This window comes from Urocitellus parryii, chromosome 7, assembly GCF_045843805.1.
Source record: "Urocitellus parryii isolate mUroPar1 chromosome 7, mUroPar1.hap1, whole genome shotgun sequence".
Classification (NCBI taxonomy): domain Eukaryota; kingdom Metazoa; phylum Chordata; class Mammalia; order Rodentia; family Sciuridae; genus Urocitellus; species Urocitellus parryii.
Genome location: NC_135537.1, coordinates 34,398,357 through 34,640,450, shown reverse-complemented (window position 1 = coordinate 34,640,450; position 242,094 = coordinate 34,398,357). Strand labels below are relative to the sequence as shown.

The window sequence follows — 242,094 nt, the reverse complement described above, 5'->3', positions numbered from 1 at the left end:
ATAGTAGAATCTAACTGAGAATGTATTTTTGGTTTGCAGGAACATAATTCTGGAATAAAGCAGGAGATTCCCTTTTTAGTAGACATTTCCTGTCTGCTATTGGAACACATCAATTGTATCTTCCATCTCCATTTTTAATTGTGCAGGTGTGTCTATTTCATTGTCCACCATTCTAATCTGCTTCATTGACAAACCTTGTCATTCACAAAGAACATCCCCTATCCTCTTAACTGTTTTAGAGTAAGTTGCTGACATGTCTAGGCCAAATGAAGAAGAAATGAAGTGAGACCACTTTCTTCTACTCATTATATTAAGTATGAGAGCACTGGAAAGAGTAATTTGGGGTAAAAAAATGGGAGAGTAAGACTTAACATTTCAGAGGTGAATAACTCCAGTATGTTCCTGAGTTGAAGTTGGTCACTAGAATTCATTCACTCAAAAAAAAAAAAAAAAAAGTTTTAGTGAGCACTGGCCAAGAAAATTTAAATGAGGAAGTTCTTTTTTTTTTAGATGGAAGATAGATTTTTATAAGATATATCAAAACCATGAACAATACAGAAATTATTGTATAAAACATTCTATACCAGACAAAACATCCTTTCAAGTTCTATTGTACACTTGGGTTATAAATCATAGTCGGATGTTTATCTGTTATACTTTTAAAAAATATTTTTTCCTGCTGCCTGTGTCTTTGAACATGAATGAGGAAGTTCTTACTCATGAGGAAATATAGTCTGCCTCACCACATGCCCAAGATGCTGGACCAAGTTACCATGGAATAAAGCCTTTGATACTTTGAGCCACAATAAATCTTTCCTCCTTATAAATTGATTATCTCAAGTATTTTGTCACAGTGATGGAAAACTCACTAGTAGAAAATTAGTACTGACAAATGAGGTCATGGCTGCAACTATATCTGACAATGTGATTCAGAAGCTTTTGGAATTGTTTGCAAGAGAAATTTGGAATTTTGGAGAAGCAGGATAGAGAAAGCCTGGAATGCTACAAGCAGGGCCTGACGTGATTCTGGTAGGGGCTGAGAAGACCAGAATGCTGACAGAAATGATAGAAAAGTTTATGCTCATGAGTTTCAGATGGAAATAAGAGTATCCTGGAAATTGGACTAGAAGTCATATTCTTTACACTGAAGCAAAGAACTGGAATGCATTTTGTCCATTTCCAGATACTCTGTGTGAGACTGTATTTAAAGGTGATATACTAGTTTATCTGGGGAGGAAATTTGAAGCAACACAGCACTCAGGCAGTGGGTATTGCTGATAGAATTGGGAGCAAAAATGAAGTGGAAAGATTTGAAAAACTTGCAGTTTGGCCAAAGAAGCCTGTTTAAAGTTGTGTCCTGGAATGTGTGGTTGCCAAAGAGTAACACCATTAAAAAGAAGTCAAGTACTTTGCACTGAAATGGTAGCAAAGATGCGTGTCTCAGAAATTGGCAAGACCTTACCTACCATAGGCTCAATAATGTAGAAATGTAAATTCATTTCAAAAACTTTTCTTGAGAAGAATTCCCTGGAATATTCTGCTTGCAGAGTGACACCAAGGGAATTGTTTCACTAGGATTATTCCCTCATGTTCAGCCATCCAGGCAATCAGAGGCTGCTACAGCTGTGCTCCAAGAATGTCAGCTACTTCTTGATGCTGGATTTGCAATATGTAAGACTTGTAGGGTCATGGAACCTTTCACTAGAATCTCAAAGGAAAGCATGGGAGGTGAGGCAATGTTTGGCAGGACTGTAGACCCTGCAAGCAAACTGATGTGATTGGGAAGCTTTGAGTGAAGTTGAAGATGCAGTGGAGACCCCAGGATGTTAGAGATGCCACACATATGGGAATGCCTACTAAGGTAAGCCTCAGGCAACGAACAATCAGCCCAATATAGTAGTCACATGGTCTGCAGCCTGAAAGATGGTAGCGTTGAGAGTCCAAGCCCTTGGGGCCCCATATCCTGCCATCATGTGCCCAGGTGCCAGACAAGGAGCTACAGCTGGATTTGGGTGTTGCTTTGACTTGGTTTCTCCTTGCTGTTTTCCTGTACCTTTTTGGGAATGGAATGTTTAGGCTGCCCCACTGTTTTGTTGTTAAGTATGTAACTTTTTATAGGCACTTACAGCAGAGCTTGCTTGGAGTCTGACTTTGGACTTGGGCTTTTGAGCAAAATGGAAGATTGGAGATGGACTAAATTCATTTTGTAATGGGAGATGGATATGTTTCTTTCAGGGTCAGGGGTGAAGGGTATGCTTTTGATCTTATATGCACCCCAAAGGCCATGTGTTGAAGGTCGGTTTCCAGCCTATGACGCTATGAAAGGTGGTAAAACCTTTAGGAGATGGGGCCTAGAAGTTAGATCATGTGGAGCATGCCTTAAAGGGGATATTGGGATCCTAGCACCTACCCTCTCATTGCTTCCCAGCTGCCATGAACTTTGTTCCACTACATTCCCTTAGAGTGGACATGGACAGTAGATGAATTCAAGAAATTAGGATTTAATAATTATTTATGGTTAATTTGAATGTGAAGGAGCTAGAGAAGAAATTGAATAGGATTTTAGAGTCATGGAACCATTCACTAGAATCTCAAAGGAAAGCATGGGAGGTGAGGCAATGTTTGGCAGGACAAACATTGGGACTAATCAGTTTAGAAATGATATCCAAACCAGGTTTGTCATCCTTGTGTAGCAGACACATTATTGTGACTATTTTATTTCCTCTCACCCTTCCCCTACCCCAATCCACTTCTTGGTAGTTAAAGAGATTATTAGATTTTTCTGTGGAAAGAATTTTATTTTTGGTGATGCTGGGATTGAACTCAGGAACCCCTGCATATTGGGCATGTTCTCTTACCACCATGCTACATTTCCTGCCCTATGGGCAGAACTTTAAAGGAAGGAAACATGAAACAAAACTAGATGTTTCTTCTTTACCAGTACTAAATGAATATGGTAAAGGTGATCACCTCAAAAGCCTTCCATTTCTAAAAGCGCAAAAGTACCTATGATTCCATTAAACAAACTAAAAATTTTAAAGTATCATTGGCTACCTAGCAGGACACATTTTGTTTACAAAGACACTAAAGACTAATTCATAATACTCAAAACACATCTATTTGTTATAACCATGCCATAAGCTAATCAGACTAAGTGTATTTAAATTTAACAGCCAAACTTCATCTTCCCCACTGAAGAAAGCATTCCAATACAAGAATATTGTCTAATAATATTTTTTCCTGAAGATGCACTACTTGTATTAAAGTAAAGACATATTCTGAAAAAGATACAGGGAATTGAGTTATCATGAAAGACAACTGCTTTGTTTTTTACACCTTACAAGGAAACTTAGGAACGAAAGTTAGTTTTTCATGATGTGCTTTTCATTTTAAGACATTTGGACTTAAATGTAGGTACCATTGTTGACTTTAGAAAATCCCCATAGCTTCAGAGTTCTAATTATCACCCTTAGGGAAAGGTACTGAAGGAGAAAAATGTTTAGAAATCTAGCAAAAACACGTGAATCACTGCCTTTTCAAAATAATGCAGCCAGACTATCATTTGAGAATTTCATTATTTTATGATCTATTCATAATTATCACACCTTCCACAAAATAGTATAGCCTAAATGTTTAAGAATACAAACCAGAATGCCTAAAGATGTAACACTTTTAGCACTCCCTAGCTGTAAAACCTTGCACAAGTTGATCATGTGTCTTAGTTCCTGTCAAGAGGAAATAAGATTAAATGAAATAAAATGTAAAACACTTGACAAAGTACCTGCACATAGTTAAATATTCAGTATAAGTAATAGAAATGTCATGTTGCACAGCCAACAATCTGATACTTTTGAATTATAAGCAAGGTATCAGAAGAAACTTGACTTACATTTAATGCAAGATAACTTAATATGAATAAACAAGCCACATTTTAAATATATTTCTGCATTAATTGAATGGTATTTAAAGAATTAATCTCTATGTTCATGTCTACTTAAGTTGATGTAACACTAATTTTAATCATTACCTAGGCAGTCTAGTGAAGGAAGGCACTTTCAACCAGCCCTTACATTGAAAAAGAATCTAGTCCAGGAATTGATGATCAACAGATGCACATTTCCATAAGTCTTAAGTAGGAAAGGTTTAATTTTAAGGAACTTCCCAGCAAATGGATTTATATTCGTGAATCTTTTATAATAGAAGGGGGGGGCTTCTGGGTAATATTTCAGAATCATCTAGAGTGCTGTTAGAATGAAGATTTTGGGGGCTGGGGATGTGGCTCAGCAGAAGAGCGCTCGCCTAGCACGTGCAAGGCCCTGCCTGGGTTCGATCCTCAATACTACATAAAAATAAATAAATAAATGTATTGTGTCCAACTACAACTAAATAAAAATAAATATTTTTTAAAAAACGAATGAAGATTTCTGTCGAGTGTGGTGGCACAGTCCTGTAATCCCAGCGGCTCAGAAGGCTAAAGCAGGTAGATCACAGTTCAAAGCCAGCATCAGCAACTGAGCAAGGCCCTAAGGAATTTAGTGAGACCCTGTCTCTAAATAAAATACAAAAAGGGCTTGGGGATGTGGTTCAGTGATTAAGTACCCCTGGTTTAATCTCTGGAACCATTAAAAAAAAAAAAAAATGCTGGTTTCCACACCAAGGAAAAGTTAGTAAGGGCAGTGCTTTAGAATTTGCATCAACTATCTCAGGTGAGTTCCCAATCTCCTGTGGTGCTGGGGACTGAACCCAGGGCTTTTTGCTCCTGGTAGGTAAGGGCTCTACAACTGAGCTCCTGCCCCAGCCCCAGCCCCAGCCCCAGCCCAAAACCCATACAGGTGAATATTACTCAAGAACTCAAGAGAAGATCTCAAATTTTTGACATTAAACCTAGAAACTGTTGCCTACTTTTAAACAAAAATGATCACATCCTTATGGGAGGCATGTACTAAATGGTGAAATCATTCTTTTGAAAAACTTTTTTAAGTCTGCCCAATGGATATTCAGAAGATTGGGTGTGGGGGAGTAGAAGTAGCAAAATTTTGAAATCCCTCAGTAAAGTTCATTCTTGGTCTTCGCTTCCTAAATTTGTTTCCAACTCTATTAGATTTAATCACTAAACAAGACCAAAAGAGAACTTTATTTTACATGACTTTATTTTACATTTAGAACCATTTTATGCTTTACTTTTAAAAAAAGACTCACTCTTGCTTTTTTCTAAAAGCATTTTAACCAAAATCTTGATTTAGGAAGACTTAAGACATTGTGCATTACTTTAAATATTTTCATTCTCTACTAAAAATAAGTTCACAATTAGGGTTTCAAATGTCCTAATCATCTCTAGTTTGCTCTCATTTAATATTTTATCAATCCCATCATGTGCATACAGAGGTTAAGGTGATATATAAATTTTGTATCTTTCAAACACATTGATGCTAATCAGCTCTTAATCTAATTACTATTTCATTTATTCAGAAATAGCATTTAGACATAAAAACCAATGTCTCACTTTGGCTAATTTACACACATCTAATACAGCGTGTTATTATGTGTTTTAAGTAACACAATGAGGTTCACTACTTTCATTCACTTTGAAATATTTTTAGTGTCAACAGGATTGAGAATATCATGTGGTTCAGTCTTTTAAAGGAAGTTATATAACAAAAGCATAATGCCTTTGAACCTGAAAACTATCCCCAATGCCATAAGGTCTATATAGGAACAGAAAAAGGAGAAAGTTCAAAGACTTTCTCTCATTTTTTAATATGTAAAGTGACTAGTTTTAAGCCTCTGTGAAGACTTCATGAAGAAAAGCGCTCCTTATTATGCCACTTTTCAGTGTTCTTTTAAGCTACTAAAACCACAAGAATTTAGGGATATTGGTCCTAGGCTACATAATTCATGACTCATCAAAAAAGAACCTGTCAGTTATAAGTAAGTTAACTTTCTATGCCAAGTAACAATCATATTTCATTTCTCCCATTTGTAAAAAGAAAAGGTGGCCTGGCCAGGTGCCATTCAGGATTCTCTGCTAACTGTAAAATGTGGATTGATTTTCTACTATTTTTATAGTCCATGTGTATATAAACTTTCAGTTCTTTAACTAAAAATTTTTATACTCATAACCATATCAGTGTATTGCCCTTAGTTTAAAAATGTACAACTATATAAATAAAAACTATTGTTCCTTCAGTGTTACTTGACATTTCTTCTATAATTTATTTAAAAAAGTAAATGTAACAAGATACTTAAAAAAGGCTAGATACAAAAGTAGTTAAGCTGCTCACGAACATTTAAAATTTTCCAAAATGTATTTTCAATAATCATGATCTTATAAAACATTTTACAGTTATCAGAAAGTGCCCAGGCTGAGTTTACATAACTGAAATACCTTAGTACAAATGTCTAGTTAGAACTGAAGTGCAGTTACCTCCTGACTGACTGCATTGAAATAGGAATACAAAGAAAAATAGGTGATTGTGATAAAGTACTGTGCATTGGCCCCATCATATGTACAAAAAAAAGTGCCCTCACTCAAATGAACAAATTACATGCAAAATATTAGTGATATCATTTAATATCCTAGAGCTCAATGCAGCTGAAATAAACCGCAATAAAGGTGTTTTTTTTTTTTATCGGTAAAAGTGATTTCATCTTGAAGATCTGAAAGTCAAGAACTTTTTACAAGTTCCATATACATGATACACAATTGCAGCCAACCACAAATTAAACACCATAAAAAAGTTAAAATGAAAACACAGAACATACTTAATTTTTTATTTTGAAATTCCCTATTCCCTCTATACAAGAACCTTTGCTGAAACACTTTCCACAAAGGCAGCAGTGAATTTTCAGAACATTTTACATTTTTCCCCCTCAGCAAAAAGATAAATCACAGTGTAAATTATGTTGTTCTGCTGTCATCTTTGGCTGGGGTTAGACCCAGAAGTTGTTGACTAGCAAACCATTATAGCCAAATGTTGCTAGTGCTCCTCAGGCCTTTAAGCTACAAACTCAGCAAGGAATGTCTGTATTTAGTCTCTTTAAGGAACCACCAGGGGGGTATATGACAGCTTTAACTTCCATAAATTTTTATAGACAAATGGAAAAAATCTACAAAATTAGCTAGTAATATTACACAGCAATACACACTTTATACTCTACACAAAACCAAAATTCTTGGTCTTAATGGCGAGTAGCAATTTCTGTTTGAGAATCTGTTTAGAGGAATAGAGTGGGACGTAAAGTCGAGAAATGCAAGTATTTGCAGTAGGAAGATGTTGGTCATCTGGTGGTCTTATTGTGATTGAGGGCATAGGCTGAAATCCTTCTTCACTGGCTGGCAATGATGGGCTTGATGTCCAAAAGTAAACCTAAATAGGAATATGATAATTACAATTTTGACTTTTATAGGTTAACGTTCAACCCTTAATTCTGGCAACATAAGAGCCCCATTCCTGGAGCTGGGCTGTAGCTCAAAGTCAGAGCACTTGCCTAGCATGCATGAGGCACTAGGTTCGATCCTCAGCATCCCATAAAAATAAAATAAACAAAACAAAGGCATTCTGTCCATCTACGACTATAAAAAGAATTAAAGGAAGGAGTCAATCATACCTCAATAAAAAGCATCCCCCCACACCCAAAGACAGGGAGAAGTAGTATGGTCCAAGATTAAGAGAGAGATAAGTATTTTATTTTAAAGGCAATTTCATCTTTCAGGGTTTCAGTTTTCTCATATATAACATGAAGCTACTGAGCAAAATGGTCTCTAAGGGCCTTTTCTATGGCTAAATTTCAGAGGGGATCTAATGGTTGGAAAAAGACACAAGGCTTCCAAACAAAGGACATGATTCTAGGTTCAACACTTACAGCTTATCTAAAATAGTCATTTTGCATTTTATCTATTAGCAAAAATAATAACATTTTCATCAAAACAGCATTATGATACAATTTTAATTGTAAGTACTGGGGAATAGCTACTGTAGATAAAAGTTAATGCAATCAGCCACATAAACATAATGTTGGCAATAAATGTTAACTTCTACTATACTTTTTGTACTTAGATATAATAAGGATATGCTTTCCTGAAATATTTCTCTGAATACATATTCACTGATTCACTCTTCTATACATACATATATACTAGTTTTTGGTACAGTATTCTGATCTCTTAAGAAAAAAAATTTTTTAATCTACTGTCTTTACTGCACACACCTAAACAATTTGCCAGAGTGATTCGGAAACCTAAACTAATTTAATACTTCCTAAAACATAGTTGATTTTTATGAGAAACCATCCAGAATTACAGATTTTAAAAAAATGGACTGGGCCAGCTTTAACAGATTAATGTAAAGTGGTTCTCCAAGGTGGATGACTATATTACTAGACTTTCAGGAAATAAGAGGAGAAATATTGGCAGACTTCACAGAACTACACTCTCCAAAAGAGAATGAACTATAGTTCTTCTCCAATATCCATGACATTGCAGGACTAATGATAATTCATGGAGACCTGTTTGGGAAAGTCCTATTAAATTCTTATGTGCTTCAAGCTCTTCCCCTTAGACATACCAGGATAAAATCACATATATGTGAAGGATGATTTCCAAAATGAGGGTAAAGGGAATAGAATACATGTTGCCTAAAACTAAAATTAATTTTTGATAGGCATTAAAAAAGGGAAGCCCACAAATTAAAGCTGTTGATAGGAATTTTGAGGCCTTTACTGAAGGGAGATTTTTTACCCTAAGAGTGAGTAGTAGGTTAGTGAAATTTTCTTCCATTAAAAGGAAGACATTGGAATGAGATTTAACTTGGCTGACTGGACTAAACATGTGCTGATTTTAAAATATTAGAAATTAAAACTGTGGAATAGGTAAAAAAAAAAAATAAGTTTAAGTCAGACTCATCAGATGCTGAATCATTTCTAGCTTTGGTAGATCTTACAAAATTGATACAAGTTTTGCCTTAGAGAAATAAGGTACCCTGAATTCAGAGACTGACTACAAATTCAAGTGATCCTGAAACCACAGGGACAGATAGATTGAGACACTGGTTTAGAGTTTAGAAGCCACAAGACAGAGAAAATTAAACACTGACCAATGAACTAGCTGAATAACAACAACTTAAGTCAAATTACTAGAAAGGCTAAGCCAACAACAAAACCAGGTAGCAGCTAGGACCCCTGAACAACCTGTCTTGCAACAGTAGAAAAATACTGCAAGGTTCCCAGAGCCATATATTCAGGAGAGCTAAAAGCAGCTCCTGATTAAACTGAAGGTAATTAGAAATTTGTAGGTTTTGTGCTTTCCTGAACAAGTAATTAAATAAAATGACAAATAAAATGACACATACACTTAGAAGTGATCATTTTTAAACAGTGAGTGGTCTGATTTAGATAACTAAGAATTAAGGCTGATTAGACAAGGGAAATGTCCCAGGGAACCCTGAGGAATTAACAGTAAGGATCCCTGGAGTTTACTGGATAAGGAATGCCTTAACTTCTACAAGAAAGTCTGGAACAGATTACAACCTTCAAGATTAATGATAATGAGCAAGCTGATCTGGTTATGAATACACTTGAGACTAGATATAGATTGTAGACTTTCCATTAAAATCAAAGTTTATTATCTAATTTATAATTCTAAGTTGGCTGGGCTTTGTGATAATATTAAGTAGGACAGAAATAATAAATTTAGCTGGGCATGGTAGAAAACAACTGTAATGCCAGCTACTTGGGAGGTTGAGGCAGGAGCATCTCAAGTTTGAAGGCCAACCTGGGCATTAAGACCCCATCTCAAAATAAGAAGGACTGGGGCTGTAACTCAGTGAAAACCCTTGGGGGTTCAATCTGTAGTATAACAGGGGGGAAAAAACCCAGAAAAATAAATTAGAGGAAAAATAGCACATATATGCACTACATGATAGTTCCCCTTTGTCTCTGGTTTTTCTTCCCATTACTGCAATTATCTGTGGTCAACTGTGTCCAAAAATATTAAATGATAAACTTAAGGGAAAAACAACTCTAAATTGGCTGCCACTATTCCAGTAGGGATGTCAAAGCATCTCTTTGTCCAACATTACCCATATAGTATGCACTAACCACTGAGTAACTTAGTAGCCATCTCAGTTATCAGATTGATTGCCACAATGCTTGTGTTGAAGTAATTATTTTATTTAATAAGTGGAAGAACAGTGATGCTGGCCAATTTGTACATGCCAAAGAGAAGCCTGCTCAGATTAAGAAAAGCAAATGTTGCTGAGTAAGGTCACAATTGCTAAATTTTGAAGAAGGAAAATGAAATCCATGCCGATTTTATTGTTGACTCTTAAACTGTAAACATTACAGCACAGTGTATGATTAATGCTTGGTTAAGATGAAAAAGGCATAGAATTGTGGGGCTTGGTACTCTCCTTGGTTTTAGCCTTCTACTGAGGGTTTTGGAACGGACAAGGGTGGCTATTGTAAATGGGGCAGGGGGCATTAACTGTGTCACTACAATAAGCTGTATTATCTTTTGGGACAATGACAGCAAGATTAAGAGATAACATACCGTTGGAGGTTTAAGAGAAAAATTTGGGGAAAGATGTATAGCTCCACAATAGAAAGCACAAACTTACCATGTCTGAGGACTGGGTTCAATCCCCAGCACCCATTCCATCCGCCCCCAACAAAAGAGGGGAAAAAAAAAAAAAAAGCAGCAACAACAAACCACTACATTTTCCAATTTTGTGAAGGTTTTAACTTACAAGATCTTGTCGTTCCGTCATGCTCATTTTCTCTACTATTGACCAAAACCAACGTTTGAACTGCAGTAACTTCTCAGCATTTTCTCCTAAGAATGAAGAATATAAATTCAATATTCTATATTAGTACTATAAACTTCTTATAATACAAAAATTAACATTTAACATTTGAGGGGTCTAATTCTTTACACAAATTAGGACCATATGCATAATGTAAAAAGCTCTGTAGTTGATTAGCCAATCCAGCCTTAAGACAACCAAAACAAGAAAAATGAACCACTATTCTCAAAAGTGATAATCAGATTTTAAAATCTGTTTGTAAATCATGATTCTTCTCATGTCCTAAGCTTCTTAGATGAATGGGTTTATAAATGACATAGATCTTCTGAAAAGCAGATTGTCATTCACTGAGTCTGCGGGGTAAGTAGAGGGAACAAAAGAATCTACATTTCTAAAGCTTTGGAATGATGCCTATAGTGCGGATCTGGTCCTTGGGCAGAAATTTTGTCTCTCTCCTAGATTTTTGTTTATAAATGAGACAAATTCTTAATGTGTTGAGAGCTACACTAAAAAGCACAAAACAATTTCCAGGCATGAAGAAAAAATGTACCCAAATTTAGTGTTTATAATTTGGCTAAAGCTGCTTGCAAAACTGAAAAATAAAAGGGAAAAAGTTGGTTATCTTTATGTATGTAATAATTTTGGGACTGTAGGTATAAATTTTTTTAATATATATATATATATATATATATATATATATATATATATATATATATATATATATATATATTTTAGCTGTAGATGGGCACAATACCTTTTATTTTTATGTGGTGCTGAGGATTGAATTCAGTGCCTCACACGTGCTAGGCAAGTGCTCTAACACTGAGCTACAACTCCAACCCCTATAGGTATAATTCTTTTACAGCAAACTTCTTAGAGCTTCCAATGTTTATTATATAGTTGCAGTTAAAAACTCAGGACTATGGGGCTGGGGATATACAACAAATTCCACTATCATGTTTAAGTATAAAGCATCAATAAAAATTATGGAGGGGAAAACTCACATTTAAAAAAAAATACAACTCAAGGCTAGTCTAGGGACTTTCAAAGTCCCTTTATTCTGAACTGTAGAATAAAACACTGGAGATAAAGTTTATTCTAGAAAAATTATCACTACACTAATCTTTATTCTAGATTCTCCATGTATTTGTGTGTTGTCATGTCTTTGTGAGTGTGAATGGGTCCGGCTCTACAAAACAAACATCGTGCAATCAAATTTTTTAGATCTGAAGACACATGAATCAGGAAGGGCCAATAGAACATCAGTATATACAAATCCTATGCTGACCACAAAGAATTTTTACTTGCATTCTTTAAACCACGTTTTTTTTAAAACCTAAAACAGTTATTCCACATTAGAATCAAAATAACCTAATGCTAAGCTACCAAAATGTTATTTAGTGCAATCATACCATTAAAAATAATGGATAACATTGTATTTCCCAGATCCTGTAATAAGGTTGAAGAACCAGAAACTCGGAAAATGCTGACCACACACTTATACATTTTATTCCTTAAGTAAACATTTACAGAAATTCCTACCTGATTCATCATTGAAAGAGGTGAAACTAATCAGCATCTGCACATTAACTTCACCACAGCCATTTACCAAAAGTCTAAAATCTTCTGCTGTTAAATCTTCTAATGAGTTTTTTGGAAGCACGTCTAGTAGACCTTTCCTCATTGCCTAGAGAATTTTAAAAATTATCCTTTTGTTACAATAAGTACTTTATTTTCCACATAACATGTTTGAACTGTTAAAAAAATCCAACTTCTATAAGAATGTCACTTTCCATTTTAAACCAAAAAACAGTTTTGTATTTTGAATTTATTTCATAGATTCAAAAGGAAGGGGAGAAAGGCAAGTGAATAGGTCACAGGTTTAAAAAATAAATATTTTTAGACACTAACAGTTAACTAAAATTATTTTTAAAATTGTGTTAATAACAAACAAGCTGGTCATTATATAAGAATAGCTTCAATTTGCCAAAAGTGTTCTCTCCTGTCAGCATCTTAGATGAGAATGACAACAAAAAACCTTCCATATTCAAACTTAATATCTGGAGGGTAGTGAACTATGACCTAACCTGAACTCTTGAGATCAGAAACATATGACTAAAAAAATAAATTAAAAAATAAACAAATATGACACTATGAGTAATAAATTTACATAAACATTTTACCCTGGAAATGGAAAAAGTTACCAAGAGACCTGATTTTAGAAGGGCCTGTTGGGCTTGGCTGATATCAAAGAACCTGGATTTTCGAGTGTCCCTCAATGAACCCAGCTGTAAGAATTTGCACAGACTATTTGTGCAAATAATGTGATTTCACATGTGCTTTCCTCTAAGAGTCTGGAACTTTAGTAATCATGGCTGGCTGCACAGTTTAAAAAAAAAAAAGCCACAGGACTAACAACCTCCAATAAAAACTCTGGTCTGACATCTAGGCAGGCTTCAAAAATCAGACACACTATACAACACATTGCTGCATTTCAGAGCTAAGGAAGAGCTGTGGTGTGACAGCCCACGCAGAGAACTTTGGAAGCTTGCACCTGAATTCCGCCAGAATCTGCCTAATGGATCCTTTCCCCTAATCTTGCTGTGGGTCCTTCTTCTAGTAAGCCTGAGTCCTGTAAATACTTCTAGCAGATCACCCAATATATATTATTGGTGATACGACCCTGAAAGAACTACATTTCAGCCCCACAAGCACCCTTTCCAAACAAAAAATGCTTTTCCAGACAAAAAATGCTTTATCACATGACTTAACACTTTCTAGAAAACACTTACATGTAATGGCTGTTCTGCAACTACCAACATTCTGTGTTCTGCATATTTCCGCACATACTCATACACATTCTGGGGAGTCACGGGTATGTTCACACCATTAGGAATGAGTTCAACCTGTGAAAAATTCAACAATGAAGACAATTTTATCCAAGAAATATAGTAAGTTAACAGTTAACAAAAATCTTAATTTCCTAGAATTTTTAAATCTAAAGAGCTAAGAGTTTTAAGACCTGAGTAAGTAGAAAAATCCCCTTCTATTCTCAGTCTGTATCACTAATTCCTAAGTCATCTCTCTGTTCATATCCAGCTATGCTTGCTTCTCTTTCTCAGTGTGTGCACACATCTTTCTCTCTCTTCCTAAACTGCTTCTGTATGAAGCAGCAGCACAACAAATTAACCCAGTTCTCTTGCCAGAATCAGAAAACTGTATATGCTTTACCTGTCCTCCACCTTCTTCTTTACACAGGTCAATTGCAAATGCCAAATCCATTGCTGAGAAAACAGCATCAGCATCTGAACTCTGAGAAGCGAGGATTAATTGCCGCAAACTTTCATACATTACAGGGTCAAAAAAGGCAAAATCATGCCAGTTGACCTAAGACGTAATCATATGAAACTCAAATTATGAAAGAAACATTAATAAATTATTATCTGTGATAAAGAATCTTAATTAATTTGAAGATATACTGATAAAGAATTTCCCACTAAATATATGAAACTACTTTGAAGAGGTAAAATTTAATGTTTTTTTTGAAAATGAAATGTATTGTCAGAGTCAAAGTACAAAAAGTGTGTGTGGGGGGGAGTGTCAACAGCATGATAAAGTTTTAAAAATTTGATTTAAAAAACTACCACTAGTTGGGCACCATAGCACATGCCATAATTCCAGCTACTGAGGCAGGAGGATTGTTAAGTTCAAGACCTGCAAGACCCTGCCTCAAAAATTTTTAAGAGCTGGGAATGTAGCTCAGTGGTACAGTACTGCCTAGGTATACAAAGTCCTGAGTTCCATCCCCAGTACTACAAGAAAAAAGAAAAGCCAGTATTATTTACTGAACAATGATTATGTGCAGCAGCTGGTTCTCAACTAAATATACATCTATTTGTTCTTGATAAAAATTTTTAAAAATACAGATTTATCAAATCCAGTTGATAAATCTGATGCTCAAAGAAATTCAGTAACTTGTACAAGGTCAAATCACTGAGTTAAACTTGAATCTATGAGCTATTCAGTATACATTATTAAAAACTCAACATATTAACCTCTCCATGTTACTGAGATTTCAGTCTAGTTCTAAGAACAATAACAGTTATTAAGAACTTCATGGGGGGTGGCGGGGGCACTGGAGTTGTGGCTCAGCAGTAGAGTATTAGCCTCACACTTGAAAGACCCTGGGTTCGATCCTCAGTACCACATAAAAATAAATTAATAAAATAAAGGTATTGTGTCCGACTACAACTAAAAAATAAATATTAAAACACATATACACACACACAAAAAGAACTAGAATAGGGCACAAATTACAGGGGGTGGGGAACAACACCAAATTACATTACATATAATGGGATGTTTGTATTTAATAGAGAACAATGTTCATCAGTGGGTTTGATTAAATTATTAGATTATAGCTTTGATGATTCTAATTTATCAGATGTGACATGCATCTAAAAAAGAATTTGATATTTGCTATTTTGTGTCAATTTACAATACCTTTAGAAACAGTTTTTCTGTTGCTGTTGTAAATCAAAAGCTGCATAATTAGCATTATACATCAATTTTAAAGGCTTTCCCCTCTCCCTCCATCACAAAGAAATGTACAGGCCTGTTAAAACTATCAAAACACAAAATAGGCTAATTCCATTACCTGAAAATAAATACTAAGCATGTTATACTATGTTTTCTTATATTCTTTTGCCCCCCCCACATAAATATTACATATATTTTTGAAACTGGAATGTTCTTTCAATACTGCTACTCTCTTCCACTGCCACCTGCTACAACTAATTATAGTGGATAAAATTTACTGGCTACTACTCTTTGCTAGTCATGATGCTATTTCTTTACCACTTTACAAATGTATATGCCAAAAAGTGTTAGGGGATTTATCTGCAATAGGATCCATAATCTGTCAGACCCAAAGCTACCTACCTGTGTACCCTACTCTACTATGCCATCTCCTCCAGATACAAAAGATTCTACGTATGTCACATTGGAATATTATTTATAAAAAGAATCTTTGTAAAAACAGTTATGCTAATCAAAATTACTTACTTTTCTACTAAGCAGTACTTTAATTACATGTCTATTCAATGTGATGGGACATAGTTCATTCTGCAACAGACATAGTCCAAGAATCCTAAAAACAAAAACAGAAAAAAATAAATTTTAATTAAAAAATATATTTAGAATACACTACTGCACACATAGATACATAAGCATTCATATGATTAAGAAATTCTCTACAGCTTTATTTCTATCCACTATGAAACAGAACATAAGCCCAGTTTTAAAACTAATGTGTTATATCCAGACACAGTGGCACATACTTAAAATCCCAGCTATTATGGAGGTTAGGCAGGAGGATCTTGTGTTTGATAGAGGTCAGCCCCACTGGAGGAGTGGGGCTGACACACATTAATATTTTAGAAAATCTCATTCAACTGTAGTTTTTAAAAGAACTTAAGAGGCTGGGGATGTAGCTCAGTGGTAGAAAGCACATTTAGCATGCACAAGGCCTTGGGTCCAAACCCCAGCACCCTTCCTCCCCTCAAATGTAATAATTTTTAGAGATATTTTACCTGCCAATGTTCCTGAAACAATTCAACCTTGCTTCTGTGTTTTTGCCAGGCCTTGGAGTATAAAATCCTCTTTTTCCGGGTTGGTAAAACAAAGGGGCATTGTCATCACCATCATCAGTATCATCTAAGTCCATATCTACAACACTTCGACTAGAGCCATGACGCTTTCGGTTTTCCTAAAAACAGAATGCTACAGATTAAGCATCAATATTCATTTTTTAAAAAATGAAATGTATTGGTGCATGGCTGTAATCCCAGTGCCTCCAGAGGCTGAGACAGGAGGATTCTGAGTTCCATGCCAGCCTCAGCGACTTAGTGAGGCCCTAGGCAATTTATCAAGACCACATCTCAAAAAATAAAAAGGGCTGGAGATGTGGCTTAGTGGTTGAGTACCCCTGGGTTCAACTGCTATTACCCCACCACTATCCTGAAATATATAAGGCTTGGGGATATAGCTCAACAGTAGAGCACTTGCCTAGCAAGTATGAGGCCCTGGGTTCAATCCCAAGTACCACAAAAGAGGAAAAAAAGAAAAAGAAATGTATGAACTGGTTCTCTGAAATCTTTCAAAGTCAGGAAGGCAGAACATTCATATTTAAATGTGTCTAACAATATTAGAGGTAAACTTAATTCACTTTTTCAGAACTGTGGTACACAAACCTCATGTACATAAAGTCTTTCACCTGTTATAAAAATAAAAATTACTTAATGCAACTCACGTTAGTTTCTTTCACCTTAATATTTGAAGATATTTTCACTGGATAAAAAATTCTGAATTTCCTGTTTTTAGCACTGCCTTTTGGCCTCTGTAGTTTCTGGTACGAAACCTACTATCTTTCAATTCACTTTTTCCCTGTATCTTGGACACCATTCTTTAGCTGCTTTACAGATAATTATCTTTGTATTAATCACAGTAAATTATGATGTGTCTGGACATAGTTTTCTTTTTATTTATACTGTTTGAAGTTCACTCAAATCTGTAAATCTATGTCTTATACCAAATTTATTTTCAGCCATTATTTCTTCAAAAAATTTTTCCAAAGCAATTTCTTTCTCCTCTTCCTCTGGGAGTACTCCAAAGACATTAATGTTATATGTTTTGATATTGTTCCAAAAGCTCTGAAACTATTCTTTGTTTTAAATCTTTTTCTGTTATTCAGAAGGGACTGTCACATTCATTCTACTTTTGAATACCTATCCAACTAAAAATTTGTTTCAGGTATTGTACTTTTAATCTTAAAATGTATTTGGTTCTCACTTTTATACTTTCTATTTCCTGTATCTTTTCATTCATTATCTTATACAACATGAGATAAAGTCTTTGATAATCCCAACAAATGGATCACCTCACAGATGCCATCTACTGTGTTCCTTTCCTGGGACAAGTAGCCAGTCTCATGGTTATTTATATGCTGAATAATTAAATTTTAGAGCCTTTGAATATTTGTATATTGAACGTTTCTAATATCAAGTTGTGAAAACGGGTTATGTTAAAATAATATGGAAGACTGGCTGGTTGATGAGGGGGTGTAGTATTATAAGGATTCCAATGATGAGTTCTCAAAGCTTTTACTAAGATGTTTGTACATATCCTTCATATGCACCACTTGGAATAGTCTGAGAGCTGGGCAGTGGTTTATACTTTAGTCTCAAAGTCTGTTTCCAGGTAAAATGAAGTAACAGGATCAACTTTACCATACACACACACAGTGATTAACTGATTGATTGTAATGTGTATGCTCTCCTAGTCGGCACTGTAAGTTCTCCAATAGATTTTAGAGTAAGATATATGCAATGAAATACATCATGTCCTAAGAAGCTTCCCTTGCTGTGATACCACATGTATCTCTGCACCTTTGGGGCCTTGAGGAATGAGTCTTGGAATTTTGCCTGCCTCTCTTCTTCTCTGTTATTCAGTTCATTATATCGAATGCATATATAACAATTATATAATTATCTTGGCTTCTCTTTCTCTACTGTAATCATGTATTTTACTTACAAAATTACTTATTTAGTTCCCATATCCTACTTTTCTCCCAATTTCCTTATAATTTAAATTCAAAGTATCTATTAAAGAATACAGCTCTTACCTGTACCTTTTCTGAGGAGTCTAATAATCCAAGATCCAGAATACTATCAGCTCCATTTTCCCTAAAAACAAACAAGAACCTTTCATTTTCCAGACAACTGAAACATTTATAATTTAGTATGGTATGGAGAATACATAAAAAATTTTCCAAGAATTCATTATTAAATTTAAGATTTGGGATTAACAAGTATCCAAGACACTTCTTATAATGTGGTTCTGAGGAGCAGAGACATCAATAATATATATTTTAAAAACCCACGTGATGTTACATGTATAATTCATGATAATGGGCTAAAGACTACCTGATTTAAGTCAAAATAAACGCTGTCTTCACCAAAGAGCTGGAACTTAAGCTCAGAGCAAGCATTGCAGAAACACAGAAGAATTGTTTAGGAAGCAATCACAAATAAGGACTGAAGTTCTATAGCATATTTACTAATTCTAGAATACTATTAATAAATTCATTGCTCCATAAAGCCAGGAGGAAAGCAGTTGATACCGTGCGTTAGTTTTACTCAATCAAAAAAGTACTACTAATTTAGTAACATTTATATATACGTATATATAATATGTATACATAAATATGTGTAAATCTTTTTTAACCAAAATGCACATTCTTTTGAAATTTTCCCATAATGGCTAAACTATAATAGTGTGCGCTGATAGCTCTAGAGACAAGGCAAAGGAATAAAGAAAATATACATAAAAGTCCAGAGATGCAGAATACATAAAAAAATAAACTTTAACCAACAGTCTCTGGACTGGACCATTCAAAAGCTTTTGAAGTGGCTGTTTCAGTTCAGTGCTCAGCCTGATTGCTTATACACCTGTAGCAATGTACCTAATTTCATTCTTTCAAAAACATGATTGGGAAGAAATAACAATTTTTTATTAAAGAGTTGGGGCTTGTAGCTTAATGACATAGTATTTGCCTAGTATGCACGAGACCCTGGGTTCAATCCCCAGCAGCACAGAAAATTTCATATAAAATAATCAAATCTTCAAAGCTTCAACTTAAGAGTAGGCCTAGGATAGAAGTCACAGAGTAAATATGGTACATCTTCCTAATATCATTTTTATTTGTCACCGTGGAAATAGAGGGGTACGTAATTTAACTATTAAATATTTTAGATTTATATTAAAGCAAACAAACATATTACAAAATAGAAAGCAAAACCTGCATGAATTTCTAATGTGAATCAGGGGACTAAAATAAATTTCATACTTATGGCAAGAAGTTAGGTGCTACACTCCAAGATTCTTTGAGTATAATATGACCTCTTGCCACAAGGGGTATTCTGGTGGAGAATTTGAGATGTACTTCTTGGAAGCAATTCCTAAACATCAAGTATATAGAAGACCTTTTAGAACCAAAGTGACTAATAAAACACTACCATTTTAAAACAAAATCATGATTGGGTTTTTAAAATCCATGAAATTTAATTAGTTCTGGTTTTTTATTCTTTTGCTATAAAATATGTTCATATAATCATGCACAAACAAAACACAACTACTTTACAGGCTGCATGTTAAATTTTAGGTTTTTAAATTCCATGAATATATACACTCTATTTCCATTATTTTTTCTTCATCAGAGAGCCAAGCTCTTATAGATTCTAAGCCACCACTTAATAAAAATTATTAAAATATCATACTTTATGGTATAAGATTTAAGATATGGTGGCACACACATACTAAAAACAAAACAGTTGATGTTTAAACTGATAGGCCTTCCCAATTGTACACATTACCGTCCATGTGCAATAATGAGTTCCATGGCCTCATCTACTCTTGCTCTCAGAGAATCTTCACTTGCTAGAAGAAGAAGCAGCTGAGCTGGGGATAATTCCAACAGCATGCCAGTAATTTTACTTGCAAATGCCTATAAATGATAAACAAATGTTACTTGCCTACTCTCTAAAACTGCTTGTCAAAATCTACAGTCAAGCCAAACAAAAAGAAATTTGTGTTCATGCATGTGCTTTAAAGAAAAACAAGAGGAGGGGCTGGGGTTGTGGCTCAGAGGTAGAGCACACACACAGCTAGTGTGTGTGAGGCCTTCAGTTAGATCCTCAGCATTACATACAAATTAAATAAAGGTAGTAGTTGACGGTTTTTCTTTTAAATGGCCATTTCAATTCAAAAGCAAAAAAAGCCACAACCAGTTAAGAGTCAGCTAACTGCACATTACGTACTGGTTGCATTGCTTGCACACGGGGATAAAGCCTCTCCCCAAGTGCCTGCCGATGTGCTGGCAAAGGATCAGGATCATCACTAGGATTTCCTTCGGAGGCAGGTCTGAAGGGCCTTGTGTCAATGGAAAGCTGTCTTCGAAAATCTCTGTAAGAGGAAGAAAGCTTTTGAGTTCACTTACTTTGACTGCAAAGTGAAATTATCAGCACAATGAGAAAACAAGAGCATATAAATTATTCCAGCTGTGGTACCAAGGTGGAATGATACCTAAATACATAAGAGCTGGAAAATAAAAATTGTCTACATTTTGTCACTTGAAAATCTATGAATTTGCAATGTGTAATTTGATTGTAAGGGGGGTAGGATCTGCAAAGACCAGAAGACAAGAAATCATCCACAATCATAATTCCTGAAAATTATGGGCCAAAGTAAAATGTGACCCATCTAACAAGAGAAAAATCAAAGGATTTAAGCAGCACAATTTGCCACAATAAGATTTTAAGAGAGGTAAAAAAAGAATGATATTAAAGATAGTAAAAATGTCAAATAATTAAGAATTCAAATGGATAATTTAATTTCAACTGCCTCTGGGTTTTTAATTCAGAACTTCTTAGCAATAGACAGATAATTAGCTTATGTCCAAATATTAAAGCTGATTTTCTTAAATAAATAAATCGTACATAGATAGATTCTTTCCTTTATAAGCCAACATTCAATTCATCCAAAATGCTGGTATTCAAAATAAGATACAAAATCTTCATACCTATCCCGGTCTCTCCGAGAACCCGCTCGCAAGCCACTACTCCTCCTCATTTCCCGTTCCCTCTCCCTTTCCCGATCTCTCTCTCCTCTGTTCCTTAATCTCTGCATTAAACCTAGGAGAAAAGGTTGAAATACAGCTTATGTGGATAAATGTAAATGTGAATACATTAAATTTCAGTCAATGCAAAGCAATAAGTCAAACACAAGAAGACATGACAGCTCAACACCATCTTCCTTTTAATTATCTGTGTTGCTAGTGCCTTTCTCCCACTGTCCCTTTGATTTTGAGGGTTGCAGATGATTGTACCGAATACACCTGGCACATCAAAGAAGTTCATTTCAGTATTTGTGAAATGTATTCTTCCCCTGGTCATGTCAAAGCTGTGAAATAAAATATAGCAACTAGGTTTATGTTAATTTCACTACAAATAATCTTGAGATGTCTTACTGATTAGTAATTTAAATATCTTCTTTATTCTTAATTTTTGGCACTAAAGCATTATAGGCCACTAGAACATTAGCTATAATTATTTTAAAATTTGTAACCCCAAGCTAGAGTATGGTTTCCTAAGGCATTTGCTAAGTTTCCATATTCAAAATCTGTTAAACTATTTTTATGATGAGACTATAGAAAGTCAGATGGTAAAAATGATGATGAAAAGCTGGTGAACTCTCCCCATTTTTTCACTCTCTTTCCTTTAAACAGCTCATTCGGTTTTTATGGTGGTAGTTTACAGAACCCTAGTGATAAACAGGTAAAATTCAGAATTTTATTTGTTCAATTATTATTATCAGTCCACTGACAGGGCTGACAATCTTCTGCCATACTTGACATGAATTAGCAATTATCAACTCATGAAGCTTTTGTAATCTTACTGATTTCTTAAATTTGCTAACTGGAATCTTGAAATTAGGTTAAGAGCCCTCACTCCAAAGTGTTGTTTCTTAATTAGGTAAAAAGCTTGAACTCTTCTCAAGGATGTTAATACAGAAAGCCTTACTTTAAGGGGGGGGGGGGCTTTTTAAATTAAAATAGTGAGCTAAGTCATGCTGGTATACATTTGGGTGCAAGCTCCTTAACTCATGGGGGACTAGAAACAAGTTTGTAAATCATACTTAGTATAGCCTATCTAGAAAACTGCATTTTCTTCTCAAATATCTGTATCAATTAATACAGGAGGTAGAGGGAATACTAAGTGCAGTTTGCTTACTGAATTTTTATATCACCATATTTTTCACACCCACACTGAACTCCTGAAATAAATAACAACTGATATGAGAAACCACTACAATCATAAACATCTAGCAAATGTGGCAGTAAATAAGCAATTAATCTAGAATAAAATTATATGAAATTGTAAATGTGCATTAAAATTCACGAAAAAGATTCATAAGCATTATTATTACTATTTTGATGAACAAGGAAGTAATTTTTGCTTGTTATGACACTAGTCTGTACTTACTTGTGTGGGTACCTTTGTTGGCATTTTGAATACAATCTAGATTTGGCAACTTTTCATTTGACAAAAATGCTTGTGCAATGGCTGTATAAAAACTTCGTGCTACACCACTGCCCTCTCCTGGCTCGTCCTTAAATGTGACTTTTACTCTGTGGACAGCCATTGGAGTAGTTGCACATCTTCGGCCAAAATGATTGTTAAGCTGCCTCATAGTCTGCTGAATGAGGAGATCTCGATCCCGATCAACCTATTAAAACATGCCCAAAAGTAGTAAATCCATCACTGGAAATCACTTTGAAATTTTCTATGTAAAATCTGAAAAAATGAATTTTACATTTTCTCTGACAGTTAGTTAGATTTTCAACTTACAAGTACTGGGTTGTTAGAAGCTTATACATTCTAAAGCAAATTAGAATGTTCTGCATTAAATCAGGACAATAGAATTTAATTCAATTTGAATATTTTGTTTTCAAAACTACTGGAAAACAATTTATTCTATTTTGGGATAAACTAGGATAAATTCCAAATTAATTTTTTAAAAAATGAATTCCTTAATAAAAGAAAACAAGCAAAGTGGAGTAAAATAATTGGAAAAACATGTACACCTTCTAGCAAAAAGATGCATATTCATGAGCAACTGTATATCATTCTAAAGATACATAAAGAATGTATAAAGTGTTAAGAAAAAAAAACTTTGTAGAATAGGCAAAATACATTGCATTCATTAAACAAAATAACCTGATCCTAAATACGAAAGTTTTTTGGTGGAGAGGGTATTGAGGATTGGATCAAAGAGTGCTTAATCACTGAGCTACACCCCCCAGTTCTTTTCATATTTTGAAAGAGGGTCTTGCTAAGTTGCTGAGGCTAGCCTGAACTTGTGATTTTCTTGCCTCAGCCTCCTGTGTCACTGGGATTATAGGCATGTATCACCATGCCTAGCTTAAAATAAGAGAAATCCAAATTGAAACTATACTAAAATGTCATTCCTTACCTAATCAGATTAGCCAAAAATCTCAACAACAAACTGCCAGAAAGATTATGGTGTGTCAATCATTTTCATACCGACAGTAAGATACATGCATACACATACATACATACACACATACCAAAAACAAAAACACCACTATGCAGAAGTACTTGCCAATATCTGGGAAAATTATATATGCACATATGCTGTAGACCCAGCAATGCTGTCTAGGAATATACTTCACAGACACGTTAGCAAAACTGAGAAACAAACACAAGGTATGACCATTGTTGACTTGACTACACTATCTGGGATAGCAAAAAACTAGAAAACAAACCCAAATGTCTAGTCATAGGGGGCTTGCTTAGAAACATTGGTTAGAAACCATAAAATACACTACATTAAGCATTTATAAAAGGGGGAACACTTCTCAGTATAAAGCTATGGCTATACTGGATATACTGTTAACTGGGGGAAAAACATAGTATGCTGGGGATGTAAGGGGAAATGAGTAATGAACATACAATTTTTTTAAATGGGGGAATACACTTTTTTAAATGGTGAACAATGGAAACTAGACATCTCTGAATATACCTTCTTGTAAAGTTGACTTTGCAACATTATATATATATTTTACATAATTAGTATAATATAAAATATAGTTTATATTAAACTATTTATTTATATTTATACTTTACTTTTTAAACCAACAGAGAAGACAATTCCTAAAAACTGAAATCAAAATGAAACAAAAGGCCCTAAAAACCACAAAGAGGAATTATTTCATGTGAGTAAAACCAATTTGTCTATCTCTGTGTATGATTTAAGGACAAACAACTACAAATTAAACTATTTTCAATAACCATTCCGTTGGTGTTAAGTGTAGATGCTGTAATTCTAAGACTGCTGTGTATATACTGTGGGGGGGGAAAGGAAGTGTATAATTTTACTCATGTTGTTGAGAAGTTGGATTTTCCCTTTGGAACAAAGGAGACACAAGATTTAAGGTGTAAGAGATGAAAATAACAAGCAAAACAACCTTGTGGTCCTAAATCTTGAATCTGAATTGGGAATATCTTTATGAATTCATAATGTGATTTTTCTTTTTTGACTTGAGGTTGGAGCTGGGGGGGCATTTCCTTACACTAAAAATCTTAAAACAATGATCAACCCAGTATAAATGAGCAACCCAACTACCCACATGCAATCTCAAAATACAGTTTCCTACAAAAAAGATTCAGGGGCTTCTAGAAGAAATGGATGATTTTAAGGTTTGTGACAGAAATGCACATAAAAAAATACTAGAAAATAAGAAAAAAAGACTATTGGGATAATGTTAACAAGGACTCAAAATCAGTCAAAAAGGGAGACAACTAGCGCATCAGTAAGAATAATCTCATTGGAGGGTTGGGGATATAGCTCAGTTGGTAGAGTGCTTGCCTCGCATGCACAAGGCCCTAGGTTCAATCCCCAGCACCACAAACATACACACACACACACACACACACACACACACACAAAGAATAATCTCACTGGAATGAAATATATCAAAACTGTTTAAATCCACAAGCACATTAAAACAAACAAAAAAAAACTGAACTCTCTTTGGTCTAAAGGATTCTAAATTTGCCCAGAAAAACATTCTAATTTGGGGATTATCATTTCTTTAATTTTTTTTCTCCATTTCTTTAAAGTTTTAATTGTAAATACATATTCCTAAGAAGATCTATTTGTTATTTTGGATATTTTTAAATTCATATAAATGGCATTCTGTAAGTATAGTAAGAAAATCTAAATACCTTTACCTCTAGTGATAAATCTCTTGACTGCTGGTTTCTCAGTTTTTCCATTTCTCTGCGGAATTTTGATTCTTTTACCTCAAAACCACCCAATTCAGTTAAGATCTAAAGGGGGAGGGGATGACAAAATTACTTTCTGAAATATATTCTGATCAGGCAGAAAATAATTTAAAATATACAAAATACATACTGATCCAGGTTCTGCTCCAACATCTTCCATGAATACTCTGCCAAATAGTTCTAAAGAAAGACGCCAACGTCCTAGCAGCATATCATGCGAAATAACCATTCCCATGAAGCTACACTGTGGCCTATAAGGAATTTAAGGGGAGAGAGGAAATAATTTAACTAATGCCCAAAATTCTGGTCAATATTAGTAATTTACTTTGTATTTAAATATTCTAAGGTCTTAAGTGTTACAAATTATGTTCGAATAAAAACATTTCCACAACTACTTGGAACATCATCCTGGGGGTGCCTCCTAACTTCAACTTTCATTTTACCTCTTTTCCTTAAAATCTAATGTCCATCTCCACTTAGGTGATTCACAGATCTCTCTCCAGATAAAATTTTCTCACAATAAACCAGAATTTTGATTTGTTAAATATAGCTACATCGGTGATACTCAATTCAAACTCAACATGTCTACAAGTCAATATGGACTCAAGGCAATGACATTTCCTCCTGATCTTTTTCATTATTACCATCTATTTCCCCTTTTGCACAGACTTGAAGCAAGTTCTTCCTCCTGTTTCTTCAGAGTAAAAAAAAGTTTATCTGAGTTTCTCTTCCTTACAAGATTTCTTTCCCATCCCCAAAGCCAGTATTCTACCTTAGCCTCCTTTTCCTCACTAAGTGGAATAATAAGAGCTTTCTAACTGGTCTCCCCTCCAATCTGATTCTATATATTCTAAACCTCTCAGCTCCAGCCATATTGCCTCTGGGAAGATTGTCCCACTCCAATCTACACACTGTCCCTTAGCTACAGACTGTTAGACTGTTGTATCTTGTTTTCATTACCCAGCTCATTAACTCCTTCTAAAATTTATCTGATACCTTGTAACCAAAGGGCATAAAACCAAGTGTAAACAAATCATTTGAAAGTTTCCCATACTGACCTACAGTATATACTAATGAATTTTTAAGTAAACAAAACCTGCCTCATGCTAGAGTATCACAATCTGTGAACCATGCAGAGTAGCCCAAGTAAGTACGAGTCATGCATCCAGAATATTCTACTTTTTCTAATTATCAATATGTCCCCATTAGCTAAGCTGTTGGTCACAAGTCTATAAATGGCAATTTGACATGGATATATATATATATTTTAAGTCCAATTATTAAACATTAAAAACAAGGTACTAGGAGCTGGGGTTGTGGCTCAGTGGTATAGTGCCCGCCTAGCATGCATGAGGCACTGGGTTCGATCCTCAGCACCACATTAAGTGTAAAATAAAGATATTGTGTCGACCTAAAACTAAAAAATAAATATCAAAAAACAAAACAAAAAAAAACCCAAGGTACTATAAAAACAATGTAAAATAAAGTAATAAAGTAAAAACAATGACAAGTCACACCCCAAATCTAGAAAACAAAATTTTAATATGTAAATATCTAATAAACTAGAAAACCAAGAAAAAATTTGTGTATAAATGAAATAAAACATTTATAAATAAAAATTCTTTAAAAGAATTTTAATAGCTTGAAAGTAATGCAACAAAAAGAAAACTTTCACTTATCAAGTACCTGAAAGATGTAAGAGGTGGTCCTTCACTTTCAGTAAGTCCTATTTCTGCTAATAAACTACTTTTCAATTGTGCAGCAAGATCATGAGCAGATGGCCCTGGTTTTGAACTCTCTGTTTCTTCTGCCAGCACATTCTGTTCTTCCCCTTCTTTTTTTTGCCGATTTTGCATGTTCATTACATTTTTCAGATTGGCAGCATAAGACATTTTAGTTGGAAGAACCTGTGAATTTTTATATTTCAATGTTATACATTAAGAAAACAAATTAAGATTTTAACTTAGTAAGGCTCCATAGAAATTACACAGAAGTTAATCTTTCTGGAGCTTTGCCTATAAAGTATAGAGCCTCGTCTTGTCTTGTGTGATTCCTCTGGCTGACCATCAATTCCAGTACAAAGTAAAGAGAACTTCTGAAGGAATCTTTACAATACCTCTGGTACTTAAGTCTCTTGCACATTTTTAGTATTGCATTCTCCTTCACCACTTAGGATAATTTAAAAATGCTATTCAACTACATTTTTTCTACGTTACTACTTTTTCAGGACAAAAAATGTCTTCGGCTCTAAATTCAGACTTGAATCTGTAAACTAGATCTGCCATGTGAAACAGACATTCTCACATGAAATCTATTTATAATCTCTCATGTCTTAATTTCTTACCCATAAAATCAGGATTAACAACACTTCCTACTCACCATGGTTATAAATATTAAAATAGTGCCCAAGACCCAGAATTACTCAATAAATGTTAGATATCACTAATGTGACCTTCTTTATCTACAATTTTTTTTGTGTATACTGAAGACTGTACCCAGGTATGCTTTACCACTGAGCTACATCTTCAGTGCCTTTTTGAGACAGGGTCTTACTAAATTGCTGAGGCTGGCCTCAAACTCATGATCTTTCTACCTCAGCCTCCCAAATCACTTGGATTATATATGTGAATATTAAAATTGTCAGTACTGTGAAACGATCAACTCTGTGAAAGAAAGCACATAATAAAACTGACCTAACAGAGCAAGTTAATGACAGTGGTGGAATTCCTTCTATGGTGTTATTAAGTAAGGCAGGAATTTTGGACACCTCTATTATTTAGGGAAATAAAATATTCTGAATTAATGCATTTCTAAAAATCTAGACACTGAGACAAGTTCTTCTTAACAAACATTCTATTACACAGACTTTTATATCTTACCTCAAGGCAGTTTCTGTCCATTGTAACCTCCATTAAGCACTTCCCACTACTGGCAGATGAAGAATAAAGACCTTGACTTGGACGGCCAAAAAGATCCTCTTTTCTAGCATTTGGCTGAAATTTTAATAGATATTCTAGTTATATTTAACACTTAAAACAAATGGCATTTAGAAAGAAACCTAAGACCAGTTTAATTTACCTGCAGCAAATGTGGCTGATCAGCCAAAGGGATGGCTTCAGCCAGAGGCACTTCAAATGGATTTGGGGGTATGCACCCCAGGAAAGTCATTGAGTCTGAACGTCGGAAAAATGGATGGTTTTGGCCAGTCTCTGCAGGAAGAGAGTCATCGTCCTTATCATTCAGAGTAGCACCTAAATATAAAAATAAAATGTTTTATTTAATAAAAATAACTATTAGGGAAGAATAAAAGACCATTAATCTGTTGCATCCAAAATTCCTGATCTTTTTATAAAAATTATAATGAACTCAAAAGCAAGTTAATAGTCCATAATTTGATATTTTAAAGTTATAATTCAAAATATAACAGTTTGATATGGTTACAGTGGTAAATTTTATGTATATTACAAAAATTTTAAAACGCAAAATAAAAAATTTAACAGTAACACTGTTCTTATTCTGTACTGGTTAGTGCTTCTTGTATCTTTCTATATAGAACAAGATTCCTAAGCATATCAGGACCCAACTCACTGATGACTCCAAAAGGAAAAGATACCTAGGAGCTGTAATCTGAGTATTTATTTACCACAGTAAAATAAACTTGGGCAACTCATGTATCTCAACAATCGATCGACACACTGGGAACAACTCTCCTTAATGAAAGAAAATTTGGGCAATGCTTAGTGTGTTGTTACCTATGACTGGATTCTCAAAAATAGTAGTCATCTGTTAGGCTAAATAAAAGTACTAGTTGAGAATAAGAAGCTTCTAACTGAAATAGTAACAGAAAACTAAGTTGGCTATAGAAGATCCCCAAGTACTGTGGTATAAAAAGTTTTGAAAAAAAAAAATTCTTTAGTTTATATTAACTGCTAAAAGTTTTGATATTCAGAAGTGATTTTAATTTTCTTTACTACATCTAGTAAATACAAAACTGAGACAAATGTAAAAAAGAAGAAATACAGTAAGAAAAATATCCAATATTGAAAAGTTTGTAACAGGTCTTTAATCCTTAATTATGGAATATATAATGCAAGGATGTGTAAAAGAAAAATGGACAGAAGCGATAAGAAATGGGACATAGAGAAGAAAAGAGAAATTCCCACCCAGACAGAAAATAATGAAGTTAAAAAGCTTGAAGGGGAAATACTGAGGCAGCCATTTCTTGAAGTAGATTAGCAGATTTTCTGTGCACTAACTTTGATTGGTGTCATCATCATTTTCATGTTCTGAATCTTCATTATCAATACCCAGTTCCAAAAGTTCTCGTGTCCTTTAAAAAAGACAAGTGAATCGTTTTAAATGAAATTAGTTGTATAATCTGAACAGGAACAAAGGCAAGGGGAACCCAAAACAAATAAACAAACAAAAAAAAACACTGAAGAGGTCAGTTTGATATCTGATTTCTAACACTATGGTATAGTTTCAGATTCTGGAAAATGATTTACCAATCAGCCTAATGTATTACAATAACAAAAAGAGAAGCAAAAATCACCCCAAGAAATAGTGAGTACCTGTAAACACACTAAATAGAAAACACAGTAAGTACTCAGGCTGAACTATTTAAGTATGAAGCTTAAATGCATTCTTAGGTTTCCCATTTTAAGTTAGGACCTGCAACAGAAAAAAAGTTAAACTTTTTTACATAAATGTTCCTACACTTTTTTTCTTTTGCATTGCTGTTCTCCTTTACTCTAGAATTTCCCTGCAGAGACCATACCAAGCAAGTATTTCTTAAACTATACCTTTTACGTTCCAACTGAGGAGTATCCAATGTCGTCTGCTGGTTCATTGCTTTAATCCAATATATAAGGGCTTGAAAAACATAGGCCACATGCTTCAATGAACAAACATCCAAAACTGGAAGAACATCAGAATGTTCATCATTATGAGACCGCATTAAAGAGAGAGCATAATTTAGGAAGTCTCCTCGAGCAGACATCATTCCTTGTCGGGCGCTAAGCAATGTGGCACGTCTACAGGGGGAAAGAAAATTAAACATGTTTACAAATAAATACAAATGTGAAATCTGCCACTATCTTAAGTAGGCAAAACTATGAACTGAGAACATTCATAATACTCATTAAGCCTGTGGCTCTGCTTTAGAAATATAATAACTGTGTACAATTTATAGTCCTATACTTATTGTATAAGAAAGGAATTGTAGTATCCTTCAGAATGGCAGAAGAACTTCTTCCCTAAAAACAGGGATTCTCAAACTGCAAGGTTCCCCCCACCCCCCGCCACCACTGCCACCCCAAATCACCTGGAAGGTTTATTTAAACAGATAAGCTAACCCCACCTCCATAGTTTTTGGTAGGTCTGGAGTAAGGCCCCAATATCTGTATTGCTAACAAGCTCCCAGATAAGGTTCGAAACTGCTGTTCTAGGGATCACACTCTGAGAATCAATTGCTTAAAATGATAACAAAATCATAAACAACAAAAGAAAAATGGATAAACTGGACTTTACCAAAATTAAGAACTTTTGCACTTCAAAGAATAACATCAAGAACACGAAAAGATAACCCAGAGAATTAGGACAAAAATTTTTGCAAAAATATACACTTGATAAGGAACTTGTATCTAAAATATATGATGAGCTGAAACAACTCTTAAAAAAAAAAATGAACCAATTAAAAACTGGGTGAAAGCAGGGCATAGTAGTGCATGCCTGTAATCCCAGCACCTTGGGAGGCTGAAACAAGAGGATCATAAACTCAAGGCCAGCCTCAGCAACTTAGTGAGACCCTATCTCAATAAAAAATAAAAAGGGCTAGGGATGTTGTTCACTGGCAAACTGTCCCTAGGTTCAATTTCCTGTACCAAAACAAAACAAAAAGCAGAACAAAACTGGTGAAAGATCTAAACAGACATTTTGCCAAACAGCCAATTAACACATGAAAATATGATCAACACCATTAGCCATATTAAGAAATGCAGGACAAAACCAATTCCATAAGATACTATGTCACATCCACTAGATGGCTATAATCAAAAACATAACAAGTGTTGGTAAAGATGTAGAGAATATATCTAAGAGAACCGAAAATACATGTCCGTACAAAAACCTATACACAAATGGGTGTAACTGCAGTATTATGCTCAATAGTGAAAAGGCTAAAATAAGTCAAAATGTCCATCACCTCATGAATAAACATAATGTGATATCAATGAAATTTCAGGAAGTAATAAAGAATTAAGTTATTGAGACATGATAAATCTCAAAACCATTAGGCTAGATACAAGAAGGTATATATTATGATTTCAATAACATGAAATGTCTGGAACATATAAGAAATAGGAAACTGGGTTGGGGAGGTAAGGGGAAATGGAGAATGACTGCACATGCTTATAGGTATGTGATTGCTTGCAGAAAAGAAAATATTTCAAAATTGATTGCAATGACAGTTACACAGCTCTGAAAAACCAATGAGTAAATTACACAGTATGTGATTTATATCACAATAAAGCCGTGGGGAGTGGGAGGAGAGGGAGGGAGGGGGAAAGAACACACAATACTGCCACCAATCAGGATCCATGAAGAATTATATTTGTTTATTTTTGATACTGAGGATTGAACCCAGGGGCACTTAACCACCAAGCCACATGCCCGTCCCTTTTTGAAACTTTATTTAGAGACCGGGTCTCACTGAGTCGATTAGGGTCACAATAAATTGCTAAGGCTGGCTTTGAACTCACAATCCTCCTGCATCAGTCTCCGGAGCCACTGGGATTACAGGCATGTGCCACTGCACCCAGCGAATTCTGTGTTCTCTGAGTAGTGACCTAAGCCTAACAAAGACAAATCTTTTAATCTTTGTGAAGCAGGCTTACCAGGACACAGAATAGCTGCTGCCTTCCAAATCTGTATCTCTAGTCCAAACATCTATTCAATTTTGCATACTAGGCATGTGTCCATTCCACTCTACATTTTTCTCTAATTTTCCTGTTATCCAGGATCAAAGTCTAAATATAAATACTGCCTCGACCTGCTCTTCCCTTAATAAGGCCCTAAATTCTTGTATGTATGATTTCAATGCTTCTCGTCCCTTGGTAATTAACTATTAACTCTCTTGAAGATTCCAACAATAGGCTTGTCTTCTAAACTCCTAATTATTCTAATCCATAATTGGAGGGAGGGTGAAGGAACTTTGGATTGTGCAGCAGGGAATGAGGTGGTAGGGTGTGGAGATGGGATAGATGGCGGAATGAGATGGACATTATTACCCTTTATACATGCATGATTACACTACTGGTATGACTCTGTAGCATGTTCCACCAAAGGAAGCAGCAGTTGTGCTTCATTTGTGCATTTGTCAAAATGCATTCTGCTATCATGTATAACAAATTGCAACAAATTTAAACATTTTTTTAAAAAGTATAGACAGACACACACACAAAAAAAAAAAAAACTAAAGAGAAGTGTTGATGATTACATACACATTCCCCATCTTAAGTACAAAGTTCATTCACATTCAAAAAAGGTTTTCCATAAATATATGCCTTGCAGAGGGAAGGCAAGGAGGCTTAGGTACAATAAGGCAAGGCTATGAGCCATCAACTTCAAAAATGAAGACTTTAGTACCAGACCCTAACAAAAATGGGGTTAAAAAAAAAAACTGGAATTATAACTAATTTATTTTGCTTTAAAAGAGTAATATCAGGCAGTTACTTTCTCCTTCACAATAAGATCAAATGTAATAGCACTCAAAAAACAAAAACCTTCTAGATATAAGGACTGTCTCAACACAAAGTACTTGAAGAATTTCATACCGTCTGCCTTCAAGAGTTCGTAAACTAGCCTCTTCTCGCGCAGTCATCCTCTCCCTTCGCGCTGAATTCTGAGAAGCGTGAAGAGGATGATTTGGATGTCCCGGATCACCAGCAGATGCTAATGCAGAACCATAACGTAATTGAGCTTCAGTAGAATCCATAATACTGACCATCCAGTTCCAAGTGGGAATAAGCTTTTCTTCTACATAGTTCTATGAAGACCAAACTAAAATAGTTAAAACTATCCAAATAGAGCTAAATTTGATGTAGTAGTAGTATGTCAACATTTTAAACATTTGTGATATTAATACCCATTAAACTGGAATTCTCATAATTGATAGCCAAAAAAAAAATTGAGCAACTTTTCAATAGTTTCATACCTGTAAGTTTACTGCATCTTGGTAAGTCAATTTCACAGCTGCTGGAATCTGAGAGTACACTAGGTGATTATACTTAGGAATAAGGCCCATCAAGTCCGAGATTTGTCTGATGACAATGCTGTAAGCCCTGGCTAAACTGCTTGCAGATGTTAAGTAGCTGCTGGCATTGCTAGCTTCCAAAGCAGCTGCTGCAGCTGCAGCACTTGTACTGATGGTACCACTCCGGCGTAAATTTGAAGGATCAATATAAATCAAACCAGCGGAACTTGCTATAAGGAAAAAGGACAATCAAAATGAGCTAATGTCAGTTGCCAACTCTGCTGCTGTGGCACTGTATATACTTTTGTAAATCTAAATGGTCAACTGTTAATAGTGAGCAAAAACCTTTTCCTAAACATACACTAATTTGAGGGAAGTGTTAGGAAGAACAAGAATTAATATAATGTTCTCAACCAATGGTGACTTTATATTTCCCATCCCCTGGCAAAAGGGGGCATTTGGCAATGTCTGCAAACATTTTTAACTATCACAACTGGGGGGAGCTGAGGAAAGTGGGGTGAGAGGGTTGCTCCGGGCAGCTATTAGACCCAGGATACAGATGCCCTTTAACATTCCTAACAATAAAAAATTATCCAGTACAAGGTAGAAATAGTGCAAAGGTTAAGAAACTTGCGATAACCATATAACCTAATTTTTATATTTGAAACTCAACAAAATAATAAAACCACAAAACTAATTGTTTTTGACATGAACATGCATAATTTAGAACACTATTTATACTCTTAGAAATACTGAGTTTTTAGACTTACCTGCAGGTGTGGATGTACTGGATGGGGCTGTGCTGGCTGCTCGCTGATGCTGGGTGTTACGAACAGCCCACTGCATTGAACGGGGAGCTTGGGCAGCACCATTGGCATGGGAGCTATTCGTGGTTCTTTCTAAAGGTTCATCAAGCATAAAGGTCTCCTGTTCTATGTCGTCACTCTGACTACTGCTGCTATCAGAATCACTTGAGTCATTTGATTGAGAATCATCTTCAGAAAAAAAGGCAGGAACACTGCTCGCTCCTAAATTTTGTATTTTTAAAACCAAAACACTGTGAGTTTGTTGATAGTTAAAATTACAATGTACACCCTCAATCAGGAAAATATGCATATTAAGCACAATGCCAGGCTGTATGTAATAGTCCACAAAACCCACCACTGAAAATAGCTCAATTAGAAAGAACTCTTTTAAATGAATCAATCTTTTAAATAACCCATTATTTAAAAGCCAGAACGGGGGGGGGTGTCATTAAAATAATACCTTCTTCAGCATCTATAGAGAAAAAAGATAAAGTTATTAACCACCCTTGTACACATTATACTTAGTATTAACCATTTCATATTGAACATACATTGCCAAGTAAAGCAACACACCTGCTTCTGAACCAGCAGTTGCTGCAGTGACAACACTTCTGCGCCCACTAGCATTGTCTTGGTTGCTGTGGTTACTTTCACTGTCACTTTCTGTTTCAGCTGCTGCTAACAAATCCAGCTCCATGTCACTCCCTAGAAAATATATTTAAATAATATTAAGGAAAAAAGCATAAGCTCATTATGGATCAAGACAGCATTTGATAAGCCACAATATCATAAGGGTAGGAACAAAAAAGTCGTACTGGTAAGGGAGGTCGGGGGGAGGGCAGTGAGAAGAGATAATTACTTCATTGAGAATAAGTGACTAATACGCATTAGAAATGCGATGAGGGAAATTATTATAGTCAGTGGACTGTTACCAGTAATTCAAAATCTCTCCTGCAGAATCTTAGATATCTGCAGAAAAATACATCAGGCAGAAGACTAAACTAGGTTCCCCTTCTCCGTTTTCATCTGCTTTATATATTGGACTTCCAAAAGGAGAAGTTAAAAATGCTCATTCCTTGTATTTCATAGTAATAAATAAAAATCTATAAATTCTAAAAATGTGCTGTTTGACTATCTTAGGTGAAAAATAAAATTCACAAAAATTATATATAATCTTTAAAACAAAACATGCATGAGAATAGAGCAGTACAGGAGAAGAGTGAAAGTTTAAAAGATTGTTATTATCTCTATGGGATTATGGTTGATAAAACGCTCTAATTTCCAAATGTTGTGTAATGTAACTAAAATTATTTTAATTTTTAGAAGTCTTTTATGAAAAGAAAAAGGGAGAAGAGGATTATTTTATATATCTATATAGCTACCTCCTAAAATTTTGAAACATATGTTTCAGAATCCCTTGGCAGAAAGCAAGTCGGACAATTGTACATCAAATGGGGTTTTTCTCTCTCCCTTTAAGGTACCCGGTTAACTCATACTGAATAATTTCTCAAATAACCTGCATACCATCTTCATCATGCTCATCATGTTGTCCCTCTGCCTCAGCATTTTCTTCCCCATGTTCTTCCTGTTCATCATGATGATCCTCTTCTCCAGCTACACCCTCCACCACCTCAACCTAAATCCAGAATCTTATTTGTAGACAATGAAAGTATATAATAAACCCATACCTCTAACTAGTGCTCCTCTGCAGCAACTAGTAAACTAAAATAAAATACAAAGATCTCTAACAAAAGCAGTTTTAAATTTTTTTTGCTAGCAACAATTTGTTACCAAAACTACTGTCAACATATCCCAAAGTTTATGCAGAGTCCTAAAATTAAAAGTATAAAGTAAATTCTTCTGGGGGTGAGAAGAGGGTTTTTTATATAGTTCAGCCATTATAAAATTGAATATCCTCTCATTCAAATACATTGCCCAAAACTACTGAATTTTTTTCAACAGTGAGAATATCTTAACTCTTAACCCTTACGTAGAAATAGTTTATGTGCACAATTTCCTAATATCTAGTATATCAAGCATTATTAAAATCATTTTAATAGGTAACCATAAGTTATACATTAATATATAACACAAGTCTACTGGCTAGATGCAAATGGAAACAGTTAAAGAGCATATAGTGTAAATGCAGAGAATGACTATATATACATATATATATATCCTTCCCAGATACAAGCTTTTCATCTACCACAATTAAAACCACCTCTTCCACATCTGCTGAAACAATATCATCCTGTTCTTCATCTCTGCCCCTAACAGGCTGGGACTGGCTGATGTGCCTCTGCTGTGGATTCCGGACGATATAAGATGATTGAGACTGGCTGGAGCTGTAAGGAATCAGCAGGTTTATGAGTATACTGTTGGCACATCTCAGACTTGATGCACATACTTTCATGCTTCTCATTAAAAGTTTAGTTCATTTCATTGCACATGAGACACTTCCTAGAATACTATTTTAAATCTAACTTGAGAATTCTTGAAACATTAATCTACAGTACATTAGGAAATATAAACTCAAAAAAAGTTATTTTACTATAGATTTAAATTACAACTCTCATAATTTGCTTTTACTTTTTAAATAAGTCCATTTTAAATCTGTTGATAGACATATTTGCATAAATCCTCCCCACTGAAAAATTATATGAAGGAAAAAATCTTTTCCACTGGTTTTCTGCAGCTTCCAAAGGCTTTCAAGATAACACTTCATTAACAGAAAGTGTGCTCATCAAAACACATTAAGGAAACCTGACATTATTTTGCATTGACCACTGAGTTGCTAATGTAACGAAAAATGTCAGTTTAAAAGTATGGCTTTAAAATATAGTAATAACCAAAAGTGGGGTGGTGAAAGTTTCACTTCCCTCAAAACCTGATGTGGAAATAGCCAAAAGACAGATGCCTCCATTATAAAGTGAATGAGAAAAAATGCTTTAAATGTAGGCCAGAGATCTGAAGACAGTTGTTAAATGATACTGTAACGATACCTTAGCAATTAAGAAACTCAATTTAAAAAAAGGTTAAAGTCAAAAGATTTTAAGTGGTTGTGCCATTAGTGTTCTCGCCTCACCTTAGATCTCTCTTAGAAATGAAAATTAGAGCAGTTACATGTGAGACACAACTGTGCCTTCAAATAATCAACAAAGTAGTCTTGATGCTGTGTTTAACACAAAAACTTTTAATGGTAAAACACAGACTGTAAATTACAAAGAAGTAGGAGAGGCTAAGAGATGAAAAGGATTTTTCTAACCACTGAAAAGACTACATTTCTACAATATTAAAAACTAAGTCATGCCAGGCACAGTAGCACATGCCTCTAATCCCAGAAGCTCGGGAGGCTGAGGCAGGAGGATCACAAGTTCAAAGCAGCCTCAGCAAAAAGTGAGGCACTAAGCAACTCGGTGAGACTCTGTCTCTAAATAAAATATAAAATAGGGCTGGGGATGTGGCTCAGTGATTGGTTGCACCTGAGTTCAATCCCTGGTACCTCCCCACCAAAATCAATACTGTGAAACCACAACTAATAAGTACTTTCTTTGATAAAATAAACACCTTGGGAAAAACGGGCAGCAAAACTATAGTTCCTCAAGGTAACCACTTACAGAAACTATGTACTTCATATTATGATACTACCAATACTCAAATCACAACTGCCCATTTAGAAATGGGAGTTTCACCCTTTTTCCCCACCAGAGACTTGCTGACACAGTGAAGGACCAAAGGCCTCAAATCTAGTCTAAAAAAGCAATGTTAAACCTTTGGGGATTTCTATTTCCAGTAATCTGCCAGACTAAACACCTATATGTGCAATATAAAATACATGAACATAAAATACACTGTGAAAAGGAGGGCTATGCTAGTAATAAAGGAAAACCCATCATACCATATATACTTGGAGATCAATAGTGCCACTGTTTACCTCAAAGGCATCTATGGTGTCTCCTGGGCTAGAAGACTTTCAGAGAACCATAGATTGCATAGGAAATAATCTGGGGTCTCAACAGAGTATGAAGTCATAATAGATTCTAATTTTTAGAATGACAGTGGATATCTATGTGTTATTAGGAAAATTAGAATGTATAAATTTCTGTACAATCTTTATAAAAGTTCCTAGTACATTCTAAATTTTCAGTAACTGTTAGTTATTATTAAATGACAGGTATGGAGATAGAGTAGAAAACAGGTGAAACAATAAGACCATAAGAGGGATGGGAATGTAGCTCAGTGGTATAGCACTTGTCTGGCATATGCAAGGCCCTGGGTTTGATCCCATTACCATAAAAAGGGGGTGGGGGGGCATAACAGTTTTGAAGAGTTGGAGGGGAGGACCAGAGAAAGTAAAGCTACTGCGTTCAACACTTCATACTCAATGGATGATACATAATAGTCATGCAAGGGAAATGCAATCATATGGTCAAGTGTGTGCTTTTACACACTTAGTCAAAATACACCCTTATGGGAAGAGTTGACTATAACCATATTAGATGAAGGGCTTGTAATATCATAACAGCAGAAAACATTAGCACTATCTCAATTATCAGAGGAGATCTGGAAGAGTTTGGGACAAGAATCAAGTAAAAGGATTGGAGTAAAATGCTTTAATAATGAAACTAAGAAAAAGGACAAGATGACATAAAACTTGAAACTCAGTAAAAAAGCTAATGGACAGTGCTTAGAGATGAGTTGATGACCAGTTTTTTTATGTTCTGGAACATAAATCAAGGGAACAGAGACAAAACTTCACAAGGTAATAATACCACTTAAGTACTGATGAGTCCCTCACAGAGAATCTGATCAGTAGCATAACCTTGAGTCCAGGTAGATTTCACTAAAAAAAACATTTGATAAGGAGGTAGATTTGACAAGTCTGAAGATAAATATCTTGAAAGTACTTTCACATGTCCCCAAATAAAATATTTGCTACACAAATAATCATGCATACCACCTATATGTTTATGCAAACATGACATCAACAGAGAATAAATTAATCATAATTTCTTATAGTAGAAATTTACCTGCTAGACTGATCAGATGATGGTCGTGGTGGCAATGGTTCTACTGAAAATAGTTCTTCACTGCCTTGCATGGCATCTATGCTAGTACTAGCCAGAGTAAATGGTGCAGTGGGGCGAGCAATCCCCATTCTGACAGGAACAATCAATGACTCTGCAACGTTGCACAATTCTTCTACCGCATAAGGTAGCAATGCTTGGAATACACGCTTGCATTTTCCAATTGGCTGTGGAATAAAGTTGCTGGGGCAAAAAGGGAAATAAAGAAATATTTTATGAGTCCTACAGAAAAAAATGTTGTAAAAGCCAAAACATATAAGGATGGCTTACTTTTTCTTTTTGGATGAGGCCATTTCCACACTAAGAATGACAAAAACTCTTGCAACTGAACGTAGAAACCTCATTGTCACAGCAATAGCTTCTTCTCGACGTCCAGGTGTGTATTTGTTTTGGAGTTCTTTCACTAATGTACCTAGTAGAGTATCTAAAAGCTTTAAAAATAATTGTAATTGTTCTTATTAAGATATTTCATAAGATAGTAAAACATTCATTAAGTAAAAAGCCTAACATTTTTCAGTTAACATTTCATAATAGAATTTCAAAATAAATTTAACCAAAACATTCAGTCTCTACCACTGTGTTCCATAAATAGGAACCAATTGTATGATTTATTTTTGTCCCATAATCTGATGTAAATCAGAACAGCAATACTAAATAAAAAGAACTTTTTCACTTACTGTACTCACAAACAGCAGATTCAAATATTTATGTCACATTCATAATCCCATCTCCCTCATTCAAATGATATCACTTTCTAATCTTTTCCATGTGTGATTTACCACACAGATATTAATTATAGAAAAAAAATCCAATTCCATGTAACTATTTCTCTATCACTTTTTTGGGGGGTGGGGGGGAGATACTGGGAACTGATCCAAGGAGTCCTCTCCCACTGAGATGACCTATCTGAGACCCTATCTCAGGAAAGTTGCTGGGCCTCAAATTTGCAACTGTTCTGTCTTACCATTCCGAGTAGCTGGGATTACAGGCATGCACCACTGTGCCCAGCTCTTTATGACAAGTTTTCAGAATTTCAAAACAAATTTATTTTTGTTGCACTTGACATTGACAGGTTGTTTTCCAAATACGGTCCTCACTGCAATGCCACCTCATCAGTGCCTCAGTATGTTCTTTTTACTATAACCTCGTTAGCACTGAGTCTTACGATTTAAGTTCCAATTTGGATTTGTAACACATTTTAGGTTTTTTATTTCAAATGAAAGGAGCTTCTGCTGTTATGTAAATAACTATTTAAATCACCCTAAAATTTGATTCCCTTAAATGTACTGCTTAATCAGAGCCTATCAATACTAAGAGGGATTTGGCTTTTAAAACCATGCAATGCAAATTAAGAAAAACATACTTATAATAAACATTCAAAAAGCTTACCAAAATATCTGCTGTACACTTGACTATAAGGCAATGAGTGAAACAGTCCAGCCGAATTGTGCCACTTTGTTGATTGAGATATACTTGCTCTTCTGGCAAAAGATGGCCTATCCTACTGCTGGCACTCAGACTTGAGGGGGAAGGAAAGACAGAATGCACTGTAAAAACCTACACTAACATGGGAAATACACAAATCTAAAAAATGTTTTCTTAATGAATACATACGGGTCTTTATTCTCCTGTGACCCAAACATAATCATAGATTTCAAAGCATTCCAGTCCTGTAGAACACGCTCCAATGCAAGCTGGGCAAATCTTGGAGGCTCTAAATCATGATCAGGCATATCTGAATCTAAAAAAGAAAAGAGAGAGAGAAAAAGAAACAAAACAGTAAGATAAAAATACAACCTAACTGCTTTTCATAAAAAAATCAGAAGTATTAAATTTACTCACCTTCAGGACTAGCTGTTTTTCGATTACGATCTTCCCTGATTCGAGGTGGCCTATACTGGCAATGCTCCACAGTCTGCCTGGCTACGGTCTGCACTAAAAACAGCAGAAGATGCTCTCCCCTGCCAAACAGAACAGGGAAGGTTACTAAAAAGTGCCATGATCCTTCAATTTTACTCATTTTGTGTCCCAAAAATCCACTTGCCTACTGTTTGGCAGAGTGACCAGATTAGTAGCAGTGAGCAGGCGATAAAGTAGATCAAGACGAGCAGATTTCTGTCCAGCAATTAGAGTTTTACATTTACATTTCTCCCAACAATCACAATAGGCTGTTGGTGATGTCCGTTTGAGTCTAGAAAGAATTCACCAAAAGTTAAGTACTAAAATTTTTAAAACTTGCAAAGATCTTTACTGACATTACTAAAGCACAATTCACTAACACTAGATATTAATATTTAAATGTAAAGTGTTAACTGTTAAAACATATACAACAGGAAGGATCACTTTTATGGTATGAAGTCTATAAAACTACACAAAATTCTCCTGAAGTACACTTTAATGACTCAAGTAAAGTCATTTCTGTTAATGTCTTTCCTGAAATCTGCACACCCCTAATCTAGTTTAAGTAATCTTCCTGTAGGCATCTAATGACTTTACAGACAGCTATTCTCATATGTGTTGTCTTATGTGACAGGACTGCAAATCCTGTCAGGACAGGGATCGCCTTGTTCACCCCCATCCTAGCATCAGTGTGGTGAGCAAGTTAAACAATAAACAGGTTACCACTTTTAGATGCTTAAAATAAGGAAAAGTAAGAATATCAGCAAATATTATAACTAAGCATCAACGTAATAAATTTCCACTCATCCTATAGGGCTACTTATTTTAGAAACATAATAGATGGCTTTTATAATCCAATTCGCTATTACCTATAACATCTACACATCTTTAACAACTTTAAGCTGATGTTCCTGTTGATAACATTGTAGATATTAGTGCTAGGGTATTTTACTGTTTGCTTCTATGAAAGCTAATAAAACTAGCTGGAATGACTAATTCTGCTAAAAAGGAAGATTACTACATTTAGTTTAAAAAGTTAAATAAGGGACAGTCCAATTATTCACCATGATTCACTCAATGCCTACAGCAATTTTCTTCTAATAGACCCTATGGGTGGGGGGTGTCTTTGCAGAATACAAATAGTTCTGCCCACATTTTTCTGAAAAGATTAATCTGATCCTAGTCACAGTGTATGATCATATATTCCTTAGCACATGAGCCTACTTGTAGCACATTAGGACTAGCATTTCACAGTATAATCTAAATCAAGAACCACATTTTTATACATAAACTGGCTTTATGAGGGAAACATGAAAAAACATCATACTTTTTGAATTATATACATCAATAAAACATGGCAGCATAAACTACATTATAAATCTAGCTTGTAAAATTAAACTAGAATTGTACTTACTTGCAATCATGACCTTTATGACAAACCCTTGCACATTCTGTACAACAACATAGTGACTCCAGCAAACCACAAGTTCGACACTCAAAAATATCCTAAAATTAAAGGATTACAATTTTAAAAGAATAATTATGTATATATATCAACATAGTAATTGTTTCTGCTATTTTCTAAAATAATTCAGTCTCAGTGATAGCAGAGTAAAACTAATAATGCTCTAGAAAAGATGCTATAGAAGATTATAGTAACTATATAATTTATAAATTATACAAGTAAAAACCAAATACTATTGTTATGATAAAAATAGTTTATATCACCTCAAGAAAGGCATTATAATTATAAAAATCTGTATCAAGATTTGCAGACTACTGAACCTATTTAGACACTCAATTCTTAAAATCTGCCATATTTAGGTTAATATGAACTCCTGGCTTCATTTATTTAGGAATTAAATCAACATTAATTGTCTTTAGAGAATTTTATAACTCATAGTAAAAAGAAAAATACTTATAATCTGAAAGCCAAAAACTCTATAGTTTTTCAAACGTAAACCCAAAGACAGCATAAATACAGACAAAAAATAATTTACCTGGTTAATGTGCTCTGCTCCAGTCCAAGTAAAACTGCAGGTATCATTACAACACAAGACATATAAAGGAGAGTCATCAGGGTTGGTACCTGATGGACAAACCATTCCCATAAATACATCTTCCTCTTTTTCACTTGAGGATCCTTCATCTAAAACAATCATGAATACAGTAATTATCTCTCAAAAAAGGAGGACCTAATTACAATCTCCTATACGTTCTTCAAATGGAAAAGCCTTAACATCTATGTAGTATTCATTAGAAACTACTATATTAATTTATAAAAATTGATGCACAAAGTCAATAAGCATGGAAATCCAGCAAATCCTGAAGCAAAGAAAAGCAAATCAAAATTATAACCAAACATGATGACTACCTGACTCCTCAGCAGTGTGTCAGGCAGTTAAGGCTGCAGCCTTAGCTCTATTTAGCAAACCATGGACCATCTCATAAATTATTTATTATCAGTATTTTTTAAAGGTAACTAATATTTTAAATACTGGACAGCAGAAATTGATATTTCTTACTGCATTCTATTAAGCAGGAATTCCAAGTTAGAAGTACTACAGTAAGACATCTACCTATTATTTCTATAAACTTTAGTACTACCATCCATTAAGCACTGGAAGGTTCTATTAATAATCCATCTTCATCTTTCAAAAGGTTCTATGATATTTACAAGAATTATCTCGATGTTTTCACCAATTATCGTTTATATATACCAAAAATAAGATTTGAATGATATTATATGTACAAGAGAAACTATTCAAATTGAAAACCAAGCAACTCATAGGCCTTGAAATATATTCATTACCTTTTGCAATTTTCTGAGCTGTTTCTAAGATAGTGATTGCAGCAGGATAAGCTCGGCCACTTACAGCTGACATAAATGGGGTCATTCCCCTTGCATCCCTAAAATTAGAAAAATTATATCAAAAATATTTTTTCTTTTGAAATTAAAAATAAGTCTGCATGACAAAGCAACTAAATGTTCTTTCAGTCACAGACTATTCTGTAATCTTTTTAACACAAAAATAGACCCTGATCAAGCTAATGTAAAAGTTGGTTTGTATCTATTTAGATATCTATATGATGATGTTGAGGTGGCCTCTGCACTGAAGAGACCTTAGCAGTGCAGAGGGAATACAATGCTGAATTCTGGTAAATTGTTTTAAATTCACATAAAACTATATACTGCAAAAGATTAGCTTCAACAATAAAATCCAATAAGCTAAATCTTCATTAAAAAATATACTAAAACTTACTTGGCAGAAAGGAGTTCTCGTAGATACGGCTGTAGAACTGTACTGTCGCATAGTAATTTTAATATAAAATGAGCATTCGCTTTTCGATCCTTGGATTCCACTACAGAAGGCTCTGTGGAAGGACCTGTAATTAAACAGATCCATTTGGTACCAAAACAAGAATAGATGTGAGAGAGTAAAAGAATGTTTTTAAATATATATCAGCCATATATTAAAAAACAAAAGAATATTCTAGTATTAATAATAAATTCATTCATTTCATTACAAAGAACTGAAACATATTAGTATACAAATCTCAACTGATTTCTTAATGTATGTATAAACACACCATAAATCTTTCGGATACTGAAAGTAATTCTGAGAATTAGATGCTTATCAAATAACGAAAAGTCTCCTTGAGATAAAAAGTGTGAGTGTATGGAATCCTATATTCAAAGTATGTTCTTTTTTCTTGCAAATGTTGAGACAGATAAATATATAGATTCTTACCTGGAATAGTAGAGGTGCTCGGTCCTTGACCACTGCCAGTCGCTGCTGTGGTAAGAGATCCCACAGCGGGGGCCAGGATAAAATCAATGTCACCATCTTTCAGTAAACAGAACAGCAGGATGTATATCATTATAGGCGACATATCCCTAACATTTCTCTTAACTGGCCTTAAGGCTTTTCTCTGAAAGCCGAAGGTGAGATCAGACAGAAGTTTAAGTGGGAACTTCTGTTCCAAACTATAAGAGAAGGAATCCACTACCCAAATCATTCATTTACCTTGATATGGTACTAATAAAGGGATTATCTAACTTCTTACCAGTATAAAAATAAATATTTCAGTAGAGGAGTAGTACCTGACAAGTTTTTAGAATTTTAATTTTTAAAATACAAACCCCTTAAATCAAGTTTTTATAACTAAATAAGTCACAATACTCATGCTACTTTAAGATATTTGAAATTTCTAAATGTTCCATTAAAATGTTCAGTATTTTTTCTTTCATATCCTTGTCAATTTGTTAAAAAATAAATAAATAAAATATGAGATCTTACCAGGATCCATTGCAGGAGGGTCAGGAACCCAACTAGGGGGAGCTATAGGGGGTGAAACTGGATCCTGATGGTCACTGGATGAAGCTCCAGCCTCATGTCTACCCAAACCAGCTGCTCTCAATGAACGTCTCATCATTTCCCGTAATCTCAAACTAGAAGAACATGGACAAAATCAGAGCTCACTACCACATCTAAACAAAATGAAAAGGTGTATAGAAACTTCTCATCTGAGAAGATCAAAGTATGTTCTACAAGTTAACACTCCAGGCAAAGGAAATGAAGTACAAATGCCAATTCTGGAAATGACAGGAAAATCAGCAAGGGATAGAAATGAAACTAGGGGATCCCAGTACCCAGTTCAACACTAAAACCATTACGTTACGCTTCCCTACAAACTTAAGCACAGGGAACAAAAGTTGCCATGAGATAAGATTAGAAATAATCTTTCATACAGTTAGAATAAATGAAGAATTAAACAAAGTTTTTCTGTCCCCTGTTTATAGTCAGTAAGTAGTATTAAATTTAATAGACATCAGCAAACATACTGATTAGCACAAAACCAATACTGTTAGCCTACTAAGTCCCTTTTCTGTGATAGCAAAAACAAAGAAATATCCACAAAGAAATATCCACAAAGATCAATTTAGATTCTTTCATACAAAAAAAATATTTTAACATTACAACTTATATCCCAAAGAATTTAATGAATGAAACTAGAGTTTGTAAAATATGTTGTTAGATTAATGTATGGGTGTGACTTTTTTTCTCCTGCTATGAAAAAATATACTGTACCTGTGTGCACATCATTAAAAAGAAAAAGAAATAGTCACAAATGCAGACCTCACTGGGGAACTGGTGACTGCCTATTCAAAAACCTATACTTTACCTCTGAATAAAAGTTTACAGAAACTACAAATTTAACACATTTAGGACTAACAACAATTAAAAGAGAGTACAAATCCCTTACTCGGCCACAATTTTAGAGATTCTTAATAAAGAGTAAAAACGAAACTTTTAGGGCAAGACAATACATAAGGGACTTCATCCTCCCATGCAGACTTAATCCCAAAGACAAAAACATTTCTGATGTGAAAGACCTAACAACTTATTACTAAGCATAATACATCTATAAATAAGTAGTTTTGAGAGATTTTTGTTAATGTTTGAATTTCTAATTGTAATAACTACTTGAGGGTAAATGTGTTTTCCCATATCAACACATTTTCAACTTTATAAGAAAATTTATTTTTAAAAAAGCATTCACATAAATTTTTAGTGGCTACTTTCAGGAACATATTTTATAAAGCTTATTTATGGTATACTTTTTGAAATAGAAACACTCTTTGTAAGATTGTGCAAAATAAATTTTATTGTCTCAAATAATCTATTAGCTCTTATAATAGTCACTACTAAAATATACCTATAGTACATTCTTTTATTATATCAGTATATTTTCCCCAATTTAGAAATTTGAGTTAAAGAGCTTTTATAATACAGAAGGGAGCAGGATACAGTGATCATTTCAATCAAGGTCACTTCCCTGCCCAAAAGTTATCACCCACAGAAAAAGGTCGGCTCCTTACCAGTAACAGCACACAACATAGTGACTGTTCAATGTGATGATCCTATACAACTTAAGTTGTAAGCCCGACACAGACACTTAGTATCCTAATGTGTTGTACTCAAACACAGAAGGAAAAACAAAAAATCAGCAGTTATTGGGAGGCACTGCAAATAACCTGAAAATAATTGCATGTTTTGGGCTTATCAAGAAGTGATAAGGTCACAAATGAAATGAAATGCCTATAGGTCAGAAAGGTAAAATATAAATGAGTAAAGGGCAGGCAGGTGTAAGAAATGGGGAGTGCTACCAAACTAGAGGCATACATGCTCATCTAAAGGAATTCAAATTAAAGAAAAAGAAAATTTGAACATTGCACAGGCCAAAAAAACTTATGTGGGCTATTCTCCAACATCTATCTTAGAGTAGATTAAGAATAAATGAAGATAAATTGAGACCATAGTCTCATCTTGAACTTGCAAATTCCCAACTTTGTTGTTGTGATGTAGTCAATTCAATATTAAATGAGGGGGTCATTCCTTGTCATTTTTAAAATTGTCCTTAACCTTTTTTTTCTTCATTGGGTCTTGGGAACATTTTTTAAGTACAATGCCCAGCTCCTCATATAGATTCTTAAAAAATAAAAAACAAAAACAAAAAAAAAGAAAATTATTCTTCAAGATGTTGTACACAATTCATGAAGATTCACCTGAATCCTCAGTGGCTGAGGACAATACTGAGGAGATACCACCTTGGCTGCTAAGATTCAGAGTTTTGACATTTCTTCGTATAGGCTTGCCTGGAGTCATCGTATTTTCTGACAATATGGAAGAATTCAAGGATGATGTAATTTCCTCTTTGTAAGCACGTTATATCCATGCTACAGAAGCCTTAGAATCCAGTCATGTTCAAACATAACACTGTGACAAAAAAGCGAAGGTCATGTGTCTTCCAGATTAACAATCTCTAGAGTACATACACCTGCAATCAGATGCATCAATCAAGCTTTCCACTAAATCTGCCCTTTGTACTCAGGAACTATTGAGTCACATAATAAAACTTCTGAGTCAAATCATCATCTGAAGGCATTTAACAGTACTCCATTCAATAGTGAAATTGCATCAGTTTTGAGCTTACAGCTCATGAATCCCAGCCTGCATACTCATCAAGGGGCATCGCCTAGAAAATCCATTGTAGGCTAGAGGAGGGTTTCACTTCAGTGAAGCAGAGTCTGTGGACTTCCTACTGCCCGGCGTAGATAATAAGACTCCTGTGCTTTCATCTGTTCAATCGGCAGCCCTGAGTTTGAACTGGTTAAGAGCACTGCAGTGAAATCTTCGGCAAATTCCTCAAAGGAGCTTACTCTGCAAACTATTTCTGTGAGCAACACATCACCCACTCTTGAAGCTCCTTTTAGTCTTTGCCTTCAAAATAATCCTTACATTGAAAAAAAAAAGATGGCAGCACTGGCATTGGACCAACCATATCAGAGTCCAACTTGATTTGCACCTGTAATTTCCCTGAGGAAATGAAATACCTGAAATAATCGAGACACTAATTTCTTCATGAAGAATTTAAGTTGCTTTCCATTTTAGACCAAACACTTTGTCTGCCTAGCATGGTCCTAGATAAATAAGCTGGCGATAATTTCCATTCTGTGTTGGCTACATGTTTTTGTACTGTTTTAAAGTATAATTTGGTCACCCACAAATAGTTTTTGACAAAACTCTTTTCTGGATGTTTTTGAACTCAGGAAGCTATCAACTTGGTAGTCTTCCTGGTGCCAATTTAAGAATAACCATTTTTTAGAGGGAAAGATGAATATGGAACAGAAAATAGGCAAGGAGAGTCTTCATTTTAAGTAGACTTTACAACCTATCACATTACCACACAGTAAGCAGTGCTTCCATTCATAATCTGTCAGTAACCAAGAACTTTGGCTTTCATATCTAGAATAAATGTGTATGTGTGTATGTGCATGTGTGTGTGTGTGTGTGTGTTTGCTATAGAAAGAAAACTATACCCTGAATTCTAACAGTGTTTAATGTTATAAAGATTTGTCCATATTATAACCCAGCAAACCTGAAAATTTAAATAATGAACATTTATCATACACACCAACCTTTCATTTCTTCCCAGATCATTAAGACACCTGAGAAACTGACCTTTACATTAGCAGTCTGAAAATTAAAAGATTGAGGTTCTTTTAAATACTATATTACTTCATCTCCAACTAAAGAAAATATTTTTCTAGGAAGGAAGAATGATGAATTTAGTACAAATTCAAAGATTCAAGTTTGAACTACTTATTTAAATTATCTCCAATTTATGGAATGTCAGAATCCTATCATTCTACATTTAAACTCTAATTAGCTACTAGATATTTTTCCCCAGGGCGTTACTAGGAAGAACAAAAAACAAAACAAAAAAGGACCCACCAATTCATGCTTATGATAGGTAAGAGATACACTGGCTTTCTGTACTTGGACTTTTTTTTTTTCCTCCAATTAAACTTTCCTTGTAAAAATCACATTACCTTCGACTACTTGATGATCCAGCCCGATTACCTGGGCCATTACTTGAAACAACTGATATTGCATTTGCAATGGCCTCAACAGCGGAAAGCCTTTCTGCAAATGTATTTCTTTCAGAGCGCTCTGCTTCTGAAACATAAAAGAAAAAATTAGGATCAATTTGAACTTAAAAAAAAAAAAAAAACCTGACATTTAGTATGTACAGACCACTAAACACTAATTGCTAGGCATATTGGTGTTCCAATTTACATGCTAGGTAACCAGTGGTTCCACCTTCTTAAAGTAATAAGCACTTAGGAGTGATTGAACTACAATCTTTAATATAAGACTTATTTATTCTGCCTTACTTCTCAACTCTCACAGATCAAAAAAGTCACTACGTTGTTTTAAATTTAGTTTTCAGTACCAAGGAAGAATGGGACCCACTTATCAGTATCTCCTTCTTGGTTTACATACTACAACCCTCTAGTGATTTCAATAACAATATAAAGGTTACAAATCAGCAAGCCACTATTCAAAGATATAGATACCAGAATATCATTATCAGAATTCAAAATAAGGAGAAACATTGTGGACTATGTAGTTGTACTTTAGGTTGTCAGTTTTTCCTTCCATGTAGCCAATTACAATCATGGCAAAAAAAAATTACCTAACTTTCCAAACATATCTACCAATTCGTTAAGTTTATCTTCCCCTCTACATTCTAAATATTGGGATAAAAGTGACATTAATATAACTTGGCTTAACATGCTAAATAATTCCCTTATGGTAATAAAATCATCTATATTATAAAAATAATAAAACTCAATTTACTACTGTGTATCCAGCTTGTATATTATCAAAAAGAATCTAAACAATAAAAACACATTATGAAAATTTTTATTTTCTAAAGTCAAAACTTCTAGGATCTACAAAACAAAGTAAAAATACATGCAAATTCTTTACAGTCACATTTTCCAAATTGCCTAAAATTCTTTTTTAAAGACCTTGTACAGTGCTTCATCTTACCCTCTTCCTCTTTAGTTTCCTTATTACTGGTTGGAAAACAAACAGATACACAAGCATGCAAAATATTCCGATTTCCATCACATCTGTGGCTGATAAACGTCTGTAACATCTGTAGATTTGGCTCTAAAACAACGGCTTGCTCAAGATTCATGAGATATTGTCGACATGCCTCATAGTCACAGCGAAGAATATGTTGCATTAAGGTTTGTTTCTGTACTCAGACAAATTAAGGGGAAAACATCAGCGAATTGGAATTGCATATTGAATATGTTGAAAATGTCTTATGACCAACACAATAATCAGATCTTCAAAGAAGTAAAAACAGCTGCAGGTGGCCTGACAAAAGAAAGGTGTTGAACTTAGAAGCACCCTGAAACATAATATACAATTGACAAGAACAGAAAAGGCAGTGGAAAACTTTTCTGTAAAATACCGGTAAATATTTTCAGTTTTCACAACTAACTCAACTTCACAATTGTAATGGAAAACCATAAATGAATACAAAACCTTTAACTCCCAAAGAATTATTATAGTATAATTTCCAAAGGTGAGGACTACTGTAATTACCAAAGACATAGTAGTATTGATAATGTGTGTATAGAACGTGTCATTAACTATCTAATAAGAATCATGAACAAGTCATGAGGTTTATTAAATGCACTTCCCTAAGAAAGAAAAAATAAAATTACAGCATATTTAATGGAAAAAATATAAAGCACACAAGTTCTGCAAAATGAATAAACCTTTTAATTTTAATTTTAACACGAACTAGAAAGAAGTAGGTGGGAAGAATGTGGGGGGGGGGGGTGGAGAATACAAAAGGAAGAAGAAAATGCACCTCAACAACTTGCAACCTCCCAGAAACTTCCATATAAACTCTTCTTCCCACAACCTTGTGAAGAAGGTAAAGAGGATTGGGGGGGGGCAGTATTCATATAAGAAAATACATCTTAAAAAACCTATTTTCTGTACCTATCACATGAGAGACAGGCCATTTTGATGCAGCTAACTAGAGCCCCGAGGAAACCCATCAATGGCAAGCTTCAGTTCATGAGGTAGGTCACAGAACACTAAACTTGCCCAAGAATAGAGAAACTTATGCACTAATCAATACATTGAGAGAACATATCAAAGTCTCTCCAAAGGACAAAAAGCACAATACTTTCAAAGGCAACTAAAACCAAGCTATTCTGCTGCACACTGCTATGTTACAGACTGTTTTCAAGCAGCCAGCCAGTCATTTACTCTACAGGAAGCTCATTTCCAACCTGTTGGACTGTACATGGACTCTCACACTGAGACTATCAATACCACACTTACCAGGTTGCAAGCCAAAAAAAAAAAAAAATCATTCTACTATCACTGTATATTGTATTTGTCGCTTATACCAAAGAGCATAGGGAGTTCAGTAAAGTATTTCTGTGGGTCTACTGTATGCCAAGCCCTACTCATTAAGATAAAAGATAAATGACGACTTCATCCCTACCATGGTAATGATGACACATTTTATCTCTGCCCTGGAGATGCTGACAAAGCGCAGGGGTCATAGAATCAAATGCCTACATTTAATAACAAATGACTGAAGAGGGCTAAGTATAAAAAAGATCACACAATCTATATAATAAATGGCAACTAACACTTGGACTCAGCAACAAACTGTATATCATGGGGATCTCAATAAATTGGAGAGATCATGCACAATAGGCTCTAAAAAGGGCAGTCTATTGTTCACATGATAAAAGTTATTAAACCAGAACACCTGATTTTAAAGAATGGCTGAAAATCTGGATTTTTTTTAATATTTATTTTTTAGTTGTAGTTGGACACAATAGCTTTATTTTATTTATTTATTTTTACGTAGTGCTGAGGATCGAAACCAGGGCCTCGAACACACTAGGTGAGTGTTCTACTGCTGAGCCACAACCCCAGCCCACGAAAATCTGGATTTTAAATATAAATCCTGTTGACTTTTAAATGTTGGCAACCAAATGACAATTTTAAAATATGAAGGCTATTTCTTGGGACATTCTACAGTTTGGAACCACTAATCTAGTAGATTACAGAGCTAAACCTAAATAAATGTATGTGTCTGTGTCTCTAAGCAAATGCTTACAGTTAGCTTTTAGGAGTACTAGATTCAGTCTATTTTACATGCAGTTCCAAAAGTTTGCTTATCACCTCTAACAAAGTAAGGAATGAATAAGCTCCCATATTAGACTCTATTTCCATCCTTTACAGTAAATCTCAGTTCTCGATCTCCAGTTTCTCACCTCCCATTTTCTCCTTAATTCAATCTAAACAGACTTTCATCTGCACTACCAACAATGGCCAAAATACAACAGAGAAGAGCCAGTCCTTCACTTCACCTGAAAGTTGAAGGCAATTGTTTGGTGCATTCTGCTTGACATAAGCTCTTCGTTTGGCTTCCAAGACACTGTTCGCTCTACTTTTCCCCCAACCATCATGGATATTCCTTCCCAGGAGTCTATGCTGGTTCTCTTTTATCACCTAGGCATTTAAGTGCTAGGACTATTATTGTGGCTTAGTCCTTAGAACTTTTCTCCATGGCCTTGATAAGCTTATTCAATAAAATTCCTTTAATTAACAACTCCCACATACATTTCTCCACCTTGGTCCTTTATTTTCTGGACTTCAGATTTACAAATTTTTCCATTTACCATCTCTTCCTAGATATCTGATATATTCTCAACTTCACATGTCTAAACCCAAAATCCTGATGCTATCACCCCAACTCCTGAACTTACAAACCGCTACAGTCTGCATCTTGATAAATGGCAGCTTTTTATTTCCAAAACCATTTGCCCTCATTTCCTTGCTTTGACCCAAACATATCTAGAATCGAATAATTTTTCGTTATTAGCTGTCTTCTGAGACAAGTCACCATCATCTCCCACCTGAGTTATTTTAATGGCTTCCTAATCTGCCTCCCTCTTGCAACTCTTCCCCCTACTACTTTTAGCACATAAGCTGTGATCCTTTTAAAATGTTAGTCAACCTCAGCTAAAATTACAATACCTTCCAGGGATAGTACCTCCACATCCACATCTAACAAATGCTTAACCACAACACATTGAAAACTGAACTCATCCTCTTCCTTTACTCCTTCTATATTTCTTGTCTAATATCACCACACCCAAATCAGAAATGTAAAACAGCTGATTTTCATTTAATGCTGATATCCAGTAACCAAGCTCTGCAGCTTCTACTTCCTTAAGATTTCTCTCAAATCTATCCCCTCCTTCCTCACTTCCAAGTTCACTTGTTTCTAACCTGGATTACTCTATTATCTGTCTATGTGATATGTAAACTTCTGTTCTTTATCAACTTCTCCCTAAAAACCTGCCCTTTGCTGCCCTTGATGCCAAGCACACATGCACACGTGCCCTCACCACCTCTGGGAGGCAAGGGGTGCAGGCAGCAGCAAACCTTCGGCTTTGTGTATGTGAGGTAAGCACTCTACCAATGATCTATATCCCTAGACTCCCACCCCAGGTTTTTTCATTTGGAGACAGGGTCTTGCCCAAGCAGGCCTCAAACTTGTGACTCTCCAGCCTCACCCAACCTGTTGAGTTGCCTGGCAATCACTAATCTTTCTTATAAACCAAATTATATTATTTACCAACTTAAAATCCTCCTGCTCTGATATTCATGGAAAAATTTAGGTCCCTTAGGTTAGCACACAGGTTCCCTAGTACCTCTCTCCAGCCTCATCAGTTACTATTCAGTGACATAACAACAAGGTAGAGATCATATCAAAAGAATCACATGTTCTCCCAAACTATTAATGAAATCCTCAAAGATCACTCTTGGCCTCCCATCTTCACCCTTATATGAGCAAAGCTCTGCCCCACGTCACTTCTTCAAGGCAGCCTCCTACACAGTTAGTCTGATTTCTGTGCCTCTCCTCTATATTCCCTCAATATTGTGCACACCTCTCTCAAATAAAATTATTCCATAATCACTAATTTATTTTTCGCCAGTGTTCTAACAGACTATTGGCTCCTGTAGGGAAGAAAGAGGCAATGAATGATTATTCAAGACTATTTCTCTAGAATGCAGAAAAATCCTCTGAATTAAAATGCCAAGCAGTTTCAAAAGTTACCTCTACAGCCATGATGATAATAGCAGCTTTCTTTTTGATTGTTGAATTGGCAGGAAGATTTATTAAAGAATGCACACCCATTCCAAGACTACTAATAGGTGGAAGATCAAGCCAATCAGGATCCCTTATTCCTCCCATGCAATCTTTGGCCATTGGATAGATAGTACCATTTCCATCTCTAAGAATAATAGGAGATTCCTATAATAAAGGGAAAAATAAAAGTTTGGCTCCCAATCAAAAATGACTTTACAATATATATATATATTTATTTCCAAATTGGATGTCAGTATTAATATTGAAAAAAACCTTACATTAGAATGCTTATCCTAAAATATTTTAAATACTTAGAAAGTTTACTAATAAGCAAACCAAAGACAAATCCTAAGATGCACAGAAATGGCAGTGTGCCATTTCACTTCTGAAGAGCAAAAATGAGCCTCTTACCTGTCCAGCAGTGAAAATGGCTACATTCCTCTCATTCTGACCAAGGAAAGCAATGCTGCTTGTAGGAAAATTATTTTCCTGTTCAGCTTTTCCTGTAGCAAGATCAAAGATACAGTACCGTACCCAGTTTCCAGTCTTCAAAACAGCATGCACACCTTCAGAAACACATGGGGGGGGGGGGGGGGAACTGTTACACACACGTCTTGTAAATATTTACCAAATTCTGGCTTCTCAGACCACATCTGTGAATCAATTCAACACCATTTTATTCCATAAACTATAAATAAGGAACAAAAAACATCACTCATCATTTATCCTATTCCCATTTATTACAAAAGTATTAATATGATACATAGCATGCTAAATTAAAGTTACAATCTTTACCTTTGGAATCTACATTCACTGCTAATATTTCTGTTTTTTCAGGTATACAGAGCTTTTTAGGAGTCCTCTGAAAACAGTCAGGAACTTTTGGCGTTCCACCAGTTTTGACAACCTACAACACAAAAGGGATTCCATTCTCAAACACTGTAACATACTCAAGGAGTCAGTCCCAATATTCACCTTCTGTACAAATCCTCTATACTTACCTGCAGTTCATCAATTCTAAGTAATCTACAATCCTGCAGGAGAGAAGAAGGATCAGCATCTGGACCAGAGCTGCTCTGACAGTTTGTATTACTGGATGTTCCTGGAAATTTTACGGCGACATAGGCACCATCGACTTTTAGCACCTAAAAGTATAGGCAAATACACTGTAAATTAACAATAGTTTATATAAAACCAAGGCACAAATTGTACTCACTGAATTAATTTAACATGGCAATTAATTCTTTATTCTTCAATAATCATAAATTATAAAATTAACTTGGACAGAATCACTAAAGCTATGCTCTTGATGTCTATATTCAAAGCTCAAAAAACTGACCCATATAGTGACTGCAGTCTGAATGTTTATCAACTGCCTGGAAGAAGTAGGGGGGCGGGGTGCACGCACACAAAAAACATCCTAAAGTAGAACCAAGGAAATTCTCTCATCTTCCCTCTTCATTAGTTTAAAGGAACACTGTCCAACAGAATGTCTTTGATGATAGTATATGATTTACATCTGTGCTGTCTAATAGACCTCAGTATCTACTGAGCACTTGAAACGGAGTTGAATTTTTAATGTTTCTTAATATGAATAAATTAAATAGCCACATACATAACTAGTAGCTACTGTAGTCATCAACACTGGGAGGAAGTCAGCAATGCACACAAAGACAAGCACAGGACTTGAAACCAGGACATCTGATTTTGACTTTTGAGCAGTGTGAACTTCTTAGAAGAAAATACTTGCTCATAAACTACAGTTGATGAAAAGGTCGAATAAGAAAGGACTTTGTAAACTGCAAAGCATGGTATATCTGCTCTTCCCTAAGTAAAATGAAAAGAACATTTTACAAACTAAAAAGCAATCAGGAAAACCTTCACTTTGCAGATATTCCACAGTTGTGGGAACAATTTAAGTAAATGTTGGGAAAAGATGAAATTAATGGCATTCTACCTACTTGGCTTCTTGGAAGGAAAAACCCTCTTCAGGAGGGAGAGAGGAAAAAGTGGAAGGTCACTCAGTGAGAGCTTTACTACATTTCTGTGTTAAGGAAGAATTTTCAATGTAACAGAAGATTGCCATTTATACTAACAGTGAGAAAGAATTAACTATATCAAAGTTGTGTATCTCTGAAAGCAAGTATTCGGTAAATCTAAAAATACCCCCAAGTAACATGTTAAAATAAAAAAAAAAAGAAAAGCAACATATCACCAAAAACACTCAAGGCAAAGCAACACCTCTTCATCAGTCAAGGACAGAGAAGACCTATTCCTATATTGGATTCAGAAATGGGATAAAAGAAACCACCAAAGGTCATGAATAAAAAAGCATTAAAGAAAGGGTTCACAGACACCAACCTTAAATCCCTGGGTAACCAACAATGTTATGCTTCTGATAGTACTAATTCTTAGCTATTTTGAACCAACCTTAAATCCCTGGGTAACCAACCATGCTATGCTTCTGATAGTACTAATTCTTAGCTATTTTGAACCAACCTTGCCAACAGGAACATTCTTAACATCTTCCACAAAAACGACTTCCCGAAGAGACCACTGCTCTTCATTCACCTTTTCCTCTTCTTTCGGGGCAGGGGTTGACCGACGTCGTTCTTAGACAACAACAAAATGGTAAGTACCAAAAAGAAAATGTAAAAGAGACTTTATAGATTTCATCTAAATATATGAAGAATGATCATTTTTAAAGGGATACATAACTGAGGTTTCTAAACAAAAATGCTATGAACTACCCCTTTCTGAACTAGGGTTTTATGACCAAATGATACTTCAAATAAATTCAGAATAAAGAATTGTTAACCGTTAATGTCTGATTATCCTAAAGATACTACAAATTATAAACAGCTATAAAGAACAAAAGAGTATATTTTGGACTCTCAAAATTAGGGTTAACTAAAGTTTAAAAAGGAAGATCTGCTAGGCTATTGTTAAAACTATTTGATAAATATAGGAATCTTAAATTTTGAGGGGCTTTTTAAAAATCCTTTAAATCCATGGTAAATCTATATTTATACATGCTACAAATCCTTTATGACCAAGCCATAACTAACTTACAAAAAGTCAGGGCTGGGGTTGTGGCTCAGAGGTAGAGCACTTGCCTAGCATGCGTGAGGCACCGAGTCCGATCCTCAGCACCACATAAAATAAAAAATAAAAATATATGTCCACCTATAACTAAAAAATAAATATTAAAAAAATAAGAGTCAAAATATTCTGGTTAAAGGCAGTTATTTCCCTTTATTTTATAATAAATTTTGTGTATTTTTTAAAACTGTAATTCTCAAAAACAGAAATGGTCAATACTATAAATATTATCTTTCCATTTAAATAAACTTGTGCAATACATACATACATACATATATACATACATACACTAGTGAAAACACACCTCATATAAAAAGATACTTTAAAACTTAAAAATTCACACAAGTTAATTCCAGTCAGAAATAAGCTGAGTACACAGCTATCTACCTGGGACTTGACTTTGACCAATATAGACTACATATAAAACTTACTATATGGCATTGACGCACTGCTGGCAATTGAGGATGCATCACTACAGGTGGATGCTGGAGATGGTGGAGGACCCATTTCTGTTTTCACTGGTTCCTGCTTACTTTCAGGCCTACAGCAAGAAACAAAGATTTACCTTCTAATTATATGTATTAAGACAAGCTTATTATGTAAGGGAATAAAATAATTAAAAGTTTTACTAAATGGTATAATTTTATGACTCAATACACTAAAAAGGTACACAGGGCGGGCTCTCAACTATAGAAAAACTATATCATACAAACCTATAAATAACTTAGGACAATGATGCTGATAAAGCTTTATCTAGGAAGAACAATAAGTGTTGTTCTTAATTTATCAGCATAGCTTTATCAAATAACCCTGATGGGCAAAGAAGTTTCATACTGTAATAGTGAAAAGGGTTTATAGCAATTTAACTTCAATAAATGGTAAATTCAAATAAGTAAAAAGCCTAGAAGGTCATTAATTTCTTAGTTTGAAGAAGAAACTACTTATACCAGTTTATAAAACTCCATACTCAAGCCAACTAGTAATAGGATTAAGAAAACTATGCCTCTTCAATGAACTACTACATTAATGCTCAAATAAAAAGTTAACTACAGTCCGTGGCATATGCCTGTAATCCCAGAAGCTAAGGCAGGAGAGTTGCAGTTCAAAGCCAGCCTCAGCAAAAGCGAGGTGCTAAGCAACTCTGTGAGACCCTGTCTCTGAATGAAATTCAAAATAGGGCTGGGGATGTGGCTCAGTGGTTGAATGCCCCTAAATTCAATTATCAGTAGATAAACAGACATACACACACACACAAACAAAAACAACAACAAAAAACAAGAAGTTAACTACAGCAACAATATAATATTCTACAGCTGGAAAAATCAAATGTTTTTATTTATTAAAATGCAGAGATCAGTTTTTAATCACAAAAATGACTTGTTAAAAACGTGTTATTTCATTCTGACACATATATTAAAATCTGGGTCATAATCTTAACCCTCCGACCTCTCATTACTTTCACTAGGAATTTCACCTGAATTTAGAAATAATCCAAAAGAAAATCAATATTATTTTCCCCAGAAGTGCGCAACATACGCATGCTGTCAGCAATGCTGGCTGCTCGACAAATCCTGTGATGCCGGGACAAAGCCAATACTGAGTTGTCACTAGCATACCTTAAAGTGAAGGTCTTTTGTTGAATAGTAGGTGCTAGTGACATGTCAACAGCATGCTGTTGGCATTTAATTTCACTTAACTATTACAACTTTCACTAATAAAAATGGCCAATTTCAAGGAAAATCTTGAAAAACTTCATTAAGTTACATGATTTCAGTCTAATCTTTTTATTGTTTACATTTGTTCATATCAAATGTTCTTACAAAATTCATAAAATAGGGCTACTATTCTACTATTCTACTATTCTACTCTGTTGGTAGAATACTTGCCTCGAATGCACAAAGGCCTTGGGTTCAATCCCCAGCACACCCTCCCCCACCAAATCATAAAACAATGAAAATGTGCTTTGTTACTTTTTAGGACAAAAATCAATAAGTAGTAGAGTAGCCTAAATCTTTAAAACTTAAAAAAAAAAAAAAAAGAAAGAAAAGCACTTAAATGATCAATTAGGCTTCCAGTACAAAACTTTGGTTGTACATTATGCTTTTAACTTAACAGAAATCCCTGTTTCTGAATTTTAGTTTGCATTTTTAATATCAGAGAAGAAATAGCAGTGATAAAGCTAATAAATTTATACTCATTACACTTGTTTGAGCATAAAGGGAGAGCAAACTAAAAACTCACGTCTTAAACTTTTATATACCATATACCTCCAATAATTTTTGAATGGCTGCCTATATTTTTAAAAAAAGTAATTTATGGAATGTGATAATCCTACTCTTTCCATGTTAATAGTCAGGTTTTTTTTAAGTTATTGATGAACATTTATTTTATTTATTCATTTATATATGGTGCTGAGAATCAAACCCAGTATCTCACACATGCTGGGTAAGCGCACTGCCACTGAGCCACAACACCAGCCCCAGATTTTTTTTTTTTTTTTTTTTTTTTAAGATTAAAAGTTATTGCCAGGCACAGTGGGGCACACCTGTAATCCCAGAAGCCTGGGAGGCTGAGGCAGGAGAAAGAGTTCAAAGCTAGCCTTAGCAATTTTGAGAGGCCCTAAAAAACTCAGTGAGAAGTCTCTAAATAAAATATAAAAACAGGCTGGGGATGTGGCTCAGTGGTTGAATGCCCCTAGTATGGGGGGTGGGACGGTGGGTTAAAAGTTATTTAACAAGTTCATTAAGGATTTTTAGTTCATGTACTAAACCACCAAATTATAATACACATATCCTAAATGATGAGTGAATGTTTTTGAAAGCATAGATAATAAAATCACTATACCACTCTAAATAATAAACCAGGCCCAGAATAGGGGACTAGATAAAAATCAGTGGTATTTCTGTTCACATATCCCTCTAATACACAAAAAAAGTTTACAAATCTTTTACAGAATTTCCTCCCCGGCACATGTAAAACCTTTCCTATGATCCTGATTAAGGCAAAGCATTAGATAAAAATTAAAATGATATACAAAGGGACAGGGGAGGCCTAAACATAAGGCTGAACACATTGTAACTGATACTCATATAGCTCAATCTAATGACAAAAAGGACATCAAAAAAAAAGAGAGAGAGAGAGAAAGAACACCACTCTGCCATTCTGGCCACCATCAAGAGCAAATTTAATATACAAATACTAAGCAAAGTAGAAACAGCAATTGTTAGCAATTCCTGATTTCTATGTCACTATATACGTCTAGATCTCCTTTGATTAACCCATTAATATTCACAACAAATAAGAAAGTGATATTAAAGCATAGAGTATAATACTTACTTAGTTTCAGTAGTTTTGCTAGCTTTTTCCATGCTTTTCAGGCTTTCAGGAGATCTTAGCTGAAATCTACAGCTGTCATTCATATTCCAAACTGATTCCATTAGGACACCAACTTTAGGAATCCCAGCACTAATTGAAAATGCAACCGCTCCAGCATGATACAGAGGATTATTTCTTAAGCATACCTAGCAAATCAAAGAAAACTACCATAAAGATGGCATAACTTTAAAACAAACTGAAATAACTGTCATAAATGTATGAAAATGCAATACATAAAGGATTGCTTCCTTCGTTTTCTGGTACAATCTTACACAATCAGCAAGGTTGAAAAAGCACCAACTTAATAATCTCTAAGAAAATTTGTTCCTAAAACTAAGGTGCAAGAGAAATTTCAGCATGTTTGCTAAAAAACTAAAAATTCATGCAACAAATAACAATTCTACTAAAACGAAACTAAACAGCAACTGCAGAGAAACTAAACATAGTTATCAATATAAAATTGTAAATAAAATAATTATATTTTGTTTCCTAATTTCAAATTATTTTCCTCCTTAATTCACAAATCTACACAGGCTCCATTAGCTTCATTCCTATAAGATGTTGGCTTCACCCGAGACCGTTGTTCTGTACTAGCCAAAAGTTTAGTGGACACTGCAATTTTTATTTTAAAAATAATATGTAGATATTGTTATACTGTGTGACATGTATGAATATGTAACAACAAATCCCATCATGATGTATAACTATAATGTACCAAAAAATGTGGAAAAGATTACACGAAGATGTTAGTATCAGGAATTTAAGTATAGGAGTCAATAAGCTATAAAACTCTGTCAGGGACTAACCTCAGGTTACACACTGAAAACACATGGCACTGTTAAAACATGACACAAATAGCTCCTCTTATGAGGTCTCCAGCCATCCAACCTTACCTATATTATGTTCAGTTGTCCAGGAACTAATGATGATCTTATACTTGACCAGTGTCAAATATTTTTGAATAGAGAGACAAGAGAGACAGGACAACGGTGGTACATTAGAGAAGTATGGGAGGTGTAAACATTGGCTTAGAGTTGCAATTCTACCAAAAAATAGTATTGTGTCACTAACTATAGCTCTATGGCATAGATGAATACTTGCTAAAAGCAGGCTTCTTGGGAAAAGTATGTTCTGCAAAACTTAGTAATTTCAAGGGAAATTTCATTCAGAATTTTTTAGAAAAGACTAGCGAAAGCTTAAAGCCTGAAAAGGGTTCAATAAGAAATAAGACTGTAACTAAAACAGAAATGTAGCATTCTATAATGAGTTATTTACTAATGTCTTCCTATAAAAATAAAGGCATCTTAAAGACAAGGAGGAGTGTTGGTGGAGCCTACCATATCAAGATATACAATGAATATATGCTAAATACATTACTCCTGACAATTACTTTCTATGAATGGAGAAAGAACAGAATACCCTTAAGTGATCAACACTCTTTCTGATGTTCACACATAAAGTACTTTCCTTTTGTTGTGGCTGTTTAACCCAGTTTTGTAAAGCTTAAAGGAAAATCCATCCATCACCAAAGTGTTTTAATACGATTTATCTTTCAGCAATGTAGTAGTGCCAAGCTACTTTCTTTAAAGCTTTTCTTTCTGCAATGCATCTTTATTTTTCCTGCCCTCTCTGCCTGCAGTATTAGAGTATTAGTGTAACCTACTAATAAGGTAGCTGCTATGATATCTTACTGTTATGAGAGTACAATTGACAAGGAACTTCTGAGAACATCAGAAATCAGTATTTGAACAAAATAGGGAAAGAGGGGATCATATTGGGGATACGGCAACCACCCTGCCCAAAGTAACTTAGATAAATAATGAAACCTGAGTAATAATGTCTAGAAAAGGGGGTAATTAATTACTAAGAACTTTCTAGTTGGAAGGCCAAAAAGAATCAGAAAAAGACAACTGTTGAATAGGACAAAAACAAAAACAAAAAATTCAAAACAGCCAGAAACAAAAAGAATTATGTATATTTAAGCTGAGTTCGGAGGAAAAACTTAACTTAAATAGTGACTAACTACTTTTTAAAGCAGGGGATAGAGGTCATTGTACCTTTTGGTGATGAGAAAAAAAATCTGAAATAAAAATGCTAGATGAGGGCTGGGGTTGTGGCTCAGTGGTAAAGCACTTCATGTGTGAGGCACTGGGTTCAATTCTCAGCACCACATATAAATTTAAAAAAATAAAGGACCATCAACTAAAATAAATAAGTAAAATCTTTAAAATGCTACATGAGAAAGGGCTGGGGTTGTAGCTCAGTGGTCGAGCACTCACCTAACACGTGAGAGGTGCTCGTTTCAATCCTCAGCATCACATAAAAATAAAAGTATTGTGTCTGATTACAACTAAAAAATATATATTTTTTTAAAAATGCTACATGAGGAAATTAGCACATTATGTAACAAAATCCTCCATAAGTTTTAAGGATTATAAATATGTTCATTACTGCACTTGCTCTAACAAATATAAACACTGTTTTACCCTGAAGATGAGCTTCCACTCTAAAAACCCTTTTCCACTATTAAATATTAATGAGTATCCCAAGTCCCTTGTTTATGTGGCTAATACTTAGTTTTAAATAATCAGTAATGTAATGTATTAGTAACTAAAACTGAAAAAATATTTGCTAAGCCAGGCAAGGTAGCACACATCTATAATCACAGTTCAAGTCAAAGCACCGTGGCCAACTTAGCAAGATCTTGTATCAAAATAAAAGAGGTAGCTCAGTGGTAGAATGCTTGTCTTTCGTGTGTGAGGCCCTGGGTAGGTTTGGTGGTGGGTGGGTGGGCAGGTGGGTAGTAGAAAAGAAAGATTTTAATTTATTAACAGTAATAAAAACCCATGTTAATATATAACAACATGCAAACATAAAAATAGAGTTTCAAAAATAAGAATGAGGAAAATGGTCTCGTTCACATTTTTGCAAATCTCTTAATGTCATGTTGAATACAAGAACTTCTGGATTCTCCCTACTGCTTCTGCATTCAACCTGTTTCAATGTTATTCTGACTTCAGCGCATAGAGACAATTTACCTTCAATGAGACAGAAAACTGGAAAAGAAAGGGCTTTCCAATCTCTCTGAAAAGGGCAAGGGATCAGCAGTAGTCTCTGAACCACACTTTGAGAACCAATGGAGTAATAGAAATCACCTACCAGAAAATAATTAAAGGAGCCTAAAAGCATCTCACAACCTCAAAATAGAAACTCATATAAATGCAGGGATTTGACAAAGACTTGTGCCTCCTGCTGAGGCAAAAGAGCAATATCTTTCAAGAAAAATCTTTCAAAAAAATTTTTTCAGTCATAGGAATCACCTGGCCTATCTGTTAAACATAAGGATAAACTGAAAAACTTTTGGTAGAGGATGACTACAGGTTCTGCATTTTCAAAGTACCAGCTAATTCTAAAAATGCAGCAAATATAGAAATTATGTCCCATAGGAAAAATACTAACATGAGACCAGAATCTGTAAAATGTTACTCATTTGAAGAAAAATGTATGATGCTACTCTGGACCCTTGTCCTTCAAATAATGCTCATCTATCAAACTACTTATACAGAAATTGCTTACAAGGAAGTGATTTTTTAAGAGAAATTATGTCCCTTAGGATAGGCTTATTCTTAATTCTAACCCCTTACCTGGGTACCAACAGTGATGTTCGGCATGGAGGAAATACCAGCACTGGATTTGGGCTTTTTATTTTTTGCTCTAGCTTTCTCTAACATTTTCTTCCTTTGACTAAAAGGAACTACACCCCTGGAAAGGAAAACCATAAAATGATCAAATAAAGCAGAAACCAAGCCGATAAATTAAATCTGAAATTACACACATACTGTCATTTAAAATTTGATATATTTCTTCTTCATATTTTTTGCCTCAGAATATTTTTAACATGTGCAACTTGTTTAAATTCAATAAATAACTGGATCTAGTTTTTAATTAAACTTTTAGGATTAAATTTTCATAGAAAATGTTATCAGTGGATACTTTCCTTCAAAATAATTCCATTTCATTAGGAGACTCTTACATATTTGTATCTATTAAGACACAAATAAAATAAATTTAGGTATCTTCTAACATTAAAACTATAATTAAATAAAAGAGAATACTCATGCTATTAAAAATTTTAAATATTCTATATATACTTCCAATTATTTAAAAACAAAATGCATATTTATATATAGGGGGTGGTGAAAATTCCCCAAAGGTTAGCAGCAGATATCTTTGGACAGAGAATTCTAGATGATTTTTATTCTACATCATACTATTATAAATTTTAAAATATAGTCACTAAGTACGCATTACTTTTATAAATTTATCTTAAGCGCTTTTATTTTAAGGTAACAATGTTCTAAATTGAAATTTCTGTCCCTACAAAGTATTGACCTTTTCATATTAGTATTCCATTCCCCAAAGCAGGTCTCCATGCACATAAAAATATTCACTGAAAAAAAATTCCTCCTCCCTACATACTTACCACCAATATAAATTGTTCTCCAGCTGTGCACATGTATAAAGGGCACAGCAATGCAAAGAAACTATCCGTTCTCCTTGAAGTTCGGAGTAAGTTTGTGCAGTGTGTTCTAATTTAGAAGCCACAGAACTTAAAGTTTCATCCACCCATGTAGCAACCTAAAGAATAAAAGGTTAGAGATTTAAAAAAAAATAAATAAACCTTCCAAAAGAAGTGTGATCAAAACTGGAGTAAAGCATACATACTTTATAGCCTAGAATTCTAAAATGTTGAGCTAAATATATAGTATTATAGAACAAATTCTTAGTAATACTGGATATTAAAATACTTTCTTCACATGTAAATTAAAATAGCAGCTATTGAAATGAATGTCTAATGCCATCTTTAAGACTTAACCAAAAATATACATTTGCTCCAACAATTTTTAATAGAATTTAAAGTCAAACCGATCATTTGAAGCATAATATCTATATTTTCTCAAACTGTACCTTTTTTTAACCTCCCTGATTTCCCTTGTCTTTCACTTTTCTTGAATCTTTTCCTTTCCTTTAAAAGTAGAAAACTACTTTTAAAGTTGGATTACAGCATAAACTAACCTCCCAGCCCTCCAAAAAAAAACATTGGATCACTTTCTTAGGGTTTGAGACACTTTGTATTTATGGACCTAGTTAGACAGAAGGATAGAAAATGAAAAGATGAAAAGGGGCAAGAAGAGAAAAAAAAACAAGAATTTAAGCATGAAATGTTTATTAATGCAAAGTGACTCCTACCTTGTTATTTTCTGTAGCTACAGTTGCTCTTATGCTATTTGCAGACAGGAGGACTATCTTTTCATTGGTTAACCCCAAAAATGTTGCTCGTGGATGATGTGATGAAGGATTCTTTGAAAGCATATAAGAAAAATGATTACTGTTTTATATGTTGATATGTAGAGCTATTAAATGCAAGATTTAATAATAAAATACCTGTGCATTTCTGTAAGGCTCAGATTCACTCCATTTCCACTGATAAAGTTCTCCTTTACTGCTGACAGCCAGAAGTTCAGAATACAGGGCTCCAATACAAATAAATTTGGTTCCATCCTATAAAGGAAAAATAAGACCATACTATAAACATACAAATTACCAAATCTGCTGGTTTGGACAGTCAGTATAATCACTAAATCAAATCTAGATTCATTATGTGAACACATAAGTCACAGGTATCACAACATCTTTAGCACAGCCTACAAAGTCCCCACATAAGGCTCTGGTTCATTCCATGAACTCAGGTCACAACTCACGGTCCTGTTCCTAGGCCATGTCCATCAGGACCCCATCCTAGGACCACTGTTGCTGTTATTATCTCTGCCTACATTACTTTTTCTCAGGCAACTCATCCCCCCACCCCCACCCCTGGCCCCAATCAAGTCTGTTCAAAGGAGACTTCCGTATCTAAAAAACCACCACTCTCACATTCTGGCTCCTGATTTTGCTTTTTAGATAACATTTCATGATTTATTGTGTTTACCTGTTTATCTCACAAATATAAACTTGTCTTTTTCCACATCATATACTCAAGAATGTTCACAAAGTAGGTGCTCAATAAATGTTAAGGGGAAAAAACAATACAGAATAAGGAATAGAAGCAAGGAAATTCAGAGTCAAAAAAGAGAAGATTCCTAAATTCCTTACCCCCATTTCTTCCTGAGTCTTTCAACATGCTGAGACAAATGTCTTTATTTTGCTTTTAAAGGTATAAAGTTCACTAGCTTTTAAGGTAAAATACATGCAGTGAACTGGGATACAGTTAAATTATAAAAAGCTTGGAAGTTTGGACAATAAATGTAAATCAACACGAATGATAATTTACAAATGTTAATTATTTTAAAATATAAGACCAAGGATTACAGACATGAAGCTAACCAGTAATCTCAGAGCAAAACTTGCCAATAACAGATCTTAGGTTGTGTATTTTCCTTTTGGTCTATACATTACTTCCTCTCCTTGGATTTCTAGATACTAATCATGTCTTTCTAGTTTTCTGCCAAATTTCAATCTCACTTGTTAGATGGGTTATAGTGCTCAGATAAATCTCAGATAAAGGTCTACCAAGATTTATATTACATACTAGCAATGGATTATACTTTGTACAGAAAAAAAAACGTTAATTTTAATCTTTTATTTTCCCTATACCAAACAGGTCTTGTTTTCAAGTACTTCTATGGGGGCACAGTAAAGAGATTAAATTTGAAATAATTATTAAATTCCTCTCTTCCTTCACCATGGGTATCTGAAAATCACTGTTTACTTTCTCTATGGCAGCTGCCCTGAATCTTACTTTTTCCACCTCATTCTCTATCTCAATTCCCATGGTTAAAATAATCAGACCAAATGAATTCAAACTGTGAATCCAACACATATTAAGTTAGTGGTTGCAAGTAAATTATGTAATTTCTCTAAACCTACTTTTCACCTCTAACATGGATATTATAATACATACAGGGAGGACAAATACACCGCACAGAGACCAGTGCAAAATAAGTGTTCAAATTTAACTGTGATTACTACGCTCCCCTGACTTCATCTCCTGCTCATGCCTCCCCAAAAAGGAAGGAAAGAACAGCTCTTGTATACAGCCTTCCTGAATATTCCCACCTCTAGATTTACTTAAAGGAAGTACCATTCTCACCTTTTCCCTTCTTAGAGAAAGAAAAATCCCCCTCCCTTAAATATAAACCATATACACACTAAATGAAATCCCTGACCATATCCCCCCAACAACCATCCAAATTATTCTTTCCTTCAGAAATCATGATCAAGTGAATTCTCACTTGGTATCACCATGTTCGCTTCTGCTTGGTATTTGTTCTGGAAGCTATTCTCTCCTTTGAGAGGAGAGGTCTCCTTTGAGAGGAGAGGTCTCCAGTAGAGGTCAGTACTCTCTACTGGTCTTCCTCCTACCTGTGTGGCTACTGTCTCCATCACCCTTATACGACAATGCACTCCCTTCACCACAGATTCTGCCCTTGTCCCTTGATTCAAATTATGCTCCACTCTCATCCTCAGTGACTATGTCCACTAAAGCACCATGCTTTTACACACGTCTTTATCTCATAACCCCAGATTCATCTATTAGAGATGTCTTCCTGGATAGACAGGCTCCAAAACAAATTCCTCACCACCTGCAAAGCTGTACCTCACCTGTAGCCCCCATATAAATGAGTAACACCCAACACCTACCTCGTACTAGAGACATGGAAACCTGGGAGTTCTCAACTCCTCCCTTTCTCTCATCAATCAAGTCACTAGTAAAGGAGTGTTGCATTTGTCTCAAATTCTTTTCAGACTCTTTCCTTCCTGTCACCATTGCCCCTGCATTCTGAAATCTTCACAATTCATTCTTTAACAATCTTACCATATTCATAGCTGACTTTAGATGTTTCTTCCTTTACATACCTTTCTCTCCTGATGCCAACAGAATTCCCTTCCTTCAAAACAACTTTATCACATCACTTCTCTAAGGACTCTTTTAGCTTCTTAGTTACTACAGAGTACATCTTAATTCCTTGGCCAGTTACCTAGGTCACTTTACAATCCTGCTCCATCCTACTCTTCTACTCCCTACCATAGAGCAGTAATTCTGAACTTTTCATTGTTCCACAAACACACCTTTTATGACTCCAGGTCCATGCTTGATGTTTAGAATACCCTTGCTTCTTGGACAATGCCTACTTAGCCCCAAAACTGTTGCTTGGCCAGACATGGTGATGCACACCTACAATTCCAGCCTCAGCAACCAAGCAAGAACTAAACAATTTAGCAAGACCCTGTCTCAAAAGAAAAAGAAAAACAAACAAAAAACTTACTGCTTAAATGTCATCTCCTTTATGAAGTCTTTACCAAATCTATCAGGTGGTATAGTCATTCCCCACTGTAAAGCCCTGTGGAACTTTATGCACACCTTTAGTTTAGTACTGATCATGTTATGAACACATCACACTACATGAATGTTTGTGTTCCCTACATTCCTCATGGGAAGTTCCACAACACAGTCACCTCTACATTACTACAGGTCAGTTTGGCACACAGCACACACACAAAAAAGCACACCAACCAAGTGCTGAATGAACAATTGAATCTTAACTCCAACTTCAATTAAAGGACTTGTTACATCAAAAGTCATGAACAAAACATCCCTGGATGCAGAGGTCCTCTCAGAATTGACTGGTCAATTGAAAGGTCAATGTTCCCCATAATGGGGACATTTGGAATAGCCAGTAGAGTCTCTGAGGCCCTGAAAACCCACTATGGACAAGTGTGCATAGATGATACAACCATAAATCTAGGAAAGATGACAAAAATTAGACACCTATTCTTGCTGCTTCAAATCTGTCCATGTAAAAGAAATTTATTTATATTTAGAGAAATATAAAACAATCAAATATACAAAAAATAACAATATATCTCAGCTCATTCATTTCATAACATCACAGGCAACACTTTTACTGTCTTAATGAAACACTATTTGCTGTTTCTGAGTAAGTTGGGTCTGCTTATATCAACTAGAAAAAAGTAGATAGGCCCTATTTCTTTAAAAAACAGTAGTATAATTTGTTTTTGGTACAGGTGACTAAGCCCAGTGACACTTACCCACTGAGACACATCCCCAGCCCTTTTCATATTTTATTTTGAAGTTGCTAAGGCTGGCTTTGAACTCACAATCCTCCTGTCTCAGCCTCCCAAGCCAATGAGATTACAGGCATTTACCCCCCACAACTGGCAGTTTTGTTTTGTTTTGTTTTAAACAAAAAATTGCATCATTAAAGGTTAAATCTAATTATTAAATTTAAAACTGAATAACTGCATGAGTCCCTCCCCAAAAGAGAAGAGAGTAACTATTAAAAACAATGGGAATAAGTTAGTGGCCAAAGCTTAAGAAGAAACAATTAGTCCAGAAATAGGAACTCCTACTGACCATATCTAAATTTAAAATTTTATTTGAAAAAGTTGATCTTACTCTTCCTAAACTTTCTCCCATAAAACTTAGTTTTCATCTTTTTTTGTTTGCCTGATTTTCTACCATCAGCAAACGCTAGTTTTGCTATTAACTTCCAGCTCCAAGTCCTGTCACTCAATGCAATATACTGTGTTCTATGACTGAAAAGAATAACAACAAAAGGTTATACTGTGCAATTTGAATTTGGTAAACCATGCATGTTCATATTCATTTCTCCTTTCCCTATTCTCCTTTTGCCTAGCTTATTTTCTTTTTTCTGATCAATTCTCATTTTGCTCATTTCATTACTAAACTGCATTGCTTCCAACTATCAGTAATTTAAAAAAAAAAAAAAAAAAACAGCTAAAACCTTCCTCCACCCAACTTTCAGTTCTAGAACACTGCCTTAGCTCTCATCAGTATGGAAACCAAAATAAAATTGAAGCAATATAACCAACAAGTTTGAACATTCTAACAACAAGGCTGCTGAAAATAATTTACATACTACGGAGACAAATACCATGGGCCTTTTTCTTTTCAATACCATTCAAAGAACCAGAATAGCTTAGAACATAACAATTCAAATGGCGGGTGAGAATAAATTTATTATTTCCACTAAATTACATGAAACAGATCCAGAACAGTAAGAGGTATGACTATTAATTAACAGTCCCTACTTGCTGGATCATTTTTCTTTCTTCCACCACACAATAACCAACCATTCCTGGGAACTTAGTGAATACAGAACAACATGTGCATCCTTTAAATTCAGATTATGTTTTATTAGAAAGCACAAAGTTGTTATGTTTAGCAAATTTACCTAATGTGGCTTTCTATAAACTTATTGTATCTATTTGAGGTTTGTAACATGACATTATACAATACAAATATTATTACTACACTGCAGTAGATTAATGTATCGATCATCTTTCTTTTTGAGTGTGTGACACAGGGGGTTATGATCTAAAAAAACTGACAAAAATCCCTAATACAATTTTATTAACTATTATCCTTATGTGTACATGTTAGATTTCTAGACTTTTTTATCCTATGTTTACATATGCTGATTTATATTCTTTGACTGCATCTCAGTGTTAATTCTCTATATATTTGGCTTTTTAAAAAAATATTCTACATATAAGTAAGATCATGCAATAAATATTTTTCTTTATGTCTGGCTTATTTCACTTAGCATAATGTCCTCCAAGTCCATTGTGACAAATAACAGAATCTCCCTCCTCCTGAATTATATTCCAGTAGGTGCATGTATCACATTTTAGTATCCGCTCATCCATCAACAGACACTTAAATTGCTTCTTAATCTTGCCTATTGTGAATAATCCAGAAATGAACATGGATGGGCACATATCCTCACTAGGCAGTGACTTCATCTCCTTTGGGTATATACTCAAAAGATGAATTGTTGAGCCATATGGTAGTTCTATTTTTACCCTTTTCACAAAACTCAAAAAATTGTTTGCCATAATGGCTGTGCCAATCTATATTACTAAAATTCTACCAGGGTTTCCTTTTCTCTATACCCTTGTCAACATTCATCTCTTTTATTTTTGATAATAGTCACTCCTAAAACATATGAGGTGAGGTGATGTTTTATGGTTGTTTTAATTTGCATTTCCCTGATGATTAGTGATGTTGAGAATCTCTTCATGTATCTGTTGGATATTTTTATATTTTTGAAGAAATGTCTGTTCAGATTCTTTGTCCGTTTTTGAACTGGAATATGTTTCTGATGTTGAGTTGTAAGTTTTTTTTTTAATTTTGCATATTAACCCCTATTAGATAAGTGGTATATAAATATTTCCAAGTTCATAGGTTGCCTTTTCGTTTTGTTTCCTCTGCTGTGCATAAGATTTTTAGTTTGATACAATTCCATTTATTTATTTTTGCTTGTATAACCTAAGCTTTTAGTGTGATATCAAAAAAATCATCACCAAGGCTAATGTCAAGGAGATTTTATGTTCTTTTCTATGAGTTTCTGGGTTCAGGTTATTCACTGCCTAGTGAAGATATGTGCCCATGCTGGATGGGCACATATCTTGATGTCTGTAATCCTTAGTCTTATATTTTAAAAAATTATCATTCGTAAATTATCATCCCTGCTTTATATCATATCTTACTAGAAAAACCCTCACTTGTTTGGGTCTCTGATCCATTTTCACTCATTTTTTATGTATAGTCTTAAAATAAGAGTTTAATTTCTTCCTTCCTTTCTTATATATAAAAATCCAATTTTCTAAGCATCATTTACTGAAGAGACTATCTTTTCCCCCATTGTGTCCTCTTGATGCCCTTTTCAAAATTTAGCTGACCACACTTGCTTGTATTTACATCTGGGCTCTCTATTCTGTTCCATTGCTGTTTCTATTTTTATACAAAGGAATACCATACTGCTTTGACTACTATAGCTACATAATATAATTTAAATCAGAAAGTGGAAGCCTTCAACTTTTACTTTATCAGTATTGCTTTGGCTACTTAAGTATTCTGTGGAGCCACATATTTTATGATTGTCTTTGCTACTTCTCTGAACAATGCCAATGGAATTTTGAGAGTGATTACATTAAAAGTGTGTATCATTTGGGGTAGGAAGAACATCTTAATAATATTAACTCTTCAAATTCCTGAACATGGGGTACCTTTTATTTGCATCTTCTTCAATTTCTTTCATCTATGGTTTTATAGCTTTCAGTCTGTAAATCTTTCACCCCATTGTTTTGTTCCTTTTGATTCTATCATAAACTATTTGTTTCCTTGGTTTCTTTTTAGCTAGGTTGTAAGTTACCTGTATACAGAAATGCTACTAAATTTTGTATGATGGTTGTATATTCTTCAACATTACTAAATTATTAGTTCTAACAGATTTTTGTGGAATCATTCACATTTTTCCATAGACTGGATTATAGTATTTGCAAAGAGATGATTTTACTTCCTCCCTTTACATTTCAAAGAAAGATTCTTTTTCTTATATAAATGTGCTTGCTAGTACTGTTTTTATAGAAGTGGCAAAAGCGGGCATCCCTGCTTTACACCAGATCTTACTAGAAAAACCTTCAATTGTTTCCCACTAATTATGATGTCAGCGGTGGATTTCTCATAAATGCTCTTTATTGAGGAACTTTTCCTTCTACACTTAAACTGTTAAAATATTTTTATCAAAAAAGGATGCTAAGGGCTTGGGTCGTAGCTCAGTGGTACAGCACTCGCCTAGCATGTGAGAAACCCTGGGTTCGATCCTCACCCCACATGAAAATAAATAAATAAAAGATATCATGTCCATCTACAACTAAAAAAATCTTTTTTTAAAAAAAGGATGCTAAATTTTGTCAAATGCCTTGCCTGCATCAATTGACAATCATGTGGTTTTTTGTTTATGTTTGTTTTTTATCTTTATTTTGTTTATTTATTCTTATGTGGTGCTCATGAGTGTGAGGCAGTCACTCTGCCACTGAGCTATAGCCCTAGCCCAATCGTGTGGTTTTAATGTTTCATTTGGTTAATGTGATATATCACAGTGATGTAAACTGACTTGTATATGTTAAAGCAGCCTTACATGCCAGGGATAAATCCCAGTTGGTCATGATGTTATCTTCTATTTCATGTGCTGTTATTTCATTGAGGATCTGCATCAATGTTCATTAGAATATTAGCCATTAGTTTTCTTTTTAGTAGTATGTTTATCAACTTAGGAATCAAGGTGATACTGACCTCACAGAATGTGTTTAATTTAAATTCTTGTTGGAAGTAGGTTAATATAATTACATACAAAGTTACTATTTATACATAAGATACTCAGCAACATAACCTCAATTTTTATTCTAAGAAAAATAAGCTATAAGAATGACTAAAAAGTAAAAATAGAGGTATTTTAGATAACCACTGAACTGAAAACTTATCTCATTATACATAGAGGATCTCAAACACAAAATATAAACTGCAACAGACCTACGTGGGAATACCCAAATCTACTACTGGTCTCTCTCAGCTCTCTATACCTCAAGGAACTGCCTGTTTTCTCTTTCTGAAATAGAACAATGCTTCTCCTTGTTCTTTATGCTTAATCTACACAAATTCAGTATGGAATTCTCACAATAATCCTGTAAGGTAAAAATCATTATCCCACCAGGTCCCTTAGCACAATCACATCTACATCTTAAGAGGAAATAAAATAATGGGTACATGCTCATTAACTGCTGTGTTAACTGTTGGCTTAAACATGATGCATAAACTGTCCTGAGCTGGAATTCCTTCAAGACCCCTCATTAGACCCTCAGCTCTTGGTAGACTTGTCTCTTACAGTGCTAGTTTCTCCTCACACCATCAGTGGCAGCAAGTACACTCAATATCCTATTTTCCTGCTTTTTCCTCCTACTTCTCCAATCCCTGCCAAGCCTTTCCCCTTCTCAGTATTCACTATACCCAACCAATTTTGGAAAACCAATATGGCCCGTTTCTTCGGATGATACTTATTCCCTGCACCTATTATGATGAACTTTACTAAAGCTAGCTGAAAGCAGGGTCTTAAGCTCTTTACAATCTAAGCATATATCATCAAGCCCTACAAAAAGCATCTAATGGTATTTTTTGATGACTGTGATAAAGCACAAAAGTTTACAAGGACTGGATCTGTTTTCCTTCCCAGAACTGAAATTTCTTGTGCCTAAATTTCAATCATGAACTAATAGGAAGTGCTTTTGTCTGGGCATGGTGGTACACCCTATAATCCCAGCTACGGGGGAAGCTGAGGCAGGAAGAATAAACATTCAGGGCCACCCTTGCAACTTGGGGAGACACTTTGTCAAAATAAGAAAGATTGAAAGGGCTAGGATACATTTCATGATAGAGTGCCCCTGTGTTCAATCATCAGTGTCACAAATTAATTCAGTATAGTTAATTAATTAAATTAAAACAAGGCTAGGGATGGTAGAGCTAAACCTCACATTCAATTCTCAGTACAACTGATCAATAGATAAATAGAAAAAAGAGAATTAAAAAAAGGACTGGGGTGTAGCTTAGTAGTAGTCTTACTACATATGTGAGGTTCTGGGCTCAATCCCTACTACCACCCCAAAAAATTAAATAAAGGATTTCTTTTAAAATGATACTTTTTAAGTCGACTGTTTAAGTGGTGGTGGGGGGGATATAAACTCTGTTTCACAAATTGCTCTTCTTCCATTAATTCAATGTCTAAATAAACCAAAATTGTATACAGTCTCAAGATTTCATAAAGCAGTTAGTATAGTAACTATCTCTGGAAATAAAGGGTATCTAAAAGCATGTCTATCAGTAAAGACAAAAAAAAAAAAAAAGGGCTGGGGATGTGGCTCAGCGGTAGCGCGCTCGCCTGGCATGCGTGCGGCCCGGGTTCGATCCTCAGCACCACATACCAACAAAGATGTTGTGTCCGCCGAGAACTAAAAAATAAATATTAAAAAATTCTCTCTCTCTCTCTCTCCTCTCTCACTCTCTCTTTTAAAAAAAAAAAAAAAAAAAAAAAAAAAAGGCTAGCTACTAAATCAAGAAGATGATACAAGAATGGTAATGATTCCTGAATTCATACTATTCAAAAACACTTTCATTAACAAAAATAATACATAAAAAAGAAGCCTAGACAAATAATATGTGATGGCACTAGTAAATGATACATGAGTCCTTTATTACCTCCTGTCAATATGAAACACAGTTCTAACATGATCCAGGCAATGAAAAGAGCAAATAATGAATGATATACCAAGAAAGTAAAAAAATAAAGGCTCAAGGGTTTAAATCACTGTCCACCATATGAAGTAGAGTAGAACTGGGGACATTTCCAGTTTTACGGAAATAATGCAATTTGAGGAAAGTTTGGAAGCTGCCAGAGAAAACAGAATAACCTTTTGCTTCCAAAGAAACTGATTAAAATTCATGTTTTCTCTTACACTCATGTTTTCCACGAGTTGAATGTAAAGGAAAATAAATGAGTTACATCAAGAGTCACCAAAAACTATGAAAACATAAATTAATAAAGTTAATATTTTCCTAAATTCAAAGAAAAGAAATCCATGTCAGACTCTCTTTATCCTCATTTGGTTTATTTCTGCTTAAGAAAATCTCCTACCCAACTAGTTCTGGAAATAAGAACAAACAGGGCATACAAAAATGAATGAAAAGTACATGGACACCTGCAGAACGCTCTCAAGAAAATTACCAACACTTAAAACAATGAAACATATACACCATCAATAGGATGCATCTGCTCATCCCACTTGTAGTGATGATGGCTTTTTGAAGATTCCAAATCCACTTAACAAATCCTAGTTGCTTTCTGAAATCCACTCATTATTCTACTCCTCAGGATGCCAAGCACAACTCTCCCAGTCCATTCCACTTCAGACTGCTTCATCTCCCACAGCATTCACAGCAAAGCAAATTCATCATCATTAAATGGGTCAGCTAACTAATCAAAGAAAAACAGGTCCCTTCATCTTGTCCTGAGGCATGCAGCATCAAAGACCACAAACTTGCCCTTCAGAAACTGGGGTCCACCTGACATTTCAAATTTGGGAAAATAAATCTCTACTAAGGAATATGACCATTATTAGAGTAATCATTACTAGAAAAGAAGTCCTAGAACAGAATGCTGATGTGTTATCTAAAATTACTCCCCCACCCCAATTTCTCTTATCTCATTCATCAAGTAGGGGAAAAAAAGCACCAGTGAACACAATCACTCAGATGACTCACACAAGAACAATGAAGATGTACTACTTGAATTTAAAGGACACTTATCATTTTATATTTGTGGGTTTCCTTGGGGTTTTTTGTTGTTGTTGTGGAAGGGGGGGGGCACACAAAGTATAAATAAAACAGAAGCCTTTTTAGAGGGGAAAAAGAGGTACTTGACAGGAATTCATTTAAATGGAACAATGTGAATGTTTTTCCAAATACCTTATCAGGCCACCACTGCAAATCTTCTCCTAGAGATACTGGACTTTGAACCGGTGTATTCTTCTTGTCCAAGTTGGGCTCTCCTTCTTTGCTGGTAGAACCCCTTTCATTATCAAATGAGGCTCCATCAAGCCACCTTCGCTCACGTAAACGTAAAACGGATTCACGTTCACGCAACAGCTCAGAGTCTCTCTCTAAGGGAAGAAGGAGAACTGGTATGCAATTGGGTCACACCAGTGGGATAAAAGTAAGCCACTCTCTAGTAAAGACCCTTTAGGATGCAACTAATAGCAGTTTATCTACTCACAAAAATTTATGTAAATGTATATCTAATAAAGCTGACATGCAACATTCAAAACATTAACCCTTTTCAAGTGAATGGATGAAAATTATTTAAGTATTTTTTAAACCTATATAGAGGAATAGTTCAAAAGTGGTCTAGTACCAGCTATTATTTCAACTATATGATTTTAGAGCAGAATGGCTTTATTTTAAGTTTGACTGCATTTTTATTAAATGGGGTTTAAAAATTTGGGTTTTCATTAGAAATGCTTAGTATAAATTTTCTAAGTTAGAAAAGTATACATATTAAAATTTCAACACATTAGAAAAAAAGAAGCAAACCAAAAGAGAATATTGCAAAGTCTTCAGTTACTAAAAAAAAAAAAAAAAAATGCTGATGGAAAAAATACTTTATAGATTCCCCAATACCAATTAAAAAATGATGATGATGATGATGATGATGATAATAATAATAATAATAATAAAAATACTTGAATAGGTTAAACCCCATTAACAAACTAATTATAAAATTTTGGATAATCAAGCCCTTGTTTGGGGTAATTTTTATAGGCTGGATTTTTATGAATGTTTTATTTTAAAATTTTTGAAGAACAAAACAGATTTTGTTTTGTTTTAAGCATCTATAGAAAGAATTTCCTTGACCAAAATGCTTCCCCTGCAATCAGTCTACAAACTATTTAAAGCCATTTTTTCCCATTTGCTCATATATTACTTTTTAAATAAAGGAATCAAAATAAGCTTTCTAAGATTTGTATAAAAGGATTAGGAACAATACATAGTTGCACCATACAAAATTGCCAAATATGCAGTTCTAAAGTGGTTTAATACCAGCTGGTTTTCATGGTTTAAACTAAAAGTAATGCCTATACAGAATGAGCACAGAAAAAGAAAAAGGGAAAAAATTAGGAGTATGGTCAGATACTAAATATTGGGAAATGTAATACTTAATATATCCAAGACAATAAAGTACACTTAAAAAAAAAACTTTTAAAGCTACTACATAATATGTTCAGTACATTAAAAGATCACCCATAGGTCTGTTATTTAAGTACTAGGTATCTGCAGCAAAGTCATAATATAATATGGTATCTTTTCCTGTTTATTAATGATCAGTAAATATAGCTTATTTTTGCCTATTATTTGATCAATCAGTTTTAAATTCTAGAAAATAAAAATATAGAATCTATATTATAAAGGTAAAGTTGCTAAAAATGTATACAAGAAGTCAGCTTAATAGTTTCAGAGTTATCTTTCTAACCTTTATCACATACTGTATCTTTTAAGGATTTCAAACTTTTGAAAATAGCATTTTAATAAGCTAAACATTTACCTATACATTTAATACTGTTCAATCTCATTCTAATGTTTTTCATATTTTACTTTTCCATTTAACCAGGATTTAAAATGAACACAAAAATCATGTCATTTTAATCAAGGAGACTTGTTTTCTGAATGCTGCATGTCACTGTAAAGTAGAATTCTGCTTTTAGTTCAGAATCCAAATTCCTAATTAAAAATATAGTTAGGTAAGTTGTACCCTTGATATGCATTATAAAATATAAATAAGGTCATCTCTAAAATACTACTGTGGCTCTTCAAAATAAAAAAATTTTTTAAAAAGCTACTTTTAATGCCAAAGTACCTAAAAACACTAATAAGGAATGACATCATCTACTGTAATTTTGCAAATTCAAATACAGAGAATCTACCACTCTCTCTCTATGCAGCCAGTCCATGATCAAAATGAAATAAATGCAAATTACCTCGAGATGAGCCTAGCCTGGAAAGTGATGAACGTCGAAAAGAAGGGTAACCAAAATAGCTAATGTCCTCAGAAAACATGGCATCCGCATCAATAATGACACTTGGGTGAGCAGAATGAATGTCAGCATCAAGAAGAGACATAAGATCCTCTACAAGCAGAAACAAAAAAATAGAAATGAAGCAGGTATAGAAAGTACATCTATAGAACACTGAACAATCTGTAAAATTAAAATCAGTGATTATATTATCTAAGGGGGGAAAAAACAACAACTATCTAGGAAATGAAATTTATATTACTAACAAACTTTAAAGAACATCAGATGTAGTTGTTGCCAGTTCTACTTACTAAATTATCACCAGAAAAAAAAAAAAAAAGGACTGCTTAAGATACAGAGATAATACAGTCAAAATCTAAATGAAAGTCAGGTAAGGTAGCATCCACATGTAATCCCACCTAGAAGGGAGGCTAATGCAGTAAGATACCAAATTTGAGGCCTACCAGAGCAATTAAGAAAGACTTTATCCCAAAATAAAATAAAAAAGGGCTACAAATGCAGTGAACTGCTTGCCAACCCTGAGTGTTTGCAAAGCCCTGGGCTTAATCCCCAGTATCACCCACTCATCCCTGCCCCCTAAAAATAAATAAATAAGCACAGTTTGATTATTACCTACTTTCAGGACCCTAATATATCTTTAAAGGTTTGTTTGTTGGGGTTTTTTAGCAAACTGCTGGGGAATGAATCCAGAACCTCATACATGCTAGGTAAGCATCCTACCGTTGAGTTACAACACCAGCTTATAATCTATTTTCATTAATAAGTTATCAAGCACCAACATTCCAGAGTCACATGTCAACCAGGATAAAGCACATAAATAACCATGTATTTATTGGAACCAAGTACGAGTCCACTGAGCCAAATATTTCCCCATTTTCCCTTTACAGCAATGTTGCAATTAAATTAAGCAGCTCTACAGGGAAACCATCCACCACCTTTAGGAATAGTCAGAAAATCAGTTGTACTTTAAAATTCCATTCTTCAGTGAATGAGCACTCCAGAAATGAGAAAACCATGATAGTAATCCACCAACCTCCTGGCAAATAAGATTCACTGGCTGTATCATCCCCATCATCTCCATCTTCATCATCTCGGCTAAGTAAATTATTTACAGCAAGGTTTACATCAAGATTTGTTCTCTGGAGTTCTCGAATAATGACACTTCTGGATTTCCCTTGTAAAACAACTTGAGCCTAAAATTCAAAAATGAAGAATACTATGCTTATTTTCTTTAAATTCTTTGTCAAAATCAGCTTTCTACAACCAATACAGAAAATTAAAAAATTCAAATTTATGCTAAAAGTCATAGAGATGACCCACAACATTCAGTTAAGCCTCACCTTTTCTCACTGTCTTCCATTAAATTTAAGATCCATACCTGTGAAATCAGTTCCTCAGGAATGACGGAAGCTGGAATAACCGGCTGGGGTTGGCTCCCCAAAAGTCCAGACCCTCGATCCCGTCCTGTCCGAATGACTCGAGTCTGTCTCCGGGAATCTCGGGCTCCAGCTGATGACCTTCCAGAGGATCCTCCTCCACTTCCACCCACTCCAGAACTCCAACGGCTTCTAAATATTGGTGAATTTGTAAATTTAGCATATTAAACAATCCATTCTGAAAAGATGACTTCAGTCTCATTTTCTTTCTTTTATGTTAAAGTACTAATTGTTTTATTTTTAAAATATTTTATTAGTTGTTGGTGGACCTTTATTTATTTTATGTGGTACTGAGAATTGAACCCAGTGCCTCACAAACGCTAGGCAAGCGTTCTACCACTGAGCCAGAACCCCAGTCCCTGTTACATTTTATAGCAATGATCTGACAAAAGAAAACGGTAATAGACTGGAGCTTTAAAATAGCTGTCCCAATTTTTTATTGTTGTTGTTTTGGGATTCTGGAGATTTAATCCAGAGACAATTTACCACTGAGCTACATTCCCAGCCCTCTCTATCCACTCAGCGTCCCTCACGGTTTTTTGAGACAAGGTTATCACTGAGTTGCTTAGAGGCTGGATTTGAACTTGCAATCCTCTTGTCTAAGCCCTCCCAAACCACAGACATGCACTACCATGCCCAGCCCATCCAATTCTTTAATGCTTAATGTAAATTCACTTTTTAGAAAGATAAATATCATATTTTTTCTTGATTAAAAAAAATTATATGCATGCACACTCCTTGTCTTAACCCTAAGATAAACATATCTCGCTTTAGCATTAAAAGTCCCATTAGGGGCTGGGACTGTAGCTCAGTGGCAGAGCACTTTGCCTAGCATGTGTGAGGCACTGGGTTTGATCCTTAACATCTCGTAAAATAAACAAATTAAACGGATTCTGTCCATCTACAACACGAAAATTTAAAAAAAAGTCCCATCAAACTCAACTACCAACATTCTGTTATACAAGAAGTAAAATTCAGTTCAGAACTCAAAGAGCTTTGCTTGGATAGCTGAGGGTGTAGTTTATTGATAGAGCGCTAAAAGAAAGGGGGGAGAGGAAGAAGGAGGGAGGGGAGGGGAGCACAGAGGAAAAACTGGTGTGATACTTGTTGTTGCACATTATCAATTCACATTTTTGCAGAATATGCATCTATAGTTCAAGAAATGTCCAAGACAATTTTGGACAAAAGCAATATTTTGCATCCTTTGAACTATAGTATAAAACTGCACTTACTTCAGCGAAGTAACAGATTTTAGATATGTCATATTAAATAACTATTAGTAGGTCAGAAAAAAATCAAAGGGGCTTCATTAAAAATACATTGTATTAAAAAAAATAAAAGGATATTGAGAAAAAGAGGCCTTTTACAGTAGCAACAAAAAGAGTAAAAAAATATTAGGAATAAACTTAACCAAACTGAAAACTTATAAATCAAAAAGTACAAAACATTGCCTAAAAAAAAAGAGAGGAGAAATTATAGTAGGTAAGAAAAATACTCTATATTCATGGATTATAAGATTTAATATGGTTAAGAAGTCTATATTACCCTTGGAGCTGAGGTTGTAGCTCAGTGGTAGAGTGCTTGCCTAGCATGTTCGAGGTAAGGGTTCAATTCTCAGTACCACATATAAATAAATAAAACAAAGTTACATCAACAACTAAAAAAAATTTTAAAAAAATAAATCTATATTACCCAATGCTACCTACCACTATTTCTATAGCCAAGATTACTCCTACTAAAGTACCAACAGCTTTTTTTAAAAAAAATAAATAGAATCATGAAGAAAATCATCATAAAAATTCACATTGGGGGGACTGAGGTTATGGCTCAGCAGAGTGCTCTCCTAGCATGTGCAAGGCGCTGGGTTCAATCCTTAGCACCACATAAAAATAAATAAATAAAATAAGGGTATTGTTTCCAACTGCTACTAAAAAAATATATTTTAAAAAATTCACATGGAGCCTCGGTAGTGGCTCAGTGGTACAGCACTTGCCTAGCATGTGTCAGACTCTGGGTTTGATCCTCAGCACCACAAATAAATTAAAAAAAAAAAAAAAAGGCATTGTGTCCTTCAACAACTTTAAAAAAAAAATTCACATGGAATCTCAGAGGACTCTAAAAACCCTAAAACTATTTTGGGAAAAAACAACAAATTAGAGGATCCAATATTTTTGAACCATATGACAAAGATACAATGATCATAAGAGTGCAATACTAAGATAAAGACAAAATATACTGAATGAACTGAACAGAGAGCCCAGAAATATACAGTGTATATTTGAGTATTCAGTGTATATTTGAGTATACGGTGAAATGATCTCAGATAGCATCACAACTAATCAATGGAAAAACAACAGTCCTTTCAAGGACTGCTGGAAAAACTGGATCTCCACATGCAAAAGAATGAAAATGAATTGTTAAAAATGAAATCGGGGGCTGGGGCTAGGGCTCAATGGTAAAGTGCTCACCTAGCATGCATGAGGCACTGGGATCAATCCTCAGCACCACATAAAAATAAAGATATTGTGCCCACCTAAAACTAAAAAATAAAATTAAAAAAATGGAAATGGACCACATAGAAAAATTAACTCAAAAGGGATCAAAGACGCAAACATAAGGCTTTATATTCTAAACAAATTATAAAACTACTAATGGAAAACACAGGGGGGAAGCTTTACTACATTGGAGTTGTCAATGATTTCTGGGATATAACACCAAAAACACAGGCAACAAAAGCAAAATTAGACAAATGGTCTTTAAAACTTGTGCACAAAGACACAATCAATAGGGTAGGAGGCAATCTACAGAATGGGATAAAATATTTGCAAAGCATTCAAAAAGAGGTTATTCTATAGGAAATATTGAGAAATCCTATAGGCTATGACACATGCCTGTAATCCCAGCTATTCTGGAGGCTGAGGCAGGAAGACAAAAGTTCAAGGTGAGCTTCAGCAATTTATTGAGAACCTGTCTCAAAATTCAAAAACCTGGGTTTCAATCTCCAGGACTTGAATAGACATTTCTCCAAAGATTATATGCAGATGGCTAACAAGCAATTCACTGTCACAAATTTACAAATTTAATTAGGATGGCTACTGTAGAAAAATAGAAACTAATAAATGTGAATATGGGTTAAAATTCAGACATTTATGCACTTTTGGTAGGAATTTTTAAATTATACAACTGCTATGGAAAAAAGTACAAAGGTTCCTCAAAACACTAAAAGGAGAACTACTACAATCATCTAGCAACAGCGCTTCTGGGTGTACATCAAAAGAACTGAAAGCAGGGTCTTGAAGAAAGATCTACACAGCCACATTCATAGCAGCACTATTCACAGTAGCCAAGTGGCAGAAGCAATCCAAATATCCACCGAAGGAAGATGGATAAACTAGATGTAGTGCACAATGAAATGTTATTTATTTAATCTTAAAAAAGGAAACCCTTTGACAAGCCATAATACAGATAAATTTTGAGGACATTCTACTACCTGAAATAACCCAGTCACAAAAAGAAAAAAGTGATTGCACGTAAAAAAGTAGTCAAATTCATAGAAAAAGAATGGTGACTGCTAGGAGACTGAGGGAAGGCAGAAAAAGCGCATAGCTGTTTAATGGATACAGCTTCAGATTTGAAAAACAAAGAAGATTCAGAGACCTGTTTTACAACAATGTGAATATACTTAACATTACTGGGTTGTATAGATGGTTAGGACTTTAAATTTATAAAATACATCTAAAAATGAAGTCATTCAGTTGGTACAGTGGCACATGCATGTAATCCCAACTACTAGGGAGGCTGAGGAAGAAGGATCAAGTTCAGCAACTTAATGAAACCTAAAATAAAATAAAATAAAAAAGTAAAAAGGGTTGGGGGCTAAGGCTCAGTGGAAGAGTGTTTCTGGAAGAGGGAACGAGGAGGTTGTGGGGGAAGAGGAAGAGAAAGAGAAAGAAGAGCAAAAAGGGGACAAGAAGGAAGAAGAGGAGAAGAAGAAAACCATACCAAAGAATCTTAAAAAGAAATAATTAGGATAACTCTAAGCCTCGGTTTGCCTGGGATAGTGCCAGTTTAACCCTACTGTCTGAGCCCAATTACTGATTTCACTCTAAAATATCCCAGTTTGGACATGAAATTATACGACCAATGAGATAAAAGGAATATGACTTGATATTTCTACCAAGTAATGCCAATCATTTTTCCCCAAGCAAATAATGCTAGAAACCCAATCAGATATATTATTGAAATATAAGTGCACTCCTGGACATACTTTATAAGTATCACAATCTAAAATTTCTATGAGAGGTAAACAGAGAACACAAACAGGGAAAGCCAAAGTAACAGCAGAGTGGAGAACATATCTGCCTATCTAAGCATTCAAATTTGTTAAGCACTGGTGGTTTTAATCTGTCACACTTCCACCAACTGCCAGCTTGCAGTTTCAGCTACGCAAATTCTAGACTGAGTTTCACTGAAAAGACAACTATAAAATACATCTGACCTGTCCTTATATGAGTGCTACCTCGGAGTACACCAGGTTTTCCCACTCTCACCTATTATGCCATGTTTCTCCTATCAGAAATCAAACCAAAACATCTCTAGCCATTAGAGAAATACAAATCAAAATAACACTGAGATTTCATCTCACTCCAGTCAGAATGGCAACATCAAGAATACAAGTAATAATGAACGTTGGCCAGGATGTGAGGAAAACCGTATATTCATACATTGCTGGTAGGACTGTAAACTGGTACAATCACTCTGGAAAGCAGTATGGAGATTCCTCAGAAAACTTGGAATGGAACTACCATTTGGGAACTACCATTTGACCCAGTTATCCCATTGTTCGGTTTATACCCAAAGGACTTAAAATTGGCATACTACAGTGATGCAGCCACATCAATGCTTATAGAAGCTCAATTCACAATAGCTAAGCTATACAACCAACCTAGGTGCCCTTCAACAGATAAATAAAGAAAATGTATATACACACAATGGACTATTGCTCAGCCATAAAAAAGAATGACTTTAAGACTTTTGTCAGTACATGGATGGATCTGGAGACTATTATGTCAATAATAGGCCAATCCCCCCCCCCCAAAAAAAGCTGAGTGTTCTGATATATGGATGCTAACACACAAGTGAAGGGGAGAAGTTCAGCGGATTAGACAAAGGGGAATGAAGGGAGCGGAGGGGACAGGAATAAGAAAGACAGTGGGATGAACTGGATATAACTTTGATACATACAAATACACCACAGTGAATCTCTATATCATGTACAACCACAAGACTGGGATCCTAATTAGAGTACGGTATACTCCATGTTTGTAGAAATATATCAAAATACACTCTACTGTAATGCATAACTAAAAAGAAGGAAACAAACCAAAAAATTCAAACCAAATACCTGTCCCTAGATCTAAACATCTAACCAGGTTGCTGTCAAAAAAAAAAAAATTAATCTGTTAAGATAAGCATGCAATACTGAGATCCATTGGTAATCACAAAAGAATAGGTATTCCTTTAATACAGGATAAAGAGAACTACATAATTTTTAACATTAAGGTAAAATAGTACACACACACACACACACACACACACACACACACAGGAACCTGGCTGGGTCTGCTTTCTGTTGTTTGCTTATCAAATTAATCCTACTATTCTGATTCCATTATATAGGACCAAGGCACACAAAATGATTCAAAATCAAAAGGAAATCATGACCTATGGATCAAGTCTTACACATCTATTTATTAGGTTGGTTAGGTGTGTATATATATAATCAAAAAACAAGGAAAAGACTGAGAAACTGTCATAGTCAAGGGGAGTGTAAGAAAAACTGGGATTTCAAGAGGAAAAAAAAAGACATGAGATAAAAAATAAGGTAATGTGAATAACGTAAGAATTTTAGTTGAGGGCCAGGGTTGTGGCTCAGTGGCAGAGCATTTGCCTAGCATGTGTGAAGCACTGGGTTCGATTCTCAGCACCACATATAAATAAATAAAATTTTAAAAAAGAAGTTACATTACTTAAAAAAAAACTTTAGTTGATAAAACATATTAGTATTCATTAATTAACTATAACAAATATATCATACTATGCAAGATGTTGTAATAATAAAAACTGGGTATGAGGTAAATGGAAACTCTCAGTACTGCCTTTGTAATTTTTTCTCAGTCTACATCTCCTAAAAAGGAAGTTTATTCTTAAAGTTTATTTTTAAAATTCATATACATATGCACATACACGTACTAATATATGTGCAACTATGTACATTTGTTTGCACAATGAGTCCCAAATTTAAGTCAGGAGATCTCATTAAAAATACAGATTTGGCCAGGTTTGATGGCGCACACCTGTAATCCCAGAGGCTCAGGAGGTTAAGGCAAGAGAATCCTTAGTTCAAAGCCAACCCCAGCAAAAGTGAGGCACTAAGCAACTCAATGAGACCCTGTCTCTAAAACACAAAATAGGACTGGGGATGTGGCTCAGTGATGTCCCTGCCCCCCGAAATGCAGATTTGTACATTTTCTTCAGACAGAAAAAAAAAGTGTAGCAGGCCACAGAGATTTGGATTTGGCAACAATGGCCCTGTATTTTCCCACAACAATAATCAGCTCCTTTAAAAATTAGACATTCAGCTGGGCATGGTGGAACATACCTGTAATATTAACTATAACGGAAGGATTGAGGCCAGCCTCAGCAGCTTAAGTAGGCCCAGTCTCAAAATTTTAAAAATAACAAAAAAAAAAAAAAAAGGGCTGGGAGTATATCTCAGGGGTACAATGCCCTGGGTTCAATCCCCAGTATCATGACAGAGAAAGATGAAAAGAAAAAAAGAAGACATACAGTTTGTCAGAATCCTGCTAGGTAGCATCTTTTGCACTTGGTCAGCTTCAACTATTTGTCATTTCCAAGTACCTGCTTGGCTTTTAGATTTTAAATCCTGTACTAATTATTGCCTCAAATTAAATCTTAAAGAACCATGGTAGCTAAAACCAATGAAAAGCAGATTACAACTATCATCTATTATGTCCAGTGGTAACAAATAATAGAAGAGACTTCTGAATAATAACACCTCCTTTTAACCTTATTATTAAACACAAATGAAGTCCCTTGTCTTTTCCCATATAAATCTGGTGCTCTTATCATTAAACTGGTTTGAAATGAGACTAACAAATATATCTAGGAAACTGCTGAAGTATCCTAGAGGATAAATGTGAAGTGATTATTAAATAAAGAAGACAACAACAGGCAGAAATTATAAGCACACAAACCTGTGACTTAGCACACGCAAGCACGCGCGCACACATACACACACTACAGGAACCACCATAATTCCTAATTATGCTCATTCACAATAAATAATCACCTCTCAATAATCCATAATGATGGAAAAAAAACAGTATGGATTATCCCAAAATCTGTCAAACACAGTTTTCAAATAGTCAATTCACTTCCTGATTCAACATATCTCCCAGGAGCCAAAATAAGCAACCCTAAATTCTGTAGGAAGGGGTTAAAGACGAAGATCAGCAAGGACTGTCTCTTTCATATTAGATTATATCTGGTACATTTGTGGTTAAAAAGGCCCCTTTGGGGACTCAAGATCTGCCTGTTCTGGATTCTCTTAATACATGTTATAAGTTTCAAATGTCTTTAAATTTAATTATAATCAATACAAACACACACACACACACAAAAAAAACTACACAAAGGGAAATGAAAAATACGAATAAAAATTTTTTGGTTTACAAAATAACATGATCACAATCAACAAACAGAATTTTCATACAGCCCAAGAGAAACATGCCTTTAAATGCTTACACATAATAAGACATCCACATACCCAAATAAAAAATTTAAAAAAAAAAAAAAGACTGTCTCTGAGTTAGTCAGTGGGCACCTATGACACTTTTCAATATTGCGATCCATGAATCCAATGCTAAAGAGAGTTTAATGGAGAAGAAACTTGTGTAGGGGGTTAGAAGAATACAGTCAAACATGGGCAGGGGAGGATTTCCAAGAACTAATGCTTCTTTCTGCATTTTAAAAGAGTTGTAAAATTGGCCCTAATCATCTTTGGAGTCTGTCTACAAAGGTTTTATTCAAGCTTGAGTGTATTATTTTATCACTGTATCTGCTACATATTTTAATAGCAAATTCATAAAATTCCACTGCTCTATTTCAATATTTCTGTAATACATTCTATAATAAAGCTTGGTTCCATCAAAGCTTTCTTCATTATGAAAAGAGGACTTGAATCTATGGGATAATTTGAGCAACATAATAAATAATATTAATGGATTATAATACACAAAATAAGACAAATATTCATGAGACTACAATGATTATATAAATAACCAATAGAAAAAGAAAATGTGGATATTAAAAAAAAAAGATGAGAGAAAACTATTCCTTAAGTACAAAAGAAATGATGGGGACAAGTTTCTGGCTGTAGTGGGGACTAAACCTAGGCTTCACATTGAACCTATTTAGACCTTATTTTAATTTTATTTTGAGATAGGGACTCTCTAAGATGCACAGACTGATCAAAACTTGCAATCCCCTGCCTCAGTCTCTGGAGCAGTTGGAATTACAGGCTTATGTAAACAAGCCTGGTTAAATGATGGGAATAGTTAAAAATCAGTCAACCCCAAAGTAACAACTAATTCAGACCAAAAGCAACTATGGATGCTAAAATCAGTAAGCAGAAATGAGATATTTACAGTTCACAAAAATTGACTTCCCACAAAATACTTATTAATGACAAAGAGGAAAACATTAATTTTACAGTGGGAAAACCTGGCACATACCACCTTAACTAAATAAACAGAAAAGTAATTTCATCCACAGCAATGAGACATCAACATCACACCAGCGTGGTATCAGGCTCAGAGAAGGGCATATCACCACTTCTGCAGTATTCTTGCCAATAACACATCATGAGAAAACAATGGAAAATCCAAATACTGTACAATACACCCACCAGCTTTTCAAACTCATCAGGATCTAAAAAGACAAAGACTGAGGAGCTGTCCCAAATTGGAGGAAACTAAAGAAAGGTGTCAGCTTAAATTCAACTGGGACCCTGTATTGAATCCTGGACCAGAGAAAGGGTACTGGTGGCCAAATAGCAACATTTGAACAGGATCTACAGCATAAGCAATGATTATGTTAATTTCTTGGTTTGTAGAATTTGGCTATATAAGATGTTCACATGTGAGGAAACTGAGTGAAAGGTACAGACACTAATTCTCTGTAATATTTTTAAAAATTTTTAGTTAGTTAAATTAATTCAAAATAAAAAGTTAAATTTCAAAATAAAAAACACAGGATTAGGAACTAATGCTAATGGAAAACTAAAATAGGGATCAGCAAACATTTTTGTAAAGAGCAAAGGCTAAATAATTAGGTTTGGGGAGCTAACCAGTTAGTAAGTAGCCACTCATCTTTGCTATTACAGCACAAAAGCAGCCACAGGTGCATGGGACTCAATTTCACCTTCAGGTTGTATACTTTGCTGACCACAGGTAAACAAAGAAATGCTTATATTTAAGGAAAGTATTCTTTGCCATAGCAGACATTAATTATTCTTTCTTAAATAAATATAAAAATAAAAAATATCCAGGCTTATCTAGTGAATTAAACTTCATTTGCTATATGCTATTTTTATTACATGCTATTTTCCAAATTTCTTATCACACACTATATGCAAAGGACCATTAAAAAGTGATAAAAGGGATGGGGATACAGCTCAGTGGTATGAGTGCTTGTCTAGCATGGCCAAGTTCCTTAGTTCTGTCCCCAGCACTACTAACATAAAATAACATAAATTAAATTAAATAAGATTAAAAAGCTCTCTCTGCTTCCTGATTGTCCTATCCTGAGGGCATTCCTCTGCCATACTCTTCTGCTGTGATGTTACTCCTCACATTAGGCAGGGAGCAAAAGCTGGCTGTCTATGAACTAAGACCTCTGAAATCTTATGATGTCTCCCTTTTGCATGTACTCCCTTCATGATGTCATCTGCCATGTGACATAGCCAACAGGCCCCTCATCAGAATCAAGCTGATGCTGGTGACAACCGCCCTCCATCACTGAGCTTCCAGAACAGTCAGTACTTTTCTCTCCATCTTATCAATAAAGGAGCAAAGGAAATGAAAGGAGAGAATGAACACTGTGCGGATAAAGCTGAGAAGACCCAGAAAAAGTAATCACTTGCCAAAGATCATTATGTAAACTCAGTAATGGAACGAACACCAACAATGAGGTGTCCCCATTCCAGTTTCAAGGTTCTTTGATCTATGCTGCCCTATTCTCCAAAATTAGTTCCAAGACTCTACTTAATGTATTGTAACTAGTGGCACATTGACTTTTTCTTATAGATAAAACTAGTTTCTAAATTTCAATTTTCTAACTATTATTCAAATTAGAGAAATTTTGTTTTGATACAGTCTGAAATATACCATGAAAGACAATATTATATCACCCTCTGGATAAACAACATCATTGTTGAAAACATTTTTAAAAACTAACCATTATCATTTTTGAAGTATTTATGGCAGCATTATTTTAACTGTTTACCTATTTTAACTTATTGAATCCTATTATCATCATCATCCCTACTTTGAGAATAAGGAAATTCTCACCAAAGAAGAGAACTTCCTTGCCTATGGTCACACAGCTGGTAAGGGCTTCAACAAGGATCTGGACCAGGTAATCTGGCTCCAGTGTCAGTGCTCCTTACCACTATACCCTACTGTCTCTCAAAATTATTGTTTTGTTATTGTTACTAAGGGACTTTAAAATATAAAAAAGGACAAAAGAAGAAAATAAAGTTCATCTACCACCCAGAGATACTATTAATGATACTGAGTTGTGTTGTTATTATTTAACTGTAATTCAAAGCATACAGAAATATGGGCACAGCCCTGAAAGTTCTCTTCATTGGATATTATACTCTGTTCCAAGGATGGAGGTATACCTTGGGTCTCATAAAATAAAGGACTGCTTTTGAAGGCTATTCCCTATTAATATGACACTAGTGTACACTCAGTCTCTTAGGCATACTGATAAGATAAAACTTAAAATGAGCTTCCCAAATTAAGTCTAGGATACCACTGGACAGGCTAAAACTTCTGTGTCTATCTGGTTTGCTTTCAACCCTTACCAAGGAGAGAGACAGGTGGAGGTCCCTTTCCTCAAAGCTGGTAACATACCCTAAATTAATGGGCTTGCATGTATAATGATAAGATTATTTAGAATTCTTGATGAAACTGGTTTTCCATATCTGAGAAATGATTCTATTGTTATCATTAACACAAAGATAGAGAAATTCCAAAAGCAGGCATTAAAAAAAAAAAAAAAAAAAAAACTTCCAGAATAACTCAAAGCTAGCAGCTAGACATACCACAGGCATTCTTCCACTTAGTTCATTAGGACTAGTAGCAAGAAATCTACTTAAGAAATCTACCCCAATTTTCTTGGGTTGCCCATATTAATTCCTCCAAATAAGGGCAGGATAGCTATTTGGGGAGTAGGCAACTTCTAGGATCTGACTTAAATGAATGCTAAGCATGGGCTTCATTATATATATTCAATGGTTACTGTTTTACTAAACAGAGAATTTTAGGATACACAAATGAGGAGGATACATGTGTTCTTTAATTTCCTTTTGGCTCATTAAAAATAATTTAATAAATATGCATAATCTCATGAGCAGGTGAAAAGGGGAAATGCTCATTTCAAACACTGAAATAGTTTGGTGTCCTAGAAAATGCATATGGCCTCAACAATTTAAATACATCTTCTTTCCTGCACTTGTGACATTTCAGATTAACACACTGCCTTTATTGGTCTGTCATGCAAGAGACCTTATTTAATTATAAGACATAAGTTGCTTCTATGTGTGTTTTATTTATAAGTCTCAAAATAACTATTTTTCACTTTAGCTTCCAGTAAATTTCTAAATTATCCTGAGAATTTAAAAAAATCTTTTTAATATTTATTTTTTAGTTGTAACTGGACACAATTTATTGTATTTATTTTATTTTTATGTGGTACTGAGGATGGAACCCAGGGCCTCGAACGTGCCAGAAGAGCAATCTAGAGCTGAGCCTCAATCCCAGCCCCTCTTTTGTTTTTTAATTACTTGCAAGAGGACAAAATTTTTTGATATTTACTCTGCAATTAAGTCATGATTCCTACAGCCAAGTAATGATACAACTGTTTTGAATTATATAATATATAAAGAAAAATCAAATAAAGAATGGAACTATATTTCCTATCAATAAGTTAAGGGATACAGAGAATGATCTAAACAATGCACTTACTAAATGACCTCATTCCCAGCTCAAAATGAATTCAGTTCAGCACAACAGCATAGGAAAAAAGTAAGCATTTTTGAATCTTAATTTTAAAATCTAATTTTTATTTCACCTACCAAGTCAGTGTATAAAAATAAATTTCTTACCCTTGATTATATTTTGAAACAATTTAAATTGCTTCTAGTTATCTTTCTCTAATTGGCCTTTGAACAAATGATTTGACTGGACTGACATTATCTAATCATTAACCAAGTACTTTCAGAAAATCTGGACATTCAAGAATCAAGGTATATTAAAATATACAAAAACACCTGGCTTTGAATTTGTACAAGTTTTCTTTGACAGTATATAAACTTCAGATAAAGTGGTAGAAGAGGTGAGTTCTAGTGTAAAATTAGAAACTACCAGATTCAACCAAAGAAACGACTAAAGATAAAGTCATTTAAAATTCTAAAAGACAAATGGTACAAGTAACACAGCACATATATACCTTTTTACATGTTTAATAGGTCAAGGAATTCAGGTAAATTAAAATTAGCTTAGCTAAGTCATTTTTATCATGGTGGCTCACCATCAGCAACATGAACTCCCCACCCAAAGTTTAGGGAAACTCCCTCTCCCCTCCTTCTCTAGAAAACACTGAAGATAATCAGTCACAATGAAAACAGTCACAGGACAATGAGACAGACCAGTGGATGCCTTCAACTGAGCACAACCTACCCCAAGGTGTTGCCTGCCAGCCTGCCCAGAGTCTCAGAACCTGAGAGAAACCATGGGGAGTCACTTGTCCTACCAGGCCTGGAAGTCCTCCCTGCACCCGAGTTGCTGTTCAACTTTGACCTAGGAAAAAACAAGATATAGAATAATTACATCACAGTCTCAAAATGCTAAGGCACATACCCGGAATTCCAAAACTAAACTGCTCTGGGACTTCCTGTAGTAAAGTATCTACTTAATTCCCTAATTACTCCTATTAAAATTTATACTTCATATCAAAGAACAAACCTAATAACTTGTGGTCTTCTAACAATACAGTGTTCTTTCCTAGTTTAAAAAAAAATTATCACATTTCAATTACAAATGAATGTTAAACAATAGATTGTTCTTAGATTTTTTTTTAAATCAATGTCTTCCTTAGAAGTGGATTAGCTGAAATTCATCTTACATTATATCTAGCATCATTTGAAATACTATAATTTTTAAAGGCCAAAATGCTAACGACCTCGGTTGCATTCAAATTGAGTTATCTGGTTTGGAAACATTTAAGAGAAAAATACATGTGTGAAACCATTTCAAAGAGTAGATCTGACTTGGAACCTACCAAACATGTAATTTCTTCATTCCCATAAAGTGATCATTGATTCCTCCACTTACAAATCATCTCGCTTCCTCAGAATTTAAATCTGAACTATAAATTTTACCATTTATTTTGAGCATCTGGTTTTCTGCAGTGCCTTTTCTTTTTAATTTGAGAATAATCAAAATCAAAACATGGATTTAATAATAATACTTTCTAAATACTACATATAAATATGGAATAAAAAGTACAGGCTGAAAATAGAGTTCAATAACAGTACTTGTCTAACACCAGAAAAAATACATACATACATATATACATACATACAAAGAACATAAGGTCTTACCCATCATTATTATCAGGTTTACCCAATTCCAATCTGTCTGGCTGCACTGAAAAACCAATCCTGCAAACTCTACCATCCTAAAAGCAAAGAATATAGAAGAAATTCTCCAAGTAAAAATATGCATTAAAATTTGAATTTATTCAACAGATTCTGTGCCTATTGCTATCATATTCAAAAGACACCCAATATGCTCTTTTACAGAAAAAAGAGTTACAGAAATTGACACACATAATCAAGAAACCAGCAGAAAATAATTTTAAAACATCTCAATTTGATAGAATTTAAAGGGAGGAAATAACTAAGATATTAGGAGTCTCCCCATTATGTCACTAACTAGTTTCAAACACTAGTAAATCATTAAAACTTTCTCCAGAACAGAGGATTTATACAAGGAAAGAGAACTGGGTGATCTTCAAAGTAACTCTATCTAGTAGCTCCTATGTTCCTTGGTTAAAAAGGAAGAAATGATACAGAGTTGTATTTCAACTATTTTTCTTTTCTCTACCTTAGAGTAAATAAGTTACCTCAAGAAGAAATGCAGCATGATTTGGTCCCACCACACACTGCTTAATAGTGGCCTGCTCCAATACATTCAAAGGGGGGTGGCTAGGGGGGAAAAAAACAAACAAAAAAGGATGTTAGTAAAATTATTTTTAAATGGTAAATACGTTACAGGATTTTTTAAATTCATTAACAATAGGAGAAATAACTGGCAAAATCTGTTTTTCAAAAATCAACATATGTTAAAGCAACCATTTAAACATATTTATTTCCGGTAATCACTATAGCTCCTTGGTATGCTGTACTGTTTAAAAAAAAAAAAAATCAGTATGAATAAAAACTGTAATTCAAATGAACCAACCTTATAAACAAATGATAGAGTAAAAGATTAATCATAAGAATGTTTATCTTGATCATATTAAACTATTGCCTAATGACTTCTTTTTCCTAATAGAAGAAAAAATTACTTTTTGAAAAAAAGACTTAAAATGTCTTAGAATGGGGATGAAGCAGAGCACTTGCTGTGTACAAGGTCCTGGGTTCAATCCCCAATACTAAAGAAAACAAAGTATAGATGTATTTCTTAAAATTCTTACCTGTTTAAATTATATTTGTTGAGTTTTTCTGAAACTTCTCGTAACCTTAAAAAAAAAAAAAGTTAATAAACTGCATGTTCAGATCATCTGTAAATAAATAGTTCTGATAGGTACTTGTTTCGTTAATTTGGGTGATTCACAATAGTAGTACACAAAACAATTGCTGTGGCAAGAATGCATTTTGTATTCTTTTTACTTTTGTTCCAATGAATAAATAAATAAACAAATAAGAGGCTGAAGTTCCCTTCCTTTTCTACCCCATTAGCAACTTCAGTAACAATAATCTTATCGATCCTACTGCATAGATGAGGAAGCTGAGGCTTCTAGAGTCTATTCATCAAAAAATTGGCAGTAGATGCGGTACTTGAACCAACACCCAATTCAAAACCAATTGGGGGGGGGGGGGGACCCTGCTATCGGCCCCAAAAGAGCTTTGTTTTGTTTTTCTACTAAGAAGTTGGGAGTTCTACCACTGAGCTACATTCCCAGCCCTTTCTGTTTTTATGATTTGGGGGTTTGTTTATATTGGGGATTGCCCTGCCAAGAGATTCTTGAAGTTTGTGAATATCACCAAATGAAAATACCTGGAAAGCACAGATCCTTTAAGAATTTAATATAACTGGGGAGAAAAATATTCAAAAGCCTGACTTAAACTCAGTCTGGAGCTCTTAAAGGGACTTATGGCTCAAAAACAAAGGAAAAGAACAACCCACCCCATTTCTAAAAGAGTATTGAAGATGCTTAGAAATATCTCAAAAAAAAAAAAAGCAGTACAACAAAGAGATTAGTTTGTATTGTCTGTTATGATTTTACTGTTTACCTCAAGAAAACAAGCTTAAATTCATATAAAACATTTTAATACAGACTCAGAAAATTTTAACCAGGTACTTTGTTAAGCTAAGAAAGAAATTATATAACATTAAGATGTAATAAAAGAGGGCTGGGGTAGTAGCTCAGGGGTGGAGGCCTGCCTTGCACATGTGAGGCACTGGTTCAATCCTCAGCACCACATAAAATTAAATAAATTAAAGATATTGAGGGCTGGGGATGTGACTCAAGCGGTAGCACTCTTGCCTGGCGTGCTCAGGGCGCTGGGTTCGATCCTCAGCGTCACATAAAATTAAATGGGGTTGTTGTATCCACCGAAAATTGAAAAATAAATAAATAAAGACATTGAGTTCATCTACAAAGAGAGAGAGAGAGACAGAGAGAGAATTTTTTTAATATTTATTTTTAGTTTTCGGGGGACACAACATCTTTGTTTGTATGTGGTGCTGAGAATCGAACCCAGGCCGCACGCATGCCAGGCGAGCGCACTACCACTTGAGCCACATCCCCAGCCCGGGACACTGCATCTGAAATATAGCAGATGTTCACTGTAGCATTATTTATAATAGCACAAGCTGGAGACATAGATGTCTTCTAAGTGCAGGATTGGTTAAATAAACTATAGTACCCCTAGAAAGGGAACATAGCAAAAAAAGAGGGACAAAAGTGAAGTCAGATTTTAATCTTGTACAGTTTAGGATATAAAAACTGCCACAAATCATATATCTACGAACAAATAACCTAATTATTTCAAGAGATTCTAAGTCAGCAGTCTTGTAACTTAGAAATTCTTGTAAATTCTATCCTCCCTATTCACTAATGAGGAGCATCTTTTTCAAACTTTTTTTTTAAAAAAATCACCAAAATCCAACACCAAATCACATTTGGCAGCTAAAACAACTTTCAAATAATGCCACAGATAATTTTCCTTGCAAAACACTCACTGATGACTTTATTCTCACTCCTAAAGAACAGCGTCTGATCATGTGTGATTTGGCCCCCATAAAATACATTTTCATTTTTGTAACCCAGTACTGCATTCACTTTCATTAACAAAATATGTTTTTATTGGTCCTAGAAAGTTGAGTTTTCACAACAAATTTCAGTTTGCTCATTTACAAAGCATACTTCTGTGTTTGAAAACAAAATCAAACACTCTCTAAGAGTAATGCCTTATGGAACTCATGAGCTCTGAGAGAAGGCTTATTAGAAAGTGAGGAGAAAATAAACTAAACATCATGTTTCAGAGAATAACAGTAGCCTTCAAAGACTCTGAACAGAAGCAGAAGGAACTCTTATTTTCCTAGGCAAAAATTTACCATGAGCAATTTACAAAACTTTTCATCACACTCAGAAGGTATTTGTTCACTACAATACAACAAACCCCATTCATTTTCATTCCTTTTTTGTTAACCCAAAACTTTTCTCTACAACTTTCATAAAGTGAGGGGATGAGGGGGGAAAAAGTTTTTTTTCCAAAATGAACAATAAGTGAGAGTGAGAATTAAATGCTTCTTCCTTGGCTTCAAATATCATTCCAAGTAGATATTACTGATAAAACTAAAATAAGCTGTGAGAATATAAAACTCTAGAAACTAATAAGACATCAACAGCAAATTCCAGGATAGAAAGAGATGGTGAAAATGGTTCCTGTTATCAATTTTAATCTTCAGAATCATAATGCCCTAACCCTATCTGAACACCAATTTGCACTGAAAACAATGCCCACCAAGTAGCAAAAAATCTAGGGTTTACCTCCTGCTCCTCTATTATTCATATTTCACCTATGTGAAGGACTAGTAGTCATCTTTGGATCTTTTCAGTCTCAAAATTCTTATCAGCATATGAAAAGCAATGCATCAGTGAAAGATATATATGTAAGAATAAGAAATAGCACTTATTCTCAATAGTCAAATTTACCTACCCATTTGAAACCTTCATATACAAATAGACTTTATATGGGTATCTAGAATGTTTCCTCAAATATAAAACAAAATTTAATTCTTAAATGCAATCCCAAAATTCACATAAAATGTTATCATTCTTTCAAATCTCCAATGATAACGAAACTGGGCTCCGAACAAATTAGTTTATAAGGGTCCAGGTAATAGTAGCAAAGTCCTTGGGCAAATAGTGAACTATATTAAGGAGTATATCTTCTCTATAGTTTTGGTTGCAGACACCCAAATCACAGAATTACCACAGGCCAAAGAACACATCTGTTTAAATTTACTAAGTTACTGAATGTATTTATATAATTATTTTTTAAAATATTTTATTTACATTTTAGTTTTCGGCAGACACAACATCTTTGTTTGTGGTGCTGAGGATCGAACCCGAGCGGCACCCATGCTTGAACCACATCCCCAGCCCCTTATATAATTATTGAACACTCATCCACTTTAAAGAATCTTGGTCCACCAACTTCCAATGCTGAAAAGTTATTAAGTAGATTTCTTCTCCTGGCAATATTAACAAGTTTTCCATCTTAAAATGACAACCAGCTAGCGCTCACCAAATTTCATTTCTAAATAAACCTTTATATGGAACAACATAATATTACAAATAATCTCATAACTCAGCATTTAATCTCATTCAAGCATAGCCATACAAGTCTTTGCAAGGTGCCTATAACAATATAAGTTGCTGAATCCTCCAACAGCAAAGATGTATTCTATATTCTGATTAAATCACCTATTTTGTTCTTTAGATTTATAGATCATCTCACAGATCCAAAGGCTAGAACTTTTTTAAAGCAGCAACATCCAAACTGATGTAAAGAGACAAGATAAGTAGAACGGTACCTGCTAGAAATTACATACATCATTGTTACTCTTGAAAACCCCTGTGATTTCAATCTCATTTTCTCCAATTTAACATTACAATCTCAAAGATCATTCATCGATTCACTGATCCTCAACTGGCAATACTACTTAGTGCAGGTGCTTCAGTTTTAAAATTCTCTGCCTACCTCCTACCACATAACATGCCTTCATGTTCAGGCACATATCTGAACTGAATTAAAGCCTGATGCATCTTTCTTGTCTAATTTCTTTAAAAAAAAGTTTTTAAGTTTATTTTAATCTTTAAGGACAGAAAGATATTCTCCACATCCCACCATCCACAAAGTGATGACTTTCATATATCTGTAACACAAGGCGCACCCGCTCAGGTTTCACATTTACCAGCAATCACCTTAATGGTAGAAGTAGCATAATCTGCCACCAGTACATTTCCTCCAGTCTCATTCCTACATAACTCATGCCCAGTTCAAATGCTACCTACTCCATGAACTTTTCTTGGTGGTCCTACTTTTTTTCTACAAAAGTCTATAGTTTCTATCTTATTTCAGACCTTTACTGTCCACTTCATATCCTAGTCATCGGATGTTATTCTATCTCTAAGCAAAGATTTGCCTAGTCTTTTCCCTATGCCTCTACTTCTTTTCATACAGGTCCAAGGGTCAAAAATCTAAGTTACTGTATACAACACATTACAGAGGCAGATAAGGCTCCTCACATTCAACTCAACAAAACTAATTCCCCAGGACTTCAAATTCAAATGAATATAAGGATTTATTTTAGGATAGTTGCCCATATTTAGAAGATCCATTAATATGGAAGAAACATTCAGTAAATCACCACTTCCTTAATAATTACAATAATTACCTTAGCAAACCACCCTTAAAATGACCTCACCCTAACCTCTGGATATCACCTATCAAAGTACTAAAACTTTTGTCTAACCATATCATTTTGTTTTGGAGTAAGGTTTTAATAAATAACATAAAAACTGAAGAGACAATAAGTCATTAAGCTTATCTGCAATACTACACGACAGACTCTTGCAAACAATGTCTTAAAATTCAATCCTGTTATTGTTATCAGAAGACAGGTATTACCAAAACACAAACACAATACTCATTAAAAATCTGTGACCACACAGATTGTCATCATAGAAAAATCAATACTGTAGGACCATTTCTCATGTTTCTCCAAAGATTAGGGCTCAAAATATGGGAAACTGTACATAACTTTTAAAATTCTGGAGCAATTGTTACTAAATGGATGATAAAGACAGGTTCCAAACCCATCTCTCACAGAACTCAATGTTTCCACTTGGCACTTTTCTAAGTGTAATCAGTCCTCAACTTTCATAAGCTGCTCTTTTATACAACTACTCTGTCATCCTATTTACACTATGTCCCTCTTTGTGGCCTCTTCACATGCCAACACACATTCGCATTGATAACAATAAGTTCAAACTACCACATGGTGGTCCTACCACCTAACAGCTGTTACAACTGGAGGAAAAGGCTATATTTTGGGCAGAGCTACAGAGGGCATTTTCACATGGGTTATTAACTTGTGCCAGCATCTAGTAGGCACATCCCCAACACCCCCACATCCCTCTCCTAGTAAGCAGAGAGCCTGGAGCTAACTTGTTCAATCCAGTCCAGAGAGGTTAACCAACCCCAAATTCCTTTTCACAAAATTCTGGAACAAACAACCGCACATCGCCTGAGGCAAACTCATGGGACAAACACAAGGGAATTGCCTTCTTGAGGATCTTTAGTATAAGATAGAAGGGATCACTAAGTATTCTCCTCATGCTGCACTGTGGATTGGATTTTGGGTAAAGGGAATAAAGCTTTTCCCCCCTATGCCCTCTGTATTGTGACTTAGGCACTACCTTGACCCATGGGACTGAGGCTGACAAAGAGGCTGGTAAAGAGCTTTAGCAGGATAATATACCAACCAGATTCTAATCATTCTCTCTCTCTCTCTCTCTCTCTCTCTCACACACACACACACACACACACACACACACACTCAGGGGGTTGGAGAGTGAATGGGATGTCAAAGGACATAGCCACATCAATGTTTATAGCAGCACAATTCACAATAGCTAAATTGTGGAACCAACCTAGATGCCCATCAATAGATGAATGCATTAAAAAAATGTGGCATATACACACAATGGAATATTACTCAACAATAAAAGAGAATAAAATCATGGCATTTGCAGGTAAATGGATGGAGTTAAAGAAGATAATGCTAAGTGAAGTTAGCCAATCCCAAAACACCAAATGCCAGATGTTTTCTTTGATATAAGGAGGCTGATTCACAGTGGGATAGGGAGAGGGAGCATGGGAGGAATAGATGAATTCTGCAGGGTAATTAATGATGGTTGAATATGATGATCATTGTTATCCAAAGTACATGTATGAAGATATGAATTGGTGTAAATATACTTTGTATACAACCAGAGATGTGAAAAATTGTGCTCTACATATGTAATAATAAGAATTGTAATGTGTTCCACTGTTATATAAAAATTTTTGTAAAAAAAGAAATAAATAGTCACATCAGCCTTTGGGGAATGCCTCATCAAAGCAAGAAGCACCAATGTTAAGAATGATTATCTTCACCTCTTTAAGTATGAAGAACTGTATATGTGGAATCTGAATCCTAGACATTCAATTTCAGACACATTTTTAGAAATCCAATTTGCAATGGTTTTATCTGAATTTAACCCTGATTATGGTATCCCATTTTCATGATTTCATAGAAGAATAAATTAAGGATAGAAAAATAAGGAGAGGGGCTGGGATTGTGGCTGAGCAGTAGAGCACTAGCCTAGTCCATTCGAGGCCCTGGGTTAGGTCCTCAACACCACAAAAAAAATGAATGAATGAATGAATGAATCAATAAATAAATAAATAGAAAAATAAGGAGAGGCAGTACTGTCATTTTAACCACACACAGAGTTTAAAAAAAAAAAAATCGCTCACTACAATTCATTTCACACAAAAACTGTAGGAAAACCACAATCTGAGAATATCTCTTTACCTGTATTTAAAATTCTCCATTTTTCCCTTACTCTTTCTCATATCACAGCTAACGACTGAAAACTTCAAAGTTTAACATTAATGAACCAATGTAGCTGGGCTCGGTGGTGCACACCCATAATACCAAGAACTCAGGAGGTTGAAGAAAGAAAATTCCAAGTTCAAGGCCAGTCTGGCAACTTAGAAGGACACTGCCTCAAAATAAAAAATAAAAGGTCTGGGGATATAGCTCAATGGTATAACACCACTGGGTTCAATCCCCAAGTGGGGGTTGTAGGGGTGGCACACACAGGAAAGAAAGAAAAGGAATCAAATTAGTTACTGCAATGGTCAAACAGGAACTAAAAATGTTACACACATCCCCCCTCCCCTCAAAAAAAAAATGCAGACTATAAAGATTTGTTTATTCGTATCTCCTATAAAAGGATTTTCTGAGTCTCTGGTTCTGAGGTGAAAAATCTATATAATAGTCTAACAACCTTTTCAACAGCTTCCCTTCCCCACTCATCATGATGTACTTTAGCAACTCTCAAACTTCTTGATCTCAGGGCGATTTTATACTAAAAAATTATTGAAGACCCAAGAAACTTCTGTTTATGTGGGTCATAGACATTTAACATTAAAACTAAAAACAAAATGTGTTTAAAAAATAAACTTGTTAGGGCTGGGATTGTGGCTCAGTGGTAGAGTGCTTGCCTACCACTTGTGAGGCACTGGTTTTAATCCTTAGCACCACATAAAAATAGTGTGTTCATCTACAATTTAAAGAAAAATATTTTTAAAAATAAATAAACTTGTGTATTGACACAAATTATAAACCTACAGGGCTGAGGATATAGCCCAGTTAGTAAAGAGCCTGCCTCACATGCACAAGGCCTTGGGTTCAATCCCAGCACCACAATTAAACAAACAAATTATGAACCTTCAAAAAAAAAACTATTTCCCCCCAAAAATTTGATAACTGTTTTTGCAAACCTCTTTGTTATCAGGCTTAAATTAGTTAGATTCTCTCAGATTTGTTTTTGCATTCAAACTACACAGTATGTTGTTTTGGTTAAAGTATCTGGGGATGGGGTACAGCTCAGTTCTAAGCGCATGAGCAGAATGAGCAAGGCTCTGGATTCAATCCCAGTACAAAGTAATAACAACAATAAGTATATAAAGAAAAGTTGGCCCTACATAAATAAGTTGTTGGAAAAAGGGAAGAATATTTAATTTTTATTTCTTGAGACAGGGCCTATGTTGTCCAGACTGGCCTCGAACTCAAATCAATGTTGGGGACGAGGGTAATTATTCATTCTTCTTACAGCCCCAAATGTCAGCCAAAATAACCTCCTATTCGTGTTCTTTCAAAATGATTTTCAAATTAAGGATATTCGCTGATACTACGCCAAAATTCAACAAGTCAGTTTTCTAATGGCTGGTTGCAACATACAATCTGAAACCTTATCAATAAACTTTTTGTGCTATTGCACTAAAACCCACTGGTCTAGTCTTGTACTTTGAATATACTGCTTACCTATATGATTGTTCAGATATAAAATGATACAGCAAAGTAGCATAATGGCCACACTGAAAATATTAAACTTCCATGAGGCACTAGTATCTATCATGAACTTACAATAACAGAGGGGAAGGCAGGTAGTAGGGGCAAAGATACAAAAGTATCTCTTTTAAGGTGCACAGGCAAAAGCTAAAGGCATGGTTTAGGAGATGTAACCAACTGCCAGCCTTCAGATGGACTTTAACTGAATCACACAGCATTTCAAATATTTTTAAGCTCCTTGGCCAACATTTAAAACTAGACAATTTTACAAAGAATTTCAGATTTCTGGCTTCTCTTGAAAAATGAGATCTAGAAACTAGGTTTAGTTCCTTAGTGGTGACCAGCCATGCCCTTAGCTATCTCTGGTTATAAGAGCTAATACAGAAAATATTATTCCTCCACCCTCTAAAACAGAGTATTTCCTGGGTGAAGAGTAATCTGATCCCGATCTTATAATAAACTCCTCAAATTATCAGCGTGTACATTGAGACCTAATATATCTTTGTGCAGCCACAGGCTAAGCTACATTTTATTTCTTTAAATTTGGCTTGATAATGTCTAAAATAGCAATCTAACTTTTCTCACTTATTGCCTAACCAAAGAACTGTCAAGTAGCAAACATCTGACTTTCTCTTAAATGATCCCAAGTCACCTAAATGGTGGCTTTTATAGGGGGAAAATCCACCTGTCAGCCTCTTGAATCACTGTCCATAGGTAGCACTTACACTTAAGAAGATGACAAATGCTAGTGTATATAATATAATGCCTTCAATTTACCCTGAATGATGTGGTACATTCACCTTCAAAAATCCATTCAAAACCAAATGAAGACATTTCTAAATATTGTAAATTTATAAAGTGATTTAATTTTTTAAATGTGAACCTTTTTAATCTATTCCCTCTAAGATGGTTTTCAATTGAAATGTAAAAGGTTTCTACTAAACTGAGAAAATTCATATTATAAAGGAACACTCTGCAAACTACAAGAGGAAAATTACATTAAACCCGCAAATAATTTCTTCCCCCAAACTGGAAAATATTATGGTTAGAAATTCCTACACAGTGTCATGAATAATCTCCTTTTCATACTAGAGTGAAAAGGAGACCAAAATCCCAAGCTACTGTGCCATTTGAAAGATAAACACATCTCTGGGAAATGAAATGCTGAATACACACACACACACACACACACACACAGAAAATTATTCTCCTCTAAAGCAAAATCAACCATGTTATTTTCAATTCCATTCAAAACAGGAAAAGGGAAAGAATACACATGCCAAACGGACAAAAAGAAATTTGGTGGTTAAACTTAAAAGGTATGGCCTTCTTGCATTCTTCTTTATAATTTGATAAGTCCTTCTGTCTAATCTCATTTTTTTTTTCCTTTTCCTTTTATTCCTTTTGTGGTTGGTACTAGAGATCCAACCCGGGGGCACTCTACCACTGAGCTATATCCCCATCCCTTTCATTCTTGATTTTAAGACAGGGTCTTACTTAGTTGCCCAGGTTAGCATCAAACTTGTGATCCTCCTGCCTCAGCCTCCCAAGTAGCTGGGATTATAGGCATGTGCCACCAAATCCAGATAGTTTCTTTTTTTTTTCCCCAACAATAAAACTTCACAAACATACAAGAATTGAACTGTGCTAATAAGAAAATGATGTCTCTGGAAGTCTCATCCAAAAACTATAGCACCCACGCAAAATTTCAAGAGAAAATAGTTGGCTTTCTTCACCCTTAGGCCATATCCACATTTCTGAATACCACAACTTCATTCACACTAAAGTTTCCACCAAATATAGATAATGCATTCAAATTGTTACAATTCCAATTTCAACTCTACATATAAATGAAATATCTCATAATTGATGCACTTCATACAATAAGCACTTCGATCCTTAAGATAGAACTATAAACTGAAAAAAAATCTGCAATGAAATTTGATTTTTCTTTTTTAAAAAATATTTATTATATTTTTAGGTGTAGATGGACACAACACAATGCCTTTATTTTTATGTGGTGCTGAGGATCTAACCCGGGTCCCGCTCGTGCTAGGTGAGCACTCTACCACTGAGCCACAATCCCAGCCTGAAATTTGATTTTTCTACAGGAACAAAACAACTAGGAAGTTATATACCTGACCCAGGATCTCGACTGCCATTATCTAAAAAGCTTCTCTGAACAAGAGTTAACCGGATTCACTTCTCGTTAACTTCTCGATTATATCAAAAGTGAAGCACCTGCTTCACTGCCTTTGAAATTTTGCCTCTTAAGCTGCCATCCCACCTGCCCCAGGAATCACACCTACACGTCAATGAGGGACAGTGTGATGGTGGGAAAGAGAATGAATGCACTGAGATGTAAAACAAGCCTGGTTTGAGCCCGTCCCTACTGTTACCTGGCTTACTCTAGGTGAGTATCTTTAACCTTCCAGAGCTTAGTCAGTTTCTCAATCTGTTAAATGGAAATTAAATTTTATATATATATATATATATATATATATATATATATATATATATATATATATATATATATCTGGCAATGTTGCTTATAGAAGGATTAGAAACAATTATGTAATGGACCTTGGAAAAGGCTGAGCACTTAAATGCTCAATAAATGGCATCTATTACCAATATTTTTTAAACATATTTTTCAACCTTGGATAGCATGCTATATTGCAGCTTCAAACCGGCCAAGTTCTCGCTTGAATTGATTGCCAGACTAAATAGGGCCCAGTCTGAATCCTAATATCTGGTAGAAATCTGAGGATCCAGGGAATTACAGCTAAGTCTGGGATTTCCTGGAAATAGATATCTGTAAATGCCCTATAACTCGAGGTTTCTTGTGCATGAGTTTTCAATCTCACAAAGAGAGATTTCTTCTTTTCTTGCCCTTATTTCAAATCTCACCTTTTCTCTGATAAGCAGTCCACCACTGCAAACATCCCTTCTTGTCACAAAATTATATTCAAACTACTTTTTTGTTGTTTTTTTTTGGGGGGGAGGGTTGGTACTGGGGATTAAACTTGACCACTGAGCCACATCCCCAGCCCTATTTTTTGCTTGCATTTAGAGACAGGGTCTCACGAAGTTGCTTAGCACCTCACTTTTGCTGAAGCTAGCTTTGAACCGGTGATCCTCCTGCCTCAGCCTCCCAGACAGGCACCACCGCACCTAGCTCAAACTACTCTTTTTTAACACACCTATTCCCTCAGCCTAACATAACTATCTCCTCCCACTGACTTCTGCAAACCCAGGTAATAAGAAACCTTAACTCAGCCTAAATTACTGTTTAAGCTAGGTATTTTTCTAAATTCAATACACCTAGTGCCTACTTTGTCCACAGCATTTCTTACAATTACTATGTTTGATTTTCAGTGCCCAACAAATTCTACGAAGGCAAGAGCCATGCTTTATTAATGTCTAAATCCCCAATACCTGAAACACAGTTAATACTAAATGGAGACTGAATGAAAGTCATATGTCTTAGTTCTAGGCCCAACATTGCCTAAAAATGGTGGAGTCATGGTTTGTGTTTTCTGTTTAGTCATTTTCAAAATTTTTTCAGATGTTCTGCTCTGTGACCAATATTACAAGACTGGGTTTCTTAAATCAAAACAAAGATATTATTCAGCAAAATAATCCTCCAGGAGTCCACAACTTTAAAATTCAAACAGCACTGCAATAGACAGGAGGAGGATAATTAGCCCCAGAAAAAAAAAGTTGACTAGAAAGACAGGAAAATACATCTAATACTGTTATTGTCATAGGATACTCTTCCCGTCTTCTCTTCCTCTCTCCCTCCTGCTTGGTTTAATCTAGGTTAGTGTCAGGGAAACGTGAAAATAAACAAACAAACAAACAAACAAATACTGGAAGCAAAGAGCTCATTAGGAAGAAAAATTACAGATAAAAGTCTAATAGGCAAACTGCCTTAAAATTCAAACAACAGAAAGTCCCTTGTTGGGGGCTGGGGATGTGGCTCAGGCAGTAGCGCGCTCAACTGGCATGCGTGGGGCCCAGGTTCGATCCTCAGCACCACATACCAACAAAGATGTTGTGTCCGCCGAGAACTAAAATAAATAAACAAATAAATTCATTCTCTCTCTCTCTCTCTCTCTCTCTCCCCCCCCTCCCTCCCTCCCTCCCTCCCTCTCCTCTAAAAAAAAAAAAAAAAAAGAAAAAAAGAAAGTCCCTTGTATCTCCTGTTGGTAATAATACAATAAGACAAATTCTAATACCTAATGCTGAGTAAAAATAAGAACATGCAGATAAAAATATGCATACTATATTCTATTGGTTTGGTCATTCATAAACATCATAGCTTCATGGGAAGGAAAAATTGTGCCAGTCTGATCCTACCTAGATACCCAAAAGAAGCCTGGGGTTTTGAGTCCTGATTCTGCCACTCTAACTCTTGAGTACATCCTTTAATATAATATTCTCTTGCTCTAATTTTTCACTTTGGCCAAAAATGGAAGTTACTACATTTCACAAAGCTGTTTTAAGAAATAGATTACAGGTATCATCTAAAAATCATAATTCCTAATCTACTTGGTCATCAAAATCTCTGGGGAACATTTAAAACAACATTACCAGAACCTACATAAGACTATAAAAATCAAAGATTCCCCCACCCCAAGGAAGAAAAACCAAAACAAGGTTCAATAATTTGTGTTCTGGTTGAACAAATATTGGTACACATAGGAACAGAGCAAGAAGAAACATTTTTCAGTGTATGTAAATTTATACTATTCAATTTTTGACCACATATTACAAACTCAATACATTTTTTTAAGTAAAGTGATCCTGATGAGCCCCTAAATCTAGGACTCAGTACTCTAAAATATCACAAATACACACAAGGATTACCTAAAATATCAGATTAGCAGTCCATTTAGGGAGATATTAAATTATTAAATAAGCATATTGTTCCAAGTTTGGAAACTGTTGATTAGGGTAGCCTCCTCGCAAATTCACAATTCACAAACCTCATTAAAGCCTCTTATAAAGTCCTGCAATATAGAAACCTGTTTAATACTGCTGAATCTTGTATTTCCCAAATTGAAATTGGATATGAAACACTCTTCCTAGTATAATCATATAAATTTGGTATCTAAGCTAAACTAGATCCAAAATTCCTTAAAATGTCACTAAAATAGTTAACTAAGTTAAAAACAAAAATTTAAATTGTCGGGGGCTGGGGATGTGGCTCAAGCGGTAGCGTGCTCGCCTGGCATGCGTGCGGCCCGGGTTCGATCCTCAGCACCACATACCAACAAAGATGTTGTGTCCGCCGAGAACTAAAAAATAAATATTAAAATTTCTCTCTCTCTCTCTCTCTCTCTCTCTCCCCTCTCTCACTCTCTCTTTAAAAAAAAAAAATTTAAATTGTCAATCCTCCTGCCTTTTTGTACAAAGAAAGCACACAGTATTTGTTCAACCAAATTCACAATTGTGATTCTGGTCTTATCTACAAAAGTGATAGAAAAATTAAAGCTATTTCTATCTAAAATGTATACATATAACTTTATATATCTTAAAGGTTGCTATACATCAACAGAAATCCTCTGAGGATTGCCTTTAAAATCTGGATTGTATATATTATTAAGTCTGAAGGTAGTCCATCATTACAGGATCCTCAGTGACAAAGTCATGAGAAACCCAATACATTTTTTTTAAAGCAATTTTATTAATCATTCAAGAACAGTAACATCTAGTAGGACTGAGACAGAATTGGAAGTCCAAGACACTTTGAAAAGAAGAGCGTGTAATACCCAGAATATTCCAGCAGAGAATAAAGAGATGGGAGTAAGGCAGGCGCAGTGGTGCTCGCCTATAATCCCAGCTGCGTGGGAGGTTGAGGCAGGAGGATCATGAGTTCAAAGCCAGCCTCAGCAAAAAGGAGTTGCTAATAAGTAACTCAGTGAGACCTTGTCTCTAAATAAAATACAAAAAACAGCTGGGGATGTGGCTCAGTGGTCGAGTGCCCCTGAGTTCAGTCCCCATTACCAAAAAAAGAAGGAGACAGACTGATGAGTAAATCACTGTACAGCACAGGGAAGAGTTTGGGGTGAGGAAGAGAAGGAACAAAGACCAAAATAATAAAACATGCACACATATACATACACACATGGACAAAGGTCTCTTTATAAACTTAAAGGAAGAGCTCTGCTGAGCTTGCAAAGGAGCTCCTAACAAGTTCTACTTGAAACCAAGGGCCTTGATCTTACTTCTCAAAACTCTCTTCCTGGTTTCTGAAGTTATTGGCTTGGCCCAAGTCTATAATATAAACAAGCCAGAAAAACTCTAACCACAACAACCAGGATTTAAAAGTCTGACCTTTAAATTAAAAGAGTTTTGATCTGAAATACTGAGAACAGACAAAGAGTGGCTGAGTCCTTCAACACATACCAATAGATAATTTAACATAAACTCACTTCTATTATGGCAAAGTTTACTTAGACACTTGAACTAATGGGGTATTGAAACACCAATATGCTTAGTTCAGAGGCTAGTAAGAAATTCAGCTGCTCTTGCTATTTCTGCCTAAGTAAAAGAAAAGGAAATGCTAACAGGGAACTAGTTTTAAAAAAAGAAATCTGGGGACACAGAACTGCTATTATTTAGGGATAGTATCACACTCTGAACAAAGAGAGGAAAGAGTGAATTCATCACAAAACATGCACCAGGGGCTAGAGGCATAGCTCAATGGTAGAGCACTTGCCTAGAATGCACAAGGCCCTGAATTTGATCCCCTGCACTGCCCCCACCATCCTCCTCCCCCAAAAAAACTGAAAGATATTTAAAATAGACCGGTGCAGCCAATTTGGAAAGCAGTATGGAGATTTCTTGGAAAGCTGGGAATGGAACCACCATTTGACCCAGCTATTCCCCTTCTCGGTCTATTCCCTAAAGCCCTAACAAGAGCATGCTACAGGGACACTGCTACATCGATGTTCATAGCAGCTCAATTCACGATAGCAAGACTGTGGAACCAGCCTAGATGCCCTTCAATAGATGAATGGATTAAAAAAATGTGGCATTTATACACTATGGAGTATTACTCTGCATTAAAAAATGACAAAATCATAGAATTTGGAGGGAAATGGATGGCATTAGAGCAGATTATGCTAAATGAAGCTAGTCAATCTTTAAAAAACAAATACCAAATGACTCCTTTGATATAAGGGATGTAAACAAGGACAGGGTAGGGATGAAGAGCTTGAGAAGAATATTTACAGTAAACAGGGATGAGAGGTGGGAGGGAAAGGGAGTGAGAAGGGAAATTGCATGGAAATGGAAGGCGATCCTCAGGGTTATACAAAATGTCATATAAGAGGAAAGGAGGGGTAAGACAAGAGAATACAAATGGAAGAAATGATTTACAGTAGAAGGGGTAGAGAGAGAAAAGGGGAGGGGAGGGGAGGGGAGGGGAGGGGAGGGGGGATAGTAGACAATAGGACAGACAGCAGAATACATCAGACACTAGAAAGGCAATATGTCAATCAATGGAAGGGTAACTGATGTGATACAGCAATTTGTATACGGGGTAAAAGCGGGAGTTCATAATCCACTTGAATCAAACCGTGTAATATGATGTATTAAGAACTATGTAATGTTATGAACGACCAATAAAAAAAAAAAGAAAAGAAATTTACAGAAACTAAAAAAAAATAAATAAATTAAATAAAATAAAATAAAATAGACCTCAGAACTAACACATAATAAAAACTAAGACATAACTGAAGATGATGGGTAAACTAAGTTCATAATTATAATAAAAATAATGTGAGGTCATGTCATCTATCAAAATCCTGATAATCTGGGGCTGGGCGTTATGGCTCAGTGGTAGAGCACTTACTTGCCTAGCATGTGCGAGGCCCTGGGTTCAATCCTTAGCACCACATAAAAATAAATAAATAAAGGTATTGTGTCCATCTACAATTGAAAAATAAATATTTAAAAAAAACTCTGGTGGCTGGGGTTGTGGCTCAGCAGTAGAGCGCTCGCCTAGGACATGCAAGGCCCTGGGTTTGATCCTCAGCACCACATAAAAATAAAGATATTGTGACCAACTAAAAAAATAAATACTAAAAAATAAATAGAATTTTTAAAACCCTAGGAATATTATTCAAATTACATATAAAATGACCTCAACCCAAGTTACATATCAAATATCTACAAAAAGTATAATTAGGATACCACAGTACAGTGAGTATTTATTTCCTCTTTTTACCTCCCTCAGAACTTCTCATCAATTCTATTAATAATTTACTGTTTTGAACTTTTTCTCTGAAACTCCTATTTTTTTACACTTCTCTAAGCTCCTCAAGGACAAGGCTTTTTTGTAGATGTAATATTTAGTACACAGTAAGTACTAAATGGACTGACTAAAAAGGTCAGGATATTATACAAAGCCAAAGACCAACTACAAATACATAAAGGATGGAAACAATTCAGCATTATTATGATAATGATTCTGATGTCTATAGTCCACTTTCTTATACCCTATCATATTAGGATGGAAAGAAAAAGCTTCCTAGCTAAGTAATAACATACTGACTTTGGAAATGGTCCTAGTTTTAACAACCAAGTAAACAAGACTGTCACTTTATACATGGTCCTACCTTCCCTCAGGTTAAGAAAGATAAAGGATACATGATAATGATCCTGTCCTCTACAAATAGATCATTTTTAAAGCAATTTTTTAAATGTAGTCATGTAGTCAAGATAACAGTTAATGTACTGCTTTTAAAGGCTACAGTACTCCTTTCACTATGACATTTTATGTATAAATGTTTCAACTTTAGTTCACAAAAATGTGCCCAAGCACCTCAGCAGCAGAGCCTGAGGATGTTGTCTTAATGACCAAAGGCATGTGCTCAGACTCACCATTTCACAGCTATGCAATGAAAAACCACACTTACTCTCCTTCAATTCAAATTTCCTCGCCAAGGTTTAAATGAGGGAATTTTGGAAAATTCAGTGCTTCCAAAATACAAGGGAGTAACAATGCTAAGATATAACTTAAAATGAACAAACCTCATGATTTACCTGATTAGTCTCTAAATATTAATCTTAGCCCAGAAAGTCACGCCAATCAGTCACCAGAGGGGCTTCTACAAAACAATGAGTTTTTATAATTTCAGTTTTTACCAGTGCTCCATTCAGTCACATAAGGAAAACCTGTACATCAATTATAAAACTCACTATGAGGGTTTTTTGAGTATCTTTAATGTAAAAGATTAACTAAAAAGTTATCTCTGACCGTGATTAAGAGAAAGGTTCTCTGTGACACATAGTAAGCATTAATACATTAGGCATGGCAGATGTCGGCTTTCAGAAAGTCTTAAAAACTGACTCTACTTAATTTGACACTTCACTTGATGCTTCCTAACATCTTTCCCATCCAGTTAGATTTTGAAAGTTAGACCTAGACTTATGTAAGCCCCTAGAAGCCCCTAAAAACCGTCTAGACATGTATACTCATCTTACAATGGCAACACTAAATCTTTGAGATAAGGCTTTTTCTTTTTTGTAATTAGAAAACTAAACAACATGGGCTGGGGATGTGGCTCAAGCGGTAGCGCACTCGCCTGGCATGCGTGCGGCCCGGGTTCGATCCTCAGCACCACATACCAACAAAGATGTTGTGTCTGCCGAAAACTAAAAAATATTAAAAAATTCACTCTCTTAAAAAAAATATTAAAAAAAAAGAAAACTAAACAACAAAGGATTATGTAGGTGTGCAAAATAGTGTTTCTTTTCACATATACACAAATTTCTGCAATTTTATCCCATATTTCATAAGAAACTGCAAAACATCAAGGAAAATAGCATATATGACTAATATCACTGGTCTCATTAATAACAAAATATCCCCTTAGGCAAAGCAATGAAATAATAAGCCTATTTCTTATCTTTTTTAGGTGATGGTACAGATTCAACTCAGTGCCTCCTGCATGCTAGGCAAGTCCTCTACCACTGAGCTATATTCAACCTCAGCCCTATTTCTAATAAATCTTCCATGCAACAAATGTCTGATTCACATTAATTACACTCACAAGTTACATAATTATTTCAACACTAATATCTCCAACCAAAAGATTTCTAGAACTCTCCTTTGGGAACCAGACTTAAGCTTTCTTCTGAATGCTACTACACATCCAATATCTAGTACAGTGCCTGGCACACAGTAAGCATGCAAAAGATTAAATAACTATACAAAATAGCAGTGAAATTTAGATATTTCAGGACAGATGTACTATGAAAACAGAAAACATTTGATCCTAAAGCTGATTCATTAAATGATTGATGAAGCCAAAGAAAACACTATTTCACAGGAAATACACCCTGAGATTGAGCAGTCATTAAAAAAAAAAAAAAAAAAAAAAAAAAAACCTCTTCACTAGCCCACATTTCAATTTTTAAATCTCAAAATACATAAAATGTTTGACTTTTCCTTAATAATGTGCCTGATCATCCACTTGATTGCATGAGCAATATCCATAAAGTCAAAGAAACACATTTACATTGACTTCTTTTATAATTCTGCCCTGGATGCTTTTTTTGGGTCTCTGTGATGTTAAACTGCTTAACTGTCAAGTTCAACACCTCTATCTACAAATATATGTTCATTAGTAGTTACACTTACACAAAATGCATTATGATGTCTGTTGGGGTTTAACACCCATCAGTGCCTAGAATTATTGTTCTTGAAGGTCAACTAAAAAGGACTCCCAAAAATGAGTTGGGTGGAAAGAAAGAAAACTGGCCACTTCTCATCTCCAATCTTTCAGTGGGGATCAAAGCAGAAGGAATTTGGGGCTGGAATTGTGGCTCAGTGGTAGAACGCTTGCCTCCCATGTTCCATTCTCAGCACCACACACAAATAAATGAATAAAATAAAGGTCCAGCAACAACTAAACATATATATATTAAAGCAGAAGGAAATAGATTGCGTAGCAGTCATGTACTCATAAAACACCCGAAGAAATCTATATGCAATTGGCATGCTATCTACGTGCATACATATTCCCCAAGCTTATAGGCATGGTGTAGCCCTCCACTTTATCCTGGCCTGCTACCCAGGGAGCACATGAGTAAGAAAAGTGTCCAAGCCTTCTTTCTTAAATCCTCTAAGTTCTTTCTTTGGTATCAGTAAACAGTATGATGAACTTTTGCAGCCCTGGAGTTGAACAATGTCCAATGCTATAATGTCAAGCCTACACTGCTTCTATTTTTCAAATATACAGTTTCAATCTTTTCATGGCACATAAATCAGAGTAATTAGAGCTAGGGATGTGGCTCAAGCGGTGGCGCGCTTGCCTGGCATGCATGCGGCCCGGGTTCGATCCTCAGCACCACATACAAACAATGATGTTGTGTCCACTGATAACTAAAAAATAAATATTAAAAATTCTCTCTCTCTCTCTCTCTCTCTCTCTCTCCCCCCCTCTATCACTCTCTTTAAAAAAAAATCAGAGTAATTATGCTTTATTATAAAAGTTTTTCACTTTCTTAATGCTGGCTTTTAAAATATCATAAATTCTTTGACACTCCACCCATTATGAGGTAGAGTCTAATTACTTTCCCCAAAAACATGGGCTACCTTATGACTAGCTTCTCAAAAACAGAATGAAGCAAAAATGGTTTATTGCTATACAGTTGCCTCAGCGTAGGTCATAAAAAGGCATTCCACAGGGATGGGGATACAGCACAGTGGTAGAGCACTTCCCTACCAGGCATGAGGCATGAGGCCCTGGGTTCAATCCCTAGTAAGGGGGGTAGGGCACAGAGGGCATTCAGCCTGGCTCTCTTTCTTGGGTCTTTGAAACTCTGAACTACCACGTAATTACTTTAGCTACCTTGCCAGGTGTGGTGGCACCTGCGTGTAAATCCCAGCAACGAAGGAGGCTCAGGCAAGAGTATTACAAATTCCAGTAAGATCCTGTCTCAAAATAAAAACAAAAAGGTCTGAAGTAGGGGCTGGGGATACAGCTCAGTTGGTAGAGTGCTTGCCTTACATTCACAAGGCCCTGAGTTCAATCCCCAGCACCAAAAAAAAAAAAAAAAAAAAAAAGGTCTGAAGTGGTAGAGCACCTCCAGGTTCAATTTCCCTTGAAGCCTCCATGTTGAAGACACCACACAGATAAACACAGATGCCTAAGACCCCTCTGTTTGAGTTTTCAGTGAAGACACTTCTGCTACCTACTCTAAGAATGCAACTATGTAAAAAAAAAAAAAAAAAAAAAAAAAACAGAGTATGAGGGGCAGGGGTTGTGGCTCAGCATGTGCGAGGCCCTGGGTTGGATCCTCAGCACCACATAAAAATAAATAAATAAAAGTATTGTGTCCAACTTCAACTAAAAAAATATTTTTTAAAAAACCCAGAATATGAAACATCTAGCTGAATCCTGTTAATTACTCAGAACTGAGAGATAAGAATAAATGATTGGGCTGGGGTTGTGGCTCAGCAGTAGAGTGCTTGTCTAGCACATGCAAGGCCCTGGGTTTGATCCTAAGCACCATATAAAAATAAATAAAATAAAGGTATTGTGCCTAATTACAACTAAATAAATAAATAAGATTATTGAAGGGCTGGGGATGTGGCTCAAGCAGTAGTGCACTCTCACCTGGCATGTGCGGGCGCTGGGTTCGATCCTCAGCACCACATAAAAATAAAGATGTTGTGTCCACCTAAAAATATTTAAAAATTCTCTATCTCTTCTCTCTTAAAAAAAAAAAAAATGACTGTTGTTTTACCCTGTAAGTTTGAGGTGGTTTATTGCTGTTAGCAATTAAAAAAAAAAAATCATAACGATGATCAAAGAGAACCTCACCATTTCTTTGGCTTTGGTTTCACTGGTATATGAATAAAGCCTCAGTAATATTGTATCCTTGACATCTTCCTTACCACATTCCTTTAATTGTACTACATCTAAAAACGGAAAAACAGACTAAGGGTATACTTCAGTGGAGTAGCACTTGTCTAGTAGGCACAAGAGGGAGGGGAGGGGGGGAGGGGGGAGGGGGGAGGGAGGGGAGAGGGAGGGAGGGAGGGAGGGAGGGAGGGAGGGAGGGAGGGAAGGGAGGCAGGGAAGGGGGAGGGAGGGGGGAGGGGGAGGGGGAGGGGGAGGGGGAGGGGGAGGGGGGAGGGAGGGGGGAGGGAGGGGGAGGGGGAGGGGGAGGGGGGAGGGAGGGAGGGAAGGGAGGGAGGGAGGGAGGAAGGAAGTAAAAGCTAACATTAGTCTTCCTATACATTCATTTCAAATATCTTATTTACAAATCTATTGACCCATAAACTCACCTAAATGGTAAATCTTTGCTCAAAATAAAAAGCCAGTCCCTGCATAACACCAACAAAAAAAGCCACATTTTTATATACCCTAGTAACTAGTACAACACTGACAGGCAAACCCTAAACAAACACACCTGGTAACATATACTGACAGAATGCTCTCATTTCCTCATCCCTAGTCAAGGACTGACTGCACAAGAAAACAAGGACCAAAACCTTCACCAATCATTAATTTCTTTAAAAAATGGTCTATGACCTGGGCACAGTGGCACACACCAGTAATCCTAGTGACTTGGGAGGCTCAGGCAGGAGAATCACAAGTTCGAGGTCAGCCTCAACAACTTAGCAAGATCTTTTCTCAAAATAAAAAATAAAAAGGGGTGGGGATGTGGCTCAGGGGTTAAGTACCCTGGGTTCAATCCCCCATACCAAACAAGAAACAAAAATGGTCTCCAAACATCCCACAAATTTAACAAGCACACAACCCAGCCCGTGACTTCCATGTCTTTTGAAGTCAAGGTACTGCCATCATAAAGGTGTTACTCTACAATTCACCATAGTTCAAAGCAAAATATCTGCAAAGTGAAATTCAAATGTTACAAAAGGCACCAGATTTCATGAGGACTAGGCAAAACAATATTGGGAAATTCAGCAAAATATACCCACCTCTGACAATCAAAAATATAATACACAGATCAATTAAGGAAAACTGAAAACACAATTGTGCTTTGAAATAGAATGATTTGAATATCAAATGGTTATGTGTGTAGTCCTTGGAAAAACTGCAAAATACTTTTTTTGGTAAAAATTTCATTACAGCCAGGTGCAGTGGCACATGCCTATAATCCCAACAGTTCAGGAGGCTGAAACAGGAGGATAGCAAATTTAAAGCCAGCCTTAGAAAAAAACAAGGGGCTAAACAACTCAGTGAGACCCTGCCTCTAAATAAAATACAAAAACTGGGACTGGGGATGTGGCTCAGTAGTCAAGTGCCCCTGAGTTCAAGACCCAGTACACGCCTCCCCACCAAAAAAAAATCATTATAAAATTTAAAATGAGATTAAATTCTGGCTTGAGAAACTCCACTATTATAAGACATTTTTGAGGCAGGTAAAGAAAAGTGAGCGTGCATTGTCTATTGGATTTTTGTTAATTTTCTAAGGTATAATGCCTGTACTATATCTAAATGATATAGTACATGCATTTAAAGAAGTAGTATCATGAAAACTGCAACTTTCAATAGTTCAATGAAGCGCCCTTTTTTTTTTTTTTTTTTTTTTGAGGGTCAGAGGATCCTTTGCAGTACTAGGATTGAACAGGGCATTCTACCAATGAGCTATATCCCCCAAAATCACCCTTTTTTGAGACGGGGGTCTCACCAAGTTGCCCAGGCTGGCCTCAAACTGTAATCCTCCTGCCTCAGACTTAGGAATTGCTGGAATTATATCATGCCATCATGCCCAGCTTCAACAAAGCTATTTATATATCCATGCATTATTTTGCAAATACAGCAAAATATTAATTACTGAGACTACAAAGTAAAAAAATGAAACAATTCATGTTTTTATTCTTTCAAATTTTCTGCATAACTGAAATTGCTTATAACACAATGTTGAACTTTTTAAATAAATAAAAAATCAATCTCGGGCTGGGAATGTGGCTCAGGCGGTAGCGCGCTCGTCTGGCATGCGTACGGCCCGGGTTCGATCCTCAGCACCACATACCAACAAAGATGTTGTGTCTGCCGAGAACTAAAAAATAAAATATTAAAAAAAAAATATTAAAAAAAAAATCAATCTCCCCCAAAATACACAAATATATGAGAATCAAGGATCATCACATTTAATGGGAAGGGGTGTCAACTGAAGTTACAATGTGCTAACTCCAATGTTAGTCAGAATATTCTGTTTACAAAAACACAAACACTTGATTCAGCCTTTATTCTAAAAAAAAAAAAAATTAAATATAGTTGTGAGAACTAAATTTTATTAAATATCTTGCTGCCAGACACAAGTCTATAATCCCAGCTACTCAAGAGGCTGAGGCAGGAGGATTGCAAATTTGTGGCCAGCCTCAGCAAGACTCGGTCTCAAAATAAAAATTAAAGGGGCTGGGAATGCAGCTCAAGAGTAAAGCATCACTGGGTTCAATTTCCAGTACTGCAAAAGAATAAAAAACAATTGCTTATTTTTGAAGTCTAATTAACTTAAGAAAAATACATACTAGTATATATCAGAGACTAAGGATACAAAGGCACCAATAGGCCTGTCCTCAAAGAGGTTCCCCTCAACGCTCCTGGGTGGCACTCATAAGCTCACATAGAAAGTCACTGTATTTAAAGCATGGCACTGTACCAATGATAAGAATGTCTGAAAGATCATTTAGCAATATTACAAAGAACAGTCAATTCAGAGGGCCTTTCCATGTCAGTAATTAGTTTTTAATAATACATTTCAAATAAATGAAAGTATAAAATTTAATTTTTGCCTCTTTTCTTTACTGATGTACAAATATCTGATCCCAAACAAGCCCTCAATAAATATTAAAAGTCACTTTTTTTTAAGTTGTAAATGCACACGATACCTTTATTTTATTTATTTATTTTTATGTGGTGTGAGGATCAAACCCAGTGCCTCACACTTACTAGACAAGTGCTCTACCACTGAGCCATAATCCCAGATGTCAACAATGTCACTTTTTAAAAAAAAATTTCTGGGGATCTTCATTTATATTTAAGTTAAGATGAAAATTCTGGTGAATGTATTAGGGAAAAAACTGCTTCAATTTTGTAACAATTTTTTTTTTTTTTTTACAAACTATCTTCTCTATCACTGTATTCTGAATGTAAAATGAAAACAATAAATACTTGACTGAAACCCAAAAGACTTTCATTACTTACCCCTTCTTTGGAGCAAGGATATGAATATTTTGTAAACCCAAGTAAAAATTAGGCCCCTGTATCTAAAACTCATGGGATTTGTTAAAAATCAAAGCTCATAATAAACTTATTTTTGGGGGGCGGGGGAGGTGGGGGGATACCAGTGATTGAGCTCTGGGTCACTTGCCCACTGAGCCACATCCCCAACCCTATTCTGTAACTTACTTAGAAACAGGGTCTCACTGAGTTGCTTAGCACCTTGCTCTTGCTGCAGCTGGCTTTGGTGATCCTCCTGCCTCAGCCTCCCAAACTGCTGGGATGATAGGCATGCACCACTGCTTCCAGATTCACAATAAACTTTTAAAAATAATAAATCCAAAAGCAAAACCTAATAACGAAATGCTATCTTAAATTAATATACTCCAAAAGATTTTTGGAAATCTAATTACATGGCTTTGATAAAGGAAATGAGTACATAATAATTATGGGAAGTATAAGTTGGTGCCAATGTTTTAACAATAGATAGCAAGATCTTAGGATAGTGAATGTTTTGATCCTGGGATTTACTCTAATAAATGTTTGCAAATACATTTCTGAGAAAATTTTCTACTGCATGTATAAAATTTGTATATCTGTTAAAAATTAGCATTATACTCATCTTTCTATATAAGTTTCCATTTGTAACTTCAAAAAGATTTTTAGAAATAATAATTCCATAAACTCAACATCATTTTAAGAAAAGAAACTTTAGCCTGTTTTGCAGTGTTGAGAATGGAATCCAGGGTCTCATGCATGCTAGGCATGTACTCTACCACTGAGCTACATCCCCAGACAAAGAAAAAATCTTTAGAAGAAATTAAATAGTTATTCATTATTCAATGCTTCTGATGTTCTTATTTTTAGGGGGAAAAAAACTGAAGTACTTGCCTAGGAATTTACTTTTTCTGTTAAAATAACATTTATAAATATATAAAATATTGAAACACATTAATAACATCAAAAATAATCACCGTGCTCCACACACTTGTCATTTTTTTCCAATATTTCTAATGAAACTTTTAACATGGTTAATACCATTTTAATCTCTTAGAAAAACACATTGTCTTTTATTTGTCTCAGTGATACCGGTCTATAAGCAGAATTCACATTGTTCCCAATTGCAGTAAGGCATGTTTATCTTCAGAAATAGTAAATCACCAACAACTTGGTCAAACAGAGGGGAAGAATGCTATTTGTAGTCAAGAAATCAAGCAAGTGGCCTAAACTGGGATGGAACTGACACATCTCTTAGTGTACTGGTTCAGTTTCTCAAATCTAAGCACCTAGATAACCAGTTACAGCTAAATACGACCAAGCACAGCAAACTTATGATAATACTAAGATCATTATTGAAAACAGTTAATAAAGTATCCTTTTCTACAAGAAACTATTAAACTGATTTGAAACCCTACTCATCACTCTTAAGTATCTTGGGCTTTTAATTCCTCAAATCCACTGCACACTTCTACCTTGGGGTGTTCACACATGTTGTTTCTCTGACTAGAAAGCTTTTCAATTCTTAATGCTCTGTCCTGCCTCCCACAGCTCTCACTTAAGCCCTTCAGCCTACCACCTACTCACTATCCCATATGCATTTGCAACAGTTCTTCTTTGGGCAAGACACCACCCCAATACTTTCCCAAGACTAAGCCAGGGAGCTCTGATAAAGAATCTTAAACATCTCCTTCAATGAACTTATCACAATGCCCTGTCATGTCATGGTCTATCATTCCCACAGACTAAGATCCACCACAATATACCCCAGACTAGAACTGACATGTAGCTGAATACACTCCTCCCAATATCTTGCTGAATAATTAATTAAAAGCCCTTTTTATTTTGAGACAGGGTCTATCTAAGTTGCATAAACTGACCTCACATTTGCAATCTCGCCTCAGCCTTTTGAGTAGGTAGGATTACAAGCATGAGCCATTGTGCCCAGCCAAGATAGTATATTAATGGCTTCGAATATTGTGTACAAATACATATAACAGGTATGTAAATATTAACATATAATTTTATTTACATATATCTTAACATATACACATTATTAAAAAAGCATGTGCTTGTTAACAAGTTTCCAAAGGAAAACCAATTAGGCTAAGTTAATGTAGGCTCTAGCCTTTGCCACTTAACTGATCTAAGCACTCCAACCCTCATTTCCCTTAGCTATAAAATAAAATCCTAAAATCCTTCTTTGTGTAAAATTTTGAATAACACCTCAAACATGACATATTTGATCATGTCAAACCATAAAGCATCATCAATTATTATTCTAAAATTCAGAATGTTAATAGGTATCCTGGAAAATAGAAAAGTTTCGGAGTACTTGGCAATACCAGGACCTCCTATACAGCTTTCCCAAAGAGCAGAGCAACTGTTTCAATCCAGGAGAAATCAAAGGTGAGCAAACACTCCCAACTCTAAGAGATACCACTGTCAGTGTGCTTTTGTTTTATCACATGCTATTTCAATTAAGGTTTTTTTCTCTTGTTTTGTTTTTAACCACACAGAACTTTCCCCTACTAAATTTATATGAAAAACATAATTAACATATAATATAAATGGACTGCATTTATTCATGTTAAATTAAATGCACCAGCCTTAGTTTAAAATTTAAAAAATAATAATGCAAAAGAATTAAAGCTGTTTATTTTTAAAAGCTCAATTAAAATAAGGTGGAAAAGGTTTAAAAAAACTATTTTCCATCCACTATTTTCATCCACACCCCTGAATATCGATGAGAATGATTACAAGTACACGCCTATAATCCCAGCAATTCAGGAGGCAGAGTCAGGAAGATCACAAGTTTGAAGCCAACCTCAGCAACTCAGCAAGACTCTCAGCAACTTAGTGAGACTCTGTCTCAAAAATAAATTTTAAAAGGGCTGGGATTTAGTTCAATGGTAAAAGTGCCCCTCGGTTCAATCACTACTACTACTATTACTACTACTACTACTACTATTACTGTTACTACAATACTGTGGTGGTGGTGGTGGTGGTGGTGGTAGAGGAAGAGGAAAGAGCAGCAGCAAGAGGAGGGAGAAGGAGGAGGAGGATCAGGAGGGAGAAGAGAAGGGAGGCAGGAAATAAAAAAAAAAGTTTTGAAATGGCAGAGCTGGCCAAAATATATCAAATACAATTTGTAAAATAATATCACAGGCCTACAGATTCAAATTAAAATGAACTTTGAAACATTACACATACCTCCTCATATACAAAACGAGTAAACTGAGACTGCAGGAAAACGATGATAAGCCTTGAGACTCCGTGACTAGTTCAGAGAGACCAGACAGACCTCCTAACTCAGATCAGAGTCGTTCCAGTTCTCAAGAGTTCTGGTGCCTATGGCACACAGAATCTTTCAGATATCACTGCCAAATTCTGTAACAATTGCATCACTTGATAAAGAATGTCAATATTAGAAAACAAACCTTAAGAATTAAAAAGATACATCTGAATTCAGAAATACAGTTTTTACTATTTCATTTCACCTTGAGCTCTTAGGAAAATAAGTGTGATATAAAATTCTATGTCCATTTAAATAGTTACATCATGCCAACATGGTGTCATATGCCTAAAATCCCAGCAACTCCAGAGGCTGAGGCAGGAGAAAGGCAAATTCCCAGCAAGCCTGAGCAATTTAACAAGACCCTTCTCAAAAAATAAAAAAGGTTGGGAATATAGGTTGGTGGTAGAGCACTCCTGGGTTCCATTCCCAGTAACACAAAAATGAATAAATTTTTAAAATAAAGAGTTTTTAAAAAGTCTTCTGATCTATTTATTTCAAGGGAAATATTTCTCAAAAATGCATATAAGAAAAAAATAAAATTAAAAAATTAAACGCAAGTGGGGAAATGTTGCTTTCTAGCTTCAGTACTTTGACAAAAATAAAGAAGTTGCCACTGGAGGAAACTAAGTGATGGATACATGGACTTTTCAGTACTATCTTTGCAAATTCTTGGGAGTCCACAATTGTTTCCAAATCAAGTTAGAAAAACAGTAAATTGAGCCCACTAATCTATAACCTTACTATGTGTGTGTGTCTGTGTGTGTATGTTGCTGGGGATTGAACTCGGGGCCTTGTGCATTAGAGGCAAGCACTCCACCAACTGAGCTATATCCTCAGCCCAACCTTACTCTTCTTTAAACTTTCCCAATGAGCCAGAAGTTCCAAGCACTTCCTAATCCTGAATTCCAGGAAGTGCTGGTGCAGCGAGTGAAACACATAAGCCATTCCTAGCAGAGCACTTTTGCACATTTGCTGAACAAGGAAAGTTAATCTTAACACTGTTCTCAAACTGTGTAGGCAATAGCAAGGCAAATATTGACACAGCCCAAACTTGACTACCTCTTTTCATCAGTATTTCATAATCTGCTACTAGCCTAGCCTATAGACCAACTTCCCTGTCCTGCCTAGACTGTAACCTTATGAGCACAGCCGAATTTTTCTTTGTAGTACTAAGTAGGGATTGAGCCTAGGGGCACTCTAGCACCAAGGTAGAGCCCTACCCCCTATTTATTTTGAGACAGGTTTTTGTTAAATTTCTGAAGCTGGTCCCCAACTTAAGATCCTCCTGCCTCAACCTCTGGGATTTCAGGCAAGGACCACCATGCCTGTCCTGCTGTATGTTTTTAAAAACTACACTTCCAGTGTCTTATAGTACCAGGGTGGAGCTACTATCTATGTAAATTTAACTTGAATTTTTAAAACTTCATGGTAAAAACAAATAAGTAAACAAAACACGGGGCTGGGAATGTGGCTCAGGTGGTAGCGCGCTCGCCTGGCATGCGTGCGGCCCGGGTTCAATCCTCAGCACCACATACCAACAAAGATGTTGTGTCCGTCGAGAACTAAAAAAAATAAATAAATATTAAAAATTCTCTCCCCTCCCCCTCCCCCCTCCCCCCCTCCCCCCTCTCTCCCCCTCTCTCCCCCTCTCTCTCTCTCTCTCTCTCTCTCTCTCTCCTCTCTCTCTCTTTAAAAAAAAAAAATAAGTAAACAAAACAAACTACTGCAAATGACTTCCCTGCTTTCTGGTTTTACTCAATGTATGCACACAGGGCTTTGGAGGTAACTCAATGTTACAGAGAGTGCTTACCTAGCATGTGTGTGGCCCTGGGTTCAATCCCTGGCACACAAAATCAAGGAGCAAGAAAACACTCTATTCTCAAAAAAGATAGCTAAGAACCTGTAGTTCCTGCTTTAAATCAAAGAACCTCTTAACTGGAAGAAAAAAAAAAAAACCAACACAGTTAATGATTTTATTTCAATTTGGTTAAGCTACATTACTCATATAAAATATTCTTATCAGAAAAACTGTCCACTTCAAAACAACTATGAGGGGGCTGGGGGCATAGCTCAGTAGTAGAGAATGTGCTTATAGCCAGTGCAGGCCCTGGGTTTCATCTCCAGCATCAAAAAACAAACAAAAATAAATATATCATGGCCGCAAAAAAAAAAAAAAAACCTATCACCTCTCAAGAATGTCCTAGAATTTACTAAAGGAAAAGTGAAGCTTCCAGCAACCGTCAGTTCACATTTCCAAAGAGTCTTCTGAAAAGTAGAGATGTCATAGAGAAGAAAAACAAAGTACCGATTGACCTGGAATCGCTGCAATTCAAAAATTTTATGAAGCCAGAAACATTCTGAGTGTATGGGGTAGCTGCTAACTATCTACTGACTCCCATCTCTGGATGCAAGTGTTGAATGTACCCTTCATTGGCTCTCAGAAGTCAACATATCGCCTAGTTCTACATCTACAGCATTGACAGAATTCTGAATAGGGAATTGTTAGGATCCTGTGCCAGTTATCTGGACTCATGCTCCCGTGGCAACAATAGGAGGCAAAGAAAAAGTACTTCCTATACTCCTCCAAGGACCAACCAAAGAAACAAAAGGTCGAAATGCTCATTATCGAGAAAATACTCCATCCCCCCCTCAATTATTCTCTAATCTATACTACAATTATTCCCTAATCTATACTAATCAAGACACCTGAGAAGCAGAGCATAATCACTTAGATAATTTCTCAAAGATGAATACTTAATTCTAAGCAGGATTTTAAAAGAATCTATGCCTAGGGGTTATAGCTCAATGGTAGAGTATGTGCTTAGCATGTGCAAAGCCCTAGGTTTCACACCTAGCACCAAGAAAGGAGAAAGAGTAAGAAATCAATTGTTTAAAGGGAAAAAAAAAAAATCAAACTGGTGCTTCCTTTACAAACTTAAAATAGAAATTTCTAGATTCAAGTGATGACACAGAACAATAAACTGGACAAATTCAAATTACTTCTGGAGCAAGACATGGTGGCACATGCCTGTAATCCCAGTGATTCAGGAGGCTGAGGCAGGAAAATCTCAAGTTTGAAGCTATCCCAGGCAACTTAAGGAGAGACTGACTCAAAATATAAAGAGCTGGAGATGTAACTCTGTGGTAAGGCATCCTTGGGTTAAATTTTCAATACCTTCTCCCAAAAAACTCTAAATCCCCACATACACACTTTCAATACGAAACAATTACTATTATAATGTAAGAAACCAACCAACTACACAAACCCAATAGCCTTCTCTTCCCAAAGCCTTTTTGCAGGGTGGGGGTTCGGTGGGACTGCACTGGGAATTAAACCCAAGGTGCTTTACCACTGAGCCATTTCCCCAATCCTTTCTTTAGACAGGGTCTCGCTAAATTGCTAAAGGTCTGACTAAATTGCCAAGACTGGCCTCGAATTTATGATCCTTCTGTCTAAGCCTTCAGAGTCACTGGGATTACTAGCACACACCACCTCACCCAGCTCCCAAAGCCTTTTATATAAAACCCTGTTCTCATCAAGATATTAAGATAACCCTACCGTGTTGTCTCTGCTTTCTAAAATTTTCTATTAAATCTCAAATTTGGCTAATCTCAAATTTGGCTTTTACTTAAAGTTTACACAACACAGAACCTCTTCTCACATCACATCAAGCAGGCTATCACAAAGAACAACCAAATGAATTTCCACCATGCCCGAGTAAGAGTTTTGGAGATGCTCGGGAAAAGATCTGGAACCTTGCATCACCTGAATTCTGAAATAGGTTCACACTGGAGCAGAACCAGCATAAAATGGTAGCTTCAATCCCTTTTCCTCCTATACTACAAAAAAATGGGGCCTGAACTAATGGGGGGCAAATAACTCTATTGATTCATTCATTATAGTACTTGACAGACTGGACACAATCATAACCTTTGTAACCAGCAATCTAGAATACAATCACTAGATTTAATGAAATTTTAAAATATATCTTTACATATGCTAACATTATTTTTAATTAACATGCAAATTTGCTGTCAATAAAAATACAATGTTGCTGGACATGATGGTGCATGCTTATAATTCCAGCAACCCAAGAGGCTAAGAGGATGGGAGGCCAGAAGGCTAGAGCAGGAGGATGGAAAGACTCAGCAACTTAGTGAGATCCTAAGCAACTAAGCTAAGAACCTGTTTCAAAATAAAAAAAAAAGGGGGGGGGGATAGGGATGTGGCTCACCCCTAGGTTCAACACCCAATGCAAAAAAAAAAAAAAAATTATATACATGCACATACACATAATGTTTTACTCTGCCTGCTTCCTATGAAAAATATCCTAACAAATTAGTTAAGAAAAAATCCAGGTATATAAAATTATAGTCAGATACAGTGGCACACACCCAGTGACTTGGAAGGATAAGGCAAGAGGATTAAGTTCAAGAACTTAGGAGACTCTGTCTCAAAAATAAAAAAAAAAAAAAATTAAAGTAATGCAGATGTGGCTCAGTGGTAAAGCACCCCACCCCACCTCCAAAAAAAAAAAAGAAACAAAAAGAAAAAACTTAAAGTCAGACACACATGGGTAATGTAGCTCTTGTAGCTCAATGGTAGAGTATCCCTCATCCCTGAGGGGAAAAAAAAGAACAGGGGATGGGGGAAATTTAAGGAGAGGGAAGGAAAACAGAGAAAGGAGGATAGGAAGGGAGGAAGAAAAATTGCAAAGTCACCAACATGTTAACAGGGAGAGCCAGAACTTTTCATCTCAAATTTGAGATTCTCTATTTTCCACAAGGATTTTTTTCATAACAAGGAATTTTTTTTTTAAGAATATGAATACTAGGGAATGGCTCCAAATAGAAAAACCCAAATTTACAACTACAGAACAGATTTTATAATTATGGTATAGATTCACAATTTAATACTACTACCCATTAATATATAAAGAAACTACTACAAAAGCAATGCATAACAAAAGCATTGTTCTAAGCAAAAGAAACCAGACTCATGATTCCATTTCTACGAAATCCTACAGAGGCAAAACCATAGTAAAAGAAAGCAGAATAGTGGTTGCAAAGGACAGAAGAGGTAGGGAGAATGGACTTAATATACAAAGGTAACTTTTTGGGGTGATGAAAATGTTCTACATCTTGACTGAGGGGTAGCTATGCAAATGTACATTCTTCTCAAAAAACTTGAACAAATGGTACACTTGAAATGAATGAACTGTACTGTTGTAAAGTATAATTGTAAGATGTAAATACTGAAAATATATTATTAATGGGAATACCCTTTTTTAGGGGGGGAGGCTGATACTGGGGATTGAAGCCAGAGGCATTTAACTGAGCCATATCCCCAGCCCTTTTATTTTATTTTATTTTGGAGACAAGGTTTCATGAGTTGCTTAGTATCTGATTAAGTTGAGGCTGGCCTCTAATTGCAAACTTGTGTTCCTCTCGCCTCAGTCTTCCAAGTCACTGGGATTAAAGGCATGTGCTACCATGCCCAGATAAATACAGTACGTTTGCTATGCAAAAAGATAAACTGAATTTACCAGTGAGATAACATTCAATATTAACACTTTATTTAACCGCAAGTTCAAAGCCATCCTCAGCAACTGTGAGGCACTAAGGAACTCAGCGACCCTGTCTACAAATAAAATATAAAATATGGCTGGGGGTGTGGCTCAGTGGTCAGGTACCCCCTGTGTTCTAACCCCAGTACCAAAAAAAAAGTTTCAAAGCATAGGTAATTAAGGATTTAACATATTTCTCATTCTGAATTTATTACCACTACACTGATTATATCAAAAAATAATGAAATATTAGAGATAAATTCTTAAAGATAAACTCAATTTTCTAATACTCACTGCTATATATTACTTAGAAAAATATCACAAACTTTTCACTTGACCTTATCTTATTCTTCAGTGTATATCCCCATTGAAAATCATTTAATTTCATCATTAATTGTAAAATTACAAAATGACTGTTAATAAAATGCCATTATACTGGAGATTAAGAAGTTACAACCTTGGAACTGGTGGTGTAGCTCAATAGTAGGGTTCATACTTAGTAGAGGCCCTGGGTAACAGCTTCAGCGCAAGCGAGGGCGCACACTCACAAAGACACCCCAAAGCATTGAGCTGTCAAGAATATTATGATTTCCAATGTGATCCCGCCCTCCCTTCTAAAAAGTTACAAGCCAAACAAGTTTTATGGTGGCATGCCCCATGCCTACAATCCCAGTCTATAATCCCAGCTACTAGGGAGGGTCTTGAGGCAGAAGGATGGCAAATTAGAGGCCAGCCCTGGCAACTTAGCAAGGATCCATCTCAAAATAAAATGTTGGAACTGGGTATATAGATCACTGGTAGAGTACTTGCTTTTGTGAGAGAGATTAGGCTGTGTAGGACAGAGCATCATATCATCAATGGAAAATCTTAACTCTCTTGAGTTATGTGAGAGATTGGGTTCCATCCCAAGTACCACAAAAGAAAAAAAAATCAGCAAAATTACATCAACATTTCATAATCATAGAGACCCAGGAATCTATCAGAATGCCAAGGTACCAAAATAACAGAAACACAGGTGGTGCCCAGGCACAGTAGTTCAAGCCTATAATTCCAGCAACTAGGAAGGTTAAAGCCAGAGATCACAACTTAGAAATAAGTTTCAGCAACTTAGCAAACCTTGTCCCAAAATAAAAAAGGGCTGGGGATGTGGCTCAGTGATTAAGCATGCCCCTAGGTTCAATCTCCAATACCAAAATGGGGGGAGGGGGACAGTAACTGGACCTTTTCTTTATTAGAAGTATGATAAAATGGGGGAAAAGAAGGCAATAAGTACATCCTCTTTCACCATAAAATTGCTCCCTTCAATATGCCCTTTAAGGTCTACTTAAATGTAATTTAACAGTCTTCAATGATTAAACTTCCTTTAGGGATCATTTCCTAAATTAATTGTTAAGAGAAAAAAATCCTTCCCTTCCTAATTCCATCCCATTTCTCCCAGTTGTACTCCTGTGAACCATATGATTTCCTTCACAAGTGCCTGTTTATTCCTAGGTCTATGATTTAGAATCAACTTCTTAAATGTAAATTTAATCTGCCCTTGTTTCAAACTTTTAATCTTTCCTTCAGCAATTTCATTCAATCACTTTATGAAGCACGGCTCTGCCTTTCCAATAGTGTTTCCAGTACTGTTTTTAGGTAAAAATCCCAAAATAATCAAGAGAGTTAAGATTTCCCACTGATGATATGATCCTCTATCCCACACAGCCTAATATGTATTATTTTGGGTGGGTTTTGGGTTTGCTTTCTGTGTTTTGTTTTGACTTGAGGATTGAGTGTTTTTGTTTTTTTGGGGGGTGCCGCCCACTTAAATTTCAGACAGCTTTCAATTATGATAATCTCCACCCCCCACAACTTTTGTTCAACTCATCAGAATACCTATCCTCTGGTTCCTACTGAGAGGGCAAGGATATTCCTGAGTCTTTAAATACAACAGTTTCCAATCGTGAGCACTAACTAAATACTATGCTCTATGCAAAGAATCACACTTTCTCTGACAATACTCTCCAAGAGGACTTTCAGTGATAATGGCACTGTTTTCTATCTGCACTGTCCAGTGTGATGGTGAGTAGCTACATGTGGCCTTAGAACACTTGAAATATAACTAGTTACCAAAGAACTGACTTAAATTTTAACTTTAATTAACTTTGATTTAAATCGTCATGTTTTGAGACTAACAAGAACTTAATACTGCTTGAATTTTCTTCATAACGTAATTTTCACTTATTTTTACATTTATAAGTACTGAACAAAACTAAGCCAGGGTTTCTCAACCTTACCACAAGTGACCTTTTGGACCAGATAATTCTGTTGGTGGGGGGGCTATCCTATGCATTACAGGATGTTTGGCATCATCTCTGGCCTCTAACCACTAGAAACCGGTAGCAATGTACCAGCTGTGACAAACAATTTCTCCAGGCTGGGGGTACAACTTAGTAGCAGAACATGTGCTTAGCATTTCCAAGGTTCTGGGTTTAACCCTCAACATTAAAATTAAAAAAAAAAAAAAAGTGTCCGGACACTGCCAAATATCCCCTGTGGCATATGAGCTGAATATCACAAACTTAGGACTAAGAGTCTAGATTCTTCACTTAAGGATAAGAATATTCTAAGACAAAAGTGATCTGAGTTCCTATTTTCCTATATGGAAACCAGGCAACACATAAAAGCAGTTAAAAGAAACCATCTCTTTATATTTTACAGAACTCACATTAATTTATAATAGTTGTTTTCCCATCCATTAACTGTTGACCTTGAGATGGATACTATGCCTAATTCAGAGATTGAGGTGGAAGGGAAGTGCAGAGAAGGAAGTTCGAAGCAGTTAAATGACATGCCTACCAGAACATGCTTCCAAACTCCTATCTATACTATCTTACCCTGTAGCCTTACAGCACCTAAAGGGGAAACAGAAAAACTCTTTTGATATAACAATCTCAATCAAGACTGTTTATGATTGCACAACACATTACAATGCCAAAAGGCAAACCTCACAGGAAAATTCCACATATAGACAAAGAGAACTGGAGTAACTAACCGGCATCCTGAGGACTAATTCAGGGACTGGCCATGCTGCACCCACATCACTTTAAAAAGGCCTCTCCTAGGGCTGGGGTTGTAGCTCAGTGGTAAAGCACTTGCCTAGCAAGTGTAAGACACTGGGTTTGATCCTCAGCACCACATAAAAATAAATAAAGGTACTGTGTCCATTTGCAACTCATAATTTAAAAAATATATATATTTTTTCCTACTAACCTGGTACTAGGGAAGGGTTCAAAGGCTCAGCCCCCTGACTAAAGGTAAAAGTCAATCTGGAGCTCTGGAGGAGGAGTTAAAAGGAGAATGAAAACTAAGACAGGTGGTTGGCTGCTAAGGCTGGCATGCCAGAGACAGTAGAAATATTCTGGAATACAGGCCAAGTAGAATAGTGGAAAGAACCCTGGACTTTTTAAAAAAAGAAAAAAGGCCAGAAGACCCATCATGTGGAGCTCAGATGTCTGTCAGTAGCTCACTATGTATCTCCTGATAAATTCAACTCATTGGGGAGAAGATTGGTCTACATGACTCTGGGGACACTTTCCAGGTATTGGTGAGCTTATGCCTCCAACTCTATCCTCAATCTCAATATGCAGATCCAAGTTCTCAGAAACTAACTCAAGAAATGCACTGAAAAGAAAGCCAAAGTGTCACAAAAGAAAATTCTGAGTAGAAAATGATGCTTTCAGGCCAAATTTTTTTTCTTTTTTTTAGTGCTGGGGTTATTCAAACCCAGGACCTTATGCTAGGCAAATGCCAAAAGTTTTCTTTAACTGAGCAATTTTTGTAGTACCTCAATCCTCATGTAATCTTACTGTTTTTAGTGTAAAGAATAAAATATATCTATTTATACCCCTTTTCCTCCAAAACTATCATTCATTATTCATTTGCAACTCCCACAGGCACATTTTTCATATTAAAATGAAGCTATATATGCACACTCTTTCCTAATTCCATAACTTAATTAAAAAAGGTTGTGCTGGGGTTTGTTTTGGGTTTTGTGGTTTTTATTTTGTTTTGTTTTTGGAAGCAGATTTGTCTCAAGCAATAGGTTGGTCTAATTACTCTGCAACTAGGTATAAAAAGAGGAGTTTTCTTTCTGAAGGGTAGACACAGAACAGTTTCTGCCACAAGTCAACCAGGACAAAAAAACATACAGTGCCTTGGCTACCTCTTAAAATTTTACCTACACAGCTGTTCTATTTTCTCATTTATGTGAAACTTTTAATTATAATTCAAATCCACTTATCCTTTTCCCATTTCATGAGAAAACCCAAAATGATTTAATGTTAATATTGTGTACTGATGCTAGAGTCAAAAACAAAATGTATTACTTTTTTATACTAGGAATGGGAGGGTTAGTTTTAAGAAGATATGACTTGTAAATTTCTGAAACAGTTGAAGCAAAAGGGATACTAAAAAAATGAATCAAAGTGCCCCCCAAAACAGCAAAATAGGTTTTGGCATGCACAGCCAATTGAGTAAGCTAGTCAGGTACTTGGTACATAAAGTCAAGACTAAGAAAACACGCTCTACTTCTTTCCTCCCTGGTGCAATTTTCTAAGTTAAAAGACAAGTTACACGACAAGCATGCTTCTATGAATGACAGCAGAGCTATTCTCACTACTTGCCTACTTCTAAAATATACAAAAACCCCTATGTTGAAGTCTTTTATAAAAAGATATCTAATGAAATAGAGTAAGGATCACATAACAAAATATTAAATAATCTAAAGGTTATTTCCGTATGTAAAGGAGCTATAAGACAACTCCAAATGGTTAATATTTTCAAAAGTAATTCCAAAAGTTTCACAAATAGGTATTTAACAATATGGCTAGAGCAAAGATTAAACAAATCCGAACCCAGTGCGAGAAACTATCCCGCCAGCTCCGGATTTAAAAGCAATCAGCCCCACCTGAGGCGGTTAGATACATTGAGACAGAAGCCAGTATCTTAGCAGCAAGTTAGGCCTCTACCTCTCTCTGGGAAGCGCATGACAAACAGGGCGTCATACAACTTGAGTCACCAGGTCACTTAGCAAAAATTACTCCTAACTTGCAAACTTGGGATCAGATGGCCTTCTATACTAAAAAGAAGTATACATAGCAATAAAGGAATAGACTAGAGAGAGAATAAAATGCTCCACTTTCTGACCCGTAAACATTTGGCCCATCATTAGCTCTGAATCCTAGATTCTAAGACATGCTTTAATGGAGGACTCCCTCAACCTCCTCTGAGTCTGTTTTGCAACAGTGAAGGAACTTTTCCTGCATTATCTCAGTTCCCTTAGAACATGTGGCCCTGCAATTCAATATCCTAAACTGGCAAAGAACAGTAGCGGAGGAAAGAGGAGGAAACCAAAGCAAAACAGCCTTATGAAAGAAAAAAAAAATTTAAATATCAAAATCCCTCCTCCTCCCACAGCAAAGCCAACCCAGAAATTTACAGCGTGTTAAGAAAAGCAGCATTGCGAACTGCAAACGTAAGAGTTTTCCTTTGACACTCTACGCACGGTTTTCAGCTGTCAAATTACAACTCAGGAAAACACTATCATTAGAATAAAAAAGGAAACAAAAAAGCTCGCACCACAGGGGCCGGGAGCTGGAGCTGCCAACACCATTTCAAGGGAAGGAGAGCAAAGGGAATCCAATCCACTTCCCCACCCCCGCCCAAATTCATCCCCACCCGGGGGCAGGCAAACCTCACCGCAGGGGCTCAAATTTAATAATAATAACAATAATGATGGCGCTACCTCCCTTTCTCTCTCCCCAACCCCCTCTCTCCGGATCTGCCGGGAATCGCACCCCCCCCCCGGGATCCCCAGGCCTGGCAGGTCCAGACTACCCCACCGGACACAGCTCGCGGGAGTCCTAGAGGACCCAGCCCAGCCTACCCCGGTGCCTCTGGCCTCGCTTCTCCTCTTCCCTCTCTTTTTACCTCCACCATCCCCCATCCGCATTGTCTGTCTCAATTCAACTTTGACTAATATGGATTCCTCGGGCCTGGGCCGGGCGGTAATTACAGCCCGCCCCCCGGGAGCCGGAGCCCCCCCCCATCTCCTCCGAGTTCAACGCGGCTCTTTGCGGGAGGGGGAAGGGGGTCTGCAGAGCGCTCTTCCGTCTACACCGCGGGCCCGGTCTACACTGCGCCCACCCCCCGCAGCCCCTAACCCCCGGGACGAGAAGTTTGCCCCAGAAGGGGCCTACAGGGGGCAGTGAGGACCCCCCAACCCAGCCGGTCGGACGGCGCGTAAACACCCGCGCCCGCCCCGGCGAGGTCGGTGGGGGTGGGGGGAGGGGAGGGCGCCCCTCCCCCGCCAGCCCGCCCGCCGGCCGGCCCTATTACCTGTCATTGAGCTGGTCCTCGGTGCCCGGCAGCGGGTGAACCACGAAATGGATGGACGTCATGGTGCTTCCTTCTCGTCCTCCTACTGAGGACGGCCCCCTCCCAATCTCGCCCGCCCCCCGAAGCACCTTCCCCTCCCCAAAACCCACGGCCGCCGCCGCCTCCCAGTTCCCAAATGGAGGGAAGCGAATGCGCAGGGGCCGCCGCCGCCTCCCTGCCGGGCGTGTGTCCGCGGCCCGGCGGTCCGGCGGGGCAGGCAGGAGGACGGATCAACGCGCCACTCGCTCGCCCGGCCACTGCGCGAAGGGGCGCGAGGCCGGCGGCCGGGACCGGGGCGCGCCGCCGCCAGCGGCAGCCGGGCGTCGGGAGAGGACCACTGGGGAGGAAGGCGAGGGGCAGGCGGCGGGGACCGTGTAGTCCTGGCGGCGGACGGGTCGGACTAGGGGAGGTGGGGAGGGAGAGGAGCCCGCACCACGCGTCACTGGCGAAAAGCCGCCGCCGCCGCCAGCACCGCCGCCGCCATCTTCACTTCTGCCCCAGTTTCTCCGTCTCGCAGGCTCCGCGCCGGAGCGGCGGGGGAGGGGCGGACGGGCGGAGAGGAGGAGGGAGGAGACCGGCGGGCGGGGGCACGGCCGCGAGGGGGCGGGGCTCCGGGAAACGGGCGGTAAAGCCCTTTCGATTGGGCGGCTCAACGTTGTCGGTCCACGACGCTGTAAGGCGCGCGCCGATTGGCGCGTTCGGCTCCCGAGCCCAGCCCTCCGGAGGGCGGGGTGTCTCCGAGTGAGTGTTCCGGAGAGCACGTGTTAGGGAAGGCGGAGGCGGCGGGGTGAGCCTGCCGGGCTGGGGGAGTCCTAGAGGGAGGGAGAGTGAGTCCCGGAGGAGGTGGAGGAGAGAGGGGGCTTCTTCGCTCTCTCATTCTGATTTCCCTGGGGCAACCCTAATTATTTCCTGGATCCTTAGAGGGTTTTGTTGTTGTTTCTCGTCCTTCATCCGCAGTTGTATTTAAAGTGGAACTGTGAAATCAGTTAAGGGACAAGAAATGCCCAGCGTTTTAAGGCAATTATGTAAGGCCCTTAACCAAAAGGTGATGGTAGGATTATGGAAGTGACTTTGCAGCAACTTCTGTAATCATTCTTTCCTCTTCACCACTGTCCGAGTACCCACATAAACACAAAATGTGGAAATTTCCATTAATTTTCTGTTTAAGTGATTCATGATTTTTATATTACTCTCAAATGAAAAAATGATTCTCCTATGCTACGGAGGTTCTTCAGTTTATGATCAGTGAGATCCTAAGGGCAGATTGTTGAATGAATCCATTGGATTTTTCTGGGGCACCAGTTCATAGCTTTCTTCTCAAAGGTTTTTCCCTTGGAAAACTCAGGTACCCTTTTTCAAGGTAAAAAAACTGAAAACACGAAGCCTCTTCTCCAGGCTATGGATGTTTGTTAAATCAGGGATTGTGTAAAATGTCCTTAAGGAAGTAAAAGTATCTCCTTTTCCTCTGTTAATGCATTATACACAGTTTTGTTTAGGAAGTTATATTGAAGAAAATATATGAAAATGTATTTGTAAAGCAGAGAACCGAAAACTTTATTCTGTCATCATATTCCACATTGTCTCTGATTAATTTAAACTAAAAAAGTAATTTCAACATCACTCTTAGAAGCCCCTCTGAGAAGGGATGGGGATGTGGCTCCGTAGAGTGCTCGCCTTGCATGCACAAGGCACCACAAAAAAAAAAAAAAGAGTCTCTGTGAGGCCTTGGGAAGCTAAGTAGACCAGTGGACATTGGTATACACAACTATTTTAGGGAAAGACAAACTTGGATTTGAGTTTTGTTTCTGCTATTTAACTATGTGACCTTGATTATTTTCCCTATTATAGCATCTTAATATTCCATAATAATAACAGTCTAAATAAATAGGTACAATCCAAATAAAATTATGTATGTCAAACAAAACAGCAAAAGAAAATATGTGTCAAACACGCAGGCAAATGCAAGTTTTTGTCATGTGCTTACTATATACCACTTTATATATCTTATATCTTGTTATACTGAAATCACAGTATTGAGCAAATAATATCCCCATTTTATAATGAGTACACTGAGGCTCAAACACCTTAGGTAAATGTTGAAGCTGAGACTAAAACCCAGGTCTTTTTTTTTTTTTTTAGAATTTTAATATTTATTTTTTAGTTATTGGCGGACATGGTGCTGAGGTTTGAACCTGGGCTGCACGCATACCAGGCAAGCACGCTACCGCTTGAGCCACATCCCCAGCCCTAAAACCCAGGTCTTATGACTCTGATTCCATTGCTCTTTCCACTATACTATAGCTGCCATCTAGTAGTAATAACTTAGAAGAAATAGACTATTCAAAGCCAATAGAAAAAAAAAAGTATGATATAATAAATGCAGTAAGAATGCTATAAAAGTTAAAGGAGGAAGTAATTCCAGCCAAGAGAATTAAGAAAAGTCCTTTAAGCAGAGCCTTCAAGAATGTGGTAAGCGAAGAGTATCTGGCTGTTTCCTTTTAGACTTGCTCCTGAGCAGACCACACCCTGTCCTTACTTTGCCTGTTTGTTTCTTCCAACTTTGCCCTTCTTGATCTTTTCATTTCATCCTGCTTCCAACCTGATTTAGTCACTCCTAGTTCCCATTACTGAGACTCTCCCCTGGTTGAAGGTTGATCTCTTTCTAGGCAACCCATTCAAATTATCTGAATGATCTTTGACTGACAGCCCATTTTGGCATTGGAACCTTTCTATTCATTGGGGGGCGGGTCTTGTAGGACACTTTAAGAAAAATTCTCTTCTTAGAGGGCAGAGGAACAGGCAAAAGCCTGGAATTGTGAAAGTCCATCACATGAATAAGGGAGAATGAAATAGAGCTAGGGGAATGAAGGAAGCCAGGATTCAAACAAGCTCTTTGAAGATCAAAATGTGATACCAACCTATAAAAGGAAACTTGTATCCTGATGGTATGTGCCCAGGAATTAAGAGCCAAAAAAAAAAAAAAGAAGGGAGCTAGGGGTTAGCTCAGTGGTAGAGCATTTCCCTAGCATGTATGAGGCCTGATTCTCAGCACCCCAAAAAAGTATGAAAGTATGTATACACACACACACAATCTATGGGTATCTTATGTGTGTGTGTGTGTGTGTATGTATATATATATATACACATAAATATAAAAGCTGCGGTATCATTTTTAATAATTTGGACTAACTCTCCCTTTGAAGACAACAAAAAAGGTAACAAAATTTTTCTGTAAATCTGTTTAAAAGCCAGACATGGTGACCCACCTGTAATTCCAGGGACTCAGGAGGCTAAGAAAGGAAGATCACAAGTTGAAGACCAGTCTAGACAATTTAGGGACACCCTGTCTCAAAATAAAAAAAGAACTGAGGATGTAGTTTAGTGGTAGAGCACCCTGGTTTCAATCTCTGGTGCCAAAAATAATGATGATAATAATAATCTGCTTAAAGGCACCAAGAAAATTACCAAAGAATGAATAATAACCAAATCAAGATCCAAATACTCAGGAAAATATGTCCTGCATTTATGTTTGGAGATACTTTTCCTCTGGAATGGATGCCAATTCCACAAAGACAAACTGAGAAGCCAAGAGGTTGAACAGTTCTTCTGATAGGCTCTGAGAATTGAGACAATAGAAACTGAACTCTAGGATCCCCCAAGGCAGTGGGGAGTGCTGAGAACCCTTCTTACTTTGTGTTGAGCCCTAAAGGACTGAACTCTTGAAATTGGCCAGGTCTTACATTTGTTTTCCTCATAGGCAGGTATGAGACAAGGATTTGGATAAAAATACCTTATTTAGAAAATGATTGCAAGATGTAGAAATGGATAAGTGCCGAAGCCAAGTGCCAATGACTCGGCTTGGCACAGAATCACAAGCCACCACACAGCTCTGTAGGTTCAAACAGCAATTCTTTATTCCGGATCTCACACCAGCCTCCACACACGTTCAGGGGCAGTCTCGTTCTCCCGCACACTTCACCTACTCCACGAGGCTTTTTCCAAAATCCCATTTGAATCTCACGAGAACTCAACGGGAACAAGCAACAGGAACACCCTAATCCCAGCAGCAATAATCTTCAACCTCAACTTCCCTAAAACCCATATTCTTAAACCGGGAAACGCCTTAAACCGGGAACACCCTAAGCCCAAGGACCGGGATACTTCCTCAAACCTGCAGGATACTTCCTCAAACCTGGATCCACCCTCGATCACCTTGAGCAGGGTCATCTTTCTCAAACACACAAGCAAGGTCGCAGCAAATTTCCAAGGCAAGTCCATTTAACATGGGGTACACTGGCAAGGATTACGATGCGTCAATACCTACTTGGTAATGGCCCTCAGCATCTCCCCCCTTCTGATTAATTAAACAACAAGCAATGTGGCTTAGGACCGTGCCTGGTAGGTTGTCCAATTCAACATGTGGTTCTTACCCGTCATGGGAGAGCTGACCTTTGGGCGTCAACTTCCTGTCTTAGGTTGAATCCACTGCAACCAGATCAACCCGTCACTGACTACCGGTCCAGCATTCAGCCATGCTTGTGGATAGGCCTAAGCACCAGTGGGGGGGTGAGGTTCTTGCCTCACCTCTGTTGGCCCCCAAATTTTAGACCATCACTAGTAGAAGGGAGGAAGACACAGAAATGCCAAGACACCAAGCCAATTGACGGCTCCTTTGGAAAAATTGCGTCACTGGTGACACCATCAGCAAAGATGCCAGTGTTACCACAATTAACATGGGGTGCGCTGGCAAGGAAATTGCATCACTGGTGACACCATCAGCAAAAATATGCCAGCAGTACCACAATTCGCTGCACCAGACGATAGTTCACAATGCATGCAACTGATATATAGTCCAGGCAAGTTCTGCAGGCAGTTCAAAGTGGAAGAGTCTATCAATATGTCCATTTCCTCCCAAAGTAAATCAAGTCCTTGATTGAGCATTACTTGTTGAGTTATATTCATTGATGCATCAGTTTATACAGTTTACTGTGATCATAGAAGCTGTAGTTTGGTTTTCTTAGTCTTCACAGGCACTGGGATGGAGATGGGAATTCTGGCAATGATGTTAAAGAGACATTATCCTGAACAGAATTATTAAATATAATGAAAAGGAAAAGTGAAAGTAAACAAACAGATCTGTTAATCACTTTTAAAAACAATAGCAAGCAAACAGATCTGTTAACCACCTTTGAAAACAATCATTAACAGCTGTTTACCTAATTTAGATTAAACCACTTAAATCACGTGAATAAAAAAAAAAAATTCGGATCCATTTTTTCATGAGCGCTCCTCAAATAAAAATATGGACATACAGACATACTGACATGCAACACAAAACAGTACACACATAACATACAACACATAAGACAATAATAAGTAAAGGCCTTGTAGCTATACCTAAGTGAAATCTCCATTGCAATGTTTAAAAACTCCACAGTCAAAAAATAAAACACAGTCAAAAAACAAAACTGATCAGAAAAACATTAACCTAGGTTTGTATGAGCTCAAAAAATAAAATAGAACTTTATGATGTGGGAAAAATGCAATAATAAAATAGATATTGAAAAAAAGCACCGTGGTTAATCACTGTCGCAGATGTAAGAATAGCCAAGCTGGAGCTCTGGATATCAGCTGTTATGGATTTCAGTCAAATCATCTTCTTTTTCTGTAGAAATTGTTTTGGTTAACCTCTCTGGAATCCAAATCGGCTGCTGTTCTCCCTGTGGGAACACACAAACGGAACCCCGACTCCAGACAATAACTGGGTCGGGACCTTTCCATTGTCCTGTTAGAATATCTTTCCAAAGTACCTTAGGCTTATGTACATTTTTCGGATACATATGTCTTTCCGCAGCACTAAGTCCTGATGAATCCAAATTTAGAAAGTTTAGAGTAAAAAGGGTTATTTTAAGTTTATCTTTGGGGGATATATACCCCTTTCCAATTCCCTCTTTTTGCTTTAATAAGTACGTTTTAATAGTTTGATGAGCTCTTTCAACTATGCCTTGTCCCTGTGGGTTGTATGGGATTCCTGTTATATGAGTAATACCAAAGGATGAGCAAAATTGTTTAAAAGAGTTAGAAGTGTAACCAGGACCATTATCAGTTTTTAACTGTTTAGGAACACCCACAGTGGCAAAATTTTGTAAGCAATGAGCTATAACATCTTTAGTTTTTTCTCCGGCATGAAGGGAGCCCATCAAAAATCCGGAAGAAGTATCAACTGTAACATGTAAATATTTTAATTTTCCAAATTCTGGCAAGTGTGTGACGTCCATCTGCCAAATATGGTTAGGTATCAGTCCTCTAGGATTGACTCCAAGATTAACTTGTGGTAAAAAGGTCACACAATTTTGACATTGTTTTATTATATGCCTGGCTTGTTCCTTAGTTATTTTAAAACGCTTTTGTAAAGTATTAGCATTAACATGAAACCTTTTATGAAAATTTGTAGCTTCTTCTACAGTAGAAAAAATATGTATATCATGTGTAGTTTTATCTGCTAAATCATTGCCCAAACTAAGGGCTCCAGGCAATCCTGTATGTGCCCTGATATGTCCTATAAAGAATGGATCTTTTCTATCCCAGATTAGACTTTGTATAGTGGAAAACAAAGAGAAAACAGTAGAGGAAGGGGAAATCCTACCAGCATCTTCAAGGGATATAATAGCGTTAACTATATACTGACTATCAGAAAATAAATTAAATACAGAATCTTTGAACATCAGGAAAGCTTGTAAAACTGCATTAAGCTCTACCTTTTGAGCTGATTGTTTGGGAACTAAAAATGTAAAAGTTTGATCAGGGGTAACTACTGCAGCTGTACCATTATTAGACCCATCAGTGAATATATTTGGAGCATTCACGATAGGTGTTTTTCTTGTCATTTTAGGAAAAACTACAGGATGCTTAGACCAAAAAGACAACAAAGGATTAGATGGTAAATGATTATCAAATGAAACATTTGATTTACACATGATTATTGCCCATGTATTTAACTCATTAGCTAACTCATCAATTTGCTCCATAGTATATGGAGTAATAATTTTATTGGGAGAAATTCCAAACACTCCCTTTGCTGCTTTTATTCCTTTGAGTATTAATTGTCCTACAGCCTCAGGATACCTAGTAAGAATAGTGTTAGGAGAGTAAGATAAATGTATCCACAATAATGGACCTTCCTGCCAAAATACTCCTGTAGGAATATTTTTTGTTGGTAGTACGATAAATAATAAAGGCAAACTTATATCAATTCTATCTAAATGCATATTTTCCATATATGTTTCAATAATTTTTAATGCCTTTCTAGCTTTAGGAGTTAGCATTCGGGGTGAATTTGGATCTGATGGACCTTTTAGAATATCAAATAAAGGTCCCAACTCTCCTGTTGGTATGCCTAGATAAGGCCTTATCCAATTTATATCTCCCAACAACTTTTGAAAGTCATTAAGTGATTTGAGTTGATCTACTCGTATTTGAATTTTAGGTGGACGGACCATGGTTGAGGATAATAGAACTCCTAAATAATTAATTGGAAAATTTAATTGTACCTTATCTATTCCTATCTCTAGATTATAATTTTTTAACAAGTTTGTAAGTGTGGCATAACATTCCAGCAATGTGTTTTTATCTTTATGTGCTAATAATACATCATCCATATAGTGAAATATTTTTAGTTCAGGATTTTGATTTCTAAGTGGCTGGATTGCTTTATTAACATATATTTGACACATAGTCGGACTGTTAGCCATTCCTTGAGGGAGTACTTTCCATTCATATCTCTCATCAGGACCTTCATGATTTAATGCAGGGATAGTAAATGCAAAACGTGGACTATCCTCGGGATGAATTGGAATCGAAAAAAAGCAATCTTTAATGTCTATAGCTAAAACATGCCACGTTTTTGGTAAAGCAGACAATTGAGGAATCCCTGATTGAGCAGGTCCCATAATAACCATCTCATTATTAATTGCTCTTAAATCTTGTAATAATCTCCATTTACCCGATTTCTTTTTGATGACAAAAATGGGAGTATTATGGGGAGATACAGAAGGTTGTAAATGTCCTTCCGCTAATTGTTGTTTGACCAGATCATGGGCTACTTGTATCTTTTCTTTAGTCAGGGGCCACTGAGGAACCCACACTGGTCTTTCTGATTTCCAAGTAATTTTAATTGTCTCAGTGGCCCTTTCTGAAAATCCAACCCATGTCTGTCTGTTCCTTGATCTATTTGAATTGGTGCTGCTATACCTTGCTCTTGTTTTCCTAATCTTTTTTCTTTCCTGATACCTTGTCTAGCCCTAGTAGTGGGCGCATTAGGATTGATGTTATTTGTTAACATCAAACCTAGTTGATCTAGGACATCTCGTCCCCATAAATTAATAGGAAGGTGATCCAAAACATATGGCTGTATAGTTCCTTCACATCCTTCAGGATCCTTCCAATCTAATACCATAGCACTTCTATGGGGATTAGTCGCCACTCCTAGGCCTCGAAGCGTTTGAGTGGCTTGTTGTAATGGCCAATGTTTTGGCCATTCTTGAAGAGATATGATGCTAAGGTCAGCACCTGTGTCCAGCAGGCCATTAAACTCACGACCCTGAATATTTAGTTTTAGCATTGGGCGAGAATCTAAATTTAAAGACAACATAGCCCAATCTACACCTGTGGAGCCTAATCCCCTGGAACCTCTTTCTACATTAAGACTAGAGAACTTATTATGTAGGCTGGGTATTATTAACAACTGTGCTATTCTATCTCCAGGTGAAATTACTGATATACCTCCTGGAGAACTAGCTATAATTTTTATTTCACCTACATAATCGGGATCAATTACCCCAGGACTTATCATAAGTCCTTTTAATGTAGATGAACTACGTCCCAATAATAAGCCTACTGTTCCTTGGGGAAGAGGTCCTTTTATTCCTGTAGGAATGATTTGAACTCCCATCTCTGGAGTTAATACTGCTCTGGCAGAGGCGCAGATGTCCAACCCTGCGCTCCCTCGGGTTTGTCTGATGAGGGATTTAATGGACAATGTGTCCTGGGCACCACCCTTATGGGGTTGCTGGGTTCCTCCACTGCCCCGTATATTTGTGGTTGTGGGCCCCGGAGCATTGGGCCCCCCTGTCCGTTTTTTGGCAATGAAGCCTGATGCCTTTCTCCACGATATCTTGGGTAAATACCTGATCCTTCTCCGTTTTTTGATAAGGGAGTACCTTCTATGGTGGTTTGAGAACGGCATTCATTAGCCCAATGTCTCCCTCTACGGCATCGTGGGCAAATACCCGGTATTCTATTCCTTTGATTTCTAGTTTTGTTAAAACCTCCTCTTATGGGGCAACTCCTTTTAAAATGTCCTGTTTGTTCACAATTATAGCATGTTTCTGGCCTGGCATCTAAAGCCTGTTTTACTGCAGCTGCCATGACTTGCCCTTGTTCATTAACATCTCTACATAATTTAATATATGTGTTTAAATCTTCATGCCTCCATGGTCTAATAACCTCTCTGCAGCAACGATTTGCTTGGTCATAAGCCAATTGTTTTATTAATGGCATTGCTTGTTCTGTGTCACCAAAAATTTTGGCGGCCGTTTGAATAAGCCTATCTACAAAGTCAGCGTAAGGTTCATTAGGTCTCTGTAATACCTTAGATAGCTGACCTTGTAAATCTCCATGTCCTTGTAAAGTCTTCCATGCCCTAACTGCGTCTGCAGCAATCTGTGCATATACAGCAGGATCATATTCCATTTGTTGCCGCTGACCCTCATAATCTCCTTTTCCTAGCAGCATCTCTAGATTTCTTTGAGGGTAACCGGCTGCTGCATTTCGTCTAGCTGTCTCCCTGCAAAATTCCTCATTGGCAACCTTCCATAACAAATATTGTCCTCCATTTAGCACAGATTTACACATGCTAGCCCAATCTGCTGGCGTCATGTCCAAGTTAGTAATGGACTCCACCATGCTTACTGTGAAAGGGGCTTGAGGACCATAGGTTGTTACAGCCTCCTTTAACTGCTTCACTGTTTTAAATTCTAAAGCACGGTGAATTCGCTGCCCTCCTACCTGTTCAAATACAGGGCATGCTAATCTTTGAGGTCCTGTCTCAGGATCCCATCTATCAACTACGATGGGGTTTGAGGGCCATTCAGCTGTCTCCATCGGCGGGGCTGATGGTTGAATTACACCCTCTGGTAATAAAACGGAGTTAGTAACAGCCTTTTGTTGTGGCCTTTTTCCTAATAACCCCTTTTCCTTTAAATTTTCTTCCTCTCTCTGACTAGCTCGAGAGACCTTCTCTTTTCCTTGATCTAAAATGTCTTTCTCCATGGTCTGAACCTCTAACAATTTACTTAACAACTTTTCGGTTTCTTTTTTACTAATTTCTAATCTTCTATAAAGATAACGCAACCCAATAAGATAACATAAGAAAAAACCGCAACTGAATGAAACAAAAACTGAATAAAAATTCGCTGTATCAATTTTCTCTTTCTCGGGGCTAACAAACTTCAAACCTTGAGCGAACCATTTTTCCCAGTTTGCCTGAGAAATTTCTAGGGACAGGCAACTTGAAACAAAAACGAAATAAATCAAAACAAGAACACATTGTTTTTGGAAATGGTCACCCATTCTCTCGCCTTCCCTCAGGGGCGAGCAATTTACTCACCTCCAAATTTCAGATGTTCCGCGTACGGGCCACCAAATGCCGAAGCCAAGTGCCAATGACTCGGCTTGGCACAGAATCACAAGCCACCACACAGCTCTGTAGGTTCAAACAGCAATTCTTTATTCCGGATCTCACACCAGCCTCCACACACGTTCAGGGGCAGTCTCGTTCTCCCGCACACTTCACCTACTCCACGAGGCTTTTTCCAAAATCCCATTTGAATCTCACGAGAACTCAACGGGAACAAGCAACAGGAACACCCTAATCCCAGCAGCAATAATCTTCAACCTCAACTTCCCTAAAACCCATATTCTTAAACCGGGAAACGCCTTAAACCGGGAACACCCTAAGCCCAAGGACCGGGATACTTCCTCAAACCTGCAGGATACTTCCTCAAACCTGGATCCACCCTCGATCACCTTGAGCAGGGTCATCTTTCTCAAACACACAAGCAAGGTCGCAGCAAATTTCCAAGGCAAGTCCATTTAACATGGGGTACACTGGCAAGGATTACGATGCGTCAATACCTACTTGGTAATGGCCCTCAGCAGATAAGTAAGATAGGGAAGGGAGAAAATCCAAGAAAAGGTGAGCTGATAAATGTTTTACCATCTTGGACAACTGGAACTCAGTCTCACTGGTAATCCTTTGAGAGACTATGTGGGACACACCTCACAATTAACCTACTGAGGAGAGAGGAAACTAGGGTATTTAACCATCAATTCATTTCTGAGTAGTTGAGCGTTAACATACCTGACACTATAAGCCTTCCTTACCTATGGACAAAAACCACAGTCCTACAGTCAAAGAATAGCAGCAAGAATTTCAAGAATGCGGGCTGGAGATGTGGCTCAAACGGTAGGTGCTCCCTGGCATGCATGCTGCCCAGGGTTGGATCCTCAGCACCACATACAAACAAAGATGTTGTGTCCGCCGAAAACTAAAAAAAATTAAAAGAAAAAAGAATTTCAAGAATGCATATAGAACTATAATTTGTCATTTTACAACAAAAAATAATAATTTCAAGGATCAAAGTATAATAAAGACATTAAGAAAAGACAAGAATGTGAGGAATTTTTAGCAAATTTATACTGAAAGAAATAATGAAACGTATGCCTCAGGCAAAAGGAAGGTGATTCCCCAGTATGAGCTCAGAGAGGCATAAAGAAATAAAAAAGTGGATCTAGGCATGCCGGTTTATGCCTATAGTCCCAGCTACTGGGTAGGCTGAGACAAGAGGATTGTTGAGCCCAGAAGTTCAGACCAGCCTGGGCAAGACAGTCCTCATTTCTTAAATAAAACAGAAAAGAAGGGCTGGGGTTGTGGCTCAGTGGTAGAACGCTCTCCTCACATGTGCGAGACCCTGGGTTCAATCCTCAGCACCACATAAAAATACATAAGTGAAATAAAGGTATTGTGTCCAACTACAACTAAAAAATAAATATTAAAAGAAGAAGAAGATGAACAAAGAAGGAAAAGTTGATTGAAGAAAACAATGGGCCTTGCATTGGGAGTGTAACTTGGCAGTAAGAGAATTTGCCTAGCATGTACAAGGACCTGGGTTGAATCCCCAGCAGCCCAAAAAAGGGGGAAAGGGAGCAATGGGTTTAAAATATCAAAAGACAAAATATCACTGGGAAAATGACACAAGAGGAAATAGAAAACCTGACAAGTCCTGTAACTTAAATCCTAATTTAAATCCTTTCTACCAAATTCTAGGAAGACATAATTTTATTAATGAAGTAGACCTAATAATTAAGAAAAATGGAACCAAGTATGGTGGCCCACACTAGTAATTCCAGCTACACAGGAGACTGAGACAGGAGGATTGCAGGTTCAAGGCCAGCCGGGCAACTTAGCAAGACCTTGTCTCAAAAATAAGAATTTGTTGGGCTGGAGAAGTAGTATAGTGGTAGAGTGCTTGCCTAGCATGTGTAAAACCTGGAGCTCATTCCTCAGTACAAGGCAAGGGAAGGGGAAAATCATGCCCATATTACATAAACTTTTCAGGTAAATGTGGGAGAATAGTAGTAGTAGTAGTAGTCTATTTCATGATAGTAGCATGTCATTGCTATCAAAATCTGATGGAGACATAAGGAGAAAGGAAAATCATATGAATATAATGTTAAATCTTAACCAAATATTAGCAAAACACATTCACTAACATATAGCAATATAGTAGTCCATAAAAAAGTTAGATGATTTGACATGAAAAAAAAATTGAACAATTATAATTAACCATATTAACTGAATAAGGGAGAAAATCATTAAATCATCTCAACAAAGGAAGAAAAAGCATGTTACAAAATTTCATAACCATTCATGAAAAAAAAAATCTTGGAAGACTATGAATATAAGGGAACTTCCTCTATTTGATAAAGGATATTATAAAAACCTTATAAGATCCAGAGTGATGTGTGCATCTGTAGTCCTAGCACTCAGGAAGCTAAGGCAGGAGGATCACCCAAGCCCAGGAATTGAGAAAGATCTCATCTCAAAAAAAAAAAAAAAAAACATGCCTTGGGAAACACCAATGTGATGGTATTTTGATGCTAAAATTCTCATAAAATTGGCCACAAGGATGTTCGTTCTTGCTACTCCTTTTCATCATTGTACTAAAGTTCTAGCTAGAGCAATAGGACAAGAAAAAGGAATTTTTAGTATAAGAATTAATTTTTTAAGGCAGCTGCCAAAGTTGGTGGAAGAGCAGATCCTGGCATTCAGTGGTTGAATTTCTAGGGCTGCTTGAAGGCTAGAGGGACCAAGCTGGTAGGTGATGGTCATACATTATGAGAACACTAATATTTCTGGTAACTTCTACAGAGTTCAATGAAGTATCAGGCTTTGGGCTGTACATGGATACCAACCAATCCTGTGTTCCCATTAGTCCATACCAAATCCATGTCCCCAGACACATCTTCAGGTGTACTGTGGGAGACATGCTTCTCCACAGGATCAAGTATGCCAAGGCACTTTAGTGCACCTAAAGGTATTTAACCAAGACCAAACAAACAACTACAAGAAAACAGATGATAATTTCTACTCAGATTTGTGTGTCTGAAATGTATATACAAGTTTGCCTACCTGAAGCACCAATTGCTGGAAGCACCATGTTGGAGAAGGGGGAAGTGAAATAAGATCAAGATTCACTATAGCAAAAATTAGTTCACAGAGCCCAGAAAGAATCAACAAATAAACAGGTCTTCAGAACTTGTTGACTCCTGGCCATGGTCCAATTGAAAAAAAAAAAAAAAAACTGTTAATTTATATATATATATATATATACTATTAACACGGATATAGAATTAACACGTATACCCAGAATTAACACATATATATGATTAATATTTATATATTTATTTATTATGTTTTGGGGCAATCATGGTGGCACATGCCTTGTAATCCCAGCTGCTCAGAGGCTGAGGCAGGAGGATCACAAATTCAAAGCCAGTCTCAGCAATGGCAAGGCAATAAGTGTTCAGTGAGATCCTGTCTCTAAATAAAATACAAAATAGGGCTGGGGATGTGGCTCAGTTGTTGAGTGCCCCTGAGTTCAATCCCCAGTGGAAAAAAAAAATTAAGTTTGGAAAGGAAGAAATAAAAATTTTATTTTTACAGGACATATTCCGGAGTTTTGGCTCAGTGGTAGAGTGCTTGCCTAGAATGTATAAGGCACTGGGTTCGATTCCTGACACCACATAAAAATAAAAACAAATAAAATAAAGGTATTGTGTCCATCTACAACTAAAATAATAATAATAATAATAACAATAACAACAACAACAACAAAGCAAAACTTAGTTCGAAGAGCCCAAAAAGAATATAGGGAAGAAAACCAATAAATAAACAGGTCTTCAGAACTTGTTGACTCCTGGCCATGGTCCAATTAAAAAAAAAAAGCTAGAAATAAGTTTAATGTCCAAGAAAAATCAATTGTGTTTATATACAAAAAAAAAAAAAGATAAATTAGAAAATGATTTTGTGTGTGTGTGGTGCTGAGGTTCAAACCCAGGGCATTGCACATCCTAGCTCTACACCAAGCTTTATCCCTAGCTCCTAAAAATAGAGAAGAAGGAGGAGGAGGAGCAGAGGAGGAAGGAAGAGGAGGAGAAGAAGAAGAGAAGGGGAGGGGGGAGGAGGAAGAAGAAGAAAAAGAAAGGGGGAGGGGGAAAGAGGGATTTTAAAAATTATATTTCAGATAACATTAAAAATTATCAAATACCTAAGAACAAATCTAATAAAAGATATGTAAAGGCTCTACACAGAGAATTTTAAAACATTTTTGAAAGAAAGCAAAAATTAAATATTATGGAATTACTAAAACTCTCTAAACAGTCAGGTGCAGGGTCCTAGTACTGCAAAAAAAAAAAAAAAAAAATTCCCTAAACTGCTCTATAGATTTTGTGCAATGTCAATCAAGATTCCAACACTTATCTACCAGAGTAGAACTTTCAGGCTTATATGGATATGTAAAGAGAGACATAAACTTCAGTGAAATAGAATAAGGATCATAGACCTAGGCTAATAAGGCTCAAAAAATACGTATGTGACTTATGACAACATAAAAGCACTTCAGGACAATTTGCAAAGAAAGGTGTTTGCATAAATTATACTAGGAATTATTGGATATCATTATTTAAGATATTAAATCCCTACCTATATCATACAAAAGATACAAATGGATTATAGATCTAAATATAAAAGGCAAGTAATAAAATCTCTAAGATAATATAGAAGAATATCTCTATGACCTTAGAATAGGAAAAAACTTTTTAAACTGGACATAAAATTTTCACAAATCAGAATTCATTTTCATCAAAAACACATCATTAGGGGCTGGGAATATAACTCAGTTGGTAGAATGCTTGCCTCACATGCACAAGGCCCTAGGTTCAATCTCCAGCACCATAAAAAAATAAAAATAAATAAAAAGCCAAAAAAATAAACAAAACAAAAAATAATTAAGACACTTAAAATAAAAGCACAGGATGGAAAATGATATATGCAACCCATATTATTAACAAAGGACTCTTATCCAGCTGGGTGTGGTGGCCCAAGCCTATAATACCAGTTACCCAGAGGCTGAAGCAGGAAGATCCAAATTCCAGGCCAGTGTGGGCAACTGAGCAAGCCCCTGTATTAAAATAAAAAATTAATAAACCTGGAGGTACACACATTGGTACACAGCACCTGTGTGTTCAATCTCTAATACCACCACCACCAAAAAAAGACTTATATCCAGATTATATTTTTAAATTTCTAGAAACTACGAAGGACAGAAGACCAGTTTTTTTTTTTATGGATAAAAGACTATAATAAGTATTTCACCAAAACCTAAGACAAATAAACATTTTCAAAGATGATTGACTTCCTTATTCATCAGGGTTTTCCCTGATGATTAAAACCACAATGAGATACTCTTCCAGGACCTGCAACAAGAACTCTTTTTTTTTTTTTTTTTTTTTTTTTGATACTAGGGATTGAATCCATGAATGCTCCACCACTGAGCTATATCCCCAGTCCTTTTTTATTTTTGATTTTGAAATAGCTTCTCCTAAGTTGCTGAGGCTGGCCTCAAACTTGCAGTCCTCCTCCCTTATCCTCCCAAATCACTGGGATTACAGGCGTGCCCCACCACACTGGCACTGGAACAAGATCTCTTATAGCTGGTGAGAGCTTAAGCTAAAACAAACACTTTGGAAAATAGTCTATCATTTTCTATTTAAATTAAGAGACACTCATTTAACAATTCCACCCCAAGGTAGATACCAAACAGACGTGCATGCATGTATTGTGTACCAAGAGACAAGGAAAAGGATATTCCTAGCAGCATTATTTATAAAAGCTCCAAAGTAGAAATAATTCCAGTGATCATCATATTAGAGTTCAACACAAAGATAGAACCAATAGGATATATGTACAGGTATATAAGTGGGGATTTATTAGGGGAATCACTTCATAAAATCATAGCAGCTGAGAAGTCCCATGACAGTTAGTCTGCATGTTGGAGACCTTGAAACGCCAGTAGCAAAGCTCAGTTCAAGTTCAAAGTCCTCAGCACCAGGGACAGTGCTACCTTAACTATCAATCCCCAATCAAAATCCTGGGAACTGCAGTGGGTCGCTGGTGTAATCCTGGAGCCCAAAGCCTGGACAACCTGGAGTTCCAATGTTCAAAGATAGTAGAAAAGTGTATCCCAGCTCTTGGAAAAGAGACCAATTTGCCCTTTATTTATTCTGTCCACACCATCCCTCCTTTCCATTCCTGGATGGTGCCTGCTGCACACAGTGAGGGCAGATCTTCCCCCCACCAATGTATTCAGACACGCATGCTAATCTCCTCTGGAAATACCCTCATAGACCCATCCAAATACCAGGTTCCTAGATATTCCTTATACAGTCAAATATTAAAATTAACCATCACAACCATTGAATATAGAACATCATGTTATGTTTGTGCAATGTAATACCATACAACAAAAAATAAGAATGAAGTACAGCTACTTGCAAAACATGGGGTAAAAAATCTTGCAAAAATAATGTTCAGAAAAAGAAGCCAGAAATTGTATACTTTCATTACTATGAGACTCAAATATTGTCTAAATGATCCAGACATGTTGGCACACCTGTAATTCCAGCATCTCTGGAGGTGGAATCAGAAGGAGGCCAACCTAGATAATTTAGCCAAACCCTGTCTCAAAGTAAAATAAAATAAAATAAACACAATATAATAATAAAATAGAAAAGAAAGGGCTGGGATGTAGCTCAGTGGGAGACTGCCCCTGGGTTCAATCTCTAGTACCACACACACACACAACTTGCAAAATGAAACTTTGCTTGTAAGGAATGCATGTATGACTAGGAAAAGCAAACAAGAGTTCCCTTAAAGGATAGCAGATTCTTTCCTGAAGAGAAAAGAAGGTTGATCAGGAAGTAGCACAAGCAGAGCCTCTAGAGTGCTGTGTCCCATTTCCTGGCCTGGCTATTAATTACACTGTGCTCTTCCCCCAATCCTATAATTCTTTTCTTAATTTTTGAATATTTTTGTGGTGCTGGGGATAGAACCCAGGGCTGCACACATGCTAGGCAAGTGCTCTACCACTGAGTTACAACCCAACACTTGTACTTTTATTTTGAGACAAGTCCTTGCTAAATTGTCATGACTGGCATTGGACTGCTGATTCTCCTGCCTGAGCCTCCCAAACAGCTGGGATTATAAGCGTGTGACACTGTACCTAGCTTGTGTTCTTTCATTGATTATAACTTGCACAGCTATGAATTTTTATTGTACTTTTCTATATGTGTACTAAATTTCACTATTCAAAATTTTTTAAAGCAGAAGGGAGGCCCTTACCTTGCACCATTTAGAAATATTAACTCAAAATGAACTATAGACCTAAATGTAAGAACTAAAATTTTAAGCAGAGTGATGCATACTTGTAATCCCAGTGATTTGGGGGGCTTAGGCAAAAGGATTGTAAGTTTGAGGTCAGCTTCAGCAACTTAGTCAGGCCTTAAGCAACTTACAAGACCCTGTCTCAAAATAAAAAATAAAGGGCTGGGGATATAGTTCAGTTGATAGAGTGCTTGCCTTGCATGCACAAGGCCCTGAGTTTGATACCCAGCACCAAAAACAAAACATAAAAATAAAAAATAAAAAGAACTGGGGACTTAGCTCAGTGGTAAAGCACCCCTTAATTCAATTTCCACTACTAAAAAAATAAAAAGAAAGAAAAGAACTGAAACTTGAAAACGCTTAGAAGAAAACAAATTAATAAATCTTTATGTCACTGGATTAAATGACGGTTTCTTAAAAACATAAATAGCTGGGGCTGGCGCTGTGGCTCAAGCGGTAGCGCGCTCGCCTGGCATGCATGCGACCCAGGTTCGATCCTCAGCACCACATACCAACAAAGATGTTGTGTCCGCTGAAAACTGAAAAATAAAATTAAAAAAAAAACTGTCTCAAAATTTATAAAAAAAGAGAAAAGTTTAAAAAAAAAACACCATAAATAGCTAAAAAACAAATAAATAAATTAGACCTCATCAAAATGTAACACTTCAAAGGACCCCATGTATCTGGGCATGGTGGTAATCCAGCTACTCAGGAGGCTGAGGCAGGAAGATGGTGAGTTAAAGACCAATCTGGGTAATATAGTGAGACCCCCATCTCAATCAATCAATAAATAAGTAAATGAAAAAAAAAGTGGAAACAATCCAAATATCTATTGGCCAATAATTAGATAAAAATAAATGTGACATAGCCGTACAATGGGACATCATGTGCCATTTAAAAAATGAACTACTGATGCACACTATGACATTCGTGAACCTTGAAAACATGATAAGTGAAAGAAACCGACACAAAAGGTCAACTATTGTATGACACCATCTATATGCTGTATCTAGAACAGGCGGGTCCATAGAGAAGGAGAGCAGTTTATTAGTCGCCAGAGGCTGGGAGAAGGGGGAACTAGGAAGGAACTGTCAATGAATATGTGTTTTGTTTTGTTTTACTTTAAGGGGGCAATGAAAATTGTGTTCGTCAGCTTTCCATCACCAACAAAATACTTGAGAGAATCAACTTAAAAGGAGGAAAGGTTTATTTTGGCTCCCAGCTCCCCAGGTTTCAGTCCAGGGGTGCCGAGTCCTGTTGCTTTGGCCCTGTGATGGCATAGCACCCTATGGCAGGAGTGTGTGGTACAGCAAACTGTTCACCCGAGAGTAGCCAGGAAGCAGAGAGACAGAAGGGAAGGGACTGGGGTTTGAATATTCCCTTCAAGGGGACTCCCCCAGTGACCTAACTTCATCCACTAGGCCCTGCTTTTTAAAGATTCACCATTTCCCAGGAGTGCCACAGGCTGGTGACCAAGCCTTTACCACATGGATTTTGGGGGACACTTATCTAAACTATGGCAAAAATACTCTTGAATTAGATAGCAGTGATGGTTAAATAGAATCTTAATACACTAAATCCACTGGATTCCTCACTTTAAGTGAGTTAATTTTATGGTGTGTGAATTATATCTCAACGAATTTGTTATTAAAAAAAAAAAAGGGAGGGCTGGGGATGTGGCTCAAGCGGTAGCGCGCTCGCCTGGCATGTGTGCGGCCCAGGTTCGATCCTCAGCACCACATACCAACAAAGATGTTGTGTCCACCGAGAACTAAAAAATAAATATTAAAAAAAAAAAAAAAAAAAAAGGGGAAAGTGGTTGTTTGATGTTCTACTCTCACCAGCAGTATATTGAATTCAGGTTGATATCTAAATTTTTAATTAACTAAGCTAGCTTCTACTTTTTCTTTTTAATTTTTATTTTACTTGTCTTTTTCTTTTTCTTTCTTTCTTTTCTCTTTTTTTTTTTTTTTTTTTTTTGGTGCTAGGGATTAGATCTAGGTCCTCACTCATGCTAAGTACACATTCTAGTACTGAGCTACATACCAATTCCTCGTTGTTATGTTATTTTTTTACTTGGTACTAGGGATTGAATCCAGAAGCATTTTACCACTGAGCTATATCCCTGTCCTCCCCCTGTTTTTGGTATTGGGGACTGAACCCAGGGGCACTTAACCATGGAGCCACATCTCTACCCCTTTTATATATATGTTTTTTGAGATAGGGTCTCACTGAGTTGCTTACGGCCTGGCTAAGGTGCTGAGGTTGGCTTTGAATTCACAAATCGTCCTGACTCAGCCTCCCAAGCCACTGGGATTACAGGCTTGCCCACTATGTTTAGCCCTTCCCTCATTGTATTTTCAAGAAGTCTCTATGATTTGTCAAAAATTATTTATTGAGTGACTATTATATACCAAACACTAAGTATTGGAGAATCATACAATAGGATAGGTAAGGTTTCAGTGCTCAAAGCGTTTATAATCCAGTGGTGAGAAGTGGAAGAGATGAAGTTACAGATACCTCAACAGAGGTTTTGTCAATTCCTCAAAGTCAAACAGTAAGTAATAGAGTCATTATGGAATGTTCAAGTTCCATAGGATCCTAGGGGTCACTTAACCCAATGACTCCTTTCACAAAAAAAGAATCTGAGGTTCAGAGGTTTATGTTGCCTAGAGACACATGGCTGTTACATACTGCCAAAATATACAAACATGTCAAATTTGGGAACCAAAGTAGATGTTAGAGAACTCTCAAGTTTCTCTAGGAATGTAAGTGGTAGATCGCTTGCCTAGCATGTGTGAGCCCTGGGCTTAATCCTCAGAACTGCCAAAGGAGAAGAAAAGGGGAAAATTCTCAAAATCAATTCATGTAAGATTTCTAGCCTAATGGGTTTGGACAGCTTACGGTGCGCTTAGAAATGAAAAAGACTTCCAAGATGCATTAACAACTGTTCTTTACTATTTGCCATGTGCTAGACATTATGACTGGGAACCTGGCAGTGAGCAAGACAGGTGCAGTCCTTGCCCTGTGTCTTCATGGAATCTTATAGTTCCCAAGTGCAGGTTTAACTGCTGTTTCAGTGGCTATCTAAGACTCTAGAGGTGAAGATATCACATATATCAGAGCCCCTCCCTACTACTGTGATTCCATTAGTCTGGAGTCAGTTTTGGAATATTTTTTACATTCTCTGCAGGTGATTCTAGTGAGAGCCGGGTTTGCGAACCACAGACCTAATACACCATACAACTTTTAGAGATGAAGAAAAGTAAGATAGGGAGAGACTTGCCGAATCCCACAAACAGATCAAATCTGTTTAAAACCCCAATTCAGGGGAAAATGATTCCTTTCTTTTTTTAGACAAACACTTATTACCTACCATGCACCATGCAATACTCTAGGAGCTGAGGATACAGCAAAGAATAAGCCAGTATAGTTTCTGCTCATGTTTGGTAGAGGTAGGAGTGGGATATAAAGAGAAAGACAAGAAAGAATCCAGATATCTAGAACTCTAATAATGAAAAGGACTACAAAGTAAGACCAAGTGAGTGTCCAGTCAGTAGAGGGAGTAGGTGAAGGTGAACCATGTGAAATGTATTTAATCTAGAGAAACAATTTCATGTGGTTCTGCTTGATACCCAGAAATTAAAAAGAAGTTGAGTTGTTTTCCCCCAGGATAAAGAGGGAAGGTGACCTCACAAGATGGGTAGAGCTTGAACAGGAGATTGACAGATCTAGAAGCAGGGTTTGGTTTAAGGAGATATTGTGGAGGACAAGTGGGAAAGAAGGGGCAGATCCAGGCACGGTGGCACGCACCTGTAATCCCAGTGTTGGGTGAGGTTGAGGCAGGATGATTGCGAGTTCAAGACCAGTCTGGGTAACTTAGTGAGGCTCTGTTTCATAATAAAGAATAAAACAAAAAAGGATGGGGATGTAGTTCAGTAGTAGAGCAGCACCTCTGGGTTCAATCCCAAGTAATAAAAAAAAAAAAAAAATCAAGGAATGAAAGGGATGTTCATTCCATAGATAAGGACAAAACACTAAACTGGTAGCAGCACAGCTCAGAAAAGAAGTGTGCTACACAGTCCTATTCCTTTGCTGTTGCTGTTCTTTTTTAGATACACATGACAGGAGAGTGTATTTTGACATATCATACATACATGGAGTATAACTTATTCCAATTAGGATCCCATTCTTGTGGTTGAGCATGATGTGGAGTTTCACTGGTCATGTATTCATTTGTGAGCATAGGAAAGTCATTCCCCTCTCTTTCCTATCCCCATCCTCCCTCCCTTCCCTTCATTCCCCTTTGTCTAATCCAATGAACTTCTATTCTCCCCCCACCACTATGTGTTAGCATCCGCCAATCAGAGAAAACATTTGGTGTTGGGGATTGGCTTATTTCACTTAGCATGATAGCCACAGTTTTATTCTTAACAAGCCTGCACTTTAACCAAAGACACAATAAACACCATGAATAACACAAAAATCAAACACTTATACATGAAGTTTCATGCAAGACTCACTACCCCAAACCTTCTTCCCCCTGATTGCTCCCCTGCACAAAGTAACCAACCTCAGTCCCTGACCCCAATGCTTCTCCCTATAAATGCTACCCCTCATCCTAACAGTCAGGCCAGTCCAGGCCTCCCCTGGACACCCATGGCTCAGTCTTCGTGCTTCTCTCTCCCTCTGCTGTGGACAACAGTTATTTTATGGGCTCAACACCCTTCTTTACGCAGCACACTCAGGGATTAAAGTACCTTGTAGGACCTCCCAAAGTAAGGTTCCGTCTCACAGGCACCTTTTAGCTCCAACTCACAAAGATAACACTTTGGCTGCCATATGACTGCACTCCCCCATCAAGTTGCAGTATAGCTGAGTGCATCTCCAGGTAGGTCACAGTGGCCCTGGCCCTGGCTTTGGCCTGACCCATCACTCCCTGGAACAGAACCCCTCCACCCCGCTGATCCAAACAGACCCTCTTCCAGCCAGCCGCCTGTAGATCCCCTTCTCAAAATGGCATACAGGACTTGCTGTATTTCCCATGGTTGCTCTGTGAGGACTTGGAACTCATTGGGTTCCCTTTCATCTATCTTTTCTGTAGAGGAAATATTCCCTCTGCTTTTCCTCACAGCCCTGTTCTCTAGCCACTATGGCTGGACTTGAGTGGCAATACATTAGACCCAGCCCAGCCACATCTATATGATTCAGGAGGTGGTTGTTTCAATCCGTGAATTATCTGCCTCCCTTCTTTGCTTCTGCTATGTATGTGTGAGGAAATATTACAACTCAGTAACATTTCCTTCAGCATCTGTGAAGAAAACTAATACTTTCATTTATTTAGTGCGTTGCAGTCTACAAAATGACATTATATATACAAGCTTATTTTAGCCACCTAAACGTCCTGCAGAGTAGATTTCATTATTCTTTTTCCAGCTAAGCGATGATAAATGACTTGTCTGTGATCACACAGTCAGATCATACAATCACCAGGCCTAGAAACCAGTTTTTAATTCCTGGTCCAGGGTTGTTACTATTAAAACCAGTAGGGAAGGCAATCTCCTGATTCCGCTATCCATAAGAAGTCCTGGGAAGGATTGTTTGGGACAGTGTTTTTCTGATACTTCAAAGTTGGAGTTATCTACAGATTTATTTCTGTCGGCCTCTGTGGCTAGAACCTTCCAGCCTGGCAGCCAGGTTATGGCACCCGCCCTTGAGTGGGCCACAGCTTCAACAACCATATGCCTCAGCCCCAGATGGACACAAGTTCTGAGAAGTATATTTTTTCAGATGTACTGTCACTGCTGAGGTGGTAGTGTATACACTAGTGACATTCTGGCTGCTGGATTATGGTGTACTGATTACCCAAACAACCAACCAAAATCAATATTTGTGCCTTGCTTTACAACTTTAAAAGCATTTCATAACAAGTCTTAGAGCTCTACACAGAAGGAAAATAACAGTATTAATATCCTCACTTCATAGATAAGAAAAATAACTCAGAGATCAACTCTGAGCAACTTTCTCCAGATTACAATGGGTTGGGGCTGTTAGTGTGGTGGAATCTTCTAACTCCAAATCTATGCTCTTTCCCCAAAGACTAGATATCTACAATATCTGTATTAATAATAATAATTAGCCTGGATGTAAGGCTTTAAATTTATGCCAGGTATTTTCACAAATATTCATTCATTTAATCTTTTACTGCTTCTGTAGGTGATGTTATTATTAATGATTCACACTTGTTTTTAAACTCTCTGCTATATTAGCACTATATCCTCTTACCTTGGAGCAATAGATATAACTCTCAAGAACATCCATTTATTTATTCAAAAGATGTTTTTGAACAGCTGTGTGTAAGAGCCTGCACTTATTTACTATGGCCAGAGCCTATGATTTCTGTGCTCTACATTTTCCTTGTTCTCTGTACCAGTATCAGCACAGTGTCTTTGTGATAAGCCAAGAAGTGACAAAGGCAGACTCAACTGGTGCTCTTTTTTTTTTTTCCTAGTGCTACTGGGGATCGATTAAACTGGTATTTTTTGATCTGCAAAGGGGTGACAAGTTTTACAGAAGGGAAATGACCTACCACAGAGCAGAAAAGGCAGGTTGACAAATGGCACCAGATGCTTTAATTAGTGGCTGTTTCTACGGACTAGAAAATAGATTTTACATGTGCAATCTAAAAGGGAACATTAGCCTAGCCTTGTCTGTAAGCCTTGTTCACCCACAAAGACACCAATCATTATGAGTAATGTCATCTTCAGATGCTGAGAATAATATTACAGGGCCATGGCTATTGACTCAACCAATGATTAAAGGTTGGTTCTGCTGCCCTCCCTTGAACCCATTCAAATTCTCCAGTTTCCATGCATACGGAAATCAGTAGTGCATTTCAACAAGCAAGAGAAGAGGAGAAGGCCACACACATCTTTTCTTTACTTCTGCCTTCTTTTTATATTCTCTTACCCAATGAGGGAAGGTCAACAATTAAATGGAGACCCTTGAGACTGAATTGGAGAGGGTGGGGTAGAGCTGGGTAGCCTGGGGAGACTGGATTTCATTAGGAGAAATGAAGGTTTCTGGAGTTCTAGATTTGCTCTGATGTTTTATTTTTATTGGTACTAGGGGTTGAACCCAGGGGCGATTAACCACTGAGCCACATTCCCAGCTCTTTTTTATATTTTATTTAGAGACAGGGTCTCCCTGAGTTTCGTAGGGCCTTGCAAAGTTGCTGAGGTTGGCTTTGAACTCAGGATCCTCCTGCCTCAGCAGCTGGGATTCCAGGTTTGAACCATCACATCCCTCTTGTTTTAAACCATGGGAGGACAACTTGCCACTGCTCCTATTGTCCAGCTTCACTCTGATTACAATCAGGATGGTGCTGAACAATTTACCAGGAGATAGACGATTTTTGTCACTTTTCCGTGAGAAGCATACCTGGGAGGGCAAGCTGGGAATGAGGAGAGCATTCCCACCCCCTGGAGAGTTTTCCAAATTAGTGCCTTCTCAACCATCATGAAGGTATGACATTGACAGTGAGAGTCATTCACAGAAGCAAGGTGAAAATAAGACTGTGACAAATGAAAGGAAGGTTGACAAGGAGTGTCAACGCTTTATGCATTTGTCTTTCACCCCACTAGCACACGTGCCCTCTAACCTGTGGTGCAGGCCCCACTGTACTGGATAACCTGTCTGCCTTTCCAGATAGGCTCCACTCCTTTCTCCACAGGCTCTTGCCCTGCCTGGGTAGGTGACTTCCTTGGGCTGCATCCATGGGGTTCCCTTTTCCTTCACCTTCTGGTTCTATTAGGCCAGTGGGCAGAGCCAAAAGAGATCTGGTATTTTTTTCTCCCAAATCCCTCCAGCACCTTCCCTCCTGGGTCAATGTCTCACAGGGATTACAATCCCAACTGAAGGCCCCAGCTATGGGTCTCTGCAGTTCCAATAAGGCCACCCCACCCATTACATACACACTTCTCCTCTTCAAACATGGGGGATGATAACAGCTTCCCGCTGTGGCTTCACCAGTCCTTGTTGGTTTTTCTCAATAGTGCGTCCATGAAATGTTATTCAGTCACCTCTTTGGAGAGTGCCACCTGATTTCAGACAGGCCCCAACCCATCATATGTCTCAAAGGGTCAACCTCTCTCTTTCTAGACCCACCCCCTGGGATGGGATCCTCTCACTTCCCTCCCTCTTCCCTCTGTTCCTCATTCTATCAAATCAATATTTTCCCTTACCAATCCCTCTGGCACTCATTTGGGTCATTTCAGTTAATGATAAGAAAGTTAATATTCCCTAAGGCAATATGTATTGCCTTTAACAAGAACAAAGATCCCCTTGAACAAACAATTGTCAGGTCTGCTTTAAAAGTAAATTTCATCCAAAACAAGTATAAAGCAAATCAAAGCAGTCTGTCAAGGTGGCTTTGTGAACTGGACCCCACCACTTATGGTAATATACCCCTCAAAAAAGAAAGAAAGAAACAATGGCAAATGCAGATATTAATAAATTTGTGGGCAAATCCAAACAAGCATTGATTGCATAAAACAAGAACAATAATAACTCACCTGGGAAATATAAAAAAGGAGACTAAAATACCAAACAAATATGGAATCTAGGAGAATGAGCAGAGTGAAGCCCTGGACAATCCTGGTGTCGTCTGAAACAGGGGTAAAGATGTGGCAATGGTAGCTTAGACTTCTTTCAAGTTACAAATGCTCAAGTAAAAATTTAAGAGTGACCACCACAATGGACCCTTACAGCAGAAGAGAAGAACATGGATGGTGGTCCCAGGGAGCAGAAAAGGAATTCCACCAGGTCAGATCTGGAAAGGAATTTCCCTGCCACGCTGGCTAGTGTTCCTGAGAGTCTGTGAAAAGGGAAAACTTATTAGGTGACAATGTGTCCAGAGTTGCTCTTCCAAGAAATCAAAGTAAATGGAAATCCAAGAAAGCTGGGAAGCCCAAAGAAGTTATCAGAGTCCTAGCCTGGAGGCCTGACTCTGGGGGTCCCAACAGATCAGGTCTAGCCTTTTTTTGTGGTGCTGACATGGGCTGTAGGTTGAAATAGAGGAAGGGACAGGGGCCAGAAGGGTGCATAATTAAGCAGTCTTGGTCAAAGTGTGATCTGGATGATCATTATTTCAGCTCTGGTTCTGCAGGTCACTCACGACTTTATCACTGACAGGGGTAATTTCCACTTGCTGCTCAGGAGGTTTATCTATCAGACCTGTGATCCTGGAAGGGGGCAGTTCAGTTCCTATGAGATGACTCTTCCTGATCAGGGGGGCAATCTTATCATGGGAGTGATCTGGAAGGTGCAGGGCAATGACTCCTAGGTGCCACTCAAAGGGGCTGAAACAGGATACTGAAAATCTTGCCTCAGTCTTCAAAGGGGACAAGATAGATTAGGTATATTTAGGGCTAATAACTTTTGTATTGCTGTTTTTAGACGACACCCCTTAAATGATTAACATGCTCATACGAAGAGCTGAGAGGGACCTCACCCCAAATTTAAGGTAATAAAGGAGACAGATACAAAATGAAGGCAGATATGCTGAGCTTTATCTCGCTTTTAGTTACCCATTGGGCATCTTCAGGTCTAAGTAAATAGTCCTTTCATTAAAGACGGCTTTCTCTAAGTGCCTGTTACAAATGAAGACACAAACGTTGGAGCTCAAGGATGGCAGAGGTTGTCTAGGAGAACCCGGTCTCTAGCCTGTTTACTTATTTATTGCTTGAATTGAACATGCTAAAGTCCGTTTTCTGTTCACTAAACTTCAAAATGACATTTATTTCTGATTTCAAAATAATACAGAACATTAAAAAAATTTCAGACATAAAGAACAGTTCTTAATGCAACTTCTTAATGCAACTGGGTTGTTAGAGCATCTCTACTGTATTTCAGGTACAACTCAGCAATAGGTGCTGAAATCCACTTCCCATGGAACTTTGAGTTCAGATGCTCAGAGGAGGAAATTCCTACAGCAACCCCACTTGTCCCTGGAGGTCCAGCGCCCCCTCTAGTATGAAATACAGAAAAACAAAGGGGTTTAACTCAGGTGATGATCATGTTTTCTTTTTCTTTCTTTCTTTGTTTTTGTTTGTTTGTTTGTTTTTAACCAAGGATTGGATTTAACCCCCGAGCAACACCCCCAATACTTTTTTGAATTTTATTTAGAGACAGGGTCTCACTGAGTTGCTTAGGGACTCTGTAAGTTGCTGAGGCTGGCTTTGAACTTTTGATCCTTCTGCCTCAGCCTCATGAACTGCTGGGATTACAGGTGTGTGCTACCAAGCCCAGCTGAGAATGATCATTTTTAACTGGAAATTAAGTTTACAAATGAGGAGAGCCCTTTCCTTGTTCAGGTGGCACAAAGAAAGCTACATTACCTTGCCAGGCAGGGTGGTGCACGTCTGTAGACCCAACCAACCACTCAGGAGGCTGAAACAGGAGGATCACAAGTTCCAGGCCAGCCTCAGCAAATTCGGGAGATTCTCAGAAACTTATCAATACCCTGTCTCAAAATTAGAAAAAGAAAAAAAGGACTGGGGATGTAACCCTATGGTAAAGTGCACCAGGATCCAATCCCCAGTAGCAAAACCAAACCAAAATAAAACAAAACAAAGAACATTACCTTATTCATGCAGTCTTCTGAGTGTATGTCAGAGGAAGATAAACTTCGTCTTCTCTCCTCCCTCCCAGTGATAATTAAGTAATAGTTCTATGATACATCATTTGTGGCCCATTTATCGTTTGATTATTATTTTTTTTTTGTGGAGACATTTTGCTATTGATAGTATCCTAACCTCTACAGGCTTTGATTTCTTCGTTATCTCATAAATATGGTTATACTTATTGAGCAGAACTCCCTGATGTCTAAATAAATTGATTTGTATAGATTACCTAGCTCTTAATAGGTGCTCAATTAGTATGAATGTCCTCCCTCTTTTGGTAATCTAGAGATGGTCTGGAAACTGAATCCAGGAAGGGTATGAGTTTTGTTTGACACAAAAGTTTATTTCCTTTCTCTCTTTCTTCTTTCCTTCCTTCCTTCTTTCCTTTCTTATTTCTATTTTTTTGGTACCGGGTATTGAACCCAGCATGATTAACCCTCGAGCCACATTCCCAGCCCTTTTTATTTTTTTGTTTTTGAGACAGGGTCTCACTAAGTTGCTGAGGCTGGCTTTGAATCCACCATCCTCTGCCCCAACCTCCTGGAGTTGCTGGGATTATGGTGGCTCAGATTTTCCTTTTTTAAATTAAACTCTATGCTGAATTTAAAAATCACATAACATCCCAATATCCAAAATTGCTTACAAAGTTTTTAAATCCCATCATCCACATTCCCATATGCCAAGAGCTGCCCCCTGTCAGATAGAATTTGCACTCCCAGTTGTTGCCTCCCTTTGTTCTTACAATGGACCACCCTCATTTACTATGTCCTCTGCCTGGACCTTATAGACATTTGGCTTTGATGCTACTCTGATCTTTTATTTGCTGTTCTGGCTTTCCGCCTATAATAATTCCTCAAAAATTCAATACTTATGGCAAAACATTTTGATTTAAGTATACACAAGTCATAAAATGTCCAAAACGAAATTTCCCTACCATATATTACATTTTCTTTTCATCTAGTTACCAGGGTTGCACTATCAAATATTTTTATCCTTAATATTAATAATTAACCCATGAATTATATAGAGTCCAATTGATTTGCAATTATTCTAATATTTCTTTCCAGATGTTTCTGCTCCTGTTTTCTGTTAGTGAAAAATTACCTCCTAATCACATCCTGCCTCAAACTACGTAACATTGCAAGACAGTCTCTGAAATTATAACCGTCAGAACACCTTTAATCTTGCTTCAGCAGCTTCAATAACCTTCCAAAATTTAATGTAATCAGAGAATTAACTTTTCTACCTTTTGGTTGTCATTTGCTTGACCCACAAAGCTGAGCTCTTTCTGGGCTTTTGGTTCTGAGTTATAGTTAGTTCATTTTTAATTTCTTATCACCATGAAAACGCTATAATTTTCTTACACAATTATCTGCTCATAATAGGTCTCATGGAAGAAGACATATAACTGGTGTCTAATTTTGTAGTGATGGCCTATTTGCTCTGTTTTAGAATTTGGCAGACTTCAAAGAACAACGTGAAACTTTGTCCTAAAACTGTTAACACTTAAATGGTCAAAATACACTCGATTTTTGCTCTGCCAAAAATCTCCATGCTAATCCTGTAATACAATGGAGCAATGAGAAAGAATATATGTAACTTTCTTCTCAAAGGAATTCAGAAGTCATTTAAAATCAATTTCCCAGCAACGATCAGAGAAAAATCTGGCATGAAGGATTCCTCAAAAGTATATGGAAAATTTTCATGACCCTCTGCAGGGCATAAAACTGTATTTTAAAAGGCTTTGAATATTATTTGAACTTACTTTGGAGGAGAACATGTACTTCCAAGGTAGAAAACTATATTTTCTGAGTCAGTGATTTAAAATTTCAAAGGCCTTTTCTTCCTGCTTCTCAGAATTCTTATTTTGCTCTTTTTCCCCCCTTAATTTTTCATTTCTATCTTCTTCATCCCTTTTCTTTTCTCAACTTTCTGTCCATGAAAAATGTACTGGTTCTCCCAGACCCTCTGGTTCCTTCTTATAGTATAGCAACACAATGCGATGGTAAAATAACACATCCATTATTCATTAGGAAGTGGAAAGGAATGTTTGTTGTATCACAAGTGCGTTTTCCCTTAGGCAGCTGCTTGCAATGAATAACCTTGTAGTTATCTGTAAAATTGAGTATATTTTTTGTCCAGAGGATATCCATTAAAAATTCAAATTAAAAAAAAAAGTGAAAAGCAGCTGGCATTAGGCAGGCATTAGTATCTGTGGTCACTAACAGGCACTCATTTCTCTGGCAGGCACTCTGTTCACTGAACTTGCCACTCCCTGTTGCTTATGGCAGCCCACTTCCTTTCTCCAGCTTTTCTTTTCTCATTCAGGTTACATGCCTCACCCTTCAAGCATCTCAGTTTGCAGCCCTTGAGACAGCCAACATTAGAGATGCTGAAGATAGGAATGCATCAATGTAACCATTCAGGGATGTCTATGCCGTGGGGGTCCCACTACTTCAGGTCCCACCCAACCTGGAAACTGAAAATTTTTGTTAAAATTCCTGGCAAGCTGGGTGCAGTGATACATGCCTGTAATCCCAAGACTTGGGGGGCTGAGGCAGGAGGATCACAAGTTCAAAGCCAGCCTCAGCAACTTAGCAAGGCCCTGAGCAACTCAGTGAGATCCTGTCTCTAAATAAAATCCAAAAAAGGGATGAGGATGTGGCTTGGTGGTTAAGCATCCCTGGGTTCAATTCCCCAGTACCAAAAAAAAAAAAAAAAAAAAAAAAAAAAACCCTGGCAAACTGACAACTAGTGACAACTAGTTAAACCTTCTCACAGGTACAGCGCTGAGAGCCACAGGTGGAGAGTCACAGGTCAGTCTCCAGAAAACAAAGCCCCTACACAGTAACAGGCACTGTTCTGCAGAGTGCTTACAGGGAAAGCATTGCACAAATCCAGTAGAGACTGGAACAACAGGGCTTTGGAACTTCTGAAAATCATTTGATTCACTCTTTACATAAAAAGCTCTCTTTTTAGAGGCAATCAGGACAGATAGTTTGCCTTAATTTCAAAAAGTACTTACATCACAAAATCTTTTTAAGAATGACACATAAAGGCTGTGGATGTAATTCAGTGGTAGAACACTGCCTAGCATGCTCAAGGACCTGGGTTCAAGCCTCACACCACAAACAACAAAAACTGTAAATTATAAAATACAAATTATGGTTCTTTTGGCTTGTGAAAACATAAAATATCAAATACACACACACACACACACACACACACACACACACACACACACACACACATATATATATATATATATATATATATATATATATATTATTGGAGATTGAACCCAGGGATGCTTTACCCCTGAGTATATCCCCAGTCCTTTTTTATTTCTATTTTGAGACAGGGTCTTGCTAAATTGCTGAGGTGGGCCTTGAACTTTCACAGCCTTCCCAGTCTCTGCGCTGGGCTCATGGACACAAAATTTTGAAACAAAGAAAAACTAGGGGGACTCCTGAGCATTTCCCCTACAATGGAAATAAGTCTGGCATTGTTCTGTATTGAGTCTTTTGCCCGTTGCCCCACGTGTCATATTTTTTCCTGTCTACATGGTTTTGCAAAATCTGGGGCACATGTTTTTTGTTATTGTTCTCCTTTAGTGGTGTGACTTTTCAACTGCTGTCAGTTTTGTATGCCAATGTAAGTTTTGTTTGTTTTGGAACTATGGTTGTATTAAAATATCACCCAAACAAAAGTCTGTTATCAAAATGTACTAATATTTCGTTGTGAATTGAGGAATGATGCCAGAGATGGCAGCATGCAATGAGGGCCATGTTGTCACCAATCACTGATCAGGGTTCATCTGCTGGGTACAGAGTGTGTCAGCCTCCACTTGGGGCTCTGCATGTTGCATGAAGCTCATAAAATTATGTGATAGTATAAATACAAATTTATCTCAGATTATAAAACTTCTTAGGTAAATTTCAAAGCTTTGTAAAAAAAATTCACATATATCAATTGTAGGTTAACTTACAAAGCTTTAAGGAAACTTTTAATGGTTGTAATATGGTTTACAAATCATGCAATATTCTGTTATTTATACTTCTTATTCTCCCCTAGCCTAAAAAACAAATTACTCATGAATCCTGGAAGGGTGGTGCAGACCATGCAATCCCTGCTACTCAGGAGGCTGAGAAAGGAGGATCACAAGCTTGAAGCCAGCCTTGGCAATTTAGCAAGAGTGTCTCAAAATTTAAAAAAAAAATTTTTTTTTAAAGGGCTAGGCATGTAACTTAGACGTGGAACACCCCAAGGTTAGTTCTCAGTATTAGGGGGAAAAATCAGCCATGAAAAACCTCTAATGAAGAATCACCTTGAAATTTTTTAGGAAGCACTGACAAATTTCAGAAAGCATAGCACAGTTGAAGTATATTTTGAAACATTGTAACTTGAGAGTGCATATTGATTTTTGAGGCAAAATCATTGCTAATATATTATCTTCACTCATTCAAGATGAGTGGGAAAGGATAAAATATGCCTGACATTCTTGGGTGAATTTTTTTTTTTTTGGTAGAACTCAGCATTTACTTGTAGGAGTTTATTTCATCTGTATCCAAGAATGGTTTTTTAGTGTTCATGAGCTGATTTCCATGAATATACAGATTCACAGTCATTGGAATGATAAAGACAGGATGGTCGTGGGATATCATAAGTAAGATCATTTTTCCTCAGCTTAGTCAAACTATTTTATTGTATGTTCGTTTTCTGACTTTTAAAATTTTTAATGCAGTTCAATCAGCTGCCTTGGGAACCAAGCCTTCAACATATAAGCCTTTGGGGAATATTCAAGATCTAAACTATAATAGCACTCTACCCTCAACCCAAAGTTTAACATTTATTTATTTACTCATGGTACTGGCAATTGAACCCAGGTCCTCCCCTTTTCAAGAGAGTTTCTTGGATGATGAAGACACAGCCAAGATACTTTCTGTAGTTGTAGAATTATTTGCAGAAAATTATACTCAAAAAGAATAGCATACATGATTATGCCTAGATACTGCTGTTAACACGAATGGAAAGGGAACGGAAAGGGAACACAGTCGGAGCCAAGTGTAAGAAAAGCTGCTACTGTTTCCTCATGTGCTCTTGTCATGTTCATCCTCTACATTAGTCACATAAAGTCTAGAAGGAAATGAAAGAACAGCACTTTCAATTCTTTGTATTCTGCTACTCTTGTATCTGTGAAAAAGCCTGGCAATATGAAAACATTTATAAATGTGGTTAAAAATGTAGCACACTGGAAACAATGTAATTTTCTTTCTGTACCAGGGATTAAACCCAGGAGTGCTTCACCTCTGAGCAACATCCCAGCCCTATTTATTTATTTGTTTATTTATTTATTTATTTATTTATTTGAGACAGGGTCTCACTAAGTTGCTGAGGCTGGCCTTGAACTTGTGATCTTCCTGCCTTAACTTCCTGAGCTGCTGGGATTATAGGTGTGCACCACTGTGCCCAGCAAATTCTTCTCAAGCTTATAAAATTGGTCATCATAGTTAATTATCTAGAGATTACTGAAAGACTCCAAAGCTTTTGCAATCTATTTTTTTTTTTAATTACACAGGTAACTAGTTTGGTTACCTGCGGAACAATTTGTTGGTATAGATGTCTAAATTTGACATTCTACTTTTATCACATAAATATGTGGTTGAGTAATTCACAATTGTTATCATCATTTTAAGAGTTTTAAAATAGTTAACTACTGATGAGAATTAAACAAAATATCATCAATTGAATGTCAGATATCTGCCTTTGCTTTTGTTGGATCTAGCTTAACTTAGAAATGCTAAAAGAAAGAAAGTACAGTCTGACCAAACCTTTATGCCTCTTGATCCACTTTGATTGGTAAATGTGATTGGATACAAAGACTTGGCACTCTTGATGAGACAAGATCCTGCCAATGTGAGCCTGGGGCTGACAAACCCTGAGAGCACTTGACATCTAAAGCAAGCTCCGCATGGATTTATAAGAGGAATTCTGTCTTGGAAAGACTAGAATATTGTCAAATGGATTCATCAACAAAAAGCCTTATTTTGAAGCACCTTGGGAAAAAAATTCTCCCATTACCAAGTCCGACAATCTTTGTGTGCTGTGGAGGAGGGCTTGACGAAACTGTGCATCTTGATGTTGGTCTACCTGGGGACTTGAAGCCAAAGCAGATTATTTCAACTGATGTCACCCCTTTCAAAACATGTGATATTAATTGCTTGTATTTTGAAATAGATCTTAATAATTGAGAGTGACGCCTCTTCTTTTTCTCATGGAAAAGAATAAAATCACCAAGATTTCTCTGTGACCTTCTGGGGTTTGTGCATGATTGGCCTTTAAAAAGTATTCTCTGGGCCCATTTTTGAAAATGCAGATACCAGTAATTTCAAAACTATGAACAGCCCTTCTTGCCAAGCAAACTTGGAAGGAAAGGAAATTCCAGGCTCCAGCCCTAGGAGGCACCCTGAGAAGCTTGGCAGCTCACCCCATGGTGCTGCCTTTTAGAGAAAAGCAGCTCTGCATGTTGGCCAGCAACCCTCAGTGCCAAAGACCCTGTCAACAGCTTTGCTTTGCTGTGAATGTCTTCAACTTCCTCTAAGCCACTGCCTGCAGTCACCATTTTTTCAAGACATTTTTGTCAAATGTCAGCAAAATGTTTGGGTTCAGTTTTTTTTTTTTTTTTTTAATTCATGATAGCAGAATATTATAAACCTCACTGAATAAGACAGGTCATAAAGTGCTTAGTGCAGAAGTTAGCATGTGTACTTAAAGAAAAGAAAAGCTACTTCTCTAAGCAATTCTACCAGGATGAGTTGCTCCCTGCTTGGCTTATTAGACAGGCGGTTTTCATCATTGTGAATGAGGTGAATCTTCAGTTCAGGGTCCTGGACTCACCATTCATAGTTCATAGTTCTGCTGGAAAATAAATAAAATAAAACTACAAGCTATTTTGACCAATCCTATGTACTTGGAGGAATAATTTGGAGGAATAGAGCTTCAGATTTTCCATTGCCAAAGCAAATGATTCTACAGGCTGGAACTGAGAGTAATAAAGAGGCATTCTTGATTTCTCCACAGTCAGAAAACTGTAATGACCCCAAAGCCTCAGAACCTTTTAAGTGTTACTTCAGCTCAAATAACCTTCCAGGGGAAAGAGCAACTGCAGTCTTTCCTTGTTGACAAAGATGGCAGTAATGAAGTGCTCCTTGCCAAAAGTGATTTCATTAACTTGGGAACAAAGGAAATGAAGCAACAGGAACCCAACTTGAAGAGTTGTAGAGAATCCTGGTGTTCCAGATCCAAACCCATCCTTAACTGACCACGGGAGCCCTGATTCCATTTGCTAACTCAAGCCCTTAGCAAGTCAGGCTTTTGACATTCTTCTCCATCAAAGCACAAGTTAAAGTCAATTGTTTGATCATAATAATGCTTGTCTTATTTTTTTTTTAATGTTACAACTTATGAAACCAAAGGGTGGCATCTTTTTTTTGTTGTTGTTGTTGAAATTACTTTTGATCAGAACTAAACCTTCCTTTCTGTTCTGTTTTATTCTATATGCATGACTTTTCGTTATTTTTTTTAAATTCATTTTAATTTTTATTTATTTAAAATTTTAAGAAGTGCCAAGAAGATGAGGCAGGAGGATCACAATTCTGAGGCTGGCCTTAGCAACTTGACAAGGCCCTCCGCAACTCAGTGAAATCCTGTCTCAAAATAAAAAATAAAAAGGGCTGGGGATATAGCTCAATGGTAAAGTGCCCTGGGTTAAATCCCCAGTACAAAATCAATCAATCAATTAATTGATTAAAAATAAAAAAGGGCTGGGGATGTGGCTTAGTGGTAGAGTACCCATGTGTTCAATCTCCAGTACTGCAAAAAACAAAGCAAAAAATAAAATTTCAAGAAATGGTCATTGTTGCTAGGGATGTGGCTCAAGCGGTAGCGCGCTGGCCTGGCATGCGTGCGGCCCGGGTTCGATCCTCAGCACCACATACCAACAAAGATGTTGTGTCCGCCGAGAACTAAAAAATAAATATTAAAAATTCTCTCTCTCTCTTTCTCCCTCTCTCACTCTCTCTTTAAAAAAACAAAAACAAAAAAAAAAAAAGAAATGTTTTGAACCACAAACATAACTGGAGATTACATTCCAGTTTTCAGAATCTAAGCAGGAATCAAGGTTGCTGTTTGAAATCTTCGGGTGGATACACTCAGGCACCTAAAAGACACGAACTTTCCCCAGCTCAAACCTCATTCTACTTCCTCCCAAGCATCTGCATTTTAGTATATTCAACTTTGGTTTCTGTCAGTGATTGGGGAACTTAAGCCAATTTTGTTTAGCTGGTGTTAGCTTTCTTTTTCTTATTTAGCATTAAAGATGAATTTAAAAATATATTTTAGTTGTCGATGGACTGTTATTTTATTTATTTACATGTGGTGCTGAGAACTGAATCCAGTGCCTCACACATGCTAGGCAAGTGCTCTACCACTGAGTCACAACCTCAGCTCCTAAAGATAACTTTTAAATAAGACTCGATTTTGCTGAGGCTGGCTTTGAACTCACGATTCTCCTGCCTTAGCCTCCCGAGCTGCTGAGATTACAGGCATGTGCCATTGATATGTGTGTGTGTGTTTTAAACTACTTAACCTTTTTAAAAATACCTTCATTTGTTTATTTTTATGTGGTGCTGAGGATTGAACCCCGTGCCTCCCACGTTCAAGGCAAGCGCTCTACCGCTGAGCCACAACCCCAGACTGTGATGTGTTTTTAAAGAAGAGTGATGGACAGATATAGACATTTTCAGAAAGTATTTTTGAGGATTATTCAATATACAGACAATGACCAAACTCTTCCCACTTAGATCCTGTTGAAACAAGCTCAATGAAAAATTACATTTGATTCATCTATTGAAAAGAAATTATTATGCAAAATAGTCTTTCATACATGAAGGTAGTGCTACCCACATACCATCAATAGGACATATGCTTTGAGGTATTGTTTTAACAGTACATTTGGTGAAAATTGGCTTAGGTAGGATTTATCCATGGCTTAGAACAAGAAAACTAACTGGCCTGTAATATCTCATCCGTGGCCATAGTCTCATTAGCACAACCCTATCCAACTGAGAGGATGAATTAGAAACTATTGGTGACAATAATATTTAATTTTTCTTAATTCTCCAATTTTCTCAACTGTCTGTCCCTGCAGCCCATTCACATACCACTTTAAAAAAAATTGATATATTTTTAGATGTTGATAGACCTTTGTTTGATTCATTTAGTTATATGCACTGCGGAGAATAGAACCCAGTGCCTCATACAAGCTAGGCAAGTGCTCTACCACTGAGACACAACTCCAGCCCTCACATACCACTTTTTACAAAATAGCATTTCATAAATGTATCACTTCCAACAAGGTAGATTTTAAGGCTCCTTCTATCTCGTGGGTCTGTTACCTTCCAGGGCCTGGGAGACCTCCACTGTACTGTTTGTATCTGGTGGCAGGTGAGATTGCACCCGAGGTTTTAAGGACCAGACCAAAACACACACTATCCTATTGGACAGCCTACGTTCTACTGGGCAGAACGCAGTCACATGGCTCCACCTGGATGTAAAGGCACAATTCAATGTGGCCTACCAGTGTGTAAAGCAAGAAAGAGCACAGGGACTGAGGAATAGCTTGCTAGTTTCTGCCAAAGTCCATGCTTCAGGGAACTAATTCTGTTTCATTTTTTCCTTCCACATAAAGTGATGACACTTCCCCTTGCAAAGATGACCAATCCAAAGTCCAGTCAGAAGGGCTGGGTAGCTCAGAGGTAGAGCACTTTCCTAGCATGTGCAAGGCCCTGAGTTAGATTACCAGTGCCTTTAGAAAAGATACCAAAGTCTCGGCTAGTGACTACATGCCACTCAAAAAGTGGGACCTGCAAGTCCTTTGTAATGCGTTTCTCACCAGCAGATCTGGATATGGCTCCTCATGGGCAGAGTCAGAGACGTGGCACCCCAAGGGAAAGCCCCTCCTTAAATTCTGACTCTGAGCCAGGTCTGCCTCCCACACATCCTGTGATAAAATGGCAGAAAATAGAATTACTGCATTAATCACTCACATGTGGCAAACAGAAGACACACAGAAGTCACTGCTTAATGGAAATTTTGAAATCCTCTAGGTGTTCATACTCTCAGTTAGACCTTGATTCTACTCTCTGGAAGGAACTTTCTATTGTTTTCTGTGGTCCCTGGCTCCACTCTGTGGTATAGTCTTCATCTTCCTTGGCCAAAACTGAAGTGTATTTTGGGAAGGCTGCTCTTCTACAGAGCAAGATTAAGGGTTCAAAGCTTGAATAGCTAAAAGCATTTTTTTTTTTTTTGCCTGAGTTCCTGGATTAAAAAATGTGAATTTCTTATCTCTTTACTTCCAGACAGTTCATACGCCAGTCACCATACTCAAAGTCCCTTCTTAGACAAAGTCTTCAAGCTTGTCTTTTTCTTCTTTTTATTACAATTATTATTATTATTATTATTATTATTTGCTTCCTTTGGTCCCTGTCCCCCCTACCCCATGTCTCTTTCAATTTTTGTTGTTGTTGTTAAACTGAGAATTAAACCCAGGGGCACTCTGTCTTTGAGTTATATTCCCAGCCCTTTTTTATTTTTAATTCTGAGACAGGGTCTTCCAAAGTTGCCAGGCTGGCCTCCGGCCTTAGCCTCCTGAGTAGCTGGGATTACAGGCCTGAATCACTGTCCCGTACTCTCCTGGTTGTGATCTCATTCTATAATTTTGCAACCAGTTTCTATTGAGGGAAATGGAGTAAAGGGTACACAGAATCCCTCTTTGTTATTTCTTATGATTGCCTATGAATTTACAGTTATCTCAAAACAAAAATTTAATTTTAAAAAGAAAAAACTATTTTCTCAGACTGATTAGAAATCTATGAATTGGTTAGATGTTCCACGCCAAAGGGAACCAGGTTTTACTTTATAAAATATAAATGTGGCTGGGGGTATAGCTCAGTGGTAGAGCTTGTGCTTAGTTCTCTTGAAGCCCTGGGTTCAATCCCTAGCACCTAAATAAAATAAAAATCTGAGGTTTTCAGAGCTATACTTAACAATAGGAGACCAAAGTTTTAGGTATAACTATTCCATTATGTGCTACTCTTAGATGTTCTGCTACCTTGAGGAGAAATCTGTCCATACCAACATACACTGGTAGTCTTATCAGCTTGTCTCTGGGCTGTGACTTTATGGATCTTAATTGGGTCCAAGCTAAGTTGCATGTCCTGACTAGTGATGCTCAAAAGAACCTATACCACCTTGAGAGTCAGAATAGGCATGGACTCTTGACAGATTAATTAATCTCAAATGGGACAAAACAGGAAATTGCTTTGGCCCTTCTTCCTTTAGACTTAGCAATGATAATATTTTTACTACTCTTGGGTCAGTAGAAGCACAACTTCCTGCTGTAGAAGAACGAAAAGGCAAGCATTCTCTTTTATGCAAATGACACATGTGAACTTGTCATCATTATATAGGAGTGGCTTTTATAGGCTCTTGGTTGTGATGGCTAATTATTGCCCAAAAGAAGAGCTCAAGGTCAACCATTCAGAAGCCAAATTCACTTATTTGAGCAGATATCCCACAACTTTGCTAGATTATCTCAAATAACCCCATAAGATTAGTAAACTCACTTTTGGTCTGAGATAAAGGGGAAAAAAAAGGAAGAAGGGCATATACTGTTCACCCAGAAGTAAGTCTATGGTCCACTGGGTGGCCTTTGGCCTTACAGGCTTAGAAACCCAGTTTTATCAATTGCACTTACCTTAATGAGGCATGTGAGATTAGATATTAAACAAAAACACTAATGCACCAATGCATTAACACCAGTGTATCTCTGAGAGACATATTATGTAATTCTCTGATGGATACTTTGAGACTATGATAAAGTATTCTCTAATGTCTTCTTTTATAATTACTTATTTTCTTAAAAAAATATCCTAATACTAGGAAATGAGGGTGCCCATTTAGACTAACACTACAAAATCAAAATATAATGGATGCGATGGACTGAGTGGGCATGGAGAGCCCATTTTCTCCCTGTAGTCAAGTTATATAGGAAACCAAATCATAGACTGAATAACAATTAAGTTCATTTACAATGTCAAAGATAATTGTTATGAAGATGAGAATGCAGGCTATTGATATTCTCCATACAAAATTTCTCTATAGGGACACTGATATGGGAAGCCAGAGTAATGAGGAGATTGCTTATAAACATGGAATGAGAACAAGAGGAGTGGGCTGGGGATGTGGCTCAAGCGGTAGCGCGCTCGCCTGGCATGCATGCGGCCCAGGTTCGATCCTCAGCACCACATACCAACAAAGATGTTGTATCTGCCGAAAACTAAAAAATAATAAAAAAAAAATAATAAAAAAAAAAAGAGAACAAGAGGAGTTAGATTAATAGCTACTTGACGACATTCTCCTGCTTTGACCCCCCACATTAGGAATGTCTGTTTCAGGACAAAAGCAACTACAAAAAGTCAAGATTAAAAAAAAAAAAAAAAAAAATCCCTTGGCTAGGATTTCTGCTTCCCTGGGCAGGGAGGGCTTGCTTGAGCCCTGCTGGTATTTCCCTCCTTGCTTTTTCTACATCGTCTAGACTGCCTGGGTATCATTCTCTTTGTTTAAAGTGATTTTAAATATTTGTACTTCACCCTATTATGTTTTGCTTTTATAATTTAGAACTCAGAGGACCATCTTATTCCAAGCTCTTGGGATAATGCTCAGTAGCCTGCAAATACTGACAAGCAAATATCTTGCAACTTATCTTGGAAGCCACCCCAAGAAGCTGTGTGGTGGAAATCAATAGATTTTCTTCTATTGACCCAAGTGGCCATTGGTATAACTGTTCTAAAACCTTCAAGGTCAAAATGATTTCTGCATTGTTATGAAGCTAGAGGTCCTGGGCTTTTTGTCTGTGGTGGTCTGTATCTGACCAGGCTCCCAATCATTTTCTTAGTAATTACTCATACCCTCAGGAGAATGTAAATAAATAAAATGATATAACACTGACCCTTCACATGTAGGTCCTTAAGCTAGATTATACTTCAAATGTATGTTTAGGACTGGAGCTATAGGTTCATGGTAGAACACTTGCGTAGCAGGCACAAGGCCCTGTATTCTTCTTAGCACAGCAAAAAATTAAGGAAAACAAATTTTACAAAAAAGGAAAAAAAGATATATATAAAGACTATCTATCTATCTATATACATATATATATATAGTCTTTATTTTATAAGAACTGATATATGTATATGAAAAAAAATGTTATTTCCCCTTTTGAAGAATCTGTTTTCTACCCACCTGTTCTAGATGTCTTGGCTTTTGTCATGGGTGATATTGGGTGACAAAGCATTCATCTGCCTGAAAGAAGCATTCGGGACCCCCAAAAGACCACCAGAGACCAAGATCTATGTAAACAGCAAAGAGGTGTTTATTTCGAGCTAGCTCGGTCCTCCTCACATACACAGCAACTGGTGACGCTGAGAGGCCCCGAGCCCAGGATTTGCAGCAGTTTTATACATCCTTTGGAGAAGGCAGGGACCCCCACATACATCATAGCATCTCTTAGCAAATTATCACACACCGCGGGAAAATAAAATAACAATTCTAAAACAGGATTAGCACATTCACTGGCGGGAACAAGTTGGGTAAGGGTGATTGGTCAGTACAAAAGGGGTATTCATTTGAACTGATTGGTTTAAGCCAAGAGGGGTGTACATGCTGAACTACATGGTTTCCCAACATGTTATCAACCACCATAAACTACTGGGAGGGTCATCTGGCATCCCAGGTATTTCCCTGTCTCATGCTGATTGGTGGCTGCTAGGGGGTTGCTATGGATCCCCACCTAGCCTGACTGAGTCAGGGAAACCTGGCCCAACAGATCTCTCCTGTTATTTGTAGATAAACAACTTAGCAGGGTGGGAATGTGCCTAGGAGTGCTCTGTGGGTCTTTCCAAGGACAAAGGTGATGTCCCTTCCTTGGACAGGCTTTGCTCTGAGGTAGAGGCTGGTTTTTCAGCATGAACACCCTTCTGTGACTGGATTCATAAACATTATCGATTTATGTAGCTGACAATATTCCTCTTCTCAGTCTTGACATCGCTCGTGAAAAGTGCTTACATTTACTATGGAATTTTAAATGCTGAGTTTCTCTAAGTGGAATGATAATAGACCTTTGTTGCCATACATCCTTAATGGGCAGGCAGCCTTGCTCAGGGGTTTTCCATTGGTGATGATACAGATACACACTGGCTTCTTTGCCTGGGTCCTCTGGTACACATCAACCACATTTGCGGTTAAGGACTTGTCTTTGCTACCATATTCTTCATCAGTTGTCATCAGATGAAAGAACCTGGACCAGGAATTCAAATCTAGGTGCTCTTATCATTGAGGGCAGAAGCCAGAGGTATCTGAGCCATCTGCCTCTTCAAGCAAGTATTTCTCAGAGCTGAGTTCCAGGAAAATAACTAGGTTGAGAGTTTGGAACCCTGAACTCTACCCACTAGCAACATACGTGTGCCAGAGAGAAACCCCTACCACAAACAAACACCCAAGATTTAATATACACAACCCTGTTCTCCCCTCCCTCCCCTCTCAGATTCTCATTGACAGTGTTGTTGCAGGTAACCCATATCATGAAGGCACTTTATATAGAATTTCTTGTCTCATTATGACCTTTATAAATTTCTTTAAAATTCATCAATCTAACAATTACTATATTTTTCCTGGAAACTTACCTCACTGATGCATTTTTAGTTGTGGTAGCCAACTAACTGTTAGGTGTACTAATATATTAGACCATTTGGCTCTCAGTGGAAATGTGTCAACACAGCTACAATGTCTTTCTTTCCAATTATCACTTGTATCTCTCATGGCCTTGCAAAAGCAATTTGGGTTTTTTTGTCCTGGGTAATTCCTGTCCTGCCTACATCGTTGCATGATGTGGAATTACAATAAAAGTAACACCAACCACCACCACCATCACAATAATAACACTGTGAACGTTAATTATATATGTCAGCTTGACTGGGCTAAGGGATGCTCAGATAGCTTGTAAACATGATTTATAGGTATGCCTGTGAGGGTGTTTCTAGAAGAGATCAGCATCTAAATGAGTACAATGAGTAAAAAAGATCCACCGTCACCAACATGGTAAGCACATCCAATCCATTGTGGGCCTTAATGGAGCAAAAAGGCAGAGGAAGTGGGGGTATGTTATCTGAGCTGATATTTCAGCACTTTGAATCATGGGTCTTTGGATTTCAGATTAGAACTTAAACCATTAGCCCCCAGGGTCTCAGCCTTTGGATTCCTCAGCTTGTAAACCACAGATAGGATTTCTTGGCCACCATAATCACATGAACCAATTCCTATAATCTCCCTTCCTCCCTTTCTTCACATATGTAATATCCTATGGGCTCTATGTCTCTGGGAAACCCTGAGTAACATAAACAGCTCTGAAAATTTCAATTTTCAATAGCAGTTAACTATACACTAAGTATTTTATATATGGAATTCTCACAATCATATGAAACAGAAATGATTATTACCTTCATTCTATAATCAAAAAAACTGAGGGACAAGAGGTTAGCTTACTTGCTTAAGGTTATAACATACCAAAGGAAATGTGTGTATTGTTCTTCAAAAAAATAGTTTTTTAGTTATGTGCAATGGCATATGCCTGTAGTCCAACCTACTTGGAATGTTGAGGCAGGAGAATTGAAAGTTTAAGGCCAGCCTCAGCAACTTAGTGAGACCCTGTCTCAAGATAAAAAATAAAAAGGGCTGGGTATGTGGCTTAGTGGTGTGTTCAATCCCTCAGTACAAAAAAAAAAAAAAAAGAAAAGAAAAAAGGGTCTTCTTTCTCTGTTTTTAGGCTATGAAAGTGAAGCATGCTTATAGTTTTAAAAGAAGTTCTTATAATACTAAGAATTGCAATGCAAAAAAAAAAAAAAAAAGAATTACACCAAATTCTATCACCCAGAGATAACCACTGACAATACGTTCATACTTTTTTAACAAGTAATACCATCTTTTCATTTTATATCCATGAAAGCCAAATGCCATATTCAATTTAAGTTGTTGGAGACAAGCTAAAGACACAGACGGGCACTTTAATGTCTAAGTCCGTTTCTTCCTGTGAAAATGAGAACATTAACAGCATCTACCTCTTTAGATTGCTGTGCAGATTCAATGTTAAAATGTACATTTAGCACTTAGCACTGTAGCTGGTATCCTAGCAAGTATTATATGTGCCTGTTCCCAAATGAAAATCTGCTTTCTGAAAAATGCCAGACGCAGAAGGTGGGAGGAGAGGGAAAGAGTGAGGAACAATAGTCCTAGTGACCCTTTCTTGAAAATTGGTGCTCAGCTTTTACCTTTTAACCCAGAGCTTAAGAGCTGGGGGTGATTTGATGTTGGCAGCGCCGGACTGACCTGCCCAAGGCAGGCAAAGCAGGACCAGTGCAGGTTTGGCCAAGGGGCTCTGACCTGTACAAGAAGCCCCAACACCTGCTCCCTCATCCCCAGCATCTCCCATTTCCCTGGGGGTTCCCCACCTTAGAGGTTCAGTGACTCAGATTTTTGAGACTCTCCCAGGGCTGTAGCCAAAACAAGCTATTCCCCAGTCCCTGTGCTCTTTCTTGCTTTGCAGCTGGTAGGCCACTTTTAATTGTGCCTTTTCATCTGGGTAGGGTCATGTGACTCTCTCAGGGCTCAAGAGAGCCTACTCAGCCCTGTAAAATGGTCTTCTGCAGCAAAAATCCAAACTGGAAAAATCATGAGTTCAGTCACTGATGATACTTAGGAAAACTTCCTTCAAACATTTCTTCACGTATTTAGGGACATATTGATTTGTGGTTATTACAACACAAATGGAATTAAGCTCTCAGTACTTCTTATAATCTAGTTCTTCTGCTCCATTATATGCCCTAAGCATTAGCAGACCTTTTGTACATTGCAAAAAAAAAAAAAAAAAAAAAAAAAACAAAACCCATAAATCTCTCTGGTTATTAGAACAACTGGGGCTGAAGAGAAACTCCCAGGCCCACTGGGAGAGTGGACTTGGGATCAGTGTTTCTGCTCCCTGAAGGACTCTTGCCTTACTTCATGGCAGGTATTATTTCAGTCTAATTGTTAGCATAGCCATCCTTAAGAATGAAAAAAAAAAAAAATTCTTCGAGAGTTTTTAGCCCAGGGAGGGCTATTGGCCAATGACTGATCTGAGGGCCTGACCCCCAGGGCCTTGGAGAATTAGTGCTGTTCTGGGCTGATGATTGGTTGGGTGATGTCTGGGGTCAGGTGCCAGCTGGCACCAGGGAAGCCCAACATGCAGACATCCCTGGTGATGAAGCTAAGCTGTCACTAGGGTGTGATCTCAGCAGTCCAGTGGCGTGGAATGAGCTAGAGAGGGAAGAAGTGGAAACCTCTCCAGGGACCCTGGTAAGCTTGGGAAGGATCCCAGTGGCTCGGAAAGCTGAGACAAGAGGATCACAAGTTCTAGGGCAGCTTTAGCAACTTAGCAAGGTCCCAAAAAACCTAGAGAGACCCTGTCTCAAAATAAAAACAATAAAAAGGGAGAGAGATATAGCTCAGTGGTAAAGCATCTCTGGGTTCAGTGTCTAGTCCCTAAAAAATAAAAACATAAAAATAAATTTCAAAAAATGCAAAGCTTAAGAGAGCACTTTACAAATGGATGCCTTAAAAAAACAGTTTTAGGATAAGAGTTGCACCTATGCACCCCACTTAGAGACACTAGTCATATCGCAGTTTACATGAATGACAGGCATCGTGGGTTGTGCAGTGTGCTGCATGAGCAGTCACTAGTGAGAGACCCTCTGGGGAATAGCTGAGGTTGGGCATGTCAGTTCCATCCTATGGCCAGTTAAAAGAGAAAAATCATAATAATGATGGCAAGCAACAGAGCTTCCCAAAAATGCTCCTCCAAATGTTCTTATACTCGTCTAGTTGTTTGTCATGTGTCATGTCTTTTGAGTTTTCCAATGACCTAGGTTAGTATCATCAAACCAGTTTATAGACAAGAAAAGGCCAACATAAAACTTTGGTTCCTAGTCTCATAGCTAGTCACTGGCAGAGCAAGGGCCTGACCCCAGCAGTCCACTTTCACCATTTATGTGTTTACCCACCAACCTTGAGGCCTCCAAGGCAGATAGGTATGGCTCCCGGTCTTTTTTTCTTTTCTAGTGATCTCCTCCTGATGTTCATGCTGAGGACTGGGGTAGAATATGGTAGTTAACACCCAGACAGACCACATGAAAATGGTGTCTGCAGCCAGTAACTTACCTTCCCTGAACCTAATCTGTCAAATGAAGCTAGCAAATCTTCCCTCGTGACACAAGGTGAGAAGTTATAATTGCCTGGCACGCACATAGTACATATTCAGTACATGGTAGCTATGGTGAGAGTTTGGCAGGAGGAGGGGAGATAAACCACAAGGGCAAACCGGTTTTCAACAGGAGTTTATCATTGGGGCAAAATGACCGAGCCTAATCACACTCTTAAATCTCTTAAGTATACCAATTACAGGACACCAAAAGGCAACTGAGCCATAGAAAGAGAAAGGAGCAAAAACACTAACATTGCACCAGAGTTCTTAAGGTTTCTAACCAAATTCTGAAGAATGATTGGCCTGCAGACCATCTCCCGTGGGCCCCAGCAGTCTGGGCATCTGATTGTCATTGCCTGAGTGGTCTGACTCAGCCTGCTTGGTACTTCCTTTGGGACCTCACCTCATTTCTGTGTATGATTAGAGTTTAGCATTCTTGAAATTTAGCAGGACCTGACTTCAGTCATTCAGGGATTGTAGCTCAGTGAACAGGATCTGAGTCTCTGTTCTCCTTGAATCTTCAGCTTCTGGATATTCCTGGGTCCAAGAAGTAGTTTCTGTTTATTTCGTAATTGTTAGTGTTTGCCTAACACATGCCTATAATCCCAGTGCCTCTGGAGGCTTAGGCAGGAGGATCTCAAGGCCCGCCTCAGCAAGTAGCTGAAGCCCAGAAGGCAGGAAGCACTGGGAAGAGCTGGATAAGCCCCCCCAGCAGGTCTCTAACAGCACCTGACCCTGATAGCTCTGGCCTGAGTTGCATAGAACCCTAAACCTCAGATATGGCTCTGTCAACTGTGCTGGGCTGAACGGTGTCTCCTTAAAATTCCTGTCTATTCAGAGCAGGAATGTGACTTTATTTTGAGAGAGGGTTTTTGTTGGTGTGACTAATTAAGATGAGGTCACACTGAATTAGAGTGGGTCCTTAATCTAATGTGACAGATTTCCTTATAAGAAGAGAGGGGCTGGCATATAGCTCAGTGGTAGAGTGCATGCTTAGCATGCAAGGGACCCCGGGTTCTGGCCCAGGCACCAAAAAAAGGAAAAAAAAGAAAGAAAGAAGAAAGAAAGAAAGAAAGAAAGAAAGAAAGAAAGAAAGAAAGAAAGAAAGAAAGAAAGAGAGAAAGAAAGAAAGAAAGAAAGAAAAGAAGAAAGTGAACACACAGGGGTTGGGGATGTGGCTCAAGCGGTAGCGCGCTCGCCTGGCATGCGCAGGGTGCTGGGTTCGATCCTCAACACCACATACAAATAAAATAAAGATGTTGGGTCCACTGAAAACTAAAAAAATAAATATTAAAAAATTCTCTCTATATATAAAAAAAAGAAAGTGAACACACAGACATGTATAGACACACACAGCAAAGACGGCCATGTGCTGCCAGGGTCAGGTTTGGAGGAATGTAACTATAAGCCAAGGAAGGTCAAAGAGTGCCAGGAACCATCATAGCAGGAAGGGGCAACAAAGGATTCTCCTCTAGAGCCTTCAAATGGAGGATGGCACTTGATAACACCTTCCGGCCTCTAAAACGTGAAAGAATAGATTTCTGTTCTTTAAAGCCACCTAGTTTGTAGTATTATGCAGTGGGAGCCCAAGGAAACTACTGCTGTCTCAAGTTTAATAGCCGAGAGTAACAGCAAGAGCCCCCCAAGAGCTCACAGGCCAGCCTCTGTTCTCCACCATTTACATGTGGCAACTGAATCCCTCCTTAGGGCAAGGCCTTCATGCTGAAGGCAGAACTGAAGACAGAGGGATGGTGTGTTCAATCCTGGGAACAGGCTCCATTCGAAATAGGGTGGATATAGGAACTAGTGTTTGTTAATCTGTAGATGGATCTCAAACTCTGCATCGGTGGGGAGGGGGAAAAAAGTCATTTTTCTGAAAGTTGGAGGAAGAGCTCTTCCTGGGGAAAAATGTTATGCTTGGGTCTTTGGGGGAAGAAAGATGTGGCCCTTCTTTCTCTCTTTATTCCCCTCTCCTGGTATAGCAAGAATAATTTGTTTGGAGGACTAAAAGGCTGTTTTAGTCTGCTTTTTTCACTGTTGTGACTAAAAGACTGACCAGTAAAATTTTAGGGGAGAAAAAGTTTATTTACGGGCTCATGGTTTCAGAGGTCTCAGTCCATAGACAGCTAGCTCCATTCCTCAGGGCTAGCGCTGAGGCTGAACATCCTGGCTGAAGAGTGTGGTGTAGGGAAGCAGCTCACATGATTATCAGGAAGCAGAGAGAGAGAGAGAGAGAGAGAGAGAGAGAGAGAGAGAGAGAGAGACTCCACACCCCAGATACAAAATAAATACCCTAAAGATATACCCCAATGACCCACCTCCTCCACCACACCCTACCCACCTTCAGTTACCACTCAGTTAATCCCCATTCACTGATTGAGTTAAGGCTTTTATAATCCAATAATTTCTCCTCCAAACCTTCTCACACTGTCTCAACATAAGCTTTTGGGGGGCTGGGGATGTGGCTCAAGCGGTAGCGCGCTCGCCTGGCATGCGTGCGGCCCGGGTTCGATCCTCAGCACCACATACCAACAAAGATGTTGTGTCCGCCGAAAACTCAAAATAAATATTAAAAAAAAAAAAAAAACATAAGCTTTTGGGGGACACCTCACATCTAAACCATAACAAGGGCAGATGGTTTGACAGGGAAGAGATGGGGGAATCAGAAGCAGAGGAGCCTAGCGCCCACTGGAAGACAAGGTGGAAGGGAATGACTAAGGAATTGTGAGGAACAAGGATGTAGAATACTCCATTCTGATTTTTTCTTTGAGTTTCCTTGAGATGTAATTTCCCTGCATAGCTCTGAACCTTCACGAGATCTCTGAGTCATCCCAGCCTGGCCCTTAGAGAGATGATGCACACTAGGCGGTGACTACCCTGGGTGGAGATCTTGAAAGGGGGCAGTCTAGGAAGGGAATGAGATGGGAAGAATAAATACTGTCAGAAGAGACAAGGTGACATGTAAGCCCCACAAGAAGCTTTAGGATAAGAGGAGGTCACTGGGTTTCTCACTTGGAAAGGAACTAGTGATCCTAGCAGCTTGGAGGGCTTTGGTGTTAAACAGATTTTTTTTTCTTTTTTTTTTTTGTATAAGGGATTGAGTCACATGCACAGCCCTTTTTAATATTTTATTTAAAGACAGGGTCTCACTGAGTTGCTTATGGCCTTGCTAAGTTGCTGAGGCTGGCTTTGAACTCAGGATCATACTGCCTCAGCTTCCTGAGTTGCTGGGATTACAGGAATACACCACCATGCCCGGCCTAAACACACATTTTATCTGAATCAGATTAAGACACTTGATTCTTTAGTTATGCATGGATTTATTTGATCCTTGACCAAACAAAGCTGGGCTCTGTGGCGCAAGTTGAAAGCCAACTATCCCTAATTTCTTTTCACACAAAGGATAGCATAATCTACTCACAGATCTTACTTTGTGTGCTTAATGTAGGAAAGTAGTGTGGTCTAAATGTTAAGAGCCCAGGATTTGGGAGCTAAACTTCTTGGGTTTAAATTACACTCCAACCATTAACTAGCCATGTCTTCTTGGGTAAATTACCTAATTTCTCTGTGCTCTGATTTCCTCGTCTTTAAAATTGCAGTAAGAATGGTGCTTGGGGCTGGGGATGTGGCTCAAGCGGTAGCGTGCTCGCCTGGCATGCATGCGGGCCCAGGTTCGATCCTCAGCACCACATACCAACAAAGATGTTGTGTCCGCCGAGAACTAAAAAATAAATATTAAAAATTCTCTCTCTCTCTCTCTCTCTCTCTCTCTCTCTCTCTCTCTCTCTCTCTCTCTCTCTCCTCTCTCACTCTCTCTTTAAAAAAAAAATTAAAAAAAAAAAAAAGAATGGTGCTTGGCTCATTGGGTCCTTGTATAATATTATGGATTGGCTTATATCCCCAAAAAAGATATGTTAAAGTGCTAATAACCTCCAGTACCTCAGAATTTGACTTCTTTTGGAAACAGGGTCTTTACAGAGGTAATCAAATTAAAATGAAGTTGTTAGGGTCAGCCCTAATTCAATATGACTGATATCCTTAAAAGAGGTGGGGGGTAGGGCTGAGGATGTGGCTCAGGGATAGAGCACTTACCTAGCACATGCTATAGGTCCTAGGTCCAATCTCTAGCACCACAAACAAATAAAAAAATAAATAATAAAAGAGAGGAATTGGGCACAGAGATATAGACATGCACACAGGAAGAACTCCTCTTAAAGATTGGAGTTATGCTGGCCACAAGTCAAGGAATCTCTGGAGCTACCAGAATCTAAAAGAGGCCAGGAGGGGTCTTTACCCTAAGGTTTCAGGGGTAGCATGGATAGGCCAACACCTGGATTTCTGACTTCTAGCTTGCAGACCTGCATGGAACAATGAATTCTCTGGTTCTAAACCACCCAATTGGATGTACTTTTGTTACAGCAACCCTAGGAAAGTAAGATACATAGATTAAATGAGTTAATATAAACCCACAACTGATCACATCAAATACTGTGTACATGTTAGCTATCGTTATTGTAATACCTTTGCCTCTTTTCTACTTTTGGGAGGGAGGGGAGTGTTGCTGGGGATTGTTGCTGGGACTCATGCATGCTAGGCAAGGGCTTTACCACTGAACTACCCCCCCCACGCCCTATCTCATTCGTTTTGATAACTGTATATTTTATTTGTGGTATTGGAAAAAAATGTCATTTAAATAGTTTTATTGTGATCAAAATAATACAGTGCTCAAAATTAATATTTAAAAGTTTATATTGAGAAACATCAGTTATCTTTGTCTCATCTGAAAACCCCCACCCAGTCTCACTTCCTAAAGGCAAGGATTTTATTTCTTTCCCTTTCTTTCTTACTCTCTCTCTTTTGTAGTGGGTCATTCTACCACTGAGTCACACCTCAGTCCTTTTTTATTTTTGCTTTGAGATAGGGTCTTGCTAAATTGTGTTGCTGAGGCTGGCCTGGAATTGTGATCCTCCTGCTTCAGCAGTCTCTGGGGTTATAGGTGTGGGTCACCATGCCTGGATTTAAAGGCAAACATTTCTAACTACTTGGCTCTTCTGTTGCTATTTAGCTCCATATTTTTAAGGTTGTGCTTATGCTGCTACTTCTTTCTTTCTTTTCTTTTTTTTAAATTTTTAGTTGTTGATGGATCTTTATTTATTAATTTATATTTGGTGCTGAGAATCAAACCCAGTGCCTCACCCATGCTAGGCAAGCACTCTGCCACTGAGCCACAACCCCAGCCCCATGCTGCTACTTCTTGATTTGTCAGTATTAGATACTCTCTTCTGCCTCCCTGTTACGATAAATGAGAAGCTTGGTTTATCTCACCCTCATCCACGCCCCACATACACACTTCCCCTCTCATCATCTACACAATATGATTATATAACCATTTTTAGTTATATAATAGATTTTTAAAATAGATTTTTTTCAGTCTTTGAAATTCAATTAAGACTCTAAATCTGAGAACAATAGGTAAAAAGAAGCCCCACATTCTAACAGAGATTCTAGACAATCCATGTAGCATTTGCAATGAGATGGCCCCAGAGTGATTTTTCCAGCTCTGGCCACTAACTACCTTCAGTCTATAAAAGAGAAGACCATAACTCAGTGAGACCCTGTCTCTAAATAAAATATAAAAAAGGGCTTGGGCTGTGGTGTAGTGGCAATTGCCCCTGGGTTCAATCCTGGTACAAAAAAAAATAAAAAAGAGAAGGCCAAGAATTAACGGAGGGTTGAAGGGGTGAGTAACAAGGATTGCTTTGGAGAGGGTCGTCTGGGTTATATTTCCCACCCCGCCTCCAATGCTGGCTAGGAGAATGACTCTTCCCACTTGTTCTAGACCAAGTGAACGGGGTTCCAAGAGACTAATGGGTGTTCCTGGAAATTTGGAGGAAGGAAAGGAAGAAAATTCAAAGGCCAGAAGCTGGCCAGAGCAACCTGTCTGGGAGCAGAATAATGATCAAGTTTGAACATTTCCAAGGATGTGGGGAGTGAGGACATGGTTTTCTGTGGATGAGATTGGATTTTGTTTGTTTTGTAACCAGGGATTGAACCTAGGGGTGTTTAACCACTAAACTACATCCCCAGCCCTTTTTATTTTTTTATTTTGAGTTAAGTTCTCACTAAGTTGCTTACAGCCTTGCCAAGTTGTTGAGCCTGGCTTTGAACTTGTGATCCTCCTGCTTCAACCTCCCCAAAATTGCTGGGATTACAGGTGTGCACCACTGCACTCAGCAATTAGATTGGATGCTGTGGAAGAAAGCTGCCCTTGGGTTGCTATCAAAAGTTCCCCACCCAACTGAACCATCTGGAAGGGGGAAAAATGATTCCAACAAAGAGTGAACCACCAGAGGCTATGTGCTGAGGAGACAGTTGTCAATGGTCCAGGTCACTAATCTAAAACACCCCCAGAGATGGGACTGGTCCCTTGAGTCAGCTTTGGACATCTGATACTCCAAGAGGGAACTCAGGGCAAATGACAACTATGCAAATCAAGAGCTTTTCTTCCTCTGATTTCTACCCTTTCCATGTCTGCCTATAAGTGGGGGCAGCACAGTGAGCAAGATAGAACACGTGACTTTGTCCCTATACCTAGAGTCACCAGGTTTAGCAAATGAAAATAACTGGATGGCCAGTTAAATCTAAATGCTTTAAAATATGAGTACATCTCACATATTATTGGAGACATGATTCTACTAGAAGTATTTGTTGTTTTTCACAATTCATATTTAATTAGGAATCTTGAATTTATTTGGAAGCCGTATGTATGCTTCCTGAACATGCAAACTTGAAGCCTGTGTCAGGTCTAAGTTATGATGAGGAAAAGTATAAATTGAATAAAAGCTGGATGTTTTGACATCAAATTAACTCTGGATTACCCTGGGGTGGGGGGAGAGACTATTCGTTAATAACCCAAAAATACTTGGAAAAGCTACAAAAACTATCTGTTATTTCATCAATGAGGCTCAAAAGTAAGGTGACGAGGAGGTTGGCAGCTTCCTTTCCCAAGTCCATTTTGTTCAGTAAGCTAGTTACGTTTAGGGTTTTCATATTACATAAATATTATTTGTTGCTGATCCAAGTTGTGGGTCAGATTGCATTTCTTACACAACTTTTTTTTTTTCCTTTAACAATTGCCTCATTTAAACATTTTTCATTTTTAAAAGCTATTTGTGTTTCTATTTCGGTGAACTGCTGATTCAGGTCCTTGGTTGTTGAGTTAGTTTCTTTTTAATGTGTTTATAGAAGTTTCCTTATATATTCAAAAATTCTTCTATTGGGGAATTGGAAATAACAGATGATAAGTGGATCATTTCTGAAAGTGATATTGAGAAATTTAGATTTCCAAATGGGCCTCATTGTTTATATCTAGTCCAGCTCTGCAAAATGAATGTTCTCAAATCAATAGTTTCCTTAAATATTCCTTTAATGCTTACATGACCATTTCTTGGTTACAACTTTACCAAGGGTGTATATGATTAATATATGGCTTATCAGCATTTTTTTCTTTTTTAAATGTGATAATTCATCCTTGCAACTTATACCTAGGAAATTAACCCTGAAGAAAAATAGCTGAAAAGTCACCTCAGAGATGTGACAGGCAATTTCTCTTGAGTTACTGTTATTATGTAGTAACTGTATAGCTGGAACATGAATCACAAAGATCAAAATCTCAAATCTGTTTCCTCATGCTGTTCATGATCTTAAGATTCTGATTTGATAACAAATTTCATTATACTGTTCAATTTCTCATAAGAATACCAGGACCTTATTCTTTACTTGCTGGTGAGATTTAGTCTCTGAGGTACCTCTGAAGTAACTGGAATAATATAAGGTAAACGTTACATTTAGGCTACTGTCACAGCATATAAATTTCCATTGTAAATGGTTGCAAACCACTTAGCTCATTTTCAAATAAGAACCCCTTCATTCTTGAGGGAAATAAAACATTCCAAAAACAAATATATTAAAACATGAATTCAGAAGTGATTTTAGAGAACAATAAACAGAAAATTGCATTTCAGATGAGCTGTCAATCCAGTCCCACATTTATCAATAATTTCTCAGAAGATTCCAGGATGTGCTCCATTTCTTATTTTTATTTATAAATTCAATTTTGTCGCTGTAATGAGCCAGGCTGATTCTCCTGTTTCACTGTCTAATTTACTTACTTCTTTAGAATAAATGACATGTAGGAAGGGATGAATTCCAGAATCCCATGGCCTTGGAATAAAAAGTCTGTGCATGTCTCACAGAAGCCAGCTCTGTTTAGTCTCAGCAGTATCATCCTCTGCATATGTAATGTCCTGCATTCTTGTTCAGCTTTTATCTCTCTATTCAATGGGAAACTAACTTCTTGGGTAACATTGTCTTAAAAATCAACAAAGAGTTCCTCTCTTTATTCCCCTGCAGCATAACAAGTTCATCTCTGCGGTTTTGTACTTATTTGACAGAGTCGTGATAAGATAAAAATCGATCAGTGTACAAGTTGATCAATCAATAAAATGTAATGCAGAACATCCAAGGCATTGTGGGGAAAGAACATGAATATTTCCTGAGGGACAGTCATATTCCTGATACAAGTTCGGCTCTTCTCACTTGTGTGGTTTTGTTGAACTCCTGTGACAGTTTCCTCAAGGTAGATGATGAGGAATCTGAAAGTCAGAAAGTTGCAGTTACTAGCTGAAGACCTCCGGTTGGCAAAAGTCAAGAGTTTTCCCACTGTGCCTGCCTCACGTTCAATACTTTAGCCACATGGAACTCTAGCAGTTCTTCTTCAGCTGTGTGATATTGTGAAATATAGTGAGCCCTCCGTATCTGCAGATTCAACCAGCCTCAGATAAAAAATAAAAATTAAAAAATTCAGGGCTGGGGATGTAGCTCGGTAGTAGAGCATTTGGCTAGCATACAGTTCCCAGGTTTGATCTCCAGCACTGCAAAAATAAATAAAATAACGGGAATGTGTCAGTCAGGTTTATGTGACTATGACAAAAGTACCCAACAAGACCCACTTAGAGAAGGAAAAGTTTATTTTGGTTTATGGTTTCAGAGATTTAGTCCATGGTGGTCCTACTCCATTGGTTTGGGCCTGAGATGAGGCAGAACACCGTGGTGGAAGGGCAGCAGCTGAGGAAAGCTCCTCACTTCATGACAGAGAGAGGGAGAGGGGCCAAAGGGAAGATGCATCCTTCCAAGGCACATCCCCAATGACCCACCTCTTCCAGCCTCAACCCACCTGCCCACAGTTACCACTTAGTTAATCCATTCAAGCTAGGACTAATGGAATGGACTGATTAGTTTACAGTTCTCACAATCTAATCATTTTGCCTCTCAATATTCCTGCATTAATACACAATTGAGGAGGTACCTGATAGCCAAACCATAATAGGGATATGTGCATAAGTTATATGTAAATGCTGCACCATTTAATTATTTTTGCAATTTTTTTTTTTTTTGAGATGACGTTTTGCTAAGTTGCCCAGGCTGGCCTTAAAGTCCTAAGCTCAAGTGATCCTTCTGCCTCAGCCTCCTAAATAGCCTCCTAAGTGTCACTGTTACCGCTGTTGGCCGGTGACAAGTCCTTGCTTCCCCGATGTTGAAGAATAACACCAAAGAAGCACGCCGAGGCAAGGTCAGAGTAGAGATTAGAAATTTATTAAAGGACAGAAGAAAAGACTTCTCCCGGAGGAAGAAGGGGACCCAGAAGGTGGAATCCGTGGAAGTGCTGTTGTCTCCCCTTTTTATAGTTCTTTCAGTGATGGAATGTAGGTTGGAAGGCCCGAGGGGTGGGACACAGGTGGGCCAAAGAAGTGGTCTGAGCAGGAAGGACTTCATTATCACTCCTTTGTGATGGGCTATCTTCAAATCTGCTGGGGGCTATTCATTAATACTTCTTCCAGGTGGACTTTGGCCTAGGGCCTCTTCAGGACTTCATTAACATTCCATGAGTTGTCCTGTTTTCCCTGAGTCATCCCCAGCATGGCCTCCATCTTAGATTTCACTCGATATTAGACCCGATTTACCTAACCACACTGGCTACCTAACTTTAAATCTGGCTTCATCACCATGCCTGGCCCTATACCATTTTTCCTAAGAATCCTAAGTGTCTGAGGATCTGGGGACTCTTGAGGGTCCTGGAACCAATCCTTCTGGGGATATTGAAGGACCACTGTATATACTTGGTCCTGACATACACATTCTAAAGTCCTTAAAGTATCCAAAGTGATAAATATGTTCTTCCGTACTAATGAGTTGACTGAAGGCTGTCATTCCCTAGGTTGCTTCATGAAGGCAAATTGGACAGTGGGAAGATTAAGGCAGGATTAGTCTGGGGAAGGCAGAGAGGCTAAAGGTTGGGTTAATCACCAATGGCCAATAATGTCATCATCCATGCCTATGTAGTGAAACAGGGTTCTGGGAGCCTCTGGATAGCTAGACTCTTGGCGGTTCCTAGGTGGACACTCTGTCCCCCTAACCCCATATTTTGCCCCATCCATCTCTCCATCTCATTTTCATTGGTACCCTTTCTAATTCCCTTTATAAAAACATATTTTTGGGATTCCTTAAGTTCTGTGAGCCAATCTAGGAAACTAATAATGGAAATTGAGGAAGAGGCTGGGGGACCCTATTTACAGCCTGTGTGTCTGAAGTTCACATAAAACCCCCTAGGATTTGCAATTGGCATCTGAAGGGGTGGTGGGTAGGCCCCTGTATTCTGTGTTGATGACTGAGAGGAGAGGACACTTAGTTTTCTTTCCTGTATCATCAGAGCTGGTAATCATTGTCCAAGTTGGGGCTGGGGATGTGGCTCAAGCCGTAGCGCGCTCGCCTAGCGTGCGTGCGGCCCGGGTTCGATCCTCAGCACCACATACCAACAAAGATGTTGTGTCTGCCAATAACTAAAAAATAAATATTAAAATTCTCTCTCTCTCTCTCTCTCTCTCTCTCTCTCTCACTCTCTTAAAAAAAAAATCATTGTCCAAGCATCTCTGTTTAGTTTGGGACACAAAAATTGAGATAATATAAATAACCTTTGTGCAGGTTTCAGACAGTTGATGAAAATGATGTAGAAATGGTAGAATCATAGGCAAACACTGAGTTAACCAGAAAATAACTAAAAAGGAAGAAATTGGCAAGGCTGAGAACAAGGTCTTCCAGAGAGAAATACTGACAAAAAAAGATTAAGGGAGGCCACTGGGGAAAATGAAGTCCTTCAGCAGAGCTGCCAAATGAGCCACTGGACAGGGTTTTGGGGAAAAGTAGACCACCCCAAAACATAAATTCAGTTGTTGGTTTTTTTTGTTTTTTTTGGTTTTTTTGGTTCTAAAAATTAGAGCAGACTCACAATTACTACCTATATAATAACAATATAGATAATTTTTGCTTTGTGTTATTTTATTTTATTTTTGGCACTGGGGATTGAACTCAGGGCAATGCAGATCCTAAATAGATGCTCTATCACTTAACTACACCCTATAACTTCTTTCTCTTCCTTCCTTCTTTCTTTCTTTCATTCTTCCTTTCTTTTTTTCTTTTTTTTTTTTTTTTAGACAGGATCTCACTATGTTGCCCAAACTAGTCTCAAACTCCTAGGCTCAAGCGATCCCTCCTCCTCTCAGCCTCTAGGGTGGTTAGGACTCCAGCTGTGCACCACTGTACCTGATTTCTATAATTTTTCTTTGTAATTTTCAAGAAAATTCTATTCAGTTTTTCACACGTCTTACATAATTTTTTTGACAAATTATATTTATTAACTTATTTTGGTGGTACCATAGGTTGAACCCAGGGCCTTGTGCATCCTGAGCATGTGCTCTACCACTGAGCTGTGCCAATTCTCTTTATATCTTTTGTGGTGACAGCAGTGACTGGGAGACCACCTGTCCTTTGTCATGCTGTTTCAAGCTTCTGACCTTGTTTACTGGTGTTCCCTCCGTTTGCAGGACTTTCCTCTGTTGTTCTGCAGAAAAACACCTTTTACCTGCTCTCAAATCCCACTATCACCTCTTCCATGAGTTTCAGCTCACCTTTCCAACCTTAGCCATCCTTCTACTGAAGAGATCCCATATCACTTTGGACCTACACCCACAGCTGCTACCCTCTGTATATAATGGTTTGTTGACATGTATCTCAACTTACAGCCTATCACCACCTCCTCAAGAAAAAGCTCATCTCTCATCCACTTGGCATCTGCTGTGCCCAGCCTATCACTTGGTGCAAAGTAACTGCTCAGTGAATATTTGTCCAGTAGATGAATATGCAAACAAGTATACAGTAGTCCCCTTCTTATCCCCAATAGATGCCTAAAACTGCAGCTAGTATCATATCCTATTTATACGTTATTTTTCCTATACATATGTACCTATAATAAAGTTTAATTTAAAAATTAAGTACTACTTATAGTCACATAAGGCACATGATTATATCCTAGCTACTCCAGAGACTGAGGCAGGAAGATTGCAAGTTTGAGGTTAGCCTCTGCAACCTAGCAAGACGCTGTCTCAAAATACAAAATAAAATTTTAAAAGGGTTAAAAATATGAGTTAGTGACAGAACACCCCTGATTCAATCCCTAGTACCCCTGGGCCCTGCAAATAGGAAGAGTATGCTACAGGCATGGTAATGCATGCCTGTAACCCAGCCTCAGTAACTTAGCACACTGTTGTCTAAAAAGGGCTGAGAATGTAGTTCAGGGGTAGGGCACTTGCCTTGTGTATGTGAGGCTCTGGGTTCTATCCCTAGTACTGAAAAAAGAAAAAAGTAGACACAGTAATGGATTAACAGCATCACTAATAATAAAATAGTACAAATTATAACAATATCCTACAATAAAAATTATGTGTACATCTCTCAAAATGTCCTGTAAATTCTTGGCAACTCACACACAATGCTTTTCTTTCCTTATTAAATCAAGACTTTTTACCTTTTCCCCATATTTTTTATTGTTGCATTATAATTATACATCAAGGTGGAATTCATTGTTACATATTCATACATGCAATACATGCACAGGATATAACAAAATAATTTGGCCAATGTCACCCCCAGTATTTCCCTTTTCATTTGTCTCTCCCCCCATCTCCACCCCAATCCTTCTCCTTTGCTCTCCTGATCTCCCATCAATTTTCATAAGATCTGCCTCCCTCCTTTCCCTTTTTCCTCTCTACCTTCCACATGTGAGAGAAAACATGTGACCCTTGAGTTTCTGAGTTTGGCTTATTTCACTTAACATGATGTTCTTAAGTTCCATCCATTTTCCTGCAAATGCCGTAATTTCACTTTTCTTTATGGCTGAATAAAACTCCATTGTGTATATATACCACATTTTTTTTTATCCATTCATCCATTGATGGATACCTAGGCTGTTTCCTTAGTTTGGCTATCCTGTGTTGTGCTGTTATAAACATGGGTATGCTTGTATCACTATAGTATGATGACTTTAGGATAAATTTCAAGGAGTGGTATAGCTGGGACATGGGGCAGTTTCATTCTTAGTGTTGTGAGGAACGTCCATACTGATTTCCATAGTGGTTGTAATAATTTACAGTCCCCCCAACAATGTAAAAGTGAAGAACTTTCCACCTTTTTTTCCTTAAAGGAGGCACTTTAAGCCTTCTCTTTGACATCTCTGAGTTTCCAGCATTACTGCTCTTGTGTTTGGGGCCATTATTAAGCAAAATAAGGGTTCTTGAACACAAGCATCTTAATACCTAGACAATCTATAACCAAGGTGGAGATGGGTATCATACTCGGCATAGATACAAGGGGCAAAGGAATGACTGAGGCTCCAGTTTGGATGGAGCAGAATAGCACTAGATAGTATGCATACAAAATTTAAAAATAATAAAGCAGAAAAGGAATGCTGTTCTCTTTTTATTAAGTCATGATGATATTGTTGGAATGATTATGTGGTTATGTTGAGGAACAACAGTTCCTGTGGTCTTATGCATTCTCATTTACATATTAAATTAAATTATCTTTTAATTTCCGAAAGAAATGGTACATATTCCATTGAGCCTTCCCAATTTCCTACAACTGAAATGACTCATTCAGAGTTCTCAACTTTCACTTTTTTTGGTGATGATGGGATACTAAGGACTGAAACCAGGGACACTTTACCACTGAGCCACTCTCTATCCCTTTTTATTTTTTATTTTGAGACAGGGTCTGGCTAAGTTGCTGAGGCTGGCCTTGAACTCGTGAATCTCCTTTTTCAGCCTTCCAAGTTGCAAGGATTACAGGTGTGCGCCACAGCACCTGGCTCATTCAACATTTTTATAGCTTTCTTATATTTAGCGCCTAATGTCTCCATGCTCTATGTCATGAGCTAGACAGGCAGTGAAAAATGTGACAGATATATTTCCTATCAACACAGAGTTTATTTTAGCGGGAATGGAAAGATGCAGAATGCAGGTTCTGGGAGCCTGATGGAGAAGGACAGTGCCCTCTGGGAGCAGGCTGAAGGAGTCCTTACCAGTAGCAGAGACAGGGCAAGGAAACAATCCTTCAGCAAAGACTAAGGTCAGATTGAACCAGGAGTGTGTATTTTGGGGTGGAGTGGGGATTGTAGACTGGTTTGGGGAGAATCCTAGGGAGAGGAACTGTGAGCAGGGAGAACATGAAGAATGAGAACTTGGGATTCCCCTGGAAGAAGTACACAACACTCTGAAATGGCTCTAATTCTGCAAGCAAATTTACGGGTATCATTATGCCTATATTGTAAAATAAAAGAATTGAATGCCAAAGGAAATAGATTCTTCTGGTCCTATTAGATCAGGATGATCAGAAGGAACAATGTGTCAGCAGGTTTCCTATTAATTCCTTATTTTCAGTATTTGTTCATTTCACACTGATCACATGTCAGATGGTGTAAGAATTCTATTAAGAAACTCATTGAGTGCCCCAAATAGACTGGAGATGTTACATAATAAATGGAAGTTCATGCTCTTTCTATCTTCAGATTTTTGTTCCAGGGGAACTCACATCTTATTGATGGGTATAGTAATTATGAGTAGAATATCAGATTTTGGTTTCCAGTACAGTGTGTTCAAAATATGACATCTCAGAACCCCTAGTAGAATTTATTAACAATGCATGTCCTGTTGGTCTCAGCAGTACAAGCCTGTAATCCCCATGACTCAGGAGGCTGAGGCAGGAAGATTGCAAGTTCAAGGATAGCCTGGGCAACTTAGTGATACCCTGACTCAAAATAAGAATAAAAAAGGGCTGGGGGTGTAGCTCAGTGGTAGAGCATCCCTGTGTGCAAAACAAACAAACCAAAAATCAAAAACAGTGTATACTCATTTTTCCAGCTTTTGCCCAGTCAGGAGGAGGCAAAGACTCAGTTACATTCAAGATTCAGCTCCAGCCAGGCATGGTGGCGCACACCTGTAAGCCCAGTGGCTTGGGAGGCTGAGGCAGGAGGATCCCAAGTTCAAAGCCAGCCTCAGCAAAAGTGAGGCACTAAGCAACTCAGAGAGACCCTTTCTCTAAATAAAATACAAAATAGGGCTGGGGATGTGGCTCAGTGATTGAGTGCCCTTGAGTTCAATGCCTGGTTACCCTTCCCCCCAAAAAGATTCAGCTCTACCTGGAACCCACAGCCATGACGGAGGAAGGCAATGCTGCTGGTGGTGTCAGGACCTTAACACTGCTTTATGAGAGGCTCTGAAAGGCACCTTTCACAATGGCCTCGCACATGGAATCCTCAAAGCTGCCCGTCTTGGACAAGCACCAAGCTCTTCTTTGTGTGCTTGCATCTCATTGTAACAGCCTATGTGTAACAAGCTGGTGAAAGTCCTTTGAGCTGAATACCAAATGAGTCTAATTAAGGTTGATGATGACAAGAAACTATCGGAATGATAGGCGTGGGCAGAGATGGAAAATCTACTAGAGTGGTCAGTTGCAATTGTGTGGTAGTTAAGGACTATGACAGAGAATCCCAGGCTAAGAATGTCATTGAAGAGTACATCAATCAGGGTTATACAAAATGTCATATAAGAGGTAAGGAGGGGTAAGTCAAGAGAATACAAATGGAAGACATGATTTACAGTAGAAGGGGTAGAGAGAGAAAAGGGGAGGGGAGGGGAGGGGAGGGGAGGGGGGATAGTAGACAATAGGACAGACAGCAGAATACATCAGACACTAGAAAGGCAATATGTCAATCAATGGAAGGGTAACTGATGTGATACAGCAATGTGTATACGGGGTAAAAGCGGGAGTTCATAACCCACTTGAATCAAACCGTGTAATATGATGTATTAAGAACTATGTAATGTTATGAACGACCAATAAAAAAAAAAAAACCTTTATTTCATTTATTTATTTTTATGTGGTGCTGAAGATTGAACCCAGGGCCTCACATTATAAACTCTTAATTTATAATGTCCAAATGTATTGGACATTAAAACATTATTTTTTAAAATATTAAAATCACCTTATTCCCAAGTGACTTGGGAAACATTTGCACTTTCCCGCACCCACACCCACTCCCACCAGTCTGAAGAGTGCATCTTGTTCTCTTTAACCTTGATTCATTCTTTAAAACACTTCTGAGGTCCTTTCTTTCTTATCTGTGGGCATTTTGCTTGAACTCCAGGCTTTGGTGGTGGAGAAACGTCAAACCGTATCCTAACATTTGTAGAGTCTGTGAAGTTCTGGTATAAGCACAAATTTTAAATAAGCCCCAATGATCTTTTAGGTTGTCATAAGTATAAACCATTTGAAAGTCCCCTCCAATCCTGTTCCTGTTTTCAATCTTTTCATTGTTTTTCCATGATTTTTCCCTTGTGAGAATCATAATGAGAAGATAATGTAGAACTGACTATATAAGGCAATTAACTTTTTCTAGGTAATTGCACAAGTGTCTGAAAATTCTTGATTTTGATAAATTGATAAAATTCAATCTCTTTTGGGGGGGGGACAGAGATAGAGGTACAAATGGAGAGAAAGAAAAAAACTGAATCAAGAATTAAGAGTTTAGGGGGCTGGGGTTGTGGCTCAGTTGTAGAGCACTTGCCTAGAACGTGTGAAGCCCTGGGTTCAATCTTCAGCAACACATAAAAATAAATAAATAAAATAAAGGTATTGTGTCCAACTAAAAAATAAATATTAAAAAAATTAAGTGGCTGTATAACCAATATGATTCTGCAACCTGTACACTTGGAAAAATGAGAAATTGTACCCTATTTGATTCAAATGAATGATATGTCAAGATCATTTATTGTTATGAGCAACTAATAAAAAAAGAATTAAGAGGTTAGTAAAAAAAAAAAAAAAAAAAAAAGAGTACATCAAGCTGGGAGCAGTGGCGCACATGGGTAATCCCAGTGGTTTGGGAGGCTGAGACTGGAGGATCTTGAGTCTGAGAACAGCCTCAGCAATTTAGCAAGATCCTTGGCAATTTAGTGAGACCCTGCTGCAAAATAAAAAACAAAAAGTGCCCCTGGACTTAATCCCCAGGGCCCAACCAAAGTAGCATACATCAAATGCAGGAAATGACCAAATTACAAATTTGATTCTCTTAAAAAAAAAAAAAAAAAGGTACATCCCCAAGTTCACCATGGGACTGATGAGAATCTCACAAGGGGGCCTATTGGACTAACAACTCCTCTGGGGAATTTTACTGGCACCAAAGTTTGAGAATCTCTACTCTCTCCAGTGGTGGCCAAAGTGCTTCACAGCAGCCTGGAGCCAAGCAGGTGACTCAAGAATTTCCTGGAGTTTTGGTTTTGAATATAATTATTAAGTAAATTGTATACTTTATTTGGATTTCACGAGTTCTTCCACTAATATCTTTTTCCTTTCCAGGATCCCACCCAGAATACTGCATTACATTTGATCATCATATCTTTTTGGTTTCCTCTGGTCTGGGATAGTCTCCTAGTGTTTCTTTGCTTGACAGTTTGACCTTGATAGTTTTAGAGAGTCCTTGTCAGATGTCTTGTTGAATGTTCCTCTATTTAGATTCATCAGGCATTTTTCTCATTGTTAGACTGGGGTTATGATCAGGGGAAGAATAGTACAGAAAAGTACACACTATTGCTGGGTGCAGTGGCCCACACCTGTAATCCCAGCATAGAGGGAGGTTAAGGCAGGAGGATCCAAGTTCAAGGCCAGCCTCTGCCATTTATCAAGACCCTAAGCAACTTAGTGAGATCCTGTCTCAAAACAACAACAAAAGGAAACTAAAAGGGCTGTGGATGTAGCTCATAACAAAGCACCTTTGGGTTCAATCCCCAGGATACCCCTCACCCCAAATACTATCAACATGACTTATCACATGAGGCTTGTTATGCTCAAATTCGGGACCCCCAAAAGACCACCAGAGACCAAGATCGATGTAAACAGCAAAGAGGTGTTTATTGTGAGCTAGCTCGGTCCTCCACGCACACACAGCAACTGGAGACACTGAGAGGCCCCGAGCCCAGGGTTTGCAGCAGTTTTATACATTCTTTGGAGAAGGCAGGGACCCCCACATACATCATAGCATCTCCTAGCAAATCATCACACACCGCAGGAAAATCAAATAACAACTCTAAAACATGATTAGCACATTCACTGGCAGGAACAAGTTGGGGAGGGGTGATTGGTTATTACAAAAGGGGTATTCATTTGAACGGATTGGTTTAAGCCAAGAGGGGTGTTCATGCTGAACTACATGGTTTCTCAACATGTTATCAACCACCATAAACTACTGGGAGGGTCATCTGGCATCCCAGGTATTTCCCTGTCTCATGCTGATTGGTGGCTGCTAGGGGGCTGCTATGGATCCCCACCTAGCCTGACTGAGTCAGGAACACCTGGCCCAACAGATCTCTCCTGTTATTTGTAGATAAACCACTTAGCAGGGTGGGGATGTGCCTAGGAGTGCTCTGTGGGTCTTTCCAAGGACAAAGGTGATGTCCCTTCCTTGGACAGGCTTTGCTCTGAGGTAGAGGCTGGTTTTGCAGCTAACCTTGATCGCCAATCTTCCTAATCATTTCTCACTCCCTCTCCTTCCCCAACAATAAGCAAGTCAAGAAGAAAAAACCACCGTCAAAGGGGAGGTGGGAATTAAGCCTTCCTGGAGGAGACATCTACATAAATCATTTCTAATTTTTAGAATTCTTCTGTAAGAAAGATGTGTCTCTCCTCCCTTTATTTATTTTTTCAATCATTTGTATATACCAATGTGGATTCATGAATATTTACTTTATACTCTGCATTGTAATCTAATACCATGTTATTTATTGCTCCAATATTCCAGTGTTGGCCTTTGGAAGCTCTTTTATGGTTTTTGAGGTTTTTTGTGGTACTAGGGATTGAATGAACCCAGGGGTGTTCTGCCTCTGAGCTGCATTTTCAGCTTTTTGAAAAAATTTTGTTTTGAGACAGGATCCCATTAATTGCCCAGGCTGTCCTCAAATTCTTGGTGTTCCTGGCCAGCCTCTAGAGTAGCTGGAATTTCAGGCATGCAACACTGTCCCTAGCTTGGAAGCTCTTCTAACTTGGCTCCTGTGTCCCTGTGACATGTCCCCATCTTTTTTTTTTTTTTTTTAACATAAATTCCTGGCTGGGTATGATGCCACAGGCTTATAATGCCAGCTACTTCAGAGGCTGAGACATGAGGATTGTAAGTTTGAGGCCAGCCTCAGGAACTTAACTAGACCTTGTCTGAAAATTAAAAAAACAAAAAAAACAGAAAGGGCTGGGAATGTAACTCAGTGGTAGAGGACCTGGATTCCATCCCCCGGTACTGCCACTGAACTGCATTCCAAGCCCAAACCCACTCCTTACTGATAAACATTTGGATTGTTCTGGGTTTTGGCATTCTAAGCAACAGCTGCTGCAAACTTCTTATTCAAATGTCTTCTCTGCCCCACCTCCGGCCCCACCCTGTATTGAGGATTGAGTCTAGGGGTACTCTATCACTGAACTACATCCCCAGACCCTTTTTATTTTTAATTAGAGACAGGGTCTTACTGAACTTTCCAGGTTGGCCTCAAATTTACAATCCTCCTGCCTCAGCCTCCGGAGTCACAGGGACAATAGGGGTGTAGAACTGAGCAGGGCCTAGGCATATATTTTCATACAGGTGTTAAGACATCGCTATACTGAATTCAGAACAGTGAAATCACTGGGTCAAAGGGAACATGTCCAAGGGAATATAAGATATGAACAAACAGCCATCTAAAAAGCATATGTCAGCTACAAAGCCTGAACTCCTGAATTTAAGCAATCTTTGTACCTTAGCTTCCTGAGCAGCTGGGACTATAGGCACACACCACCACATCCAGGAATAATTGTATTTTATGTATTTATAAATATTTTGAATTTCTTAATGAGTGTGTGAACCACCTATTCATGTCTTTTTTCTTTTTCTCTATTGTGTTAATGGTCTTGTTGGTTTGTAGGAGTTCTCTATATATATCAAGAAAAAATACATTTTTAGTCTTCTGTATTGTACATGTTTTTTGAGATTTGTTATTATTTGTGGTGCTGAGGATTGGATCTTGCCTATGCTAGGCAGATGCTTTACTACTGAGCTACTGTTCCAGCTCCAGGATATGTATTTTTTAAAAGTTTCCCAAGTGAATTTGATGACAGATAGGTTGAGGAACCACTGCCAGGGAATTGTATATTAATCAGACATGGAGGTGATACCGGCTACCTGAGACTGAGGCAGGAGAATCACAAAGAAAAACCCTACCTCAAATTTTTTAAAAACTGAACTGGGAATATAGTCAGTGGTAAAGTACCCCGGGGTTCAATCTCTAAAATTGAAAAGAAAAAAGAAAGAAATGCAAATTTTGGGACCCTAGAACTCTGATCAGAAATTGAGGAGATAGAGAAGCAGGCTGAGTGGTCTATGTGCTTAGCCCTCAAGGTGACTGTGAAGGTCAAATTGGAAAAACCACTGCTCTAGAGGGGAGTCACTATAACTGCCATGGCATCCAAATTTAGTACAATGGGGCCCATAACCTGTCATCTTGACCTTGATCCATCTGGGTGCATAGTTTTGGGGAATGAATGTTTTCACCAGAGAGTTGACATAAGAGTGTTATGTGCATTTCCCAGAAATCTTTCTTTCTATTTTTTTGTTATTTTTAATTTTGAAACAGAGTAGGCATGCTGAAGAAGAACTTAAGCAGAAGATTCCAGGGGAGGCCCAGGAAGTGAAGCTTGTCTACAGATAAAGATCCACCCTTCTCCATGGAAGTGGCATTTTTAAGGAGAGTTGTGTTGCTGTAGGGATGGTGATGTTAATATTTCTTGTTTCAACATAAGCAGAGTGAGAGAGACCTGGGCTGCCTCAGGCCTCTGTATTTCAGAGTTGAGCTGATTGTGCTTTAGGATCCCTTCGGTTTCCCCTGGCCGTTACAGAATAGGTTAGGTTAAAAAAAAAAAAATTATTTTCATGGCCTGAAAATAATTCCAGGAGAGATCATTATTTCAGCTGTCCCTGTCAGCAAGCAACCATAATGAGTACTATTCTGTGATTTATTGCCAAGTCACAATTTTTTTTTGTAAATATTTTTTTTATAAAATATTTAAGGCTACATCTGACTTTAGGTCATTGGAAGGGATTAAATTTCCTCCAAATGTCTGCTGCATTCTCCAGGGGTTTGGCCACTATGCAGATTTCAGGATGCTGCTGACAAGAAAACTCAGCTCCCAGACGCTGGTGGCTTGTCACCTCCACCCAGCAGAATTTAGCATCCACTGGAAGAGATGCAGCAGCTCTAAAAATGTTCACATTTCTTAGTTAAATTTTCTCTATTTTTCTTCCTTTGCTAGGCATCAAATTCAAAACTTGAAATACCAAAATGAATTTTGGTATTTCATGTACAAAGCCACCTGACTCCTAGCCGAGGACAGGAGGAAAAGGGGGCTACTCTGGATAGAAAGGCTGTGTCCTCATTTGGTGGCACATGTCTGTAATCCCAGTGATTTAGGAGGTTGAGGCAGGGGGACCACAAGTTCAAGGACAGTCTCAACAACTTAGCAAGACCCTCTCTCAAAATAAAAAAATAAAAAGAACTGTGGATGTGGGTGAGGGGGGTAAAGCACCCTGGGGTTTAATCCTCAGTATTATTAATTAATTAATTAAAGTAAGAGAAACCCTAAGGCCTTCCAGCAAGGGGCAACAGAGGCTGGTCCTACAGCCAGCAGGCTGGACACTTTGGCCAGTCTGCCCACCACTCTCCTGTCCCTGCAGGAGAACACATAGCACAGTCCTTCTGCAGGAACAAATGGGTTTCTGTAAATTTCCTGCTCCAGGCTGATAGAGGCTGATTCTGAGGACAGGGAGGCTGACAGAAGCTGGATTTCCTCGGCTCAAGTTTCAAATTTCACAGATTGATTTGATTTAGTTACATTACAGTGCAGGATGCAAACTCAAGAGCTTTTGCACACACACATACATACTCCAAACCTTTCTTCAAAGGTAGCATTGTGTTTAATATTTTAATAAGTCTTTTTGGTTGCTCTATCATAGATTTTTTTTTCTTCCTTTTTTAAATTTCTGCAGTGCTGGGATTGAACCCAGTATCTCACACATGCTAGACAAGTGCTCTACCACTGAGCTACCTCTGCCATACATTTCTACTTGGTTGTTCTGAAGACCAAAAGTAGCCAACCACAGGCTAGTAGTGTGGAGCCTTAACCTTGGGTTTACTAACTCCTTGAAATTATGCCAAATTGTATGTATCTACATTTCCCCTAGAACCTAGAGGACATAGCTTTCATCGAAGGGTCAAAGAGGGCCTAGACATTTAAGAACATCAGCCATGAGCTGGGATGTGGCTCAGTGGTACCATGTATAAGACCTTATGTCCAATACCCAGCATCACCAAAAAAAAGAAAAGAAACAACAACAACAACAAAAAAAACCCTCAACTTAGCTATTTGTTCAAATTTTAAAGTCATGGCATTCATTAACTTCTGTTGCCTGCAATTGGAATCTTCCTGAAGGACATGATCCAAGTTTTTCACTACTCTCTTCCCATCCAACACATTCAATACAACACACACATCCATATGTCCAAAACCAAGTACAGAGGCCATATTTTGCTTTCTGAGAAAAGCAACTTTTTAATATAGGAAAGTGAGCTTTTAACCTAAAATAGCCCAAACTTCCTTGTAAATTCAGTTGTTAATATTTGTCCTTCAAGGCTTTAATTTTTTTTCTTTTCATTCATTGAAAGAAAGAAAAAATGACAGAGAAAAATCCAAGTTGTCTTGGTTCTTAGTTGAATTCTTCTTTCCAGAAAAAAATTACAATGATGAATTTAGTATGTATCTTTAGCAGTTCTAATTGGAACCTGCTCTTACAGATTTTATGGTCAGAGGGAATTATTCCTATCTCCCCAAATTCCAGGATCTGGTCTGTGTAAGGATAACAAAGTCACCCCCCTTCAGGGTAACTTGTATTCTTCTTGCTGTCATTTCAGGGCCTAAATTTCTCCTGCAGTTAACAGGTAGTTTGCTGAGGAATGTGACGTATCCTGTTGACTTAAGCCAGGCAGGGTACAGGTAAATTGCTTTTTAATAGTGAAAGCATGAGAGAGAGGCCCATTTTATATAATTACCCCCTTAACCTCATGTTCCCACCATTCGCATCTGTCTGTGCCCTATCATACAGACACTTCTCTAGCAGCATCTGAGATTGCATGATTTTTTTCCCCTTGGGCTCAGATGAGAAAGCTCCTGGTCTGAGACCTGCTTCCTTCCCATTGTCTGTGTTTAGGAAGCTACTTCTATCGGCATGGAGATAAGAACCCTTCAAATAAAGGCATTTTAAAATTTTTTGGTACCAGGAATTGAACCCAGTGGTGCCTAACCAGTAAACCACATCCTCAGACCTTTTTATACTTTTTTTTTTTTTTTTTTTTTTGAGACAAGGTTCGCTGAGTTACTGCAGCTGGCTTTGAACTTGGAATCCTCCTGCCTCAGCCTCCCAAACCACTGGAATTACTGGTGTGTGCCACCTCACCCAGCTTCCTGAACTGTTTTCAATCCATGAAACACTGGTAACTTGCTATGGTAGGTTTGTGCTCCAGAATACTTGATAAGCAAGCCTCTTATCTTGATAAGCCCCTTGACTTGACAAAACAAGTGAAAACTTTATTTACTCACACCTGTGTCCTAATCTGACCTTACCCAGGGACCTATTACTGAGAAGCTACCAACTTTATTTACTCACACCTGTGTCCTAATCTGACCTCACCCAGGGACCTATTACTGAGAAGCTACCAACGGTCACTTTGGTTTGACCTTGGATTACCTAAGGTCAAAGTTGCTGTGTATTTTGGCTTATCCATTCATTATGCAAGTATTCATTGAGCAGTTGGGGGAAGGTGGCCAAGAAATTACACAATACTCATAGCAGCTCTCATCTACACAGGAGATGCAAAGCAGCTTATCTCAACCAGTCCTTCCAACCACCTGTGAAGTAGCTGCTATTATTATCTTCAGTTTACAGAGCAGAAACTGAGGCTTTGAGTTCAGAAATATCTCACTTGCCCAGCCATACCTAGGACTTGAACCCACATCTTTTTGTTTCTAGATATGATGTCTGAATAACTCTGGTTGTCTCTTGGTATCCCTAGGGGATTCCTGGTCCTCTTTGGATACCAAAATCTTCAAATGCTCATGTTCCTTCTATAAAATGTGTAATATTTGCATATAATCTATGTACATCTTCCCAAATACTTTGAATCACCCCTAGATGACTTATAATACCTAATGCAATTTAAATGATATGGAAATAGTTGTTACAACAGGTTTTTTGGTTTTGGGTTTTTTTTTTTTTTTTTTGGTACCAGGATTGAACACAGGGGCTCTTAACCACTGAACCACATCCCCTGACCTTTTTTATATTTTATGTTGAGACAGGGTCTCACTAAGTTATTTAGGGCCTCGCCAAGTTGCTGAGGCTGGCTTTGAACTTGTGATCCTCCTGCTTCAGCCTCCCAAGCTGCTGTGATTATAAGGGTGCACCACCACACCCAGCTATTATACTAGTTTTTAGGGAATAGTGACAAGGAAAAAAGTCTGTATGTTCTGTACATACACACATTTTATATCTTTATCCACCGTTGGTTGAGTTTGTGGATGTGGAACCCACAGATAGGAAGGGCCACTGTGCTTTACGGTTCCCTGATATGGTAGGATTGGCTCTGGGTGGAGTGCTAGGTCCTTTGGTCAAGAGCATCAGGGGAGAAGTGGAAAGGCAGTGGCTTTTGGAATAGGGTTAGAAAGCTATTTCACATTTTAATGGGAGAAGATGGTGGGAAGGGTTGAGGATACATGAAAGCAGTAGTCGGTGGCAGAAAGCAGAATACTTTGGGGAATGATGCATGGCTGGGGTAGAGGAAATCAGAGGAGTGGAACAGGGTATAAACAGGAAAATAGGTTGGCATCTGATCACAGAGGACCTTGAATGACAGACAAGGTGACTCAACCTAATTCATTGGAGAGGACTAACCATCAGGCTTTTGAGCGAGGGAGCAACATGATCAGGCTCAGCAGCAAGAAGGAGAATGAAATTGGAATGGTAGGGAAGAGCAGGGAAGTGCCGAGACCTGCAAGTCGGGCTTGCCCAGCGTCCATTTTAACCTTTACTGATAAAGTCTGGCAGCTAGAAACTGTGACTCCCACACTTCTCCATAGGTACCTCTGGATGAGGATCTCTGCAGCTGGCATGGGAGGTACAGAAACAGCGTGGTACTGGTGGCACTTGTTGATTCAGAGACTTCTGCAGTGGCAGTGGTAGCTTTCCAGTTTTTGATGGAGACAGTAGGATTCCAAGAGTTGGGGGCTGTTCCTGGAAACTCTGTTTCCGTTATCTTCACCAGATTCTTCAACAATTAGCTAGTCACTTGAGTCTGAGTTTTGCTCTGAGTGACTTAGTGTCTTCAAATGGATCCTAAGTGAGGAGGCCATTGCAACAGAGGGAGGAGGGAAACTCCAGAGCACAAAAAAGTGGGGGGTGGATGAGCACATTTTGGAGGTAGAAATGGGCCAGTTGCAATGGATCTTTGAATGTGGGGTGGAGGAAGTTGACAGATGATGCTGAGGTTTTACCCAGGGATATTGTGGGAAGTGATAGAGTCATTAAAGGGGCAAAAACAGTCGATTTTGAGAAGTAGGTTTAAATCTAGTTCTTTGGAAGGCCTAAATTGTAGGAGGTAAAAAGAAAAGTCAGTTAAGAATCCATTACCGGGCTGGGGATGTGGCTCAAGCAGTAGCGTACTCGCCTGGCATGCGTGCGGCCCGGGTTTGATCCTCAGCACCACATACAGACAAAGATGCTGTGTCCGCCAACTAAAAAATAAATATTAAAAATTCTCTCTCTCTCTCTCCTTTCTCACTCTCTCTTAAAAATAAATAAATACATAAATAAATAAATATTTAAAAAAAATTCTCTCTCTCTTTCTTTAAAAAAAATTTTTTTTTAATATTTATTTTTTAGTTTTCGGCAGACACAACATCTTTGTTTGTATGTGGTGCTGAGGATCGAACCCGGGCCGCATGCATACAAGGCAAGCACGCGACCGCTTGAGCCACATCCCCAGCCCCTCTCTTTCTCTCTCTCAAAAAAAAAAAAAATTAAAAAAAAAAAAAAGAATCAATTACCTCATTGGTCATGTAAAGGTCGTGTATACCTTTAATCCCAGAGACTTGGGAGGCCAAGGCAGGAGGATCACAAGTTTGAGGCCAGCCTTGGAAACTTAGTGAGACCTGCCTCAAAATAAAATTTAAGAAATTTCTGGATTTAAGAAATTGCTGGAAAATTGTTTAATAGCACTTACAAAGTGCTTAGGGGTAAAGTCCCTCTGGGTTCTATTTTTAGCACCAAAAAACAAAAACAAAAACAAGAAACACTGGTCTAGAAGGTTTTTTGCTCTGAAGCTGAAGCTCCACAGGAATTCACTATGTTTATTCACTATGATAAAGTTTATTCACTATGATAAACTCTGCCTGGCCCAACGATTGGCACATGATGAATACTCAAGAAATATTCATTGAGTAATAAAGTTGCCAGAGGAATTATGGGAGGAAACATTTCCTGTGTATGGGGGTAGGAAATAGTGTAGGTGGGCTAAAAGAGAATGAGAAATGAGAAAGAGACTACTGGATGTGATGATTGGTGACGTTAGATGGATAAAACAGAACATTTTTAATGCATTTTTAAAATAAATTTATATTTATGGTCCTAGGGATTGAACCCAGGGCCCTTTACCACTGAACCACATCCCCAGTTTCCTTCACTTTTTATTTTGAAACAGGGTTTCACAAAGTTGCTGAGGCTGGTCTCAAACTTGGAATCCTCCTGCCTCAACTTCCCGAGTTGCTGGGATTACAGGTATGCACCACCACACCTGGGATTAAATAAATTTTTTTAAAAATTGACATAGAGAAGCATACAGAAGTGTATAGCATACATGTACAGTTGAATGAATTATTTACCTTCCAGATAAAAGAATGGAATAGTTCAAGCATTCTAGAAGCCCCCTTGTAACTCCTCTTCATTAACCCCCATTACCTAAAGGAAACCAGTATCCTAACTTCTAAGATTATAAATTCAGTTTTGCAAATTGTTAATTTTGTATAGAGTCATGAAGAATGCTTCATTTGTGTCTGGCTTATTTTGCTCAAAGTTATGATTGTGAAATTCATTCATGTTGTTGTATATAGCAGTAATTTATTCATCTTCATTGTGGTATGTGTTCTATAGTATAAATATACCAAATTTATTAATCTATTCCGTAGATGAACTTTTAGTTTGCTTCCTTATTTTGACCATAATTATATCTGCTGTGAACATTTTTATATAAGTGTTTGGTATACCTATGTACACATTTATATTGGGTACATATGGAGAAATAAAATACCTGGAACATAAGGTATGGACATGTTCAACTTTTGTAAGTGCTATTGAACCATTTTTCAAGTGGTTGAATTAATTTCTATTCCATCCAACAATTAGATTTTACAATTTTCCTACATCTTCTCCAAAAAGGATTAGTGCTTTTTGTGTCCTATTTAAGAAACCTTACCTAATGTCAAAGGCATGAAAATAGTCTCACATTTTGTCATTGAGAAGATTTACTCTTTTGTCTTCACATTTAGATCTATAATGTGCTTGGAGGCCATATTTATGTATGTTGTGAGGTAGGGGTCAAGATTAATGTTATTCCATTTGGACAACCATTTGGCTCAGCACCATTTATTTGAAAAGATTGCTCTTTCCCGCTGTTCAACAGAACTATCTCTTTTTTAGATCATACGTCCACATATATAAGTCTGAAATTTTGACCCTGCCATTCATCCAGATTCTAAAATTTTGCCCTCTTAATATTGTTTACTCTTTGTTCCCTGAAACAGATATAAATGACCAGTCTCTTTCCCAATCTGCAATGAACATGAGATTCATAATGAATGTCATGCTGGGATTGTTATACTGGGACCAGTGTTTCCTAGAATTCCTTTCTTTGTATGATTCTGGGTTGAATTGGCCTCAAAGTGAACTTGTTTGAGATTTAGAGACTGGGCTCTAGAGGTTGCTGGTGAGAGGTGGTGAGACAGACCACAGACATGCCAGTAGGTTCCAGTTGGCCCTTATCCTTCCCCATTCCTGGTCCTGCTGTCTTTTCCATTCACCAGCTCTGCCAACAACAGCAACCCCAGGACGGCCAGCAAATGCTGTGAGAACTCACAGGGGCGGCAGTCATGAAGAGCCAGCCGCCTGGATGTGACTGGGTTCCAGATTTCCCTGCAAGCCATGGCTGGTTAGTGACTTATTTCTGATTCTTCAACTTCCTTTTCCAGACCTTTACCACCTCCCCAAATACATTTTCTGTGATAAATTCCTTATACCATAATTCACAGTGGTTCTACCTCCCTGAATGGACCTTATTGGACACACACATGTTGAAATAATCCACATGGAATAAAACTGTACCTGGTAAATTTTTAATTGGTGAAAAAAAATTGAAGAGCTGGCATTAGTAGTATTCTGGGCTGGCATTTACATTGCTGATTTTGAATTAATACCTTGAAACTGATATTTACCTTCTCCCTCTTCTTTTCTCCACCCATCCTTGGCTTCCTAAGATCATTTCCCTTGTCTATATGCCCATATCCACTTTCCCTCCAAATTATAAACTCATTTAGAGGTTGATCTTACTCATTGTTACATTCCTCTTTATCAAAAAGGAATGTAAACCCAGTGCCACAAGAATTCCAGGAGGAAAGCTGGGAACAAAGGCACATCCCTGTAATCCCAGACTCCAGAGGTTGAGGCAGGAGGACCTCCAGTTCAAGTCCAGCCTGAGCAACTTGACAAGACCTTGTCTCAAAATAAAAATTTAAAAGAGCTGGAATGTAGCTCAGTGGTAGAGCAGTTACCTAGCATGTGTGAAGTTCTGGGTTCAAAAATCCCTGATACTGAAACAAAAGCAAAACAACAACATCCAAAGAATCCCAAGGGGAAGTGATGAGTTCTGGCTGGGAAAGCTCACAAAAGTCTCCTTGGGGTACTGGCACTCAACCAGGGCCTAAATGTTGAAACAGGCTCTAGCTAGGCAGGAAAAAATGAATAATCAAGAATAGGCAACATTGCTCTATGTGGTATGTGCCAAACACTATGTCAGGGCACATTTTCACTTCAATTCTATGAAGCAAAGTGCTGTCCCCTCTTCATTTCACAGATGGGAAAACTGGGAGCCAGTAACTAGAAAACTAACCCATCACCACAGTCCCCTACTAATACCCAGGCAAAGGCTAGAGATGGGGGGGGGGGGTTTCTAGAATTTAAGAGCTCTCCCTTAGAATGGAAATTTCAAAACTTCAGTATGGTTCTTGAATATGTAAGGGAGACCTGGAAAACACAGGAAAAAATTTATTTGTGAGAGAGAAAGAAAAAAGGAGAGAATGTGTGTGTGCGTGTGCACTTGGTGTTTTTTTTTTTTTTTTTTTTCTTTCTCCAGAGAGAGGAAAAAAAGCAAGAAGAAAAAAGGCAACAAGATTAGAGAAGATTATATAACCTGGCAGAAAACAGCAGAAATGGCTGAGGGATGTTTTCTAGAATGTGTCCAAGGAGGCTCTGAAGGACAGCTAATGTTCAATTTTAAGATGCCTCATTTTCTGTGATGTAAATTTCCCATCTGCCTGAGTTTTTAGTAAAAGTAAAATGTGCTACACACAAAGATATGTCAAAGTGAATTTATAGAAAACAAAACAAAACAAAAAATGACCCAGTCTGACATGTGAGTGAACCATATACTGAGCTACTCCACAGAAGCAGAAGGTCAGAACAAGAGGTACCCAGAACTTTCCTCTCCTGGGAATTTGCAGAAGTTTTAGAGCACTGGGTTTTCCAAAATCTGTGCAATGGAATACTTGAGACAATCCTCTTTGAATCTGAAAAGGCAAGAAGTTTCCTGCTGCTGGGTGTGGTGGTGCACACCTATAATTCCAGCTACTTGGGAGGCTGGGGCAGGAGGATTGCAAATTCAAGGCCAACCTGGGTAACTTGGTGAGATCCTGTTTCAAAATAAAACAAAGAGTGCTGGGGGTATAGCTCAGTGGTAGAGTGGTGCACTCGGTCCTGTGCTCCATCTCCAGCCCCCCAAGGGGTTGGGGGAAGGCTCTCTCTGACTCTTCCATTACTTAAGGAAATGGGAACCTAGAAGCAGGAGGTCTGAACCAAAGGAACTTCTGGAAGGGCCAGTTGAAGTTATGGCTGGAGCCCCCCATCACCACAGGGTCAAAGAAGAGTGAGAACTAGATGAATTTGTCATGGGAAAAATGTAACAGTGATCCTCTTCCTGCTTTGAATATAACCGTTGCTGCTCTGCCACTGCAACTTATTTATTTATTTTTAATATTTATTTTACTAGGTGTAGATGGACACAACACAATGCTATTATTTTTATGTGGTGCTGAGGATCGAACCCGGGTCCTGCCCATGCTAGGGGAGCGCTCTACCGCTGAGCCACAATCCCAGCCCCGCAACTTATTTTTTAAATGGACAGGTTTCTTTCTCTTCGTCTTTCCCCCCTCCTCCCTAATCTCAGAGGAAACTGGACTACCTTTCTTCCCCATCCTAGGCAGAGTCTTCTGTCCTGAAGAACACACCCAACATAAAATAGAGTAATCCAGACTTTGGGAAGGGCAACAGAAGATCTCAGAAATGACTATCTCCCAAATTAGCAAGTGAATTATAACTCCAGAGAACATGGAATGCAGCCTTTAAATCACCTCTTTAAAAGCCCTGGGGTTCCTGCTGATGGGCAGAATCACAGCCTCTGGGACAAGAGTCCTCTATGTTTCTCTTTTGCCAGCAAAGCAATAATCCTTTTTCTTTTTTCCCCAAACCATGTCCTCATTATTGAATTGGCATCAGGGACAAGGACCCAGCTTTTGGCAAAGATACTGCTCTGCTCATGGAATTCAGCATCTATTTGGAGACACAAATGTAGAAAAGAAGGGATAACTGTTTGAGAAGGTGTTTAATTCAGTGTCAAGGGGAGGCATCCTGTGGGTGGTGGATCCATTTTAAAGTCTATTCACCATTTAGTTATTTTGAGTGACCTTTCCTAGTGAAGTTCTTTTTGTTTGTTTGTTTTTAACACAGACAATAGGCTGTTTAAAAACTCTAGCCTCCAACTGCACAAAACCCACGTGTGGTGTATACTCTTAATCCCAGTGACTCAGGAGGCTGAGACAGGAGGATCTCAAGTTCAAGGTCTACCTCAGCAAATAAGTGAGGACCTGTCTCAAAATATAATTTTATTTTATTTTAAATGTTTTTTAAGTTGTAGATGGACACAATATCTTTATTTTTAATCACTTATTTTTTTATGTGATGCTGAGGATCGAACCCAGGGCCTTATGTGTGTGAAGTAAGCACTCTACCCCAGCCACAACCCCAGCCCTCAAAATATAATTTTAAAAGAAGGGTTGGAGATGTAACTTGGTGGCAGAATTCTTGCCTGGCATGCTGGAGCCCTGGGTTTGTAACACTGGTCCACCTTATGCCTTGAATATAGCCCTTGCTGCTCTGTCATGGCAACTCATTTTAACAAAGGTCATGTTTTAAAAAACCAGCCTCTATCTCAGAGCAAAGCCTGTCCAAGGAAGGGACATGATCTTTGTCCTTGGACAGACCCACAGAGCGCTCCTAGGCACATTCCCACCCTGCTAAATTGTTTATCTACAAATAACAGGAGAGGGCTGGGGATGTGGCTCAAGCAGTTGCACGCTCGCCTGGCATGCGTGCTACTCAGCACCACATACAAAAAAAAACAAAGATGTTGTGTCCGCCGAAAACTAAAAAATAAATATTAAAAGTTCTCTCTCTCTCTCTCTCTCAAAAAAAAAAAAAAAGGTTTAAAAAAATTATTAAAAAATAAATAAATAACAGGAGAGATCTGCTGCGCCAGGTGTCCCTGACTCAGTCAGGCTAGGTGGGGATCCATAGCAACCCCCTAGCAGCCACCAATCAGCATGAGACAGGGAAATACCTGGGATGCCAGATGACCCTCCCAGTAGTTTATGGTGTTGGGAAACCATGTAATTCAGCATGAACACCCCTCTTGGCTTAAACCAATCAGTTCAAATGAATACCCCTTTTGTACTGACCAATCACCCCTACCCAACTTGTTCCTGCCAGTGAATGTGCTAATCCTGTTTTAGAGTTGTTATTTGATTTTCCTGCGGTGTGTGATGATTTGCTAGGAGATGCTATGATGTATGTGGGGGTCCCTGCCTTCTCCAAAGAATGTATAAAATTGCTGCAAACCCTGGGCTCGGGGCCTCTCAGTGTCACCAGTTGCTGTGTGTGCGCGCGCGTGCAGAGGACCGAGCTAGCTCACAATAAACACCTCTTTGCTGCTTACATGGATCTTGGTCTCTGGTAGTCTTTGGGGGTCCCGAATTCGAGCTTAGCAGTTTCTCTTCCTCTCTCTGCTCCTCCCTAGTATCCCCACTCCCTAATCTTAGAGGAAACAGAATTACCTTTCTTCCCCATATTAGGCAGAGTTATGGGTCCTTTAGCACATACCCAGCATAGGAAGAAGTAATCCAGACTTTTGTGAATGGCACCAGAAGATTTCAGAAAGGAAAATATCCTAAATTAACAAGTGAATGACAACTACAGACAGGGAACACCACTGCATCACCTCTTTAAAACCCCACTTTTCTCCCTGGTGGGCAGAATCACAGCCTCTGGGATGAGTCCCCTGTGTTTCTCCTTTGCGAGCAAAGCAAGAAAACTTCTCTCCCCCCCAAACAAAACAAAACAACAACAACAACAACAAAAACATGTCTTTGTTATTGGCATTGGGTACAAGGACCAAGCTTTTGGTAACAGGTGAAAATACTGGTGAAAACAAAAAGAATGCTGGCAAGATTTTTAAATATACAATAACCTGGCCAAATAGAGTCTTGGAGAGACTGATAGACCCAACCTGATCTTTTCTTAAAATTGGCCATCTTGCCACAAAACCATGAAAAGCTAATTTCGGCTTTACTATAAATTACTGCAAATTCTGAACCTGCTTGGAATGCCTGCCCGTGCCTTGAACTCACCCATGCCTGGCTCTCTGACCAGATAGCAGCCCTCTCTGAAACTTTAGTGACACCTCATAAATATTGGCCTTCCCTGGCCAGACAACGACCCTCTCTGAGGCTCTAATGGTCCTCATAAATTCTGATGTTGGGGCCAGCAAAAAAAAAAAAAAATTGTAAACTACCATTAGTGTGATGCTTGTCAGAGTTCTGTTATCTGTAACCCCCCTTTTTGTGTAACTTTCTGGGCTATAAAGCTGGGCTGTAGGAAAGGTGGGGTGCTGTCTTGTTCCCGCCGTTTTGGGAGGGAGAAGCAGCCTGGCCGGTCGAAATAATAAGCTTGCTTTAATTTGATTTTAATTGGAGTCAGTGGTCTTTTCTTGTGTCCTGGTCTAACATTTTGGAGGCCCCAGTAAGATGACCCTGCCTGACCAGATCACAAGAGCAGACTGCTGGAAATTCTGAAGCCGGCCTTCGCTCCAGGGCTCCGGGCTGGAGAGCCACTCTAGGGGTGTGCAACTTGAGACGTTCCAAGGCCTCGGAGTGAGCCTTCGTCCCCGGAGCACTGCAGTGAACTGCCGCACTAAACTATCAGCAAGCACCTGGGGGAGGAGGCCTCCATTGGTAAGTGGCGCCTTTATAACATCTGGTATCCGGTTAAGGGAGATCTCTTCTGATGACAGAGAGGTGGCCTGGTGAGGCTCACATATACTCCTGTCTGGACAGTAACGAGAAATCGTTCTGTCTTCTGTTCTGTTCTGTAGGGAATTCCTCTGGAAGGGTAGAGAGGTGCCGACGGGCACGCACGCGCTCCTACCCCGGAGCTTTGGCAAGACGTTGCATTGCTCTTCTGTTTTTCTGTTTTGGCGCCGGGTTTCTGTTTTCTTGTGTTTTGTTCTGTGTTCTATATGTTTTTTGTTTGTTTGTTTTTGTGTGTTTTGTTGTGTGATTTCTGTGGTGAAAACTTAAGGATATTGGACGTGAAAATGGGTAATAAAGCAAGTCAGCCTGACACCCCTTTGGACTGTGTTTTAAAGAACTGCGATGAACTTTACCCCCCTTTGTTAAGCAGGAGGAGAGAAGCTTCTGGCTGGCTGCTGGAGCACACCCACTGCAGAGGGCAATGCCTGCTGGGGACCTAAGAACTGAGTATCTCCAGGTTAACAAGTGAGACTCCTTTAAAACCCCTGTCCCTCCAGATCAAGAGAGTCACAACCTTTGGGCAGAGTCCCCGGTGTTTCTCCTTGTTAGCAAAGCAATAAAACTCCCTTTTTCTTTTTCTCAAAACCCTGTCCTCATTATTAAATTGGCATTAATTGGCTCTAAGGTCAGGAACCGAACTTTCAGTTACAAATTTTGATACCACTCCCCCCCCAGAACTTTTTGAGAACTGACTACTGAAATGTTAGGAGATGGAGTGTGCCTGGGGTGGAACCTAACCAGAGGAGCTAATCCTGTAAGTAAAAGGAGGGACTGAGGGACTCCCAGCAGCTGCCGAAGCCCTGTTGCTTCGGGGAATTCCCTCTTTCCTTCCCTGTACTGTAAGGATTATGCCACCTCTGTCTTCTTAAAAAAAAGAGAAAAAGAAAAAGGGGACACTAAATGCAGTAAAATCACCATTGAGACCCTTGATTTTACATTTCAGGTTGGCCCTCTGTGAAAACATCTGGTCCTCTTGTGGGGACATCTATGGTGCCACTGGTGTAGGAGATTTTTCTCTTATCTGCTCTGTTTTAAAGGTTTCTGTCTGTCAGCCATAGTCTGGAGCTCCTCTCTGTCTGTCCTGTGTCTTTGTTTCTGACCCTTTAAGACATGTGCAATAGTGTGTTGATATTATAAATTGTTTCTGGGGAATGATCTTGGCTGAATGTGTGTCTAACAGATAATGTTTTATTGTAACAATCTGGTATCTGAATGGGTTTTTGATGCATTGCACAATGCTGCAGTTAAAAGTTGGGTTTAGGTAATTGTTTAGTTTATGATTTCAGATAATTCATGCCAGAGAACTTAAATACTTAGGATGGAAAACTAAAAAACTCTACCTTCCAAGTTGGTAAGTAACTTCCCAGTCATTCAGTCTTTTTTTTCACCAATTTTGAATTGGGTAGCCTGGAAAAATGTCACTGTGTGTACCAGTGCATTAATTTGGACAAGGATAGTAAATCATAGTATGGTATCTGTTGACAAAACAAGATGTAAAGATATAAAATTTTGTGAATTGTATCTTAAACTTGTATCATAATTTTCAACATCTGAACCTGAAAATTATGACTTATGGTTAAAATACCTTAGGCCTGAGGTGTCTGCTCAAAATAGCAGTTTTTCCCTGCTCCTTCAGACCTCAGCCAGGACTTATGTTGAAATGCAAATGAAAGAAGCCTGCAAGCTCAGTAGGAGACTGATCTGAGGCCTAAGGAAAAAAAAAAAAAAAGTAAATTGTATGGTATTTACTAATTAGTGGCCAGTATTTTTTTCTAGGACTCTTGTTTTTTCCTTAGATTCTGTATTTTTTTGAGCTCATGATTTTGATCCTACAGACCTAGGTTAATGTTTTTCTGATCAGTTCTATCTTTGACCAACTGTGGAGTTTTTGAAACTGCAATGGAGATTTCACCTGCGAAAAGCTACTAAGGCCTTTACTATTGTTATGTGTGCACACTTTTGTTATGTGTTGTATGTCTATATATACATATGTCCGTATATCATATATATGATATACAAATTCACATATATAAGGAGCGCTCATAAAAACAAATTTAAAAAAAAATGGATCCAAAGATCTTTAATTCATGTGATTTAAATGGTTCAATTTAAATTGGATAAACAGATAAAAATAAATGTCTTTAAATTTAAGCTTACAAGTTTTTCTAGGTGTTCAAAAAACTCATAAAATATTAATGTCTATAAAATGTCTAATATGCCTTGGTTCTAGGACTTTTCCTTCAACAAAAAAATGGTTTACACTGTTCAATACATTTGTCTAATATTTTGATAAATAAGTAAAGTAAATTTGATATGGGATTACTCATTCATGAGTACTTTTGTTAGATATCTGATTGATTTACTAAGGTCTGTATAAGTTTGTACTAAAGTCTGTATAAGATTGTAAAAATCAGTCATGTGCCAAAAGTACAAAATTACATCAGATCCACACCAAGGCACATTATAGTGAAAATGCCCTAGTATACAGAATAAGGATAGAATTTTAAAGACTATGAGAGAAAAGTATCAGATTACATACAGAAGGAAACCAATTTGGGTCTGAGCATATTTCTCGACCCAGACCCTCAAAGATAGGAAGTCCTAGAATAACATATACCAAGCTCTGAAAGAAAATGGATGCCAACCAAGAAATCTTACATCCAGCAAAATTAAGCTTCAGATTTGATAATGAAATGAAAACCTTCTGTGATAAACAAAAGTTAAAAGAATTTACAACTAGAAAGTTTGCACTATAGAACATCCTTAGCAAAATATTCCAAGAGGAGGAAATGAAAAACAACAATTAAAATCAACAAAGATGAACACTAAAGGAAAAGCCAATCAAAGAGAAACCAAATCAAGTTAAAAAAGCAAAACTAAACCAAAATAATTGGGAATACAAATCATGTCTCAATAATAACCCTGAATGGTAATGGCCTAGATTCATCAATCAAAAGACATAGACCAGCAGGTTGGAAAAAAAAGGAAAGACTCAACAATGTGCTGCTTTCAAGAGACTCATCTCATAGGAAGAGACATCCACAGACTGAAGGTGAAAGGATGGGAAGAAACATACCCCTCACATGACTGCATAAACATGCAGGGATTTCCATCCTCATATCAGATAAAGTGGACTTCAAACCAAAGTTAGTCAAAAGGGACAAAAAAGGACATTTCAAACTGCTTAAGGGAATCATACATCAACAAGACATCATGATCATAAATATATACGCCCCAAACAATGGAGCTTCTATGTACATCAAACAAACTCTTCTCAATTTCAAGAATCAAATAGACCACCACACAATAATACTGGGTAACTGTAACATACCTCTCTCACCACTGGGTAGATCTTCCAAACAAAAACTAAACAAAGAAATTACAGAACTCAATAATGCAATCAATAAGTTAGGCCTAACAGACATATATAGAATATTTCATCCATTAAGAAGCAAATACAGGGCTGGGGATGTGGCTCAAGCAGTAGCACGCTCGCCTGTCATGCGTGCGGCCCGGGTTCGATCCTCAGCACCACATACAAAAAAAAGATGTTGTGTCTGCCTAAAAAATAAATAAAATTCTGTCTCTCTCTAAAAAAAAAAAAAAAAAAAAGCAAATATACTTTCTTCTCTAAAATAGACCATATTTTATGCCATAAAACAACTCTTAGCAAATACAATCGAGATACTAACCTGCATTCTATCAGATCATAATGGAATAAAATTAGAAATCAATGATAAAATAAAAAATAGAAGCTATTCCAACACCTGGAAAGTAAATAATATGCTGTTGAATGAATAATGGATAGCAAACATCAGGGAGGAGATAAAAAATTCTTAGAGGTAAATGAGAACATGATACAACATATCCAAATCTCTGGAACACTATGAAGGCATTGCTAAGAGGAAAGTTAATTGTATTGAGCTCATTCATTAAAAGAATAAAAAGTCAACAAATAACATCTCAAAAACATCACAACTCAAAGCCCTAGAAAAAGAACAAATCAACACCAAAATTAGTAGAAGATAGGAAATAATTAAAATCAGAGTTAAAATCAATGAAATTGAAACAAAAGAAATAATTGAAAAAATTGACAAAATGAAAAGTTAGTGCTTTGAAAAAATAAATAAAACTGCCATGCTAATGAAGAGGAGAGAGAAAACTCACATTACTAAAAGATGTGATGAAAAAGGAGATATCATGATAGACTCAGAAGATAATTAGAAAGTATTTTGAAAATTTATTCTCAAATAAAATAGAAAATCTTGAAGACATCGACAAATTTCTAGAGACATATGATCTACCCAAACTGAATCAGGAGGACATGCACAATTTGAATAGATCAATTTCAAGGTTCATTAAAAGCTTATGAAGCAAGAAAAGCCCAGGATCAGACAGATTCTCAGCTGAGTTCTATAAGACCTTCAAAGAAGAACTAATACCAATACTTTTCAAATTATCCCATGAAAGAGAAAAGGAACTCTTTCAAACTCATTCTGTGAGGCTAGTATCACCCTGATACCAAAACTAGACAAAGACACATCAAGAAAAGAAAACTTCAGACCAATATTTCTAATGAACATAGATGCAAAAATTCTCAATAAAATTCTGGCAAATCAAATGCAAAAACATATTAAAAAGATAGTGCACCACAACCAAGTGGGGTTCATCCCAGGGACACAAGGTTCGTTCAACACAGAGAAATCAATAAACATAATACATCACATTAATAGACTTAAAGATAAGAACCATACGATCATCTCAATAGATGCAGATAAATCATTGACAAAATACAGCACCACTTCATGTTCAAAACACTAGAAAAACTAGGGATAACAGGAACATACTTCAACATTGTAAAGCTATCTATGCTAAGTCCAAGGCCAGTATCATTCTAAATAGAGAAAAATGGAAAGCATTCCCTCTAAAAACTGGAACAAGACAGGAATGCCCTCTTTCACCACTTCTATTTAACATAGTCCTTGAAACTCTAGCCATAGCAATTAGACAGATGAAAAAAATTAAAGGGATATGATTAGGAAAAGAAGAACTCAAACTATCACTATTGCCAACAATATGATTCTATATTTAGAGGATCCAAAAAAATTCCACCAGAAAACTTCTAGAACTAATAAACGAATTCTGCAAAGTAGCAGAATAGAAAGTCAACACCCATAAATCAAAGGCATTTCTGTGTATCACTGATGAATCCTCTGAAAGAAAATTAGGAAAACTGCCCCATTCACAGTAGCCTCAAAAAAAAAAAAAAATGGGGAATCAACCTAACAAAAGAGATGAAAGATATAAAACTACAGAACACTAAAGAAAGAAATTAAAGAAGGCCTTAGAAGATGGAAAGATCTCCCTTGTTCTTAGATAGTCAGAATTAATATTGTCAAAATGGCCACTATAAAAAGCATTATACAGATTTAATGCAATTACAATTAAAGTTCCAATGACATTCCTCATAGAAATAGAAAAAGTAATCATGAAATTTATTTCAAAAAATAAGAGATCTAGAATAGCCAAAGCAATACTTAGCAAGAAGAGTGAAGCAGGAGGTATCACAGTACCAGACCTTAAACTATACTATAGAGCTATAGTAACAAAAATGACATGGTATTGGCATCAAAACACACACATAGACCAATGGTACAGAATAGAGGACACAGAGACAAACCCATAAATACAGTTTTCTCATACTAGAAAAAGGTGCCAAAAACATACATTGGAGAAAATATCTCAACAAATGGTTGAAAACTGGAAATACATATGCAGCAAAATGAAATTAAATCCCTATCTCTCACCCTGCACAGAACTCAATTCAAAGTGGATCAAGGACCTGGGAATTAGATCCAGGTCCAAATCATCATCATGTCAGCTTAGGACATGACTTCCTTAACAAGACTCCTAAAGCGTAAGAAATAAAATCAAGAATTAATAAATGGGATGGATTCAAACTAAAAAGCTTCTTCTCAGCAAAGGAAACGATCAATAACATGAAGAGAGAGCCTACAATTTGGGAACAAATTTTTACCATATGCACATCAGATAGAGCACTAACCTCCAGGATATATAAAGAACTCAAAAATCTTAACACCAAAAAAAAAAAAAAAAAAAAAAAACCCACAAATAACCCAATCATAAATGGGCCAAGGAACTGAACAGACACTTCTCAGAAGAAGATGTACAATCAATTAACAAATATATGAAAAAATGTTCAACATCTCTAGCAGTTAGAGAAATGCAAATCAAAACTACTCTAAGATTTCATCTCACTCCAGTCAGAATGGCAGCTATTAAGAATACAAACAACAATAAGTGTTGGTGAGGATGTGGGGGAAAGGCACACTCATACATTGCTGGTGGGACTGCAAAATGGTGCAGCCAATATGGAAAGCAGTATGGAGAATCCTTGGAAAACAAGGAATGGAACCACCATTTGACCCAGCTATCCCACTCCTTGGTCTATACCCAAAGGATTTAAAAACACTACAGGGACACAGCCACATCAATGTTCATTGCAGCACAATTCACAATAGCTAAACTGTGGAACCAACCTAGATGCCCTTCAGTAGATGAATGGAAAAATAAACTTTGGTCTATATACACAATGGAATATTACTCAGCAATAAAAGAGAATAGAATCATGGCATTTGCAGGTAAATGGATGGAATTAGAGAAGATAATGCTAAGTGAAGAAGTTAGCCAATCCCAAAAAACCAAAGGCTAATGTTTTCTTTGATATGAGGATGCTGATTCATAATAAGGTTGGGGGGGGATATGGGAGGATTAGATAAACTCTAGATAGGGCAAAAGGGAAGGAGGGGAAAAGAGGGGGTATGGGAGTAGAAAAGATGGTGGAATGAGGTGGACATCATTACCCTAAGTACATGTATGAAGTCACGAATGATGTGACTCTACTTTGTGTACAACCAGAAATATAAAAACATTGTGCTCCATATATGTAATATGAATTGTAATGCATTTGCTGTCATATATAACATATTAAAATAAAAAAATAAAAGGATTCAAATTCTTACTGTTAATGTGTAACAATCTCAGTCCTTGCCCCTAAACTCAGCTCCAGGCATTACTTTCAATGGCTTGGCTAAATATCAGCCTGATTAAGTTCTTGGTCAAAGGACATCTGCTTCCCCCACCCTGTGGAAGAGTATCGTAGATTTTAAATGTGTCCACTGATTCATGGACACTTCTTCTTTCAAAAGGTGGCACCTATTTCCCCTCCTTTAGCATCAGCTCATCTTAGTCACTCAATTCCCACCAGTAAAGTGCAGCAGAACTCACATGTCACTTCTCAGCTGAGGACAAAAAAGCCCCGCCCCCCATACCTGCCTCTCTCAGGTCACTCACCCTGGGGAAACCCAGCTTCCCTCTCACCAGGATGCTCAAGCAGGTGGAGACCTGGGGCCCAGAGGAACTTCTCCCGGACTTTCCTCTTTCCATTGCTAACTATTTCCACTAAACTCCACAGCTCTAGGTCAAGGAGCAAAATGTGAAAGGAGGTGAGGAGGAGGTGCTGGGCGACAACCAAGGTGCAGAAATGACAGGAGACAATGAAGCGCAGCAGCTCATGGGCTCCAGAGTCAGAGAAGCCTGAGTTGGACCCTAGTTCGGCCTCTCACCACCAGCCTCTTTAGGCTTCTAAGGCTTCAGTTTGCTCATCTGTAAAATGGGGCCTGATCTCCTTGGAGAAGTTGTAAGGAGTGAGCATGCTGAGGGACATATAGGCTGGCTGGTATTCAGAGTGGGAAACAGTAATTCCATGGTCCATTTTCAGAATACAATATTTAGCCTTAAATGTAAAATTATTTGAGATTTAAGAAAAGCAGCTAGAGGGGAGAACAAAATGGACTGTTAAAAGCAGTCAACACTGGAGTGGGACAAATTCACAGCCCCTTGACAATTAGGAGGTGACCAACAGAGATAAACTGCAAGATGCACTCAGCCCAGAGGACCTTCCTGCCACAACAGAAAAAAGAGAGGTGGGGTCAACTAAAAGTACATGTCAAAAAGCCTTGGGTTCAAACCCCAGCACCACCAAAGGAAAAAAAAAAGAATATATAAAAAGTACATGTCATAAACCCAACTGGAGACAGTAGGTGTCACCCAGAGGTGACATTCAGGAAGACTGCACACCCATAATACTCAGCCAATGAGGAACTAGGGGAGGGATCTTGTGCAGTAAGGAATAAAATGCTGATTGTCACTGCTCTGTGCCTGCTCACCCAGACACCCGACCTTGCAAGACCATCATTAAAAGCCTTGCTTTCTTGGTACCTTTTATCTCTCAGGTCATTCTTTTGGGTTTGGACAAATGAGCATGTTTCTCACATTTACTTATTTATTCATATTTTGAAACAAAGTCTAGCTAAATTGCTGAGGCTGGCCTGGAATTTATGATCCTCCTGCTTCAGCCTCCCAAATTGCTGGTATTATAGGCATGGGCCATTATGCCCAGAACTGGGTGTTAAGGCCTGACCCAAGGGAAGTATCCATTTAATAAAAGTAATTTTTTTGAAGAGGGGAGTACCGGGGATTGAATTCAGGAGTACTCAATCACTGAGCCACATCCCCAGCCCTATTTTGTATTTTATTTAAAAACAGGGTCTCAATGAGTTGCTTAGCATCTTGCTTTTGCTGAGGCTGGCTTTGAAGTCTCAATCCTAGTACCTCAGCCTCTTGAGCCACTAGGATTACAGGCATGCGCAACCGTGTCAGACTGGAAGTAATTATTACTGGTGATGATTATTGGCTGGACCAATATTATTATTGACTAGTTGTGTGTCAGGCTAGGTCATTACATAAATTATCATGTGTGGCTGAGAATGTGTAGCTCAGTGGTAGAATATTTCCCTAGCATGCATGAAGCCCCAGGTTCAATCCCCAGTGTCAAACAAACAAACAAAAATAACCACAAACACAACAGGCAAAACAAAACATAAATGATGTCAATTTTAATACTTAACAAGGTTGATATATTATAGTGGTTGAATAATGTCCTCCTGAAAGGTATGTCCAAATCATAACCCCAGGTACCTGTGAATGTGACCTTATTTGGAAATAGTCTTTGCAGATATAATTAAAGATCACAGATTTGGGGATGAGATCAGGACTGGTGTCTTTTTTTTTTTGACTCTAGAATAGTGCAACACTTCATTCCATAAGGTAGAATAAGTATTCCAATGAGTCAAAGAGAAGAGGTTAGTTTTATACACAGAAAAGGCCTGAACATAGCAGAAACATGAAATGAAGAGCATACTTATCACTTCAAAGTTGCTCTCCTCACAAGGCAGGGACAGGGAGACAGAACAATAGGAAAATAACGAATTGGTTGACATCAGGTGATTTCAGGTTAGCTTTTCTGTGTAGGGATTAAGGCAGAGGGAACTTCACTATCATGCTAATTGAAACTGGCTTGGGGTGGAGGATGTAGCTCTGTGGTGCCTAAATGCCAGGCCCTGGGTTCCATCCCAGCACTACACAGAAACAACAGCAACAACAAAAACAAAAACAGACCTGTCTGGGAACTTTGGCTGTCATTTCTCTAATCCTTGATTCCGTGGAGGTCAGATAAACCGCTCAGTTTCAGCTAGAAGTAAAACTTTAGTGAGAGGGACTCCATTTTGGTTTCTCGCTCCTCTGTTGGGGCCTGGTGCAAGAGGAAACAATGACCTCCCGTCAGTTTTACTTAATAATTGGAAGAATTCTCCCCTAGAGCCTTTGAGAGAAAGTGGCACTGCTGACAGTTCCATTCTGTACCTTGGGCCATGAGAGGGGGTGGGCCTGGTGACCTGTGCCTGTAATCCCAGGGCTTGGGAGGCTGAGGCAGAAGGATCACAAGTTTGAGGCCAGCCTTGTTAATTTAGCAAGACCTTGTCTTAAAATACAAAATGAAAAGGGCCAGAGGTGTAGATCAGAGGTAGAGTACCCCTGCATTCAATCCCCAGCACCACTGCCCCCAAACAATGAGAGGATAAATTACTAGTATTTTATTTTATTATTTTTGAAGACAGGACTTGATAAATTGCCCAGGCTAGCCTTGACCTCATGATCTTTTGGCCTTACCCTCTTAATTGACTGGGATTACAGGGGTGCACCACCATACCCAGCTTTCCTTGTAATGTTTTAAATAACCAAGTTTGTGATTATTTGTTAGTTGTTAGGGGGAAAAAATACACATATATTTACCCCCACCTTACAGATGAGAAAATGAAGTCTTAGAAAGATGAACAAATTTGCTCAACTCTATTTTCAAGCAAAGAACCAATTCACACTAGTTACACATGAAGCTACTAAGTGCCCACCAGAGAAATGATCAGGAGCCAAAACAAGAAAATTAGGACAAATATGTAGCTCCAAGTCTCTACTAGAGAAAGGAAAATAAGTTCACATCATTTCACTTAGTGTGCAACTTTGCACAAATACCAGAGCTCATTTAATTAGGTCAAGAGAAACGCTCTTGGAAGGAGAAAGCCAGCAAAATAGAACTCTGGGTAGCATGTAAAACAGTTCAGTTCAACTCTGCAGAAGAGACCAGCTTAGACTAGCCCCAAAGACCAATGATTTAGACTCCTGGGAGACTTTGAGCAGATTAAATTAATAGAGCAATTAGGGATAGGAAGCCTGCTTAAAATCTAAGCCTCTTAAAATCTGGGAATCGAAGGGGAAAATTTGGTTTGTTGGAAGGAAAGGAATCCTACACTTAATTTCTCTTTGTTTGGTTTATCAAGATGCTGAGATGGCAAGTCTGAAGAGCAAGAAATAATCACAGGTTTCTTCAGAGATGCAAACAGCAGGAAATCATTAATTTTTAAAGTCCACCCATTTCCCAAGGAGCCAGAGTCCTGCCTGGTTTGAGGATTTAATCAACTCAACAGAGCACAAGGAACATGTTTCTCTTAGCCTACTCAGTGTTACCCAGTGAAATTTCTCTTGTCTTTTTTTTTTTTTGGGGGGGGGGGTGGTGTATATATATATATATTTTAAGTTGGACACAATACCTTGATTTTATTTATTTTTTATGTAGTGATGAGGATTGAACCCAGGGCCTCACATGTGCTAGGTGAGTGGTCTACCACTGAGCCACACCCCAGCACCCCCTCTCCAAAAGTATTTTCCATAATTACAAAAAGAACAAATGCTCAATATACAAACTTAAAAAGGCATAGATAGATAGATAAAAAAATAAATAAATAGAAACACTAAAATCCCACCCCCTTTATCTTGAAATGCATTCTTCTGGTAATTCAGACATAAAGGCAAAGATTTATATCACTGAAGAGAAATCCGAGTATTAGATATAAGTATAAACATGTGATTCAAAAACAAACTGTGTAGCTGCTTCTGCATGTTCATGGGAGGGGTGGCATGAGGACACAAGTCGTGTATGTGAAGAGAACAAATAATTAACCTTTAACAGTATTTCTGAGCTAAACACTAGCTAAGCACTTCGTACATATCAACTCTAAGAAACTTATGCGTACGACCAGGTTCAAAGATATTCTCCTATATTTAACTCATTTAATGCTCAGTAACCTTATTAAATATTAGCGTCATTCTAATTTTGTAGATAAGGAAACTGAGGCACAGAAAGAATCGTACTCCACACAGCCGTTAAATGATAGAGCCCAGATTCACTCAGAAATTGCTCTGGAAGCTTCGGCAGTGCAGTGCTAACATACCTTCCTTGCAAACTGGCTGAGATAATGACATAACCCTTGGTAAGCGTTTCCCCTTGGTCTGGGGGGTGTGGCGCAGTGATAGAGCGTTTGCCTAGCATATGTGAGGCCCTGGGTACAATCCCTAGCACTGGGGGTGGGGGTGGGGAGACCTGTAAAGCCAGTGTGGGGCAGTCACCTGTAACCCCAGCTACTTGGGACCCTGGGGCAGGAGGATCATCGCAGGTTTGAAGCCAGCTTTAGCAATTTAACAAGATCTATTTCAAAATACTCAAGAGCTGGGGATGCAGTTCTGTAGCAGAGCATCCTTGGGTTCAATTCCCAGTCTGAGAGCAGCAGAGTTTCCCCTTGTTCTCTTCTGTCCCAGACCTGACATCCATCAGAATCAAGTAGAGGGTCCAATTTGTAGTGCCTGAAGGTGAAGAGCTAGCACAAGATGATGCTGGAGGCAAGAGAGCCTAGAGGGCGTGTCTTGTGTGCTTGCTTGGACCAGCATTGGGACAGGAAAGGCATCACCCTTCAGCGATCTCAACTTGAGGGAAAAAACCCCACATGCTCACTGGCCTTGTGCAAGTAGTTTTAGAGAATTGAGCCGAATAGCTTCATCCTACTGCTGAGCTGGAGCAGGGGAAAGAGAAGTCTAGCTGGGCTGAGAGGGAGCCCCTGGGAATTTGGATAAAATGAGGACCCTATACATTGCAATGTCCATAAACCTGGGCCAGAGAATACAACCAATTTTATTTCAGTCCCAAAGAACAAAATGACCTCAGCTGAGTCCTGGGAACGAGATAAATGTATACCTATATACACACATACACATACACACACGCACACACATTATCTGTAACATATATATTTTGGGTTATATGTAACATACATGACATAAAACACATACAAATAGATATGTAAAAATTTTATTTCCAAAAGTGACATTAGTCAGGAGTACTGGCACTTGCTGTAATACCAGGCTGAGACAAGAGGATCCAAGTTCAATGCCAGCCTCTGCAATTTATCAAGACCCTAAGCAACTTAGTGAGACCCTGCCTCAAAATAAAAAATAAAATAGAGCTGGGGATGTGGCTCAGTGATAAAGCTGCTTGCCCAGCATGCTTCAAGGCCCTGGGTCAATTCCTGGTAACACTAAAAATAAAAAGTAGCATTATATTACTATATATGTATATATTATGTAGTATATTTAGTATATAATATATAAATGTAACAGGTATGTACATTTGGCAAGTATATAGATTATTCATAACCCGACATAAAGGTAACACAATATGACACATATGGTATTTATAAGATGTACAAATACATTTTAATGTAATTTTTATTAAAGTGCAACATTGTATATGATTTATGCCTCTCTCTCTCTCTTTTTTAAAAAATTTTAACAAAATGTGATACTGCAGTATTTTGTGGGGTGTTTGTTCAGGTAATTGGGAATGGAACTCAGAGACACTCTACTACTGAGCTACAGTACAGACTTTTTTTTTTTTTCATTTTGAAACTGGGTCTCCCTAGATTGCCCAGGCTGGCCTCAAACTTGAGGTCCTTGTGCCTTAGCATCCCAAGTAGCTGGGATTACAGGCATGTACAAGCATAGCAGGCAATTTTGTGGGATTTTTTATTTAGAAATGTACTGTGAATGTGCTTTAGTAATATAATGATATTCTTTATATATATGTTTGCATGTGAGTATGTATTATATATACATATTTTTAAATATTTATTTATTTATTTATTTATTTATTTATTTATTTGCAGTGCAGAGAATCGAACCCAGGGCCTACTGCATAGTGGAGAAGTATTCTTCCACAAAGCTACACCACCAGTCTGATGTATTTGTATATTCTACACAGAGGTTACAATAAATTGCTTGTCTCTTATTTTGGTTATTTTGGGCTCTTTTTGCTATCATAAATAATGGTGCTAGTTAACTTATTATTTAAAAGAACTTATAAACATATCTCTGATTTGATGCATACTGCTGGCACCAGACAGGGCCTGACAGGAAACAGCTGGTGCCATAAAATTGAAAGGTGTCTAATAAAGGGAGGAGAAACAAAGACATAGCTGGGTGGAGGAAACCAGCCAGGGATGGTGGAGTGCGTTGGGGATATTATCACCCTCTGAATTATTCCATTCTTGTGTCTTTTTCTATTTCTCTTGTTGTGAAGTCAAAGATTTTTTATATTTTCTTTGTGACTTGCCTTTGCCTTGCGGGGTGGGGTTCATTGTTTTCTGCTTGATTTGTGGAGCATTTTCTATCATAACCATATTAATTGTTGGTTCATTTCCCCCCAAATACTTTCAGTAAGTTTATTTTTTTATGGGTGTTTTTTCTTATTATAATATATAAGAGTCCAAAATTTTTTGTTTGGTTGTTTGTTTAGTACCAGGGATTGAACTCAGAGACACTTAACCACGGAGTATATCCACTGCCCTTTTTATTTTTCTGTCATGCTGAGGATTGAACCCAGGGCCTTGGGCATGCCAAGGAAGTACTCTATCAACTCACCTGTATCCCTAGCCCCTGCCCTTTTTATTTTTATTTTGAGACAGAGTCTTATTAAATTGCTGAGGCTGACTCCAAACTCGAAATCCTCCTGCCTCAGCCTCCAAAATCACTGGGATCACAGGAGTATGCTACCATACCCAGCCCCAAATTTTAACGTAGCCACTTCTACTAATCTGCACTTATGTTTTATAATTATGCCAATTTCAACAAGACTATAAATGTAATCTATTTTAGACTATATTTTTTTTAACCTCTAATGCTTATCTTTTAGGGGACTGCTGGGGATTGAATCCAAGGCATGTGTATACCACTGAGCTACACCCTTTGTAAAGGTAAAATTTCTAAGCTGATTCTAAGCTGCAAAGCTTGTGTTAAAGTGTAAAAGACTGGGCATTGTAAAGTTTCTAAATTGCAAGGCCTGGGCTAAAAAGTAAAAGACCAGGTATTGTTAAAATTCCTCTGCTACCCCCCGGAACCTGTAATCTCTGTAGCTGTTAGGACAATACTGGAACTGCCCAGTAAATATTTCCATTGATTCCCTGGTTGTTTAATAGCTAAGGGCTCCAAGTAGCTCGGCATGTAAGCATCCAGGCCCCAAAACCAATCAGTTTAAATGTGTACCCCGCTTAGGAGTGACCAATCACCCCTGCCCAGACTGTTCCTGCCAATAAATGTACTAATCATGTCTCAGAGTTGTTGTTCAATTTTCCCACGCCTCATGATGATTTGTTCTGATGTATGCAAAGCCCCCCGCCCTCTCCAAAAAGTATACTTAAGCTCTGCTTGACCTCTGCTCTGGGCTCTGGGCTGCTCTCCTTTCTTGAGTGGGCACAGAGCCCCAGCATGCTGGTTCAATAAAATTCCCCCCTGCTTATTGCATGAGGCTGGTCTCTTGTGGTCTCTTTCTCCGACGCTCCGCCGGACCCTTACACCTTAGCCCCTGTTATTATCTTCTTAACCAGAGATATAGTTATAGCTTTTTTTCATTTTAACCATTGAAAAAATTGAATATTATTCCTTCTCAAAAAATTATATATATATATATATATATATATATATATATATATATATATATATATATTTTTTTTTTTTTTTTTTTTTTTTTTTTTTCTGGTAGTGGGGATTGAACCCAGGATCATTTTACCTCTAGGCTACATTCCTAGGCCTTTTATTTTGAGATAGGGTCTCACTAAGTTTCTGAGGGCCTCACTATGTTGCTGAGGCTGGTCTCCAGAGTCACTGGGATCACTGGTGTGTACCACTGCACCCAGCTAAAATATTTAAACTTTTTTTTTTTTTAGACAATAAGTATCATTATGAATCACTGCATGGCCTGACCTTGTGGTCCTCTATTATGGCTTCAAAGAAGGGAATGTGACCCTGCTTTCTTTGTTTTTCTTTCCTTTCTTCTTTTAAAGCAAATTCATCTTTTAAGCATTGCAAATACAACACTTGCCTGAGCCTTGGCAGACATGGCCTGACTCAAGACGTCAAGTGAGCCAGGTAAGGAGGTGCACTCCTATAATCCCAGAGGCTCGGGAGGCTGAGGCAGCAGGATGGAGAGTTCAAAGCCAGCCTCAGCAAAAGTGAAGTGCTAAGCAACTCAGTCAGACCCTGTCTCTAAATAAAATACAAAATAGGGCCAGGGATGTGGCTCAGTAGTCAAGTACCCCTGAGTTTAATCCCCAGTAGCGCCCCCCACCAAAAAAAAAAAAAATCAAATGAAGTCAGAGAGTTCAGAGAGTTATTTCAAAAATCACCTTTAAGATGTTCAAAATGGACTAAATAATGGAAAAATAGATTGAAAAGTTGATTTATAGAATACAACACAAAGATATAAAATGATATATGAGCACAGGTGTGGGGCTAGTCACTCTGGTTTGACCCAACTTCACCATGTACAAGCTTAATAATGAGAAAAAACAAACTGTTTTCTTCTCTATACTCACACACTCTTCATTTCTTTCTGTATATATTTGATCCCACAGGTTAAGGACTCAGTCCTATAAGACACCCACACTCCACATGCCAATCACAGATCAAGGCCTCCTGACTTCTGCCCGCTGCCTCTGATTGGGGTTCCCACAGGTTCCCATCCTATTCCATTATTTGCTAGAATGGCTGAAAGATCTCAGGGAAAACCTTAAGTTACCAGTTTATTATAAAGGATATTTCAAAGGGTATAGAATAGGCAGAGTGGAGCCTAAAGACACTATTCAATTATGTTCAATTAAAATTATATCATCATCTCTTGATATCTGAGGGGGATTGGTTCAAAAACCCTGAAGCTACCAAAATCCAAGGATGCTCCCAACCTTCATATAGGACAGTCTAGTGTTTGCATGGCAATGTGTGGCAATCCTCACATAGACCTTAAATCATGTCCAGATCATTTATTATGCCTAATACAATGTAAATGCTATGTAAATAATTGTTATACTGAATTGTTTAGGGACTAATGACCCAAAAAACCACCTCTATATATGTTCAGTGCAAACACAATGTCATATGGAAATACCTAGTCTTTTGAGGAAGTTCCATAACAATTTTCATAGTGATTGTACTAATTTACAATCCAACTGTGTAAGAGTTCCTTTTTTTCACACATCCTCTCTAGCATTTATTACTATTTGTATACTTGATGACTGCCATTCTGACTGGTCTGAGGAAATCTCAGTGTACTTTCAGTTTGCATTTCCCTAATTGTAAAGGATGATATATTTGTTTGGCCATTTGTATTTCTTCTTTTGAGAAGTATCTGTTTAGTTTATTTTCCCACTTATTAATTGGGTTATTTGATTTTTTTGGTATATTTTAACTTCTTTACATATTCTAGGTATTAATCCTCTATCAGAACAGTAGCTAGTAAAGGTTTTCTCCCATTCTGTGCATTCTCTCTTCGAATTCCCAATTGTTTCCTTTTCTGTGCAGAAGTTTTTAATTTGATGCCATCCCATTTGTTAACTGTTTGCATTATTTCCTGAGCTTTAGGGGTCTTATTGCATGTGCCTACATGCTGGAATGTTGATCCTTTGTTTTCTTCTAGCAGTTGCATACTTTCTGATCTAATTCAGAGGTCTTGGATCCATTTTGAGTTGATTTTTATGCAGGGTGAGAGAGAGTCTAGTTTCATTCTTCTACATATAGATAATCAGTTTTCTCAGTACCATTTATTTTAAAAGGCTATCTTTTCTCCCTTGTATGGTTTGACACCTTTGTCAAGAATCAGATAACTGGGCTGGGGATGTGGCTCAAGCGGTAGCGTGCTCGAGTGGCATGCGTGCGGCCCGGGTTCGATCCTCAGCACCACATACCAACAAAGATGTTGTGTCTGCCGAGAACTAAAAAATAAATATTAAAAAAAATTCTCTCTCTCTCTCACTCTCTCTTTAAAAAAAAAAAATCAGATAACTGAAGATTTGTCTCAACATAACAAAACCTTTGAAAGGTGCAAATTCTAAGATCATGGGAAATTCAATGTTTATCCGTGAGAGCTCACCCTTTGGAGATTATTTTAAGGCAGAGGACTAAGGAGAAAAGAAAAAAAAAATTTTTTTTTCTGAAATATATCTTGGCCCCAGTATAAATTAGAGAACAGAAATTTGTCCTGCAAATGGGAAGAAAAATGGACAGAGATCTGATTTTTCCCACTGCTATCTTAAAAAAAAAAAAAAAAAAAAAGTCCAGTTATTCAAGTGTTCTCACCTTAAGCAATTATTTAAGAATTAGCTCTCAGAGTCACTTAGGACTAAAGGACAAAGAGATCTCCCCCTTTAGAGAGTCCTAATGAGGTGATCCACAGTGGGGATAATGGTTGACTAGGATCTACCTCATGGCAATGCCTGGCAACTGAACCTGGTCAGTGTCAGCCATGATTGGTCGATGCTGTCCTGGCTGTCCCCAAGGGCAGGGGTCTCCCCCATGTCTGTTCTCTATTCCATAATCTACTACTTCCTGTGTCACACAACAGACAACTTGTGTTAGACTCTGTTTTGGTTTCTGGAATTCTAAACCTGGCATGCACTTTGCTTGGTGAGCAGCTGTAGTTTTCTTGTCCCCTGCTTGTGGACACCCAACACCTAGTTTATGCAAACTCTAGGGAAAAAAAAAAAATTGAAAGGTTCATCTTAGTCTCTTTTCCTTTGTTGCTACTTGGTTCTATTGGGGACTCTCTGGAAAGTAACCTCGTAACCCTCCTTTTGACTTTTGCTCCAACCAACAGAACAGCCTCTGACAAAGAGTTTAAAAACAATTAGAAAGAAATTATATTAAAAAGCTTTGGAAAACTCAAAGGATTCTTTTTCAGTTTGAGTGGGTATAGAAAGAGCTCTTTGCCTTCTCACTGAAGGGCTACATCTGAGTAAAAACAAAATAAATTAGATTACAAGGATTTATCTACTAAATCTCCAAATATGATTTTCCTAACCCTTTACAAAAGAAATTTCCATTTGTAAGCGTGCCTTCTTCCATGGATTAGCTCTTAAAACAGGAAAAGCTATTAAGCCAGCATAACAAGCCCCATTCTTTATATATGTTTTTGATAGACCTTTATTTTTATTTATTTATATGCGATTCTGAGAATCAAATCCGGTGCCTCACACATGCCAAGCAAATGCACTACCGCTGAGCCTCAACCCCAGCCCCACAAGCCCCATCTTTAAACATTTTTTTAAAATATATATATATTTTTTAGTTGTCAATGTGAAGCAAGATTTAAAGGTAGGTAGTTAGTGTAGCTAGGTAAATTTATTAAGTCTAATAAAGAAAATGGAGTCTGATCTGAGTCCTGAAATCAGAACTATACCTAGAAGATTAAAATGCTAATGTCCCCAAGGCCTGGGCCCATCCTAAAGAACTGTGAAGCAGCTCCCAGCAGCTCCCAGCAAATAGGGAGGTCCTAATTAAATCACCCCAGGCCCTTCCTGCCCAGATCACTCCAGGAGACTCCATCGGCCCACCTGTTTTCCACCTTTTGGCCTTCCCACCTGCATCCCCCATCACATGCTGGAGAGAGGGAAATAAGCAAGATAAAGGACAGCAATGTAGGAAAACAAAAAACAAAACAAAACAAAACAAAAAACCCTTATATATAAAAGAGATCAGACCTCCCCATCCCAGGATTCTGCCTTTCAGGTCCCCTTCTTCCCTGCTATCCTTTAACAAAGCCTTTCACTTTCCACTCTACACCTGGTGTGCCTCTCTGGTGTTACACTTTAGCATTCTGGGAAGCAAGGACTCATCACAGTACCAAGCGGTATCAAATGGACCTTTATTTTTATTTATTTATATGCAGTGCTTGTTATGCTCGAATTTGGGACCCCCCCAAAAGACCACCAGAGACCAAGATCGATGTAAACAGCAAAGAGGTGTTTATTGCAAGCTAGCTCGGTCCTCCACGCACACACAGCAACTGGTGAAGCTGAGAGGCCCCGAGCCCAGGGTTTGCAGCATTTTATACATTCTTTGGAGAAGGCAGGGACCCCCACATACATCATAGCATCTCCTAGCAAATCATCACACACAACTCTAAAACAGGATTAGCACATTCACTGGTGGAAACAAGTTGGGTAGGGGTGATTGGCCAGTACTAAAGGGGTATTCATTTGAACTGATTGGTTTAAGCCAAGAGGGGTGTTCATGCTGAACTACATGGTTTCCCAACATGTTATCAACCACCATAAACTACTGGGAGGGTCATCTGGCATCCCAGGTATTTCCCTGTCTCATGCTGATTGGTAGCTGATAGGGGGTTGCTATGGATCCCCACCTAGCCTGACTGAGTCAGGGACACCTGGCGCAGATCTCTCCTGTTATTTGTAGATAAACAACTTAGCAGGGTGGGAATGTGCCTAGGAGTGCTCTGTGGGTATTTCCAAGGACCAAGGTCATGTCCCTTCATTGGACAGGCTTTGCTCTGAGGTAGAGGCTGGTTTTTCATGCTGAGAATCAAACCCAGTACCTCACACTTGCTAGATGAGTGCTCTACCACTGGGTCACAACCCCAGCCTTCATCTTTAGACCTTCTGCTTTCACTGGGCCTTGACAATGCCCACAGAATTTATGCTAAATAATTCTGTGTTTTGAGAGGTAAGTTTTCTACTTTGTTCAACTAAGTTGGATGGTAGTTGAAATGAATTATTAAATTAAAAAAACCCTCATTTAATTTTGTCTTTTAAAAATAAATACCTTTAATCCCAGCAACTCAGGAGGCTGAGGCAGGAGGATCACAAGTGATAGGCAAGCCTGAGCAATTTAGCGAGTCACTGTTGAAGCCAGAATTAGACAGGCAGTCAGTATAGATAGGTCAATCTTGTCAGGGTGGATCAAGGAGGCCAATTTTGAGTGAGTCAGGGAAGAGGGCAGAAGAACAAAGGAAGCCTAGGACATATAAAAAGGACACAACACCTCGCTTCTTGAGATAGCAGGATACCAGCTATGGCCCCCTTCTCCCTCCTGGGAGAACTCTATGTTAGCACTTTTTAAAATAAACCCTGCTTTATATGCTTGCCTCAGCATGCTTCTCTAATGTTCAAACTTCAATGTGAGGAAGCAGAACTCATCATCGACAACCAGTGGTGATACACTGAGGTTTTTACCCAGGGATATTGAGGGAAGTGCTAGAGTCATTAAAGGGGCAAAAACAATCGATTTTGAGAAATGGGTTTAAATCTAGGTCTTTGGGAGGCCTAAATTGTAGGAGGTGAAAAGAAAAGTCAGTTAAGAATCAATTACCTCATTGGTCATGGTAGTGTATACCCTTAATCCCAGAGACTTGGGAGGCTGAGGCAGAAGGATCACAAGTTTGAGGCCAGCCTTGCCAACTTAGTGAGAACTGTCTCAAAATAAAATTTTAAGAAATTGCTTGGGAAGTAGCTTAGGGGTAAAGTTCCTCTGGGGTTCTGTTATTAGCACCAAAAACCAAAACAAAGACAAAACACTGGTCTAAGAGGCTTTTTGCACTGAAGTTGAAGCTCCACAGGTTTCTTGCCAAGTTTATTCAATATCATAAACTCTTTGCCTGGCCCAATGATTGGCACATGATGGATACTCAAGAAATATTCATTGAGTAATAAAGTTGCCAGAGGAATTATGGGAGGAAACATTTCTAGTGTATGGGGGTAGGAAATAGTGTAGGTGGGCTAAAAGAGAATGAGAAGTAAGAAAGAGACTACTGGATGTGATGATTGGTGACGTTAGATGGATAAAACAGAACATTTTTAATGCATTTCTAAAATAAAATTATATTTATGGTCCTAGGGATTGAGCTCAGGCCCTTTACCACTGAACCACATCTCCAGTTCCCTTCATTTTTTATTTTGAAACAGGGTTTTACTAAGTTGCTGAGGCTGGCCTCAAACTTCGAATCCTCCTGCCTCCAACTTCCCAAGATGCTGGGATTACAGGTATGCACCACCACACCTGGGTTAAAATAAGTTTTTAAAAAATTGACATAGAGGGCTGGGGATGTGGCTCAAGTCATAGGGCGCTCGCCTGGCATACGTGCGGCCCGGGTTCGATCCTCAGCACCACATACAAAGAAAGATGTTGTATCTGCTGAAAACTAAAAAATAAATATTAAAAAATAATAATAAAAATAAATAAAAATAAAAATTGACATAGAGAAGCATACAGAAAGTGTATAGCATACATGTACAATTGAATGGATTATTACAATTAAGTAACCACCTTCCAGATAAAAGAATGGAATAGGTCAAGCATGCTAGAAGCCCCCTCTTAACTCCTCTTCATTAACTCCCATTTACCTAAAGGAAACCAGGCTTATATATGTTGACATATAATCTAAAGAAGAAATGGTTCTGTTGAACAGTGGGAAAGAGCAATCTTTTCAAATAAATGGTGCTGAGTGAAAGGCAAGTGACTCATCAAAGATGGAGATTCAACCAAGAGATTTGATTGGGGGGCTGCCCGAAGGAGAGGCAGAGAGCAGAGAGAGAAGAGGAGGAGGGCAGAAAGAGAGAGAGAGCAGAGAAGAAAAGAAGAGGAAGAGAGGAAGAGAGCAGAGGGAAGACAGGAAGAGAGCCTGTGCTTACAAGTTTCAGCTTGTAACAGAGAACGTGGAGGGTGCTGATTGGCAGGGTGACTCAGGAACAGCCAGTGAGCAAAACATGTCTCCTGTGGGGATTGGTTGAGAAAACCCTTGAATCTGGAGTTCTCCAGCGCCCTTTGGAGAGGAGGGGGAGGGTAAGGGATTCCTTGAGGTTTTCGGGAGAAAGGGGAGTCTCCCACACACCCAACACTGAGCCAAATGGTTGTCCAAATGGAATAACATTAATCTTGACCCCTACCTCACACCATACATAAATATGGCCTCCAAGCACATTATAAATCTAAATGTGAAGACAAAAGAGTAAATCTTCTCAATGACAAAATGTGAGACTATTTTCATGCCTTTGACATTAGGTAAGGTTTCTTAAATAGGACACAAAAAGCACTAATCCTTTTTGGAGAAGATGTAGGAAAATTGTAAAATCTAATTGTTGGATGGAATAGAAATTTATTCAACCACTTGGAAAATTGTTCAATAGCACTTACAAAAGTTGAACATGTCCATACCTTATGTTCCAGGTATTTTACTTCTCCATATGTACCCAATATAAATTTGTACATAGGTATACCAAACACTTATATAAAAATGTTCATAGCAGATATAATTATGGTCAAAACAAGGAAGCAAGTAGATCAACAGAATAGATTAATAAATTTGGTATATTTATACTATAGAACACATACCACAATGAAAATGAATAAATTACTGCTATATATAACAACATGAATGAATTTCACAAGCATGACTTTGAGCAAAATAAGCCAGACACAAATGAAGCATTCTTCATGACTCTATACAAAATCAACAATCTGCAAAACTGAACTATGATCTTAGAAGTTAGGATACTGGTTTCCTCGGCACCCCAAGGCAAGCATATAAAGCAGGGTTTAATTAAAAGAGGGTAACATAGACTTCTCCCTGGATGGAGAAGGGGCCCATAGCTGGTACCCTAGTATCCCAAGAAGCCAGGTGTTCTGCCCTTTTTATATGTCCTAGGCTTCCTTTGTTCTCCTGGCCTCTTCCTCTTATTTCTCTCCTTCCTCCAGAGATGACTAGGCCCAGGAATGGTCATTGGGATGGCCAAAAGGTGGGAAACAGGTGGGCTGAAGGGGGAAGGATAGGATGGTGCAACCCAGGACACATTATCAACCTTTTAGCTCCCTGTAGAGAGGGGCAATTCCTAGGACAGGTTACCTTGGCTACAGGTTGGAGCAGGTGCAGGTTCTGGATAAGGGTGGAGGAAGGGCTCTGAAGGAATTAACATTTCAATCCCTGAGGGACAATCTCCAACTTCCTGAACTCAAAATTGGCCTTCTCGATCTGACCTGACTCCATTTACCTAACTATACTGACTGCCTGACTAAATCTTTCTTCAGGTATCACTGTCTCAAAATAAAAAATAAAAAGGACTGGGGATGTGGCTCAATGGTAGAGCAACCCTGGGTTCAATCCTCATTACAAAATAAAAAGAGCAAGTTCAGCCTCATCTGTAATAAGGCTTTGCCTTTTGCCGGTTCTCCATGTGGAGATAACCCTAAGTAGCCTAAAATTAAGCCCATTTCAAGTCCTGTTCAAAATGATAAATTTTTTGTTGTATAGATTATTGTAATTCCAAAATAGAAAGACAATGCGAAAATAAAGGTTTGAGTAAATTATAGATATTTAAGGATTGCGAAAGAGATTTTTTTAAGAGAGAATTTTTTTAAATATTTATTTTTTTTAGTTTTTGGTGGACACAACATCTTTATTTTATATTTTTATGTGGTGCTGAGGATCGAATCCAGCGCCCCATGAATGCCAGGCGAGCACATTACCGCTTGAGCCATATCCCCAGCCCCTGCGA

At 37.6% G+C, this 242,094-nt stretch overlaps 1 protein-coding gene and 1 pseudogene across 4 annotated transcripts; one reads left to right on the top strand and one right to left on the bottom strand.

The window, feature by feature from the left end:
- Nucleotides 1-5,171: 5,171 nt before the first annotated feature.
- On the bottom strand, nucleotides 5,172-136,586 carry Ubr5 (ubiquitin protein ligase E3 component n-recognin 5). 4 transcript variants are annotated; one of them, XM_077801346.1, is made up of 59 exons: nucleotides 136,516-136,586; nucleotides 96,834-96,878; nucleotides 96,261-96,342; nucleotides 95,737-95,813; nucleotides 94,814-94,933; nucleotides 81,707-81,896; nucleotides 81,362-81,521; nucleotides 80,272-80,421; nucleotides 78,206-78,417; nucleotides 67,249-67,365; nucleotides 67,054-67,164; nucleotides 66,287-66,441; nucleotides 65,448-65,565; nucleotides 61,765-61,949; nucleotides 58,860-58,969; nucleotides 57,826-57,938; nucleotides 56,328-56,471; nucleotides 56,122-56,233; nucleotides 55,738-55,892; nucleotides 55,294-55,491; nucleotides 51,171-51,381; nucleotides 50,165-50,291; nucleotides 46,068-46,219; nucleotides 45,519-45,614; nucleotides 45,030-45,153; nucleotides 44,579-44,676; nucleotides 43,767-43,915; nucleotides 43,181-43,272; nucleotides 41,912-42,058; nucleotides 41,710-41,828; nucleotides 41,482-41,608; nucleotides 41,257-41,386; nucleotides 40,138-40,298; nucleotides 39,811-40,050; nucleotides 37,002-37,125; nucleotides 36,305-36,416; nucleotides 35,354-35,485; nucleotides 34,745-35,002; nucleotides 33,936-34,204; nucleotides 33,556-33,767; nucleotides 30,526-30,756; nucleotides 29,980-30,053; nucleotides 28,802-28,974; nucleotides 28,603-28,716; nucleotides 27,410-27,630; nucleotides 25,854-25,974; nucleotides 25,670-25,768; nucleotides 22,898-23,141; nucleotides 21,436-21,547; nucleotides 20,675-20,819; nucleotides 20,231-20,361; nucleotides 18,481-18,541; nucleotides 16,391-16,566; nucleotides 15,864-15,948; nucleotides 14,031-14,186; nucleotides 13,592-13,705; nucleotides 12,342-12,486; nucleotides 10,743-10,828; nucleotides 5,172-7,367 (listed from the first exon to the last, which is right to left on the bottom strand). In XM_077801346.1, the coding sequence occupies exons 1-59, from the start codon at nucleotides 136,575-136,577 to the stop codon at nucleotides 7,155-7,157; spliced, it is 8,397 nt and encodes a 2,798-aa protein (XP_077657472.1). In that variant the 5' UTR covers nucleotides 136,578-136,586; the 3' UTR covers nucleotides 5,172-7,154. The 4 variants fall into 4 exon arrangements, with proteins under 4 accessions (XP_077657472.1, XP_077657475.1, XP_077657473.1 ...); XM_077801349.1 differs by having other exon boundaries at nucleotides 43,767-43,855; XM_077801347.1 differs by having other exon boundaries at nucleotides 50,165-50,288.
- Nucleotides 136,587-199,304: 62,718 nt separating this feature from the next.
- On the top strand, nucleotides 199,305-199,716 carry LOC113179697 (small ribosomal subunit protein eS12 pseudogene; annotated as a pseudogene).
- The last annotated feature ends 42,378 nt before the right edge of the window (nucleotides 199,717-242,094 follow it).

Bases quoted from the DNA above. Each gene is read 5' to 3' on its own strand.
- Ubr5 (XM_077801346.1), bottom strand. From the start codon at position 136,577: ATGACGTCCATCCATTTCGTGGTTCACCCGCTGCCGGGCACCGAGGAC. The intron at 35,003-35,353 runs GTGTGTTGCTTT...TACAAAATTTAG, and splicing joins AACTGCTGGTTCAGAAGCAG to GAGCGAGCAGTGTTCCTGCC. The intron at 10,829-12,341 runs GTAGGAATTTCT...CTTCATTCTTAG, and splicing joins CTCTTTCAATGATGAATCAG to GAGAAAATGCTGAGAAGTTA.